This window comes from Triturus cristatus, chromosome 4_1 (genome assembly GCF_964204655.1).
Source record: "Triturus cristatus chromosome 4_1, aTriCri1.1, whole genome shotgun sequence".
In the NCBI taxonomy this organism is placed as follows: Eukaryota; Metazoa; Chordata; class Amphibia; order Caudata; family Salamandridae; genus Triturus; species Triturus cristatus.
In genome coordinates this window covers 15,499,178-15,787,535 of record NC_140585.1, presented here as the reverse complement: position 1 = coordinate 15,787,535, position 288,358 = coordinate 15,499,178, and the positions used below count along the sequence as shown (strand labels likewise).

At 45.1% G+C, this 288,358-nt stretch overlaps 1 protein-coding gene across 1 annotated transcript; it reads left to right on the top strand.

The window, feature by feature from the left end:
* Positions 1-46,782: 46,782 nt before the first annotated feature.
* On the top strand, positions 46,783-281,317 carry LOC146839317 (lectin-like). Its single transcript, XM_085650336.1, has 7 exons — positions 46,783-46,909; positions 50,093-50,164; positions 92,487-92,577; positions 225,927-226,084; positions 279,526-279,666; positions 280,679-280,790; positions 281,103-281,317. The coding sequence occupies exons 1-7, from the start codon at positions 46,874-46,876 to the stop codon at positions 281,204-281,206; spliced, it is 714 nt and encodes a 237-aa protein (XP_085506462.1). The 5' UTR covers positions 46,783-46,873; the 3' UTR covers positions 281,207-281,317.
* The last annotated feature ends 7,041 nt before the right edge of the window (positions 281,318-288,358 follow it).

The window sequence follows — 288,358 nt, the reverse complement described above, 5'->3', positions numbered from 1 at the left end:
GAAATATACTTGAAAGGACAAGAAACTGAACCATTGACTCATAGCCCGTGAGCTGTAAAGCCACGACAAGGCACCAACCTCCTTACAGGCCATTCATACACCTTTCATATGTGTGACACATACAAAACTATTCACACTGCCATCCGTGGGCCCAGCACATTACAACACTCACATTAGCAGACAGTACAATTCAAGGGCCCATCACATTGCCTGACACAGCAACCACACCAGCTGACAGATTGTGTGGACTGGCATTTGGCTATCAGTGTGTGTAATGTCCAGCAGCAAGTCACTACTCACACACCACCAGCCAAGCGCAAAGTCCATGCACACCGCAAGCCAAGCGGCAGTCCACACACACTGTCAGTCAAGACCCAGTTCACACACACTGCCAGCCAAGTTTCAGTTCACGCACACCGCCAGGCAAACGCCAGTCCACAAACACCACCTGCCAAGCACCAGTCTACGCACACCAACAGACAAGTGCCAGTCCACGCACACCACCAGCCAAGCACCAGTACACATACACCACCAGCCAAGAGTCAGTTCACGCACACCGCCAGCCAAGTGCCAGTCCATGCATACCGCCAGCCAAGCGCCAGTCCACACACACCACCAGCGAATCGCAAGTCCAAGCACACCACCAGCCAAGCACCAGTCCACGCACACTGCCAGCCAAGTGCCAGTCCACACACACTGCCAGCCAAGTGCCAGTCCACACACACTGCCAGCCAAGCACTAGTCCACGCACACCACCAGCCAAACGTTACTGCACGCAAACCTTCCAGACAAGTGCCAGTCCACGTACACCGTCAGTCAAGCGCAAGTCCACGCACACCACGAGCCAAGCACCAGTCTACACACACCATCACATTTAGGTTTTTTAAAACAAAAAAGAAAACACAAATTGAAAGTAGATACAAACTGCAAGCACAAAAGCTGAAACTAAATACATCGAACTAATGCCAACCTTGAAACTGAAAAAAAAAAAAATACAGACAAGGCAGTTATTTTACCACTTATGGATGCTCCCAAAAATTGTTTTGCGTGAGATACATTATAAAACAAGCAGGCACACATAGTGCAGGGTTAGAAGGACACTCAGGGCGGTACATATGATTTTCCATCCACGTACCTCTTTGCCAATAGACTTTACATTTCCTACTGGGAAAGTCTTTTATGGGCGTGGGAGGAATGTGATCAGGAAAGTGGTGTTCTTTTAATCTAGCCACATCCTCCACTACTACAACTCTAGAAACACTTGCCTGTTCCAGTACTACAAGGCTGCCTATCACAGACTCCTTAAACTTACCTAAACACATGGTTGACTCAGAAGAACAATCCTTAAATACAACAAAAGGATTAAAGGTTGCCAAGTGAAAAAGATGAATAAGCAACTTCTTATACCAAATGTATACCTTACAAAGAGCAGTGTAAGGTTCGAACCTCTGATCTACTCTATCAACAACACCCATGTGCCTATTATAGCCTAAAATGTACACAGGTTTGCGCACTTCAGCAACCTGACCCCAAACAATCTCAGATGAAGTGCTCTCAGTTTCATCATGGATGGTAGTCAGCATGTAAACTTCTCTCCTGTCTGCAAACTTTACATCTAGAAGTTCCTCACTACGCAGTGCACATTTTGAAAAACAAGTCCTTTTGGGAAACCTTTAAGGTTAGAGCAGATTGTGACACAAGCAACAGTGTCCTCTTTGGCCAATTCCCTGAACTGCACGCCAGTGTAGAAGTTATCTACATATAAATAGTGACCTTTGTTAAAAAGTCTTCTACCAAGTTCCCCCACAATTTTCTTACTTACTCCAAAAGTGGATGGAGATCCAGGGGTGTCAATCTTGGAATCCCTACCGGTGTACACCCTGAAAGAAGACACATATCCAGTCTTATTGTCTAAGAGCATATACATCTTAATTTCATAGCGTGCCCTCTTTCTAGGAATGTACTGCCTAAACACCAAGCAGCCTTTAAACAAGACAAAAGACTCATACACAGCTATTTCTTTCCGTGGAGCATAGATCTCAGTCAATCGATCTACAAGGAGATCAATGACAGACTGAATCTTAAAAAGAGCCTCACAATCAGAGGGATCTCGTGGCAACGCTAAACCATTATCGGCAAAATGCAGCATCCGAAGCAGAACAAATGCCGATCATGAGTCATGATTGCTGGAAATATAGCTGTTGCCAATAAGGGACTAGTGGACCATTATGAAGATATTAATGGTTTCCCTAATAAGCCCATCAAAAAAGTTAAACCTAAGAACTTCTTCAACTCTTCCGGATTTGTGGGAGTCCACTGGGCAGCTCTAGATTGGGGCTAAGTCTGGCACTGCAGTCCCTCAAATACTGTTCAGTATACAAATTAGTCAGCTCAGCAATCTCCACCAAAAGTACATAATCCATAAACAACTGAAAAAAATGCATAGGCAATATGTTTTCAGTATCCACTTTATGCCAGAAAGGCCAGAAAAATAGGTAGATCTGTCCAAAGAGGAAGGCAGAAACCAGCAGGGAGTAATTTTCCACCTTTGGAAGCGATCCCTGCCCAAGGCCTCGCTTCAATCTACAAAAAAAAAAACAATCCCTGGTGCCTAACGGGGTTCTTCAGAAAGGGCAAAAAAATGGCTGATCTGTTCCCGGGAAGGGGGGGGGGGAGGGGGTGGAGGGGGGGATGCTGAGGGGTGGGGGTAGAAACCAGCAGAAAAAAATGACCATCCTTTGGAAGCGACCCTTGCCCAAGGGGTTGCTTCCATCAGCAAAGAAAGGCCAAAAAAACAGGCCAATCTGTCCCCGGGCAGGGGAGCAGAAAATAGTTTTAAAAAATCACTGCTATTGGAAGCAACCATTGCCCAAGGTGCCGCTTTCATTTAATCTAAAAAAAATCCCTGGTTCCTACTGGGGGTATTCCTGCTGCACGATCGCGACCCCATGCGTGATCGTGCAGCAGGAATGCCCTGCTAAGAGACATTAGGGGAGAGGAAAAACTCTTTTCTGTCCCCCGATGCCTCCATGCACTGAGAAGCCTTCCCCCCGGAGCAAGGAAACAACCTTTTTTTCTTGGATGCTTGGAAGCAAATGACTTCCAGCGCGTCCGGCTGCTCCTGCTGATGTTAGCAAGCACTATGCGCACTGATGTCACAGAATCCCCAAGGGGGGGTTGGGGGGGGGCAGCAGAAATACTTCCGCTGCCATGCCTACTTAGGGGTGTAGATGGGCTGCTCACAGGTGGAGTGCCAGCGCTTCTCCGATGGGTGGGTTCCATAGTAGAACGGTTCCGTCATGAGTACACGCTCACCGTGCCTCATGACACAAATGTTCCATCATGTAATGTAAATTTAAATGTGACTTATAAAGCATGAACTCATGCCCTAGGGCGTCTTGGCACTGTCGAAGTCTGATTTAGGCTGTGACAGTATCGTTGTCGGATCAGGCAGATGCGCACATATCTTTTACTCCTGTGTGAAGAGACAGGTATTTAATGCTTTTCTGAAGGAAAGTAGAGAGGTGGCAGCTTTTAGTGTCAATGGGAGACTGCACCAAAGCAAGGCTGTAGCCCTAAAAAAACTCTTTCCCCCCAGGTAGCTTTCCTAAATGGGGGGACAATTAGGTTCCTGGCAAAGCCTGAACAAAGTGTCCTTGCTGGAATGTACCATTTAACTTTCTTCTTGAAATGGTCTGGCCCGTGTCCATGCAGTGATTTATAGACAATATAGAGAGCTTTGAAACTACAACATTGCTTGACTGGCAACCAGTGCAATTTCCTAATGGATCCTGTGGCCGACTCATATTTTGGAATTTTAAAAAGGAAGCAAGCCGTAGTGTTTTGCAATGTCTGAAGCCCCTTCATGAGACCCGTTGCAAGAGTAAGATGCAGACAATTGCAATATCCAATCCTCGTGAGAACCAGTGCCATTGTTACTGGTTTAAGTAATTCAGGTGGCAGAAATAATTCTATCTTTTTTATTGTCCTTAGAGAGCAAAAAGAGGCAGAGATTATTTTGTTTACTTGATCCTTAAACTTCAGTTCTTTGTCTACGAGGAAGCCTACATTTCTTACTTTATTTGAGGGTTCGGGTATTGAGTCCAACTCAGGAGGATAGCAGTCTGGTGTCCAGAAAGAAGGATTATTGCCGAAGATGATAACCTCAGTTTTTTTGGCATTCTGTTTAAGGCAATTGCAATCCATCCAGTAGCTCACCCTATTCATACATGAACTGAATGCTGCACCCAAATTGCTTTCAGGTTTTGCCAATAATACCACAATTTGGGTGTCATTGGCATATGAGGCCAGGGAGAAGTCAGACTTTTTGATAATTGGCACAAGTGGCATAACGTAAAGGTGAAACAGAGTTGGGCTCAGTGCTGAGTCCTGGGGAACTCCGCAGGGCAAGGAGAAAGAACTGGAGACAAACTTGCCCATCGTCACGTTATTTTGACTGTTTGCCAAGAAAGATTGCAAGAGATAAAAAGCTGTTCCCTTTATCCCTAGACTATGCATACGGTCAGCCAAGATCTCAAGGTTGACCGTATCAAAAGCTGCAGAAAGATCCAACAGAATCAGAGCAGCTGTCCCCCTCTATCGAGTACTTCTCTTATGTCCTCTGTTGCTACCACCAGGGCCGATTCTGTGCTGTGTTTTTTTTCTAAAACCATGTTGTGTGTCGTCCAACAAATAATTTTTCTCTATATTCTGAGAGTTGTTGGTTCATTACTTTTTCTACCAGCTTGGCAGCGAAAGGGAGTCTTGATATTGGATGATAGTTATTTGGGTCCTGGGCGTTCAAATTGTCATTTTTTTAATGAGCATAGAAGGGGTTAACTAAAGCAGACGCACATTGCACAGCCAACAATGCAGTCATGAGCTGAATCATACTGCACTTCGGCCATGGGTGGCAAAATGTCACGGGCTGGGAGGGGGTGATGAAAGATGGGTAGGATAAATCTGCCTCACTTAAAATTTCAGTGAGTCAATGGTGTAAAAAATGCCCCCCACTTTGAACCATGGCTTTGTTAACCCTACAAAAAACAACATTAAGCATTGAGTGAGCAGCATGCCCCTCTCCATGAGAAGAGCTGCCATGCCTATTCATCCAAGCAATCCAAATATTCATTCATGCTTTCATTCAAATTCACCCGTAGCTACCATCATTTAAGCTTTACTTCCTCTCATCAAGTGTTTCACCAACATTTTCAATCCATCATCCAGCCATTCAATATTCATCCGTTCTTCCACCCATTGTTTCACCCATCCATTTCTTTACCCAGCCATGCATCCTTTCACCCACCCACTCTTTTAAATATATACAATTTTCCTCTCTTTTAACCTTCTGTTCTTTCACGTTTCCCTCAAGTCATCAACGCTCATTATCAGAGCTTTTGCAGATTTGCAGTTAGAAGAGGCCATAATAACTCAACCACTGAGGCAGCTGGTGAGGCTGGGGGTTTCGCGGCCATGAGTTGATGACGCCCTGGTACTAGCTAGTGAGTAAAATAGTAATTGTCAATAAGCAAGCAATTATGTGACTTACCAGTGCCCGACCATGACTCCTCTTCCCCCCCTCCAACGTACTCTCCTCCTGCAGTGGTACTACTTGAACTGATATCACTGGCGGTCTGTGTGGCTAGAATAAAACATTATACCTATTTTAGATGCCAGATATGCTTTCCTTTAAATTATTCAATCAAACTAATGCAGCTGCAATACATTGCTCCGGTTTGGTTAGCAATGCAGTATCGTCTATCAAAAATATATATAAGATCTCCCTGGGCTGCATCCTGGGCAGTGGCAGCGACAACCGCATGGTAAGCGACCCACCGTCATTTCACTGGGTGGGGAAAGAAATATTAAAAAGGAAACAGGAAAAATAAGAAAAGGATAGAAGGAATAAGGAAGTAAGGCGAAAAATTAGCATAATACAAAAAGTCACAAAAAACACCCAAAAATTACAAAAAATATAAAATACACAAACATAAAGACATACCCTAATATAATGAAAATTACATGAGGGGTAGATACATTTGAAAGGGGAAGGATTAAAGAGATTAAAGAAGAATTGAAAATGTGGGGCCGTTCGCACCTGATTTAGAACAGGAGGACGAACTTTGCATTGCGTTTCACAACAAAAACCGAGTACACCATCAAACTCCTCATGCTGAACTCTGCATAGCGCTGCAGAGTTTTTTACCCACTCTATCTAGTTCCCAAGGCCTAATATAATCTCTTATCCTATGACATTGGCTTCTGGAAGGCCTTCCACCCTGCGGATTCAGCAGAACTTTTAATCAACTATGGCATCTGCTCACCGGTCTTGTTGTGCAGATGTGAATCCATTCCGGCAGGGGTCCTTGTACTTCCTCATCAGTCGGGCTTGATAAACCAATTTCTCCTGGCTGGCTCGCCAAAATTTTGCTGAGATATGAGTTTACCTTGAAAAAATGAAAAGGCAAGAGGCGTTTGGCAAAACAGGAACAAGTTGGTTTAATTGAATGCAGTGGCTGGGAGAGCAGTAGCAGAGTTGTGTCTGAAGACTGTCTCGATGTACAAAGATTTTGGGCGGTATTATATACAGTTCTTAAATTACAATAAACCATTTCTACATTCTTGTAGAACACGTAAATCCAAGCTTAGTCATGAACTATAAATGAAAGCATCAGATAAGGGGGCTCAGGTGTCTCTCGACTTTATGAGCCAGTGTGTATGTGTCCAGATGTCCAGCATGGGGAGCGCATGATCACTGCATGTAGTGTGCATACTGTGTTCTGATTGGCTGCGTGTTCCTAACTACATGTGGCAGATGACTTTGTGGTATTTGGGGAACATGAGCCCCTTTGGCAAAACGTGTTTTATTTGGGTCAATCTCCTCTGACCTCTTGTGGTGTAGCTGCCTATCTTCAGGATCAATTTGGGTTTTCCTTGTTTGCATGCTTTTTTTGGGGCAAAGTGTAATCCCAATTGTTACCTATTAATCGGTAGGCTTGGGTTTGGGCTACAGGGCCCTGTCTGACCACATATATCTGACAGGAATGTTCTGATTTCATTATTACGAGTACACATAACACGGCAGTCATTGATATCACATTTACCAAAATTCTCATTATTAGGCATCCATTTGTCATGGCATATATCGATATTGGATTTACCAGTTTTGACATTTGTTATGTGTACATATATTATGGCGCACATTGAGATCACATTCAGATATTAACAAACTCACATTTGCTTGCTTTTTATTCAATGTGTTGACTTACATTTAGTTTTTTGTCACTACCCTGGAGCCTAACCTCTTTCCTATCCATGTGACTGGATATCTTGTATCCATCCACTACTGAGTTTTAGGGAATTACTTTTTACTTTTTCTTTCAGCAGGTCATAGACCACCCTGCTTTATGTTCATTCTATCTACTTTCCCATGGAACTTAACCCCATGTGCCCCAATATTGTTCTACCCCTCGTGGGAATTTTAATTTGTTTCTTTGGAGATTGTTGCACTTCTTTGGGTGGCCTACATGCTACCATTTACTGCTGGGTGCTAAGCTACTTCAAAAGATCTTGCTAAATCAAATATATACTGATGTGAGTAGTGTCCACGGTCTTAGATTGGTCAATGAAAACATGAGAATGGCACTTGTGTAATTTTGTAAGCGCACATATGTGTGGTAGTGCATGCGGGCATACATGCTTCACAGCATCGGCAAAGCCAATAAGTCTAAAAGGGAAGATCCATTGGCTTTGCCAATGCTTCTTTAATTTACAACAACCTAACACCAAGAGGCATTAACATAAGTGCACACACAGGGGGCTGAAGAGTGATTTGAGAGCAGAAGAGATTTATACGAGGCTGAATAGAGGACAGACACTAACATAAGTGTACAAGCAGAACGCTGAACATAATCTTACAGGAGAACAGGCACTAACAAAAGGACACAGACAGAGAGCTGAAGAGAGATGTTAGGGGAGAACAGACATTAACAAAGGGCACACACAGGCGCTTGAATACAGGTGTGAGAAGAGAAAAGACCTTAACATGAGGAGGACACTCAAAGGGGAGCTGAAGAGAGCTCTAAGAAAAACAGATATTAACATAAGGACACACACAAGGGGCTGAAGGAAATGGCCTAAATAAGGTCACCCGGGTCAATCACGACCACCTCTCAACCTTCCATACCAAATGTACACTCAGAGTGGAGCCCAGTCTGCCCAGTCTCTTAGGAGTGCTGCAGAGGGACTGACATCAGCAAGCATAAAGATACATTATGTACACTTCGAAACCAACAAAGGCACGCCCACCATGGAATTTTCCAAGAAGATGCACCTGGACAGTAAGTTACAAAGGAGTATGTGTTGATTCTGAAGCCGGGCACACGCTGTCTTTCAGTCAAGGCCATTCTGCCAGTGCCCGCCACTAGACAAGTGGGAGAAGGCCTCTAGCTAAAGGGAAAGGTATACGCTAATAAGAAAAGTGTATTCATTAGTGTAGCAAAACTCAGCTTTGAAGAAACATAACAGAAGAGAGGCCTTTTTTCGGAAGTAGCAAAGGATTAATTTCGATCATGATTCAAAATGGCGCCCATACACAAAATGGCGCTGCGAATGCTAACTTACGTAAAACAATGCAAAAGCATATTTTTTTAATTCTAACAGCGGCAGAATACAGAGTGAGAAGAGAAAAGACGTTAACACTCAAAGGGGGGTTGAAGAGAGATCTACGGGGAACAGACATTAACATAAAAACAAACAAGAGGCTGAGGAGATGTGAGAGGAGACCAGATGGTATCATATGGACCCATACAAGGGGCTGAAGAGGGAGGTGAAATGAGAAAAGACATATAAATAAGGATATGCACAGTGGACTGAAGAGTGATGTGAGAAGAGAGCAGGCATTAACATATGGCAGGATCGGCTGGTGTTAATAAGTGAGAGGTACATTGCCCTACCACCCTATGACAGGAAGATGAAAAGGATAGAAGATAACAGAGTGCAGCAGAAAGTATACAGTTTTTGGGATTTGTGGTTGGCTGGGGTATAAGCCCTTGTCTAGAGTAACCAGAATCCTAGTCAGGGCAAGGCAGAAGCTCATCCTAAATTAACCGGTGCTCACCCTCTGGTAGCTTGGCACCGAACAGTCAGGCTTAACTTTAGAGGCAATGAGTAAAGTATTTGACTATTCTGCAAAAAAAAATCCACACCAGGTTAACAAAATAGACCTTAATTTAATTAATGAAAGAAGCCCAGAATGAGAAACATCCAATAAGTAGAACTTGAGTTATTGAATTTTAAAGTTTATAGTGGAAAATACCACTAAGAAGCAAAAAGCGCAATTCGAGATAAGTGGCAGGGGCAGACAGGGACAAAGTCAAAAGTTTGGCTGACCACAATGGAGCGTGGGCTAGCTACATGGGCCCAGTTAGGTCTTCTGAACCATTTAACTTACAGGAACTGAGGACGTATAGTGCCACTTTACTAGGGACTTATAATTAAAATAAATATACCAACTGGGTTTCAGCCCATATTACAGGAGAGCGCATGCACTTTAGCAATCTTTAGAGTGGTAAAGTGCCCAGAGTTCTAAAGATGACAAAAACGAGGTCAGAAAAAAAGTAAATGAGGAAATAAAAACATTTGGGGTAATCCTGCAGAGAGGGTCATTTTCCCCAAAATAGCATATGCTTCTCTCTCCCAAATCTCTTAGATTCTGTACTTTTTTTGTTAGGTGGGAGAGGAGACGAGTTGGAGTAAGTGCTTGAGGCTTTCCACATTCTGCCAAGTTCTCACTCTGCATATGTGTGACATTTTCATGTATTCTGCGAGTTCATGTGTGACATTTGATTGCCATGTGTGACAAGGGTCACACAAACATGCAAAGCCTTAGATGCTTACTGGTTGCTGTATAACTCGGGTCCTACAGGCCAAATCTTGACAGGGGCTCTTTTAAAGTCCAGCACTGTGGCAGAGGGGTGCACCATGCCATGGCACACCACTAGTTCCTAGGAGGTGCCATCGTAGCTGGGTTCAGGAGACTGCTTGTGCGAGGGACTAAAGTGAAACGAAGGTGCTGGAGAACGACGTGACTCACGCACGGTGTCATGGCAACCATCATGTGCCTGCAGCCAAAGCCTCTCTGGGGCTCCAGCCCACAAACATTACCTGACAACGCCTGACCTACTTGACCCCAAGCGTGATGAAAGAGGGGCAGCAGTTTCTAAGCGATCAATGTGCATGAGCCATGTTTACACTGACAGCCTGTCTTTTCAAAGATGCAGTGCACGCGATTCCAGAGGCCATCTGGTGGAACTTCAAATGACGTTCCATGATTTCAGTGCGGTAATGCTGTGACGATGAGGCATTTTTTATCACCCCTGATGAGTGACACTTGGCAGGGCTCATGTGCTGGCTGCTCGAGGACTTTCTCGCCCTGGAAACGTAAACCTGTTGTTACGAGCGACTCAGTGCTTGGCGCTGTCTGGGTTAATTGGGAAGTATAGATTTCCATTCCCGGTGTTATTGTAATCGTGTTTAGAGCAGGGCTATCGAGGAGATGAAAGTGTGGGGTCAGTGACCTCTGTATTCTACCCTGGAACTGCTGTTGGTCATTGAGAATGGAAGGCCCTGTCCAAAGGGGGGAGGTCAGTGTAGCCTCCTTCCAGGTCAGGCAGCCAGTTTGGAGCATTTTGAGTGTTTTACTTTTGTTTATTCAACTCCTGCGTGAGTCTAGTTTTTTTCCAAGGAAGAAGTGATGGAGTTTGCTGTGTGCACCAAAGGAGAGTAGCCAGCAATATTTGAACTGAGTCAGAACAGCAGCATGTCAGTTCGGTTACAATTGAGTGCCCCTAGCAGTGGGAAACCCAATCTACCCTTGGCGGCTTGGGCAAGCTACCCTTGGTGGCTTGGCCAATCTACCCTTGGCGGCTTGGCCAATCTACCCTTGGCGGCTTGGGCAATCTACCCTTGGCGGCTTGGCCAATCTACCCCTGGCGGCTTGGCCAATCTACCCTTGGCGGCTTGGCCAATCTACCCTTGGCGGCTTGCCCAATCTACCCTTGGCGGCTTGCCCAATCTACCCTTGGCGGCTTGGGCAATCTACCCTTGGCGGCTTGGGCAATCTACCCTTGGCGGCTTGGGCAATCTACCCTTGGCGGCTTGGGGCAATCTACCCTTGGCGGTTTGGGGCAATCTACCCTTGGCGGCTTCGGGCAATCTAATCTAACATTGGCAGGCCAGTGGGCCTACAAGGGATTTGTTTAGTAGGAAATAGTCACTATTGTCTATTACTTGAGCAAGCCTTCTAATATTACTTGCAAATTGATTTCTTATCAAGAATTATTAAATATTGGTAATGCTCTTTTCACCCATCTCTTTTCCAGCTCGATATCCTTGCATGGGACACGTAAAGGCAACACCATCCCAAGAGCTACATTGTCAGCCCCATTATAAACTTTGGAATAAGTCCTGTTAGACAAAAAATAAAACCCAGGATGTGCATATATTGGTCCCTCTTAATTCACTGCTGAGTACCTAGAATTCATCCCAAGTGTATTTGGCTCAGATTTGTGCTCAATGGAAAATGTATGCTTGCACAATATGGTTCCTGAACAATTGATATACAGGGATATATCCGTAAAATCCACTATTGGACAACAAGCAGCAGAGTAACCAGCTTTTCGAGGTACTGTTATCGCTTAATGATACCAACCCACAAGTGTTATATGCTGTTCTTCCATATCAAAATCCTCACAATGTGTGCTGTTGTCACAACCAGGGTGACCCTCCCCCTGTGGCATTCTATAATATAGACATGGCCCAGGATAACCAAGTCTGAACATACTCTTGACTTCTATGAAATCTGGTGGCCGGGTGTACGTATAATTAACACGTGACAAGGGGTATGCTGTCCAAAGGCTAGCAACAGAACCAATATGATAACAAGCAGTTCCATTCCCAAAGAAACTCTTATGCGCTTTCACAAACACATTATTTGTCGTAGCCCACTCGTCTCTTCCCAAAGAGATGGGTCCACTCAGATAAAATGTGGGTGCATCACATAGATCCTCCAAAAACCATAACACCCCACACTATTATAATCACCATTACCAGAGCAATGACACACACAACTTTACTTTGAATGGACCAAATTACACAACGTTGACTTGGAATTATTGGCTGCTCCGCCTCATCAGCTGGTCCACCAAAAGGATGCATGATGAATTACACAAAGAAACGTGAAGTGATAAAGAACTTGAATGGAACGTGAATGTTCCCAGTGCCCGTCAGAGCCTCCCTGGCACAGGCTCCTATCGTCCATCAATCAGTGGCAGTGGGGCTTGCTCTGTCCTAAGCTCATCCTGCTCTACCCCATGCCTGCACAAGCGGTATACTCTCAGGGTACTATTCAGAGAACAATAGAAAAGCCAATGCAGAATCTTTCAAACCTTCTGTCGGTACTGCCACTCAGTACTGGCCTACTTTATACAGTCCATCCCTAATCTGTATTCTATTTCAGCTCGGTGGTCCTCGTCCGAGGACGTAGATTGTACCTGGTAGCCCCAGGCACTGTAGGATCTGAGAAAAGAGGCTCTTTTACAGCCCGTATTTCAGGAGGAACAGCCTTGGTTAAAACATCATTATTTTCCTTATCTGTTCCAGTCCATATCAACTGGGCGTCGCTAAAGGGCACAAACCTAGGCACTTGCTCACATTCATTGTCCACTACTCCTTCCTTGACCCACTGGTCATAAGGCAACAGCAAAGGTATCTTCTTGCAATGGGTGGCATGCACCCAAGTCTTCCGACCTGCAACTTTCACTGCCGTTTGAGTGACCAATAGAACCTGATCAGGACCTTTCTACCTTGGCTCCAGACTTTTCTTCCTGTGAAAATATTTTATAAGGATAAAATCGTCAGGCTGGATGTTGTGGCCAGGTCCATCAGGTTTCGGAGGTAGGCAATCACGAACTGTTGGTGAATAGAACACAGACTTTCTGTTAACTGGCCAAGATAATCAAGCAGCACAGAATATTCAATCTCAGAAAAATGTTTAGGGTGGGGGACACCCCAGACATTCACTTGGTGCCCAAGACCAAACAGAGACAAAACAGTTCTAGAGTGTTCTGTTGTTCTAGTTGACAAAAGAGCTGATGGAAGAGCATCCGGCCATTGCAACCCTGTTGTTTCTTGAATTATTGCCAATCTCATTTTGAGAGTATGGTTGTACTCCTCAACAAGGCCAGCTGACTGTGGGTGGTTGGCAGCATGACATTTCTGTTTAATATGCAGACCCTCACAATTTAATGTAATCACTTTCCCATTAACATGAGACCCAATGTCTCTCCAGATAACTCGGGGCAAACTGAATCGAGGAAAATACTCTTTAGGGAGTACTTTCGCAGTTGTAATAGCCTTATTGTCCTTAGTTGGGTAAGCCTCAACCCATTTATTAAATGCACATATAGCCACAAAAACATACTTCTGTTTATTGCATTGTTCTAATTCAATAAAATCCATTTGGAGGACCTCAAACGGAAAAGTAGGTGGTGCAAAATTACCTGGTGTTGTAGGGGTACCCTTCCCTGGGTTATGTTTCATGCAAATCATACAATGTTTCACCAAATGTACAGCTGTTTTAGAAATGTTATCATTATTCCATACAGGGGTTAACAACTTACAAATCCTTTTCACACTAATATGGGCTGGACCATGGGCAGTAGTAACCTCGGGAAGTACATATGCATCAGGCAACATCCATTTCTGTTCCCCTGATTCATCAATCCAACAGCCTTCATCATTTTACTGAGCTGTAGTTTCCTGTCATTCTGCCAATTCCTCTATCGTGGCTTCACTCTGTATCTCCTTTACACAAGCTGGACCTGCAACAAACATTCTTTTCATCTTACTTCGGGCAGTCTCTGTGACTACCTGATCCGTGAATGCATTTCCTCTACCCATGTCATCAGTAAACTTTTTATAGGCGCTGTATTTAATTATTGCCAAACACAAAGTGTTAATGCAGATAACAATCGCAATATGAGGTGTCCATGCTGCATTCTAGTGCCATCCGAGGTAAGGAACCCTCTCTCTGCCCACAATTGGCCCAAATTATGGGCGACCCCAAATGTGTACTGGCTATCTGTGTAAACATTGACAACCAATCCTTCACTCATTTCGCAAGCTCGTATAATGGCAGCAAGCTCAGCGGCTTGAGCCGACTGATAGGGGACTGGTGATGTCTCTACCACCATACGCAATGTAGTGATACCATAAGCTGCAGTGGCGGTGCCATCTGGTAATTTGAAACAAGAGCCATCGACATATAGTTCTGCTTGGGGGTCAGAAAAGGGAACATCAGGTCTACCCATTCTTTTGTCTCTTCTTCTGTTTGGAAAATACAGTCATGTTTGTCAACTGCATCAATCTCGGAAGGGCGGGGTAGTAACGTGGCTGGGTTCAGAGTTGCCCATCTTTTGATCGTAATATGCTTAGCAAACAATGTCAGTTCATAACCAGTAAGACATGCACTGAGGAGGTGCTGTGTCTTTGTCTTATTCAAGAGTGTATCCATAGCATGGGGTACCATAGCTGTGAGGTCTGTATCAAGTACGAGTCCAGCCGATTGCCTTATTGAAGTGGCCACAGCTGCAACCGCTCTCAGACAGCTCGGAATGACCCTAGCAACAGGGTCAAGCACAGCAGAAAAAAATGCACAAGGCCTCTGTCTATCCCCGAATTTCTGGGTCAAGACAGAAAGTGTGCAGCCAGCTATCATGTGGACAAAAAGCACAAACGGTTACCTATGGTTAGGTGTGCCAAGCACTGGAGCCGAGCAAAGTGAAGTTTTTAATTGCTCTAAAGATTGCTAACATTCTGGCGTAAAAGGCAAAATGTTCATGCACTGTTTTCGTTGTTCATGCAAGCAAAGGTTTGATTAATAAAGAATAATTTGGAATCCACTGGCTACAGTATGAAGTAATACCTATAAAAGCATGTACATCTTTTTGAGCTTGTGGAATGGGCATTTTAACAATCGTTAAACGCTCGGGGTCAACCTCCTACACTCCTTCGACAGTAGGTGACCTAGGCAGGTAACCTCCTGTCGACAATACTGAAACTTCAAAAGAGAGACCTTATGTCCATGATGTGCCAAATGCAACAACAGTTTCACTGTACTATCCTTACAACCTTCTTCCGTATCAGTAGCAATTAACAGATCATCAACATACTGCACCAATACATTACCTGGAGAAAGCGAGAGTGAATCCAACTGAGGGGCAGATTTACAAGAAACTAACTCAGTACGGCGCTGCAAGTCATTTTGTTGCGCTGCATTAGTTTTGAAGCACAGGGATGTGACATATTTACAACAGTAAGTTGCATCTCAGTGCTTCCCCCTGTGCTGGTGCACAAACTGCTGCCATGCGCTGGCACAGGCACCCTTGCACCATGGTGCAAGGATGCCTGCGTCGTGGGGAGATTGTTTTTGTGCAGGAAGGGTCACCTTCCTACACCAAAACAATCCAATTTTAGTGATTTCCTCTTCCAATGTGTGCAGTAGAATGCAGCACGCATTAAAAGAGGAAAAAAATGAGGAGAAATAAAAACATTTCTCCTCATTTCACCTCACAACTCCACCCCTATGGTGGCGTAGCATTCTGACGCATTTTCAGATTTACAATTTCTCGTAAATCTGGAAATGCATCAGTGGACATGGGTGTTGATTGGGAACAACCACAGAAACACCCATGTCACGCCCCTAACACGCAAAGTGCTGCATGAAAAGGGGCGATATTTGCAAGCACAGGTAAAGTCACGAAGGGTGACTTTACCTGTGCTTGTAAATATCACGCAACGTGATGCACCGGCGCCGCAAGGGGCTTGTAAATCTGCCCCTGACTTTTTAACACCTGACTATAAATACTATGGTTCTCTGTATAGCCTTGAGAAGCATGACAGAATCTAGAAGCTTCTGCCCGTCGGTGCAAATCCAAACAAATAACTACTATCCAGATGTATGGGAATATTAAAGAATTAATTTTTCAGATCAATAACAGAAAAGAATTTAGAGGTGGATGGAATCATTGGTAAAAGCGGTGTGATATCAGGAACCACAGGAAATTGCGGAACCACTGTTTTATTGACCTCTCGCAAATCAATCACAAAACGATAAACATTATCAGCCGCATCAGAAGACCCCGAAGGTGCCCTTTTAAGAACTGGAAAATGGGACTATTACAAATGTTGGCAGATGTTTCTTCAACAACTCCCTTTCGTATCAAATCCTGAATAATCTGAAGAAGAGCTCGTTCTCCTGCCTGTGGTATTTTATACTGAGGAATATGAGGCAAAATGGCATTATCTTTAACTCGTATAGAAACCGGTGGTATATGCAACATGCCCACATCTGTATCTCCAGTAGCACATAATGTAGGTGCTACCTGATCAAACTCAGCTGGAAGAGGCGCATCCTGAGACAGACACTGTTAAGTACTCACATCTGGACCCATGGTAATATAAACGCCATCAGGAGAACAATAAATAGTAGCATGCAACTTTTTCATCAAGTCTAAACCCATCAAATTCTCACCACAATTTGAAGTTAATAGAAATGGAGATTCCACAGTGAAAGGACCAACAGTAAGTGCAAGGGATCGTGAAATGGGGTGAACAAAAGGGCACTACTGAAAAACCTCCCAAAACATTATTTTGACCAGACAGGGCAGCCACATGTTGAGAAACAGAACTTTTTGTTGCACCTGTGTCCACCAGAAATTCCATAGCTGAGCCTTGCAAATACGCTGTGACATAAGGACCATGCTGATCTACAGGTATCTGAACTGGTCCCTCACCCTGTCCCTGGCTGCCCTAGCTGTAAGACATACCTGTCACATCATCAAAATCATAATCATCATGGTAATATTACCCATCTCTTGGGTCATCAAAATATTATTATCAGAGTGGTATTCTGATTTCTGTCGGTCCCACTGCCCCTACCACCAGAACCACGTCCTCTAGGAGACAAAACCTTCTGTAGAAGTACAGGATACTGGCTATGCAAATGTCCTTCCTCCTTGCAGTACGCACACTGATTCTGCCACAAAGGCATCATTGAAGGCTGCCTAGTACATGGGAGTGGTCGTGCAAGACCTCCCCGTCTTCTGGTTTTACCCAATATGCCTGCTGCAGCAACACTTTCTTCTTTATTTAAATCCTTATGTTTCCTGTCATTCTTATCTTTTTCTTCCTTATCTCGGCGCTCATAATACTGGGCCATATTTAAAATAACAGAACAAGAAGTCGTGGACCAAGTACTTTCAGACACCTGCAAATGAGTCATTATTTCAGGAATAAGGTTAGTGACAAACCTGTCAACAAACAAACAGACTCCCCCTTCTGTGGACATGTCCTGCCCACTGTAATCCAAAAACATATCTTTGAACCTAGTAAAGAAATCAGACACACTCTTATCCGCCTTCTGTTGAAAGGCAGTCAATCTATCCCAACTTACTTTCTTAGGCGAAATAAGCGAATGCATATAGGTAATAATTTGACCAAGCAAAGTAAGTATTTCAGCGCAAGGTTTATCTCCTGGCTTCCTTTCCTGATCCCATTCCTTAATTACATCCCATGTTTCACCCATCTCGGCAACATGATCTTGAGTATGCACCTGCTGCAAAATATCAACTCGGACAAGGAGACCAAAGAACATTTCAATTTAATCAAGAGTCATTACAGTAGATGAGGCAGCCTCTGTCAACTCTTTGTAATAGGCAGTAGGATTTTTTTTAGGATCGGGCAAAGTAGTCTTAAGGGCTAAAACCTCACTCATTTTCCATCAAGTATAAACCCATTGCTCCTGGAAGCGGGCAGCCACGGCTGGTCTAGTGACCTTACCGAGTTGGTCTGTCAACTCAGGTATTTCTGGATGATAAATTGGGTGCACTTAACTCAGAGGTTACTGAGCAATTTGAGTAGGACTCTTGTCATACAGTCGGCCTCTATAAGAAACTATGATGCAAATATTACCAAACACCTGTCCTGGTGCTAAGTCGGCAACATAAACGCGGTATCTAATATCATATATTACTTGGGGAGCCTCCATTTTGATGTGTGTGTGCCAAATGTCAATCAATGCAGCAGACTTTTGTTGAAGAACATGCTGCTGTAGGAAAGGTTCAAAATCAAGTACAACCTGCCAAAAATCCTTGCATTGCAATCCTATTCCATTGCCTGACCTGCTAATACCCTCTTCTCATCCTCTCCTACCTCAGATTGCACCAACGGGCCTGTTCATTCCCTAAAATATCGCCAAATCCCTGTCTTCAAAGTCACGTACAGGTGTTTCAGGTGTGTCAGTACCACAGAACAATCGAGGATGAAAAACCATGGCAGGAGTAATAGATGTAGTAGGTTAGAACTGTAGTCAATGATCACACCGGAGAAGAAAAAACAGAGGGCACGGGAGTCGGAACTGTAGATTTAACAGATGTCACAGTCTTCAAAGATGGCGAGGGGAGAGAAGGAGTAGGGAGGGCAGTAACCGGGGCTGTGGGTATAGCAGCCGTAGAGACGGGGTCATCTGGTGCCGGCAGCAGGATGTATCCTTTGCGGGGCATAAGGGGGCGGGGTTGGGTATCTAAAAACTCTTCCATAAACGTACTGTCTACCTCCTTGGCCACATAAAACTTATCAATATGCAACCAGAATCTCCTATCTTCACATTGTATTCTTGTCTACTGTTTTTCACTATCGTATGCTACAGCTTTCTGTGTCAGTGTTTGCATTTTCCCTTTCCGTGCTTCTTTCTCCATTTTTAACCATCTCTGCTTGGCCTCTTTCTGCCAAGTCCGAAGGGAGTCAAGCATCGACTGTCTACTTTGTCTCTTAAACTACTATTCATGTAGAAATCCAATCTTCTTTTCATCAATGGAGCCTGTCAGAGGCCACTGCAATTCGGCATTGTCCCTCGTATATTTGTGCCATAATGTACTAAACATAAGAGGGCCAAGGCCATTTTTCACATACATTTCAAAATTAGGGCTGCCTTCAGGAGGCACAGGCTGAGCTTCTTTCAACCGGGCATCTGAAGACTATCAACAACACAAACTCCACATTTTACTAAAACCAGGCATTGCAAAGGAAAAACAGGATTGTTATTTTTACCTGGCAAAGTTTTTGCAAATACTTTTGACCAAAACAGTACTTAGACCATAACAAACTCAAACCACAATGGCACCATATCCACATAGAACCAAAACAGACTAATTTGATATCAGAAGTACAAATAAATCAGTTCTCCACTGCCGAGTCAGATCAAGTGTTTCGCCATTCAGGACTCCAGTCGGGATGACCGATGGGCGGGGCACCCTCCGGTGGGATAGAGGCAGCAGTTGCGAGTAGCAGTAACTCTTCATGCAGGAATCCCTGAGCCATAAATTCAACCTGATGATGTCCTCATCCTACCCTCTGTCCACGAACAGGGGATGGGTCAACAACCCAAAGGAGTCCCTGTTTGGGTGCCAATTGAAGAAAGTGACACGCTTAGGGCCACCCAGGTCACTAATGGCCACCTCTCAGCCTTCCGTACCAAAAAAAGAAATCAGTCAGAAAGTGGAGAATACAAACCAATAACTGTTTATTCATATACACTCATATTGTACAGTCACTAAGAGTGATACAGAGGGAACTAAAACAGCAAACATAGAGATACATTATGTACCATCATGCCCATAGTGAAATTTTCGAGGCAGATGCAACTGGACAGTGAAATACAAAAAACAGGTTTCAGTTCTCGTATTGTAGTGTAGTTCCAATAGTACCCTTCATGCAGGACCTACGTTTTTGAGGATAACATATACTGTGGGCTTGCTGGCAAACTGACATCACCGAATATGTCAGCCTATGTTTTCGCATAAGCTAGCTCGCAGTGCTACTAGAATCTCCTGTTATCAGAGAGATTAGTTTGTGCAACTTTCAGAACATAATAACCTCAGACACGTGGAAACAATATACTACTTTTCACATAGACACTCGTGCTTGCTTGTTTTGCTCTCAGAGAGATACACAGAAGAAACAGTTGAGCGTGTTTACAATAAGAATGTATTGTGCCGTTGTTCTTCTCATGTAAAATAAGTGCGCTGCTATAACTGTAACACAGTTCAGAGATAGACTATCAGCAGTACAGTGAATAAAAAGGAATAGTACAGCTCTACCATTTTTCAATAGTCATGAACCTTTACATGAATATAAAATGCATTTATAAAATAAAGTACATACTCCTAAGATGCCTGTCTAAATATACCTGAGTGTACTCAGCATATGAGTAGGTGCTAAAGGGCTAATTAGCCTAAGAGCCTTTATTGTCTAAGAGGCTAGAATCTAAAAACCAAGAATCCCGCTAGGATTTAGTCGAACCCCCACACCTGAATAGTGAGGGTGTGGGACTTCGTCCTGGACTTGAGTTGGACACCCGGCACAGGATGGTTAGGCCACTGTCAGTTGGAGCGATGGCATGTCGGAGCCGCAGCGTCTCTGGTCAGTGAGTCAGCCTTGAAGTCTCGGTTCCCTCCTGTTTACTGATAGCAAGAAGTGCTGCATTTATACAGTCTATGTACGTGTGTTACCCATTGTTTAGTATGAGGATGATGTTGGGAATTAAACCTTTGTGCGTAGATAGGAGAGGTGACGTATGCCCCCCTGTAGAGTGTACTCATAAATTTTTCATATGTGCTAAGGATGACGTCTTAGCTATATCGATCGGGCAGAACCCACCCTCGTCATGAACTAGGTGAAAGGTTTAGTCCTTAAAAGGCGTCAGTCCTTATAAGGCGTTCAGTCCCTACAAGGCATTCTGTACTTATTTGGAGTTATGTCCTTATAAGGCTTGTTCATATGAAATGAAGGGGAGATGATGTAGGGAAAGAGTATGATGATCTCTAAACCTATGTCAGGGTACCGATGTGAAATATAACACCAACGCCGACCTATACTTAACAATAATAATACACATTTTGAGATAAACATTTATAATGGTGACACTGCATAAATATTGTCAAGAAGTCATTTAAAATGCTTCTAAAAATGTTTAAAAAATCATTTAAAAACTGTTTAAAAAATGAGGAAATAAATGTTCTTTGGTAAAGTACGACTTTGTTGTAAAGTTCCGCAAATCACAGTTCTTAATGAGTTCGATCACACAAGTTGAACTACTTCAAGCATACTTAGAGGCCATGCTCATTTGAAAGTGTCAATTTGCAAAGTTATTTTGAATAAGGGGAAAGAAAATTTCTGAATTCGTTTCCAGCACACGGCTAGCCAGATTTAAATTGGAAGTCCTGGCTTGGAGACATAACATTATCGCTGCCTGCTACAGCAGGGGACAAACATTGCAATACCTCGCATAGCACGTCAAGTGTGCATAGATGAAACTCCTCGCTGACAACAGCTGTTGTGGAGGTAGTTGGTGCTGAATTCCATACCTTTGTGCCGATGCTGGAGCGGAAATTCAATTCAGGCATGAAAGGCACCTGCGGTTCCTAGAGGAAGGCATGCGCCAAGATGGGAATACGCTGGGGACAGATTTGTGCATGGGACCACAAGGGTTCCAGCCTGGAGTCTAAGTCCGCTGGCGTCTCCATGTCAGATGTCAGACAAATGTCTAACTCGCATTCTTTTCCACAGAACAGGCATCAGAAAACAGGTACGATGCAATCATTAAAGACTGGTCTGAAGGATAAGAACCAAGAAGCACTTATAGGTGAGGTGCACCCAGATGTTGTACCATGCACTCACAGTAATATCTCACCAGGAGAGCTTTTGCAATCTCGCTGGCGGATGGTCCGTCCATTGTGCAGAAGCTAGACGATAATCAGGATTTCAGCTACAGCGAGCAGGATCAGAGGTAGACCCCCAAAAATGCTTCCAAATATGGAGTGTATAAAGTTAGGAATAACTTCGAGGATCCTCTGGAAGGTGTTATGGAATCCTGACCCTATTGTCCTAAATAGGTGTACAATGCCACTCGTATCTGACATATTAAAGATACGACTCACCATTTCTACTAAATGTAGGGGGCAGTTGGTACGAATTAGTGCTTGTATCTCTGTCGAGGTCCTTGCAACTTGGAGTTCAAAGGTTTCTCGAGCGGAGGTTTAACGGTACGGTTTGCTGTAAAAGCATAGCTTTCATTCTGCTCAAAGCATCAAACTGTATAAAAGAAACAGTCAGTGAAGGCCGTAACGGCACCTCCCTGACTGTATTTGTCGGAGGAAACAATACTTGCATACAGCAAGTAACCCTGGTGTTCACAGTGACCAAATATGCGATGCCAGGGAGCATCCCACAACAACCTTGATCGCTCAGCATTAAGTAACTCCAATTTGAAAGTAGCTCAAAAGCTGGCGTGATCACAGCAGCTGGAGTCCCTTTCATGTGGCAAGACAGATTCACAATTGAACCATTACAAGCTCCATGCAGAATATTATCTTGGTACATGAGTGAACCGCTTACTGCTTTCTTGCAGTTAGTACTACTTAGAAACACTTCTCGATCGCCACTCCGGCATCAAAATCTATATGTGAAATCCCAAGGTTTCTTAAAGTAAAGCTAAGTGTTGTTTTACCTTTGCAAGTGTTGAGGTCTCTAGCCAATCTAGGCACAACTTCCCAACACTTTAGGATATCACTACCCCTGGATGTTCTCTCATAACGTGGGTCTGGCCTATGCATGCTGAGTCCCTCGGTGATATGTAGGAACCATTTATGACATGTGTTTGTGTCTAAGGGCCAAACCACCCACTCCTTCCAATTTGGGTCTGATCTATTGTACGTTAGTATGTCATCAACTGTTGCCCCTTCCTTTATAGAAGGATTCTGCCACCCATGTGTTCTTGTAGGTAACCTTATAGAAAATGAGGCTAGATCTGTTGTATTACATCCTGAAAAGTATGTAAATTTCTGTGCAAACGCATGTGAACTGGTTTGTGGTGGTGTTGGGCAATGTTCCCACAGACGGTACTCAAAAACATTCCTAATGTGAAATGGATTTGTGCAGAAAATGATGACCAAATGTTGGTAACAGTACAACTTGTCAAAGTCTGAAGAACCTTCTAACATTTCATTATTAGAAAATGCAGCAGTTTTCTCTAAATCAGACAACATGTTATTTACTGTTTCAGTGTCCCAATCATCAGAAAATGTACTGGAGGTAATGAAATCACTCAATGATATTTTAAATACATGAATAATTTTTTAAAGTTTGGTCGGTCTGAATATGTTAAAATCAACCTTATCCCATACTATACCATCCGGTATGGGAACTGCTGTAATGTTCACTGATGACAAGTCTCTTTGTTCACGATGTGATGATGGATGTGGCTTCAGTAGGATGTTGACCTTTTGTGCTGTGGAACTTAATTGAAGATAGTGTCCATTGATAAGCATACTAAAAATCAATACTAAACCGAGCCAGAAAAGAAAAAACAATATCCCAGAAATTCCCCAGAGTTCAATACATGGTGATATCAGGTATGTCTTTTGAAGAAAGAGAAGATAGTTCTTTGCTTGTTGCTTGAACGGTGTTCTGGCTGGCAACGTTTCTGGCTCGCTTGGATCCAGAGAAAACGTATCAAAGTTAATGAAATAGCCATAAGCAGTTCGATCAATTGTTGGAATTGCATCGGGATTAGTTGGAATGTTATTTTCCTCTCGTCGAGGCAAGTTGATGTAGACGTCTGTATTTGGTCGAATTACAACTTGTGAATTATTCTGATTTTCATTTTGAATTTGAATGTCTGGTTCAAGTGGAACAAGTTCCATGGCATTGTTGCTTAGTCCTGCATTCCTTACAGGTGGCTCTTCAAACGTGATGAGTCTTTCTGTTTGAACTTCTTGGATTGTAGCTAGAGGAGGATGTCTGCTACATCGGAGTCCACTAGGCCTACTGTTTAGTATCGGCCACATAGTGTGGTTTGAATAAGTCAATTGAGACTAATCTTTTCTCCTTTTTTCCAGCAAGAGGCGGGAGTAGCACAGTTCTTGTTCTGTGTAATGCAAGGACTGGTACAGGTTTTCTGTAAGAGGGTCCAAATTCCTTTTTGTCTGCTATTTTCTCTCTGACCAGATCCCCGACTTTTGGGATCCAGACAGGTCTTGCCATGACTGCCTTGACTTCCCCAGTGGTGGTCTACTTTAGATGGACAATGCTTTGTTTTGTCCTGGATTCATTTAGATCCTGTAAAACAGCCAAACGATCATGGATATCAAATGGTTTTTCATCCGCCACTGTGCCTTCACAATCAAGATCAGGTACCCACATTCATGTCCCAAAGAGGACCTCATATGGAGTGACACCTCCTAGAGAGTTTCTTGGCTGGTTGTTTAATGCCCGCTGGACCTCATAAAGGTGTGAGACCCAACTACCGCCCTTGCCTAATACCCTAGCTGTTAAAGATTGCTTTAAGTCCCATTTTTTTCTCTCCACAACCTCAGGATGGTATGGAGATGAGAACTGTAATGCTACGACCATTCCTTCCATGGCCTCTTTGAAGCCCGAGAGCTAAACGTAGGGCTGCTGTCAAAGTGTAATGTGCTGACTGCATATGTACCGATAAAGACTCGTAAATCTTTTATAACAGTTCGATAGTCAGCAGAACGCTGAGGTGATACCCATAGGAATCTGGAGCATGAATCCACTGCAACCATGTTATATCTGTGGACCCCATCCGTTTGTAAGGGGCCACACTGGTCCAAGCACACACATGCGAGAGGTTCGTCTGACTTCAGTAATGGGGGATCCTTTCATCTGCTGGAAGATGTTGCATTTCAAGAAATGGTGTTCTATTATGATGGCGGGCGGACTTTGTCCGCCCACCATCGCCCCGGGAAATGGGACCACCCGCTAAGGGTGCGACGGTCCTGCATGGGCAATTCGGATGCATCCGCCACTTTGGCGGGCGCATCCCGCATTTTTTGCATTGTGGTGGGTGGTACTGTCAGCAGCACCCGCAGCAATACAAAAAAGGCATGTGCACATTTGCATGTACAACGTGACAGGCACCGCGTGGTGCCTGCCACATCGTCCATGCAAATGCAGGGTGTTACCATAGGTACCCCCCATGTGCCCCCAACAACATACTGGGGGCCCGCAACGGGCCCCCAACTGAGGTAACCGCATGCCATTGCTGCCACGGAAAGGCTACTTCCTGCTGCCATAATAATATGGATGGCACCATATCAGGCCCCTTTTCTCCCCAGTCACCTTTGTGACCGGCGGAAAAACGGCGGACGCTCTTTCTGTCCGCCGGGGTCCCCCCGCCATATTAATATAGTGGGAGGGAAATGGCATGCGGGGGGAGGACAATGTCAGGTGGATCGCCACCGCCATGCGGGCAGTAGCGATCTGCTCGACATTCTAATAGACCCCTTAGTCTTCAGTTTGCTTAGATAACCCTGGCCACCAATAGCGCTATTTCAGTAAAGAAATAGTCGCTGTTACGCCTGTGTGCGCAGAGCCCAAACACTTGTGTGCAGCTACTTTTTGACCTTGCCTACAATCCATATTTGGTATTATTCTATTCCCCACTCCAGGAATCCGAGCATATGGAATGTTTTGTGCATCTAACTTGTAGGAGTATTTGAGTGGAAATTTATTAGGTACTGCTGTGCTGCCTTTGCGTGATGCAATGACAGCTACCATTATTTCTCTGTTTATTCTCGTTTTTGAATGAGTCAGCGCAGCTACGGAAGCCGTGCGAACAGCCCCCTTTGAGACTTCATCAGCCAATGAATTCCGTACAATGTGAATGCCATCACGTTAATGACTCAGTGTATGGATCACGTGAGTCCTCCGTAGCTCGAATTTCAATTCCACTACCTGTTCTCATAACATTTTATGTTTAATTGTGCCACCTTTTGCATTTTGAACCCGTTTTGTTCCCAATTCTGAAAGTACTCATTGTACAACTGTACACAGCAAAAAGAATCACATGTGATTAATGTGGGGAATTCTCGATCCGTATTTACAAGTGCCAGTATAAGTGCTTTTAATTCTGCCAATTGAGCTGTGCAATATCCTAGAGATTGCGTTCTTGTGCAACTAGGATGGAACTTGACATCACGCATGTGACCTATAACGATAGCGCATGCCGAAAAATATTGTTGCTTACTCCCTATCGCTGGTTGCGCAGATCTGTCAGTGTAAATAATAAATTCATACTGATCTAGAGGCATTTGGTAGAGGATATTCTTGTTCATATTGTAGGAATGCTTGAGTTTTTAAACTTAGATCAAATCTGTATTCAACATCTGTTGCTGTAAGAGAATTAGTATCCATCTTGGATGTAACGCTTTCGCATTTGGGATGCTGGCTTTTGTAACTGCTTCTAAAGCTGGTACTGGAGTTACCACAATAATGCGTTTCCCCTGAGCCAGTGCTCTTCCTTTGCTACAGCAGTCTGAACGTCTGTCAGGATTTTTTCTGTTGAAGTGAAACGCATTTCTGCATTTGTGTACAGGTGGGATCTCTATCTTTGCGCACAATGTTATTCATTTATGCGGCACTATGTGAATTTTGGACAGCAAATGTCTTTGTGCATGAGTTTAATTGTCTGTAATCTAAAACTAGACAATATGTTTTGTCGGGGTTAGCGACGGGAAAGAAAGGATTGTTCATTGGGGAGGTACATTTTTCAATGATCCCCTGGTATTCAAGTTGATCTAAGATCTCCCTGACCTGTTTTTTAGCTTCTTGCTTTATTGGATATTGCCTCTGAGCAATAGGTGAAACTTTTAACGGGATCCCGTGGTAGGTTGAGTTCTCATCCCACCCTGCATGATTTTTGTACAGGCTACTGCCCACTCCTGCGCATATGTATGTTTAAGGTGAAGGGGAACGTGGTTGGAAAAAGCAGGAAAAACTATACTTTCTCCCTGGGGCACTCCATTACAAATGCAGGCGGCCAATCTTGTTCTGCTAACAGGATGTCATAACTAGATGATATGTTCTTTCAAAAAAGACCTTCTACTTTCCTGGGCTTGTCCCCCTCCAACCGTTATTTCATATAACTTATGTGGGATGCTCACCCTGGTGTCTGGTGCTTCCACCGTAATATAATCGTTCAACTCCGCTGTCACCAGAAATTCCTTCAGGTTCAGGCGAGCTATTGTTACTTCTGCCGCACTGTCTGGCATCGTCAGAGACCATTCCCTGTTCAGAAGTTGTGTCCTCAAAATTCTGGGCATGTCTGATCTTCAGAGCTGCTACTTTCTTTTTCTTAAATTGAGGTTTTGAGTTTCGCTTATCTTCTTTTTAGAAGAAAAGTCTTGAGCGCGCTGCTTGTCTCTGGACTTTGTGCGCTCATCTCTGTGTTCTGATCATCCTTCTCTTTCAGAACTTTTCTTCAAGCCCTGAAAGGAACGAGAGGAACGTGTATCAGTATTCTGATACCTGTCAGGTTTCCTAATATTATCCCTATTCCTTAGGTTGTACCTCTTTTCAGAGGGCTCCTGTGGATGAGACCTACCTCGGGATTGAGATCTCTTGTCTTTAGAGTTTTCTTTTTTATCATCCCACTTCTTTTTAGAAGAAGTAGGTGTTTGCTTTGAAGTGTTCTTCTCAGGACTGCCCTGTAGTTGAGGTTTTAAAGCTTTTCCCCCCAAACTATCTCTGCCTAATTCTGCAAACGCAGTTTCAATTATGTATTAACGGGCCGGCCTCCCGTAGGCGTTGGCGGATTGCCACTAATGCTGCTTCCCCTTTAATATTAGCTAGCATTATGGCTGATACCTGGTTGTAGGTATTTAATAACTTCATTCATAAGTTTAGGGCAGGTTCTGCTCCATAGTCATTTTGTATTTGTCTTAATAAATCTGGTATCACTGCTAATGAAGGAATACCATGAGTTCTGGTATATATGGCAGCAAAGATTGTACCCCAAGAGGTGCAATCCTCTAACTGTGCTGTAATCCACATGGGCAAACAGATTGTTAACATTCTGTGATTTTTAAATGTTGTGGTATTTGGAAATACTGCTTCTAACTGGGTTATTTTCTGAGCTACCCAGAAAGGAATTTGTTCAAGTTTTGTGGGCACTTTGCCCATTACCGCGTGTAATGTTTGTGGAGTAATCTTCGTACCTGAGCTCTGTGTAGGAGCTGGATTTGGTGTAATTACTGTAGGATGGACCGCTAGTGTCCTCAGGACGAAGTGTGTCTTGTTTCTGTAGAGTTTTATCAACTCTTAGGTTTGAACAAGCAGTTCATCACGTGGCATTGTGTCAATGTCAGGATGTGGTGCATAGGTCGCTAATATCGGCCATGTTGCTCCTGGTCTTCCTAAAGGACCAAGTCTTGCTCTTCTTCTTGAGTGGGATAGGGCTCCATTAAACCAGAAAATATGTTACTGGTAGGTAAGCAGAATTTCTATCTCCTCAAACGGAGTGTAGGCCGACGGAACTTCTTCATGTGTATAATAATGAACATTTATGCAACAGCATCTGCTGCTGGGAAGGTAACCCATGAGTAGAATACATCTGTTTTGAAATCTTCGTGTGCCTCTATTACGAATATTAATACCCCTCCTCTCGGAGATAAACCATGTTTGACAAGTTTAACTGTCAGAGTTTGTCTTGCTTTGGGTGCATTATGTATTGCATCTGCATCTTTCTCACCAGACTGATTAGGTCCTTGGGCTAGATGGTTTATATCTCCCTCTTGTTCAACCATTGTGTTTAGAACACAGGCTAACTTTCCAAGGAAGTTATGAAAGGTTTTATGCAAAGGTTTTATGCACAATTTTGGGAATATTCCCTTCAAGCTTGAATAACCAACAGCCAATACATAGGATATCTCGCCTACTCAGCTGTGGCGGAGTTTTTTCCCACCTACTCCAGACGTCTCTGGGTTTTGTAAGTAGGGTCTCTGAGATACTCAGATTCTACTGTTGAGTATGTGCCTCATGTTTGACACATTGTGTGCCATTAGACCATGTTGGGCGCCATGTAGTGTAGTTCCAATAGTACACTTCATGCTGGACCTATGCATTTGTGGATAACATATACTGTGAGCTTGGTGGCAATCTGACTCCGTACACCCCCACCGAATATGTCAGCCTATGTTTTCGCATTAGATAGCTCGCAGTGCTACTAGAATCTCCTGTTATCAGAGAGATTAGTTTGTGCAACTTTCAAAACATAATAACCTCAGACACGTGGAAACAATATACTACTTTTCACCGAGTCACTCGTGCTTGCTTGTTTTGCTCTCAGAGAGATACACAGAAGAAACAGTTGAGCGTGTTTACAATAAGAATGTATTGTGCCGTTGTTCTTCTCATGTAAAATAAGTGCGCTGCTACAACTGTAACACAGTTCAGAGATATAGTATCAGCAGTACAGTGAATAAAAAGGAATAGTACAGCTCTACCATTTTTCAATAGTCATGAACCTTTACATGAATATAAAACGCATTTATAAAATAAAGTGCGTACTCCTAAAATGCCTGTCTAGATATACCTGAGTGTGCCTAGCATGTGAGTAGGTGCTAAAGAGCTAATAAGCCTAAGAACCTTTATAGTCTATTAGCCTAGAATCTAAGAGCCTAGGATTTAGTCGAACCCCCATACCTGAATAGTGAGAGTGTGGGACTTCGTCCTGGACTTGAGTTGGACACCCCGCAAGGGATGGTTAGACCACTGTCAGCTGGAGCGATGGCATGCCGGAGCCGCAGCGTCTCTGGTCAGTGTGTCGGCCTTGAAGTCTCGGTTCCCTCCTGCTTACTGATAGCAAGAGGTGCTGTATTTATACAGTCTATGTACGTTGTTTAGTATGAGGATGACGTTGGGGATTAAACCTTTGTGCGTAGATAGGAGACGTGATGTATGCCCCCCATGGAGAGTGTACTGATAAATTATTCATATGTGCTAAGGATGACGTCTTAGCTATATCGATCGGGCAGAACGCACCCTAGTCATGATCTAGGTGAAAGGTTTAGTCCTTAAAAGGCGTCAGTCCTTATAAGGCATTCTGTCCTTATTTGGAGTTATGTCCTTATAAGGCTCGTTCATATGAAATGAAGGGGAGATGATGTAGGGAAAGAGTATGATGTTCTCTAAACCTATGTCAGGGTACCAATGTGAAATATAACACCCACTCCACCCTATACTTAACAATAATAATACACATTTGGAGATAAACATGTATAACAGTGTCAGTGCATAAATATTGTTAAGAAGCCATTTTAAATGCTTCTAAAATGTTTAAAAAATCATTTAAAAACAGTTTAAAAAACGATGAAATAAATGTTCTTTGGTAAAGTACGACTTTGTTGTAAAGTTCCGCAAATCCCAGTTCTTAATGAGTTCGATCACACAAGTTGAACTACTGCAAGCATACTTAGAAGGCCATGCTCATTTGAAAGTGTCAATTTGCAAAGTTATTTTGAATAAGGGGAAAGAAATTTTCTGAATTCGTTTCCAGCACACGACGAGCCAGATTTAGATTAAAAGTCCTGGCAGGGAGACATAACATTATCGCTGCATGCTACAGCAGGGGACATACACTTTTTAATTTGAGGCATATGTGGACGTTCAATTAGCATGCCGGTTTATTAACAAGAAGTTTGGTGAGATGAGCTTTTCGTTTTTGTACCCTTAGCGGGCATCACATTGCGTTTCGGTTGTTCAGAGGTTTTCATTGATTTTTTGGTCACAGGGTGTTAGTGTGAAGTGGTGTCGGTTAACTTTCTCTGCGTTCACGAGTGGTTTTTCTTTCTAATATCTATTCTTTCATTGAGGTTTGATTCTCCATCTTGATAACAAGTCACAACCTTGTAAAGTGTTTTTAAGAAACATTGTGCTGTTATACACCACCTGATCATTTAAAAATTTCAAGAATTGAACTGTATTTTTGTTCCCCTGCGCATTACATTGAAATAAAGCATTAAATTAAAATACTCTATTGTTTGTATGATTTCCAGATCATAGCCCCTGAGGAAGGGCCAATGGGGCCCGAAACGCATTGGGCATGCTATTAGAAGAGCATGATACTAGAAGAACAGGATTCTATGGACATTATGCATTGATGGAAAGAAATCATGTTCAAGAAATGTATCTGTTATTACAATGGATTAAAATCAACAATATTGAAGCAATCATCATATACTGCTTGTGTTGTATGATGTTTAATGTTATGAATGTTCTGATTTAAAGATATATTTGTGAAATTCAGTAATCTTTTTAAAGTGACATAGCAATAGCTATAAGGATACAGGGCACAGAGGTCAAGTTGAAATACTTGATATAGGTTTTTTTGACAAAGACTGCAATACCTCGCATAGCATGTCAAGTGTGCATAGATGAAACTCCTCGCTGACAACAGCTGTTGTGGAGGTAGTTGGTGCTGAATTCCATATCTCGGTGCCGATGCTGGAGCTGAAATTCAATTCAGGCATGAAAGGCACCTGCGGTTATGAACTGAAGGGGAGATGATGTAGGGAAAGAGTACAATGTTCTCTAAACCTATGTCAGCGTACCAATGTGAAATATAACAGTATCTTGCACAACCTTACATAGGCCAAGGTTGTTTCACCATGGGTCCGCCACCAGACAAGTCTGATAGGGCCTCTATCTACTGAGAAAGCTATGCGCTGACATGAACAGTTTACTCATTACTGAAACCGAACTTAACATTTCAGAAACGAAACTTAACAGAGGGCATTGCTCAGAAATTAACAATATCAGCTGCGAACAGCCTATCGCCGAGTTGATGATGCAGCGAGCGCAAGGTAAGTGGTTTTATTTTTTATTTTATTTACTTTTCATTATTCAGACGTATGACAGCTTCCTCCTCCTTCACCCTAACCCCACCTCATCCCCACACCACGCTTACCTGTGCGACCTGTGACTGGCTGGCACTGCAGTTAGGACCTTCTAAGACTAAGAAGCCTAATGAATTTACCAATGCTTGTTTGTATTGTTGCCCAGACCGACCTCGCTCTCCCTCATGCCAGCCTGTCCCTGAAGTGCCAGCCTGAGCCACTGCTGACCCAGCAGTACAGACCCTGCAAGACTAAGAAACCTAATGCATTTATCAATGCTTGTTTACATCGCTACCCAGACCGATACCGCTCTTCCTCATGTCAGTGTGCACCTGCAGTGCAAGACTACGTCAATGCTGATCAATCAATCAATCAATTAAACATTTGTAGAGTGCACTACATACCCGTGAGGGTCTCAAGGCGCTGGGGGGGCGCTACTGATCAAACAGCCAGGTCTTGAGTGGCCTCCTGAAGGTCAGCAGGTCTTGGGTCTGTTGTAGGCTCAGTGGGAGGGTGTTCCAGGTCTTGGCGGCGAGGTGGGAGAAGGATCTCCTGCTGGTGGTTGGTCTTCGGATGCGCGGGACGGTGGTGAGTGCGAGGTCGGCGGAGTGGAGGTGGCGGTTGGGGATGTAGAAGGAAAGTCATTTGTTGAGGTAGGCAGGGCCGGTCTTGTGGAGTGCCTTGTATGCGTGAATGAGGAGCTTGAAGGATATCCTCTTATTGACGGGCAGCCAGTGCAGGTTTTTCAGGTGGGGGGTGAAGTGGCCATGGCGTGGTATGTTGAGGATCAGTCGTGCCGAGGCGTTTTGGATGCGTTGCAGTCATTTGATGAGCTTGGTCGGGGCTCCCGCTTAAAAGGCGTTTCCGTAGTCAAGTCTGCTGCTGACGAGGGCCTGGGTGACTGTTCTTCTTGTATCTGTCGGGATCCACCTGTAGATCTCGCGGAGCATGCCGAGGGTGTTGAAGCAGGAGGAGGAGACGGCGTTGACTTGCTTGGTCATGGAGAGCGTTGAGTCAAGGATGATTCCCAGGTTGCGTGCGTGGTTGGTGGGTGCTGACACTGAAGTGCAGATGCTCCAAGACTAAGAAACCTAATCCTTTTACCAATGCTTGTTTGCCTTGTTGCCTAGGCTGACCCAGCTCTCCCTCATGCCAGCCTGAACATGAATTGCCAGCCTGAGCCAGCACTGACACTGCAGTATGAACCCTCCATGACTAAGAAACCTAATGCATTTACAAATGCTTGTTTGCATTGTTGCCAAGGCCGACTCCCCGCTCCCTTATGCCAGCCTGTACTTGGAGTGACAGCCTGAGCCAGCACTGACACTGCAGTGCGGACCCTTTGAGACTAAGAAACCTAATGCATTTACCAATGCTTGTTTGCATTGTTGCCAAAGCCGACTCCCCACTCCCTCATGCTAGTCTGTACCTGAACTGCCAGCCTGAGACAGCGCTGACACAGCAGTAGGGACCCTCCGAGACAAAAAAACCTAATGCATTTACCAATGCTTGTTTGCACTGTGGCTCAGGCCAACCCCACTCTCCCTCATGCCACTCTGTAACTAGAGAGCCATCCTGAACTTGCATTTAATACGCAGTATGGACCCTCCGAGACTAAGAAACCTAATGCATTAACCAAAGCTTGTTTGCAGACCAACCCCGCACTCCCTTATTCCAGACTGTACCTGAAGTGCCAGCCTGAGCCAGCACTAGCACTGCAGTACGGACTCTCCAAGACTAAGAAACCTAATGCATTTACAAAAGCGTGTTTGCATTGTTGCCATGGCCGGCCCTGCTCTCCCTCATGCCAGTCTGTACCTGAAGTGCCAGCCTGAGCCAGCGCTGACACTGCAGTATGGACCGCCCGAGACTTAGAAAACTCATACCAATGCATGTTTGCATTGTTACCCAGGCTGACCCCGTTCGCCCTCATGCCAGCCAGTACCTGAAGTGCCAGTAAGAGCCAACACTTACACTGCAGTATGGACCCTCCGAGACTAAGAATTATTTTACCAATGATACCTGGTAACCACTGTTTTATCTTCCATTTGGTAGCACAAAGCAAGAAGCAAAGTGGGTCTTTTTTTGTTTTTTAGCATTTCTTTATTGTGATTTTTATAATAAACAAAACAATTTTAATAACGTACAAAGTACCCCACAGTATACCTCAAAAACACTATAATAAATAAGATCTCAATAAGGAATAATAAGATCATAAGGGAGAGAAAAGAAGCAAAAAAAGAAAGAAAGAAAGAAAGAACAGAAGATTCTATGTCAGGACCGGAGGCTCCGATTATGCTTCTCATTCTTTGCTCTTTATTTGTACAGCAGCCAAAAAAAACACTTCTTAAAATACTACAGTACGCATGAGCACCTCGTGCCACATAACAACCATAGGGCGTATCCCTATATAAGTCATGACCGAGACAACCACGTCCTCTTTCTTTGCTGCTCCGCAGCCAGTTAATGTGCCTTTCCCTTATTGCTTATACTCTTGTGGTCTAGTAGTGTATGGGTTGAGGGGTTACTACTTGGTGCGTTTATGCTATGTATATGGTTGATGCTGCTTTGTGCGGGCTTATGCCTCAGTGCGTTTAGCCTGTCTGTTTAACTTTCATTGTGCCTCAGGTTACGTTTTGCCTCAGATTACGTTTGTCCTTACCGGTGCTCTGCACCGTCCTTGCAACCCTCTTGACACGTCGGTGTATTCTCTCTTTGATCGCGCGTCACGTGGGAGTGTTCTGCCTCCCCTGCTGGGCGCTTTGTGCCCGCCGCAGCATTCCGGTGGAGAGCGAGTGAGGAAGCGAGGCCACGCGTCAGTTGGATGCACAGTCCTCTTTTGATTGGGACGAGCGTCATTCACAGTGCATGCGCGGCGGCCATTTTGTCTGCTTTTATTGGTCAGTTTCTGTCAGTGACAGCGAGCGAGAACAACGCTCAGTTTTCAAATTTGACAAAGGCTTGTCCTCTGCTCCCAGTGACGCCCGCAGCATTGTTCTGCTGGGGGCCATATGATAGCGCATAGGCTTTGCCTAGAGAGGTTGGCAAGCCCTCTCTCCTCCAATTAATTGATGTGCTGCATCTTGGCTTGCCTGGGGTTGTACCTCTCCCACTTGAACCTCTGTTTTGTTGGAGCCTTGATTGTGAGTTTACCCTCACATAATCACCTTCCTGTTAGGTATTGTAGCTATATCTAACAAGTACTCACCATGGCCGGTTTCTTCTTTGTGGAAGAGTACTATGAGGGGGAACCATCCGGTTTTATGGAACAGGACTTGGTAGAAGCTCTGGACGCTGGGGTTCAACATTCGGTAAATACATCCCTAGTGAAAGCTATTGAACCCCTGAAGCATCACTTATGCAGCTATGCCTGGCAGCAGGGCTGGCTTCCCAACACAGGCTCTTGCCCTAAATCTCTCATGAGTTGACCCCTGATTGTGGCCTTCGCGGCGCCCCAAAGGTTTCTCCGGGAGTCCACAGACTGTCGGTTTTCAGACAGATATTCTTTAAGGTGCGCCTTCAGCTGAGACTTAACCTCGGGGTCCACTGACAATGGATGCTCTTCCACCAGGGCTTGTGGTCAGGGCGGGCAGCCCCATCTCCAGGGACATGAGGACCAGGGAATGGTCAGAGAGAGCAGCTTTCAGTATGTGGGATTCCCGGATTAGCTGAACCATTCCGTGGGAGGCAAGGAAGTAATGCAAATGGGAGAGTGTGCCATGCATTGAAGAGACAAAAGTTAAGTCTGTATCCGTTGGGTGGCTGAAGAGCCAGTAATCTACCAGACCATTGTCCGCCTACACATCATCCATCAGGGCCCTATCTGCAGAGTTACCGCTGTCAATGGGCCCAGTTCTATCCAGAACTGGGCCCTCACCAAACTCCAATCCCTGCCTAAAAGATATTGTGAGGCACCTATTTCCATTCGGAGGTGGTTTAGCTGAAGGAGAAATGTTTTTTTTGCACCTGTCGGAGCGTAAACTGAGCTTACGCAGATATGATTGTCCCCTAGGCGTAGTTTAGCTGGCACATATTTCCCACCCGGATCCGACCATGTTTTTATCACTGTTTCCGAAAGTGATTTGCAGGGGAGAATAGCTACTCTGCATTTGCGGGTGGGTCCTTCGTCAGTGGCGTTTTCCCGCTGCATGCTGCTGTGAAACACCTTTCCCACCCAATCCCTGCGTAGCTTGTCGGATTCTAGAGTATCTAGATGTGTTTCCTGCAGCAGTGCCACATCCTCTCGCTTGGACTGGAGATAAGGCAGGATCTTTTTATATAATGATGGGGGCCGTTGGCGTTCAATGTAGTGGCATACAAAGGGTGTGTGGCACTCATTACAGGGACTGTGGTGTCCAGCGGGCTGTGGGCATCAATTTGGGCCTGGTAGGGTCCCTGCAGGGTATGTACCATGTTAGAGTATGGTAGAAATCAGGCGCATACAAGGTGCGGGTGTGGGGAGGAAGGCGGCTGCATACTATAGGGCATATTATCAAGCACATGTGATAATTATCGCGATTTTCATTATCGCCGTCTATCGCTGGGGTTAGCGACGTATTATTAACGCTTATCACCCAGGCGATGTGAAATCCAGCGATAGAGGGTAATAACATGCATTAGGGTGAGAAAAGCAGCGAAAAATGACCTGTGATAATGTAAAACTTGATAATTGGCAGGTGTGGACTTAGCCCTGAGATCCACCTCCCATGTTACAGAAGGTTAAGATGGATTAATAGCAGGAGTTAAAATCCTGCGATAAAGGGGCCTTAGCACGACTTTGACCATGGATTCGCGGGTCTGGGGCATTCTTGTAAATATTGCGATGCAGTTGTAGTGATGTTTACCCAGGTTGTTCAGTGAGGAACGCCCACTTTGCATGTCATTAGCGTTAATAATCGCTGACATGCAAAGTGGAGAAAAGACGGTGGCTAACTGAAGGAAACACGCGTTAGCGGGTCCTTGATAATAGAGCGATATTTAAATCGCCGCTTTTCAGCCGAAAACGGCCGCTAAAGTGGCGAAATTGGGCTTGATAAATTGTCCCTTAGTGCAGTAGGGGAGAGGGGGGAAAAGAAGGCCTGAGGGTAGGGTGAGGAGTGCTTGAGGATTTGCGGTAAGGGAGAGGGGGGAGGACAAACAGGGAGGCACCAGGTAGCGGAGACGGAGTGGAGAGATATGGAAGGGACGCAGGACCCGGACAGGGAGAGCAGAGCGAGAAGGGAGGGTACAGTTAGCAAAGTGCCCCCTGGCATCGATAAGTGCAATATGGTTCGGGAAGGCTGTCGACATCTATGGTAACTGAGTTGTGGTACCGATGATAGAAGAAACAATAGGGACAGCTGTGGGTTAAGAGAGGGGGTGTGGGTCTAGCTAGGAGAGGAAGAAATAGGATACAGCGGGGAGGGTAGGATTAGTGGAGGGATAGATGAGGGGGGATTCACTGCTATCTTCTAATCAGCACTGGGGATTCTGGACTTTGTGCCGTGGGTCTAGGCTAGCTGGTGCAGTGCTCTGAGTGGAGGGCCCTTTGGGAGTACAGAGCAATGTCTAAAGGGGAAGGCTATAGTACAGCTGTACAAGGTGATCTGGGGGATAATGCTGACTGAGGGAATGGTCAAAGTGACTCCAGTGGCATCTGAGCGGGGCACTGGGCAGACAGTACAGACCGGCTATGAGGCCAATACTGAAGACATATATGTATACGGAGGGGGTGTGGTGGATAGGAGGAAGGGGGCTGGTAGGGAGGTAGGTGCTGCTGCGCTCTGAGGATAATGCAGATGCATGGGGGAGGGTCCATAGCTCTAGTTGTCTCCAGCCCCCCTCCCCTGTTTAGGTTTCGGCGGGGAGGTTCCCGGTAAGGAAACATAAGATGAGCATGAGATGAGGGGAGGGTACCAAGCCTGTGGGTGGGGTGAAGCATAGGAGGGGTAGAGGGAGGGAGTGTGGGACATAAGAGGAGAGGATTGCTGGCTCGAGACTCGAGAGATGGCAGGCAGTTGTTAGTGGCAACGAGTAATGAGTAAATGGTGATCAGCGTGGTGTAAACAAACCATCCTTGGAGCCTCGGGAGGAGTGGCCATGCGGGGGTGTGAACATATCGCAAGGCATATGACTTATGGCAAACTTGAATGAAACATGCAAACAACTGTTTCAAGCGTAGCGAGAGGACATATATCGCCATTGTGACATCGTGAAATAACAGTAGAGCAACTTAGACAATTATGCAAGTAATCGGCGAAATGGAGATAATACTCAGGTGTCTGATGTCTGGCTGCCACCCTCTCCCTGAGGCAGCGTCTGTGCACTGGATTCTCTCAGATGGGGGGGTGTCGTACTGTTCGTATCCCATCAGTCGACTTCTGAGTTGGGCTATTAGGGGGAGCGGGATTTGTCCCTGTGGTGCTCGGTTTGAAGGGACGAGGCCTTGTCCTCTTGGGTACGAGTTAGTCTCTCCTGATCTCTGCCACGGTTCTGTTAACCACTCGTAATTCGTTGTTTGCCCTCAGTTGAAGGGGAGGGGAGTTGCGGCGCCCATGGATAGATGCAACACTATGGGTGTCCATGTCCTGTGGTCCTGCGGTGTCCAAGAACCAGCACAGATCCTCCAGGTCATATAAGTCTTTGGAGACGCCCTCTTTAGTGATGCGGAAGCGGGCAGGCTCGAAGAGGCCATATTTGATGTTCAGTTGGTGTAATTGGGGTCAGAAGAAGAGAAAGGCTTTCCGGCGCTCGTTGGTCTACCTTGAGAAGTGAGCTGCCGTGTGGATTTCCTGACCGTCACTCGTGAATGGGCCTTGAGTGCGTGCTGCCATCAGCAGTTGCCTTGCTTGTTCGTGGCATAGGAAACAAGCGATGAGCGGTTGGGGACGTGCAGCCGAGTCCTTGCAGGTGGGGCCAATGCAGTGGGCTCTTTGTATCTCCAGTGGTGGATTGAAGGGAACCCCTACAAGACCCGTGAGGGTGTTTCTAAGAAACGCAGTGACATTTGACCCTTTGACTGCTTCCGGAAAGCCAAAAAAACGAACGTTGTCTCTCCTACTACGGTCCTCCAGGTCGATCAAATTACTGTGGAGGACAAGGAGCTCACGGTCTATGTTCTGCATCGTGTCAAGTAGGCCCTCTACCGCCATCAGCCCTTGGTCCAGCCCCTCACACATGAGTAGAACCCTGGTATATCTGCTTTGATCTACTTCGGCTCTTCCGTTAATGTGGAGATGTTAGTGTCCATCCCTTCTAGGCACCTACCCACAGCCGAGATTTTCTGCAGTATGCAGTCCATGGTTTCACCCTGTGAAGATGCTGGCAGGGGCTGGGCTGGACAGCCCACAGATGGTGCAGCACCTTTCGTGGCTATAGTGTGTGGTTGCTTGAGTGCTTCCGTAAATGGGAGCTGTCTAGAGGACTTGCTTGTTGGCTTGTAGCAGACATTCGCCCCAGGTCGTAGTACGGAATTCTACTTCGGCGTTCCCTTGCCCTCGGTGTTCACAGAGCACGGGGGCCGGCTTGGAAAGAGCAATGAAGCTGTACTCTTTGAGACCGAGTTATCAGCTCCTGCTCGGCTTCCGAGGAGGGGCAAGGTGGGGAGCGTTAGGCCTGCTGGGCGGTGATTCTGCTGTGAGGCATCTCCCAGGCCTCCGTGCTGTGGGGTCAGAGGGTGGCTGCAGGACCAGGTTAGCCACTAGGTCCTACATTATGGTAAGTGGTGTGAGTATGAATTGCGGCAGCCTTGCGAGGCTCATGCCCTTCGGGGGTATGGCCTCCCCTAATGAGCCTCCCTGTGCTCCGTCTTACCACCGCAGTTCCAATACCCTCACGGGGGCTCACAGTGGGAAGTGTGGAGCGGAGAGCGCAAGCCCTTGCTCGGTATATGGCCTGGGGGTACCCTGGCAGAGATATTTACCTGTTGCAGGTTGCGGAACCAGCAGTCACTGACTGCAATTTTGTCACCTTGTAGTAGGTGATCATCCACTCAAGGCAGGCATGCGGGACTACACCTCATAGCGATGGTCTATTCCTGAGAGGACGTTGGACTACCAGCAAAGGCCAACAGGCGTAGTGATGCTGGCAGGGTGGACTGCGGAGCTTGGGAGAGTACCAGAGCCTTCCCCTCTATCCTGGCCTGTGGTGACTGAAGTGTAAAGCAGAAGGGGGAGGGATGAGGTTCATTGCCTGCAATGCCCCTTGTGTCTCCTCCTCAGCTTCTTGGTCCAGCAGGGTTCTCCCCCACTCAATGATCCAGGGATGTTCAGCAGGACAGTGATGCGACCTCCTCCCCTAGGCACAGAGGCTATCTCCGTTGACTCTCACAGGCAGGGTAGAGGGGGAGAATATCCCTGTAGGCCAAGTCTGCTGTTCTCAAGGCTGACGGTTGCCGTCTGTAGGACGCGGAGGCCGAGCCCCCAATGCTCATGCTCCATGACAGACAGACAGGGCCAGAGCACTGCGCAAGTAGCTCTGCCTCTGCATGCGTTCTAGGCCCATCATCCTCTCTCTGCTTGTGTGATGACTCCTCCCGGGCGAGCCGCCATGCACCTAAGCCCCCAGTTTGCCACTACCATCCAGGTTTTTGTGAGAGATAGATGCGGATTAGGAAGAGCCCCCATCTGCTGTCTCTACTCAGGGCCCAACTCAGAGCAGAGCTCGCAGCTTATGTGGCCGACTTCATCTTCAGCCAGACCACGCCCCCCCCCCCCCCCCCAGAAAGCTGCTATCTCTGCTCGTGGCCCAACTCAGAGCGGAGCTCCCAACTTATGCGGCCATCTTCATCTGCAGCCAGCCCATGTCCCCTGAATATTGTTTGTTTGTACTACCACTTGAAACTGCAACAATGCCACGTTTCACTGATGTTTTTCTTGCTTTAAGGTTCACAAGAAAATAGACATTACCAACAGAACTGCCAGACAGAAGGCCTATGCATGACGTGACGTGTGACTGACTACGCAACACAGTCATCTCTTCAGCTTGTTGTGAAGCTAAGTGCCACTGGCAACTGACAGTTACAAGATGGCCCCAAAGAAAGGTGCTACCAAGAAAGTAGCGATTGGTGAGCAGAAGAATCAGATTTCCAGCACTGGCATGCTGACTTCAACCTCTTTTAGGAAAGTTGTGTCTGCCGCACTGGCCTCTGATGAGCAAGCTGAGAGCAGCACTCCTCCATCAACATCACCTCCCCAACCTCAGCCCAGCACCATGTCTGTCAGTGAGGCAGTCAATGCAATCATGTTGACACCGATGAGTAGTGATGTTGAATTGGATTTGTTGAATTGGAGTTGTCCCTTTTGCAAAGTAGTACACAATCTTTTCAGGAAACACAGCAAAGTGGTCAGCAGCCGCACCCAGCGATGGATTTTTCTGATGCTGGAGCAGAACAGGAGGTTGAGCTTCCTTCAGAGAAAGAAATTGAACCTCCTCTTTTAGAATCATTGGCTCCCATATCTCCAGCAAGGAGCACCATCTTCTTCAAGCAGCACCACTTCTAATAATGATGATAGGGACATGGAGTGGATCCCAACAGAGACCAGAAGAAAACCAGAGAGGCAAAGGGAAAAAAGTTCCAGAAAGACTTAGACTTATGGGATGGGGTGAAGAGGAGGATGATGATGACAAGGTGGTCATGGTGGAAGGTGCCACTGAGGAATCTGACATTGCTATTCAACCGGCTCTTGAGGGATGTGGCACAGGTAGAACCGCCATCAGCTCCCATATTTACAAAGACCCAGCTGAGACCTGCACTAACCCTTGCCTCAGGAAAAGCAGAGGGGCAATCGATGACATGGCCACCTACCTCCAGTTTGTCTTCAGGTATTGACAGTGGGCTGGTAGAAAGGACTCCTCCCGAAGTTTGGGACTTTTTTACAGTTATCAAAGAGGGGGGGCACATTGCAGTGTGCACCATTTGCCACACAAATTGTCATCGTGGTAAGCCTGGTACACATTATGGTACTGGAGGGCAGACGACCCATATAAACAAATACCACAGAAACAAGTGGGAGGAGTATCTTAAAAAAATAGCTGAACGTGGTTGTGGTGGTGGGGAGAGCCAGGGAACATCAGCTACAAGTTCAATCATGGCAGAAGGTGATGATGAGGAAGAAAGGATGACATCTTCACGCAAAGCAGCCCTGTCCCCAGCAGGGCACCAGCAGAATCACACACCTCAGCAACTTCACAATGGCACAAGTAGACTCAGAGTGAGATTATGGAGACACCGAGGCATACAGTGACTGCCCAACCACCACGACACACATTGAGTCTACTACTAGCATCTACTTCTCAAAAGACGCCTGTGTCAGTGCCCCAAGAAAAGAAGAACATCCAGGTTACTATTATGAGCGTGTTTAGGCAGGAGGGGCACTATGAGCGAAACCACCCAACCACACGTTTGTACAATGGGAATCTTGCAAAAATGTAAGCGCTGGACCTTCTCCATTTTTCATTTGTGGAAGGAGTGGGATTTTTAGAATTTGTGGCAGCCATCTGCCCAAACTGGAAGGTACCAAGTAGAACCTATTTTGCCAGAGTGGCCGTTCCAGCACTGCATCACGATGTGCTGCAATTGGTTTGACAAGCTTTGCAGTAAAGTGATGTTCACCCCATCCACCTGACAACAGACATGTGGACCAGTTGGAAGGTGACTGATTACATGTGCATCATTGCACACTGGATCTCTTTTGTAGGGGTAAAGCAAAAGATATCTTGAGATCTTGGCCCTGAAGAATGTTTTAAGATCGTTCAGCGGCATACAACAGTGGCCATGTTCGCCTGGGAGAAATCACATACAGCTGTAAACATCTTGGAGGAATTTAACAGTAAGGTGGATGAATGGCCGCAACCCAGAGGTCTTAGAATTGGATTTGTTGCCGCTGACAATGGCAGTAACATATAAAGGCCATGTCAGACAGAGGCTATTTCAGAGTCCTATGTTTGGCCCATAGCATCTATCTGGTGGTGCAAGACTTCCCCAAAAAGGAAGACATAGTCAGCAACATACAGACCACCTGAAGAAGAATCTGCACCCATTTCAGCCATTCTTTTGAAGCCCAGAAGTAGCTGCAGCTTATATAGCGTAATAATAGAGCACCAGTGAAAGCCCTGATACAGTAGGTGCCAACATCTTTGAACTCTACCTTTTACACGCTGCAACTTCTGTTTGAGCAATACAAACAGACCAATGGCTATGTCCTTCAAAGAGGAGGGGAAAGCTATGACCATGGATGCAGACACATGGGCCTAGTCAAATTCCTGTCACAGATGCTACTCAAACCCCCTGCTCCTCTCCTAGAAACATCTGTAATCCCAGCCCACTACTAACCTACTGGGCATGCCAGCTCAACCTTAATGAGGTTTAAACTAGTACATTCACTTTAATTTCACTTTCTTATTTCAGGAAACCTTTACTTCTGCAAGTCTTAAATTACTGAGTGAGTTATTTGTTGAATATTTGAAACTACCAATAAACATATTGATTCTTTATTTAAATTAGTGAATGAAAACTAACGTAGTACGTTTTTGTGCAGCCAGTGGGGTTCAATGAGATCTCGAGGAAAGGAAGCAAGTGCCGACTAAAACTACTGAAGTCTCAGACTGAACGACACAGCAAACAGAGGAGCCACTCAAGCTCAGTGATAAAATCTGCATATTTTTGAGAACAAATTCACCAGAAAGTCCTGATGTTGGTTGTATCAGTTGATGGATCACTCATAACGTGGGAGCATTGTCATCCGCTCACTCAGTGGTATTCATTTTGGGTTCCATTCTTTGAATTTGGGAACACAAAGGAATGAAGGATAGGCAGTGCTATATCAGCGCTTAATAATAAGACACAATAAATTGGTCTTACCTGCCCACTCCTGTATATCTATGGTTGAGTAGCTGGTACCATGTCAAACTGAGGTAGCGTTAGTAGAAGCAAGACGGGGCATATCAGCAAGGGACGGCGATAAAATTCTCGCCGCTTTAGCGTCCGTTTTCAGGCGAAAAGCAGTGATAATTTTATCGCTCTATCAGCAAGGTCACGCTATTGCGTGAATCCATGCCTTAGTGCTGTGCGATTATCGCTGGATTTCCACATTTGGCACATTTGGCACATTTGGCAGCTTGCGCTTGGTATTTTATCTCTTTGGAGATAGGCGTCGCTGATAGCGCGCTATCCCAGCGATACAATCCAACGCTAGCCGGCGATAATTATCCTTGCGCTAAGCGCGCTTAGCGATAATTATCGCCGGCCCTTGCTGATACGCTCGATGTGCTTTAAGCAAAAGAAACACAATTGATGGACGAAATGCAGAACAAATCAAAACATTCACCACCAGTCAAGAGATCTGGGTTAAATCCATCATTCTTTTGCTCACCATGTCACCCCAGGTTAGACCTGGCTATATGCAAATCAGTCTTGATCCTGTGCCTCACGGGTACAGTCCAGCCCGAACTGCCGAGCCAGGTCATCCCTGGACCGGAAACAAGCATCCTAGGACCGGTAACAAGCATCCTAGGACCGGTTTCGGGGTTTCACCACTCTTCAGCTAAGATAGCTTGATTCCAGTGGCACAGTGAGCCCAGGACTCACGTCTGAGCATACCTGGCACACTTAGGGCGAGAAAGCAAAAGAAACACAATTGATGGACGGAATGCAGAACAAATCAATACATTCACCCCCAGTCAAGAGATCTGGGTTAAATCCATCATTCTTTTGCTCACCATGCCACCCCAGTTTAGACCTGGCTATATGCAAATCAGTCTTGATCCTGTGCCTCATGGGTACAGTCCAGCCCGAACTGCCAAGCCAGGTAATCCCTGGACCGGAAACAAGCATCCTAGAACCAGTTTCGGGGTTTCACCCCTCTTCAGCCAGGATAGCTTGATTCCAGTGGCACAGTGAGCCCAGGACTCACGTCTGAGCATACCTGGCACACTTAGGGCGAGAAAGCAAAAGACACACAATTGATAGACGGAACGCAGAACAAATCAAAACATTCACCTCCAGTCAAGAGATCTGGGTTAAATCCATCATTCTTTTGCTCACCACGCCACCCCAGTTTAGACCTGGCTATATGCAAATCAGTCTGACCCTGTGCCTCATGGGTAGAGTCCAGCCCGAACTGCCAAGCCAGGTCATCCCTGGACCGGAAACAAGCATCCTGGGACCGGTTTCGGGTTCATAACCCTCATCAGCCAGGCTATCTTGAATCCAGTGGCAAAGTGAGCAAGGGACCCATGTCTGGTCATGGCATGGTGAGCAAAAAAACGATGGATTTAGGCCCAGATCTCTGTACTGGGGTGAATGTATGACATTGTTCTGCATTCTGTCCATCAATAGTTCTTTTTGCTGATGTGCTTTAAAGCCTCTAAAGCCAGTCTTTCATTCACATGCATGTTTGGAAGGGAAGCCTTCTACTCTCACTTTCAGTACCTTCATTGGCTGACTTTTGAGGAAATAAGGTTTAGGGTTTATAATGGAGCAGACAGATTATCTTCCTACCAATGCTTGTAGGCCTGTCGAGACTCAGAATAGTAGGTCCTTGTGGTTGGCCATTTATAGAATCAAAAATGTGAAAAAAAGCAGACTTTGTGAGGAGTTTTTAATGGTCACTCCCAGGTCCTGGAACTTTTGGCAAAGACTTGAAACTGAAAATAATCCTTTTTCCGAGTGAAAGTTTAAAAAAAAAAAAATGTGGGTTAGTTGAGTTCCCTGTGGTTATTTCTTAAATCTTGAGGCATGAAGTGAAGGTTTTTAGGTCTGGCCTAAAGCTAGTTTAGCTATTTTACCTGCCTTGCATAATAAAATAAGAAACCCACAAAAAAACATAAAGAAATGCATGGCCACCCTCCTTACCCATTCTTCTGTTCAGCGGTCATTCCTGTTTTGCTGCTGGTCTTCTCAGCATACAGCCTGCGCAGTGGCTCAGCCCACTTCATCCATCTGATGTCTTGCAGCATGAGTGGCGGCATTGTAGATCGATCACTTGCACATCCACATAAAAGTATACTGTTGGTGGGACAATACTTTCATTTTCTAAATGCTTTCTTTTCTATTCTTTATGGGTTTTGTTTAAGTATCTATTAAAGTGGGTCCTCAGGTAACTATAATTCAAAGCCAATACTAACTTTTCCCTGCACCAGTAAAATCATATTTTCCCGTGTGGTCAATTAAGACTGTCAATGGTTTACATTCTACACCTGTAGTAAGTACACCTGCAAGACAAGAAGCACCTATACTGTTCTATTTAAATTATATGCAATATGTTTTGTTAAATACTTTTTTTATTGTATTTATTTGGCCATCACCCTTGAAAAAGCAGGTTTTCCTTTTAGTGGCACAGTCTTAAAATGAGAAAAATAAAGAAATTAAGGATTTGTCCAGTTTCCCACGATCTGGCCTATTGGCTTGGTAATCGATTGTTTTACAGGTTCCAATAATAGTATGATTGTCATGTTCGGCGATGATTTTACATTTCGGGCCTATTGAATCTTATTCTTTAAAGTGAAAGGAATACATTTTATCCACCCTTTTTAGGTCTCGGACTAGGCAGCGCATGCGCTGTCTCGTTGAGAGATGCTGTATACAGTATAGTGGGGGAAGCTCCGTACACTTTCCGGCTATCTTTTTAATTGGGCGAAATTGCATTCTAATTGGTGTTCGGCAAGTTAGTCCTGCCTCCTCACAGCCATTTTTTATCCCTCCATGGCTATCAGCCCCTTTACTTTGAAAACACTTCTGTTCCCCTGACTCCCCCCGTTCCCTCCCGCAGTTCGTCACTTCTCTGCCCACCACAACCCCCCCCCATCCATTCCCGTTTCTGTCTTCTTGTTCAACTGCAGTTTTATTTACAATGCAATAGGGCTTGCGTAAATACGAGTCCAATTACATTTGTAAATGCTTGTCTTCTCCTCTCATTGGCTGACTGGATTTGCACTCTTTTTTGCCTGACCTGTCCAGTCCCTCATTCACGCTGCTGCTCTGTTACCTGGAAGCGGAAGCATGGCGGCTGTAATACAAATGCGCATCCTGCTTTTCCGACGGCAGGCAGGAGCTCGCAGCGCTCTCCATTACCAAGACCTCAATGGCGGCTGCACCGGGGACCACAACCATACCGGGGGTTTGTGCTCAAGTTTCCGCAAACACACACCAAGCTGGGCAGGGTCTGAGGTCCGAGAGGCACCCGGCCATCTTACATGCATGGGTGTTCTGAGAGGTGCACAAAATGGTAACTGCTGGCAGCATGGTTACAGTTCTGAAGCTAAAGGCGAACGGTAACCGCGGTTCCAGGAAAGCTGCACCCTCTGATTCAGAGGGAGGAAGCGGGATGGGCTGCTCTCCCCGCTTGCAACCAGTGCCCTCGCTTCTAAGGGAGGAAGTCGCAGTGTGAGTGAAAAAAACGGTAGACTAACCAGTGGATGCAGAAAGCAACGGGGGAATTCTGCCAACAGGGAGACATAAATACGGGCATCACCCACTGAGAGAGAGAGGGGAAAGGCAGGCTGTTCCTGCCGCTACTAGAATGCAAAGCCGGTGCTCGCCGCCACATCAGTTAAGCGTACCGGCATGGCTCTCTGAGCAGAGCGGGCTTGGTGTGTTTAACATATAGCAGGTGTGTGCACATCCTCATGCTTGCTGTGCACCTTCTTCCACTGGGTGCTGTGCACCTTCTTCCACAGGGTTTTCTGCCGCTAAAGCGGCGATAATTTTGAACGCTGTCCTTGATAATATGCCCCTTACATCTTTAGTTCCGATGCAGCCTTCCCTCCAGGTACACTGTCTCCTTGGAGTGAAAGACAGCGCTACTGCTTCGCACGTTATCACGGTGGAGAATGGAGGTACTTTAACAATGCCGCCTCTGCATGTATTTTCTGAAATGTGGGTTGGTCCAAACATCAGTCGAACAACAAGGCAGATGAGGGGCAAAACTATTTTGAAACTGGAGCGTGCCACGAGCAGTCAGCTCTATGTCCTTTGTCTCCTCAGGTTTTCAGAGGCTCACATCTCTTAAAGGCTCATTGACTACGGTTCCAGAGGGAAAAACAGCACATACACCTAAAGGCCCAGATCTCTGTACTGGGGTGAATGTATGGCATTGTTCTGCATTTTGTCCATCAATTGTTCTTTTTGCATTTGTCACCCCGAGTGTGTCGTGCATGCCCAGACATGGGTCTCGTGCTTTCCGTGCCACTGGAATCAAGCTATCCTGGTTTATGAGGGCTGAAAGCCTGAAACCGGTCCTAGGATGCTTGTTTCCAGTCCAGGGAGGACCTGGCTTGGTAGTTCGGGCTGGACTGTTCCCATGAGGCACAGGGTCAAGACTGATTTGCATATGACTAGGTCCAAATTGGAAAGGCATGGTGAGCAAAAAAATGATGGATTTAGGCCCAGATTTCTGTATTGGGGTGAATGTATGACATTGTTCTTCATTCTGTCCATCAATCGTTCTTTTTGCATTTGTCACCCCGAGTGGAACGGGTATGCTCAGATGTGAGTCCCGTGGTCTCCATGCCACTGGAATCAAGCCTACCTGGCCGAAAAGGGGTAAAACCACCAAACTGGTCCTAGGATGCTTATTTTCAGTCTAGGGAGGACCTGGCCTGGCAGTTCGGACTGGACTGTTCCCATTGGGCAACAGGTTCAAGACTGATTTGCGTATGGTGGGTCCAAATTGGAATGGCATGGTGGCAAAAAAACAATGTATTTAGGCCCAGATCTCTGTACTAGGGTGAATGTATGACATTGTTCTGTATTCTGTCCATCAATAGTTCTTTTTGCATTTGCCACCCCGAGTGGGGCGGGTATGCTCAGACGTGAGACCTGTGCTCTCCCTGCAACTAGAATCAAGCTAGCCTGGCTGAAGAGGGGTGACACCCCCGAAACCAGTCCTAGGATGCTTGTTTTCAGTCCAGGAAGGACCTGGCCTGGCAGTTCGGACAGGACTGTTCCTATTGGGCACAGTGTCAAGACTGATTTTCATATGGCTGGGTCCAAACTGGAATGTTCTTTTTGCGTATGGCAGTGCAAGCATCCCACACCAATTCCGGCCTGTAGGTGAATATCACGTGATATAGTACGTTGTGGGATCATATTGGCTCGCTTATATGTGGCCACTTAATCTCTCTGTGTCCAACAAAGACAACAAAAACAAATGTGTCCTCATGTAATGCAACTGGTGCTCGTGTAAAGCGCTCTAATACCCGTTACCGTCGGGTCAAGTTCGCGCTATATAAAACTCCGTAACATAATAAATAAACAAACATGTATATGTTATGTTATGTTAGGAACATTTGTAGTGCGCACAGCTGCCCCAGCTAAGGGGCGTCCTGGCGCATGACATGGTAAACATAGCAACACTGAGCATAGAGACAGAGAAAGAAAAAAAAGAGCGCAGTAAGTAAAGGGGAAAAATTAAAATAGGAAGGTTTTTATAACAAAAGAATGTCTTCCATCAAGCGAATCTCAATCGGAAGAGAGTTCCAAAGCACTGCTGCTTTTACCCGGAAGGACCGGCCCCAACTCGGCTGAGCTTAAACCTCGGGACCACCGCAAGCGCTTGGCCCAATGATCTCAAAGAGCGGGTTGGAACATAAGAGGACAGGAGATTCGAGAGGATCCGGGGGGCTGATCCCTTCAAGATCTTAAAAGCCAAACTTTAAAATGAATTCTTGTTTTAACCGGTAGCCAAAGCAAAGATCGAAGGGTACTAGAGCAGGACCTGGGCAAGCCAACTATGGCTCTATGTGTTATTGTTCCTTTAGTTTGCAAGCCCCGGTGGAATGATATTTACTCCTGTGAAGGGTATCTGTGCCATCCATGCACCTGGTGGTTGTTAGTGTGAGCATCGCCGCTACTTGCAGGTTAAGGTTGAACACACTCACGACAGGTATGTGACAGTCGTGGGTTACACATATGTTGATCCATGTGGTAGGCAGGAATGGCTGCAGGGTTTCCAGGAAATGCTGCAAGGGTAACTGTTTGTTTCACTGATTTCCGACTGTTTGCGTGTGGTGTCATGGTGACTCTTAGTTTGTGTACACCAGGTGCCTTTGTGTTTGTTATCCCCTGGCAGGTGTATCCCAGAGGTGTATTATTTCGCTTCTCTTACCAATGTTGTTGTCTGTGTTCACAATGAGACCACATTTCATCGGCTCAGATGTGCTGTAATGTCACCCCGTTCTACAATAAAAGTCTGGTCTTCAGAACTTGTTCTTGTTATGGCGAATCCAATTTGACTCAAAAGCATGTCCCAGTGGGCAGTGCAGCACATTGCTAGTTTGCTGACTTTCACTTTCTTTTACAGGTCTCTTCAGTGGAGAAATCAAAGAGTAGTCTGCTTCACAATTTGATCAGCGCGTTCATTTCAAATGGCAGTGTGAGTAGCCTCTATTCTCTCCGCATCCATAGGTCATGTGAAATGGAAAAAAATGGTGGGAAGGGGTTAAAAAATAACTGAATATAGCGGATACGTTACCAAAGCTTATACACAGCTTATACACAGCACGCATACCACCTTACCCTGAATTATTTTCTGAAATGCTTTCATCCAATAATCAAGCCACAGTAAAACATGGGGGCATATTATCAAGACAGGCGATAAAATTATCGCCGCTTTAGCGACAGAAAAACGCCGCTAAAACGGCGATAATGAGCTTAATAATATGCTCTATGGAATTCCAATTGAAGCCCATTTAGATGTGAAGGACATCTAACCTGAGCTTCGATTGGAATTCCATCGAGCATATTATCAAGCCCATTATCGCCGTTTTAGAGGCAGTTTTCTGCCGCTAAAGCTGCGATCATTTTATCCCCAATCTTGATAATATGCCCCATAGTGTGCACGTTTCGGAACACCAATATTTGTAACGCTCACAAATGCGAGACTGGTTGCATTGCAAATGCGTGTTTTAAATAGGATGTTACTACATTTTAACATTAAACAGTTTTGGTAAATGTTGATCAACGGCCCATCTGCCGCTTAGCCCTGTATGCGCTATTTCAAAATGCTGCCAATAAAATATATATGAATAGATCTCTAAACCCAGCATGCTTGTGTGTGCTCACAGAGTGAACACTCGCACTTCAGTCATCATGCTGAAGCATTTCCAAATGCATTTTATTAAACACATTTAAAAGACAGAACCATTTTCATGACACTAGTATTTTTTTTATTTGTATTTAAAACGTGCCATTTGACATAAATAATGGCGCTGTCACCTTTGCATGCTCAACCGTATGTAACTATAAGCGGCCGATGTCTATGTTGAATAATCATTTCCATGTACGTCCTCCAGCCAGCTAAGTAATGAAAGGAAATCTAAGCTTATGGAATGTCGGGGCATATTAGCAACAGACGGCGATAAATATCGCAAAGCGCGCTTAGCCCTTTCATATTTATCGCCATCTATCGCTGATATTTATTGCCTGGGTAGCGCGTTATTTAGAACGTGTATAACCTAGGTGATAAATATTCCAGCGCTAGCGCAAAAATGGGAAAATCTACAATGCACGAAGAGAATGAGTCGCGGTCATGGTGCCGCTCAGTTCAGACATTCAGAGCTTTCACAGCGATTTCAACAAGCACGCGCGCCTCGCGCTAAAAGTGGGAGGGCTGGGGGGGAGTGCGGCCCAGAGCACACAAAGTGTTTCCCTTGCGGGAGCGAGCCAGGGCCACCATGTGTTTGCAAGTTAATTACAAACATATGGTGTCAAAGCTCGCTCCCGCAAGGGAATCGCCAAATGTGCACGCGTTGCAATTGAAAGCAATGCAACGCGTGCACATTTTTGGGACACAAACTGAATCGATGGCTAAAGGTCTTTTTCCTATGCAGTGCATGTGCGCTGCGTAGGCAAGACCTAAAAAAGGACACTGAGGAGCCACAAAAGTAGTGAATGGACGAAGAATGACTGACTTGATACCAAGCCTGTGCGCCAAACTCCGCTCCTTTCGCGGAGTTTGCAGAGTTTTCAGCAATCCGTGGACCTCATGGAGTGCAGAAAACTCTGTGTAGCGGCGCAGAGTTTTTTTATCCCGCTCGCACTTGCCAACCATAAGTTGGTGACTGTGAGCTGCCGCTCTGAGCGGCAGGAAAATCAGCGTGAACGGCAGTTCCTGCCACACTCTGCCACTTGTGGAACTCCATGGAGTTTTTATGTCCCTTTGCGAAGTTCCACATAGCAGAACTCCACCCAGGCTTACTGGGCACCAGCCCTGCCAACCTGTCTGCTGTTCCCCATCAAAACTGCACCAAAGACGTCTCGTCCTGCAGCTGCTGTGCCTCAAAATCCTGGGAGGACTGTATTCCTTCAATAAAGACTTCAGTGGAGAAGCAGAGCTGCTTTCCTGCATCCTGCAGACACCAGAAAAAACGACTGTGAGCACTCCGGAACGCAAAAAACAGACACAGAACAACACCACTGCACTTGTGCTTCTGAAACCGAGCAGACATGGGTTAATGGTGCCAGCGTGGTCCCCTGGCCCTCCAGAGACAAAGCCCTCCATGGGCTTGTCAACTGTGGCCTTCCCGATGCTGCCGGCAGCCTCTATTTGAGGGCTTTTCTATCACCAGTGCTCGCGGCCAGCTCTTCTCCCGGATAGTAGGCCGCACGTGGCCAAAGTCAATCTTAGTCAGGCTCCCAGGAAGGAAGCTGGGGGTAGGTAGCAGGACTAATTATGAGGCAGTCGTTAATTGGGAAGGTTGGCCACAACTTGAGAAGCTAACCCACAGATTGCAGAGAAGGAACGGGCTGACGGCAACAATTGGTCACTCAAAGGGTTCTATCAGGGGCTTTCCCGTACCAGCTCAGCTCTGCTAAGCACAGGGGGTGGGGTCATGAAGTCTCTTTTTTCACATCTGATCATTCTCAGTAGTGTCTCTTTGACCCCGTTAGTCACGCTCACTACACAGGCCCAATCCGGTAAACAATACCTGGTGACACGATGTTGTTGGGGCTTGGGTAAGGAGAGGGCAGTTGGTCTGCCACACTGTTAGCCAGAAAGGAACAAGCGATGAAAGGGGCAGACAGTGGTGAGGCCTCTCAGAAGAGGGAGGCACTTTGCCCGGTACACATCGTTCCAAGTCGCACCAGGCAACTCCGGGCAAAAAGTCTGGTGTGTAATGGTACTACCCACGGCAGATAATACTGGTCTCACACAACAAAGAGTTGCAAATCTCATACCTCCCTGGAAAGGAGGCACAATGCCTTGTACACGTTCATACTGGTCGCAAAAGGCAATTCCAGTCACACAAACAGGTGTACGTTCAGCGGTGACACACAAGGTAGAATGAAGCACCCCTAGAGGTTTGACCCCTCCTCCGAGGTTCGCACCTTTGGAATTGGACACCGTACTTAATGAACATGCTGCCGACGTGCCACACAAAAAGAGAAGTGGCATGATCGATGAAGCAGGTAACACGGGATCCCGCGACCAGTTTATCAGTTCACCACCAATGAGACGCCTAAGGGTAAACGCATTCCACCGATATGTGCAATGTTTTTGAGGCTCCACACCTCAAGTAATGTTTCCAGGAACAATTTTTACCTCCATGCTCAAACTGTGATACCAGTTGGGACTCAGCATATGATGAGGGCACTTAAGAGGGCATCGCTTCTCCAGTTGTCACATGCAAAAAGAACAAATGATGGACAGAATGCAGAAAAATGTCATACATTCACCCTAGTACAGAGATCTGGGCCTAAATCAATAGTTTTATTGCTGACCATGCCATTCCAGTTTGGACCCAGCCATATGCAAATCAGTCATGACCCTGCGCCCAATGGGAACAGTCCAGCCCGAACTGCCAGGTCAGGTCCTCCCTGGACTGGTAACAAGGATCCTAGGACCTGTTTTGGGCTTTCAACCCTCTTCAGCCAGGATAGCTTGACTCCAGTGGCAAGGAAAGCATGGGACCCACGTCTGGGCATACCCGTCCCACTTGGGGTGACAAATGCAAAAAGAACTATTGATGGACAGAATGCAGAACAATGTCATACATTCACCCAAGTACAGAGATCTGGGCCTAAATCAAACGTTTTTTGCTCAACATGCCATTCCAGTTTGCACCCAGCCATTTTGAAAATCAGTCTTGCCCCTGCGCCCAATGGAAACAGTCCAGCCCGAACTGCTAGGCCAGATCCTCCCTGTACTAGAAACAAGCATTCTAGGACCAGTTTGGGGCATTCAGACCTCATCAGCCAGGATAGCTTGACTCCAGTGACATGGAAAGCACGGGTCCCACGTCTGGGCATACCTGTCCCACTCGGGGGGCCAAATGCAAAAAGAACAATTGATGGACAGAATGCAGAACAATGTCATACATTCACCCCAGTACAGAGATCTGGGCCTAAATCCATCATTTTTTTGCTCACCATGCCATTCCAGTTTGGACCCGGCCATATGCAAATCAGTCTTCACCCTGCGCCCAATGGGAACAGTCCAGCCCGAACTGCCAGGCTAGGTCCTCCCTGGACTGGATACAAGCATCCTAGGACCAGCTTCGGGCTTTCAGCCCTTATCAGCCAGGATAGCTTGACTCCAGTGGCACGGAAAGCACGGGACCCACGTCTGGGCATGCACATCCCACTCGGGGTGACAAATGCAAAAAGAACAATTGATGGACAAAATGCAGAACAATGTCATACATTCACCCCAGTACAGAGTTTTGGGCCTAAATCCATCATTTTTTTGCTCACCATGCCATTCCAGTTTGGACCCAGCCATATACAAATCAGTCTTTACCCTGCGCCCAATGGGAACAGTCCAGCCCGAACTGCCAGACCAGGTCCTCCCTGGACTGGAAACAAGCATTCTTGGACCGGTTTCGGACTTTCAGCCCTCATCAGCCAGGATAGCTTGACTCCAGTGGCATGGAATGCACGGGACCCATGTCTGGCATACCTGTCCCACTTGGGGTGACAAATGCAAAAAGAACAATTGATGGACAGAATGCAGAACAATGTCATACATTCACCACAGTACAGAGATCTGGGCCTAACTCCATCATTTTTTTGCTCACCATGCCATTCCAGTTTGGACCCAGCCATATGCAAATCAGTGTTGACCCTGCACCCAATGGGAACAGTCGAGCCCGAACTGCCAGGCCAGGTCCTCCCTGGACTAGAAACAAGCATCCTAGGACCGGTTTGGGGTTTTCAGCTCTCATCAGCCAGGATAGCTTGACTCCAGTGGCTCTGAAAATACGGCACCCACGTCTGGGCATACCCGTCCCACTCAGGGTGACAAATGCAAAAAGAACAATTGATGGACAGAATGCCTGGGGGAGAATGTTTTCATTGTCAGTATTCTGTCCATCGTTTGTTTGCTGTAACACTTTTCCCCCTAAGTGGGATGTTTATGCCCAGACATGGGTCCCTTGCTCACTGTTCCACTGGTTTCAAGCTAGCCTGGCTGAAGAAGGGTGACATACCCTGAAACCGGTCCCAGGATGCTTGTTTACGGTCCAGGGATGACCTGGCCTGACAGTTTGGTGTGGACTGTTCCCATGGGGCACAGGGTCAAGACTGATTTGCATATGGCTGGGTCCAAACTGGGGTAGCATAGTGGGCAAAAGAACAATGGATTTAACCCAGATCTTTTGACTCGGAGAGAATGTTTGCAGTGTCAGCATTCCGTCCATCATTTGTTTGCTGTAACACTTTTCACCCTAAGAAGGATTTGTATGCCAAGATGTGGGTCCCTTGCTCACTGTTCCACTGGATTCAAGCTAGCCTGGCTGAAGAAGGGTGACAAACCCTGAAACAAGCTCCAGGATGCTTGTTTCCGGTCCAGGGAGGACCTGGCCTGGCACATCAGTCTGGACTGCTCCCAGGGGGCACAGGGTCAAGACTGATTTGCTTATGTCTGAGTCCAAACTGGGATGGTGTAGTGGACAAAAGAACGATGGATTTAACCCAGATCTTTTGACTGGGGGAGAATGTTTGCATTGTCAGCATTCCGTCCATCATTTGTTTGCTGTAACACGTTTTGCCCTAACTGGGATGGGTATGCCCAGACATGGGTCCCTTGCTCACTGTGCCACTGGATTCAAACTAGATTGGCTGAAGAAGGCTGACATACCCTGAACCTGGTCCCAGGATGCTTGTTTCCGTTCCAGGGAGGTCCTGGCCTAGCAGTTCATTCGGGACTGTTCCCATGGGGCACAGTGTCAAGACTGATTTGCACATGGCTGAGTCCAAACTGGGGTAGCATAGTGGGCAAAAGAACGATGGATTTAACCCAGATCTCTTGACTGGGGGAGAATGTCAGAAAGGGCACATGGTCCTTTACAATGGGAATAATCCTCTTTGTGCACATCAGAATCCTCTGGCAGTGTGCACCACGTAGCTCCAGGTTCTCTGATTCCACGACCCTACAAGTGTATCTCTGCCCTGCTGAAGAATGGCACCAGAAAATATACTGGAATGTGGCTTGGAAGCAAGGGGTGGTTCAGGGGGTTTCCCTTTGAACCATACATGTCTCCTCTAAATTGCAGACCTGTCTACCACGAGGCCATGAAATGCAGCTCCTAATCTTTAGTGGGGCCCTGTTATGGCTCCAGAGGCCAAATGTCAAAACCTCTTCCTTCAGGCTATCTATCCAGGCCCACAGATGGCAAAGGTCTGTCATTCCAATTGAATGTCCAATGTATAAAGCTGTCGCTGGGTAATGCACAGATTTGCTCCCCCAGCCTTCAGTGTGAGATCTTGTCAAACCGAAAGGCACACAAACAGTTTTAGAGCAGGGAAATGCCCACTTTCCTTAAGTGGAATTTCTAGCCTTGTAAAGACAAAACCACCTTTACCACAGGAGAGGTTTTGTCATTGGGAATCCAATGATAGGAATCTTTATGAGGCTGCTCCACAGCAATCTACATTTGCAGCCTGAAGCCCTGTCCACTATTCTCCCATGTTAACCTTTGAGAAGAGCAACCCTCATAGGCAGTGAAAACACACAGGGGTATTCTTCAGTACCAGGGCACGGTACTCACATGGGTACCTGCCCCGCCTTTCACCTACCACTTGGGTTACCCCTCAGACTTACCCTAGGGGTGCTCTAGCGGGGATGAAAGGTCCCCTCAGAACTGACTAGTGCTGCAGCAAAGCCAACCTGAGCAAAAGTGCTATGGCACACACCCGGGCCTGCAATGACCGGATGGTCACATGTATAAAAACATCACAGGTGCAAGTGCTCCCATACAGGCCTGCAATAGCAGGCTGGACACGTTTGCAAATACCATAAGTGCAAGTGCGCACATACAGGCCTGCAATGGCATTATGGACACATTTGCAAACACCATAAGTGCACGTGTGCACGCACAGACATGCAATGGTAGGATATACACATGTATAAAAGCATCATGAAGCACTGTTGGTTAGACCCTTATTGAAGTAGAAAGACAAACAAAGTGTAAGTGATAATATATTCAATCCAATCAAAAGCTTTATTTCGATAACATGTATCATAAAAGGATCGTTCGGCAAATATACAATAAAATAAGAACCTGTACTTGATTATGGCAAGTCCTTGCGTACAGAGATTCGCAGAGAATTCCCATAGATGCCCATGCTCTGGTGTCAACATGGGCTTCTATTGGAATTTTCTGCGGCATATTATCAAGCCCATTATCGCCGCTTTAGCAGCAGTTTTCTGCCGCTAAAGCGGCGATAATGTTAACGCCGTGCCTGATAATATGCCCCTTAATTCTTTGGTCCTTAGAAGAGTGGTGAACTATCTGTAGTCAATGGACTGCTTCTAGGGATGTCCCTCGCTCTAAGATGGCAGTATTCCCACCCCCTGTGTGTGTTCGTATGTGCCTGAACTGTATGGATGAGGTGGAAGGGCAAGTTCAGTATTCTAAAGCGAGAAGATTCTCTGCCAGGTCAGGGGTAGACCGTGTAAGTTCTATGGGGCAGATTTATGTTGCCTGGCGCATCCCTGCAAATCAGCAAGGATGCGCCAGGAATGATGCGTCACGCAAGTTTACCCTTGTGCCACACATGATGCGCCGCATTTATAATGCGGCGCATCATGGCGCAGGAATAAACAGATGCGTGACGCATCCAATGGCGTAAGGTTGGCGCAGTGCTTCAGTTGCGTCGCAAGCGCGACGCAACTCCAGCACTGTTCCAACCAACCCTATCCCTAACATGGTGCGTCAAGCCTTACGCCTGCTTCAAGCAGGCGCAGGGTTTTGGCGCATCAGCGTTGGGAAAGTGACTCAGTCAAATCTTATAGATTTGACTGAGTCACTTTTCAGGGGCGTTCCTGCGACGAAACGCCCCCCCCTATGTCGACACGCCCACGTGAAACCTGACGCAGGTTTTACGTGGCGCAGGGCTTTACATCGTGACGCATCTCCATAGATGCGTCACGATGTAAATATGGCGCAACGTGGCGCAGGGTTTACACCGCCGCTGCGTCACAAAAGTGACGCAACGGCGGCGTAAAAGTGGCGCATCTCCGATATAGATCTGCCCCTATATAGTCATGTGATTGCGCAGGGGGGCGAGCATCTTCGGGAGCTAATGATATCCTTGCGAATCACCAAACAAAAGCCCCTAATGTGGCGGATCCAGTGTATGACTTTATTTGTAAGGAGTCAAAACTTTCATGGGTGTTCTTTGGGCTAAGCTTAGGAACATTGGCCATAATTATCTTTTGGCCATATAACAGAGGAGCAGCGTGAGGGTAATGGATCTGCTGGGGTGATTTTACCAAAGTGTTTGTTCCCATTGATGTACAACTGGAGCTTGCTTGGGCTAACCAACCTCTGGGGACAGTTTGGTTAAGACAATCTTTGGAAGCTTTGGCCTTTGGGATACCAGATTCTTTCTGTGACTTAACCTTTGCCTTATTGTGGTAATCTGCTTTCGAGACTTGGGAAGCAGAGTTTGTGGGAAAAGATAAAAAAGAAGTAATGGCTCCACTTGGTAGAGCCCTTTCAGTAGGAGGCATCTTATTTGTTAATTCCTTTTTTTGGTTGTGAAGGAGTGACTGGTTTACACACTGATGGCAATGTGTGACCGTTGGTAGTAAGGTTTTGACCAGTGCGGTGAGATCTTCAATCATGTGTGTCATGGTTGCTATCTCAGACCTAAGGGTGTCAATGAGCTGAGCAGTGTCATGCGGGGCAAGTGTTTGTTCTTCGCTGCCTTGTGGTTGTGAGGTACTTGGCAGCAGAGGTGCTTCATTTGTAATGTGCATAGCCAGTGAAGCAAACCTATTTGAACAGGGAACTGCAGGGCAGGGTACACACTCATCAGCACTGATGGGGGAATCTGGGGAGTTAGTGTCCTCTGTCTGTCCTTTTGCCTGACCTTTTGCATGAACAACTAGTGTGCTAATGCTTTGGTTGAGGTTTCCCTTTCCAGAGTGTTTATGGAACATTGTGGGGCTAATTGGTGTGCGGAAGGACTAGTGTGGTTGGGAGAGGTTTGGCCTTTGGTGTGTGGTGCTGTTGGTTCTGATACTAAGTTATCCTCGCACTCACTAATGAGGGTATCAATTCAGTCAAGCACACAGTTACTAGCTGCTTGCTTCTGGGCTTTCCTTGCTTTCTTCCCCTTGCTTACCCCGCTATTGTTACTACTTCCTGCCACTGTGCCCTCCATTGTTTTCCGTTTGCCCATATTTCAACAGATATAAGATAATTTAAGCAATTCACAAATGGTAGCGCAGCTCCAATTGTTTATATGGGTCACCTTTGTTAAGTGACGTCAGGAGCTATAATAAGGTATGGGTCCGAGGAACAAAGTTCAGGCGTGCTAATACTTAAAGAGTGTCTCACACTACATTGAGAGTCTCCTCAAGCAGCTGAAAAGTTGGCACAGTACCTTATCTGGGTGTTGTGAGGCTGTGACAAACAGGAACTCGATCCAACAGTTAGATGAAAGGGAGGTGACCCTGCCCTGGCTCTTCCTGAAAATAACGGGCAAAGACGGGCCTGCCCATGGCCCGCGCGCATCCCACGCTGCAGTGGAACAGGCACTTTTTGTGCAGCGCGGCAGCAGGCTCCTCCCTCGTGAGAGATGGGTGTCCTGGGGCTTGTAATCCCCCTTGCAGGTGCTGGTGGCCAGGTGAAGAGTCACCAAGTCCTGCGCTGCGGTGGAAAAAGGCGCTTTTTTATAATGTATAAATGTTTTATTTTTCAGGGGTCAGGAGAATGATGAACTTAGGTAGGAAAGCATCCCAACTCTCAAATTTGCTACAACAGATAGCCCTTTATATAGCGTATTTTTTAAGGGTGGGAACTACACAGAACCGTCGGTTTTACCAACAAAGACGTCATATATTTTTAGTAAAATAACAGTATCTCTATATTTAAATGCTAAAATGCATATAGTCATTTCACGAAAATGAAAGTGATAATATAGCAAGCGGTGAGAGAGGTGATGATTTTGGGATCCTCCCTAGCCTAGGGAGAGAACCGAGCAGATGCCTGGAAAACAAAGAACACATCTTGCTGAACGATTCAGTGATGGTCCCATCCTCTTAGAACCACCCCAAGCACAGTTATTATGGGCAAAAATACAATCCCAACCAAAGGCTCTGCAAAGCATTATGGGACAAGATTAGCAGTGGGCAGTGAATACTATAGTATCCAACATCAAAATAATTCTACAAAGAGCTGCAGTTCAACTCGTCGTTACTAGGTGTCCCTCACGAGTCAAATGCAAAAGCATTGAAATTATTAATACATTAAGCTGCAGTTCCACTAGTCGTTACTAGATGTCCCTCACGAGTCAAATGCAAAAGCATTGAAACCCTGAGCTGAGAGCTAATACTATAAATTCTAAAAAAGAGCTGAACTGCAGCTTCATGAAAGGGTTTCAATGCTTTTGCATTTGACTCGTGAGGGACATCTAGTAACGAAGAGTTGAACTGCAGCTCTTTGTACAAATATTTTGATATTGGATACTATAATATTCATTGCCCACAGATAATATCATCCCATAATGCTTTGCAGGGCCTTTGGTTGGGATTGTATTTTTGCCCATAACTGTGCTTGGGGTGGTCCTAGGAGGAAGGGACCACCACTGAAATCGTTCAACAGCATGATATGCTCTTTGTGCTCAAGGCATCTGCTTGGTCCTCCCCCTAGGTTAGGAGGGACCCCAAATTCATCACTTCTCTCATTGCTGCATATTTTGCAATATCAAAGTTTACTTTTGTGAATTGGTTATATGCTTTTAAACATGTAAAGTTGCTTTATCAAAGTAGTTGTGGGTGTAGTTTAGAAGCTGACTCTGCTACGTGGTGGAGTAGATTTTTTTTCCTATGTGTTTTTCATGGAAAGTAATTAACATATATATACACAATCTCTGACAGCGGAGTGGAGTTCGTTGCCCAGGATTAGTATTTTTGCTGAATCATACATACTATTCATGTGACCAATGGACATATATGGTAGGCCTTGGTGGTGAACTCCACTCTGTTTGCGGAGTTTGCAGAGTGCAGAAAACTTTGTTTCACGTAGTGTAACAGAGTTTTTTCCCTGCTCGCGATCGTGAATGGTAGGTTTGCGAGTGTGAGCTGGCGCTCGGGTAGAATTTCTACCGGAGCAGCAGGAAGACCAGTGTGAAGTGCAGTTCACACTGCACTCCGCCACTTGCGGAACTCTGAAGAGTTTTTGTGTAACTTTGTGGAGTTCCACGAAGCAAAACTCTGCAAAGTACACCCAGGCCTGATATATGTCATATTTGAGCAAAATTACACAACTAAAGCCAAGCCTCCGACCCTCCTACGTTCAATGGCGCAATCGTCTGACTATGTGTTATTTGTGCCATCTGACTACGTGTTATTTGGCTTGTGCAACATGACTTTATGCCCTATTTCTTCAACCTCAGCACGATCAGAATGTGTGATCGTGTTGCAACGTATTTTGATCATTCCTATATCTTATATTTCCCTACTAAATTGACCTCAAAGCTGATTGGTTGAGTGCATCCCACCTCTCTTTTCCTCCCCTCACACAATCATTCTCCGGAGGAACTGTTAATACTGGTTGTTTGTTTGTTGTACTAGACACTTCTTGATTTGTTTGTTTGATTGGTTTCTGCCTTCTGTCAGTACGCATCAAAGGTTGCATCTGTTCTCTTTCTGAGCTAGTCTACTGTAATTCATTAACTCGAAGCATTGGGCACATATTGCTGTCTAATCAGGTACATTTTTGTGTGGGTGATTGAGAGGTTTTTAGTGGCACTTTCTCAGAGTCCCCTTCATCACTGTCTATATTAACACTTTCCATACTAACATTCCCCTCTTTAGTTGATTCTTCAACTATCTCAGATGTTGTCCTATCTTCCTCCATCTTAGACATAGGACTTGAAAACTGTTAACATCGCCCCACTGCTCCCAGCTGTTTGCAACGAGACGACGATTTGGTCTCAACTACCCTTGCCTCTGTACGGAAGGTCCATGATTTTCAAGATGGTGTCCTTGCCGCGCCTACTTTATCGGCGCCAAAACTTCCCCTACTCTATTCCTCCATTGTGGTTCACTCAGCTTAAGGCTCTCCTGAATAGATTCCTCTGGAATGGGGGCGCGATCAGAGTTGCGCTTTCAACTGGTACACAATCCATGTACTGTGGAGGAATTGCAGTGGCTGATGTCCGCACGTACTACACTGCCTCGCACCTCCTGGTGATCAATGAATGGTGGTATGGGTCCCAATCAGACCCAGCCAATGCAGATGAGCAAATCGCCATGTCTGGCACCCCCTTGGTACACTTCCTATACAGTAATACATCCTTAGATACACTTCCTCCGGCTTGCCAAACAGTCATACAGCTATGGAGACGGGCGGTTCATGGGGCAGGTTCACAGGTTCCACTCCCCTTTGGCAGGGCACTTTTTTGCAGCTGGTTTCGGCGCTCTGTGGGTTCCGCAAATGAGACCTCATAGGAATCTCCGCGCTGGGGGATGTCATGCCTGAGATCCTTTCAAAGGCTGTAATCGGATTTTGATCTTCATATATCACAATTTCATCGCTATCTGTAGCTTCGACATTCACTGACCCCTCTGATTTGACATTTAGAGTCTCTGCCGGAGTTCTACCCATTAGAGGGCCGTTTGCTGATGGGCGACATCAGGGACCACAAAATTAGGCAAATTTACTAAACACTCAATACCCATACTGCGACCACTATTCACAAGACTAGAGCGGCGTGGGTCGCTGATCTGCCGGCCCTCACGGATGACAACTGGGCTGATGCTTTAGCTAGCCCTCAATGAAATGAAATGAAATGAAATGAAAAGGAAGGTTTATATAGCGCAACTGTCACTCCTGACGGAGCCTCCTGGCGCTTATAGGTAACGTTGTTGGCTGATTACTGTGTAGTCTAAATGAAGGCAAGGCAGGTGGAATCTGATAACCCAAAGATCCAAGTCTTCAGGGCCCGTCTAAACAGATCTTCCCGTTGGATTGCCCTCAGTTCCTTTGGCATATGATTCCAAGCTTTTGCTCCCAGAATCGTTGCCGATTTCCCTCCTTTTGATGATAGTTTAAACCTACCTATTGTTAACAGATTGGCCGAACTAGAACGTAATGTTCTAGACGCGATGTAAGGTTTAAATCTGGCAGAGAGATAGGCCGGGCCCACTCCTCGTACCGCTCTGAAGGTTGTCAATAGAAGTTTGAAAAAAATTCTTTTTGGAATTGAGAGCCAATGCAAAATCTTCAAAGCCCCCGAGGCCGAAGATTTGCGGGGGAGTCCCAAAGCCAGTCTAGCAGCTGCATTTTGGACCACCTGAAGCCTTCTCAGGGAAGATTTGTTAATCCCTACAAGAAGGCTGTTACAGTAGTCCAACCGTGACAGTAAAAGGGCCACTATGACCGTTTTTCTTGCTGCTGAAGGAATAAGATTGATGAATTTTTTCAGCATACGAATGTAGCCGAAACAGGTCCCCGTTAGTTTTAGGACATGTGGCTTAAAAGAGAGTGAGGAGTCGAACAGAACTCCCAGATTTCTGGCAACCTCAACAGTTGATGGAGGGGCTGCGGTATTCTCTGGCCACCAGTCTTTGGGTTGAAATGTATTGTTTTTACCTATGGGAAGAATTTCTGTTTTGTCGGTGTTACAACAGAGATGATTGTTAGACATCCATTTAATAATCGCTGAGAAGCAAGCTTTGAAGTTCTCTTCAGCTGACGTTGAACCTTCCTCTAAAGACAGGATGAGTTGGGTATCGTCGGCATAGGATGTTGTCTCAATTCCAAAGGAAGAGATCAATGAGATCAATGGAGCCATGTATATGTTAAATAGCAAGGGGCTGATTGAGGCCCCCTGTGGGACACCCGTGGAGACAGTGTGTTCAGATGACGTACAGGATCCGAGGGAGATGACCTGTGTCCTGTTAGACAGGAATGATGTTATCCAGTCCAATGCTCGGTTTGTAATGCCACCTGATCTTAATCTGGCAATCAGGATGTCATGAGAGATGGTATCAAACGCGGCAGACAAATCTAAAAGGATCAGGACTGCCTTCCTGCCACTGTCCAAGATGAATTTCAGGGTGTCCGATATCTCAAGAAGGGCTGATTCTGTCGAGTATTTGGGACGAAAACCCGACTGTCGAGGATGGAGGATAGCTGCGGATTCAGTAAAGCTGGCAAGTTGCTGACATACTATTTTCTCAGTGATCTTCCCCAAGATAGGGAGGAGAGAGATGGGCCTGTAGTTTGATAAGATCGAGGACTCAACATTCTGTTTTTTTTTTAACGGTTTGACAACGGCAAATTTCCAATCTCTGGGAACAATGCCCAAGGCAAGAGAAGAGTTCACTATCCCATTGATGATAGGGTTGACCACCTCGATTATGCAATGTAGAAAAGTTGGAGGACATACATCCAGGGGTGAGCCTGATTTACAGGCTAAAATGGCCTCTTTTGTTTGAGCTAAAGTGGCCATTTGGAATGATGAAAGAACTGGAGAGTTTGGATTTGAGTTTGGTTCTCTTATATCAGTAGAATCTTCCGGTATAAAGGTCTTAAAATTCCTTTGAATGTTTTTAACTTTCTCTTCAAAAAAACATGCAATGTCATTGCAAAGTGTCACCGACGCCGGTATGGTGGAATACAGGGCTTTAGGATCAATAAAAGATTTTACAATTTTAAATAATTCTTTTTGATTGTTCTTAGCTGTGGTAATTTTATTGCAAAAGTATTCCCTTTTTGCAGCATTAATGGCCGACTTGTACTTCTTCCTAAAGGATTTAAAAATGAGCCGGCTGGACTGTTCATATTTCCTCCTCCACTTACGCTCCAATTGCTTACTTTGAAGATGGAGATCCACTAGTTCCCTGGAAAACCAGGGGTCATTGTGGACCTTCCTTTTAGGAAGTCTACTGCCTCCCCTAGGAGATTCCAGTTTGTTTCCGATGGATGTGATTTTTTTTTATCAGAGAAACCGAGAGAGACCCCTTGTCTATTGAAGGGAATGGGGTACAGCTTACACCTGAAAAAGCACAATCCCTATACTCTGACACAATGGTACCACACTCAAGGCTCTAACATTCATTAACAAAAGACATTAAATGTTCATGGCATTTATTTAAAACAAAAAATTATATACATACAGTTCATAAAATCAATGATACCAATGCATCGAAAAATAACGCAATCTAAGGGAGAACTGTGGTTGACTGCGTGTAGATATAACGGTGTATATATATCACCAACCACAGCAGTTACATGACCCACTAGGATGCGTAATTAATGACAAAGTGTATTGTCTTCAAAATTTCTTCTGTTATGCGGGCTCATAACAGTTTTGTGGATCATATGATGATTTGTATTTGTGATGTTTTGTGTTTTTAAGCTCATGTATTGGTATCATTGATTTTATGAACTGTATGTATATAATTTTTTGTTTTAAATAAATGCCATGAACATTTAATGTCTTTTGTTAATGAATGTTAGAGCCTTGAGTGTGGTACCATTGTGTCAGAGTATAGGGATTGTGCTTTTTCAGGTCCGATGGATGTGATCCAATTAGACAGTCTAACTGAGTCCTCTTCTGGTTCCCCTATGAGTTCGGGTACTGTATCTTGAGCTGTAGCTATCAGGCGGGGGTCAGAGGCTAATGAGAGCCATTTCCGCTTAGGAGCGTGGATGCGATCACTGTCATTTGTGCCCATACTAACTTTCTGGGGAGTGGGAAAGACGAAAGGGATAAAACTGTGGTCTGTCCAAATCTGAGGCAATAAATTGTTTATCTGTAGAGACTTTAAGTTAGTACAGACGGTATCAAGCGTGTGTCCTCCACATTGAGATGGACCTTGGACCATCTGTTGAAGTCCCAAAATTGAAATAGTATCTAGGAAAGATGATACTCCCGGGCTATTTTCACATTCCAAATGGAGATTAATGTCACCAAGAAGGGTGAAGTTTGAGTACCTAAGTACTGCTTCACTAAGGGCATCTCCCAGGGATTCCAAGAATAAACTGCTATTGCCTGGCGGCCGATATAGTAGTACCCCCGAGAATGAAAAGGAGTTGCCCATGGCACAACAAAAGCCCATGTTTTCTGCTCCTTTTAGACCTTGGAAGGTAAAAGTCTTCACCTGTATATTCTCCCTGTGTATGATAGCGACTCCCCCACCCCTGCCCTCCTCTCTGTCAAGCCTACACAAAGTGAAGTCTGGCGGCAGGGCGATCGCTATATCTGGATTGCAGTCTTCACTCAACCAAGTTTCGGTAATAAATAAAAGGTCTAATGCATTCTCTACAATCAACTCATTTATATCAAGGGCATGCTTCCTTAAGGAGCGTGCATTAATTAAGCCCCCAAGGATAGATCCCGAGTGTGTGTGTGTAATATCTGAGTCAGTCGTTAAGTTAGTCGTTAATTGGGGATTAACAACGTTTATTTGGGTCTGGCATTTCAGGCAGCTTATCGGACCCATAATATGGTTTACATCTAACATGTGACCGCATTTTTTACCTATGTTCAGGTCCTTCAGCTGCTGAGACGTCATGCTCTTATTTGAGGGGCATCGGGCAGCATGGCTGGCGCTGGACGCGTGATGGTCGCGGACGGGCGCAGACGGGCTTGCCTTGGGCGCGCCTTCGGCGCGCCGCCGGCGCGCCCGCTGCGCGCGTCCGCTGCGCGTCAGCGCCATACCCTTTAATATATAGTATGCAGGGCAAAGTAGGTCAAAAGACTAGAGCGTCACCCCCTCAAGATGGCGGTTTGAAAGTGTCCCACAGGAAGTGGGAAAACGATTGTGGCGTGAATGCTCCCTCCACACAACCAGCACCAGCTGTGGTGGACCGGGGAGTGAACGCCAAAACGAATTAACAGGCAAGATTTTACAGCGAGCACAGTGCGATTTATCGTTTACTGAAGACAGTTGTATGTTATTTAAAATGAAAATAAAAATACAGTCGCCGCAAAATAAGTAGAATACAATGATTTTAAAAGAGTCTTTTCAGCACGAAAAGGTGAGCCTTAATTAAATTACAGCAGTTTCAGCACATACGTTATCATCAAGTGCGCGTCAGCGCCATAGCCTGAAATATATAGTGTGCAGGGCAAAGTAGGTCAAAAGACTAGAGCGTCACCCCCTCAAGATGGCGGTTTGAAAGTGTCCCACAGGAAGTGGGAAAACGATTGTGGCGTGAATGCTCCCTCCACACAACCAGCACCAGCTGTGGTGGACCGGGGAGTGAACGCCAAAACGAATTAACAGGCAAGATTTTACAGCGAGCACAGTGCGATTTATCGTTTACTGAAGACAGTTGTATGTTATTTAAAATGAAAATAAAAATACAGTCGCCGCAAAATAAGTAGAATACAATGATTTTAAAAGAGTCTTTTCAGCACGAAAAGGTGAGCCTTAATTAAATTACAGCAGTTTTAGCACATACGTTGTCATCAAGTGCGCGTCAGCGCCATAGCCTGAAATATATAGTGTGCAGGGCAAAGTAGGTCAAAAGACTAGAGCGTCACCCCCTCAAGATGGCGGTTTGAAAGTGTCCCACAGGAAGTGGGAAAACGATTGTGGCGTGAATGCTCCCTCCACACAACCAGCACCAGCTGTGGTGGACCGGGGAGTGAACGCCAAAACGAATTAACAGGCAAGATTTTACAGCGAGCACAGTGCGATTTATCGTTTACTGAAGACAGTTGTATGTTATTTAAAATGAAAATAAAAATACAGTCGCCGCAAAATAAGTAGAATACAATGATTTTAAAAGAGTCTTTTCAGCACGAAAAGGTGAGCCTTAATTAAATTACAGCAGTTTCAGCACATACGTTATCATCAAGTGCGCGTCAGCGCCATAGCCTGAAATATATAGTGTGCAGGGCAAAGTAGGTCAAAAGACTAGAGCGTCACCCCCTCAAGATGGCGGTTTGAAAGTGTCCCACAGGAAGTGGGAAAACGATTGTGGCGTGAATGCTCCCTCCACACAACCAGCACCAGCTGTGGTGGACCGGGGAGTGAACGCCAAAACGAATTAACAGGCAAGATTTTACAGCGAGCACAGTGCGATTTATCGTTTACTGAAGACAGTTGTATGTTATTTAAAATGAAAATAAAAATACAGTCGCCGCAAAATAAGTAGAATACAATGATTTTAAAAGAGTCTTTTCAGCACGAAAAGGTGAGCCTTAATTAAATTACAGCAGTTTCAGCACATACGTTATCATCAATACGCAGCGGTGTCTACCAGATACAGACTTATCCAGTTTAAATACCTCCACAGGGTGTATAACACCTGTCACAGGTTATGGAAAAGGGATGCAATCCAATGCCCTGTGTGCCTCCGCTGCTGCGCAGACGATGGTTCCTTTCTGCACACGGTGTGGAGCTGCACGGCGATTCAGCAGTTTGGGTCTGGCGTGGCGTCCTGGCGGGGGATATTCTGCTTGACCCCAGACTGGTGCTTCTGCATAGCATGGATGAAATTGGGGGGAACCATTATAAGAGACATCTTTTATTCTTGGGCCTTACTTTACATAAACAGGACATATCACAATACTGGAAGGACTCGTCCCCGCCCAGCATCGCCCACTGGAAAAATGCAATGCACCGTTGCATGTCCGCCAAAATCGTGGTATTTCAGGCGAGGGGGTGCCCACAGAAATACGGGAAGATTTGGTCTCGTTGGGCCTCATACAGAGGTATTGATTTGCCTACAATGTCTCATTCCGCTTCTGACGACCCCATTGAACGGTTGGTTGTAACTCACCTGTCTAGTCTATTGTTGTTGATTATAATTTGGTTGAATTTCATGTACATGTAATGCTTAAATAAGTATGTTTGGTGCGATTTAGGGGGGGATTTCTTTCTTCCTTGGTCTGTTGTTCTGCAGAAGATATGGGTCCTGTATGATGTACCTAGGGATTTGATTTCATGCATTATCTTTGTATTCTCCTTGCTGGGCGTCGCCCATCTGGTACATTTGAAAATCAATAAAAAGTGTTGTTAAAAAAAAGGACTTGAAAACTGTCTGTTAACATACATTACCTTTCCCAATTTTGAGACTGTGTTTTTACAGCAATATCCTATTAATTTGAAGATACAGCACATAACGAGCAGCACCACTGATATTGGAAGTAAGGATTTAAAAATTTCAGATGCCCAATTCTAAGGCCAACTAAACCAGTGCGAGAACCATTCATTTGGGGCACCTCCTTCTTAATGCATAGTCTGTTGTAAGTTATATAAAGTCTGTATGGCTTTAGATAGGGAACAACTTTCAGCATCATTTCCTGATCTCCTACGCCAACAACACCTGATCCTCTCCCTTACTAATGAACCTGCTGCTGCCTGAATCAACGTTCACAGCGGGATGATGGCCGTTGCCATCTAGATGAAAGATAACTGCCTCAAGCTCAACTTGCACAAGACCTAAGTTCTCATACTGTTACCCGCCCCTCAGCCTGATATGACTCCTCGTGACCCACTACACTGGGTACCCTTCCCTCCCCCAAAAGACCAAGCATGCAACCTCAGCATCATACTGGACTCCTCACTCACAATGAACCGCCAGATCAGCGCCGTATCCTCATTCTGCTTCCACATGCTCTGCCTGCTTTGAAAGACATTCTGATGGATCCCCACAGAATCCATAAGTATGGTCACCCACGCACTCATCACCAGCAAACTCGGCTGCGGCAACACACTCCATGCCGGCATCACCCAGAAACCGCTCAGGAAACTACAGAACGTTCAAAACGTCAATGCCAGACTGGTCCTCCACATTCCTCACATCAGCCACATCACCAAACACCTTCAACAAAAGCACTGGCTCCCAGTCAACAAGAGATTCACCTTCAAGCTGTGAAAAAATCCGACACATATCTGTTTAAAGTTGCCATCATTCTCATGGCTCTTATTTCTTCTTTAATTGAGTTAAAGCCATATTCAGTATCCTTCATGATTTTTAAAAGTTCCCACATTGTGATCTGGAACCACCTTGCATTTGTTTTTATTAGCAAGGTGAAGAAGGGTATTGACCCTCCTGCATTCACTTGGTTTTCACTAAATAGTTAGAAGTCTTGTGGGATATTTTTGTATATATCTATTTGAATTACTCTGGGGCATATTTACAGCAGAATGGAGAAGTGTGGTGTTACGCAAACATTGCTAACGCCATGCTTCTAAATCCTCAAAATGCTTGCATGCGCCGTATTCACAAGAATGCAGGACACCCCTGCATTTCCCCTAGAGCTGGTGCTAAGTTCAGCTGCCTAGCGCCAATGCAGACACCCTTGCTCCATAGTGCAAGGGTGTCTGCATTGGGGAAATGATTGCTTATGTGCAGGAAGGACTCCCTTCCTGCACATCACGGTGTTTTGAAACTTCTAAGTGTGCTGCTTAAAGCAGCACACATAGAAGTTGTAAATCGTCCTTTTTTTATTTTATTGTTTATATACAGGAAGGGAAACCTTCCTGAACATAAAGCAACAAGGGAAATGTGTTTCTTTGTGTGCTGCACAAGTCAGCAGAAATGGAAACAGTAAAAAATAGTATAAATAAAGCATCTCTCCTTGTTTCACCTGTTTAAGACCAAGTTTTCCCTGGTCTTGGCACTGCCTCCTATTTATGCCAGCCTTGTAAATAGGGGGCAGTGTCAACATCAATAGGTGTTGCGGTGGAACGCCCAAAGCCACACCCATTGCCCGCCCCTTTCAGGCTTAGTATAGCTTGAAAGGGGGCCTTATTTACAAGGCAGCGTTTAGCCATGTTAAGTGGCTTAGCGCTTCCTTGTAGATAAGGCGAAGCACCTATCGCCAAGTGACCTTTTGGGGGGCGATAGGGGCTTGTAAATATGGCCCTCTGTTTCTCCTATTCTTTTTTGGTGAACAAGGGTAATCTTTGTGCTCTTTTGGGTGTTTGTGCAATGCTCAAATATCCTCCACTGGAATTATTAGCACCTGGGTATCAGATGCCGTGCCATCCGGGTTGCAGTTGAGCATAGACTTTTTCTCCACTCTGCCAGTAGTAATCCATTAGTCCAGTGTTGCCTTGTTGTAAGCATCCTAAATTTTTAGTGGTGCTGAAGTTATGGCTCATCCCCACTGGAACGATACTATTGCCCATAAAACATTTTTTTAAATGTGTTCATTTAATCACTTTTATATTTCAAGGAGTAGGGTTAACAGTGATATAACTAGAGGCATATGTATTCCAAATGGGCTTACACCCTTTTGTGTTGTGTACTGTTGAACCCCTCCTCCCACAGAGATAGTCCTTGGTGAGAAATTATGAGATTTTGACTCCACCCCTCCTGTGATTAAATGGATCTATTTATTAGAATTGTTGGCCTTACTTCACACCCATCTTGGGTGTATCTGGAATGTCTGTGTAATTATTACATCTAAGATCGGGATTGTAGACTGCTAACTTTCCCCGCTGAATCATATTTTCTTCGAGAAATTCATGTTGCATTTTTTTTTGTTTGTTTTATGTAGCGTGAACTAGCCCTGAAGATATCGGGTATCAGAGCGCTTTACATATCACCAGTTTTGTTACACAAGAATACATTCATTTTTGTTAGACATGGGGAGATTAAGTGATTTGCCCAGAATCACAGGATGTGGAGCGTCGTTGCTGAGACTCGAACCCAGTTCCCCAGCTTCAAAGCTGACCAATCTAGCCGTGAGGTTACATCCTCATCCATGTCTTTTATAACTTCCTAAAACCTGTCCTCCTCTTCCCGTATCTTCTAGTTCTTCACGTATCATGGATCTGTCTGTTATGATTTTGGCTAAACTATTACTCGTTTCATAAGCAGAGGCGTTTGTGGATCTGTTTGTTGCTTGGAATAAATCAGGCTGTATTTTTCCTCTTCAAAGGCAAGTAGGTGTATCAAGTAGAGGGTCATATTTGGGTCTTCCTCTTTTGTTGAGTACAGAATTGGGGCAGATGTTGAGTGAGGTATTATTAATGAGCACACATATCAAGATGTATTTGTGGTCTGTTCTCCGATGTTCTTCATATGTGCATACCATATGTTATCCTTTAAGCCTGTATGAATCTTGTCATCCTCAGTGTAAGTGCTTCAGTGTACGCTATTCATTTCTCTAATTTTCCTATGTGCATGCTTGTTCATCCTATTATTGTCACGATTACTATTACTACCAGCATCATTGTTGCTTATTAATTCTTTTGGTGAACCAATATAATATATATATGTACTCAACCCAGCAGTGCATAACAGAAAAAAATGACAAAATAATACATATCTCGCATCTCTTTGTGGTGATACAAAGTCCAGTGCCATTTCAGAGGGGAGGATGTCTTAGGTTTCTTCTCTTTTTTTCGGCCTCCCTCCTTTTATTTCCTTTAAATCTCCTGGTATTAAGCCTTGTTTGTCCATTGTATGTGGGTCAGGTGAATGCATGGTGTCCTGTCTTTCACTTTCAGCGCTATAGCCGTTGATTTGGTGACTGTGTAAGGTCCTTCAATCCTATGGTCTTTCCTCTTCCTGATGACCTTCTTGATGTACACAGTGTCTCCTAGATGTATCGACCAGATCTGCCTTTGGAGGATTGTTCAAGCTCTTTTTTTGGTACCGTAAAACCTGTTTAGATCCCAATTTTGCTGCCTTTGTAGTTATTTATTTATTTATTCAGTGTTTTCTATAGCACGAACCAGACCCTGAGTTGGGTGTCAGAGCGCTTTACATTTCAGCCACTTCGATATCAGCAAATATCCAATTCTTTCACATGTGTTCCGCTAACATTGGCAAATATTTATCCATACACAAAAATATAATGAGGAATACTAGAAATCATTAGTTTATATTCAGGATTGTCTTGTTGTACTTCATTTTAGGAGTAGAGGCTAGTCATTCAAGCTCAGTTAATGATAGTATCTTGCATCGGGAGGTGAACAGTTTCTTTGTTCTCAGTTAGGAACGCCTTATTGACAGCCCATTTCCATAACTACTTAGACGTCCCTGTTGGTCATTATGGGAGATATTTACCCATCGGAAATGCGTTAGTCTCCTTTTTGAATCAAGGAGCATAGGTGATTCTTCTGATATTCGGTGGGTGCGAATTCCAAATCCTTGGTGCTGCTCCCGTGAATGCCCTATCGTAAAAAAAAAATTACGGAAGAGTGGTGGTTTCAGTAGAAAATCCTCCGATCCTCTCGAGGGTCTAGTGCCTCCGGATAGCGTAATTTTATGAGGTAGGTAATGTGGAGTTTTGTGATGTATTGTCTTGTGAATGATACAAGCAATTTTTTGCTCTATTCTTGCTTCGTATGGTAGCCAGTTGAGTGCTTTTAGATGAGGAGTGATGTGGTCGTATTTTCTTGTTCCCGTTATAAGTCTAGTTGCTGCATTGAGACAGGCGTTTAGGGGTGCTGTTCAGATCTTAGGGAGTCCTGATAGGGTTGCACATCCATATTCAATTCTTGATATGACCAGTGCTTGGACTGCCAATTTCAGATCACCTGGATCGATGAGTGGCTTCAGTTTCCTTAGATAATTCAGATGAAAACGAGCGTTTTTTGCCATTGTGTTGCTGTGTGCTCGCATGTTTGGATCTTTGTCCAGTGTGATACCCAGGGATTTGGTTGGGTCAACTATAGTCGGGGTACCGTTTAGTGCTGTGATCAACTTGGTCCTTTCTTTGATCTTGGATGAACTTTTAGGAGGGGAGATCAGAAGGAATTCGGTTTTCTGTGAGTTGAGCTTAAGATGCTTGTCCGCTAGCCATTCAATGGTTTTCTGGAGTGCATGGTTCATAGTTTTGATCTCTTCTGGAGATGCTATCTTCACATACAGCTGGGTGTCGTCTGCATACATGTGAAAGGAAATGTTAGTCTTATGCAGTACTTCAGTTAATAGTTCGACGTATAGGTTAAATAGTGAAGGGGATAGAGTTGATCCTTGTGGAACCCCAATTTGAATCGGAGATGGTGGGTATAGCTTGTTGTCTACCAGGAATCTTTGCAATCTGTTCTCTAGGAAGGAGTAGAACCATTTCATTACAGTTCCTGATAAGCCCATCCTATTTTCTGGGTGCCCTAATAATTTGGGATGGTTTACTGTGTCAAATGAAGATGATAGGTCTAAAAGGATCAGGAGGCAGGTTTCATTACGGTCGAGGGCTAGCAAATCGTCATCTGCTATGTGTAGGATTGCTGTTTCCGTACTGTGGTTTGGTCTGAACCCTGATTGGTAGTCATTAAGTAGCTCAAGTTCAGTGATGTGCTGACTTAACTGAGTGTGCGCACATTTTCTAGCACTTTGGCTAGTAGGGGAATGGTTGTTACCGGACAAAAGTTGTTAGGGTCTGATGGGTTCTCCGTAGGTTTTTTTTAGGAGAAGGACCACCTGGCCTGTTTTTAGGCAGTCCAGAACTGATCCTTGGGCAAGCGATTAATTAATTATCTTAGTCCAGTAGGGGATGGCCATGTGGTTGCAGGAGGGCCAGCATTTAGACAGCAGCGGATCATTGTAATAATTATTTGGTTTCAGAGAAAATAATATTTTGGTAATATCATGTTGATCGTATAGTTTGATGGTTGACCAATGGGTATTATTTTTGGGCATTACTTGAGTAGGTAGGGCAGGGTTCTTGCCTTGTTCACTCCTTAGGTTTGAGGCTTTTTCAGCGCTATTCTTGAGTTCTCTCTCCAATGAGCTGGCTTTATCAGTAAAGAATGTTGAAAAATCTTCACAGTTCAGGTCTGATTTAGATGTTAGTAGGGAAGATTTGGATAATTTATTCGATTGATGTTTTAGTAGATCGAAGAGTTTCCTCGGCCTGTTCTTTGCTTTTTCAAGTTCATTTCTAAAAAATTCTTTTTTTGATTTAAGTACGCTTTTATTGTAGGTTTTTCTGGTCTTTCTTAGTTGTTTTAAGTGGGGGGGATGATGGAGTTTGCCTTCATTTTCATTCTGTTATTCTGAGTTTCCATCTTTCTTTATTAAGTGATCTGTTGAACCAAGAATTTTTATCTTTGATCTGTATTCTTTTAAGTTTTAGCGGGGCAATGTCGTCAATTATTTTAGAGATCGTCTGATTATAGTGATCTGTAAGCTTGTTGATGTCCGTTAGTTCAGAAAGGGCTTGGAGTTATTTCTCGTCTTGTATTTTTAGAATCCCCGCGTTCAGATTTCTAGTGTCTCTCACCCAATGTTTGGGTTTGATTGGTTTCGATAACGTTTTCTCTTTTTTGGGTGATATTTGGAAGGTGATGTAGTGGTGATCAGACCAGTCACAAGGAACGATTGAGATTGCTTGGATTTAATTTTCTTTGGAGATGATCCAGTCTAATGTAGCTCCTTTAGAGTGGGTTGGTAAGGCACATGATTGTACTAGTTAGTGGTCGGCTAGGAATTCTTTCAGAATGTTGACCTGATTATTTTGGATGTTGTTCCAGTGAAGATTAAAGTCTCCTAGGAAAATATCATTGGAGCAAGGTTCTGACTTAGTTGTAATAATTTCCATTAGATGGTCTATGAAAGTTAGGTTTTTGCCTGGGGGGGGGGGGTGATAGGATGCATGTAGGTTGTACATTTGGTTATTTGTGAAGCGTGGTGTGAGTCTCAGGTATTCACATGAGTCTATAGGGTCTGAGAGAATTTTAGAGTTGGTGGTGTTTGATCTGTGGATACAGGCCACTCCCCCTCCCATTTTGATTAGTCTATCTAGTCGTACAATGTTATATTTCGGAGGCACCAGCCGGTCAAGGCATGGGGAGGATGATTCCGATAGCCACGTTTCAGTTAGGATAGCCACGTCAGTATCTTGATTCATGATTAGGTCAGCAATGTCAGCAGCAGGTTTCATTGCTGAATGGCAGTTGATAAGTAGTCATGATATCTTTTTTGTAGGGTTTTGTAGGTCTGGGTTGGGCCCCTCTGGGCTTAGGAGTATTTCTGTCAGGTTATATAAATTTGGTTTTCTGTGATTTGTATGTGTTATTCTGTTGGAATTCATTGGTACCACCTGAATCTTCTGGTCACTTATTTTGTCGGGGAGGTTGGAAGTCTTATCGTAGGAGAGTAGTAGATTTTGGATTTCAGTGACCGACAGATATCTAAGGAAGATATGTGGCCTGTAAATCCTATTGGATAGAGGCATTAGGGTTGTGTTGAGCTTATTGTGGAGATTGTGTGCAGATATTTAACTCTGGATAATTTTGGAGAGATAGCTTTGTGAGAGCAATAGAGTATTCTTCATGTTCCTACTAGCGTTATGCATGTCTGTAGCTATCCTCTCTGTCTGGGCCATGAGCATTTCTAATTCCTTCCCTGATGGAAGTGAGAGTTGGTGTTGGTGTTTTTGCAACAGGACTTCTGACATGTGAATCGTTAAGTTGGAAGGTTTCTCCTCCGGCTGTTTGTATATATCTTTTGTTCCCTCATTAGTTATTTTTTGCTCTGAGGGGCAGGTCCTGAGTTGATATCGGTCATGTTATTTGTCGTCTCAGGGCATTGGTTGTTGTGTGTTGTCTCCGAAATCGCCATGGTTTGTAAGGTTGCGGAGGTCTAAGCATCAGATGTGCGCAGATTGATAGCTTTTATTTGGAGTGCTTCTATGGGGTATTGCTGATTGTTTTGCATATGTCTATTCTTGGGTTGTTTACTGTAGCATGTGTCTTTGTGTGTTGTCTAGTCCTAGAGGATCTGGAGAGTCGATTCTCCTGATCTGGTTTGCTGTCCCTCTTTTCGATTACCCTCAGCTGAGTATGGATGTAGGTGTATGAGCTGTCATCTTGTTGGCGAGCCGATACAGGGAAGTTATGGACCTGATCTTTTAGTGTTGCAAAGTAATCATCGAATAGCTCAAGATCCTTTTAGTTCTGCTTGGATGAGTACTGTGCCATTTTGCTAGAAGGTTAAATTTAATGTGGCCTTTAGATTTTTCAAGGGTTTTATACTCAACTTTGTTCTGTACGGGATGTTTTTTGATTCTGTGACGTTTAGCTAGTGATCTGGTGTAGAAAATTAAATCGTTAATGATTACTCCGTTTTTTTAGGTATAGGAGGGTTCTGAGATAAGTGTTTCGGGGTTTATCCTTAGTAGGTTGTATTTAAAGGTTTTGGAAGCATTTGTAGAGAGATTGGATGTGTAGGCTATCGTTTGGGCGTTATTACCTAATAGTAATACATTTATTTCCCTAGTACCTTGCTACTTATATGAGCATCTCTTTTTTGTCTGGACGGAGGATGCTGCATTTTAATAGTTCTCCTAGTTACTATCTGGTGGGTTGTGAGGTGATGATCCCATACTTGGGGTGTGTTTTGCAGTGAGACCAATGCAATGGGAAAGTAGTGTAACCATTTTTGGTTCAAAGTTGCTGATATTTTGCTAATTTTGTTTTTTAGAAGGCCTTTTAGGCATTCTACAGTTCCATTACTTTCTGGGTGAAAAGCTGAAGTAAATTATGCGTTATTCCTAACATTTCTGTGAGATGCTTGAAGATATCATTTGTGAAAGGAGTTCCATTATCCGATCGTATTGCTTCTGGCATTCCCCATCTTGGTGTATCCGGAGTTAGCAGCAGATTTTGTATCACAATCTACACATGGGCCTGCCTCTATCCATTTTGAGAATAGACAGACTACAACTAATAGATACCTGTAGTTGCTGCACTTATCTAACATATCGACTAAGTCAATGTGTAAAGCTCGAAAAGGACCCTGTGGATTTTGCATTGCTGATGTGATCACTTTTTGAGTTGGTTTTGGGGAATATGTACGACAGATTTGGCACTCACTTAAATACATAGTCATCATCTCTTGTAAATTTGGTATGAACCATTCTGATTGCAACTCATTGCACATTGGAGTAATGGTGGTGTGTGCAGGTTAATGTGTTTGATCTAAAGCAATTATCAATAGCTGTTGGGGCATCACTGGTATGCCTGTAGTGATTTGACTAAATATCCAGTCAGCACTAGATTGTTTACATCTTCCATGTTTCCAGGGATCTTTCTGAAACTCAGGTACTGCCTCTTGCAGCTCTCTGGGATGCAGCTGGGAAGTCTCGACATATGGTGTTGTCCAGGATATGTTAATCTCATGTGTCTTACTTTCTTCATTCTACTCTTTTTGTCTTGCATAGAACATTTTGGGGCATATGTGCAACAGGCAGCGATAATTATCGCTGACCTTGTATACTGCATTTTTTCTATCGCTGAAATATTTCGCCAGGCTAGCATTGTAGTAACAACATTTAGCGCCATGGCGATGTATATTCCAGCGATAGTGCCCTTTTCCATGTAACATCGCTGGTTTTCCAGCGATGTTCCATGTAAAACAGCGATATGCTTGATGATACGACCCTGTGGTCGTATCACCTGAATCCACCTCCCATGTTAGGTATGCCTTAGTCAGGAATTTCACAGACGTTAAATTCCTGCGTTAAGGCATACTTAGCGCGATTAAAATAATCGCTTCCCCGCATTGCAAGCTGCCTTCGCGATATTTACCCATGTTGTTTTCACAGACACGCCTACTTTGCATCTTATTAGCGATGCGAAGTTAGGCGTGCTGGAAACGGGAGCAAAATCAGCAAAACACGTGATAGCGTGTCTTTGCTGATAAGGAAATAAAATTATCGCCGCTTTTCGGCTGAAAACGGCCGCAAAAGCGGCGTTAATTTTTTATCGCCGCATTGTTAATATGCTACTTGGTGTGTTGGTTGTGTGCCTCTAGCTGCTTCTTTAGCTGCTTGGTCTGCTAACTCATTTCCTCCGGACACAAAGTACTGTGTGTGCCGAACATTTCACTATTGCCACTCTAGTTGAAAATTCTAGTGCTTCAATGATGAGTTCTAAAATACCTCTATGTGCTACTGGTGTACCATTACTTTTGAGGACTCTCCTTATTTTCCACCTAGAGATACTAGAATGCACTGGGGTGGTGACATAAGCTGAATCTGAATACACTGTAATATTATCTCACTTCCCTATGAGCTCCACTGCCTGTGCTGAATAAGGGGAGGGCAGTGATATATGCTCTGTTATCAAGAACAGATCACTGTACGTTTTACCCTCCACTACTGCTGCACCGGTAAGTTGTTTTCCTGTTTCTCGGTCATTTGTGGATCACTCATCAACAAACGATATTGTACTGTCAGGTATTGGCTCTACTTCTGCCTTTAGGGCCTCATCTAGGTAAATGTGGATCAGTCATCACTTCATTTCCTTCCTGTACTGGGTGTACTATGAATGTGGTGGGTTTTACAGTGTGACATCTCACTATTTTCAGTGAAGGTAAAGATAATATTATTTCATAACCAGTAACTCGCTGTGAGGTTAATGTGCCTTTTGCTTTCTGTATTATGTCAAACACTGCATGTTCATATTTAGCAAAACCAGACTCCTCAATCCACAGAGTATGACATATCTTTACACTCAGGGTCATATATATACTATACTGAATGGACATTAGCTTCCCTAGGGTCTGTACTGCAAAAATAGTCAGTGAATGATTCAAGTATCTGGGGGTCTCTGTGATGACTAACCCAGCAGTGTTCCATGATAGAAACCTTGTTCCCCCATTGTGAAGATTGCCAGAAGATGTGCAACATTGGAAGACCCTGCCCCTCACAATGCTGGGCAAAGCCTCACAATACAAGGTGATGGACCTCTGCCGGTTTTTAAATATCCTGCAAAATGCTCCATACCCAGTGCCGGACAGATACTTTAAGGCAATAGAATCAGAGATTAGAACACTGCTATGGAACAATGGTAACCCGTGTATAGCACTGACAAAACTCACGAAAAGTTGGTATGATGGAGGATTGCCTTACCAGCAATTCAATATTATTATTGGGCATCTCAATTGATAGTGGTTAACCACTGGATGTATTGGCCGGATGCGTAACGGGCCTACAGAATGGATAGGTAAAACATGTCCTTAGGGAATTGCTTGAAAGCAATATACGGAGGGCGAAAACATGCTCCGGTAGGACGCCAACTTCCACAACGGTGACCCTGTGGCATATAGCCTCGAAGGAGCTGAGGAATACTAACAAGATTACAAAGGCCACTCCACTCTTAGGAACAGGACAGCTGGGATGAAAGAGCAGTCTACGAGGGTAGAGGCTGTCCACAAAAATTGTGCAAGATCTGGGGGGCATGGCACAAATACCGAGGGATGATTTGTGTGCCAATAGACACCAAGACCAATAGCGGGACTAGAGAATATGGAGAATTGTTGTCCTTGTGTATGCGAAGCTGTAACAATATGCAAAACAGTATATAGACGTCAACTGTTGATGTTTTATTTTGGTGTTTAATAAAAAGATTTATAAAAAAAAACACTGCATGTTCCACATACAAAGTAAGAGAAGAGCCCACCACAATAGGTGTGCTTTTTTCAACACCAAAAGCAGCGGTTGCAAGTGCTTGTTTGCATGGAAGGTGTCCTTTCATTATAGGGTCTAATAGTGCACTATAGTAGGCGATGGGTTTATGACCCAAAAGATATTTTCGTGTTAGTACTGCTGTCACGATTGTGCCATTATTATGGCAGAAAAGGTGGAATTCTTTATTGTAATCTAGTGTAACAAGCACATGGGCGACACTTATCTCTTCTTTTAGTTTCTCAGACAATGCTGTTATTTCCTCTGTCCAGTGTATTTTTTCTTTTGTTTGTTTTGCTCCTTTCATTCTCTGCAATATTGGTGCTATCATTGAGCTGTAATCGAACACCTACCGTCAGCCATCATTACAGAGGCCTCAGAATAGCTGCATCTCTTTCACTGTTTTAGGCTCTGGCTTTTTCCTGATACATTCTGCTCTTTCGGGTGTCACTTTTCATCTTGAGGTGGATATTGGTCCAAGTAATGCGCTTCAGGAACTGCGTATTGTACTTTATCCTTTTCAACTCTGAACCCTCTTTGCACTAAGACGGTTTACAGATTGGTTGTATCTTTCCTGCAGGGCTCTTCTGACCTGCTACTTATTAGCACATTATCCACATATTGCAGCAGCACACTGTCACACTGGAGGTTTGAAAGGTCATTTTTGGATCCCCTGTTAAATATACGAGGGGACTCACTGTACCCCTGTGGCAGACGAGTGTACAAATACTGGGCTCCTCTATTGGTAAACGCTGTTAGCTACAGACTTTCAGGGTGTAGTTGGACACTATAGAAAGCATTTTTTAAATCAATCACTGAGAAACATGTCGCATCAGCTTGGATGTTTGACAATTTAATTGATGGATCCACGACCACTGGGAACTCGGGTACCACTATAATATTAAGTGGGCGAAAATCCGGTACCATTCTCCAAGTACCCCCCTTTGATTTCTTTACTGGGTATATAGGAGTATTGCAGGGTGAACCCCCTGGCTATAGCACCCCCTTCTGCACTAATGATGTAATAGTGGGTGCTATCCCCTCATCTTCTTCTTTTGACAACGAACGCTGCTTAACCCAGTGTAAATGTTCTGCTGCCTTTATGGTAGTTTTTACTAGTGCCGCTGTCTGTATCAAATCATCAATGACCCTGGCCCGGTATTGTTTATTGATCTCTGCTCTCATAAGTAACATCATTGATTTTTTTTAACCTCTGGAGTTGTGCAGACCAGTGTGCCATCGGAGTCAAAATGTATTGCTATATTTAGTTTGGACATCAAATCCCTTCCTAAGAGATTAACTGGAAATGATGGTGAGTATAACAGTTTTCCATCTACTAAAGCTCCTGCTATTGCCATCTCAACTCTTTCTGTAAATGGAGCCCTATTTACTGCCCCAGAGAATCCTTGTGTGTCCATAGCTGTTTTTGATAATGGAATTTTTCCTTCTTTGATGCATGATTGTGTTCCCCCTGTATCTACTAGAAAGGTATATGGAACTTTGCTTATAGCAACTGTCACAATGGGTTCCTCATCCTATCTCTGTGTTACCAACAAAGCTGGGCACATTGGAATGCTCTATGGGCCCCTTCATTGTAGGTACTGTTGTTTTTGTTGTCTCCCATATTTAACCCGTTAACCGCTGTGCGAATTCTGCCGTGGTGCGGGTGATTAATGACTGGGCATGGTTCGGACAGCCCCGGCCGTCCTCTGTACATGCTCACCGTGACGTCGGACGGCTGGGGGCCGTCCGACGCATGCAAAGGGTTAAATAGAATGGATTTGTTGCTTTCATCACTACCATTCCTCTTTCTCTTTGCTTTTTTAAGTGGTTGCTATGTTGATGCTGGATTTGTGGATTCTGATTCTGATAACCTTGGAAGGTATTTTGCTGGGGTGGGTTCAGAGTTTGTTGTGCTTATATCAAGTTATTTTGCAGGGGTGTGATCTGTATATGTTGCCCCTGCCACTGTATCTGTATTGCTTGTGTCTGCATGTCTGCTTTCTTGTATCTTCACTCTTTTGCCATGTGGCCTATTTTATGAAAGTAGAAGCATTCTATCGACTTTCAGTTGCCCATATTTCCTCTAAGACTCCTCTTCCCCTTCCACCACTTGACTGGTTCCCTCTGTAACATTTCTGCTCTGGTTGAGACTTTACACTTTGGGGTGCCACTGCAGCCAATACTGCCCTTTCTGTTGCTGCCTTTTTAAATTTATGTTGTACTTTTGCTGTCGTTTTAAATTTATGTTGTACTTTTTTTGCCTATTTTTCTTTCTCCTTTTCAATATGCATCACAATTTCCATCCATGGCTTTGTTTTCAACCCACTATATTCTCTAAATTGGCATGTACATCTATTGGTAGTCCCCTTTTTATTATGTTATAAAAAAATATAGTGTTACTTCATTAATTCTCCCTTGCTTTCCTTGTCTCTTGACTCTAACTCTCTTTCATTCTATTTACATATTCAGTTACATTTTCATGTGGTCTCCTCATCGCTGCCATCATGCCTCCTATATCTGGTTTATTGGGATAGTTTTTCCTCAGTGCTTCCCATATTTCTGCTCTGTAATTGTTAAATTGAGATCCATCAAATGTATTCCCCTGTAAGTATTACTCCTGGAATTCTAGCGGTTTTGAAAATGCTGCTAGTTTGGCTCCCAGTTCACACACTCAATAATATACTTTTTATATCGCCTATAGCTCAGGTCATCCCTGCAGTTTGTCTCTCAAAACTACTTATCCATTTATCTGCCCTGTCTGACAGGGGTGGTATATTGTTTTTTAGTCCTTCTTTGTCCATCTGTGGCTATGGGATATAGTTTAGCTGACCTCCTCCATTCTGAATTAATGGAAACTGTATTTTTCTACTGTTTATTATATAGGTGTCCCAATCATTATATCCTTCCCTGACGCAAATTCCTTGTTGAATTTGGCTTCTAGATTGTCGCATCGAATACTTTCCCCAAACTTTTAAAGACATTTTTGCATATAATCCTAATCCCAGTCTGGGTCCCCCTCCCCACGTCTGATGCATCGTTCTGCAATTGCCATGTGGTCTGGGTCAAATGATCCTTCCCTGGGCCAAGGTCTCCTCCTTGGGGCCTGCCCTTCTGTCCATCCACCTGAATAATCGCAGAAGGGGTTCACGTATATATCCCCTTGTTTTCCAGAAGTTATTTGTTTAGTTGTGAGAGCTCTACTTCTTACTCTTACTTTATTGCTCACAATCGCTGCCGCAGCGTTGGCAGCTCAGCTCATTCTTCTAGTAGTCTTCTTACTTGCTCTCCTAAATGTGCCCATTACCTGTCTGCTATTCTATTGAAGTTTGCTGTTCTCATGCTTGGTGCTGAATTGTCTCTGTTTTCTCTTATTACTGTATCTGCATATGACATTTGTGTTTGTGGTGGTGCTGGCATATTATTATTATGTATATTCCATGACAGGAGGGATGTGTGGCTGTGGGCATCGAGGAATAGTGTAACTGTGCTTGTGTTGGTAATTGTATTAGGTCTCCTAGTTCATCCTCTTCATCCTCCATGTCACATTCTTCTTCTGAGGCAGCATCTGTTCGCTCCTCATACGGTACCCAATTATTTGTTGCATATTTTAGTCTGTCATGTCCTCCTTCATTTATTCTAAATTAAAGGTGCCCAGTTCTCAGACCTCCAATTATAGGTCCAGCTCCCACATTTCTTTGAGCTAATCCTGTTCCTTGTGTCTGTACCCTTTTCGGGCTCTGTTTAATTGTTGTAGAATTTTGTACTTCTGTTGGGTTTTCATATCCTGCTGCTGGGGCAGGAGATTTGGGTATATTCCTACATATGCAGGCGGTGTGGCGGTGTTGTGTGCCCTGCCTTTATTCTTATTTTCAAGGGAGCTTCTAACAGGCAGCTCCTCTTGAATTTTAGAACTATTTTTAAATACAGACCATAAGCTAAGAATGAACTTTATTTAATTTAATTTATTTCATTCATATTGATCCCTGATAAATGTTAATGTGTGTGCTCTGAGCGCTTTGGTAAATGATCCATATTTTGGCCATGAATGTGAATTTTTGTGGTTCAACTGTGCCATTCTTGGTTATATTTGTTTATCCTTTTGTTGTCACTTGGAAAGGTCTTAACCATGTGTTCTATGGGAGACACAATTTTAACCTCTAAATGTAGATCTTTTTTTATAGAATTGAAGGAACCATTATTTTTCCTATTCATATTGCATGCCTGTAATATGTGTCACATTGTTCCTGCAGTGTGCCTAAGCTTGTTATTTAGTATTTGATTGCTGACGGTCCTATCTTTTTGGACTATTTTAGTTCTCTTTAGAGCCTTCATTTATGTATCTCGATATACTTGCTGTAGGAGAGTGGGATCTGCTTCACATGAGTACCCCCACTTTTTGCTGGTGTTTCACTGTTTTTCGACCTTAGTCTGGCTGTGGCCCTGCTAATCAGGACCACAGCCTAGCTGCTTCCTCTCTAAAATAGTTTCCATGTACATGCTCTAGGCCTTGTGTCTATTCCAGTCGTGGTTCTTATACCACTTTTTTGGTATATGGTTTGGTGCGCCCCTAGGGCCCAAACGTGTATTTGTGCTATTACTGATAATTGCTAACTTGTAAACAAAGTACTTTGAACTCCAGTCTTATAATGAGACTAGAGGGGTGTGTTTTATCTTAAATACATATATTTTGAATATATACCTGGTGTGGTTGTCTTTTCATTTGATCATTTAAGAGATTATAGAATGGTAGAACAAGCTGCTTTACATTCCTTCAAGACTTAGCCTGAAGGCTGCTCTCCATAGCTACCACTAGGATAGCTTTCAATAAAGGTTGTCTTTAACCAATTCACGATAAGGGGTTGTTTGGACTGATACAAGGTGCCCACTAGAACTAGTGGACAGCATATATCAGGCCACCTTCTCACACTTGCTGTATTTATTCTAAACTAAATCTGATATAAGCCAGATCTGCAGAGTGGTATCATGAGTTGTGCATTCCTCAATCAGCTGTCTGGTTTAGATTTGCGATCTCATCAGATCTTTCATATCTGGTCTAGAGTTGTCTATCTCACCTTAGAATGAGGTTTTGGTCTACACCTTTAGACCTATTTTTTCTCTCAGATCTACTTTACTCAGCAGCCTGCGGTATGGCGCTCACATATGCATACACTAGATGCCTTGTGCACATTTTCACCAAGGCATTTTTACTTTATCACAACCTTAATTCAATTGTTATAATTCAAGGAGTCCATATTGGTCTCACCTTATGATAGCCGCCACCTCAGGGGAAGAACTACCCATGAGAATGGACACACTTTTTATCAAATAGGTGTCTGCTTACCTTCTTAGAGAAATGTGTAGTCCTTTTCTCAATGGGCAGTCTCCTGTCCATGGGTTGTTGTTGGGCGATGACCTCTGGAACCGCTCCTGGCTGGCTCGCCAGAATGGTGGTTAGGCCTTAATTGAAGTAGAATAACAAGCAAGTGTAAGCAATAAAGTATAAAGGTTTTATTTTGCAGTGGCTGGGAGAGTGCTGAACCCAGGTAGGATTGCCACCCAACTCTCAAATTTGCTACGAAAGGTAGCCCTTTAGGAAGTGTATTTTTGCTGAATCTTTCATACTAATCAGGTGACCGACAATGGACATATATGGCATATTTGAGCAACATTACCCAACTAAAGCCAAGCCTATCATCCTCCTAAGTTTATTGGTGCAATCATCTGACTAAGAGCCTCATTATGATGTCGGCCAGAAAGGCTCCGAAAGGCATTCACATTTTCCTAACCTGTGTTGGAACCCATGTTTCCAAATGATTCAGAAACATTTCCGACCGACCGACCATGATGGAAAGGTAACCGTTCAGTCATTCCGAATCAGTTCCAACCATCATTCAGAGACTCTGAGTCAGTCGGAGCCGAATTGTACAGCTCTAAGGACCGCGCTTCTAATGGAGCGATTATGATGTCGGATTCAGACAGTCTTTCCAACTCTGTTTTTCCGACACGGAAAGGCTGTCGGAAACTGACTGTGAGGGCCTGTAGCAGAACGCCCTTCATCTGGAGACCTCCGGTTGGGGCCTGTGAGGGTACCCATGGGACCTCTCTTTAAAACGTTGCACAGTGTGGCAGGCACCTTGAGGTGCCTGCGACATGGTGCAAGGTTTTCAGCAACCAGCCCTTTTTTCAATACAAGCCAGTGTTGTTGGTCGGAACACAGGCTCCTATTGAAGCCAATGGGAGTCCGACCAAACTGTATTATATATGCGTTATTTGATTTGTACAATCTTATTCTGTGTCATATTTCAAAAGCCTCAACACAGCAGAACATGTGATCGTCTTGCAAAGTATTTTGATCATCCCTGTGTTTTTTGTTTCCTAGGCCTGGGCAATAAACTCCGCTCTGTTCACTACGCGCTCCATGGAGCTTGTGGGGTGCAGAAAACTCTGCTTCGCAAAGTGCAGCAGAGTTTTTTTCCCCTCTCGTGAATGGTAAGTTATTGAAGGCGAGCTACCTCTCGGGTAGAAATTCTACCCGAGCGGCAGGAAGATCAGCGTGAACGGCAGTTCGCACTGCACTCCGCATTTTGTGGAAATCTGCTGTTTTTTTTTTGTCACTTCGCCAAGTTCGGCATAGTGAAATTCTGTGAACTACACCCAGGCTGGATCTTTCCCTACTAAATTGACCTCAAAGCTGACTGGTTTCATGCATCCCAACTCTCCGTTCCTCCCCTCACACAATCATTCTCCGAAGGAATTTCAATACTGGTTTGTTTCTTGTATTAGAGACTTCTAGATTTGTTTGCTTTATTGATTACTGACTACTGTCAGTATGTATCAACGGTTGCATCTATTCTCTCTCTGAACTGGTCCACTGTAATTCATTAACTCGAAGCATTGGGCCCATACTATTGTCAAATGACGTACACTGCTGTGTGGGTGCAGTTGAGGTTTTTCAATGGCACTTTCTTGGAGACCCCTTTCTCACTGTCTATAGTAACACTGTCTATCCTTACAGCACCACTTCTTAACATGGATAAGAAGGGTGCGCGCACTTTCACACTGCATTTACAAAGGGAACATGCCCAGAGTCCTAAGGCCACTTTAAGAGAGTCCGCAAAACTCAGGAGGAAAAAGCAAAAACATTTATGAAACGCTATCTGAAAAGTACCAGGTCTAACAAGGTGGTGTCATACAGAGGTCAAAGCTTCATGTCTGTCTACCTGAAACACTTGTGGGCTGAATGTGGAGTGACTTACAAGTTCACCACCCCATAATACCCACAAACAAATGGTTTATTTTCAGCAATTCAACAAAACCATAAAAGGCCTGAACACGAGACTCCCTGAAAACCTCGCTGCCATGCCTGTGCTTTGCCTACAGAGAAGTGTAACGGAATGGAGTAGTGTTTTCCCCCTTTGAACTTCTGTTTGGACATCCTGTAAGGAGACCATTGTGTCTAGTGAAGGAAGGCCAGGAGAGACCTAGCAAAACATAGTGGAATATGTGCTTGGCCAGTGTTCGAGCATGGATGGGTACATGGAAAAAGCATTTATCGGGGAGAGGAGTTGGCCTAACGGCTAGGGCGCTCGACCTCGGACCTGGGGGAACTGGGTTTGAGTTTCAGTAATGACGCTTAACATCCTGTGATTCTGGGCAAATCACTTAATCTCCCTGTGCCTAACAAAAAAATGAATGTGTGTCCTCATGTAACGTAACTGGTGCTATGTAAAGTGCTCTGATACCTGATTGGGTTCGGGTCAAGTTCGCACTATATAAAACTCTGCAAACAAACACTTTAAAAAACGTTGAGGCCACGCAAGAGCTCCAGAAGCTCTGGTATGACCAAATGTCTGCACTGGTGAAGCTCCAATCAGGGCAGAAAGTGTGCAGTTTTGGATCCTGTGGCTCCTTGGGCCCTCTAGGAAACATCAAGTGGGCCCTACCCTATCCTAGAAAGAAAAGGGCATGCCACCTATGTGGTGGAATTTAGCACTTGCAGGAACCCCAATAGGGTCATTCATGTGAATCTCCTTAAACCCTATCATAACAGGGCTGAGGTGACCATGCTGATGGTTCACTGATGAGGATTGGGAGGAAGAGAGTGAACCTCTCCCTGACCTTCTCTTTCACAACCCTAACATTGGTATAGGGAGTGGCCTTTTCATTTCAGACACCCTCTCTGCCCAACAGCAGGCTGACTGCAGGCAAGTCCTGCAACAATATGCTGAGCTCTCCTCTTTAACCCCTGGTCAGACCAGCAGGTGCATACATGATGTTAACACTGGGGACAGCCGACCTATCAGAAGTAAAATCTACAGGCCGTCTGATCATGTTGAAGAGAGCATCAGAACGGAAGCAAGCAAGAGGCTGGAATTGGGAGTCTTTGAAATCTCTGAGAGCCCCAGTTGTCTTAGTCCCTAAACCTCACACCCAGGGTGGTGAAACAGAGCTGAGGTTTTGTGTGGAATATGGCAGGCCTGGTCGTAGTCTGCGGAATTTCGCTACGCGGAACTCCGTGAAGTGAACAAAAACTCCTCGGAGTTCTGGAAGCAGGGGAGTGCAGTGCTGGTCTTCCTGCCGCTCCAGTAGAAATTACCAGTGGGGAAAAAACTCCATGAACGGAGTGGAGTTCACCCCCCAGTCCTAGAATATAGGAGCCTCAATACAGTAACCAAGACAGATGCATATCTAAATCCTAGGGGTGACAAATTAATTGACAGGTTATGGGCTGCCAAGTTTCTCTGTACCTTTGAATTGTCATCAGGATCCTGGCAGATTGGTCGGACCCCAGGAGCAAAAGATAAATGTGCGTTCTCAAACCCAGACTGGCATTATCAGTTCACTGCGATGTTCTTTGGATTAAAGAATGCCCCTGCCACCTTCCAAAGGTTGGTGAACAATATTGCTGTCTAAAGTTCCATTTGGCATGATCACCTGATCCACCTGGTAAAGCTCCTTGAGGCTCTGTGAAATGCAGGCCTCACTATCAAGACTAGCAATTGCCAGGTAGGTTAGGGTCCGGTCGTATACTTGGTCCACTTGTAGGTGGAGGCCAAGTTCAACCCTTATAACCCAAGATCCAGTCAATTGTGGACTGTGTGGCTCCAACCATCCAAAATCAAGTCAGACGGCTGATGCAGATGAAAGGTGAAAACCCCAAACTATTGAGGTGGTTAGTTTTCCTACAAATTATGGCCTTTACAGTAGAGCACAGACTTAGGACTGATCATGCCATTGCAGATGGTCTTTCCAGATGTTTCCACATAGAAGATGAAGACTCTCTTGGGAAACGTTGGGCTCAATCTCTTTCATTTGGGATGTAGATATATAGCAAGTGTCCTTTTTAACTTAGTCACCCTCACTTTTTGCCTAGTATTTGATGTAACTTCGAGTGTAGTGTACTGGGTTCCTGCTAACCAGGTCCTGTCAGATCTCTGTCTCAAAACTGTACAATTGTATCTCCCAAGATACACAACCACTTTAGCACCCTCTCTGAGTCCCTTGTAAAGGGTATCCTGGTACCTAGGGGCTGATGTACTAAAGAGGGTCCATCCTAAAGGATTCCTCATTGAGACGTGCCAACCTGCCACAGCAGGCTGTGTGTCTTGGTGCACACAAAAGTGAAAACACAACATGGCACCTAGCCTATGTGCCATGTGGCCAGATACTGCATGTAGTATGGGTAAGCCAGCCATAGAGTAGGCTTTAGTGCCTGGAGGCAGGGTGCACTGTATTACATGTGATGGCATACCTGCATGAGAAGATGCGCTTCTGTACTGGTCAGTTCTATTACTACCAGTGCAAGTGATCCGGGAAGCCAAATTTAAAAGCATACAAAGCACACTGGTGAAAGCGAGTTCCCCAGCTGCATGATGGCTTCACTGAAAATAGGGATGCTTGGTATCAAACATCTTGTATAAATATAAGCCCACACAGATTCCAGTGTCGGATATAGTACTAAATGCACCCAGAGAGCACCTTAGGGGTGCCCCATAAAACCTCCCAGTTACTGCTGTGCTGGCTGAGACATTTTCCCCAGCCTGCCACCAGATAAAAGTTTTTGACACCCAAGTGTGAAGGCCGTTGCTTCCAAGTGTCATAAACCAAGCCTGCTTGGACAGAGGGTGCCTTGCATCCCCCTGCCAACAAGATGAGCTGTGGATTAGCATTTCAGGGCTGGGGAGCTTTAAAGAGGTCCATGCCTTTGGTTTGCGGATCTGGCTTTTCTCACAAGAAGAGGAAACCCTCTGTCCAGAGGCCTTTGGCACCTAGACAGGCTGCAAGATTAGCTAAGCAAGACAGGTGTGTCCAATCTCAGGCGAGTAACACCCCTGAACTGGGCTACCTGAAGTGGAGGCGACTTTTCAGAAGCGACCATCTTGGTGATAGGAAACCTAGGATCTCTGGGACAGGGTTATGTCTTCTTCCCCCCAGGAAATGGTCACATAGGGGGCATAGCAACCTCAGTGATAAGGAGCCCATTGGTGACTACTCTACACTCCAGCAATGCCCCTACATTTAATACTTAGGGGGAGCCCTGGCACCAGGAAATCACATTCTGCAGAGCTGTTCCACTCCCTCTTGTAGGCACCAAAGACTGAGCTAAGAGGCTGAAAGACCTCAAAAACCCGACACCCGACAGCACCACTGCACCGAGCCGTCTACCTCAAGCTGAGGTGGACAAACAGTGCCAACCTGGTCCCGAGTTCCTGATAAACTCCTAAGAAGAAGGACACTGAGCCATGAAAGCAGAGAATTGAAGAAGAGCGACTGATTTGGCACTAGCCCTGCCGACCTGTCTGTCGTTCCCCATCAAAACTGCAAGAAAGACGTCCTGAAGCTGCTGGGCCTCCAAAGCCTGGGAGATTGTCCTGCCTTCAATAAAGACTCAATAACTCCAGTGGAGCCGCAGAACTGCTTCCCTGCATCCTGCAGGCATCCCAAAGAAGACTGTGAGTGCTCTGGACCGCAAAAACCTGACAACGTAAAACACCACTGCTCCAGTGCTTTTGAGCCCGAGCTGAAGTGAGCCAACGGTGCCAGCATGGTCCCCCGGCCCTGCAGAGATAAAGCCCACCTTTTTTTCTTTTTAGATAAAGCCCACCTAGGACTTGCCCACTGTGGACTTCATGATACCGCCTGCAGCCTCTGTTTGCAGGTCTCCTCTACTGCAAGTGATCCCGGTGACAAAATCCAACACCTAAACCCACCTCTGTACAGTTCGACCCTGGCCAGTGGGTATCCCCATGTTCCTAAGCCTCGCAAGAGATGAGCCCCCCATTGGTTCAGCCCAACTGGTCCCCCAGCCTGACCCTGCAGCCTCTTTTTCAAATGACCGATCTCCATAGACTTGAAAGTGCCACCTGATGCTGTGAGGCACCTCTGCACACGGGCCCCCCAAGTGCTGCAGGAAATGAACTGTTGGTGCTGCCTTGGATGTGAGAGGAGAAAGACTAACATAATGATGCACACAGAGGTCTGAGGAGAGGTGTGAGGGTAGGAGACATTGGAGGAGACATTAACACAAGGATGCACACACATGGGGCTGAGGAGATATGTGGGACGAAAAGAGACGTTTTACATGTTTGAATTAACTTGTTTTCTAGACTCTCAGGAACACTAAAACAAATAGCAGAATGAATGTGGTTTATTATTATTAATTGTTTTTTAAACATTCATGCATATATTGTTTGCCTGTCTGTAGATTTTTTAGGGTTTCCTCAATTTTCCGTTCACACATATATTTCTACTTTTTGTATATTTAGACTTGCCCGGTTGTGTGTTTTGAAGAACATGTCAGAATGATTTTTAAGAAGGGGATATTGGGTAACATATGATACTGGTTTGCAGAGTGTGCCCCGCTAACACTACTACTGATAAAGTGTACCCTCCAAACATTCTTACAGGCCCAGAGGATAGAAGAGTCCAGGACGATGGGTGGTGCCAGGTCCAGGGTTCTGTTGCTCTGTGTGACCCTCTTCTTCACTGTAGGATGGGGTAAGTAAAAGACAGCGCCCTGACCACACCGCTCACCTCTAGGCGGTTTGTGACAGACCATTGTGTACTGACCACACTCCACAATGATTGACGCATATTTTGTTTTGGTGAATATATAATAGAGGCCTGAGGTTTTGCATGTTTAAGATTCTGATGTAGTTTCAATACTTTTTAGGTCTCACCTACGCAGCGCCCATGCGCTGCATAGGAGTAGACCTTTAGAAATCGATTCAGTTTTTCAGGCAAAAACGTGCACGCATTGCATTGCTTTGAATGGCAATGCGTGCACGTTTGGCGATTCCCTTGCGGGAGCGAGCTTTGAAATCATCTGTTTGTAATTAACAGATGGTTCCTGCTCGCTCCCGCAAGGGAAACAGGCGCAGGCCCCCTCCTCTCTCCACTCCCTCTGCTGCCTCCTCATCTCCTCGTCAAACTTGTTTTTACTTTCAGCGCGAGGCGCGCACGCTTGTTAATGATCCCCTTGTCACTTGAAAGGAAGGCCGCCCACACTACTGTTTAAAAAGCACCAAGGCAGAGATGAAAGCAGATCTAACTGGAACCAGTTAACAATGTTCAAAGGGCCGTTAATAAATCTCTGCCCTTCGAGGTATTTCTCCACTTTTATTTTTAAACCTTTTTGCTTTTTACTTTCACCCCAGGGACCCGTCCAAGCCTGGATCACCTACACATGTGTTGTTCTAGGCTGATTCATGATCTTATCACAGCAAAATAGGACTTTCTGCAGGCAAAACCAAAGGGGATGATGGATGGAGTGTTGAACATTGCAAGCACTCACCCCCAGTCAACTGATCTGGGTTTAATCCATCATCATTCTATAGCTCACTCCGCCACCCCAGTTCAGACATGGACATATGCAAATCAGTCTGACCCTGTGCCTCATGGGAACAGTCCAGCCCAAACTGCCAAGCCATGTCTTCCCTGGACCGGAAACAAGCATCCTGGGACCGGTTTCTGGCTAATCAGCCGTCATCAGCCAGGCTAGCTTGAATCCAGTGGCAAAGTGAGCAAGGGATACGTTTTTTTGAAAGGGAATGCACACCTATTGAAATTGTAATCCGTAAATAATCCTTATGAACGTGGTTGCGTGCTCCTTGGAAAAGCGCCTTGCCCATTTGGCGCTTGAAATTATCAAAACCAACAGTATGGGGCGACATACACCCCAATCCAAAGGCACAGCGCTATGAACCTTTGATCCTTTGTTAATATGAACACCAATTATTCGTATTTTTTGAAAACATGTCATCACTCGCTTGAACAATCTTATCTCATGAAAGTGAGCAAGGGACTCACGTCTGGGCATACCCTGCCAACTTAGGGCGAACAAAGCAAAACCAAAGGGGATGTTGGATGGAGTGTTGAACATTGCAAGCACTCACCCCCAGTCAACTGATCTGGGTTTAATCCATCATCATTCTTTAGCTCACTCCGCCACCCCAGTTCTAAATTACAAAAGTAAACTTAGCGATTCAAAGTTGAGGCACTTATGTAACAACCGACAACCTAAGCTTTCCAAATGTGCACAACCAAAGTCCACCCCTAAAAATTGTCATGTCTTTGTGGCCAGAACTTGCAATTGGTGCACCTCACAAGCAGCCAGAAAACTCCCGTAACCCCAGATTAATTGCACGTGTTTTTGACAAATCAAAGCTATGTCTTCGCTGCTTGGGAAGTTTTTGTCATGCCCAGGGATGTCTTCGATCCTTTGGTACGGCTCTCGAGTCCATGAAGTCCCTTTTTTCAGCTAATGGTACTAATCATGATGGGAACTGTAGGTCTAACTTTATCTATCATGGGTATGGCCAACTTGTCCCTCAGTGCTTGATGCAGAGTTTAAACAAGCATTGGCATAGCCAGTACGTCTCGCTTTTGGGACCTTATAAGTATTTAGTTATGCAGCACAATATCCTTGATGCAACAACATCAACTGTTGCATGGCTAAACACTTATAAGGTCCCTAAGGCGAGACCTATTGGCTATGCTAATGCTTGTTTCTGTTGATACACTATCAGGTGGGGCCCTGAATGTCTGGGGCCCTGGGCCAGAGACCACTTTGCCCATGCTTTAAAACGCCTCTGGTGGCTGGTGTGACAAAATTTGCCAGGGCTGCTTTGAGGTCCCAGTCCGGCCCTGGACTCATGGCGGTATTAGGTCTCACAGAAGAGGGAGTTGGGCTTGCATGGCCCGAAGCAACGATGTGTACAACTTTTGGAAAGCTAAAATATTGCAAAATATATATTGAAAGTTGGATTTAGAGAGAATTTAAAGGCTCTCAGAGCCTCCAGTCACCTCCACAGTGTTTGTTGATATGTGACCCGACACTCACCTGTGCGTCTGGTTCACAGGAGAGAAAAGCATGTTCCCGAATCATTAGTAAACAGCCCATGTAATATGATGCTGGCCTATCGTGGAGTCGGCAGATCATCCCTGGCTCAACCCACGAGGTCCCAGCACTTTGAATATTCTAACTCAATGTTCACTGCCACCGTCATGACCAGCACACTGGGGCACAGAGGCCTCTGGCGCCGTATACTGGGGGCGACCTAGCACCTGTTCGATGTTTCTGGGCGTACAGAGCCGCTTCAACATGCAACGGGGAGCAGAGCGCACGAAGCACAGAGCCTAATAACAACGCACTGGTGAGATCAGGGCAGGCATCCGCACAACACACCAGGAGGTACAGAGCCTAATAACAACGGACTGGTGAGATTAGGGCAGGCGTCTCCGGGCATTTGTGCAAGGCACCAGGAACACACAGGGCCCTCTCGCAGCGCACGAGTGAGATCAAGCTATTCGTGCAACACACAAGGAACTCCAGAGACTCCTCGCCTCACAGCGCACTAGTGATATCAGGCTATTTGGTAGGGCACCAGGGTGGGAATCGGGGCATTTGTGTTACACACACACTACATATACCCACATGCAGAGTGCTGAGATCTGGGATCTGTATGCGACAGAGGGGAGCAGAAGGTAGCAAGAAAAGAGCACGGTTCTAGACGTCCTTCACATTTAACATGGGCTTCAATTGGAATTCCATAGAGCATATTATCAAGCCCATTATCGCCGTTTTAGCTGCAATTTTCTGCTGTTAAAGCGGCGATCATTTTATCGCCTGGCTTGATAATATGCTCCCAAGTCTGCAGAGCAAAGAGGAGAGCATAGTCTCTGGACGCCTCAGCAGCGAGGGAAGGCTTCAAAGAAGCGCTTCTGAGAGCACAGAGCTACTCTAGCCAGTGAAGAACTCCGGGTGTAGCTTCTGACAACACACCAGAGCACCAGGGCCTCACACCAGGGAGCACAGACCTATTGTGACACTCTGGCCAGGGTGAGCATTGATGCAGCTCACGCAAGCGCCTCTGAACAGCATATCTGGGGGCCTCAAGGAACCACTGTGTCACGAGCCTCGGAGCAGCACAGCGGGAGCCCCAAGCTTCGAGCATCACGCGGCGGGTTGCAGAAATATTGTAGCACCTTGGTCAGCACACAGCCTTGGTGCAAGTCACCGGAGCCACAGGACAGCATCCCCGGAGCATCGTCACCTTGAAGAGCAGGCAGGGGTCACGCAGCCATAGAGGAGCACACTGCAGGGTGTGGATATCCGAGCAGCGGAGAGGAGTGAACTGTGGAGCACATCGAACATTACCCCAGAACGCCAAGATTCGAAGGCAGTGGACAGTGCACCAGGAAACACAAACTGTGCATAGCTTTCTAAGAAGCATGGGCACCTGGCGTAGCACACCGAGGCGCAGGGGAGCAAACAGCCTCCAGATAGCGCACTGAAGAACACGCATCCTCTACGCAGCGCACTCGGACGCACGGTGTCACCGGGCAGAGCCACAGGGAGCGCCGGGTCTGCCCCGCGCACCGGGGGTCACAGAAGCAGCAAGCAGCACTCTGGGAGCACAGACTCTACCACACCAAGATCACACTGTTACAAGAGGGAGCACAGAGCGTCTCCGGCTCAACAAGAGGTGAGAGCCTTTACTGAAGTCAGGGGAGCACACTGCCTCCGTGCAACACCGGAAGGTAAACTGGACCACCAATGTACACAAGACAAAGATCATGAACGGTTAGCCCCCGAACAAAAATGTATGGACCCAGACTCTCATTGTTGAGTATGCCATTATAAAAACTCACATCCAGGGATGTATCCAAGAAGGGGTAAAAGGAGACCTAGTGTGTTACTCAAGAGGGGGGAATGTGGCTTGTATGTGTGTGGCCAGAGATGTATCATGTACCTTTAAAGACTATCGATACAACCTGACCCCGCTCGTGGAGCAAGGTCATCTATATCTACTAGCATTAGATGACCGGCAGCATTGTACACAATCAGATATTGTGTTTCGAACCACAACACACATTTGCCCCACTCCTACATCTTCCTCTCCCACTCCTCGTATCGTTCTCCGCATACCCATTCCCAACGTGGTATGTGGATTGGAATATGCAACTTTGATTTTAATAAACTAGGGCACATACACACGTGCGTCTACCGCGCATGTGCTTATAATCAGCTACCGAGGTACTACACATGCGCACAATCGGGAGGTTTCTATACATGCAGACAATATGTCCCAAATTAGATTGACATGACACCCTACATCTGATAAAGAACTTCTCCCCTCATGGAAATCCCATCACTTTATTGTACTTTGAATTTACTGTGTAACCATAATTTCTTAAAGAGGCAGACATGAGAAGACGTAGTTACACACTGGCCACGCATGCGCGAAGACCGCTTGTCTGGTCTTCGCGCATGCGCATCATCTAAAGACACCCAGACACACACCTGTTACAGATTTTGACCGGATACAGGTACCGCCTTAACGATACTTGCCGGGACTACAAATGGAGCCTGCATCAAGATGCGGTTCCATTCCAGACAGGAGGACGGTTGGGGTAGGTTCGTCAGAGGCCACATCAGAGCAAAACTCACAAGAAGGTGTGAATGCTTGTCCCCTAGTCTATGGAGCAACTTACTCTTTAAAATTAGGTGAGTGGTGTGATATGTACTTGTGGGGTTTCTGTAGTGTGGCTCAGATATCAATGGGAGATGAGCTGTCATCACCCCCACTCTATCGCCGTTGAATACTCACCTGTATAACAATGTTGAGTGCTCTGGATATTATCAGACCTTCCACGGGAGACTTTTAGGATGAGTGGGTGACTCCGATCGGCGGCGGGAGGCCACCCACACCAGGATGCCTATCCTGTGGATGGTCATCCGGTTTGCTTATCATTGAGACCCCACTTTCCCAATCACTCATGAGTGGAATTTGTGTTTCATGTACGCCGCCATCTTGTACTCAGTCTTTATCTTTTTGTGTTCAGTTTAAGGACAGATTTGGGACAAAATTACCCTAAACCTTGACATATCGCCCTTTTTTCTTTTCTTTTGTTTTTCATGTTTACCTAGGCTTATATCCAGGAGCGACTTTCAATCTGACAGAACAGATAGCAGGGCCATTTTGCCCTTGTACGCCCGGATATACACAGCGGGTACTATCCCCCAGATCACTTTTATGCACACTTCACTTCTCAGTTGGTCACGAGGAAGCGCCACGGATCCGTTTCGACCGCTGGGGCGCGAAACATGTCGACCACATTGACCACATTGTAGTTACCGGATGGGACATTAATCCCACTAGGGTAACACCCAACCTACGGGTTTTTTAGCTTGTCAAGGGTGCAATTCCCTTGTCTTTATTAAACAATACCTTTTGAGCAACCCTTAGACAATTTTAATCTATCACGTCACACACACGACTGCACCACTACTAGTTTTAGGGCCCAAACCACACACCCGCATGCACCAAACGGTGTTTTCTCTAAAAAGATCTCCGCTAAAGTGACCCTTCGGGGGACCCGTAGGGCATGGCAGCGCTGGCCGGATGAGGAGCAAAACGCCCAATGATGAAGCATGACACCTTCCGGGGTGTGTGAGGGCAACAAGAGAAAATAAGCTCTGCTTCCCCTCCCAACCCTTGGGTCTTATATAGCCTAGGACCCTCTATTCTTACGCTTTTTTAGTTTCCTTTTTTCTCTACTTCTTTGGAACAGTGTCTCATTTTTTGATTGATACAGACGATACATGGAGCACAGACACTGGACCATAACAAGCTCCTGGTCCCCCCCTCTCCTCTTTTTATATAGATACACTATAGTGTATACAGGCTCCGCCCACTCTCCACCCATCATTTCATTGGTTAGTATCTTAAATGGTGCCTTCCAATTGGTTGTAGGCTTGTTAGTCCCTCCTTATGATGGACATGTCTTAATTGTGTCCTTCCATGGCTATTGGCCCCTTTACTGCACAGACTACTTTCTTGCGATGCCTTCTCACCCCCCATACTATTGCATTGCCAACACTTGTTTTATTTGTTTCTCCCCTCCCCACTCTCATCTGATTTGCCAATGCTTGTTTTATTTGTTTCTCCCCACAATGCTTGTTTTATTTGTCTCTCCCCACTCTCATCTGAGATCTCTGTTTAATTATTTATGATTAATACAGCCCACGCCACTGACCTTTTTATTTACAATTAATACAGCCCAAGCCGAGGATCGAACTCTGCTGTCCAGCTCCAATGTTGGCAGCTTTATGTGTTACGCCACCTCTCCTCGCTTCAAGACAAGCCCCCTTAAAGGGGTTTATCTTTGTTTCCATTGCGTGCACTGTACAGTGCCCCTGGGGCAGAAGCAGGCATCCACTTCAGCATGCCTACGCAAGCGTGTAATGAGTGGAATCATGTGTGTGTGTGTGTGTGCGCACGCGAGGCTGCAGGTGTGGACAGATGTCAAATGTCACGATCGCCAGGAAACCTATTTTGTGTCTTTTTGTGCGACTACACGGGTGTGCCTTTTTCTGGCGTTTGAGGAGATTCACACTCAAGGGGCCCGTGCCAAGGAGTCGAAGGGACCTAAGTACTTCAGAGATGGCATTGCTACAAATGGCCATGCTGGGATACTGAGATGGACAGCTGGGGGCTATTTTTGGGAGCGTGGGCTTACCGGGGTGGGTGGTGCTGCATGGCAGTGGCATGAGGCACCTGTAAAATACTCACAAACCCATAGGTGAAGCATAAGAGTACTTTATTTCAATAATAGCCAACACGGACTCCAGGAAAGTCTGGAGCAAGAATTGTGTCTGGGCGGCTGCGTGACCAGCAGTCAACTGTCAACGGACAGTTGTCAGCTGATGACCTCACAGCTGGTACAGGTACCCAGATGGGACAACACGTAAGCGAACATATTACGGTGTCCGTGCAGGGACACAACTATGCAATTCACAACACATCCTCCCCCTATGAGATCAGGGAAGGAAAAAGGAGGGGGGAGAGAAACAAGGAAGGAACAGAAAAGGTTTACTCACAAAAGAAATCCCTAAACCTAGTGGGTGGGCCTAAAAGTCTACCAGACCTACTAGTTGCTGCAGGTTCAACATTGTCTGGTTCTGGTGGTGTGGTCAACATCCGTCTGACCCTTTCTTTGGTAGTATGCATAGATGGTCTGTCAATATGCTCGGATGGAACGTCTGTACCTTGGCTGCCCCCGGGATTGTCCTCTGTGGGTAACTCACATTTGGAATCATAATCGGAAACACCAGGACGTGTATGTTTTTTGCCACTTGTTTTACCACTGGTTACATCCTGGAATGTGTCAGTTGTAGTGTCATAACAAGGGTGTCTAAATGATGAAAGATTGGAGAAGTGCCACACCCTTCGATCACTAAGGAGTGCAAAATTGCAGTAAACCTCACGCACTGTCAATGGAGGTGTAAACTTATCCTGACCCTTAGCAATGTGGCCACAACTCTTTACTTTGACAATTTCACCTTCCTTGAGAATCACTGGTTTACTTCCGTGTTTTCTGTCATAATTTTCTTTAGCCGCTGACTGAGACTGCCGAAGTTTCTTCAGAACATGCTGAGTCGACCAGTCAACTCTTTTTGCGGCTCTGATCCAACCCACATTGTCCTTTGATAATGGAGTTCTTCCATGCATCATTACAAAAGAGCTGAGTCCAGTAGACTCGCATGGGGTTATTCTGTACGCCCAAACAATCTTTAGAGTCTCTTGTTTCCATTTTAGATTGTTGCTGTTGGCTATCTGAATAATCCCCTTAATGACCCTGTTAAATCTTTCAACTGTTCCATTACCAGCAGGATGATAAACTGGTGTAGTTTTGTGATCAAAACTATTTTTTTTATGTAATCTTTGAATATTTCGGAAGTGAACTGAGTGCCATTATCACTCACGATCTGTTTAGGCAGTCCCTCGCGAGTGAAGATTTCATCCATGAACTTAACGATGTTTAATGCCACTGGGTCGTTGGTGAATTTTACCTCAGGCCACTTGGTTAAGTGATCAATCATTACAATCACATAGCAATTCTCCTGACCATCTGATATGGGACCCATATTGTTTATTCCAACTCTTTCCCATGGCATACCAGGGCTGGGTATGGGCTGTAGGGGTGGTCTGTACGTCACCTGTGCTTTGTCAGAGTTCATGCACAAAGCACATTCCCTTACAGTTCTCTCAATTTCCAAATTGATACCAGGCCACCAGTACAAGTTTTTTACTCTTCCTTTTGTTTTTACTATGCCTAAGTGCCCTTCATGACAAAGTCTTAGTATTTTGCCTCTTATTTTGCAAGGTGGGACAAATTTTCTGCTCCTTAGGAGAAATCCATCCTCATATGATAATTCATTCCTTACTTCCCAGTAGGCTTTGAATTTATCAGTTAGTTTGTGTTTGTTGACCCACCCTTCCTTTAACATTCGTATGACTAAATTTATATTATCATCAATTTCCTGTTCCTTGAACCACTCTTCCTTGGTTATACCACAGGTTTGTTCTAAAACACTAGCAACAGCATTCTCCTCCATTTCAGAACTTTCTTCATCGCTCGCTCTTCCTACTGGCATCCTGCTTAGGAAATCAGCTACAACATTTTTTACTCCTGGTACATATTCGATATTGTACATAAAATAGAATAGACGTACAAAAAGTCTGGCCAATCTAGAGGACGCTGTGTATAGACCTTTGGTTGTGAACACTTTTGTCAGAGGTTTGTGATCTGTGCATAAGGTAACTTTTCTACCCCATACAAAGTGCCTGAAATGTTCCAAAGCCCAAACACAAGCAAGGGCTTCACGCTCTATAACGGATCAGTTTTCCTCTGTGGGAATGAGTGAGCGTGATGCAAAGGCTACAGTATACTCCACACCCTTTGAGTCCTTTTGGGTGAGTACTGCACCCAACCCCTTGTTACTTGCGTCTGTAGTAATAAAATTATTTAAGGTTGTGTTAAACCCTTGTAGGGGAAGAGCTGTGCACAAATCTCTTTTAATACTCTTAAATTTTTCGTCACATTCCACTGTCCACTCAAATTTATTTCTCAATTTTCGGAGCTGTCTTAATTCATGTGTTTTGTGTGAAAACTTTTTGATGGACCTCGAGTAGAACTCCACCATTCCCAAGAGCGACCGCAGTTCATCCTTGTTGGTGGCGACAGGTGAATCCTTTATTGCTTGCAAAAGCTCCTATTTTGGACTTATGCCGTCACCCGTAATTCGGTGACCAAGATAATTGACTGAACTACATGCAAACTTGCATTTTTGATATTCAGCAGTCAACCCCTTTTCTTCCAGAATTCCAGGCACTCATTTTACTCTCCTGTCATGCTCCTCCTTCGTTCTCCCCATGACTAGGATGTCATCCTGAAAGATTAGGATGTCAGGAACCCCTTCAAAAATATTATGCATGGAGGAGCCAAGATGGCGACCGGGACGGCAGCGTAGGCTCCCGGCTCCGTGAACCTCCGCATCCCGCACAGATATCCTGCATGAGATCCTTAGCCTGCGCTATATGCCCGTGTTGGTGAATGAGAGCGGCAACCGATAGTGTGACCCCGAAGTTTCTGGCAGCGGTACCGCCGGAGAAATGTCCGTTTGAAGTTTGCGGCCTGTGCAACCCTGGAACCGGGACCTCGAGTGGACAACATGGCCGGGCGGCAGTTCAACAACAGCGGCCTTTGGTGACTGGGTGGAGTCGGACTACCGGAGCGGTGCGAATATCGGCCTACATTTCGCCGTGGTCGTTCCTACCACTAAGCGTAGCGGAACGAGTGCACGCCCGAGGTGGCAACTCCAAGATTCTCCGGTGATTGCCTCAGCCTTCGCCGGTGAGTTGCCCGGACGCCGCCCGTAACTCGCCCCGATTCTTGCGGGCTGCTCCCGGATTTTCGCGGGCGCTGGTCCGTGGTGGGGATGACTGTGGCCCGTGGCCACACACCGGATACATTTTTTGCCTGCCCCCGGAACCCTGTTTCCAGTGACATGGAACCCGAGGCGCTTGTGCCTGAGTCCCGGTCCCAATCTGGGTTGGACCTCCCCGGCGGCCACTTTGGTAGGACGAAGTCTACCATCCTGTACGCTGGGTCGCAGCAAGATTGGGAGGGTGCGACTATGAGGAGCGTAGCGGAGCGAGCGCCGGGAGCTGTACTGGGGTACGGTGACCTTCTCGAGGCTCTCGGTGCCCTTCATTCCACCTTGGTTCACGGCGCCTGGTATGTTGGGGAGTAAGCTTGATGGAGTGGCATCAGCGTCGGAACAGTTGCGGCCTGCCTGTCCCCAGGTCCGCAGGGACTTCCTACACTGCACACGGGAGGACAGTGTCGTGGCCGCCCCTGTGAATAGTGCACAACTGGAAACTCCGGACAGTATACTAACGTGCGATCGGCTGGCTGTGGGTCTGGTCTGTTCCGGAGGTTTTGGACCTGAGTGGGGGGTGGTGGCCGAGTCCCGTGCGCAGTCTCCGGCGACTCAGGCAATATTCAAGCAACGGTCGCCTGCTCTGGCTGATTCCGCCTTCCTGGACCTTGTGTGCAGTGTAAATCCTGGGGCAGCACTGGGAAAGACGACCCTCCATAAGGCTGACTGTGTCGGTATACAGAGACTTCCACCCTACCTGTGTGTGTCGCTTCCTGATCTTTATTGGACGCTCCTCTTCCTTGCAACATTGGACATGGCACTGGGTCGATGGGTATGCATGGGTAGATTTGCAAAGAGTGGCCAAGGATAAGGCTGATCCTTCAGAGGTGGTCATCTAATAGGCGGGCGGGCTCGGGGGTTGCGTGCTCTCACGGCATAACTGTTAGTGTAATAGGTGCGTAAAGCTCCTTACTTTTCTTTGACAGGGTTGATTTTGTGTTGTTTATTGTTTGCTTTGCGGGAAAACATATGGTGCGGGAGGGAGAAGCCGGGGGCATGTTTTGCAGGCCCTCCTCCAGTTTATTATTACTCTCTCTACCCCCCCGTCCGGTGGGGGTTCTTTTCCTACTCCTTTTTCTCTGTTTCTTCTATATTTCGGGTCTGGTTCCGGGGCGACAGGCACACTGCTGGGGGGGGGGGGCGTACTCATCTGCAGAGGTGCAGGGTGGGGGGTTGGGGGAGGGGATTCTTTAGTCTTTAACCCCCTTTTTTCCATGGCCTCCTTTTTCTTCTCTCATTCTTCTTTGTCCTTTTTCTGGGATCAGCATGGTAGAACTCCTTTGTCGTTAATCACTGCTTTTCTCTGTGTGCCATAATTTCCGTGGTGTTTCCTGGGTTTTAGGGCAGGGGGTTGCAGGCGCAAATGGCCGTGATATTCCTCCACATCCTGAACTTCCTGTTTCAGCGCCATTGCTTCGATAGACTGCTGTTTATTGTTGCGTTCATCATTCTGCCTGCCATTTTTCGCTGCTGGGAAACTGTTTGGCACCTGATCCTCCCTTATTATAAAATGTAAACCTTTATTATCCTGGTCTCCTACTTGGGCTGTTCAGTGACTGAGAGTATACTACCGTGGAGATTCTGCTCCCCGAGATGCTGACTGTGATAAAATTGCTTTCTGTTATTCTGACTGCTTAGCGGCCGGCCCCGGGGGTTGTAGGCCCATACGTGTAATTGATTGAAATGTCAATAAAGGTTTTTCAAAAAAAAAAAAAAAAATATTATGCATGAGTCTCTGGAACATAGCTGCCGCTGATGCAAGACCAAAGGGGACACGTGTAAATCTGAAGCATCCAAATTGTGTAATAAAAGTTATTAGTTTCTTGCTATCCCGATGAAGTGGCACTTGGTGATAGGCCGACTTCAAATCAATTGTGGAAAACCCCTTAATTCCTTTAGTAGTGGCCAACATTTCATTTATTTTCGGGAGTGGGTACTGCTCTACAACTATATTCTTGTTTAGATCGCGGAGGTCCACACAGAGTCTCAATTTGCCATTGGACCGTTTAGCAACAACTAAAGGTGCAACCCACTCTGATGCATCTACTCTCTCGATTATGCCTTCTTTAAGGAGTTTGTCTAGTTGGTCCTTGACTTCTTTTCTCACTGCGAAGGGTATATTCCTCACCTTATGCACCACAGAGGTTGTTATTGGCTTGAGTTTTATTTTGTGTTGGTACCCTTTTAATGCGCCAACCCTTCCGCTAAAGACTTTTATTGAAACCTTTCATGCATGTGCTTTGCCTGACCATTGTATTCTGTTACACTCAATACGGGATACATTTTTCTTGGATCTAAAATTATCCCCAGGTTACCTTGGTCCATCCACCCCAAAACTGACGGACCAACCTTAGACACGTACAATTTTCCAGTGGACTCTCTGCCTTTGAATGCGAACTTTAGATCTCTGTAACCGCATACATCTATTGGTTCGCCTGTGAAAGATTTTATAATTATATCTGGTTTTTCTAGATGTTCACACCTATTCTATCTTTGAATTTATCGGACCAAACTCTTTCATTCACTTTAGTATATGGCAAACCCGAGTCTGCCACAATGCATATTTTTACTCCACCAATTGTCATGTTACAAACTGTTTTTTTGGTTTTTGTGATATTCCCTTCTGTAGTTTTTACATTTTGTTCATCATCTATGTTTAGAGCGAACATGTTAATATTTTCTTCATCTGACACGTCTGGATTGTAGTCCTCAGTCTCATCTACTATTTTTACATGTCTTGACTTCCTTTTATTGCATGCCTTGTAAAAATGTCCCTTGACTCCGCAATTTGTACATTTTACATCGCATGCAGGACACTTTAAATCATTGGCTAGATGTGAAGCACTTCCACATCTGTAGCATCGTCCCCAGTTTTTTGTTTCATATTTTTTGTTCTGAGGTTTGAATCCTTTCTGTTTCCAATCTTCTTTAGCATTGACTCTTTGGTCGCAAACTTTGCTTATATTTTCACTTTCTTTCTTTTCTTTATTCTCTATAAGTACTGCCTTTGTGCAGCGCCCCCTAAGTTCTGCTTTGCGCGCAATGTCAATTATGTTCTGTAGAGGGTACTCCCCTTTCGCCCATAAGTTGTCCTGAAAATTCTCATTTGAACCTTGCATTACAATTTGGTCTCTTATAAATTCGTCATGGAGTGCACCGAATCTACAATTGATTGCAAGATTTTTTAATGCAGAGACGTAGTCATCAATTGATTCTTCTTTCCCTTGTTTGCGATGAAAACATTTGTAGCGATCTACTCCCACTCAAACTGTAGGTTTATAATAGGTGTTTAAATCATCAATTGCGTTCATAAATATGTCTCCTTCATTTTCAGCTCTTATTTTTTTATTAATTGAATTGTACACTTTTATTCCTCCAGCGCCTAGGCAGTGCATCAACATGTTGTATTTTTTTTCTGGTTTCACTTCTTCATCCTCCTCTAAAGTTGATATATAGTTCAAAAAATGCTCCCTCCATTCTTCCCATTAAAGGGTTGGTTCTCCTCCACCCCGTAGGAAAGTTTCTGGGGGAGACAAGTTCCAAATGCACCCTGATGCCATTTTATATTATATGTGGATAGGGATGAACAAAATGTCCAATATCAAGGAAGTGTAGATATGAATATATTATTGATTCACTTGCTATAAAGTTATAGTGTATTTACAGATATGATTTTCTTTTTTTAATGAAATATCACTATATGTATGACTATCCTTTGGTGTGCCTCGCGCTTACTGACTTGTTAAAGATGCTGCTAATAAGCTTGTTGTATTATCGAAAATAAATATAAACCAACAGTTCACATTATCGGCGCCTTTGAATCCACTTTGTGCTCGACCTCAGTATGTTTTGCTTTATTTTATTTATTCTTTACCTTGTGCCTATATCAGAGACTTCAATCCGCTCTTATCTGTGAGACACTGGAGTTCAAAATAGTCGATCGCGCTGCCCACAGTTGTTTGTGCGATCGCGTTAGTTTGTGTTTACTTGCTCCACAAAATGGCGCCGATATTAAGGGCACGTAGACTAGAGCGCTTGCGTCGTATCTTTAGTTACGTTGCACACGTCAGCTGCGTGTGTACGATGATGCGCTAGCCAGCTGATCGTTATTTCCGTTGCCAGACAGTTGTTTTCCGTTGCGTGATCTGAAGTGTTCAACTGTGGTAAACGTCACTTAAAATTTGCTCACGAATATTGGTAGTGGATCAAAACATTCAAATTCACTTTCATTTAGGAATTTCCTTGCTGCATCACATCTCAAAATTACTTGAAGAAATTCGGATGTTTACCTCAAATTTGTGTAAGTTGCTTGAAAACGTGCTCTATTTCCAAATTTGCATAGATCCGCATCGTCTTCTTAACCTCACACGTTATATTTACTGTAGCACTCACAACATTGGTAAATTCTCCAAACTTTTCTGTGCTGAAGTTCATAATAACATCCAGCTTGAAACGCATATAACACTCTTCACGAGGTGTCTCACTTACCTTTACTTCCAGTTGTTTAGTATACTTTTAAGTTCACGGCAGACTTTTCACAAATAAAATTAGTCCTTATTCTTGTAAGACGTTCTTCATGTCGATTTTTTTAAAAGAATATTTTTCCAAAATTTCACTCGTGAAAATTCGTGGGTTCCCCGTGTTGGCCCTCGTTGCCACTTTTGGAAAGTACTCACGAACCCATAGGTGAAGTATAAGAGTACTTTATTTCAATAATAGCCAACACTGACTCCAGGAAAGTCTGGAGCAAGAATTGCGTCTGGGCGGCTGCGTGATCAGCTGTCAACTGTCAACGGACAGTTGTCAGCTGATGAGTTCACAGCGGATGTATGATGTTACAACGCGAGTGAGTACAACGCGTGCCGTAACAGCGCGGTTGTTACAATGACTGCGATGTTACCACGCTATGCCATTACAACGCAAGTCTTTACATCGACTTGCACTAGATGGTGTGCTAACATTAGTAAAGTGTAATTCACTATTCCAACTCCAGTCCACTTAACAGTAGGGAAGTTGTTGGGATAGTAAACTATACTATTTGTAATGTTAGCACGCCATCTAGCCTTAAAATTAGGATTTTTCTCAGTTTAGGAGTCCTAAAGTTAGGACTCATAACTTTACTACTACTAAACTGAGAAAAATCCTAATTTTAAGGCTTTCGGTATTCACAGAAGGCATTTAGGAGTCCTAAAGTTAGGAGTCCTAACTTTACTACTACTAAATTGAGAAAAATCCTAATTTTAAGATTTTCGGTATTCACAGAAGGCATTTAGGAGTCCTAAAGTTAGGAGTCCTAACTATACTACTACTAAACTGAGAAAAATCCTAACTTTAAGACTTTCGGTATTCACAGAAGGCATTTAGGAGTCCTAAAGTTAGGACTCCTAACTTCTGTGAATACCGAAATGAGTAAGTGCCTTCTGTGAATACCAAAATGAGTAAGTGCCTTCTGTGAATACCAAAATGGTAGTAAGTTTAGGATTTTATCTTAAGTTAGTTCTGTGAATCGGGCCCACAGTGTCCTAAATATTGCTTACAAAAACATTGTTCCATTGCGTGCAGATTTTTATATTATTCACTCCAGTCTGACAATGTTTGGAGCGTGTTTTATGCTGCACAGGGCTCTGTTTACTATGCTTATTAGAGCAGCTGCAGGGCAGATTGTTTTTCTCCAGTACACGTACACCTGAGCGTCAGTATACCCATAGTTGCTAAGTTTCAGATTGCTTATGTGAAACATTTTCACAATTTCGAAATTCAACAGGAATATGTGGCGTGCAGTACTTTTCCTGAATGTTTTCAAGATTTCTGATGTGTGTTAGGAGCACCTGTTGCAGCGTGGAACATCAAATTTCCCCTTCATCGCAGACCAAATACCTCAATAGCAAATTCACTCAAATACATTCATTGGTGGGGCCCATAACACCAACACTCACTTTTCGTTAATCTGCTTCCCTAGAGGAATAAGCTTCAAAACGCTGACATGAAAGGAATATCTTTACCTAACCCTAAATGTGTTGACTCTAACCTTGAGATATTCCCCTCATTAGGAGATGAATCATTTAGTTGTTTTGTAGTTTAGTGGAACTGATAGGGCCGGATTCTTGTCTAACCAATTATCCACAAGAACCCTCTCAGGTCGCCAGGACCTTTTTACTTGCCAAATAGCGTAGAGGGAGTAAACACAATTATCAGAATATAACTACCGCAATTTGACATCATTAAAGAATAGAGGACTCAGAATCTAAAATTTCCGAGATTTTATTATGAGCAAAAACATCTGAACATAAAGGCACCTCAATACAAGGCACAAAAGATAAATGGGCATTAATACAAAAGCTAACCTACGAAGATTTTGCATTCAACTAAAAATAAAAAGAATGACAGATTCTAAAAGCATCAAATAAAGAATCGTTATACTGATATCAATTTTTGGAATCATTCGTCAAAACATTTCTGTCCCTACTCTATTCTAAAGTGGCATCCCTACTTTGCATTCCCTCCCAATCCAGAGAATCATGTAAAAGGTGTCAGGAGTGAAACTTCCTAAGAAGTCTTCACTTAGTGAGACCTCAATCTATGATGCTCCTTCTAGCTTCCCGCCTAAACCTCATCTGCTCAACCCACGGGAGACTGTCCCTAATACAAAACCCCAAAATCGCAGAACACGCCCTTCGGCAGTACCTGTTGATTGGCGAAATTGTCTTTTTGTTCCTTTTTTTGTTTTTTCTTGTTGATTTATTGTATTGGTTACATTTTTGTATGATACTGTGTTGTAATTTATTGCACGGATTGTCATTTATTATATGCTTTGTCTGCTTCTTTGTAAATTATATTGCCTCGCTGATTGTAGCCTGATGAATAGCTGGCTTAAAAGGAGTAATTTTGAATAACACAAAATAATTTCTTTGAACTATGTGTTAGACAAAAGGAAAATTGACTAAAAATTCTATATTTTTATAATAAAAAATGAACAAAATGACTTAAAAAATTCTTTTTTATTTCTTCTGAGGTACTGGACATGTTATCCTTTTATTAAGGGTTTTTTTCTGTTTGTATCTTGATTTGACACGCCCTTCGGCACACCTCTTCAGCCAGGTCTTCCTCCGGTGAATTTCCATCCAGAGCTGTCCATCTTCCATCGTCCGTTAGCTTGACCTTGGGTCCCAGGCACCTTCCATACTAAGAGTTACAGTTGCACATTCCAATGCACTCCCCTGTAGGCTTCTCGCCATATCTCAACTCCTAAAACAAAGAATTATTCTCACTAACGAGCTAAATGTCCTTGCACCTGGAACAGAAACATGGGAACGAAAAGGAAAGCTCTTCGCATCTTGAAGTTTTACATTTCACGGCAACTCAAGCCTTAACCCAAAAATCCCTGTCGGCCTACGAAATATAGCTAAAATAAGAAATGAACAGTCCTTCTCTTCTACATATGCAGTTAGGCCTAACAACTTTAAACATACTATGAAATCACATTCTAAGCATTAATTCAAAATAATCATCTTGTAAATAAGCAACCTACATTTAAATTCTAACGTGGCACACATTTAATCCATTACATTGATTTGTGAAAACTAATCATCTACATTATTCTAAGTACATTCACGATAACTTGCAACGTTAAACTTCACAAAATGTTATTACATGTCTAACACTTCTATGTTAAATGGTTATAGCAAATACATTTCTATGACGCTTCTAGACATACATCGATTATATGCGGGTGCCGACTAGCGGTGAATATGATGCACCCCTACAAATCTCAGAATCACATGGTGCTCTATCAGTTCCCCCCTTTGATGACAATTGTCATCACACCATCACAACTTCATTCCCTTTGGAGAAAGAACCGACCTAAACAGTGCTTGTTTCCATTCTACTCTGTCGGAACCCCTCCATCCTTTTAAGGTTCTGATATTGACTGTCCTGCAGCCTCGCCATTCTTCTCTCATTCGCTCTGAGAGTACTCTCAACCTTATTTCCCCTGTACCACTTACAGGCTCTTATAAGTCCCCACAAACAGATCACACAAACCACAACAATAACTAGTGGCTTCAGCACAAATCCGAGGAACCCTTTTCCCAAGTTTGCAAACCAACTTCCAATACGACCAAATCCTTTCCCAATCTTTTTCCACACATTCTCTTCAGTCAAATCTGCAATCTCCTGGTGAATCGTTGTAATGTTGTCTATATATTTCTCCAGATTCTTGCTATTGTCTGGAATATACGTACAACATTCCTGGACCTTCAACAATTTACAGACTCCGCCCTCTTTTGACAATAGCACGTCTAAAGCAAGACGATTTTGCAAAACCATTGTTCTTATCGATAACATCTCTCCATCAACCAACAGCAATGACCTCGCCGTGTTCATTGACAATTCATCAACCACAGTCACCAGCATTCTTATTTTCACGTCATTCAAGACCACGCCCAAACCGGGTATCATTGCTCCAAAGATATCACCAATCACTGCACCTGCACTCACAGCTCTTCGCACTTTAGAATGATGTCCTATCTCTAACAAATTTAAATCTTTTGTATGGTAAATCTTCGGAAAAATGATAGCCAAGTAGCATGTACCATACCAATTCACAGGCAATCTCACGTAAGCATTCTTTCCGCATACGAAATACACCGTTGGAATCACTTGCACCGGACCCTGCAAAAAGTTCTTAGAAGAATCTTCCATAGTAAAAGTATGGTCACATGTACTATATCCCACTGGAACCCTATCATAATAGGTCTGAGGACGTCCTACACACAAATTCCCCTTCTTGACTTGATCTAATGCTATAGGTCCATAGCTTCCCTTGGATCTGTGTAATCTCTCCTCCTCAGTCCAATCTACTGGACTCTCTCCTGTGTTTCGTGTCTGGGTTAGTTTTCTATATCTATCCTCTATTTGACCAATAAACTTCTTTTCAGTTTCCGACAATAAGTACATCAAATTATGTCGATGAGCATAAGCTGTATCTAAACTCGTAGTCGGTATGAAATAAGTCCGAAGTCTATCTTCTGACTTATAATAATCATACTTATTCAAGTTCTTATATGCCGGGACTTCAGGAAGTACTGCATCATAGTTTGATAAGAAATACTCAAACTGTTTCCTCTCATAGAACAGGCTAAGCAATAAGCTGCAAGAAATCCCATATGTTAGTGGAAGGTGATGGTATCTAATACCCTCGTCTACAGGAGAAGGCAACTGCATACACACATAGCAATCCTTCGCGTCAACATACTCATACAACAGCTTCGCATAAGCATTAAGCTTGAAATCACCTCTAGACAGGTCTACATGAAGTCTACGACTCTCTTCAAGTGTCAAAGCTCTTTGAGCTCCTATAGTAACCCCTTTCTGGCTAGAGGTGGTAGGTGTAGGTGTCCCCTGTACCTCCCCCTCCTGCTCAAGTGACACTATATATGAGGCTACAACTATCGCAACTATAGCAGCTATCACTACCCCTAAAAGTGTACCTATCACTAGTTTAGCCCTACGGTGAGTATTTCCAGCTTCTCCCATCTTCGTATAGTTCTCAGGGTTCAGTTCAATGACAACAGGTAAAAGTCTCTTTCTCATCCAAAATTTCTTGTCAACTCAGTTCAGTCACCACTTTGAAGCTGGAAAACCCCTAACAATTTTCAGTTCCTTATTTACACAGTCCAGAAAAAGACTTCCCTAGTCCTCTTTCATTTTCTCCAATGGAAAATCTCTAAATTTATTCTTCTTCCACTCGGGCCTGGGTTGCCTTCTTTCAGAATTATATACAACAAAAGTTCACCATCAGTCCAGAACAATATTCGGACCCAACAGCTCTAGGACCCCCTGCAAGATTTCAATTTGAAGTGTCATTAACTCCTGAGGTGCTGGTATAACAACAAAAGTTGGAAAGACCAAGGTTTCCAAAATCAGTTCACGAACTTTACTCAGAAGCGGTGGACTCGGAATATTGAGGGTCAATATCCCATCGATCTCCAATCCTGGGATTTTCAGCAACACTTCTATCTTCCGATTCGGAGAACTGCTGACCAGTGTCAAGGATCTCAGCCTCCCCGTGCTCAGTATGCCTGGCATCAGTCACAGCGTATGTCCACTCTGGTGAGGCGTACCTTCGACACGGCACTCTTGCTCTCCTCGACTTTCTCAGACCACCTAGAGCTTGCTCTTCGTCACTCTGCTCCGATTTGGACGTCTCGGAAACTGGGGCAAGATCTCTTCCCGGTGCCTCTTGCAAGTTTACCCGTCGCTGACTCATGGGCCAAACCCTTTCTGCTTCTGTGGCACTTCTGCTCTCCCTTTGAGTACCCTGTGCACTACTTCCTTCTTCAGCAGAATTTGACTCTACTCCACCCACAGCAACACTTTCTTCATCTGAGCTAAATTCGGGACTTCGACTTGCACATCCCCTTTCAGATTGGTCTAGTGCACCACCAACTGCATCAGCAACCCTCACAGCTTGACTTGCCCTCTCAGATGGCTCTGCCACCTCAGCTGGATTTTCATTCACAAGAGGGGCTGTATCTTCCAAGGGTGCTGGAACTCTGCGGGTATGGGAGGCATGCACCCAGTTCGGCAATCCCCCACACTTCACTGCTGTATTCGTGACCAGGATTATCTGGTACGGCCCACGCAACGAGCATCCAGGCAACTCTTCCTCACGTGTTTACGCACAAGTACCCAGTACCCTGGGCACAAGTCGTGGTACAGGTCACTTGCGGCTGGAACAGCTGCTGCTTGCACCTGCTGAGACACAGAACGGACTACGTCAGCCAGGCCTTTACAGTAGTCGAGAATCAAATCATCAGTGATGTTAATCAAAGCAGTGGCAGGTATCGCTGGCAAACGCATCGCTCTCCCCATGAGGATCTCATGAGGCGACAATTTAGTCCTCCTATGAGGCACACTACGGAGACTCATGAGCGCCAAGGGTAATGCGTCTGGCCATTTCAAAGATGTCGAAGAACACACTTTTGCCATCCGGGCTTTCAAACTCCCATTAACTTGTTCCACAATCCCAGAAGCCTCTGGTCGATAATTGCAATGCAACCTTTGGTCTACATTCAGGGCAGCACAAAGCAATTTCATGATCTCACTATGGAAATGCGTTTCTCTGTCTGACTCAAAAGAGGTCGGGAAACCGAACCTCGGGATAAGCTCTCTCAGTAGTAGCTTAGCTACGGTGAGTGTGTCACACCTACGTGTTGGGTAAGCCTCCACCCATCTAGAAAAGACACATACTACAACTAATATGTACCTCAACCCATTGCACCTTGGCATTTCAATGAAATCCAACTGCATTCTGTTGAAAGGCCCACCTCACCTCCCAATATGACTCAGCATCACAGCCGTCCTTTTACCTACATTCATTTGTTGACACGTAACACATCTCTGACACACAGCTTCGGCTACTGCACGAAAATTCGGATTGTACCACGTTTGGCAAAACACTCGTACCATTGCATCTCTGCCAAGATGTACTGCACCATGTATCAATCTTGCCATGGGGCTCAACAGACATTCTGGCAGCACAGCTCGTCCATCGTTTGAAATCCACATGTCCAGATCTCCCTTCTCACATCCAGCTCGCAGCCAACTATCCTGTTCTTGATCAGAAACTGCATCCTGCAACCGTTTCAGTTCTTCCCATGTATCAGCCATGGCTAACATCACGTTGAAATCGTCTCTTTCTTGGCTTCCCTCAACATGCCTTTCAGTGAATGTACATCCCTGTTCTGCACAAAATCGAGCAACTTCATCTGCATAGTTATTACCTAATGACACAAAGTCATTCCCCTTGGAGTGTGCAGAACACTTAACAACTGCGATTTCCTCTCGGCTTTGCAATGCTTCCAACAATTACCTCACATAATCCCCATTTCTAATGGGTGAACCAGAAGATGTCATAAACCCTCTCTGTGACCATAGCTGTCCGAAGTCATGAACGACACCAAACCCATACTGGCTATCAGTATAAATCGTTACACTGATCTTATCAGCGGCCAAACAGGCACGGGTCAAAGCAATAAGTTCAGCCACCTGTGCGGAGTATTCTCCTTCTAAACAAGCAGTGAGGGTACATACAGCAAACGCTGCTTTCAGTCGACCAGCACTGTCTCTTAAGCATGAACCGTCCACAAAGAAAATTTCATCCGAGACTGGAAGCGGCTCATCGACAATGTCAGGTCTCGGTTTGGTGCACAATTCAGTCACATCGAGACAATCATGGTCCTCACAGTCTTCATCGTCTACATTTGGAATAGGCAACAGTGTGGCAGGATGTAAAACAGAACACCTCTTCAGCGTCACATTATCTGCAGCAAGGATGACTTGTTCATAACGCGTCAACCTATTATTCGTGAGGTGCTGTGTTTTAGTCCTGGTCATCAACAGTTCAACAGAATGTGGTACATGCACAGTAAGCGAGTGACCCATTACAATGATCTCACATCTTTCGATACTGACACCTGTTGCGGCAACGGATTTGAGACATCCGGGCAACGCAGAGACTACTGGATCTAAAGTAGCTGAAAAGTAGGCAACTGGTCTACGGACACTTCCATGAGTCTGAGTTAGAACCGCCAATGCACAACCTTCCCTTTCGCAGCAGAATAAGGCAAATGCCTTGTTGTAATCAGGCATTCCCAAAGCTGGAGCGCAACACAAAGCTTCTCTCAGCTTAAAAAATTACCTTAAACAGTCTTCGTCCCATGGTACCGGATCACTCAGATCCTTATGCGTCAGCCGCTGTAAAGGCTTCACTTCAAAGGAAAAGTTGGGGATCCATTGGCGACAATATCCAACCATTCCCAAGAACATTCGGACTTCTTTCTGAGTAGTGGGAACAGGCATTTTCAGAATAGCCTCAATGCGATCTGGTGAGACTTTCTCCTGACTTTCTCAATTCTGTGACCCAAATACTGTACTTCACTCAAACAGTACTGCAATTTGTTCGGAGACACTTTATGCCCATTCTCTGCCAAATAATTCAACAGAGCAACGGTATCGATCCTGCAAGCGTCTTCAGTTTCTGAAGCAACAAGCAGATCGTCAATGTACTGCACTAGAACAGAGTTCTGTGGCAACACAAGACCTTCGAGATTTTTCTTCAAGATCTGATTAAAGATAGACGGACTCTCCGTATACCCCTGTGGGATACGACACCACGTTAACACACGATTTTCCAGCCAAAAAGAAAAAAGAAATTGGCTCTCCTCATGCAGAGGAATCGAGAAAAATGCTTGACATAAGTCAATCACTGTGAACCATTCAGCTTCACATGGGATCTGAAACAGGATCACAGACGGATTCGGTACCACTGGACAACATGGACCGACTATCTCATAGATTTTTTGCAAGTCTTGTACAATCCTGAATTTCCCACTCGGCTTCTGTAGTCCCATAATAGGCGAATTGCATGGGCTACCCATGATCTCCCTCAGAATTCCCTGCTTGATCATAGACTCAATTACAGGTTTAATCCCTGCAATAGTTTCAGGTGACAACTTATCCTGGGGCATCCTCTGGAACTCTACATTTGGCTTAATCTGGATTTTCACTGGGTCTACTCCCTTGACTAATCCGATCTCCTCTCCACTGAGGTCCCATACTTCAATTGACACTGAGTCCCTCAGATCAAGTGGAAGTTCCTCCACCGTCAATGCTGGGTACATTTGCACACACACACGCTGATTGGCAACCTTAAAGGTCGCTTCGTCATCCTTTGTCTGTACTTCCACTCCCTTCGGGGTACAATAGATAGTGCAGTTAAGCTTGCACAACAGATCTCTACCTAACAGGCAAACTGGACTAGAATCACACACCACGAACTGGTGTTGATCGCTGAAATTCCCTATCTTAACTGGGATTGGCTCCGTCAAAGGACTAGTCAGTTTCTTATTTGCCACGCCAACGACTTGGATTGATTGTCCAGAAAGTGGTAGGTCTGGGGCCACTGCAGATCTTACAGTCGATCGAGTAGCCCCGTATCAACCAAAAAGGTCGTAGGGTGACCGTCAATATCTGCTTCCACAAAGGGTCCCTTCTGATCTACCCCTAAGACGGCTCCAAGCGCTCAATCCTCTTCTCCTCTCGAGCATGGTCATGCCAACGGGTCTAGATGGTTTTCCTCACTCCCCTCAAACATAGGCATCTGCAAATATGTCCGAGCTCCCTGTTGTATATTCTGTATCTTGGGTGGTTGGGGAACCTGCATCTGCGGAACACCCATCCCCCCTTTGACCATCTTAGGTCGAGTCACTGTAGGGACCACGTCCGCCACAGGAACCTGGACTATCTCTCCTTCCTGCTGTATCTGGTTCAACGGGTTCAAAGGACACCCGCGTCTCCAGTGTCCAATCTGGTGACAAAGATGACATGTTGTAGTCTTTTTCAATGGCGCCACATCCATTCCTGTCTTAGGGTCTATTGACTTTGGCCTTCCCTGACCTTGGGCATTCTGAATTCCTCCTTGATTGTTTCCCTGTTTCCTTCCCAACGTTCCCCCATTAGGCTGTCCCTGGGCTGTTTGCATCTGCACAAGCATCAGTTTATCCTTCAACTTCCTGTGCTTGGATTCTATCTCATCACTACAGTATCTAGCATACTGTAAAATCTCAACTACAGGCTTATTCTGCCAACAAATCAAATGCTGCTGTATCATAAGACTAACCTCTGGCCTCAATCCCAACACAAACTTAGAAACAAACTGTCCAACATCTTCCGTATCCAACACATCCAGACCACAGTACTGTTTAAAAGTCTGCAAAAGTCTCTCATAAAACTCATGCACAGTCTCCTTAGGCTCTTGCATTGTCCTATCTATCTTCACCCAATCGATGTCCTGAGGTGAGATTTTCGACTTCAACCAAGTAATCACTTGTTCGAACTTTTTCATCAATATAGGCGACGGACCATTCGAAATCGGGTCCCTGTCAGGCTCCGAAGTCGGCCACTCAACAGCAATTTTACATGCCGACCACAAATCACTCGGAACCACAATGTCAAATAAGGTGTTCAGATCAATCCACAATACCTTTGAAATTTTGACAAAGCGATCGACTTGCTTATACCACTGCACAGGTTTCTCCCTAAGTCGGGGAAAATCATTTGTGAAGGCAGCCAAATCACCCCTACTCCAAGGTACATGTACATATCCTCCATTCTGCACTTCTCGTAAAGGGTAATTCCCTATCTCCATCATCCCTCCACCCAGAGGTGGTGTCTCTCCTATTGTTTTCTTAGAGCTTTGCTTCTTGGACCATCTTTCTTCCCACTTGTCAAGCATAATCCATGCACGCATTGCTATGATTAAATCTTTGATATGGGTTCTCAATCCCATTACTCTTTTCTCTTATAGTTCCTGGTCACTGTACTGCAACCTATGACTTCCTTGCAATGATTTAGTTTTAGACAAATCCACCTCATACCGCTTGGCCAATTCCGACAATTTCTCATGAGCAGTTCGTGCTTTGCGAGTCACATCCTTCGCTACAAAGAGTAATTCATCTTGTTCGTACATTAAGATTCTCTCAAGAGGTAAATTTCCACTTATTATCTCATCCGCATTCAATCTTACAACATATAACATTCTCCCTTTCAGGGCTCCCTTCAGTACTTCTCTACAACCTACACCATCCCTTTCATTGTACTCACATTCTCGTTCCTGTGACCTACTGTCTTCTGACATACTCATAGGAACAGAACGATTCACTATTGTGCCTCGTTCGCTTTCTGCTGTTAACACACTCTGGTTCTGGTTTCTCACTGGTGGTGTCCACATTCGCAAATCTGATCTTGACTCGGCCAAAGACCTCGGTCTCACTGGTCTCGGCTCTCCCTGTCCCCTAGAGGAGTCTGCTGTGGCTGGCAATGGCGTACTCCATTCTATAGGCTTCGGAGTCTGCTCCATTCCACTCACCGACCCACTTCCCTCGGTCACACTCCTCACTCCTACAGCTGACTGTACTGAGCTTCCAACCTTCTCTTGATCTGGGTCGTAAACAGAAACAATAGGTCCAATAGTGACCGGTACCTTTAGAGCATCCGGTAACCTCGCACCTCTCCCAACCTCTGAGCTAGCTACAGACTGATTCCTCGTACCCTCAACTCCTGTCGAGATCTTTCCTTCTACTCTCACATCTGACTGGGTTGGTACTCCCCCAGTCCCTTCCATCTGAGCTGACCTCCCTTCTGGGGCATCTGGGTTGTATGGAGGTGGTCTCTCAAATAATAACCTCTCTAGTAGGCTATCATCAGTATCACTGTCATCCTCATCAACCGCTCTCTTTTCCTTTGAATTATCGGTAAGGGTGGGCGTAGTTCGCGAAGTAGCACTTTGCGAAGCTACGCAAAGTGAAGTTTGCACTACGCGAGCTACGCGTAGCACTTCGCGAACTGCGAAGTAACATGTTCGCACTGTGCAAGATGTTGTTTTCAATGATTGCACAGTGCGGACAAGCAACCGGCACTGTGCAATCATTGAAAATGGCATCTTGCACAGTGCGAGCTGTAGTTTTCTGCTGCTCGAGTAGATTTTTACTCGAGCTGCAGCTTTCTCAACGCGAACTGGTAGTTTCTCATCGCGAGCGGTCGCGAGCATACGCGACCCCTCGCAATGAGAAACCTGACCTTCTTGCGTTGGGAATCTCGCCGGGAGGTTTATTTTCCATGCTCGCGATCGCGAACAAGGAAAAAGTCTCGCCAGGATGTCATTTTGCTTGCTCGCGGTCGCCAACTTAACGTTGAGGACCGCGAGCAAGCAAAAAATGACCGCAGCACTACGCAACACTACGCTACGCGTGTTCGCACTGTGCTATGTGCAGTTCGCGTAGCGCGAAGTAGCGCAAACTTCGCAAACTACGCGAGCGTAGCGTAGTGCTTCGCCCAGGCCTAATTATCGGTCTTTACTAATAAGGGATACAATCTGTGTCCTTCTATTGCCTGTACTCTCCATCTTTTCTCTTCTGCATCCCATCTGGCATCCTGGAACGCCTTAATCGACTTTTTCATCCTTTCCTGGTTTCTATCTCTTTTCCTATCATGCGCTGCTCTAATCCACGCATGCAATGCTTCAAATTGTGTTGGCCTTGGCAAAGGTCGTAACTCCGCCATCACAGACTTCAACTGGTACAACACTTCCAACCTGAATGAACCATATCTCGGGAAAGCTAATTCTCTTTGGGTCATTTTATGCCAATTTTCAAGCCAAATTATAGTATGCAACCCCACACTTCTTGCCATGTGATGTGCCGGAGTATCCTTGGGAGGGGCTTCTTCTCCCCCACGAGTAACCACATGTTTGTCACCTCAACACAATTCTCGGAAAACTTTAAAGCATTTCATAATGACCAAATTCTGAACGCACACAATTTTTCGTTACTTCCTGATATCAATCCACCAATGACAACGCGACTCACACCAACCGACCTATCGCAGCGCGACACCCTCTGACGTCACTTTTCCTCCACTCGCAGCAATTCCCCTCCTTCACAACTCACGTCTCACCCTTGCATTCGTCGCATTCATACGCTGAAATAACCGTTTGTCCCAAACAAGTTACTTCTCTGACTGTACTTCCACAGTCTCTCGAAGTTGTCGACCTCGGTTGGCAACTGTCCGTCCCCGTCCGGCCAGACAAATCGCCTCTGATAGGTTACAAATACTCAAATCCGCATACAACAACCCACGACCAGCGTCAGTTTGCCATGCACTCGCACATTCGCTCCCCCTATCTCGGTCCAGGTGATCGATGGCGCCTCACGATCTCCTTCGGTTGGTCAACAAAATCTACCGTGGGTGTCTTCTACACCCAATCGCTTAAGCTACTCGTCGAGCCTAAGACTTTCCCGGGCTGCGCGCGCTCAACGCCTGATCTCACAATCACTCAACATTCACACCAACTCCGCAAGACATCACACAACAAATCAACACCACAATCTACAACATCTCACCCTATTCATACTCACTCCTCGAACTGCTGCTTTCTGCCACACTGCTACTCTCCGTCGATGTCCATCAGCCGCCGTCGTCTGCTGCTCACCATCTGATGATTCACCATCACCTAGCATCTATGGGCCTCAAGGATCACTTATCCTAATCCAAATCTTCCCTCGCTATCGGAAATAACCATCCGTCTCTGCTACCAACTGATAGGGCCGGATTCTTGTCTAACCAATTATCCACAAGAACCCTCTCAGGTCGCCAGGACCTTTTTACTTGCCAAATAGCGTAGAGGGAGTAAACAGAATTATCAGAATATAACTACCGCAATTTGACATCATTAAAGAATAGAGGACTCAGAATCTAACATTTCCGAGATTTTATCATGAGCAAAAACATCTGAACATAAAGGAACCTCAATACAAGGCACAAAAGATAAATGGGCATTAATACAAAAGCTAACCTACGAAGAATTCGCATTCGACTAAAAATAAAAAGAATGACAGATTCTAAAAGCATCAAATAAAGAATCGTTATACTGATATCAATTTTTGGAATCATTAGTCAAAACATTTCTGTCCCTACTCTATTCTAAAGTGGCATCCCTACTTAGCATTCCCTCCCAATCCAGAGAATCATGTAAAAGGTGTCAGGAGTGAAACTTCCTAAAAAGTCTTCACTTAGTGAGAGCTCAGTCTATGATGCTCCTTCTAGCTTCCCGCCTAAACCTCATCTGCTCAACCCACGGGAGACTGTCCCTAATAAAAAAAAAAAAAATCGCAGAACACGCCGTTCGGCACACCTCTTCAGCCAGGTCTTCCTCTGGTGAATTTCCATCCAGAGCTGTCCATCTTCCATCGTCCGTTAGCTTGACCTTGGGTCCAAGGCACCTTCCATACTAAGAGTTACAGTTGCACATTCCAATGCACTCCCCTGTAGGCTTATCGCCATATCTCAACTCCTAAAACAAAGACTTATTCTCACTAACGAGCTAAATGTCCTTGCACCTGGAACAGAAACATGGGAACGAAAAGGAAAGCTCTTCGCATCTTGAAGTTTTACATTTCACGGCAACTCAAGCTTTAACCAAAAAATCCCTGTCGGCCTATAAAAAATAGCTAAAATAAGAAATGAACTGGCCTTCTCTTCTACATATGAAGTTAGGCCTAACAACTTTAAACATACTACGAAATCACATTCTAAGCATTAATTCAACATAATCATCTTGTAAATAAGCAACCTACTTTTAAATTCTAACGTGGCACGCATTTAATCCATTACATTGATTTGTGAAAACTAATCATTTACATTATTCTAAGTACATTCACGATAACTTGCAACGTTAAGCTTCGCAAAACGTTATTACATGTCTAACACTTCTTTGTTAAATGGTTATAGCAAATACATTTCTATGACGCTTCTAGACATACATCGATTATATGCGGTTGCCGACTAGCGGTTAATATGATGCACCCCTACAAATCTCAGAATCACATGGCGCTCTATCAGAACCATTCAGCTATCTATACTTTACTCTTTATCCTAGTTTCTTTTCAAATAATCGACACAACACATTTGTCAATTAATCAAATATCATTTATCTAAGAAAATTGCGAATTGTTAGAAATCATCATTAGAACCGCAGAACATCATATTGACCTAATCTGGCTAATAGTCGTCCTCTAAGTCAGTCAAGTCGTGGAAAAACCTTTGAATTTCATCAAAGTCAGGCCGCAATTCAGTCTCTCAAAGATTCAGGATAACAGCTGTCTAGCAGTGTCACCGTTCTCTCCGTCAGCATAACCTCAGGAAATTGAGTTCGTCAAGGAAGAGTTTTTTTTAGTTCATTTCCCTACCAATTTTTATAATGAAATTAATGTCAAAATGTATCAAGATCGGGGTTTTGGAAAGTTCTGATTGGTAGACTTGGGGTCATCCGTTAAAGTTCTCACATAGTCCGCAAAATGAAGTCATCGCACTTGCTGGTTCCGGTTTTAAGACAGTCCTTTGCATTGTCGTTGGCGAAGCTCCCAGAGCGTCCTAGACTAGAACATCAGCTCCTAAGGTCAGGACTAGGCCATTGTTGCTGGCGGTGATGCATGCGCACTTTACCCAGAACCTCGTGTTGTCAGGCGCAGTCACGTTCAACGTCTCGTTCAGCCATGTTGGGTTAGGCCAAAATGGTCAACTTAAGCAAAACAAACACAAAAACGGAATTGAAACATGGAAATGGCTAATAAAATGTTAAACTCTCACTAATACCCTTATGTGTAAGTAATTCTCTAGCAGAATAGCAACATCCAAAGCGTTTATACTCACTAAATGATACGCAACTTACAATTACCTTACAAAAGCAACATATATCATGCAATATTTTAATTTTCTACTATTAGTATGCGTACATATGTTAGTTTACAATTAGTTCAGCCATGCAAAGTGCAATTCCCACGTGTAATTCTTTTGTTAATATAATTGATGTCTTTAACTGCAAACAAATTAATAAGATTACTATTAGTTGATTATTCAGATTAATATAAACATGCAGAATGGGGGGGTATACAACATGTTGTACTACCCGCTCCATCGCACCTGCTCTGTACCTCTAGGCTGGCCTGGTAGCACTTTTTGGAGCCCTCTCAATAAGTCTTGCCAGACCAGCGCATGCGCTGGGTCAGGCGAGACCTAAATAATATCCTTCACACTGCATTTTTTCATGCACGTGGTTTGTCGTCTCTAATTCTGCGTCGTCTCTAATGCTTCGGTGTCCCTGTCCGCTCCCTCCAGTGACAAGTTGGTACGTCGTTACTGGCACCATTCCATTGCACACCCGTGTGTCCCGGATGTGGTGGTTCCGGGCCCATGTCAGCTATTTTGCAGACCGCTTGAGAGTTTTCCGTCTCCAGGACTCCTGCGCAGGGATCCTTCAGCACCAATAACGAAGAACCAATGGGAAAGACTCCCCTTACCTCGGGCTAAGAGAGGGAGACGAAAAGCAGCATTTATATAATTCTGTTTCATGTTAAAGACCACGGCGATCCTTGCTGTAGCAGAGCTCTAAGCAGCAGCTTTGAAGAACTCCAAACTCGTGCAGGGCGGAAGCAGATCATCTTCAGATAGAATGAATTTATAACTTTTACAAAATGCGAAAATAGGACAAACTGCATATTTTATGCTCCAAGAACTATGGCAGGTGGTGAATTTCAGAGAGGCGGTCAACCTGAAAATTAGGAACTTAGGTCGGGTGGAGGGGCGCATGTCCACGGAAGTTTTTCAACATATTGCTCTAGATACATTTACTAACAATTAATTGAAAAGAAGGCAATGCCAGCTTACCCTGGTCCATGCAGGGCTGCAAGGACCTGCTTAGGTGCAGTGTTAAGGTGCAAGTGGTCTAATGCCCAAGCATAGCCAATAGGTCTCGCTTTTGGGACCTTATTAGTATTTAGTTATGCAGCACAATATCCTTGGTGCAACAACATAACTTGTTCCATGGCTAAACACTTATAAGCTCCCAAAAGTGAGACCTATTGTCTATGCCAATGCTTGTTTTTTTATTCCTTCTGGACAATAGTTCTTGGGTGCAATTATACGTCATATTGTCATGTCATAGGTGTAAAGATGCTTTCTCTGGTTGAAATCAAGTCAGCCCCACCCCATAAACAGGTTACACCTTTCTACTCCCTCTCCGTGACCAGTAGACCCTTTTATTTAGATACGTCTAAAGATATTGGTTTTATGTATGTAGGTTGTAGACACAGGACGGCATGCCAAGACTCTGTGTACGGGATGGCAGAGCGATTCACAAGCTTGGTATTGATATAACAGATGGAAAAATAAAAAAATAGGATATAAAAATTGGAGATTAAGGCTTCAAGAACACATTATGATCTGTGTAATGCGTGTTTCAAGGACCAGAGCAGGTGAGTACAGATTACGACAGGTGAGTACAGATTACAAGAGATGTTTCTTTCAGAAGTGCTGTTGAAAGTTCCTTCTTAAAGCAAAGGTTGATGGGGCCTGTCGAATAGGATCACTGGGGCCATTCCAGAGTATGCCTGTTTCAGGGTGTAACACTTTCTGAATCTGTCCAGCTTGAGTGGAAGTTGACCTTTTAAAGTTTTATTACTACCAGATTCTGATGTTTTCAAAGCTAGGTAATAGGTTTGTTCATGTGAATCGCCTTATAGGTGAAGTTGTTTCCCATTCACTTTTCAGACTAGTTTAGGTGGTTTTGTGGATTCCAGGTCAGAGTACGGCAGGGATCCTGGTTGCCTCGAAACTAGCAGCGACACAGTAATAAGGGGGCAGAGAATGCTTCACTTGAGCAGAGGGAAAACCAACCCTTCATACTGGGAATGGGCTGGCCCCTTCCCTGTCCAGCCAGGTCACCTAGATTTTTCTATGCATGTGGAGAGGTTGTGTAAAATGGAAAAAATACACACAGTCCGGCATGTCCACCAGGGCCAAGCCAGCCTGGTAAAGAGAGCAGCCATCTTATACAGTGACCTCCTGGGTGCAAATACACCCCACCAGCCGTACAGTATTTGTAAGTAATTGGCAACATGCACATACACCCTACAAACATTTCCCAAGCATGAGGAAGGTAAAGATTCATGCTATGGGAAACTGGTAGAGCAGCTGACTCGGGAGAGCCAGAAGGCAAACTGTACACAGTGGTACCGTTAAGAAGGAGGGAACCCATGGATGACTTATCCACTGTAACCAACACTAGTCACTGCATAGCCAGGGTTGGGGGTCCACTAGATACCATCATTCAGAATGGGGTATTCACAGTCATCAGATTACAGCTCTAATGCCCAACCGTAAAAACACAGACCTAGTGATGAACAAGGGTGGGAGGGGGCTGGAGGGGGCACACAATGAGAGGGGTGTGGGGAGTGCGACAGCACACAAAGCGTTTCCCTTGCGGGAGCGAGCCAGGGGCACCATGTGTTTGTAAGTTAATTACAAACATATGGTGTCAAGCTCGCTCCCGCAAGGCAATCGCCACATGTGCACGCGTTGCCATTGAAGGCAATGGAACGCGTGCATGTTTTCGGCTGAAAAGGCGGAGCGATTGCAAAAGGTCTTTTTGCCTAAGCAGCGCATGCGCGCTGCGCAGGCGAGACCTAAAAAGGCTTAAATGAAGCTATTTCTTGCTTTAAAAAGTTAGGAGTCTCCCGCCTAAGTTTGGTGAATTGGCATGTATCTGACTGGAGGGTTTTGTTGGCCATTTCAAGTCTCTGTTGTTGATTCAGTGGCTTTCCTCAATAGTATTTGTCTCACTCAGGAGCAGTTTGGTCTCCGTGTTCTGACTGTAATCTTTCACTGCTGACTTGAGCATGTGGTCCTTTTTTGTTTCCAAAACGCATGCACTACAGAGCATGCCTACGCATTGGCAGATTTCTTGAAATGAAAAACAGAAAACCCACTCCAAAACGGGGCTGCAGAGTCCGCATGTGTCATGACTCATGCATTTACATGTGCTGTGATGCAATGACAGCCATTTTGACATTACCTAATAGCAATGCAAAGCAGTAATTTACTGTGTGATACAAGACAAGCAAAACCAGCAAGAGGTCTCTTCAATTAAAAAAAAAAAATCTTTTTAAGTAGTATCAGTGGCTTTCTCATGCTATGTCCCACCAGGATGCTGACTTCTCTTATCTGCAGGGGTGTAACATAGGCGTATGGGGGAACCCAGGACACCCAAGCGCCGCACGGCCACCAGCTGTGTGTGTGCCCCTCGCCCTCTGCTGCCCGCAGCCTCGTTGGGACTGCCTCTCTGCTCCCAGACCCTCCGCAGCATTTCTCGAGCGTGTGTTGTACTATTTGTGTGAATTCCCTGTGTAACATTGTTTATTTCCTCCTTTAACTGCTTTTATTTCCTTTCTGTATTGTGCCACTACCAGGCTTCTTTGCTGTTGTGTCCCCCTGTGCCCGCCCCGCTCCCCGCTTCCCGCCGCCCTCCAAGCGGCCACGCCCCCTTTTGTTTTGTGCCCTCCCCGTTCACGCCTCCCAGCTGCTCCTCCCTCCCTCCCACTTGGCCATAAATGGCGACAGCGCGGCGCAGGTGAGTGTGACCTGTGCCAGGAAACTCCCACGCCGCACGGCCACCAGCTGTGTGTGTGCCCCTCGCCCTCTGCTGCCCGCAGCCTCGTTGGGACTGCCTCTCTGCTCCCAGACCCTCCGCAGCATTTCTCGAGCGTGTGTTGTACTATTTGTGTGAATTCCCTGTGTAACATTGTTTATTTCCTCCTTTAACTGCTTTTATTTCCTTTCTTTATTGTGCCACTGCCAGGCTTCTTTGCTGTTGTGTCCCCCTGTGCCCGCCCCACTCCCTGCTTCCCGCCGCCGTCCAAGCGGCCACGCCCCCTTTTGTTTTGTGCCCTCCCTGCTCCCGCCTCCCAGCTGCTCCTCCCTCCCTCCCACTTGGCCATAATCGCGACCGCGCGGCGCAAGTGAGTGTGACCTGTCCAAGGACACCCCCGCGCCGCACGGCCACCAGCTGTGTGTGTGCCCCTCGCCCTCTGCTGCCCGCAGCCTCGTTGGGACTGCCTCTCTGCTCCCAGACCCTCCGCAGCATTTCTCGAGCGTGTGTTGTACTAATTGTGTGAATTCCCTGTGTAACATTGTTTATTTCCTCCTTTAACTGCTTTTATTTCCTTACTGTATTGTGCCACTGCCAGGCTTCTTTGCTGTTGTGTCCCCCTGTGCCCGCCCTGCTCCCCGCTTCCCGCCGCCATCCAAGCGGCCACGCCCCCTTTTGTTTTGTGCCCTCCCCGCTCCCGCCTCCCAGCTGCTCCTCCCTCCCTCCCACTTGGCCATAAATGGCGACCGTGCGGCGCAGGTGAGTGTGACCTGTCCCAGGACAACCCCATGCCGCACGGCCACCAGCTGTGTGTGTGCCCCTCGCCCTCTGCTGCCCGCAGCCTCGTTGGGACTGCCTCTCTGCTCCCAGACCCTCCGCAGCATTTCTCGAGCGTGTGTTGTACTATTTGTGTGAATTCCCTGTGTAACATTGTTTATTTCCTCCTTTAACTGCTTTTATTTCCTTTCTGTATTGTGCCACTGCCAGGCTTCTTTGCTGTTGTGTCCCCCTGTGCCCGCCCCGCTCCCCGCTTCCCGCCACCGTCCAAGCGGCCACACCCCCTTTTGTTTTGTGCCCTCCCCGCTCCCGCCTCCCAGCTGCTCCTCCCTCCCTCCCTCTTCGCCATAAATGGTAACCGCGCCTACGCTCAGCGGGAGCGCCGATTGTGCGCCGAAGGCGCGCCAAAGGTAAGCCCGTCTGCGCCCGTCCACGCCTGGACCGCGCCCGGCACCAGAACCCCTGGTCCCCACCGACGCAAGACGACCCGACAGACCTACGACGCCGCCGCCCTCAACGCACTCAATGCCGGCCAGAACCCCGCCTGCTGCCGGGCCGCCCCGAAACGCTTCCACGGACCCTTCACCTGCACAACCTGCAAGTTTACCTGCCTCCGAACATGTACCGTGCCCGCCAAGCCAAATCCCAGCAGCGACCTCAAATGCATCCTGCTCAACACCCGCTCCGTCCACAGACACGCCGTCAAACTCTGGAACCTCCTCGATCACCAGACGTCGCCTTCCTCACTGAAACATGGATGAACGCCTCCTCAGCCCCCGACATCGCCATCGCCATCCCAGATGGATACAAGATCATCAGGAAGGACCGCGTCAACCAGACCGGAGGAGGCATCGCCATTGTCCACAAGAACACCATCCGCATCACGACCGACGCCGACGACACCCACACCGCCTCCGAACACCTCCACTTCCAGATCCTCCCCGACCCAAAGACGACCCTCAGAGGAACCCTCATCTACAGACCCCCGGGACCATGCACACAATTCAGCGAAGACATCACGGACTTCATCAGCCCACACGCCCTCCGCTTCGCCGACTACATCCTCCTAGGGGCCCTCAACTTCCACCTGGAGAACAACAAGGACCGCAACACCGTCACCCTGCTCGACAACCTCGCCAACCTCGGACTCAAGCAACTGGTCAACACCCCCACCCACTACGCCGGCCACACGTTTGACCCCGTCTTCTCATCCAGCAAGCACATCGCCTTCAGCCACTCCACCGAACTTCACTGGACTGACCACAGCTGCGTCCACTTCAGCTTCAGAAAAACCACCACCCACCACCACCCGCAACAGGTTCCTCACAGGAGCTGGAGCAGGATCACCGCCGACCAGCTCACCGCCTCCCTCAGCCAGAACCCACCTGCCAGCACACCGGACCCCAACGAAGCAGCCCGCAACTTCACGCAATGGCTGACCGCCTGCGCCGACGACCTCGCACCACTGAAGAAACCCCCCCAGCAAACCCAGAAGCAAGAAGGCCCCCTGGTTCACCGAAGAACTCAAGGACTCCAAGAAGACCTGCCGCACCCTCGAGAAATGCAAATAAATCAAGAGATGACCACACAAACTAAGAGTACAAATCACACTGATGCTAGATTTGGAGGGTGTGATGTCGTTTTTTATATAAATTTCAGCATTTATATAGAGACACCCGTATTACTTGTAACGCAAGGTTACCAATGAAATAAACTTTAAAGTGAAGCAGTGAATCAGTGACAAGGTGACAAGAGTGACAATTATGTGCACAGTATTTACAGTGATCAAATGCAAAAGAAACATTCTATGTACATCATATACGAAGGAAACATTCTATGTACATCATATACAAGAGGAGGGCCAGTATCAGGGAAAATAATGGCACTGTTTCATGAGTGAATCAAAATGTATTCGAAAAACAGGTCTTGAACTGGTCCTAGCACTTTATCGTCGACGTTTCAACCCAGATTATGCGAGATTAAATCGTCATGCAGGGTCTTCATCAGGACATTAAGAAGATAATGGCAACCTAGCCAGTGGTGTAGGATGGCCTGGTAATCCGTTTAATGCGTTTCAAAGGGAAGAGCACCTCATCAAATGTGGTCTCTAGTAGGGGTGGGCGGAATTTGCGGAATTAACCTTCGCAAATTATCGCGAGAATGTTTAAAATTATCGCAAACAAGCAGAAATATCGCAAAGATGCGGAAGTTTTTTTCCGGCATGTTCGCGAGATTTTCTGCATGGTTGCGGGTCGCCAACTTACCCATGTGGTTGCTTGCGGGCGCGGCCATCTTGTTTTGAGTTGTTCTCGCGGTGCATGATCGCGAGAAGAAAGACGTGATCGCGCGACGCATGACGTCACTGCGGGCGCGAACTGTCGCGAGACAGCGCAAATGGCTAAAAACAATACAACATCTCATGGAGAACGCGACCGGATCAAGAAAACTTGTCGGCGAACGCAGGGATTCAGGTAAGGCGATCGCGCGCGCGCGAGAATGTATCATTTTACAGCGCGAGCAAGAAACAAATTATCGCCAAGCTGCGGAAACCGGAATTTTTGACATTTTCGCGCTCTCCGCGGAACGCAAAAATGTCAAATTATCGCAATTTCCGCGAACGGAACGAAATTTTTGCCCAGGCCTAGTCTCTAGGCGGGCGAACCGCGTCCGATTAGTGGGATACGTCTGGGATTCAAACAGAGTTTTGAATTGGAAGGCAAGCGATAATGACTCACGCTGCTGTAGCTCCTCTCGCAGTCAGAGAGGTTCGCCCAGTTCAAGACCTGTTTTTCGAATACATTTTGATTCACTCATGAAACAGTGCCATTGTTTTCCCTGATACTGGCCCTCCTCTTGTATATGATGTACATAGAATGTTTCCTTCGTATATGATGTACATAGAATGTTTCTTTTGCATTTGATCACTGTAAATACTGTGCACATAATTGTCACTCTTGTCACCTTGTCACTGATTCACTGCTTCACTTTAAAGTTTATTTCATTGGTAACCTTGCGTTACAAGTAATACGGGTGTCTCTATATAAATGCTGAAATTTATATAAAAAACGACATCACACCCTCCAAATCTAGCATCAGTGTGATTTGTACTCTTAGTTTGTGTGGTCATCTCTTGATTTATTTGCATAACAAAGCGATTGTTTTACTCAATACCCGACAGAACCATTGTTTTTTGTAATAATTCTACCCAGGTTCTGAGGGACACAGGGTCACCCCATTGCTTTTATAATGCACCCTCGAGAAAGCCTGGCTCCTCGACCGGACCACTGACAACATGACCGCCCTCAAACACGCGACCCGCAAGCACCACCAGCTCATCCGCACTACCAAGAAGAAATCACTGAAGGATCGACTGGACAACAACGCCCATGACAGCAAGGAACTCTTCAGCATCGTCAAGGAGTTCTCCAACCCCAGCACCGGCAACAACGACATCACCCCTTCACAAGATCTCTGCGACTCCCTCGCCTCGTTCTTCCACTGCAAGATTGCCGACATCCACAACAGCTTTGACACACCATCCTCGCACCCTACCGTCGAATCAACGCACCCCACTGCCACCCTCCGCACCTGGACCGCAGTGACTACCGAAGACACAGCCCGCACGATGAACACCATCCACTCCGGAGCTCCGACTGACCCCTGCCCCCACCACATCTTCAACAAGGCTGACTCCACCATCGCACCCCCAACTCCGAGACGTCATCAACACCTCCTTCGACACCGCCACCTTCCCGGAGAGCTGGAAGCATGCCGAGCTCAGTGCCCTACTGAAGAAACCAACAGCGGACCCCACCGACCTCAAGAACGTCCGCCCCATCTTGCTCCTCCCTTTTCCTGCCAAAGTCATCGAGAAGATCGCCAACCGACAGCTTGTCGCCTTCCCTCGACCCCTCGCAGTCCGGTTTCAGAGCCAACCACAGCACCGAGACCGCCATCATCGCATCCACCGACGACATCCGAGCCCTTCTCGACAACGGGGAAACAGCGGCACTCATCCTCCTGGACCTCTCCGCCGCGTTCGACACTGTCTGCCACTGCACCCTAGTCCAACGCTTCAGCAACACCGGCATCCAAGAGAAGGCACTGAAGTGGATCATCTCATTCCTAGCTGGAAGAACACAGAGAGTCCGCCTCCCCCCGTTTCGTTCCGAGGCCACCGAAGTCATCGGCGGCGTCCCGCAAGGATCATCACTCAGCCCCACCCTCTTCAACGTCTACATGAGACCCCTCGCAGCCATCGCACGCCAACACAACCTCAACATCATCTCCTACGCCGACGACACCCAGCTGATCCTCTCCCTCACCAGAGACCCCGACACCACCAGAACCAGCCTCCACGAAGGGATGAAAGACATCGCCGAGTGGATGAAGAACAGCCGCTTGAAACTGAACTCAGACAAGACGGAAGTCCTCATCCTTGGACCATCACCCTCCGCCTGGGACGACTCCTGGTGGCCCCCTGCCCTGGGCACTGCCCCCAAGCCGACCGACCATGCACGCAACCTGGGCTTCATCCTGGACTCCTCCCTCTCCATGACCAGACAAGTCAACGCCGTCTCCTCTTCATGCTTTTACACCCTCCGTATGCTCCGCAAGATCTTCCGATGGATCCCGATCGAAACCAGGAAGACGGTCACCCAGGCCCTCGTCACCAGCCGGCTGGACTACGGAAACACCCTCTACGCCGGAACCACAGCCAAGCTACAGAAAAGACTACAACGCATCCAGAACGCCTCCGCCCGACTCATCCTAGACATCCCTCGACGCAGCCACATCTCCGGCCACCTGAGGAACTTGCACTGGCTCCCCGTCAACAAGAGGATCACGTTCAGGCTCCTCACCCACGCACACAAGTCTCTCCACAACCTGGGTCCCAAGTACCTCAACGACCGCCTGACCTTCCACACGCCCACCCGCCAGCTACGATCTGCTAGCCTCGCCCTCGCCGCCGTACCACGCATCCGAAGAGCCACCGCCGGAGGCAGATCCTTCTCCTACCTGGCGGCCAAGACATGGAACTCCCTCCCCATCCACCTTCGGCTGACCCAGGACCACCTCACCTTCAGGAGACAACTCAAGACCTGGCTGTTCGAGCAGTAGCGGCCCCCCTCCCCCAAGCGCGTTGAGACCCTTCCGGGTGAGTAGCGCGCTATACAAGTGATATGATTGATTGATTGATCGATTGAACCCAACTCTCCTGAGGCCCTCCACCCTTAAAGGGGTGGGTGGCCCATTCCACGCAAGACCAATGAATATCTGGGAGATGTGGTAAACTCGGTGGGATCATCACATTCTGCAGGGAGGGAGGCGTCTTTTTTTAGCTATGCCATTGTCTTTTGGCTGACAAAATCTAGGGCCTGCTACTGGTCACTCTCACAGACTCACTCTCACACTCTCTCCCAATGACTGACTCACTCTCACTGACTGACTCACTCTCTCTCACTGACTGACTCACTCACTCACTCTCTCTCACTGACTGACTCACTCTCTCTCACTGACTCTCTCACTGACTCTCTCTCACTGACTCTCTCACTGACTGACTCTCTCACTGACTGACACTCTCTCACTGACTGACACTCTCTCACTGACTGACTGACTCTAGCTAAAAGACTGACTCTCGCTAAAAGACTGACTCACTCTCACTGACTGACTATCTCACTGACTCACTCTCATTCACTCTCACTGACTGACTCTCTCATTGACTCACTCTCTCACTCTCATTCACTCTCACTGACTGACTCACTCTCACTGACTGACTCCCTCCCTCTCTCACTGACTATCACTCTCTAACTGACTGACTGACTCTCTCACTCACTCTCACTGACTGACTGACCTTCACCCTCCTGTTATTTATGCCCCCATAACAACAAAAAACACAACAAGCAACCATTGGGACAGGCAGATACAAGTCACCAGCATTGAAAGGACACAAAAAATCAAGACATTATTTGTAATACTTTTTTAATATGGTCGTTCAGTTGTACATAATGCTTTTTTGGTCATATCTATGGTAACAAAAATGCTTCTGACACTTCTTTATTATAACTTTTCAGCATGCTGCAAACTTCTGTACAGAACAACTTAAAGACATAGGTAAAGTCAATATCTCTGGCTAAACACTTATAAGTTCCCTAAGGCGAGACCGATTGGCTATGCCAATGCTTGTTTGTTTTTTAATCATAACCTTTATGTAACGCCACTTGTGCATTTGCTGAGCCAAAAGCTGGCTAAACAGTTATAAGGCCCCGAAGGCAAGACCATTTGCATTGTAAATGCTTGTCTCATCACCTCTCACCCTTGCTCCCTCCCTCCGTCTCCTCTTCAGTCTCCCTCACACGCACAGACCAGACCCCTTTCCCAGACCCAGGATAAACCTCGCGCAGCAGCGCCCCCTCCTTGGGATGCAGCTGAAGAAATAGACCCATTTGACTGTGCGCTAGAGGCTCGTGAATGGAGCTGGAGCTCTGTGCGGGAGTCCATCCCTTCTCTCCCGGTCTTCCCTGGCAGCCTCTGCCCTGGTGGCCATGCTTTCCTTCCAGAGACTCTTCCTGAGTTCAGGATAGCTGCTTGGGACTTGGGAGGCAAGTCATGTATTTTAGGAATCTGGGATGCGGAACTGCTGTGGGCAGTCTGCGAGAAGCAGCATTGTGGTAACACACAGCAACACTTTTGTGAATGACCTAAGAAGCAGAAAAAAGAACTTTATACAGGCTTAGGGTTGCGATTATATGAGGGTGAGACTCTATACATCAAAACCATACCCCTCCCCCCACCTACACCCTCAGTATGCAGGGGTAGTGGACATGACACCCACAAACCCCTTGAACTTAATTACATCACAAGAAGTGATATGGTGTGACCTGTGACCCTGAAACATCCCAGTAAGTGAGGGCACATGACCTTCACCATGATGACACTTTCCCTAAGTGGTAGCCAGTGTGCCCAACTTTTTCCAGGAAGGGTTTGAGGAGGTGAGAGGTTCTCCCCCACCCCCTGCAAATGTTGATTTAATTTAAAGCACAACGTTCACATAAATTTACTAAAATCAAAAATACTCCCTGAAAGTCACTCATTAAATATTTTCAAGTCTTTCTTGGTGAACCAGGCCAATGAAACGGGGCGCTCTCTATGAGTTGACTATAGTTATTTCAAAATGTGCAGAAGGTGTCACCATATGTCAAAATGACCCTACCACACCTGCACTTCTCCATGGGTGCCCTCACATCCAAAAATGACATAAGATGAGTCCATGCCAGACTTCTGTCGTTCGTGCCGTCTACATAGCACGGATGGTCTTTATTTCTAAATACTTCTCTAGAATGCCAGGACCAGCATTTTGTCATTTGCCTTCCCCTGTGGCATGGTTCCACTCTTCTACAGAATTGCATAAAACATGCCAGCAGCAGCATTTTGCTATGGGACCCCCCACGCCAAGACCTTCCTCTATTATATGAACGGACATGGGCAGATAGTGTCGTCTGGAGGTTTCTGTATTTCTGCAGTCGCCGGACATAGGCAGATAGTGTCCTCTGGGGACTTCTGTATTTCTGCAGTGGCCGGACTTAGGCAGATAGTGTCGTCTGGGGACTTCTATATTTCTGCAGTGGCCGGACATAGGCAGATAGTGTCCTCTGGGGACTTCTGTATTTCTGCAGTCGCCGGACATAGGTAGATAGTGTCGCCTGGGGGTTTCTGTATTTCTGCAGTGGCCGGACATAGGCAGATAGTGTCGTCTGGGGACTTCTGTATTTCTGAAGTCGACGGACATAGGCAGATAGTGTCGTTTGGGGGTTCTGTATTTCTGCAGTGGCCGGATATAGGCAGATAGTGTCTTCTGGGACTTCTGTATTTCTGTAGTCGCCGGACATAGGCAGATAGTGTCCTCTGGGGACTTCTGTAGTTCTGCAGTCGCCGGACATAGGCAGATAGTGTCTTCTGTGGGTTTCTATATTTCTGCAGTGGCCGGACATAGGCAGATAGTGTCGTCTGGGGACTTCTGTATTTCTGAAGTCGACGGACATAGGCAGATAGTGTCGTTTGGGGGTTCTGTATTTCTGCAGTGGCCGGATATAGGCAGATAGTGTCTTCTGGGGACTTCTGTATGTCTACAGTCGCCGGACATAGGCAGATTGTGTCCTCTGGAGACTTATGTATGTCTGCAGTCGCCGGACATAGGTAGATAGTGTCGTCTGGGGGTTTCTGTATTTCTGCAGTGGCCGGACATAGGCAGATAGTGTAGTGTGGGGACTTCTGTATTTCTGCAGTGGCCGGACATAGGCAGATATTGTCATCTGGGGACTTCTGTATTTCTGCAGTGGCCGGACTTAGGCAGATAGTGTCGTCTGGGGACTTCTGTATTTCTGCAGTGGCCGGATATAGGCAGATATTGTCATCTGGGGACTTCTGTATTTCTGCAGTGGCCGGACATAGGCAGATATTGTCATCTGGGGACTTCTGTATTTCTGCAGTGGCCGGACATAGGCAGATATTGTCATCTGGGGACTTCTGTATTTCTGCAGTGGCCGGACTTAGGCAGATAGTGTCGTCTGGGGGTTTCTGTATTTCTGCAGTGGCCGGACATAGGCAGATAGTGTAGTGTGGGGACTTCTGTATTTCTGCAGTGGCCGGACATAGGCAGATAGTGTCCTCTGGGGACTTCTGTATTTCTGCAGTCGACGGACATAGGCAGATAGTGTCGTCTGGGGGTTTCTGTATTTCTGCATTGGCCGGACATTGGCAGATAGTGTCTTCTGGGGACTTCTGTATTTCTGCAGTTTCCGGAAATAGGCGGATAGTGTCATCTGGGCGCCTCTGTATTTCTGCACTCGCCGGACATAGGCAGAGAGTGTCGTCCGCGGGTTTCTGTATTTCTGCAGTGGCCAGGCATAGACAGACAGTGTCATCTGGGGACTTCTGTATTTCTGCAGTCTTAGGACATAGGCAGATAGTGTCATCTGGGGACTTCTGTATTTCTGCAGTGGCCGGACATAGGCAGATAGTGTCATCTGGGGACATCTGTATTTCTGCAGTGGCCGGACATCGGCAGATAGTGTCGTCTGTGGGGTTTCTGTGTTTCTGCAGTGGCCGGACATAGACAGTTAGTGTCATCTGGGGACGTGTGTATTTTTGAACTGACCGGACAGACTTCTGTTTTCAGCAGTGGCCGGACATAGGCAGATAGTTTCGTCTGAGAACCTTTGTATTTCTGCAGTGGCCGGACATGGGCAGATATTGTCATCTGGGGACTTCTATATTTCTGCAGTGACCGGACAGAGGCAGATAGTGGCATCTGGGGACTTCTGTTTTCAGCAGTGGCCGGACATAGGCAGATAGTGTCATCTGGGGACTGCTGTATTTTTACAGTGGCCGGACATAGGCAGATCGTGTCGTCTGGGGACTTCTGTATTTCTGCATTGGCAAGACATAAGCAGATACTGTCGTCTGGGGACTTCTGTATATCTGCAGTGGCCAACATAGGCAGATAGTGTCATCTGGAGACATCTGTAATTCTGCAGTGGCCGAACATTGGCAGATAGTGTCAACTGGGGCTTCTGCATTGCTGCAGTCGCCGGACATAGGCAGATAGTGTCGTCTGGGGTTTCTATATTTCCGCAGCGCTGGACATAGGCTGATAGTGTCATCTGGGGACTTCTGTATTTCTGCAGTGGCTGGACATAGGCAGATAGTGTCATCTGGGGACTTCTGTATTTCTGCAGTGGCCGAACATTGGCAGAAAGTGTCAACTGGGGCTCTGCATTTCTGCAGTGGCTGGACATAGGCAGATAGTGTCATCTGAGGGCTTCTGTATTTCTGCAGTGGCCGGACATAGGCAGATAACGTCGTCTGGGGACTTCCGTATTTCCTCAGTGGCCGGACATAGCCAGATAGTGTCGTCTGGGTATTCTGTATTTCTGCAGTCACCGGACATAGGCAGATAGTGTTGTCTGGGGGTTTTGGTATTTCTGCAGTGGCCGGACATAGGCAGATAGTGTCGTCTGGGTATTCTGTATTTCTGCAGTGGCCGGACAGAGGCAGATAGTGGCATCTGGGGACTTCTGTTTTCAGCAGTGGCCGGACATAGGCAGATAGTGGCATCTGGGGACTGCTGTATTTCTGCAGTGGACGGACATAGGCAGATAGTGTCGTCTGGGGACTTCTGTATTTCTGTAGTGGCTGGACATAGGCAGATAGTGTCATCTGGGGACTTCTGTTTTTCTGCAGTGGCCGGACATAGGCAGATAGTGTCGTCTGGGGACTTCTGTATTTCTGCAGTCGCCGGACATAGGCATATAGTCTCGTCTGGGGGTTTCTGTGTTTCTGTAGTGGCCAGACATAGGCAGATAGTGTCATCTGGGGACTTCTGTATTTCTGCAGTGGCCGGACAGAGGCAGATAGTGGCATCTGGGGACTTCTGTTTTCAGCAGTGGCCGGACATAGGCAGATAGTGGCATCTGGGGACTGCTGTATTTCTGCAGTGGACGGACATAGGCAGATAGTGTCGTCTGGGGACTTCTGTAGTTCTGCAGTTGCCGGACATAGGCATATAGTCTCGTCTGGGGGTTTCTGTGTTTCTGTAGTGGCCAGACATAGGCAGATAGTGTCCTCTGGGGACTTCTGTATTTCTGCAGTCGCCGGACATAGGCATATAGTCTCGTCTGGGGGTTTCTGTGTTTCTGTAGTGGCCAGACATAGGCAGATAGTGTCATCTGGGGACTTCTGTATTTCTGCAGTGGCTGGACATAGGCAGATAGTGTCATCTGGGGACTTCTGTATTTCTGCAGTGGCCGGACATAGGCAGATAGTGTCGTCTGGGGACTTCTGTTTTTCTGCAGTGGCCGGACATAGATATTTAATGTCATCTGGGGACTTCTGTATTTCTGCAGTCTCCGGACATAGGCAGATAGTTTCATCCGGGGACTTCTGTATTTCTGCAGTTGCCGGACATAGGCAGATAGTGTCGTCTGGGGGTTCCTGTATTTTTACAGTGGCCAGACATAGGCAGATAGTGTCATCTGGGGGCTTCTGTATTTCTGCAGTGGCAGTACATAGGCAGATAGTGTCATCTGGGGACTTCTGTATTTTTGCAGTGGCTGGACATAGGCAGATAGTGTCATCTGGGGACTTCTGTATTTCTGCAGTGGCCGGACATAGGCAGATAGTGTCATCTGGGGACTTCTGTATTTCTGCAGTGGCCGGACATAGGCAGATAGTGTCATCTGGGGACATCTGTATTTCTGCAGTGGCCGGACATTGGCAGATAGTGTCGTCTGGGGGGGTTCTGTATTTCTGCAGTGGCCGGACATAGACAGTTAGTGTCATCTGGGGACGTCTGTATTTTTGAAGTGACCGGACAGAGGCAGATAGTGGCATCTGGGGACTTCTGTTTTCAGCAGTGGCCGGACATAGGCAGATAGTTTCGTCTGAGAACTTCTGTATTTCTGCAGTGCCAGGACATGGGCAGATAGTGTCATCTGGGGACTTCTATATTTCTGCAGTGACCGGACAGAGGCAGATAGTGGCACCTGGGGACTTCTGTTTTCAGCAGTTTCCGGACATAGGCAGATTGTGTCATCTGGGGACTGCTGTATTTTTACAGTGGCCGGACATAGTCAGATAGTGTCGTCTGAGGACTTCTGTATTTCGGCATTGGCCAGACATAAGCAGAAAGTGTCATCTGCGGACTTCTGTATATCTGCAGTGGCCAGACATAGGCAGATAGTGTCATCTGGAGACGTTTGTATTTCTGCAGTGGCCTCACATAGGCAGATAGTGGCATCTGGGTACTTCTGTTTTCAGCAGTGGCCGGACATAGGCAGATAGTGTCATCTGGGGACTTCTGTATTTCTGCAGTCTTCGGACATTGGCAGAAATTGTCATCGGGGGAATTCTGTATTTCTGCAGTGGCAGACTTTGGCAGATAGTGTCGTCTTGGGGTTTCTATATTTCTGCAGCGCTGGACATAGGCTGATAGTCTCATCTGGGGACTTCTGTATTTCTGCAGTGGCTGGACATAGGCAGATAGTGTCATCTGGGGACTTCTGTATTTCTGCAGTGGCTGGACATAGGCAGATAGTCTCATCTGGGGACTTCTGTATTTCTGCAGTCGCTGGACATAGGCTGAGAGTCTCATCTGGGGACTTCTGTATTTCTGCAGTGGCTGGACATAGGCAGATAGTGTCATCTGGGGACTTCTGTATTTCTGCAGTGGTCGAACATAGGCAGATAGTGTCATCTGAGGGCTTCTGTATTTCTGCAGTGGCCGGACATAGGCAGATAACGTCGTCTGGGGACTTCTGTATTTCCTCAGTGGCCGGACATAGCCAGATAGTGTCGTCTGGGTATTCTGTATTTCTGCAGTCACCGGACATAGGCAGATAGTGTTGTCTGGGGGTTTTGGTATTTCTGCAGTGGCCGGACATAGGCAGATAGTGACATCTGGGGACTTCTGTATTTCTGCAGTGGCCGGACAGAGGCAGATAGTGGCATCTGGGGACTTCTGTTTTCAGCAGTGGCCAGACATAGGCAGATAGTGGCATCTGGGGACTGCTGTATTTCTGCAGTGGACGGACATAGGCAGATAGTGTCATCTGGGGACTTCTGTATTTCTGTAGTGGCCGGACATAGGCAGATAGTTTCATCTGGGGACTTCTGTAGTTCTGCAGTTGCCGGACATGGGCAGATAGTGTCGTCTGGGGACTTCTGTATTTCTGCAGTGGCCGAACATATGCAGATAGTGTCCTCTGGGGACTTCTGTATTTCTGCAGTCGCCGGACATAGGCATATAGTCTCGTCTGGGGGTTTCTGTGTTTCTGTAGTGGCCAGACATAGGCAGATAGTGTCATCTGGGGACTTCTGTATTTCTGCAGTGGCCGGACATAGGCAGATAGTGTCGTCTGGGGACTTCTGTTTTTCTGCAGTGGCCGGACATAGATATTTAATGTCATCTGGGGACTTCTGTATTTCTGCAGTCTCCGGACATAGGCAGATAGTTTCATCTGGGGACTTCTGTATTTCTGCAGTTGCCGGACATAGGCAGATATTGTCGTCTGGGGGTTCCTGTATTTTTACAGTGGCCAGACATAGGCAGATAGTGTCATCTGGGGACTTCTGTATTTTTGCAGTGGCTGGACATAGGCAGATAGTGACATCTGGGGACTTCTGTATTTCTGCAGTGGCCGGACATAGGCAGATAGTGTCTTCTGGGGGTTTCTGTATTTCTGCAGTGGCCGGACATTGGCAGATAGTGTCTTCTGGGGACTTCTGTATTTCTGCAGTTTCCGGAAATAGGCAGATAGTGTCTGGGCGCCTCTGTATTTCTGCACTCGCCAGACATAGGCAGAGAGTGTCGTCCGCGGGTTTCTGTATTTCTGCAGTGGCCAGGCATAGACAGACAGTGTCATCTGGGCACTTCTATATTTCTACAGTCTCCGGACATAGGCAGAAATTGTCATCTGTGGACTTCTGTATTTCTGCATTGGCAGATACTGTCGTCTGGGGGTTGCTGTATTTCTGCAGTGGACGGACATAGGCAGATAGTGTCGTCTGGGGACTTTTGTATTTCTGCAGTGGCCGGACATAGGCAGATAGTGTCTTCTGGGGACTTCTGTATTTCTGCTTTCGCCGGACATAGTCAGATAGTGTCATCTGGGTATTCTGTATTTCTGCAGTCACCGGACATAGGCAGATAGTGACATCTGGGGACTTCTGTATTTCTGAAGTGGCCGGACAGAGGCAGATAGTGGCATCTGGGGACTTCTGTTTTCAGCAGTGGCCGGACATAGGCAGATAGTGGCATCTGGGGACTTCTGTATTTCTGCAGTGGCCGAACATATGCAGATAGTGTCCTCTGGGGACTTCTGTATTTCTGCAGTCGCCGGACATAGGCATATAGTCTCGTCTGGGGGTTTCTGTGTTTCTGTAGTGGCCAGACATAGGCACATAGTGTCATCTGGGGACTTCTGTATTTCTGCAGTGGCTGGACATAGGCAGATAGTGTCATCTGGGGACTTCTGTATTTCTCCAGTGGCCGGACATAGGCAGATAGTGTCGTCTGGGGACTTCTGTATTTCTGTAGTGGCCGGACATAGATATTTAATGTCATCTGGGGACTTCTGTATTTCTGCAGTCTCCGGACATAGGCAGATAGTGTCATCTGGGGACTTCTGTATTTCTGCAGTTGCCGGACATAGGAAGATAGTGTCGTCTGGGGGTTCCTGTATTTTTACAGTGGCCAGACATAGGCAGATAGTGTCATCTGGGGGCTTCTGTATTTCTGCAGTGGCCGGACATAGGCAGATAGTGTCATCTGGGGACTTCTGTATTTCTGCAGTGGCCGGACATAGGCAGATAGTGTCATCTGGGGACATCTGTATTTCTGCAGTGGCCGGACATTGGCAGATAGTGTCGTCTGGGGGGTTTCTGTATTTCTGCAGTGGCCGGACATAGACAGTTAGTGTCATCTGGGGACGTCTGTATTTTTGAAGTGACCGGACAGAGGCAGATAGTGGCATCTGGGGACTTCTGTTTTCAGCAGTTTCCGGACATAGGCAGATTCTGTCATCTGGGGACTGCTGTATTTTTACAGTGGCCGGACATAGTCAGATAGTGTCGTCTGAGGTCTTCTGTATTTCTGCATTGGCCAGACATAAGCAGATAGTGTCATCTGCGGACTTTTGTATATCTGCAGTGGCCAGACATAGGCAGATAGTGTCATCTGGAGACGTTTGTATTTCTGCAGTGGCCTCACATAGGCAGATAGTGGCATCTGGGTACTTCTGTTTTCAGCAGTGGCCGGACATAGGCAGATAGTGTCATCTGGGGACTTCTGTATTTCTGCAGTCTTCGGACATTGGCAGAAATTGTCATCTGGGGAATTCTGTATTTCTACAGTGGCGGACTTTGGCAGATAGTGTCGTCTTGGGGTTTCTATATTTCTGCAGCGCTGGACATAGGCTGGGAGTCTCATCTGGGGACTTCTGTATTTCTGCAGTGGCTGGACATAGGCAGATAGTGTCATCTGGGGACTTCTGTATTTCTGCAGTGGTCGAACATTGGCAGAAAGTGTCAACTGGGGCTCTGCATTTCTGCAGTGGCTGGACATAGGCAGATAGTGTCATCTGAGGGCTTCTGTATTTCTGCAGTGGCCGGACATAGGCAGATAACGTCGTCTGGGGACTTCTGTATTTCCTCAGTGGCCGGACATAGGCAGATAGTGTTGTCTGGGGGTTTTGGTATTTCTGCAGAGGCCGGACATAGGCAGACAGTGTCATTTGGGGGCTTCTGTATTTCTGCAGTGGCCGTACATAGGCAGATAGTGTCATCTGGGGACTTCTGTATTTTTGCAGTGGCTGGACATAGGCAGATAGTGTCATCTGGGGACTTCTGTATTTCTGCAGTGGCTGGACATAGGCAGATAGTGTCTTCTGGGGGTTTCTGTATTTCTGCAGTGGCCGGACATTGGCAGATAGTGTCTTCTGGGGACTTCTGTATTTCTGCAGTTTCCGGAAATAGGCAGATAGTGTCATCTGGGCGCCTCTGTATTTCTGCACTCGCCGGACATAGGCAGAGAGTGTAGTCCGCGGGTTTCTGTATTTCTGCAGTGGCCAGGCATAGACAGACAGTGTCATCTGGGCACTTCTATATTTCTACAGTCTCCGGACATAGGCAGAAATTGTCATCTGTGGACTTCTGTATTTCTGCATTGGCAGATAGTGTCGTCTGGGGGTTTCTGTATTTCTGCAGTGGCCGGACATAGGCAGATAGTGTCGTCTGGGGACTTCTGTATTTCTGCAGTGGCCGGACATAGGCAGATAGTGTCTTCTGGGGACTTCTGTATTTCTGCTTTCGCCGGACATAGTCAGATAGTGTCATCTGGGTATTCTGTATTTCTGCAGTCACCGGACATAGGCAGATAGTGTTGTCTGGGGGTTTTGGTATTTCTGCAGTGGCCGGACATAGGCAGATAGTGACATCTGGGGACTTCTGTATTTCTGAAGTGGCCGGACAGAGGCAGATAGTGGCATCTGGGGACTTCTGTTTTCAGCAGTGGCCGGACATAGGCAGATAGTGGCATCTGGAGACTGCTGTATTTCTGCAGTGGACGGACATAGGCAAATAGTGTCGTCTGGGGACTTCTGTATTTCTGTAGTGGCCGGACCTAGGCAGATAGTGTCGTCTGGGGACTTCTGTATATCTTCAGTGGCCAGACATAGGCAGATAGTGTCCTCTGGGGACTTCTGTATTTCTGCAGTGGCCGAACATATGCAGATAGTGTCCTCTGGGGACTTCTGTATTTCTGCAGTCGCCGGACATAGGCATATAGTCTCGTCTGGGGGTTTCTGTGTTTCTGTAGTGGCCAGACATAGGCACATAGTGTCATCTGGGGACTTCTGTATTTCTGCAGTGGCTGGACATAGGCAGATAGTGTCATCTGGGGACTTCTGTATTTCTCCAGTGGCCGGACATAGGCAGATAGTGTCCTCTGGGGACTTCTGTATTTCTGCAGTCGCCGGACATAGGCATATAGTCTCGTCTGGGGGTTTCTGTGTTTCTGTAGTGGCCAGACATAGGCACATAGTGTCATCTGGGGACTTCTGTATTTCTGCAGTGGCTGGACATAGGCAGATAGTGTCATCTGGGGACTTCTGTATTTCTGCAGTCTCCGGACATAGGCAGATAGTGTCATCTGGGGGCTTCTGTATTTCTGCAGTGGCCGGACATAGGCAGATAGTGTCATCTGGGGACTTCTGTATTTTTGCATTCTCAGGACATAGGCAGATAGTGTCATCTGGGGGTTTCTGTATTTCTGCAGTGGCTGGACAGAGGCAGATAGTGGCATCTGGGGACTTCTGTTTTCAGCAGTGGCCGGACATAGGCAGATAGTGGCATTTGGGGACTGCTGTATTTCTGCAGTGGACGGACATAGGCAAATAGTGTCGTCTGGGGACTTCTGTATATCTTCAGTGGCCAGACATAGGCAGATAGTTTCATCTGGGGACTTCTGTAGTTCTGCAGTTGCCGGTCATAGGCAGATAGTGTGATCTGGGGACTTCTGTACTTCTGCAGTGGCCGAACATATGCAGATAGTGTCCTCTGGGGACTTCTGTATTTCTGCAGTCGCCGGACATAGGCATATAGTCTCGTCTGGGGGTTTCTGTGTTTCTGTAGTGGCCAGACATAGGCAGATAGTGTCATCTGGGGACTTCTGTATTTCTGCAGTGGCTGGACATAGGCAGATAGTGTCATCTGGGGACTTCTGTATTTCTGCAGTGGCTGGACATAGGCAGATAGTGTCATCTGGGGACATCTGTATTTCTGCAGTGGCCGGACATTGGCAGATAGTGTCGTCTGGGGGGTTTCTGTATTTCTGCAGTGGCCGGACATAGACAGTTAGTGTCATCTGGGGACGTCTGTATTTTTTAAGTGACCGGACAGAGGCAGATAGTGGCATCTGGGGACTTCTGTTTTCAGCAGTGGCCGGACATAGGCAGATAGTGTCATCTGGGGACTTCTGTATTTCTGCAGTCTCCGGACATTGGCAGAAATTGTCATCTGGGGAATTCTGTATTTCTACAGTGGCGGACTTTGGCAGATAGTGTCGTCTTGGGGTTTCTATATTTCTGCAGCGCTGGACATAGGCTGATAGTGTCATCTGGGGACTTCTGTATTTCTGCAGTGGCTGGACATAGGCAGATAGTGTCATCTGGGGACTTCTGTATTTCTGCAGTGGCCGAACATTGGCAGAAAGTGTCAACTGGGGCTCTGCATTTCTGCAGTGGCTGGACATTGGCAGATAGTGTCATCTGGGGGCTTCTGTATTTCTGCAGTGGCCGGACATAGGCAGAGAACGTCGTCTGGGGACTTCTGTATTTCCTCAGTGGCCGGACATAGCCAGATAGTGTCGTCTGAGGGTTTCTGTATTCCTGCAGTGGCCGGACATAGGCAGATAGTGTCGTCTGGGGACTTCTGTATTTCTGCAGTGGCCGGACATAGGCAGAAGGTGTCATCTGGTGACTTCTGTATTTCTGCAGTTTCCGGAAATAGGCAGATAGTGTCATCTGGGCGCCTCTGTATTTCTGCACTCGCCGGACATAGGTAGATAGTGTCGTCCGCGGGTTTCTGTATTTCTGCAGTGTCCAGGCATAGACAGATAGTGTCATCTGGGCACTTCTGTATTTCTACAGTCTCCGGACATAGGCAGAAATTGTCATCTGGGGACTTCTGTATTTCTGCATTGGCAGATAGTGTCGTCTGGGGGTTTCTGTATTTCTGCAGTGGCCGGACATAGGCAGATGGTGTCATCTGGGGACTTCTGTATTTCTGCTGTCTCCGGACATAGGCAGATATTGTCATCTGGGGACTTCTCTATTTTTGCAGTCTACGGACTTAGGCAGATAGTGTCATCTGGGGACTTCTGTATTTCTGCAGTGGCCGGACATTGGCAGATAGTGTCTTCTGGGGACTTCTGTATTTCTGCAGTGGCCGAACATTGGCAGATAGTGTCGTCTGGGGACTTCTGTCTTTCTGTATTCGCCGGACATAGGCAGATAGTGTCCTCTGGGGACTTCTGTATTTCTGCAGTCGCCGGACATAGGCATATAGTGTCTTCTGGGGGTTTCTGTATTTCTGCAGTGGCCGGATATTGGCAGATAGTGTCTTCTGGGGACTTCTGTATTTCTGCAGTGGCCGGACATAGGCAGATAGTGTCATCTGGGGACTTCTGTATTTCTGTAGTCGCCAGACATAGACAGATAGTGTCATCATCTGGGGGCATCTGTATTTCTGCAGTCGCCGGACATAGTCAGATAGTGTCGTCTGGGGACTTCTCTATTTCTGCAGTCGCCGGACATAGGAGAATAGTGTTGTCTGGGGGTTTCGGTATTTCTGCTGTGGCCCGACATAGGCAGATAGTGTCATCTGGGGACTTCTGTATTTCTGCAGTGGCTGGACAGAGGCAGATAGTGGCATCTGGGGACTTCTGTTTTCAGCAGTGGCCGGACATAGGCAGATAGTGGCATTTGCGGACTGCTGTATTTCTGCAGTGGACGGACATAGGCAAATAGTGTCGTCTGGGGACTTCTGTATTTCTGTAGTGGCCGGACCTAGGCTGATAGTGTCGTCTGGGGACTTCTGTATATCTTCAGTGGCCAGACATAGGCAGATAGTTTCATCTGGGGACTTCTGTAGTTCTGCAGTTGCCAGACATAGGCAGATAGTGTGATCTGGGGACTTCTGTATTTCTGAAGTGGCCGAACATATGCAGATAGTGTTGGGGACTTCTGTATTTCTGCAGTCGCCGGACATAGGCATATAGTCTCGTCTGGGGGTTTCTGTGTTTCTGTAGTGGCCAGACATAGGCAGATAGTGTCATCTGGGGACTTCTGTATTTCTGCAGTGGCTGGACATAGGCAGATAGTGTCATCTGGGGACTTCTGTATTTCTCCAGTGGCCAGACATAGGCAGATAGTGTCGTCTGGGGACTTCTGTATTTCTGCAGTGGCCGGACATAGATATTTAATGTCATCTGGGGACTTCTGTATTTCTGCAGTCTCCGGACATAGGCAGATAGTGTCATCTGGGGACTTCTGTATTTCTGCAGTTGCCGGACATAGGAAGATAGTGTCGTCTGGGGGTTCCTGTATTTTTACAGTGGCCAGACATAGGCAGATAGTGTCATCTGGGGGCTTCTGTATTTCTGCAGTGGCCAGACATAGGCAGATAGTGTCATCTGGGGACTTCTGTATTTCTGCAGTGGCCGGACATAGGCAGATAGTGTCATCTGGGGACATCTGTATTTCTGCAGTGGCCGGACATTGGCAGATAGTGTCGTCTGGGGGGTTTCTGTATTTCTGCAGTGGCCGGACATAGACAGTTAGTGTCATCTGGGGACGTCTGTATTTTTGAAGTGACCGGACAGAGGCAGATAGTGGCATCTGGGGACTTCTGTTTTCAGCAGTGTCCGGACATAGGCAGATAGTTTCGTCTGAGAACTTCTTTATTTCTGCAGTGGCCGGACATGGGCAGATAGTGTCATCTGGGGACTTCTATATTTCTGCAGTGACCGGACAGAGGCAGATAGTGGCATCTGGGGACTTCTGTTTTCAGCAGTTTCAGGACATAGGCAGATTGTGTCATCTGGGGACTGCTGTATTTTTACAGTGGCCGGACATAGTCAGATAGTGTCGTCTCAGGACTTCTGTATTTCTGCATTGGCCAGACATAAGCAGATAGTGTCATCTGCGGACTTCTGTATATCTGCAGTGGCCAGACATAGGCAGATAGTGTCATCTGGAGACGTTTGTATTTCTGCAGTGGCCTCACATAGGCAGATAGTGGCATTTGGGTACTTCTGTTTTCAGCAGTGGCCGGACATAGGCTGATAGTGTCATATGGGGACTTCTGTATTTCTGCAGTCTCCGGACATTGGCAGAAATTGTCATCTGGGGAATTCTGTATTTCTACAGTGGCGGACTTTGGCAGATAGTGTCGTCTTGGGGTTTCTATATTTCTGCAGCGCTGGACATAGGCTGATAGTCTCATCTGGGGACTTCTGTATTTCTGCAGTGGCTGGACATAGGCAGATAGTGTCATCTGGGGACTTCTGTATTTCTGCAGTGGCCGAACATTAGCAGAAAGTGTCAACTGGGGCTCTGCATTTCTGCAGTGGCTGGACATAGGCAGATAGTGTCATCTGAGGGCTTCTGTATTTCTGCAGTGGCCGGACATAGGCAGATAACGTCGTCTGGGGACTTCTGTATTTCCTCAGTGGCCGGACATAGCCAGATAGTGTCGTCTGGGTATTCTGTATTTCTGCAGTGGCCGGACATAGGCAGATAGTGACATCTGGGGACTTCTGTTTTCAGCAGTGGCCAGACATAGGCAGATAGTGGCATCTGGGGACTGCTGTATTTCTGCAGTGGACGGACATAGGCAGATAGTGACGTCTGGGGACTTCTGTATTTCTGTAGTGGCCGGACATAGGCAGATAGTTTCATCTGGGGACTTCTGTAGTTCTGCAGTTGCCGGACATAGGCAGATAGTGTGATCTGGGGACTTCTGTATTTCTGCAGTGGCCGAACATATGCAGATAGTGTCCTCTGGGGACTTCTGTAATTCTGGAGTCGCCGGACATAGGCATATAGTCTCGTCTGGGAGTTTCTGTGTTTCTGTAGTGGCCAGACATAGGCAGATAGTGTCATCTGGGGACTTCTGTATTTCTGCAGTGGCTGGACATAGGCAGATAGTGTCATCTGGGGACTTCTGTATTTCTGCAGTGGCCGGACATAGGCAGATAGTGTCGTCTGGGGACTTCTGTTTTTCTGCAGTGGCCGGACATAGATATTTAATGTCATCTGGGGACTTCTGTATTTCTGCAGTCTCCGGACATAGGCAGATAGTTTCATCTGGGGACTTCTGTATTTCTGCAGTTGCCGGACATAGTCAGATAGTGTCGTCTGGGGGTTCCTGTATTTTTACAGTGGCCAGACATAGGCAGATAGTGTCATCTGGGGGCTTCTGTATTTCTGCAGTGGCCGTACATAGGCAGATAGTGTCATATGGGGACTTCTGTATTTCTGCAGTGGCCGGACATAGGCAGATAGTGTCTTCTGGGGGTTTCTGTATTTCTGCAGTGGCCGGACATTGGCAGATAGTGTCTTCTGGGGACTTCTGTATTTCTGCAGTTTCCGGAAATAGGCAGATAGTGTCATCTGGGTGCCTCTGTATTTCTGCACTCGCCGGACAAAGGCAGAGAGTGTCGTCCGCGGGTTTCTGTATTTCTGTAGTGGCCAGACATAGACAGACAATGTCATCTGGGCACTTCTATATTTCTACAGTCTCCGGACATAGGCAGAAATTGTCATCTGTGGACTTCTGTATTTCTGCATTGGCAGATAGTGTCGTCTGGGGGTTTCTGTATTTCTGCAGTGGCCGGACATAGGCAGATAGTGTCGTCTGGGGACTTCTGTATTTCTGCAGTGGCCGGACATAGGCAGATAGTGTCTTCTGGGGACTTCTGTATTTCTGCTTTCGCCGGACATAGTCAGATAGTGTCATCTGGGTATTATGTATTTCTGCAGTCACCGGACATAGGCAGATAGTGTTGTCTGGGGGTTTTGGTATTTCTGCAGTGGCCGGACATAGGCAGATAGTGACATCTGGGGACTTCTGTATTTCTGAAGTGGCCGGACAGAGGCAGATAGTGGCATCTGGGGACTTCTGTTTTCAGCAGTGGCCGGACATAGGCAGATAGTGGCATCTGGGGACTGCTGTATTTCTGCAGTGGACGGACATAGGCAAATAGTGTCGTCTGGGGACTTCTGTATTTCTGTAGTGGCCGGACCTAGGCAGATAGTGTCGTCTGGGGACTTCTGTATATCTTCAGTGGCCAGACATAGGCAGATAGTTTCATCTGGGGACTTCTGTAGTTCTGCAGTTGCCGGACATAGGCAGATAGTGTGATCTGGGGACTTCTGTATTTCTGCAGTGGCCGAACATATGCAGATAGTGTCCTCTGGGGACTTCTGTATTTCTGCAGTCGCCGGACATAGGCATATAGTCTCGTCTGGGGGTTTCTGTGTTTCTGTAGTGGCCAGACATAGGCACATAGTGTCATCTGGGGACTTCTGTATTTCTGCAGTGGCTGGACATAGGCAGATAGTGTCATCTGGGGACTTCTGTATTTCTCCAGTGGCCGAACATAGGCAGATAGTGTCGTCTGGGGACTTCTGTATTTCAGCAGTGGCCGGACATAGATATTTAATGTCATCTGGGGACTTCTGTATTTCTGCAGTCTCCGGACATAGGCAGATAGTGTCATCTGGGGACTTCTGTATTTCTGCAGTTGCCGGACATAGGAAGATAGTGTCGTCTGGGGGTTCCTGTATTTTTACAGTGGCCAGACATAGGCAGATAGTGTCATCTGGGGGCTTCTGTATTTCTGCAGTGGCCGGACATAGGCAGATAGTGTCATCTGGGGACTTCTGTATTTCTGCAGTGGCCGGACATAGGCAGATAGTGTCATCTGGGGACATCTATATTTCTGCAGTGGCCGGACATTGGCAGATAGTGTCGTCTGGGGGGTTTCTGTATTTCTGCAGTGGCCGGACATAGACAGTTAGTGTCATCTGGGGACGTCTGTATTTTTGAAGTGACCGGACAGAGGCAGATAGTGGCATCTGGGGACTTCTGTTTTCAGCAGTGGCCGGACATAGGCAGATAGTTTAGTCTGAGAACTTCTGTATTTCTGCAGTGGCCGGACATGGGCAGATAGTGTCATCTGGGGACTTCTATATTTCTGCAGTGACCGGACAGAGGCAGATAGTGGCATCTGGGGACTTCTGTTTTCAGCAGTTTCCGGACATAGGCAGATAGTGTCATCTGGGGACTGCTGTATTTTTACAGTGGCCGGACATAGTCAGATAGAGTCGTCTGAGGACTTCTGTATTTCTGCATTGGCCAGACATAAGCAGATAGTGTCATCTGCGGACTTCTGTATATCTGCAGTGGCCAGACATAGGCAGATAGTGTCATCTGGAGACGTTTGTATTTCTGCAGTGGCCTCACATAGGCAGATAGTGGCATCTGGGTACTTCTGTTTTCAGCAGTGGCCGGACATAGGCAGATAGTGTCATCTGGGGACTTCTGTATTTCTGCAGTCTCCGGACATTGGCAGAAATTGTCATCTGGGGAATTCTGTATTTCTACAGTGGCGGACTTTGGCAGATAGTGTCGTCTTGGGGTTTCTATATTTCTGCAGCGCTGGACATAGGCTGATAGTGTCATCTGGGGACTTCTGTATTTCTGCAGTGGCTGGACATAGGCAGATAGTGTCATCTGGGGACTTCTGTATTTCTGCAGTGGCCGAACATTGGCAGAAAGTGTCAACTGGGGCTCTGCATTTCTGCAGTGGCTGGACATAGGCAGATAGTGTCATCTGGGGGCTTCTGTATTTCTGCAGTGGCCGGACATAGGCAGATAACGTCGTCTGGGGACTTCTGTATTTCCTCAGTGGCCGGACATAGCCAGATAGTGTCGTCTGAGGGTTTCTGTATTCCTGCAGTGGCCGGACATAGGCAGATAGTGTCGTCTGGGGACTTCTGTATTTCTGCAGTGGCCGGACATAGGCAGAAGGTGTCATCTGGTGACTTCTGTATTTCTGCAGTTTCCGGAAATAGGCAGATAGTGTCATCTGGGCACCTCTGTATTTCTGCGCTCGCCGGACATAGGTAGATAGTGTCGTCCGCGGGTTTCTGTATTTCTGCAGTGGCCAGGCTTAGACAGATAGTGTCATCTGGGCACTTCTGTATTTCTACAGTCTCCGGACATAGGCAGAAATTGTCATCTGGGGACTTCTGTATTTCTGCATTGGCAGATAGTGTCGTCTGGGGGTTTCTGTATTTCTGCAGTGGCCGGACATAGGCAGATGGTGTCATCTGGGGACTTCTGTATTTCTGCAGTGGCCGGACATAGGCAGATAGTGTCATCTGGGGACTTCTCTATTTCTGCAGTCGCCGGACATTGGCAGATAGTGTCTTCTGGGGACTTCTGTATTTCTGCAGTCGCCGGACATTGGCAGATAGTGTCCTCTGGGGACTTTTGAATTTCTGCAGTGGCCGGACATAGGCAGATAGTGTCCTCTGGGGACTTCTGTATTTCTGCAGTCGCCGGACATAGGCATATAGTGTCTTCTGGGGGTTTCTGTATTTCTGCAGTGGCCGGATATTGGCAGAAAGTGTCTTCTGGGGACTTCTGTATTTTTGCATTCTCAGGACATAGGCAGATAGTGTCATCTGGGGGTTTCTGTATTTCTGCAGTGGCCGGATATTGGCAGATAGTGTCTTCTGGGGACTTCTGTATTTCTGCAGTGGCCGGACATAGGCAGATAGTGTCATCTGGGGACTTCTGTATTTCTGTAGTCGCCAGACATAGACAGATAGTGTCATCATCTGGGGGCGTCTGTATTTCTGCAGTCGCCGGACATAGTCAGATAGTGTCGTCTGGGGACTTCTCTATTTCTGCAGTCGCCGGACATAGGAGAATAGTGTTGTCTGGGGGTTTCGGTATTTCTGCTGTGGCCCGACATAGGCAGATAGTGTCTTCTGGGGACTTCTGTATTTCTGCAGTTTCCGGAAATAGGCAGATAGTGTCATCTGGGTGCCTCTGTATTTCTGCACTCGCCGGACAAAGGCAGAGAGTGTCGTCCGCGGGTTTCTGTATTTCTGTAGTGGCCAGACATAGACAGACAATGTCATCTGGGCACTTCTATATTTCTACAGTCTCCGGACATAGGCAGAAATTGTCATCTGTGGACTTCTGTATTTCTGCATTGGCAGATAGTGTCGTCTGGGGGTTTCTGTATTTCTGCAGTGGCCGGACATAGGCAGATAGTGTCGTCTGGGGACTTCTGTATTTCTGCAGTGGCCGGACATAGGCAGATAGTGTCTTCTGGGGACTTCTGTATTTCTGCTTTCGCCGGACATAGTCAGATAGTGTCATCTGGGTATTATGTATTTCTGCAGTCACCGGACATAGGCAGATAGTGTTGTCTGGGGGTTTTGGTATTTCTGCAGTGGCCGGACATAGGCAGATAGTGACATCTGGGGACTTCTGTATTTCTGAAGTGGCCGGACAGAGGCAGATAGTGGCATCTGGGGACTTCTGTTTTCAGCAGTGGCCGGACATAGGCAGATAGTGGCATCTGGGGACTGCTGTATTTCTGCAGTGGACGGACATAGGCAAATAGTGTCGTCTGGGGACTTCTGTATTTCTGTAGTGGCCGGACCTAGGCAGATAGTGTCGTCTGGGGACTTCTGTATATCTTCAGTGGCCAGACATAGGCAGATAGTTTCATCTGGGGACTTCTGTAGTTCTGCAGTTGCCGGACATAGGCAGATAGTGTGATCTGGGGACTTCTGTATTTCTGCAGTGGCCGAACATATGCAGATAGTGTCCTCTGGGGACTTCTGTATTTCTGCAGTCGCCGGACATAGGCATATAGTCTCGTCTGGGGGTTTCTGTGTTTCTGTAGTGGCCAGACATAGGCACATAGTGTCATCTGGGGACTTCTGTATTTCTGCAGTGGCTGGACATAGGCAGATAGTGTCATCTGGGGACTTCTGTATTTCTCCAGTGGCCGAACATAGGCAGATAGTGTCGTCTGGGGACTTCTGTATTTCAGCAGTGGCCGGACATAGATATTTAATGTCATCTGGGGACTTCTGTATTTCTGCAGTCTCCGGACATAGGCAGATAGTGTCATCTGGGGACTTCTGTATTTCTGCAGTTGCCGGACATAGGAAGATAGTGTCGTCTGGGGGTTCCTGTATTTTTACAGTGGCCAGACATAGGCAGATAGTGTCATCTGGGGGCTTCTGTATTTCTGCAGTGGCCGGACATAGGCAGATAGTGTCATCTGGGGACTTCTGTATTTCTGCAGTGGCCGGACATAGGCAGATAGTGTCATCTGGGGACATCTATATTTCTGCAGTGGCCGGACATTGGCAGATAGTGTCGTCTGGGGGGTTTCTGTATTTCTGCAGTGGCCGGACATAGACAGTTAGTGTCATCTGGGGACGTCTGTATTTTTGAAGTGACCGGACAGAGGCAGATAGTGGCATCTGGGGACTTCTGTTTTCAGCAGTGGCCGGACATAGGCAGATAGTTTAGTCTGAGAACTTCTGTATTTCTGCAGTGGCCGGACATGGGCAGATAGTGTCATCTGGGGACTTCTATATTTCTGCAGTGACCGGACAGAGGCAGATAGTGGCATCTGGGGACTTCTGTTTTCAGCAGTTTCCGGACATAGGCAGATAGTGTCATCTGGGGACTGCTGTATTTTTACAGTGGCCGGACATAGTCAGATAGAGTCGTCTGAGGACTTCTGTATTTCTGCATTGGCCAGACATAAGCAGATAGTGTCATCTGCGGACTTCTGTATATCTGCAGTGGCCAGACATAGGCAGATAGTGTCATCTGGAGACGTTTGTATTTCTGCAGTGGCCTCACATAGGCAGATAGTGGCATCTGGGTACTTCTGTTTTCAGCAGTGGCCGGACATAGGCAGATAGTGTCATCTGGGGACTTCTGTATTTCTGCAGTCTCCGGACATTGGCAGAAATTGTCATCTGGGGAATTCTGTATTTCTACAGTGGCGGACTTTGGCAGATAGTGTCGTCTTGGGGTTTCTATATTTCTGCAGCGCTGGACATAGGCTGATAGTGTCATCTGGGGACTTCTGTATTTCTGCAGTGGCTGGACATAGGCAGATAGTGTCATCTGGGGACTTCTGTATTTCTGCAGTGGCCGAACATTGGCAGAAAGTGTCAACTGGGGCTCTGCATTTCTGCAGTGGCTGGACATAGGCAGATAGTGTCATCTGGGGGCTTCTGTATTTCTGCAGTGGCCGGACATAGGCAGATAACGTCGTCTGGGGACTTCTGTATTTCCTCAGTGGCCGGACATAGCCAGATAGTGTCGTCTGAGGGTTTCTGTATTCCTGCAGTGGCCGGACATAGGCAGATAGTGTCGTCTGGGGACTTCTGTATTTCTGCAGTGGCCGGACATAGGCAGAAGGTGTCATCTGGTGACTTCTGTATTTCTGCAGTTTCCGGAAATAGGCAGATAGTGTCATCTGGGCACCTCTGTATTTCTGCGCTCGCCGGACATAGGTAGATAGTGTCGTCCGCGGGTTTCTGTATTTCTGCAGTGGCCAGGCTTAGACAGATAGTGTCATCTGGGCACTTCTGTATTTCTACAGTCTCCGGACATAGGCAGAAATTGTCATCTGGGGACTTCTGTATTTCTGCATTGGCAGATAGTGTCGTCTGGGGGTTTCTGTATTTCTGCAGTGGCCGGACATAGGCAGATGGTGTCATCTGGGGACTTCTGTATTTCTGCAGTGGCCGGACATAGGCAGATAGTGTCATCTGGGGACTTCTCTATTTCTGCAGTCGCCGGACATTGGCAGATAGTGTCTTCTGGGGACTTCTGTATTTCTGCAGTCGCCGGACATTGGCAGATAGTGTCCTCTGGGGACTTTTGAATTTCTGCAGTGGCCGGACATAGGCAGATAGTGTCCTCTGGGGACTTCTGTATTTCTGCAGTCGCCGGACATAGGCATATAGTGTCTTCTGGGGGTTTCTGTATTTCTGCAGTGGCCGGATATTGGCAGAAAGTGTCTTCTGGGGACTTCTGTATTTTTGCATTCTCAGGACATAGGCAGATAGTGTCATCTGGGGGTTTCTGTATTTCTGCAGTGGCCGGATATTGGCAGATAGTGTCTTCTGGGGACTTCTGTATTTCTGCAGTGGCCGGACATAGGCAGATAGTGTCATCTGGGGACTTCTGTATTTCTGTAGTCGCCAGACATAGACAGATAGTGTCATCATCTGGGGGCGTCTGTATTTCTGCAGTCGCCGGACATAGTCAGATAGTGTCGTCTGGGGACTTCTCTATTTCTGCAGTCGCCGGACATAGGAGAATAGTGTTGTCTGGGGGTTTCGGTATTTCTGCTGTGGCCCGACATAGGCAGATAGTGTCATCTGGGGACTTCTGTATTTTTGCATTCTCAGGACATAGGCAGATAGTGTCATCTGGGGGTTTCTGTATTTCTGCAGCGGCTAGGCATAGACAGACAGTGTCATCTGGGCACTTCTATATTTCTACAGTCTCCGGACATAGGCAGAAATTGTCATCTGTGGACTTCTGTATTTCTGCATTGGCAGATAGTGTCGTCTGGGGGTTTCTGTATTTCTGCAGTGGCCGGACATAGGCAGATAGTGTCGTCTGGGGACTTCTGTATTTCTGCAGTGGCCGGACATAGGCAGATAGTGTCTTCTGGGGACTTCTGTATTTCTGCTTTCGCCGGACATAGTCAGATAGTGTCATCTGGGTATTCTGTATTTCTGCAGTCACCGGACATAGGCAGATAGTGTTGTCTGGGGGTTTTGGTATTTCTGCAGTGGCCGGACATAGGCAGAAATTGTCATCTGTGGACTTCTGTATTTCTGCATTGGCAGATAGTGTCGTCTGGGGGTTTCTGTATTTCTGCAGTGGCCGGACATAGGCAGATAGTGACATCTGGGGACTTCTGTATTTCTGAAGTGGCCGGACAGAGGCAGATAGTGACATCTGGGGACTTCTGTATTTCTGAAGTGGCCGGACAGAGGCAGATAGTGGCATCTGGGGACTTCTGTTTTCAGCAGTGGCCGGACATAGGCAGATAGTGGCATCTGGGGACTGCTGTATTTCTGCAGTGGACGGACATAGGCAAATAGTGTCGTCTGGGGACTTCTGTATTTCTGTAGTGGCCGGACCTAGACAGATAGTGTCGTCTGGGGACTTCTGTATATCTTCAGTGGCCAGACATAGGCAGATAGTTTCATCTGGGGACTTCTGTAGTTCTGCAGTGGCCGAACATATGCAGATAGTGTCCTCTGGGGACTTCTGTATTTCTGCAGTCGCCGGACATAGGCATATAGTCTCGTCTGGGGGTTTCTGTGTTTCTGTAGTGGCCAGTCATAGGCACATAGTGTCATCTGGGGACTTCTGTATTTCTGCAGTGGCTGGACATAGGCAGATAGTGTCATCTGGGGACTTCTGTATTTCTCCAGTGGCCGAACATAGGCAGATAGTGTCGTCTGGGGACTTCTGTATATCTTCAGTTGCCGGACATAGGCAGATAGTGTGATCTGGGGACTTCTGTATTTCTGCAGTGGCCGAACATATGCAGATAGTGTCCTCTGGGGACTTCTGTATTTCTGCAGTCGCCGGACATAGGCATATAGTCTCGTCTGGGGGTTTCTGTGTTTCTGTAGTGGCCAGTCATAGGCACATAGTGTCATCTGGGGACTTCTGTATTTCTGCAGTTTCCGGAAATAGGCAGATAGTGTCATCTGGGCGCCTCTGTATTTCTGCACTCGCCGGACATAGGCAGAGAGTGTAGTCCGCGGGTTTCTGTATTTCTGCAGTGGCCAGGCATAGACAGACAGTGTCATCTGGGCACTTCTATATTTCTACAGTCTCCGGACATAGGCAGAAATTGTCATCTGGGGACTTCTGTATTTTTGCAGTGGCTGGACATAGGCAGATAGTGTCATCTGGGGACTTCTGTATTTCTGCAGTGGCTGGACATAGGCAGATAGTGTCTTCTGGGGGTTTCTGTATTTCTGCAGTGGCCGGACATTGGCAGATAGTGTCTTCTGGGGACTTCTGTATTTCTGCAGTTTCCGGAAATAGGCAGATAGTGTCATCTGGGCGCCTCTGTATTTCTGCACTCGCCGGACATAGGCAGAGAGTGTAGTCCGCGGGTTTCTGTATTTCTGCAGTGGCCAGGCATAGACAGACAGTGTCATCTGGGCACTTCTATATTTCTACAGTCTCCGGACATAGGCAGAAATTGTCATCTGTGGACTTCTGTATTTCTGCATTGGCAGATAGTGTCGTCTGGGGGTTTCTGTATTTCTGCAGTGGCCGGACATAGGCAGATAGTGTCGTCTGGGGACTTCTGTATTTCTGCAGTGGCCGGACATAGGCAGATAGTGTCTTCTGGGGACTTCTGTATTTCTGCTTTCGCCGGACATAGTCAGATAGTGTCATCTGGGTATTCTGTATTTCTGCAGTCACCGGACATAGGCAGATAGTGTTGTCTGGGGGTTTTGGTATTTCTGCAGTGGCCGGACATAGGCAGATAGTGACATCTGGGGACTTCTGTATTTCTGAAGTGGCCGGACAGAGGCAGATAGTGGCATCTGGGGACTTCTGTTTTCAGCAGTGGCCGGACATAGGCAGATAGTGGCATCTGGAGACTGCTGTATTTCTGCAGTGGACGGACATAGGCAAATAGTGTCGTCTGGGGACTTCTGTATTTCTGTAGTGGCCGGACCTAGGCAGATAGTGTCGTCTGGGGACTTCTGTATATCTTCAGTGGCCAGACATAGGCAGATAGTGTCCTCTGGGGACTTCTGTATTTCTGCAGTGGCCGAACATATGCAGATAGTGTCCTCTGGGGACTTCTGTATTTCTGCAGTCGCCGGACATAGGCATATAGTCTCGTCTGGGGGTTTCTGTGTTTCTGTAGTGGCCAGACATAGGCACATAGTGTCATCTGGGGACTTCTGTATTTCTGCAGTGGCTGGACATAGGCAGATAGTGTCATCTGGGGACTTCTGTATTTCTCCAGTGGCCGGACATAGGCAGATAGTGTCCTCTGGGGACTTCTGTATTTCTGCAGTCGCCGGACATAGGCATATAGTCTCGTCTGGGGGTTTCTGTGTTTCTGTAGTGGCCAGACATAGGCACATAGTGTCATCTGGGGACTTCTGTATTTCTGCAGTGGCTGGACATAGGCAGATAGTGTCATCTGGGGACTTCTGTATTTCTGCAGTCTCCGGACATAGGCAGATAGTGTCATCTGGGGGCTTCTGTATTTCTGCAGTGGCCGGACATAGGCAGATAGTGTCATCTGGGGACTTCTGTATTTTTGCATTCTCAGGACATAGGCAGATAGTGTCATCTGGGGGTTTCTGTATTTCTGCAGTGGCTGGACAGAGGCAGATAGTGGCATCTGGGGACTTCTGTTTTCAGCAGTGGCCGGACATAGGCAGATAGTGGCATTTGGGGACTGCTGTATTTCTGCAGTGGACGGACATAGGCAAATAGTGTCGTCTGGGGACTTCTGTATTTCTGTAGTGGCCGGACCTAGGCAGATAGTGTCATCTGGGGACTTCTGTATATCTTCAGTGGCCAGACATAGGCAGATAGTTTCATCTGGGGACTTCTGTAGTTCTGCAGTTGCCGGTCATAGGCAGATAGTGTGATCTGGGGACTTCTGTACTTCTGCAGTGGCCGAACATATGCAGATAGTGTCCTCTGGGGACTTCTGTATTTCTGCAGTCGCCGGACATAGGCATATAGTCTCGTCTGGGGGTTTCTGTGTTTCTGTAGTGGCCAGACATAGGCAGATAGTGTCATCTGGGGACTTCTGTATTTCTGCAGTGGCTGGACATAGGCAGATAGTGTCATCTGGGGACTTCTGTATTTCTGCAGTGGCTGGACATAGGCAGATAGTGTCATCTGGGGACATCTGTATTTCTGCAGTGGCCGGACATTGGCAGATAGTGTCGTCTGGGGGGTTTCTGTATTTCTGCAGTGGCCGGACATAGACAGTTAGTGTCATCTGGGGACGTCTGTATTTTTTAAGTGACCGGACAGAGGCAGATAGTGGCATCTGGGGACTTCTGTTTTCAGCAGTGGCCGGACATAGGCAGATAGTGTCATCTGGGGACTTCTGTATTTCTGCAGTCTCCGGACATTGGCAGAAATTGTCATCTGGGGAATTCTGTATTTCTACAGTGGCGGACTTTGGCAGATAGTGTCGTCTTGGGGTTTCTATATTTCTGCAGCGCTGGACATAGGCTGATAGTGTCATCTGGGGACTTCTGTATTTCTGCAGTGGCTGGACATAGGCAGATAGTGTCATCTGGGGACTTCTGTATTTCTGCAGTGGCCGAACATTGGCAGAAAGTGTCAACTGGGGCTCTGCATTTCTGCAGTGGCTGGACATTGGCAGATAGTGTCATCTGGGGGCTTCTGTATTTCTGCAGTGGCCGGACATAGGCAGAGAACGTCGTCTGGGGACTTCTGTATTTCCTCAGTGGCCGGACATAGCCAGATAGTGTCGTCTGAGGGTTTCTGTATTCCTGCAGTGGCCGGACATAGGCAGATAGTGTCGTCTGGGGACTTCTGTATTTCTGCAGTGGCCGGACATAGGCAGAAGGTGTCATCTGGTGACTTCTGTATTTCTGCAGTTTCCGGAAATAGGCAGATAGTGTCATCTGGGCGCCTCTGTATTTCTGCACTCGCCGGACATAGGTAGATAGTGTCGTCCGCGGGTTTCTGTATTTCTGCAGTGTCCAGGCATAGACAGATAGTGTCATCTGGGCACTTCTGTATTTCTACAGTCTCCGGACATAGGCAGAAATTGTCATCTGGGGACTTCTGTATTTCTGCATTGGCAGATAGTGTCGTCTGGGGGTTTCTGTATTTCTGCAGTGGCCGGACATAGGCAGATGGTGTCATCTGGGGACTTCTGTATTTCTGCTGTCTCCGGACATAGGCAGATATTGTCATCTGGGGACTTCTCTATTTTTGCAGTCTACGGACTTAGGCAGATAGTGTCATCTGGGGACTTCTGTATTTCTGCAGTGGCCGGACATTGGCAGATAGTGTCTTCTGGGGACTTCTGTATTTCTGCAGTGGCCGAACATTGGCAGATAGTGTCGTCTGGGGACTTCTGTCTTTCTGTATTCGCCGGACATAGGCAGATAGTGTCCTCTGGGGACTTCTGTATTTCTGCAGTCGCCGGACATAGGCATATAGTGTCTTCTGGGGGTTTCTGTATTTCTGCAGTGGCCGGATATTGGCAGATAGTGTCTTCTGGGGACTTCTGTATTTCTGCAGTGGCCGGACATAGGCAGATAGTGTCATCTGGGGACTTCTGTATTTCTGTAGTCGCCAGACATAGACAGATAGTGTCATCATCTGGGGGCATCTGTATTTCTGCAGTCGCCGGACATAGTCAGATAGTGTCGTCTGGGGACTTCTCTATTTCTGCAGTCGCCGGACATAGGAGAATAGTGTTGTCTGGGGGTTTCGGTATTTCTGCTGTGGCCCGACATAGGCAGATAGTGTCATCTGGGGACTTCTGTATTTCTGCAGTGGCTGGACAGAGGCAGATAGTGGCATCTGGGGACTTCTGTTTTCAGCAGTGGCCGGACATAGGCAGATAGTGGCATTTGCGGACTGCTGTATTTCTGCAGTGGACGGACATAGGCAAATAGTGTCGTCTGGGGACTTCTGTATTTCTGTAGTGGCCGGACCTAGGCTGATAGTGTCGTCTGGGGACTTCTGTATATCTTTAGTGGCCAGACATAGGCAGATAGTTTCATCTGGGGACTTCTGTAGTTCTGCAGTTGCCAGACATAGGCAGATAGTGTGATCTGGGGACTTCTGTATTTCTGAAGTGGCCGAACATATGCAGATAGTGTTGGGGACTTCTGTATTTCTGCAGTCGCCGGACATAGGCATATAGTCTCGTCTGGGGGTTTCTGTGTTTCTGTAGTGGCCAGACATAGGCAGATAGTGTCATCTGGGGACTTCTGTATTTCTGCAGTGGCTGGACATAGGCAGATAGTGTCATCTGGGGACTTCTGTATTTCTCCAGTGGCCAGACATAGGCAGATAGTGTCGTCTGGGGACTTCTGTATTTCTGCAGTGGCCGGACATAGATATTTAATGTCATCTGGGGACTTCTGTATTTCTGCAGTCTCCGGACATAGGCAGATAGTGTCATCTGGGGACTTCTGTATTTCTGCAGTTGCCGGACATAGGAAGATAGTGTCGTCTGGGGGTTCCTGTATTTTTACAGTGGCCAGACATAGGCAGATAGTGTCATCTGGGGGCTTCTGTATTTCTGCAGTGGCCAGACATAGGCAGATAGTGTCATCTGGGGACTTCTGTATTTCTGCAGTGGCCGGACATAGGCAGATAGTGTCATCTGGGGACATCTGTATTTCTGCAGTGGCCGGACATTGGCAGATAGTGTCGTCTGGGGGGTTTCTGTATTTCTGCAGTGGCCGGACATAGACAGTTAGTGTCATCTGGGGACGTCTGTATTTTTGAAGTGACCGGACAGAGGCAGATAGTGGCATCTGGGGACTTCTGTTTTCAGCAGTGTCCGGACATAGGCAGATAGTTTCGTCTGAGAACTTCTTTATTTCTGCAGTGGCCGGACATGGGCAGATAGTGTCATCTGGGGACTTCTATATTTCTGCAGTGACCGGACAGAGGCAGATAGTGGCATCTGGGGACTTCTGTTTTCAGCAGTTTCAGGACATAGGCAGATTGTGTCATCTGGGGACTGCTGTATTTTTACAGTGGCCGGACATAGTCAGATAGTGTCGTCTCAGGACTTCTGTATTTCTGCATTGGCCAGACATAAGCAGATAGTGTCATCTGCGGACTTCTGTATATCTGCAGTGGCCAGACATAGGCAGATAGTGTCATCTGGAGACGTTTGTATTTCTGCAGTGGCCTCACATAGGCAGATAGTGGCATTTGGGTACTTCTGTTTTCAGCAGTGGCCGGACATAGGCTGATAGTGTCATATGGGGACTTCTGTATTTCTGCAGTCTCCGGACATTGGCAGAAATTGTCATCTGGGGAATTCTGTATTTCTACAGTGGCGGACTTTGGCAGATAGTGTCGTCTTGGGGTTTCTATATTTCTGCAGCGCTGGACATAGGCTGATAGTCTCATCTGGGGACTTCTGTATTTCTGCAGTGGCTGGACATAGGCAGATAGTGTCATCTGGGGACTTCTGTATTTCTGCAGTGGCCGAACATTAGCAGAAAGTGTCAACTGGGGCTCTGCATTTCTGCAGTGGCTGGACATAGGCAGATAGTGTCATCTGAGGGCTTCTGTATTTCTGCAGTGGCCGGACATAGGCAGATAACGTCGTCTGGGGACTTCTGTATTTCCTCAGTGGCCGGACATAGCCAGATAGTGTCGTCTGGGTATTCTGTATTTCTGCAGTGGCCGGACATAGGCAGATAGTGACATCTGGGGACTTCTGTTTTCAGCAGTGGCCAGACATAGGCAGATAGTGGCATCTGGGGACTGCTGTATTTCTGCAGTGGACGGACATAGGCAGATAGTGACGTCTGGGGACTTCTGTATTTCTGTAGTGGCCGGACATAGGCAGATAGTTTCATCTGGGGACTTCTGTAGTTCTGCAGTTGCCGGACATAGGCAGATAGTGTTATCTGGGGACTTCTGTATTTCTGCAGTGGCCGAACATATGCAGATAGTGTCCTCTGGGGACTTCTGTAATTCTGGAGTCGCCGGACATAGGCATATAGTCTCGTCTGGGAGTTTCTGTGTTTCTGTAGTGGCCAGACATAGGCAGATAGTGTCATCTGGGGACTTCTGTATTTCTGCAGTGGCTGGACATAGGCAGATAGTGTCATCTGGGGACTTCTGTATTTCTGCAGTGGCCGGACATAGGCAGATAGTGTCGTCTGGGGACTTCTGTTTTTCTGCAGTGGCCGGACATAGATATTTAATGTCATCTGGGGACTTCTGTATTTCTGCAGTCTCCGGACATAGGCAGATAGTTTCATCTGGGGACTTCTGTATTTCTGCAGTTGCCGGACATAGTCAGATAGTGTCGTCTGGGGGTTCCTGTATTTTTACAGTGGCCAGACATAGGCAGATAGTGTCATCTGGGGGCTTCTGTATTTCTGCAGTGGCCGTACATAGGCAGATAGTGTCATATGGGGACTTCTGTATTTCTGCAGTGGCCGGACATAGGCAGATAGTGTCTTCTGGGGGTTTCTGTATTTCTGCAGTGGCCGGACATTGGCAGATAGTGTCTTCTGGGGACTTCTGTATTTCTGCAGTTTCCGGAAATAGGCAGATAGTGTCATCTGGGTGCCTCTGTATTTCTGCACTCGCCGGACAAAGGCAGAGAGTGTCGTCCGCGGGTTTCTGTATTTCTGTAGTGGCCAGACATAGACAGACAATGTCATCTGGGCACTTCTATATTTCTACAGTCTCCGGACATAGGCAGAAATTGTCATCTGTGGACTTCTGTATTTCTGCATTGGCAGATAGTGTCGTCTGGGGGTTTCTGTATTTCTGCAGTGGCCGGACATAGGCAGATAGTGTCGTCTGGGGACTTCTGTATTTCTGCAGTGGCCGGACATAGGCAGATAGTGTCTTCTGGGGACTTCTGTATTTCTGCTTTCGCCGGACATAGTCAGATAGTGTCATCTGGGTATTATGTATTTCTGCAGTCACCGGACATAGGCAGATAGTGTTGTCTGGGGGTTTTGGTATTTCTGCAGTGGCCGGACATAGGCAGATAGTGACATCTGGGGACTTCTGTATTTCTGAAGTGGCCGGACAGAGGCAGATAGTGGCATCTGGGGACTTCTGTTTTCAGCAGTGGCCGGACATAGGCAGATAGTGGCATCTGGGGACTGCTGTATTTCTGCAGTGGACGGACATAGGCAAATAGTGTCGTCTGGGGACTTCTGTATTTCTGTAGTGGCCGGACCTTGGCAGATAGTGTCGTCTGGGGACTTCTGTATATCTTCAGTGGCCAGACATAGGCAGATAGTTTCATCTGGGGACTTCTGTAGTTCTGCAGTTGCCGGACATAGGCAGATAGTGTGATCTGGGGACTTCTGTATTTCTGCAGTGGCCGAACATATGCAGATAGTGTCCTCTGGGGACTTCTGTATTTCTGCAGTCGCCGGACATAGGCATATAGTCTCGTCTGGGGGTTTCTGTGTTTCTGTAGTGGCCAGACATAGGCACTTACAGGCACATGCATCATCATAGGGTTTTGCGATTCCTTAATAGCGATTATTAAGGAATCGCAATTAAGGAATAGCAAAACCCTATGCATGTAGGAATCGCTAAAGAATTAGCGATTCCCACAAATTCCTTAATTGCGATTAGCAAATTGCGATTCGCAATTAAGGAATGTCTTCCCATTCATTCCTATGGGCCTCCAGGCCCATAGGAATGAATTAGAGATTGCGGGAGCAATTTGCGAGTACCAGTAGGTACTCGCAAATTGCTCCCGCAATTTCGATGGTGCAAGGGTGTCAAAATGACACCCTATTGCACCCATGTATGTTCACTCTGCACAAATGTTGCATACACACATGCTCTAAGGGCATGTGTGTGGGCAACATGTAACTTAGAAAAATGCAAAGAAGTGCATTTTTCTAAGTTTTCGCAAATTACCATGAGGTCCAGCCTCATGGTAATTTGCTCACGCTATTAGCGAAATCGCTATTTTTTAAAGTGTAATGCATTGCATTTAAGGAATCTCAATTAGGGATTCCTTAAATGCAATCGCTATTTAAGGAATCCCAATTTAGAGATTCCTTAAATAGCGATTTTTGCATTTGGGATGATGCATCCCAAATGCAAAAATACCGGGAGCAAAGGGTCAGATTCTGAGAATCTGCCCGTTTGCGACCGGTATTTTGCTTGATGCATGTGCCTGATAGTGTCATCTGGGGACTTCTGTATTTCTGCAGTGGCTGGACATAGGCAGATAGTGTCATCTGGGGACTTCTCTATTTCTCCAGTGGCCGAACATAGGCAAATAGTGTCGTCTGGGGACTTCTGTATTTCAGCAGTGGCCGGACATAGATATTTAATGTCATCTGGGGACTTCTGTATTTCTGCAGTCTCCGGACATAGGCAGATAGTGTCATCTGGGGACTTCTGTATTTCTGCAGTTGCCGGACATAGGAAGATAGTGTCGTCTGGGGGTTCCTGTATTTTTACAGTGGCCAGACATAGGCAGATAGTGTCATCTGGGGGCTTCTGTATTTCTGCAGTTGCCGGACATAGGCAGATAGTGTCATCTGGGGACTTCTGTATTTCTGCAGTGGCCGGACATAGGCAGATAGTGTCATCTGGGGACATCTATATTTCTGCAGTGGCCGGACATTGGCAGATAGTGTCGTCTGGGGGGTTTCTGTATTTCTGCAGTGGCCGGACATAGACAGTTAGTGTCATCTGGGGACGTCTGTATTTTTGAAGTGACCGGACAGAGGCAGATAGTGGCATCTGGGGACTTCTGTTTTCAGCAGTGGCCGGACATAGGCAGATAGTTTAGTCCGAGAACTTCTGTATTTCTGCAGTGGCCGGACATGGGCAGATAGTGTCATCTGGGGACTTCTATATTTCTGCAGTGACCGGACAGAGGCAGATAGTGGCATCTGGGGACTTCTGTTTTCAGCAGTTTCCGGACATAGGCAGATAGTGTCATCTGGGGACTGCTGTATTTTTACAGTGGCCGGACATAGTCAGATAGAGTCGTCTGAGGACTTCTGTATTTCTGCATTGGCCAGACATAAGCAGATAGTGTCATCTGCGGACTTCTGTATATCTGCAGTGGCCAGACATAGGCAGATAGTGTCATCTGGAGACGTTTGTATTTCTGCAGTGGCCTCACATAGGCAGATAGTGGCATCTGGGTACTTCTGTTTTCAGCAGTGGCCGGACATAGGCAGATAGTGTCATCTGGGGACTTCTGTATTTCTGCAGTCTCCGGACATTGGCAGAAATTGTCATCTGGGGAATTCTGTATTTCTACAGTGGCGGACTTTGGCAGATAGTGTCGTCTTGGGGTTTCTATATTTCTGCAGCGCTGGACATAGGCTGATAGTGTCATCTGGGGACTTCTGTATTTCTGCAGTGGCTGGACATAGGCAGATAGTGTCATCTGGGGACTTCTGTATTTCTGCAGTGGCCGAACATTGGCAGAAAGTGTCAACTGGGGCTCTGCATTTCTGCAGTGGCTGGACATAGGCAGATAGTGTCATCTGGGGGCTTCTGTATTTCTGCAGTGGCCGGACATAGGCAGATAACGTCGTCTGGGGACTTCTGTATTTCCTCAGTGGCCGGACATAGCCAGATAGTGTCGTCTGAGGGTTTCTGTATTCCTGCAGTGGCCGGACATAGGCAGATAGTGTCGTCTGGGGACTTCTGTATTTCTGCAGTGGCCGGACATAGGCAGAAGGTGTCATCTGGTGACTTCTGTATTTCTGCAGTTTCCGGAAATAGGCAGATAGTGTCATCTGGGCACCTCTGTATTTCTGCGCTCGCCGGACATAGGTAGATAGTGTCGTCCGCGGGTTTCTGTATTTCTGCAGTGGCCAGGCTTAGACAGATAGTGTCATCTGGGCACTTCTGTATTTCTACAGTCTCCGGACATAGGCAGAAATTGTCATCTGGGGACTTCTGTATTTCTGCATTGGCAGATAGTGTCGTCTGGGGGTTTCTGTATTTCTGCAGTGGCCGGACATAGGCAGATGGTGTCATCTGGGGACTTCTGTATTTCTGCAGTGGCCGGACATAGGCAGATAGTGTCATCTGGGGACTTCTCTATTTCTGCAGTCGCCGGACATTGGCAGATAGTGTCTTCTGGGGACTTCTGTATTTCTGCAGTCGCCGGACATTGGCAGATAGTGTCCTCTGGGGACTTTTGAATTTCTGCAGTGGCCGGACATAGGCAGATAGTGTCCTCTGGGGACTTCTGTATTTCTGCAGTCGCCGGACATAGGCATATAGTGTCTTCTGGGGGTTTCTGTATTTCTGCAGTGGCCGGATATTGGCAGAAAGTGTCTTCTGGGGACTTCTGTATTTTTGCATTCTCAGGACATAGGCAGATAGTGTCATCTGGGGGTTTCTGTATTTCTGCAGTGGCCGGATATTGGCAGATAGTGTCTTCTGGGGACTTCTGTATTTCTGCAGTGGCCGGACATAGGCAGATAGTGTCATCTGGGGACTTCTGTATTTCTGTAGTCGCCAGACATAGACAGATAGTGTCATCATCTGGGGGCGTCTGTATTTCTGCAGTCGCCGGACATAGTCAGATAGTGTCGTCTGGGGACTTCTCTATTTCTGCAGTCGCCGGACATAGGAGAATAGTGTTGTCTGGGGGTTTCGGTATTTCTGCTGTGGCCCGACATAGGCAGATAGTGTCATCTGGGGACTTCTGTATTTTTGCATTCTCAGGACATAGGCAGATAGTGTCATCTGGGGGTTTCTGTATTTCTGCAGCGGCTAGGCATAGACAGACAGTGTCATCTGGGCACTTCTATATTTCTACAGTCTCCGGACATAGGCAGAAATTGTCATCTGTGGACTTCTGTATTTCTGCATTGGCAGATAGTGTCGTCTGGGGGTTTCTGTATTTCTGCAGTGGCCGGACATAGGCAGATAGTGTCGTCTGGGGACTTCTGTATTTCTGCAGTGGCCGGACATAGGCAGATAGTGTCTTCTGGGGACTTCTGTATTTCTGCTTTCGCCGGACATAGTCAGATAGTGTCATCTGGGTATTCTGTATTTCTGCAGTCACCGGACATAGGCAGATAGTGTTGTCTGGGGGTTTTGGTATTTCTGCAGTGGCCGGACATAGGCAGAAATTGTCATCTGTGGACTTCTGTATTTCTGCATTGGCAGATAGTGTCGTCTGGGGGTTTCTGTATTTCTGCAGTGGCCGGACATAGGCAGATAGTGACATCTGGGGACTTCTGTATTTCTGAAGTGGCCGGACAGAGGCAGATAGTGACATCTGGGGACTTCTGTATTTCTGAAGTGGCCGGACAGAGGCAGATAGTGGCATCTGGGGACTTCTGTTTTCAGCAGTGGCCGGACATAGGCAGATAGTGGCATCTGGGGACTGCTGTATTTCTGCAGTGGACGGACATAGGCAAATAGTGTCGTCTGGGGACTTCTGTATTTCTGTAGTGGCCGGACCTAGACAGATAGTGTCGTCTGGGGACTTCTGTATATCTTCAGTGGCCAGACATAGGCAGATAGTTTCATCTGGGGACTTCTGTAGTTCTGCAGTGGCCGAACATATGCAGATAGTGTCCTCTGGGGACTTCTGTATTTCTGCAGTCGCCGGACATAGGCATATAGTCTCGTCTGGGGGTTTCTGTGTTTCTGTAGTGGCCAGTCATAGGCACATAGTGTCATCTGGGGACTTCTGTATTTCTGCAGTGGCTGGACATAGGCAGATAGTGTCATCTGGGGACTTCTGTATTTCTCCAGTGGCCGAACATAGGCAGATAGTGTCGTCTGGGGACTTCTGTATATCTTCAGTTGCCGGACATAGGCAGATAGTGTGATCTGGGGACTTCTGTATTTCTGCAGTGGCCGAACATATGCAGATAGTGTCCTCTGGGGACTTCTGTATTTCTGCAGTCGCCGGACTTAGGCATATAGTCTCGTCTGGGGGTTTCTGTGTTTCTGTAGTGGCCAGTCATAGGCACATAGTGTCATCTGGGGACTTCTGTATTTCTATGAAGATAATCACTGTACTCAAAATTAAGTTAATCAACCATGTACATTTATTTCATAAAAACATATTTTTGATCACATTTAAAAACATTCCTATATATTCATTGCTTTTCCAATATACATCCTAAATCTAATCACATACAATATTTCATGACTGACCTGTATATACAAACATTTTTTTCAAACTGAATAGCACATTTATCTTACACATAACAAATGAATAAAACCTATACACGCCCCTATTTCACACCCACATCACAGAGAGAATACAACATAAAAAAGACACTCTACTTTGTCATACAGTATACATCCAATTTAGGACAATTGAGAGGATTAAACACTTGTAAGATCTTGACCCATTTATCCTATCAAGTGGATATCCGTTTCTTTGGATTGTATTTGTTCTATGCGTCGACGCGTTTCGATGGGCTTACTTTCTGCCACTATCTTTATCAAGACCCATGATCAATGTTTTTTTCTCTCATTCAGTGTTGGATTTATGTTCAACTCTGGAAAGAAGAAAATTTTTGGTTTGATTAATAGGTTAAGATGGATTGTCCCTTTTGTCTATTATGACAGCGTTATTGCTGGACTATGCCTTAGCCCTAATGTTGATGTTATTGCATCTTGACAACTGGAATTCCCCAAGTTCTAGACCATAGTCCCTGCCACTTCTATTGCTTGCTTTCTTTTCTAACTTGTACTAATCTTTCCACTTCATTTTATGTTGATACTGTCTCTACTCATAGATGTTCTCACCTGAGTATATTGCTCCTAGTTTCTTTTTCGCACAACCTCTTGCAGATGGTTGGATGATACTTCTTGTGTAGCAGCAATAATTAATCCTCCTTCTTCTTTAGGCTATATATGATCTGAAATGTATTTAAATTCCCTTGTTATCGTTACCCTTTTTCTCACTTTATTTAACTGCCTCACTCTACATCTTTCCTCTATGGGCGATATTAGATTTCCATTCTTACCGATAGATTTATTTAGAACTGCTCGTCTTATTCCGGAAACAGGCTACGGTTCTAGCTCTTGTTCGTTTGGCCCCGTTATTGTTGTCGATCTACAATAGATATATGTTGCTTTAGTGTCTATACTTTAATACACCTTATAGGCCCACTGATTATTTCGAAGAAGAACTTTTTCGTACCTTTTTCTTCCCTTTGTGGTTTGGCCCGCATGTAATTAATTTTTGCTTCGACTTGTAAGTGGATACAATTGCGGCTATTACGAGGTCCGGAAATTACTGAAGCGTCCTCCCTGTTTTACACTTCCCTGTTAAAAAATGAAAAGAGGGGAGTTTTTGTAATTAATATCGATGACCCGTAAGGAGTATACCCCATTTTTTAGTCTTTCAAAAAACCCTCGTTTTAATTTCCTATTACAGCGAAAGATTACATAATTTCACTGTTCGTATTTCACTCGTTATTCTCACCTTAGCAATGTCGATAACAAGCGTCCATGCGGGGGTCCTTCCTTGATGCGGTCTATGATAGCCGCCATTGTTACCAGATGTCCTCTATTTGTTTTGACAGAGTCCCTTTCTCATTGGTTATTTTAGTCCTGTGACTTGTTATGAGCCAATCACCACTCCTCATTCGCGTGGTTTGTGGTAATTTATATGCTAGCTCGCTGCTCATACGCTCGTTCCAACCTAATGTGTACTAAACCGTGGAACCCCATTCGTTGGTTCTAGAGTCCCCGCCTTCTTCTCGTAATCATGTTTCATTAATTCTATTTTTTTATTATTTCGAGGGTAGTTTCAAAAAAACTTTATGAATTTCTAAGGTTTGTTCCGTTTGACACTACAAAGAGCGCTATTGTTGGTTTTATTATCACCTACATTTTCCTATTTTTTTCTCTCAGTCCCGTTATTTATGACATGCTCCTGGTTCTCCCTTTCCCTAATGGTAATACGTGTCTACTCTCCCTTCGTAATTATGGACACGTTATGTAGATTGTCCAGATTAATCTTTACGCGGAATCTTTATCACCTTCCAGGATCTTCCACCTATTTACACCTATATAGAAGGGAAGCTGAGTGACCATTGCCGAATTGTGTTGATAACCCATATTGTCATACACTATACATTATTCAGAAGAGAGGGTCAGAATCATATTTCAAATGTTTCAAAAGAGTTTCTTATCTTGCGATGATACTCATCCAATCTTCCTTGGAATTAAGGCCTCTATCCACTGTGTTCAAATAGCACATGAACCATTGTTCACGTTGTTTTCTCCGGGTATTGGGGTCACCTCCTCTTCTGTTTACTTGTATTTTTTCTAAGATGAACCATTGGAAATCATTATAATCATGTTTGTGTTTGCTATAATGATCTGTTAGTGGAGCCTTATCTTTCATGTTTCTGATTGCAGACCTATGTTCACACAGGCGAGTACGGAGCTCCCTGCCTGTCTCCCCTACATAGCCCAAACCGCACGGGCAGATGAGGAGATAAACAACATTTTTGCTACGGCAATTATTCAATGTTTTCGCCGATATGATCTTTTGATTATGTGTAATGCTTTTACCTTCTAAGCATTGTGCACAAGCCAAACAGGAGCCACATTTGTAATTCCCTTTGGCTCTTTCACCTGCCAGCGTAGTTTGATTTTCATGAGTCTGTTTATAAGTCTTCACTAAGGAATTGCGAATTGTTTTATTACGTCTAAATGAGAAAAGAGGTTTTTCTAATTTGTGTTCTGATTCATAGTTAAGAATTTTCCAATTTCTATTAACTATGTTTTTGATCTTATTACTTATGTTGGAAAATTGTGATACAAATACAATTCTGCCACTTGATATGTCTTTCTTGTTTTTATTCTTGTTGGTCTCTAGTAGACATTCTCGGTTGTAAAACCTCGCTCTTTTTAAGGAATGTTTTATTAGCTTTTTGGGATATCCTCTTGCTTTTAATTTATTTGTTAGGATTTCCGCATGGCGATAGAAGTCATCCAAAGTAGTGCAATTTCGTCTCAGTCTTAAAAATTCCCCAAAGGGGATATTATCTTTTTGGGACCGAGGGTGGTTGCTGTCATATTTTAATAAAGTATTTTTGTCTGTGGGCTTTGTAAAAAGTTCCATCTGTAACTTATTTGCCACGTTCTTAATTTTGATGTCCAAAAAATCAACACACGAGTTGCTGTAATTTGCTGTAAATTTGAGATTTTGGTCACCCAAATTAATCCAGTCTATGAAGGAGTCTAACTCCTGGCTATTGCCATTCCATACAAAGATAATATCGTCTATGAAACGATACCATCCCTGTATGTTTTCGAAAAACGGAGCCATCTCATTAAAGATGTGTTTCTGTTCAAAGTTACTTACATAGAGGCATGCCAGACTGGGAGCACAGGTAGCCCCCATGCTGGTCCCTTTTACCTGTATGTATGCATCATTTTTAAATTAAAAAATATTATTTTTAAGAACCATTTCTATACAGGAAACTATAAAAGTTTTGTTTGCCCCTTCCAGATTTTCGTTCTCAAGGATGTCTGCAACCACCCTGATGGTATCATTTTGGGGAATGTTTGTGTATAAAGCTTCGATATCCAGGGTGACCAGAAATTGGGTCACCCCGTTGAAGCTTTGTCCTTCGAAGATAGAAATCGCATGAGCTGTATCTTTTATATAGGACCTCTGTTTCTGTACTATCAGTTTGAGGAAATGGTCAACATATCTACTCAGAGGTTCCAACATTGAGCCTATACTGCTGACTATGGGCCGCATGGGAGGGTTACTGATGTTTTTATGGATTTTCGGTAGACCATAAATGGCCGGTGTAATTGGATGCGTATTTAACAGAAATTTATACTCATTTTTGCAAATCCATCCCTCCTCTAGTCCCTGTTTAAGAATGGTAGCCACTTCCCTCTTTAGCTCTTCTATAGCACTGAGATTGATGGGACAATAATGTTCCCTTACCTCTAGGAGATTCCTCATTCTTCTATCATAGTCATTGGAGTCGAAAATTACAACCCCCCCGCCTTTATCGGCGGGTTTGATGACTATCTCCTCACATTCTTGTAGCGATCTCAAAGCATTTTTGTGTTCCAAAGATAAATTGTGATTGTTGTGTTTAGGCATGGTATTGCTCATATTCTTAATCTCCATTTCTACTACCCTTTCGAAAATCTCCACATTTTTGTCTACTTGTCCCAAGTTTGGAGTAAATGTCGATTTTGGTTTAAAACCAGAAACATTGTTTGGTTGTATGTACTCCTTGTCTTCAAAAAACCTATTTAATCTTATTTTCCTAAAGAACATTTTTAGGTCACTTTCCAGCTCGTATGCGTTGTGGGGGGCTGTTGGTGCAAAACTAAATCCCTTTTTTAAAATATCTTCTTCATTTTTCGTTAAAATCTTATTTGACAAATTGATAATGGGTAATTCCTCTATCTCCAATATTGTCTGTTCCTGGTTGTCAGGTATTCCTGCCCTGGGTTTTGAGGTTGAGGGTTCCTCGGGGGTTCCTGCCGATTGTAATTCCTGTAACCCCTCTGTCCTCGATTTTGGCGCCTGCCTAAAAAAGGTTCCCTTTCGAACGCTGGTGTTGGTCTACTGTTATGTTCCCCCTCTTGTTCTTCCTCATTGCTGGAACCTGAGGTCTCCGAAAAGGTGACCCGTTTACTGCCACCTCTTGAGTATACAGGTCTAGTGTATTGGGGTTTTTCCCACCTTTGGTCTTGTCTATTTTTGTAATAGTCCTTCCCCAAGTACGGATATACTACTTCTTCGTTGTATCTTTCTATGTCCTTTCTTAATTTCTTCATTTTTTTATTCGTTAAGTAGTCTTGATAGCTCTGCGTTTCATTTTCTAATTCTTCTAATTTTTTCTTTGCTTCTTCTAATGCTGAACTTTGTTTTAATTGGATCTCCAAATCTTCAATTTGTTTCTTTTCTATTTCTATTAGTTCTTGCGCTGTCTCAATAATGAGAATAAGCCAATCTCGACTACAGCGATTGGCTATGTGTGTCCAAGTTTCTATGAATTTGGGGTTCTCTGTAAAAAGTCCAGGCTCATTCCTTACTTGCAGACCTATAGGAATTACCCCAGCCTTCAAATATTCTATTAGAAATTCCGCGTGTAATTCTGTGCGGATCAATTTCTTTTTGGCATTCAAGATTTTTATCAATTGTTCGTGACTTGTATTTTTCAGGGCATTATTGTTGCCAGAGCGAGGGTTTAGGCTAATTAGCCTGTTAAATTGGTCCTCTGAAAATCCAAAAGTTTTTAACTTATCCATACGTGATTTAATTAAAAGACTTATGAGTGTCCTAAGATCACTTTAATTGATTCTCAACACCTAGGAAACCTAGGTTCTCTCCAACCGGCAGGTTGTACTCAACAAGTGTTTAAAAATAGAGAGAGACCCCTTGTCAAATTCAAGGGAATAGGGTACTTTTCCAAGTAGCAGCTAGCAGTCCCTTGAACTCACATATATAAAAACAATGTAAATTTATGAAGATAATCACTGTACTCAAAATTAAGTTAATCAACCATGTACATTTATTTCATAAAAACATATTTTTGATCACATTTAAAAACATTCCTATATATTCATTGCTTTTCCAATATACATCCTAAATCTAATCACATACAATATTTCATGACTGACCTGTATATACAAAAAAAAATTTCAAACTGAATAGCACATTTATCTTACACATAACAAATGAATAAAACCTATACACGCCCCTATTTCACACCCACATCACAGAGAGAATACAACATAAAAAAGACACTCTACTTTGTCATACAGTATACATCCAATTTAGGACAATTGAGAGGATTAAACACTTGTAAGATCTTGACCCATTTATCCTATCAAGTGGATATCCGTTTCTTTGGATTGTATTTGTTCTATGCGTCGACGCGTTTCGATGGGCTTACTTTCTGCCACTATCTTTATCAAGACCCATGATCAATGTTTTTTTCTCTCATTCAGTGTTGGATTTATGTTCAACTCTGGAAAGAAGAAAATTTTTGGTTTGATTAATAGGTTAAGATGGATTGTCCCTTTTGTCTATTATGACAGCGTTATTGCTGGACTATGCCTTAGCCCTAATGTTGATGTTATTGCATCTTGACAACTGGAATTCCCCAAGTTCTAGACCATAGTCCCTGCCACTTCTATTGCTTGCTTTCTTTTCTAACTTGTACTAATCTTTCCACTTCATTTTATGTTGATACTGTCTCTACTCATAGATGTTCTCACCTGAGTATATTGCTCCTAGTTTCTTTTTCGCACAACCTCTTGCAGATGGTTGGATGATACTTCTTGTGTAGCAGCAATAATTAATCCTCCTTCTTCTTTAGGCTATATATGATCTGAAATGTATTTAAATTCCCTTGTTATCGTTACCCTTTTTCTCACTTTATTTAACTGCCTCACTCTACGGGGAACAACCTTTACAACGCAACTTTTACAACGCACTACCATTACAACGCATTTTTTACAACGCATAATCCATTACAACGCATGATATTACAACGCATGACACTACAACGCATTTTTAAAAACTACCATTACAACGCATTCCATTACAACGCATACTACCATTACAACGCATACCATTACAACGCATAATATTACACTATACTATCCAACACTTACCCTACTGATGCACCCCCTGGAGTTAGAATAGTAATTTTTACCCCTATACTATCCAACACTTACCCTACTGATGCACCCCCTGGAGTTAGAATAGTAATTTTTACCCCTATACTATCCAACACTTACCCTACTGATGCACCCCCTGGAGTTAGAATAGTAATTTTTACCCCTATACTATCCAACACTTACCCTACTGATGCACCCCCTGGAGTTAGAATAGTAATTTTTACCCCTATACTATCCAACACTTACCCTACTGATGCACCCCCTGGAGTTAGAATAGTAATTTTTACCCCTATACTATCCAACACTTACCCTACTGATGCACCCCCTGGAGTTAGAATAGTAATTTTTACCCCTATACTATCCAACACTTACCCTACTTATGCACCCCCTGGAGTTAGAATAGTAATTTTTACCCCTATACTATCCAACACTTACCCTACTGATGCACCCCCTGGAGTTAGAATAGTAATTTTTACCCCTATACTATCCAACACTTTCCCTACTGATGCACCCCCTGGAGTTAGAATAGTAATTTTTACCCCTATACTATCCAACACTTACCCTACTGATGCACCCCCTGGAGTTAGAATAGTAATTTTTACCCCTATACTATCCAACACTTACCCTACTGATGCACCCCCTGGAGTTAGAATAGTAATTTTTACCCCTATACTATCCAACACTTACCCTACTGTTGCACCCCCTGGAGTTAGAATAGTAATTTTTACCCCTACACTATCCAACACTTACCCTACTGTTGCACCCCCTGGAGTTAGAATAGTAATTTTACCCCTATACTATCTAATAATTACCTTAAATGTAATTTAATATTATGCGTTGTAATGGTATGCGTTGTAAAGGTAGTATGCGTTGTAATGGTAGTGCGTTGTAAAGGTATTTTTTTACAATGCGTTGTAGTGTCATGCGTTGTAATGTCATGCGTTGTAATGGATTATGCGTTGTAAAAAATGCGTTGTAAGTGCATGCGTTGTAATAGTGTGCGTTGTAACGTCATACATCCCACTCTACATCTTTATTCTATGGGCGATATTAGATTTCCATTCTTACCGATAGATTTATTTAGAACTGCTCGTCTTATTCCGGAAACAGGCTACGGTTCTAGCTCTTGTTCGTTTGGCCCCGTTATTGTTGTCGATCTACTATAGATATATGTTGCTTTAGTGTCTATACTTTAATACACCTTATAGGCCCACTGATTATTTCGAAGAAGAACTTTTTCGTACCTTTTTCTTCCCTTTGTGGTTTGGCCCGCATGTAATTAATTTTTGCTTCGACTTGTAAGTGGATACAATTGCGGCTATTACGAGGTCCGGAAATTACTGAAGCGTCCTCCCTGTTTTACACTTCCCTGTTAAAAAATGAAAAGAGGGGAGTTTTTGTAATTAATATCGATGACCCGTAAGGAGTATACCCCATTTTTTAGTCTTTCAAAAAACCCTCGTTTTAATTTCCTATTACAGCGAAAGATTACATAATTTCACTGTTCGTATTTCACTCGTTATTCTCACCTTAGCAATGCCGATAACAAGCGTCCATGCGGGGGTCCTTCCTTGATGCGGTCTATGATAGCCGCCATTGTTACCAGATGTCCTCTATTTGTTTTGACAGAGTCCCTTTCTCATTGGTTATTTTAGTCCTGTGACTTGTTATGAGCCAATCACCACTCCTCATTCGCGTGGTTTGTGGTAATTTATATGCTAGCTCGCTGCTCATACGCTCGTTCCAACCTAATGTGTACTAAACCGTGGAACCCCATTCGTTGGTTCTAGAGTCCCCGCCTTCTTCTCGTAATCATGTTTCATTAATTCTATTTTTTTATTATTTCGAGGGTAGTTTCAAAAAAACTTTATGAATTTCTAAGGTTTGTTCCGTTTGACACTACAAAGAGCGCTATTGTTGGTTTTATTATCACCTACATTTTCCTATTTTTTTCTCTCATTCCCGTTATTTATGACATGCTCCTGGTTCTCCCTTTCCCTAATGGTAATACGTGTCTACTCTCCCTTCGTAATTATGGACACGTTATGTAGATTGTCCAGATTAATCTTTACGCGGAATCTTTATCACCTTCCAGGATCTTCCACCTATTTACACCTATATAGAAGGGAAGCTGAGTGACCATTGCCGAATTGTGTTGATAACCCATATTGTCATACACTATACATTATTCAGAAGAGAGGGTCAGAATCATATTTCAAATGTTTCAAAAGAGTTTCTTATCTTGCGATGATACTCATCCAATCTTCCTTGGAATTAAGGCCTCTATCCACTGTGTTCAAATAGCACATGAACCATTGTTCACGTTGTTTTCTCTGGGTTTTGGGGTCACCTCCTCTTCTGTTTACTTGTATTTTTTCTAAGATGAACCATTGGAAATCATTATAATCATGTTTGTGTTTGCTATAATGATCTGTTAGTGGAGCCTTATCTTTCATGTTTCTGATTGCAGACCTATGTTCACACAGGCGAGTACGGAGCTCCCTGCCTGTCTCCCCTACATAGCCCAAACCGCACGGGCAGATGAGGAGATAAACAACATTTTTGCTACGGCAATTATTCAATGTTTTCGCCGATATGATCTTTTGATTATGTGTAATGCTTTTACCTTCTAAGCATTGTGCACAAGCCAAACAGGAGCCACATTTGTAATTCCCTTTGGCTCTTTCACCTGCCAGCGTAGTTTGATTTTCATGAGTCTGTTTATAAGTCTTCACTAAGGAATTGCGAATTGTTTTGTTACGTCTAAATGAGAAAAGAGGTTTTTCTAATTTGTGTTCTGATTCATAGTTAAGAATTTTCCAATTTCTATTAACTATGTTTTTGATCTTATTACTTATGTTGGAAAATTGTGATACAAATACAATTCTGCCACTTGATATGTCTTTCTTGTTTTTATTCTTGTTGGTCTCTAGTAGACATTCTCGGTTGTAAAACCTCGCTCTTTTTAAGGAATGTTTTATTAGCTTTTTGGGATATCCTCTTGCTTTTAATTTATTTGTTAGGATTTCCGCATGGCGATAGAAGTCATCCAAAGTAGTGCAATTTCGTCTCAGTCTTAAAAATTCCCCAAAGGGGATATTATCTTTTTGGGACCGAGGGTGGTTGCTGTCATATTTTAATAAAGTATTTTTGTCTGTGGGCTTTGTAAAAAGTTCCATCTGTAACTTATTTGCCACGTTCTTAATTTTGATGTCCAAAAAATCAACACACGAGTTGCTGTAATTTGCTGTAAATTTGAGATTTTGGTCACCCAAATTAATCCAGTCTATGAAGGAGTCTAACTCCTGGCTATTGCCATTCCATACAAAGATAATATCGTCTATGAAACGATACCATCCCTGTATGTTTTCGAAAAACGGAGCCATCTCATTAAAGATGTGTTTCTGTTCAAAGTTACTTACATAGAGGCATGCCAGACTGGGAGCACAGGTAGCCCCCATGCTGGTCCCTTTTACCTGTATGTATGCATCATTTTTAAATAAAAAAATATTATTTTTAAGAACCATTTCTATACAGGAAACTATAAAAGTTTTGTTTGCCCCTTCCAGATTTTCGTTCTCAAGGATGTCTGCAACCACCCTGATGGTATCATTTTGGGGAATGTTTGTGTATAAAGCTTCGATATCCAGGGTGACCAGAAATTGGGTCACCCCGTTGAAGCTTTGTCCTTCGAAGATAGAAATCGCATGAGCTGTATCTTTTATATAGGACCTCTGTTTCTGTACTATCGGTTTGAGGAAATGGTCAACATATCTACTCAGAGGTTCCAACATTGAGCCTATACTGCTGACTATGGGCCGCATGGGAGGGTTACTGATGTTTTTATGGATTTTCGGTAGACCATAAATGGCCGGTGTAATTGGATGCGTATTTAACAGAAATTTATACTCATTTTTGCAAATCCATCCCTCCTCTAGTCCCTGTTTAAGAATGGTAGCCACTTCCCTCTTTAGCTCTTCTATAGCACTGAGATTGATGGGACAATAATGTTCCCTTACCTCTAGGAGATTCCTCATTCTTCTATCATAGTCATTGGAGTCGAAAATTACAACCCCCCCGCCTTTATCGGCGGGTTTGATGACTATCTCCTCACATTCTTGTAGCGATCTCAAAGCATTTTTGTGTTCCAAAGATAAATTGTGATTGTTGTGTTTAGGCATGGTATTGCTCATATTCTTAATCTCCATTTCTACTACCCTTTCGAAAATCTCCACATTTTTGTCTACTTGTCCCAAGTTTGGAGTAAATGTCGATTTTGGTTTAAAACCAGAAACATTGTTTGGTTGTATGTACTCCTTGTCTTCAAAAAACCTATTTAATCTTATTTTCCTAAAGAACATTTTTAGGTCACTTTCCAGCTCGTATGCGTTGTGGGGGGCTGTTGGTGCAAAACTAAATCCCTTTTTTAAAATATCTTCTTCATTTTTCGTTAAAATCTTATTTGACAAAGTAATAATGGGTAATTCCTCTATCTCCAATATTGTCTGTTCCTGGTTGTCAGGTATTCCTGCCCTGGGTTTTGAGGTTGAGGGTTCCTCGGGGGTTCCTGCCGATTGTAATTCCTGTAACCCCTCTGTCCTCGATTTTGGCGCCTGCCTAAAAAAGGTTCCCTTTCGAACGCTGGTGTTGGTCTACTGTTATGTTCCCCCTCTTGTTCTTCCTCACTGCTGGAACCTGAGGTCTCCGAAAAGGTGACCCGTTTACTGCCACCTCTTGAGTATACAGGTCTAGTGTATTGGGGTTTTTCCCACCTTTGGTCTTGTCTATTTTTGTAATAGTCCTTCCCCAAGTACGGATATACTACTTCTTCGTTGAATCTTTCTATGTCCTTTCTTAATTTCTTCATTTTTTTATTCGTTAAGTAGTCTTGATAGCTCTGCGTTTCATTTTCTAATTCTTCTAATTTTTTCTTTGCTTCTTCTAATGCTGAACTTTGTTTTAATTGGATCTCCAAATCTTCAATTTGTTTCTTTTCTATTTCTATTAGTTCTTGCGCTGTCTCAATAATGAGAATAAGCCAATCTCGACTACAGCGATTGGCTATGTGTGTCCAAGTTTCTATGAATTTGGGGTTCTCTGTAAAAAGTCCAGGCTCATTCCTTACTTGCAGACCTATAGGAATTACCCCAGCCTTCAAATATTCTATTAGAAATTCCGCGTGTAATTCTGTGCGGATCAATTTCTTTTTGGCATTCAAGATTTTTATCAATTGTTCGTGACTTGTATTTTTCAGGGCATTATTGTTGCCAGAGCGAGGGTTTAGGCTAATTAGCCTGTTAAATTGGTCCTCTGAAAATCCAAAAGTTTTTAACTTATCCATACGTGATTTAATTAAAAGACTTATGAGTGTCCTAAGATCACTTTAATTGATTCTCAACACCTAGGAAACCTAGGTTCTCTCCAACCGGCAGGTTGTACTCAACAAGTGTTTAAAAATAGAGAGAGACCCCTTGTCAAATTCAAGGGAATAGGGTACTTTTCCAAGTAGCAGCTAGCAGTCCCTTGAACTCACATATATAAAAACAATGTAAATTTATGAAGATAATCACTGTACTCAAAATTAAGTTAATCAACCATGTACATTTATTTCATAAAAACATATTTTTGATCACATTTAAAAACATTCCTATATATTCATTGCTTTTCCAATATACATCCTAAATCTAATCACATACAATATTTCATGACTGACATGTATATACAAAAAAAAATTTTTTCAAACTGAATAGCACATTTATCTTACACATAACAAATGAATAAAACCTATACACGCCCCTATTTCACACCCACATCACAGAGAGAATACAACATAAAAAAGACACTCTACTTTGTCATACAGTATACATCCAATTTAGGACAATTGAGAGGATTAAACACTTGTAAGATCTTGACCCATTTATCCTATCAAGTGGATATCCGTTTCTTTGGATTGTATTTGTTCTATGCGTCGACGCGTTTCGATGGGCTTACTTTCTGCCACTATCTTTATCAAGACCCATGATCAATGTTTTTTTCTCTCATTCAGTGTTGGATTTATGTTCAACTCTGGAAAGAAGAAAATTTTTGGTTTGATTAATAGGTTAAGATGGATTGTCCCTTTTGTCTATTATGACAGCGTTATTGCTGGACTATGCCTTAGCCCTAATGTTGATGTTATTGCATCTTGACAACTGGAATTCCCCAAGTTCTAGACCATAGTCCCTGCCACTTCTATTGCTTGATTTCTTTTCTAACTTGTACTAATCTTTCCACTTCATTTTATGTTGATACTGTCTCTACTCATAGATGTTCTCACCTGAGTATATTGCTCCTAGTTTCTTTTTCGCACAACCTCTTGCAGATGGTTGGATGATACTTCTTGTGTAGCAGCAATAATTAATCCTCCTTCTTCTTTAGGCTATATATGATCTGAAATGTATTTAAATTCCCTTGTTATCGTTACCCTTTTTCTCACTTTATTTAACTGCCTCACTCTACATCTTTCCTCTATGGGCGATATTAGATTTCCATTCTTACCGATAGATTTATTTAGAACTGCTCGTCTTATTCCGGAAACAGGCTACGGTTCTAGCTCTTGTTCGTTTGGCCCCGTTATTGTTGTCGATCTACAATAGATATATGTTGCTTTAGTGTCTATACTTTAATACACCTTATAGGCCCACTGATTATTTCGAAGAAGAACTTTTTCGTACCTTTTTCTTCCCTTTGTGGTTTGGCCCGCATGTAATTAATTTTTGCTTCGACTTGTAAGTGGATACAATTGCGGCTATTACGAGGTCCGGAAATTACTGAAGCGTCCTCCCTGTTTTACACTTCCCTGTTAAAAAATGAAAAGAGGGGAGTTTTTGTAATTAATATCGATGACCCGTAAGGTGAGAATAACGAGTGAAATACGAACAGTGAAATTATGTAATCTTTCGCTGTAATAGGAAATTAAAACGAAGGTTTTTTGAAAGACTAAAAAATGGGGTATACTCCTTACGGGTCATCGATATTAATTACAAAAACTCCCCTCTTTTCATTTTTTAACAGGGAAGTGTAAAACAGGGAGGACGCTTCAGTAATTTCCGGACCTCGTAATAGCCGCAATTGTATCCACTTACAAGTCGAAGCAAAAATTAATTACATGCGGGCCAAACCACAAAGGGAAGAAAAAGGTACGAAAAAGTTCTTCTTCGAAATAATCAGTGGGCCTATAAGGTGTATTAAAGTATAGACACTAAAGCAACATATATCTATTGTAGATCGACAACAATAACGGGGCCAAACGAACAAGAGCTAGAACCGTAGCCTGTTTCCGGAATAAGACGAGCAGTTCTAAATAAATCTATCGGTAAGAATGGAAATCTAATATCGCCCATAGAGGAAAGATGTAGAGTGAGGCAGTTAAATAAAGTGAGAAAAAGGGTAACGATAACAAGGGAATTTAAATACATTTCAGATCATATATAGCCTAAAGAAGAAGGAGGATTAATTATTGCTGCTACACAAGAAGTATCATCCAACCATCTGCAAGAGGTTGTGCGAAAAAGAAACTAGGAGCAATATACTCAGGTGAGAACATCTATGAGTAGAGACAGTATCAACATAAAATGAAGTGGAAAGATTAGTACAAGTTAGAAAAGAAAGCAAGCAATAGAAGTGGCAGGGACTATGGTCTAGAACTTGGGGAATTCCAGTTGTCAAGATGCAATAACATCAACATTAGGGCTAAGGCATAGTCCAGCAATAACGCTGTCATAATAGACAAAAGGGACAATCCATCTTAACCTATTAATCAAACCAAAAATTTTCTTCTTTCCAGAGTTGAACATAAATCCAACACTGAATGAGAGAAAAAAACATTGATCATGGGTCTTGATAAAGATAGTGGCAGAAAGTAAGCCCATCGAAACGCGTCGACGCATAGAACAAATACAATCCAAAGAAACGGATATCCACTTGATAGGATAAATGGGTCAAGATCTTACAAGTGTTTAATCCTCTCAATTGTCCTAAATTGGATGTATACTGTATGACAAAGTAGAGTGTCTTTTTTATGTTGTATTCTCTCTGTGATGTGGGTGTGAAATAGGGGCGTGTATAGGTTTTATTCATTTGTTATGTGTAAGATAAATGTGCTATTCAGTTTGAAAAAATTTTTTGTATATACAGGTCAGTCATGAAATATTGTATGTGATTAGATTTAGGATGTATATTGGAAAAGCAATGAATATATAGGAATGTTTTTAAATGTGATCAAAAATATGTTTTTATGAAATAAATGTACATGGTTGATTAACTTAATTTTGAGTACAGTGATTATCTTCATAAATTTACATTGTTTTTATATATGTGAGTTCAAGGGACTGCTAGCTGCTACTTGGAAAAGTACCCTATTCCCTTGAATTTGACAAGGGGTCTCTCTCTATTTTTAAACACTTGTTGAGTACAACCTGCCGGTTGGAGAGAACCTAGGTTTCCTAGGTGTTGAGAATCAATTAAAGTGATCTTAGGACACTCATAAGTCTTTTAATTAAATCACGTATGGATAAGTTAAAAACTTTTGGATTTTCAGAGGACCAATTTAACAGGCTAATTAGCCTAAACCCTCGCTCTGGCAACAATAATGCCCTGAAAAGTACAAGTCACGAACAATTGATAAAAATCTTGAATGCCAAAAAGAAATTGATCCGCACAGAATTACACGCGGAATTTCTAATAGAATATTTGAAGGCTGGGGTAATTCCTATAGGTCTGCAAGTAAGGAATGAGCCTGGACTTTTTACAGAGAACCCCAAATTCATAGAAACTTGGACACACATAGCCAATCGCTGTAGTCGAGATTGGCTTATTCTCATTATTGAGACAGCGCAAGAACTAATAGAAATAGAAAAGAAACAAATTGAAGATTTGGAGATCCAATTAAAACAAAGTTCAGCATTATAAGAAGCAAAGAAAAAATTAGAAGAATTAGAAAATGAAACGCAGAGCTATCAAGACTACTTAACGAATAAAAAAATGAAGAAATTAAGAAAGGACATAGAAAGATACAACGAAGAAGTAGTATATCCGTACTTGGGGAAGGACTATTACAAAAATAGACAAGACCAAAGGTGGGAAAAACCCCAATACACTAGACCTGTATACTCAAGAGGTGGCAGTAAACGGGTCACCTTTTCGGAGACCTCAGGTTCCAGCAGTGAGGAAGAACAAGAGGGGGAACATAACAGTAGACCAACACCAGCGTTCGAAAGGGAACCTTTTTTAGGCAGGCGCCAAAATCGAGGACAGAGGGGTTACAGGAATTACAATCGGCAGGAACCCCCGAGGAACCCTCAACCTCAAAACCCAGGGCAGGAATACCTGACAACCAGGAACAGACAATATTGGAGATAGAGGAATTACCCATTATTAATTTGTCAAATAAGATTTTAACGAAAAATGAAGAAGATATTTTAAAAAAGGGATTTAGTTTTGCACCAACAGCCCCCCACAACGCATACGAGCTGGAAAGTGACCTAAAAATGTTCTTTAGGAAAATAAGATTAAATAGGTTTTTTGAAGACAAGGAGTACATACAACCAAACAATGTTTCTGGTTTTAAACCAAAATCGACATTTACTCCAAACTTGGGACAAGTAGACAAAAATGTGGAGATTTTCGAAAGGGTAGTAGAAATGGAGATTAAGAATATGAGCAATACCATGCCTAAACACAACAATCACAATTTATCTTTGGAACACAAAAATGCTTTGAGATCGCTACAAGAATGTGAGGAGATAGTCATCAAACCCGCCGATAAAGGCGGGGGGGTTGTAATTTTCGACTCCAATGACTATGATAGAAGAATGAGGAATCTCCTAGAGGTAAGGGAACATTATTGTCCCATCAATCTCAGTGCTATAGAAGAGCTAAAGAGGGAAGTGGCTACCATTCTTAAACAGGGACTAGAGGAGGGATGGATTTGCAAAAATGAGTATAAATTTCTGTTAAATACGCATCCAATTACACCGGCCATTTATGGTCTACCGAAAATCCATAAAAACATCAGTAACCCTCCCATGCGGCCCATAGTCAGCAGTATAGGCTCAATGTTGGAACCTCTGAGTAGATATGTTGACCATTTCCTCAAACCGATAGTACAGAAACAGAGGTCCTATATAAAAGATACAGCTCATGCGATTTCTATCTTCGAAGGACAAAGCTTCAACGGGGTGACCCAATTTCTGGTCACCCTGGATATCGAAGCTTTATACACAAACATTCCCCAAAATGATACCATCAGGGTGGTTGCAGACATCCTTGAGAACGAAAATCTGGAAGGGGCAAACAAAACTTTTATAGTTTCCTAACTGTCTATGTCCTGCAGTGGCCGGACATAGACAGTTAGTGTCATCTGGGGACGTCTGTATTTTTGAAGTGACCGGACAGAGGCAGATAGTGGCATCTGGGGACTTCTGTTTTCAGCAGTGGCCGGACATAGGCAGATAGTGTCATCTGGGGACTTCTATATTTCTGCAGTGACCGGACAGAGGCAGATAGTGGCATCTGGGGACTTCTGTTTTCAGCAGTTTCCGGACATAGGCAGATAGTGTCATCTGGGGACTGCTGTATTTTTACAGTGGCCGGACATAGTCAGATAGAGTCGTCTGAGGACTTCTGTATTTCTGCATTGGCCAGACATAAGCAGATAGTGTCATCTGCGGACTTCTGTATATCTGCAGTGGCCAGACATAGGCAGATAGTGTCATCTGGAGACGTTTGTATTTCTGCAGTGGCCTCACATAGGCAGATAGTGGCATCTGGGTACTTCTGTTTTCAGCAGTGGCCGGACATAGGCAGATAGTGTCATCTGGGGACTTCTGTATTTCTGCAGTCTCCGGACATTGGCAGAAATTGTCATCTGGGGAATTCTGTATTTCTACAGTGGCGGACTTTGGCAGATAGTGTCGTCTTGGGGTTTCTATATTTCTGCAGCGCTGGACATAGGCTGATAGTGTCATCTGGGGACTTCTGTATTTCTGCAGTGGCTGGACATAGGCAGATAGTGTCATCTGGGGACTTCTGTATTTCTGCAGTGGCCGAACATTGGCAGAAAGTGTCAACTGGGGCTCTGCATTTCTGCAGTGGCTGGACATAGGCAGATAGTGTCATCTGGGGGCTTCTGTATTTCTGCAGTGGCCGGACATAGGCAGATAACGTCGTCTGGGGACTTCTGTATTTCCTCAGTGGCCGGACATAGCCAGATAGTGTCGTCTGAGGGTTTCTGTATTCCTGCAGTGGCCGGACATAGGCAGATAGTGTCGTCTGGGGACTTCTGTATTTCTGCAGTGGCCGGACATAGGCAGAAGGTGTCATCTGGTGACTTCTGTATTTCTGCAGTTTCCGGAAATAGGCAGATAGTGTCATCTGGGCACCTCTGTATTTCTGCACTCGCCGGACATAGGTAGATAGTGTCGTCCGCGGGTTTCTGTATTTCTGCAGTGGCCAGGCTTAGACAGATAGTGTCATCTGGGCACTTCTGTATTTCTACAGTCTCCGGACATAGGCAGAAATTGTCATCTGGGGACTTCTGTATTTCTGCATTGGCAGATAGTGTCGTCTGGGGGTTTCTGTATTTCTGCAGTGGCCGGACATAGGCAGATGGTGTCATCTGGGGACTTCTGTATTTCTGCAGTGGCCGGACATAGGCAGATAGTGTCATCTGGGGACTTCTCTATTTCTGCAGTCGCCGGACATTGGCAGATAGTGTCTTCTGGGGACTTCTGTATTTCTGCAGTCGCCGGACATTGGCAGATAGTGTCCTCTGGGGACTTTTGAATTTCTGCAGTGGCCGGACATAGGCAGATAGTGTCCTCTGGGGACTTCTGTATTTCTGCAGTCGCCGGACATAGGCATATAGTGTCTTCTGGGGGTTTCTGTATTTCTGCAGTGGCCGGATATTGGCAGAAAGTGTCTTCTGGGGACTTCTGTATTTTTGCATTCTCAGGACATAGGCAGATAGTGTCATCTGGGGGTTTCTGTATTTCTGCAGTGGCCGGATATTGGCAGATAGTGTCTTCTGGGGACTTCTGTATTTCTGCAGTGGCCGGACATAGGCAGATAGTGTCATCTGGGGACTTCTGTATTTCTGTAGTCGCCAGACATAGACAGATAGTGTCATCATCTGGGGGCATCTGTATTTCTGCAGTCGCCGGACATAGTCAGATAGTGTCGTCTGGGGACTTCTCTATTTCTGCAGTCGCCGGACATAGGAGAATAGTGTTGTCTGGGGGTTTCGGTATTTCTGCTGTGGCCCGACATAGGCAGACAGTGTCATCTGGGGACTTCTGTATTTTTGCATTCTCAGGACATAGGCAGATAGTGTCATCTGGGGGTTTCTGTATTTCTGCAGTGGCTGGACAGAGGCAGATAGTGGCATCTGGGGACTTCTGTTTTCAGCAGTGGCCGGACATAGGCAGATAGTGGCATTTGCGGACTGCTGTATTTCTGCAGTGGACGGACATAGGCAGATAGTTTCATCTGGGGACTTCTGTAGTTCTGCAGTTGCCGGACATAGGCAGATAGTGTCCTCTGGGGACTTCTGTATTTCTGCAGTCGCCGGACATAGGCATATAGTCTCGTCTGGGGGTTTCTGTGTTTCTGTAGTGGCCAGACATGGGCAGATAGTGTGATCTAGGGACTTCTGTATTTCTGCAGTGGCCGAACATATGCAGATAGTGTCCTCTGGGGACTTCTGTATTTCTGCAGTCGCCGGACATAGGCAGATAGTGTCATCTTGGGACTTCTGTATTTCTGCAGTGGCTGGACATAGGCAGATAGTGTCATCTGGGGACTTCTGTATTTCTCCAGTGGCCGGACATAGGCAGATAGTGTCGTCTGGGGACTTCTGTATTTCTGCAGTGGCCGGACATAGATATTTAATGTCATCTGGGGACTTCTGTATTTCTGCAGTCTCCGGACATAGGCAGATAGTGTCATCTGGGGACTTCTGTATTTCTGCAGTTGCCGGACATAGCCAGATAGTGTCGTCTGGGGGTTCCTGTATTTTTACAGTGGCCAGACATAGGCAGATAGTGTCATCTGGGGGCTTCTGTATTTCTGCAGTGGCCGGACATAGGCAGATAGTGTCATCTGGGGACTTCTGTATTTCTGCAGTGGCCGGACATAGGCAGATAGTGTCATCTGGGGACATCTGTATTTCTGCAGTGGCCGGACATTGGCAGATAGTGTCGTCTGGGGGGTTTCTGTATTTCTGCAGTGGCCGGACATAGACAGCTAGTGTCATCTGGGGACGTCTGTATTTTTGAAGTGACCGGACAGAGGCAGATAGTGGCCTCTGGGGACTTCTGTTTTCAGCAGTGGCCGGACATAGGCAGATAGTTTCGTCTGAGAACTTCTGTATTTCTGCAGTGGCCGGACATGGGCAGATAGTGTCATCTGGGGACTTCTATATTTCTGCAGTGACCGGACGGAGGCAGATAGTGGCATCTGGGGACTTCTGTTTTCAGCAGTTTCCGGACATAGGCAGATAGTGTCATCTGGGGACTGCTGTATTTTTACAGTGGCCGGACATAGTCAGATAGTGTCGTCTGAGGACTTCTGTATTTCTGCATTGGCCAGACATGAGCAGATAGTGTCATCTGCGGACTTCTGTATATCTGCAGTGGCCAGACATAGGCAGATAGTGTCATCTGGAGACGTTTGTATTTCTGCAGTGGCCTCATATAGGCAGATAGTGGCATCTGGGTACTTCTGTTTTCAGCAGTGGCCAGACATAGGCAGATAGTGTCATCTGGGGACTTCTGTATTTCTGCAGTCTCCGGACATTGGCAGAAATTGTCATCTGGGGAATTCTGTATTTCTACAGTGGCGGACTTTGGTAGATAGTGTCGTCTTGGGGTTTCTATATTTCTGCAGCGCTGGACATAGGCTGATAGTGTCATCTGGGGACTTCTGTATTTCTGCAGTGGCTGGACATAGGCAGATAGTGTCATCTGGGGACTTCTGTATTTCTGCAGTGGCCGAACGTTGGCAGAAAGTGTCAACTGGGGCTCTGCATTTCTGCAGTGGCTGGACAATGGCAGATAGTGTCATCTGAGGGCTTCTGTATTTCTGCAGTGGCCGGACATAGGCAGATAACGTCGTCTGGGGACTTCTGTATTTCCTCAGTGGCCGGACATAGCCAGATAGTGTCGTCTGGGTATTCTGTATTTCTGCAGTCACCGGACATAGGCAGATAGTGTTGTCTGGGGGTTTTGGTATTTCTGCAGTGGCCGGACATAGGCAGATAGTGGCATCTGGGGACTTCTGTTTTCAGCAGTGGCCGGACATAGGCAGATAGTGGCATCTGGGGACTGCTGTATTTCTGCAGTGGACGGACATAGGCAGATAGTGTCGTCTGGGGACTTCTGTATTTCTGTAGTGGCCGGACATAGGCAGATAGTTTCATCTGGGGACTTCTGTAGTTCTGCAGTTGCCGGACATAGGCAGATAGTGTGATCTGGGGACTTCTGTATTTCTGCAGTGGCTGAACATATGCAGATAGTGTCCTCTGGGGACTTCTGTATTTCTGCAGTCGCCGGACGTAGGCATATAGTCTCGTCTGGGGGTTTCTGTGTTTCTGTAGTGGCCAGACATAGGCAGATAGTTCTTCTTCGAAATAATCAGTGGGCCTATAAGGTGTATTAAAGTATAGACACTAAAGCAACATATATCTATTGTAGATCGACAACAATAACGGGGCCAAACGAACAAGAGCTAGAACCGTAGCCTGTTTCCGGAATAAGACGAGCAGTTCTAAATAAATCTATCGGTAAGAATGGAAATCTAATATCGCCCATAGAGGAAAGATGTAGAGTGAGGCAGTTAAATAAAGTGAGAAAAAGGGTAACGATAACAAGGGAATTTAAATACATTTCAGATCATATATAGCCTAAAGAAGAAGGAGGATTAATTATTGCTGCTACACAAGAAGTATCATCCAACCATCTGCAAGAGGTTGTGCGAAAAAGAAACTAGGAGCAATATACTCAGGTGAGAACATCTATGAGTAGAGACAGTATCAACATAAAATGAAGTGGAAAGATTAGTACAAGTTAGAAAAGAAAGCAAGCAATAGAAGTGGCAGGGACTATGGTCTAGAACTTGGGGAATTCCAGTTGTCAAGATGCAATAACATCAACATTAGGGCTAAGGCATAGTCCAGCAATAACGCTGTCATAATAGACAAAAGGGACAATCCATCTTAACCTATTAATCAAACCAAAAATTTTCTTTTTTCCAGAGTTGAACATAAATCCAACACTGAATGAGAGAAAAAAACATTGATCATGGGTCTTGATAAAGATAGTGGCAGAAAGTAAGCCCATCGAAACGCGTCGACGCATAGAACAAATACAATCCAAAGAAACGGATATCCACTTGATAGGATAAATGGGTCAAGATCTTACAAGTGTTTAATCCTCTCAATTGTCCTAAATTGGATGTATACTGTATGACAAAGTAGAGTGTCTTTTTTATGTTGTATTCTCTCTGTGATGTGGGTGTGAAATAGGGGCGTGTATAGGTTTTATTCATTTGTTATGTGTAAGATAAATGTGCTATTCAGTTTGAAAATTTTTTTTGTATATACAGGTCAGTCATGAAATATTGTATGTGATTAGATTTAGGATGTATATTGGAAAAGCAATGAATATATAGGAATGTTTTTAAATGTGATCAAAAATATGTTTTTATGAAATAAATGTACATGGTTGATTAACTTAATTTTGAGTACAGTGATTATCTTCATAAATTTACATTGTTTTTATATATGTGAGTTCAAGGGACTGCTAGCTGCTACTTGGAAAAGTACCCTATTCCCTTGAATTTGACAAGGGGTCTCTCTCTATTTTTAAACACTTGTTGAGTACAACCTGCCGGTTGGAGAGAACCTAGGTTTCCTAGGTGTTGAGAATCAATTAAAGTGATCTTAGGACACTCATAAGTCTTTTAATTAAATCACGTATGGATAAGTTAAAAACTTTTGGATTTTCAGAGGACCAATTTAACAGGCTAATTAGCCTAAACCCTCGCTCTGGCAACAATAATGCCCTGAAAAGTACAAGTCACGAACAATTGATAAAAATCTTGAATGCCAAAAAGAAATTGATCCGCACAGAATTACACGCGGAATTTCTAATAGAATATTTGAAGGCTGGGGTAATTCCTATAGGTCTGCAAGTAAGGAATGAGCCTGGACTTTTTACAGAGAACCCCAAATTCATAGAAACTTGGACACACATAGCCAATCGCTGTAGTCGAGATTGGCTTATTCTCATTATTGAGACAGCGCAAGAACTAATAGAAATAGAAAAGAAACAAATTGAAGATTTGGAGATCCAATTAAAACAAAGTTCAGCATTAGAAGAAGCAAAGAAAAAATTAGAAGAATTAGAAAATGAAACGCAGAGCTATCAAGACTACTTAACGAATAAAAAAATGAAGAAATTAAGAAAGGACATAGAAAGATACAACGAAGAAGTAGTATATCCGTACTTGGGGAAGGACTATTACAAAAATAGACAAGACCAAAGGTGGGAAAAACCCCAATACACTAGACCTGTATACTCAAGAGGTGGCAGTAAACGGGTCACCTTTTCGGAGACCTCAGGTTCCAGCAGTGAGGAAGAACAAGAGGGGGAACATAACAGTAGACCAACACCAGCGTTCGAAAGGGAACCTTTTTTAGGCAGGCGCCAAAATCGAGGACAGAGGGGTTACAGGAATTACAATCGGCAGGAACCCCCGAGGAACCCTCAACCTCAAAACCCAGGGCAGGAATACCTGACAACCAGGAACAGACAATATTGGAGATAGAGGAATTACCCATTATTAATTTGTCAAATAAGATTTTAACGAAAAATGAAGAAGATATTTTAAAAAAGGGATTTAGTTTTGCACCAACAGCCCCCCACAACGCATACGAGCTGGAAAGTGACCTAAAAATGTTCTTTAGGAAAATAAGATTAAATAGGTTTTTTGAAGACAAGGAGTACATACAACCAAACAATGTTTCTGGTTTTAAACCAAAATCGACATTTACTCCAAACTTGGGACAAGTAGACAAAAATGTGGAGATTTTCGAAAGGGTAGTAGAAATGGAGATTAAGAATATGAGCAATACCATGCCTAAACACAACAATCACAATTTATCTTTGGAACACAAAAATGCTTTGAGATCGCTACAAGAATGTGAGGAGATAGTCATCAAACCCGCCGATAAAGGCGGGGGGGTTGTAATTTTCGACTCCAATGACTATGATAGAAGAATGAGGAATCTCCTAGAGGTAAGGGAACATTATTGTCCCATCAATCTCAGTGCTATAGAAGAGCTAAAGAGGGAAGTGGCTACCATTCTTAAACAGGGACTAGAGGAGGGATGGATTTGCAAAAATGAGTATAAATTTCTGTTAAATACGCATCCAATTACACCGGCCATTTATGGTCTACCGAAAATCCATAAAAACATCAGTAACCCTCCCATGCGGCCCATAGTCAGCAGTATAGGCTCAATGTTGGAACCTCTGAGTAGATATGTTGACCATTTCCTCAAACCGATAGTACAGAAACAGAGGTCCTATATAAAAGATACAGCTCATGCGATTTCTATCTTCGAAGGACAAAGCTTCAACGGGGTGACCCAATTTCTGGTCACCCTGGATATCGAAGCTTTATACACAAACATTCCCCAAAATGATACCATCAGGGTGGTTGCAGACATCCTTGAGAACGAAAATCTGGAAGGGGCAAACAAAACTTTTATAGTTTCCTAACTGTCTATGTCCTGCAGTGGCCGGACATAGACAGTTAGTGTCATCTGGGGACGTCTGTATTTTTGAAGTGACCGGACAGAGGCAGATAGTGGCATCTGGGGACTTCTGTTTTCAGCAGTGGCCGGACATAGGCAGATAGTGTCATCTGGGGACTTCTATATTTCTGCAGTGACCGGACAGAGGCAGATAGTGGCATCTGGGGACTTCTGTTTTCAGCAGTTTCCGGACATAGGCAGATAGTGTCATCTGGGGACTGCTGTATTTTTACAGTGGCCGGACATAGTCAGATAGAGTCGTCTGAGGACTTCTGTATTTCTGCATTGGCCAGACATAAGCAGATAGTGTCATCTGCGGACTTCTGTATATCTGCAGTGGCCAGACATAGGCAGATAGTGTCATCTGGAGACGTTTGTATTTCTGCAGTGGCCTCACATAGGCAGATAGTGGCATCTGGGTACTTCTGTTTTCAGCAGTGGCCGGACATAGGCAGATAGTGTCATCTGGGGACTTCTGTATTTCTGCAGTCTCCGGACATTGGCAGAAATTGTCATCTGGGGAATTCTGTATTTCTACAGTGGCGGACTTTGGCAGATAGTGTCGTCTTGGGGTTTCTATATTTCTGCAGCGCTGGACATAGGCTGATAGTGTCATCTGGGGACTTCTGTATTTCTGCAGTGGCTGGACATAGGCAGATAGTGTCATCTGGGGACTTCTGTATTTCTGCAGTGGCCGAACATTGGCAGAAAGTGTCAACTGGGGCTCTGCATTTCAGCAGTGGCTGGACATAGGCAGATAGTGTCATCTGGGGGCTTCTGTATTTCTGCAGTGGCCGGACATAGGCAGATAACGTCGTCTGGGGACTTCTGTATTTCCTCAGTGGCCGGACATAGCCAGATAGTGTCGTCTGAGGGTTTCTGTATTCCTGCAGTGGCCGGACATAGGCAGATAGTGTCGTCTGGGGACTTCTGTATTTCTGCAGTGGCCGGACATAGGCAGAAGGTGTCATCTGGTGACTTCTGTATTTCTGCAGTTTCCGGAAATAGGCAGATAGTGTCATCTGGGCACCTCTGTATTTCTGCACTCGCCGGACATAGGTAGATAGTGTCGTCCGCGGGTTTCTGTATTTCTGCAGTGGCCAGGCTTAGACAGATAGTGTCATCTGGGCACTTCTGTATTTCTACAGTCTCCGGACATAGGCAGAAATTGTCATCTGGGGACTTCTGTATTTCTGCATTGGCAGATAGTGTCGTCTAGGGGTTTCTGTATTTCTGCAGTGGCCGGACATAGGCAGATGGTGTCATCTGGGGACTTCTGTATTTCTGCAGTGGCCGGACATAGGCAGATAGTGTCATCTGGGGACTTCTCTATTTCTGCAGTCGCCGGACATTGGCAGATAGTGTCTTCTGGGGACTTCTGTATTTCTGCAGTCGCCGGACATTGGCAGATAGTGTCCTCTGGGGACTTTTGAATTTCTGCAGTGGCCGGACATAGGCAGATAGTGTCCTCTGGGGACTTCTGTATTTCTGCAGTCGCCGGACATAGGCATATAGTGTCTTCTGGGGGTTTCTGTATTTCTGCAGTGGCCGGATATTGGCAGAAAGTGTCTTCTGGGGACTTCTGTATTTTTGCATTCTCAGGACATAGGCAGATAGTGTCATCTGGGGGTTTCTGTATTTCTGCAGTGGCCGGATATTGGCAGATAGTGTCTTCTGGGGACTTCTGTATTTCTGCAGTGGCCGGACATAGGCAGATAGTGTCATCTGGGGACTTCTGTATTTCTGTAGTCGCCAGACATAGACAGATAGTGTCATCATCTGGGGGCATCTGTATTTCTGCAGTCGCCGGACATAGTCAGATAGTGTCGTCTGGGGACTTCTCTATTTCTGCAGTCGCCGGACATAGGAGAATAGTGTTGTCTGGGGGTTTCGGTATTTCTGCTGTGGCCCGACATAGGCAGACAGTGTCATCTGGGGACTTCTGTATTTTTGCATTCTCAGGACATAGGCAGATAGTGTCATCTGGGGGTTTCTGTATTTCTGCAGTGGCTGGACAGAGGCAGATAGTGGCATCTGGGGACTTCTGTTTTCAGCAGTGGCCGGACATAGGCAGATAGTGGCATTTGCGGACTGCTGTATTTCTGCAGTGGACGGACATAGGCAAATAGTGTCGTCTGGGGACTTCTGTATTTCTGTAGTGGCCGGACCTAGGCAGATAGTGTCGTCTGGGGACTTCTGTATATCTTCAGTGGCCAGACATAGGCAGATAGTTTCATCTGGGGACTTCTGTAGTTCTGCAGTTGCCGGACATAGGCAGATAGTGTCCTCTGGGGACTTCTGTATTTCTGCAGTCGCCGGACATAGGCATATAGTCTCGTCTGGGGGTTTCTGTGTTTCTGTAGTGGCCAGACATGGGCAGATAGTGTGATCTGGGGACTTCTGTATTTCTGCAGTGGCCGAACATATGCAGATAGTGTCCTCTGGGGACTTCTGTATTTCTGCAGTCGCCGGACATAGGCAGATAGTGTCATCTTGGGACTTCTGTATTTCTGCAGTGGCTGGACATAGGCAGATAGTGTCATCTGGGGACTTCTGTATTTCTCCAGTGGCCGGACATAGGCAGATAGTGTCGTCTGGGGACTTCTGTATTTCTGCAGTGGCCGGACATAGATATTTAATGTCATCTGGGGACTTCTGTATTTCTGCAGTCTCCGGACATAGGCAGATAGTGTCATCTGGGGACTTCTGTATTTCTGCAGTTGCCGGACATAGCCAGATAGTGTCGTCTGGGGGTTCCTGTATTTTTACAGTGGCCAGACATAGGCAGATAGTGTCATCTGGGGGCTTCTGTATTTCTGCAGTGGCCGGACATAGGCAGATAGTGTCATCTGGGGACTTCTGTATTTCTGCAGTGGCCGGACATAGGCAGATAGTGTCATCTGGGGACATCTGTATTTCTGCAGTGGCCGGACATTGGCAGATAGTGTCGTCTGGGGGGTTTCTGTATTTCTGCAGTGGCCGGACATAGACAGCTAGTGTCATCTGGGGACGTCTGTATTTTTGAAGTGACCGGACAGAGGCAGATAGTGGCATCTGGGGACTTCTGTTTTCAGCAGTGGCCGGACATAGGCAGATAGTTTCGTCTGAGAACTTCTGTATTTCTGCAGTGGCCGGACATGGGCAGATAGTGTCATCTGGGGACTTCTATATTTCTGCAGTGACCGGACGGAGGCAGATAGTGGCATCTGGGGACTTCTGTTTTCAGCAGTTTCCGGACATAGGCAGATAGTGTCATCTGGGGACTGCTGTATTTTTACAGTGGCCGGACATAGTCAGATAGTGTCGTCCGAGGACTTCTGTATTTCTGCATTGGCCAGACATGAGCAGATAGTGTCATCTGCGGACTTCTGTATATCTGCAGTGGCCAGACATAGGCAGATAGTGTCATCTGGAGACGTTTGTATTTCTGCAGTGGCCTCATATAGGCAGATAGTGGCATCTGGGTACTTCTGTTTTCAGCAGTGGCCGGACATAGGCAGATAGTGTCATCTGGGGACTTCTGTATTTCTGCAGTCTCCGGACATTGGCAGAAATTGTCATCTGGGGAATTCTGTATTTCTACAGTGGCGGACTTTGGTAGATAGTGTCGTCTTGGGGTTTCTATATTTCTGCAGCGCTGGACATAGGCTGATAGTGTCATCTGGGGACTTCTGTATTTCTGCAGTGGCTGGACATAGGCAGATAGTGTCATCTGGGGACTTCTGTATTTCTGCAGTGGCCGAACGTTGGCAGAAAGTGTCAACTGGGGCTCTGCATTTCTGCAGTGGCTGGACAATGGCAGATAGTGTCATCTGAGGGCTTCTGTATTTCTGCAGTGGCCGGACATAGGCAGATAACGTCGTCTGGGGACTTCTGTATTTCCTCAGTGGCCGGACATAGCCAGATAGTGTCGTCTGGGTATTCTGTATTTCTGCAGTCACCGGACATAGGCAGATAGTGTTGTCTGGGGGTTTTGGTATTTCTGCAGTGGCCGGACATAGGCAGATAGTGGCATCTGGGGACTTCTGTTTTCAGCAGTGGCCGGACATAGGCAGATAGTGGCATCTGGGGACTGCTGTATTTCTGCAGTGGACGGACATAGGCAGATAGTGTCGTCTGGGGACTTCTGTATTTCTGTAGTGGCCGGACATAGGCAGATAGTTTCATCTGGGGACTTCTGTAGTTCTGCAGTTGCCGGACATAGGCAGATAGTGTGATCTGGGGACTTCTGTATTTCTGCAGTGGCTGAACATATGCAGATAGTGTCCTCTGGGGACTTCTGTATTTCTGCAGTCGCCGGACGTAGGCATATAGTCTCGTCTGGGGGTTTCTGTGTTTCTGTAGTGGCCAGACATAGGCAGATAGTGTCATCTGGGGACTTCTGTATTTCTGCAGTGGCTGGACATAGGCAGATAGTGTCCTCTGGGGACTTCTGTATTTCGGCAGTGGCCGGACATAGGCAGATAGTGTCGTCTGGGGACTTCTGTTTTTCTGCAGTGGCCGGACAGAGATATTTAATGTCATCTGGGGACTTCTGTATTTCTGCAGTCTCCGGACATAGGCAGATAGTTTCATCTGGGGACTTCTGTATTTCTGCAGTTGCCGGACATAGGCAGATAGTGTCGTCTGGGGGTTCCTGTATTTTTACAGTGGCCAGACATAGGCAGATAGTGTCATCTGGGGGCTTCTGTATTTCTGCAGTGGCCGTACATAGGCAGATAGTGTCATCTGGGGACTTCTGTATTTTTGCAGTGGCTGGACATAGGCAGATAGTGTCATCTGGGGACTTCTGTATTTCTGCAGTGGCCGGACATAGGCAGATAGTGTCTTCTGGGGGTTTCTCTATTTCTGCAGTGGCCGGACATTGGCAGATAGTGTCTTCTGGGGACTTCTGTATTTCTGCAGTTTCCGGAAATAGGCGGATAGTGTCATCTGGGCGCCTCTGTATTTCTGCACTCGCCGGACATAGGCAGAGAGTGTCGTCCGCGGGTTTCTGTATTTCTGCAGTGGCCAGGCATAGACAGACAGTGTCATCTGGGCACTTCTATATTTCTACAGTCTCTGGACATAGGCAGAAATTGTCATCTGGGGACTTCTGTATTTCTGCAGTGGCCACACATAGGCAGATAGTGTCATCTGGGCACTTCTGTATTTCTACAGTCTCTGGACATATGCAGAAATTGTCATCTGGGGACTTCTGTATTTCTGCAGTGGCGGACATTGGCAGATAGTGTCGTCTGGGGACTTCTGTATTTCTGCAGAGGCCGGACATAGGCAGATAGTGTTGTCTGGGGACTTCTGTATTTCTGTAGTGGCCGGACATAGGCAGATAGTGTCGTCTGGGGATTTCTGTATATCTTCAGTGGCCAGACATAGGCAGATAGTGTCATCTGGGGACTTCTGTATTTCTGCAGTGGCCGGACATAGGCAGATAGTGTCATCTGGGGACTTCTGTATTTCTGCAGTCTCAGGAAATAGGCAGATAGTGTCATCTGGGGACCTCTGTACTTCTGCATTCGCCGGACATTATCAGATAGTGTCGTCCGTGGGTTACTGTATTTCTGCAGTGGCCACACATAGGCAGATAGTGTCATCTGGGCACTTCTGTATTTCTACAGTCTCTGGACATATGCAGAAATTGTCATCTGGGGACTTCTGTATTTCTGCAGTGGCGGACATTGGCAGATAGTGTCGTCTGGGGACTTCTGTATTTCTGCAGAGGCCGGACATTGGCAGATAGTGTCTTCTGGGGAGTTCTGTATTACGGCAGTGGCCGGACATAGGCAGATAGTGTCGTCTGGGGACTTCTATATTTCTGCAGTGGCCAGACATAGGCAGATGGTGTCAGCTGGGGACTTCTGTATTTCTGCAGTCTCCGGACATAGGCAGATAGTGTCGTCCGCGGGTTTCTGTATTTCTGCGGTGGCCACACATAGGCAGATAATGTCATCTGGGAACTTCTATATTTCTACAGTCTCTGGACATTAGCAGATAGTGTCATCTGGGGACTTCTGTATTTCTGCATTGGAAGATAGTGTCGTCTGGGGGTTTCTGTATTTCTGCAGTGGCCGGTCATAGGCAGTGGAAGGATGTAAGCAGTTAGTGTCATCTGGGGGTTTATATATTGAGGCTGTGGGAGTGTGTAAGCATTTACTCTCATCTGGTGGTCTGTGTATTTGGTCAGTGACTGGACATAGGCAGATATTGTCATCTGGGGTTTGTGTATTCGGGGAGTGGGAGCATGTCAGCAGTTAGTGTTGTCTGAGTGTTTGTGTATTCGGGCATTAGGTAGACGAGGGCAGTTAGTGTTCTCTGAGGATTTGTATATTTGAAACTCTTCTAAAAAAGATTCAACAGAGTAGAGTTGTTAACGTCTGTGATATTTGTCTCCTATAAAGATAGGAATTATCAGGCCTGGATATTAAAAGGTCAAAAATAAGATTAATATTCCATAAAGATACACACCTAGCCCTAGGTGGTTGCCTAAGCCGTATTCCCTTTATCACTCTGCACAGCAAAAGATCACTGCCAACAGCCACGCCATTTACCAAGCAATGTCCTCCCGAAACACCAGATGTGTAACAGTTAACAGTTCTGTAATACATGCCCGCATGGTAGTGTGCCACTACTGTAGGAGTCTCCACAGGATAAAAATTCCTCTACAAGCACCAACTACACCATTTTCTCTATACTCCTATGTATCTTTATTCAGTACCTGGTGCCCATGACTCAACCATTAGATTCTAAGCTTCTCCCAAAAGGCCAGAGTATCTTCCAGATCTCCTGAAATCCTCTAAACAAAAGGCTCAAGTTTCCTTCTAGCACCAAAGGGTTCTCCTCTCCTTCCTGCCCTTCCAAAAGGCCTGGACTCCCTGGAATCAAAAGGGGAACGTCCGCAGCTAGCTCCATTGTTCCAGGGAACCAGACTTGCGAGTTCCAAAACAGAGTTATGAGGACAATGCTGCTTCGTTCCCTCTGGACCTTTAACAACACCCTCCGGATCACAGCAAAAGAAGGTCAGGCATTTCAATTCTCTCCGTTCCAAACATGTCCACTGTCAATGCCTTGGGATCTGCCCTCCAGCGATAATATTGTTCCACGTGCAATTTCAATCTGCTGGCAAACATGTCTACCTGAAAGGGACCCCACAAATCCTGAAACTCACTGAAATACACTGGACTCAGCGTCCAGCCGCTGGTGGCACTCAAGAAACTTGAGATCCAATCTGCTTGTTTTTTCTGATGACCTGGTGTTGTGTGCCACTCACCTGAACTCCAGGATGTTCCAATGGGGCAATATTCCCCAGATACCGCTGAGACCTGACGTGGCAACAATGAATTGAAACACTGCTTCCTCGCAAGTTCCCAAGGGGAAAGGGGGTTGGGAGAGAGACAGAAATACTGGTTTCCTGTGATGTGAAGTCTGGAGTACAGGACTCTGGGTTCAGGACAGGATATACACTTGATTCTGGATTTCAAACAGGAAGTAATACTGGGATTTCTGGACAGCATTAGGCAACTCACATGAAGTAGCATGAGTGTCTGCAATGAGAGAATATCTTATTAACCTACTGTGACATCAAGAATAATCAGTATGTATAACAGCATTACATACACTAAAACCTTCAGTTGACTTTTATATTGAGATGTCTCTCTTTGAACTGCTTTCTGTTCCTAAAAATTAAATAAATGATCACTTTTAGATAAGAACTGTTATCCTGCTTATAACAGCTTCTTACTGTGCACAACAACCAACAACTTATATACATACTAAAACTGCTTCACAGTGTGCTCCAGTGAAGATCGTACTAGAACAGTTCTTGGCAGTGCGAGTCTCTAGTCTTTTTTAAGAGAAATACATCTTTCTCTACTGAATAATGATGCACTGCATAGAGTTCATTTAAATAGTTTGTAGTTCGTTACAATTGTCTTTAAGCATTAATATTCCTGAACTTCAAAGTCTTTCCAGAAATGCTGAAGAGAGCAGCCGAGGCTGGTCTGCAGGGGCCCAGGGGATCCAGAGGGAAGGAAGGCAGCGGAGGCTGGTCTGCAGGGGGCCAGGGGATCCGAAGGAAGGAAGCAGAGGCTGGTCTGGCGGGGTTTACTGGATCCGGAAGGAAGGCAGCAGAAGCTGGTCTGGCGGGGATTACTGGATCCGGAAGGAAGGAAGGCAGCGGAGGCTGGTCTGCAGGGGGCCAGAGGATCCAGAAGGAAGGCAGCAGAGGCTGGTCTGCAGGGGGCCCAGGCGATCTGAAGGAAGGCAGCAGAGGCTGGTCTGCAGGGGGCCCAGGCGATCTGAAGGAAGGCAGCAGAGGCTGGTCTGGCGGGGTTTACTGGACCCGGAAGGAAGGAAGGCAGCAGAGGCTGGTCTCCAGGGGCCCAGGCGATCCGAAGGAAGGCAGCCGAGGCTGGTCTGGCGGGGTTTACTGGACCCGGAAGGAAGGAGGGAAGCAGAGGCTGGTCTGCAGGGGGCCCAGGCGATCTGAAGGAAGGCAGCAGAGGCTGGTCTGGCAGGGTTTACTGGATCCGGAAGGAAGGAAGGCAGCGGAGACTGGTCTGCAGTGGGCCCAGGCGATCCGAAGGAAGGCAGCAGAAGCTGGTCTGACGAGGCTTACGGGATCCGAAGGAAGGAAGGCAGCAGAGGCTGGTCTCCAGGGGCCCAGGGGATCCGGAAGGAAGGCAGCAGAGGCTGGTCTGACGAGGCTTACGGGATCCGAAGGAAGGAAGGCAGCAGAGGCTGGTCTCCAGGGGCCCAGGGGATCCGGAAGGAAGGAAGGCAGCAGAGGCTGGTCTGACGAGGCTTACGGGATCTGAAGGAAGGAAGGCAGCAGAGGCTGGTCTCCAGGGGCCCAGGGGATCCGGAAGGAAGGAAGGCAGCAGAGGCTGGTCTGACGAGGCTTACGGGATCCGAAGGAAGGAAGGCAGCAGAGGCTGGTCTCACGAGGCTTACGGGATCCAAAGGAAGGAAGGCAGCAGAGGCTGGTCTCCAGGGGCCCAGGGGATCCAGAAGGAAGGAAGGCAGCAGAGACTGGTCTGCAGGGGGCCAAGGCGATCCGAAGGAAGGAAGCAGAGGCTGGTCTCCAGGGGCCCAGGGGATCCGGAAGGAAGGCAGCAGAGGCTGGTCTCCAGGGGCCCAGGGGATCCAGAAGGAAGGCAGCAGAGGCTGGTCTCCAGGGGGCCCAGGGGATCCGGAAGGAAGGCAGCAGAGGCTGGTCTCCAGGGGCCCAGGCGATCCAGAAGGAAGGAAGGCAGCGGAGACTGGTCTGCAGGGGGCCCAGGCGATCCAGAAGGAAGGTAGCAGAGGCTGGTCTGCAGGGGCCCAGGGGATCCAGAAGGAAGGAAGGCAGCAGAGGCTGGTCTGGCGGGGTTTACTGGATCCGAAAGGAAGGAAGGCAGCAGAGGCTGGTCTGGCGGGGTTTACTGGATCCGGAAGGAAGGAAGGCAGCGGAGGCTGGTCTGCAGGGGGCCAGGGAATCCGGAAGGAATGAAGGCAGCGGAGGCTGGTCTGCAGGGGGCCCAGGCGATCTGAAGGAAGGCAGCTGAGTCTGGTCTGGCAGGGTTTACTGGATCCGGAAGGAAGGCAGCAGAGGCTGGTCTGCAGGGGGCCCAGGCGATCTGAAGGAAGGCAGCTGAGTCTGTTCTGGCGGGGTTTACTGGATCCGGAAGGAAGGAAGGCAGCAGAGGCTGGTCTCCAGGGGCCCAGGGGATCCGGAAGGAAGGAAGGCAGCAGAGGCTGGTCTGCAGGGGGCCCAGGCGATCCGAAGGAAGGCAGCAGAGGCTGGTCTGGCGGGGTTTACTGGATCCGGAAGGAAGGAAGGCAGCAGAGGCTGGTCTCCAGGGGCCCAGGGGATCCGGAAGGAAGGAAGGCAGCAGAGGCTGGTCTGCAGGGGGCCCAGGCGATCCGAAGGAAGGCAGCAGAGGCTGGTCTGGCGGGGTTTACTGGATCCGGAAGGAAGGAAGGCAGCAGAGGCAGGTCTGCTCAACCAAGGTTGCTTGCATCTGACTCTACAGTAAATTCCTGAACATTCCCAAATATGTATTTGCCATTACAGCTCTCCAGGTTGCTCAACCACCATTAAAGGTCCTTTTGATCCTCCTGGGACATTGGAATTATAAACCTTTCCTCTAACTCATGGATTTCAGTCTCTGAAGAGCCCTGTAATGCAAAGGGCATGGGAATATGGCCTGAATGGAGGATTACAAATCAATCAATCAGGCATTTATATAGCACACTACTCACCCGGAGGGTCTCAAGGCGCTTGGGGAGGGGGGTCCGCTACTGCTCGAACAGCCAGGTCTTGAGTTGCTTCCTGAAGGCGAGGTGGTCTTGGGTCAGGCCGAGGTGGGTCGGGAGGGAGTTCCAGGTCTTGGCGGCCAGGTAGGAGAAGGCCCTTCCTCCTGTGTTGACTCTTCGGATGCGGGGGACAGCGGCGAGGGCATGGCTGGTCGATTGAAGCTGACGTGTGGGAGTGTAGAAGTTGAGGCGGCTGTTGAGGTATCATGGGCCTTGGTTGTGTAGGGCTTTGTGCGCGTGGGTGAGGAGACGGAAGGTGATTCTCTTGTTGACCGGGAGCCAGTGCAGGTCTCTCAGGTGTCCAGAGATGTGGCCGTGTCAGGGGATGTTGAGGATGAGTCTTGCTGAGGCGTTCTGGATCCGCTGGAGTCTCTTCTGGAGTTTGGCGGTGGTTCCGGAGTAGAGGGAGCTGCCGTAGTCCAGTCGGCTGGTGACGAGGGCCTGGGTAACCGTCTTTCTGGTCTCGGTGGGGATCCATCGGAAGATCTTACGTAGCATGCGCAGGATGTTGAAGCATGACGCGGAGACGGCGTTGACTTGTCTGGTCATGGAGAGGGAGGAGTCCAGGATGAAGCCCAGGTTGCGTGCGTGGTCTGTCGGTTTCGGTGCGCTGCCCAGGGCAGGGGGCCACCAGGAGTCGTCCCAGGCGGAGGGCGAGAAGCCCAGGATGAGGACCTCCGTCTTGTCCGAGTTCAGCTTCAGGCGGCTGTTCATCATCCACTTGGCTACGTCTTTCATCCCTTCTTGTAGGTTGGCTCTGGCGGTGGCGGGGTCGTTGGTGAGGGAGAGGATCAGCTGGGTGTCGTCGGCGTAAGAGATGATGTTGAGGTTGTGTTGGCGTGCGATGGCCGCGAGGGGGCTCATGTAGACATTGAAGAGGGTGGGGCTGAGTGAGGAGCCTTGAGGAACCCCGCAGATGACTTTGGTGGCTTCTGATCTGAACGGGGGGAGGCGGACTCTCTGTGTTCTTCCGGCGAGGAAGGAGATGATCCATTCTAGTGCCTTCTCCTGGATTCCGACGTTGCAGAGGCGCTGTACTAGGGTGCGGTGGCAGACAGTGTCGAATGCCACAGAGAGGTCCAGGAGGATGAAGGCCGCTGTTTCCCCGTTGTCGAGCAGGGTTCGGATGTCATCAGTGGCGGCGATGAGGGCGGTCTCGGTGCTGTGGTTGGCCCGGAAGCCAGACTGTGAGTGGTCGATGGATCCGTTCGTCTCGAGGAAGGCGGCCAGCTGCTTGTTGACGGTCTTCTCGATGACTTTGGCCGGAAACGGGAGGAGCGAGATGGGGCGGTAGTTTTTGAGTTCAGTGGGGTCCCCTGAAGGTTTCTTCAGTAGAGCGCTGAGTTTGGCGTGCTTCCAGCTCTCCGGGAAGGTGGCGGTGTCAAAGGAGGTGTTGATGATTTCCCGCAGGTGGGGTGCGATGACCGCGTCGGCAGCGTCCTACCACTCCTGCTAGACCCCTCAAAGTCACCACTTCCTTCCCTAGAACGTGGCTTCCTCTTTCTTGATCTTTGTCAATTTTTTCAAGGGAGACAAAGCTGGTTGAGATAGGTTTCCACCTGAAAGGCCAGAAATTACAAATCCTGTGTTGGAGTTATGATTGACTTCTCCTCATTAATAATGAGTCCTAAGGCCTCTAAGAGGTACGCTGACCACTTCATGTGCTTCAGCAATTCCCCCTAATCCTGAGACTTCTGTAACATGTTGTCTAGATAAAGTAATTAGCATACTCCCCTATTTCTCAAGAAAGCAACTACAGGGCACAGTACCGTGGTGAAGCGCCAATGGGCTGATGACAGACCATAGGGAAGACCTGGAACTGGTGCGAAATCTGTCAGGCAGACACACTCTTCCAGAAACACAGGAGAGCTTTGCTGATGCCTGAAAGGCCGCACATATTTTAAAAGACGTGCAGCACCAGATTGAATCTTTGCAGGCTGCATGGAGTGCCCCGGCCTTTTCAACAATTGGAAAATGAAGCCCCTCAATAGTAAAGGGAAAGGAGTGGCATGTTCTAAAACAAAAACAACACAAAGAAACCCAACCATAAATTGGAAGGTCAACAAGAATCACAAACATCGACCTACCTGAAATAAGTACGGGTGTATCTAAACCTGTAAAATGTTATAAACATTAATTAAACATTGTAAAAAAAAAGCATTAGCAATGTTATGGTACCTATCTTAATTAAACAAGAAAAGAGTGTATCTATCAAGACTGAAAAAACAAAGAGGTGCTAAACTGGTGAATCACAGTGTTTTAAAAGAACCCTCACTCACTAACCTAGTTGGTGACATGCTTCATCATTGGGTTCCCACCGGAGAGACCGAATGCCTCTCCGGTGTGCTGCGACGCCTGATTTACAGCGGAGCTGGTTTTGGTAGAGACAGTGCAAGTTGTGAAGGTGCAGGTTTAAAAAGGTGTCCCAATTTTAACCAAAAAGTAACTTTAATAGTGGCAAACTGGACACAGTTAAAAGGGGTGATGTGGACGTGTAGACTCTGGTGACTACTGGACCAGCTACGTCCTTAATAAAAGTGAAAGGTGGTCAACATGTTTCTGCTTCCAGTGATAATACGTGAAGCATTCGTCAGGACCTTGTTATGGACTACCACAGCGGTATGCGCTCGCTAAGGCGCACCCTAACCAGTGGTGTCCAAACCGCTAACACTTACGGTTTGAATATGGCCTTCAGGACTTCTGAAAGCTTTTTGTGAGCTCTGTTGAAACAAAAAGAATAAAGAGACAAAAACATACAGTGATTCACAACATACATATCAACAAAAAAGGACAATACGTATAGAGAGTAAACACATCTGTAAATGCTCTCCACACATTTAAATAGTAGATTGTCATAGCACCTGGACGTATAGGAAAAAATAATTTTCAGTCCATACAGGAATGATCAATTAGTGTTGGCCCCGTTGTGGCAATGTCACTAAAACATCGTATGGGAACATGTGTATGCTCCGAGCGGCAAACCTAATTAAAGTTGTTCTTCGAAATAAGTGTCTATTACCTATGGCGTGTGCTCTTGACAGAAAAAGGCGCCATCGACACTAATCATCATCGTAATTTTTGAGCTGACTGAAGGGGGCGGAATAGCAGACTAAAATTGAAATGGAAAGAACGCAAGGCTTATCATACTGTACCCAGTCAAAACAATGGAAGGACAATGGTTTTTAGATTGACGCTTACGTGAAATTGAATTCCACATCACAGCATGAGTCCTGGAGGGGGGGGGCGAGACTTATAGTCACACTCTAGATATGGAAAGGAAGTGACAAAATTTAGAATGAGTCTTTAAAAAAGGGTAAACTATCCGTAATCTGTACGACTAAATAGTAGAGCTGGATTGTACCCGCTACTTACTACACCAAAGTCTTCCACCCGCGGGAAACCTCCTTCGTCCCTCCTAAGGACTCGTATATTGCCATGTTCCTCGGGCACGAGGATGAAATAGGAAGTGCTCCGTTGAGGAGGGACGTTACGTAAACGCGCTGACTCATTGGTACCGTGATGCGCGAAACGAAGAAACACTAGACCGCTCGGATAATTTCGGGAGCCGGTCTAATGCTAAAAAATTTTATGAGCAAGATGAAATCGAGTGAAATAAAATAAAATAAAACAAAGCACCCAGAGGTTTAGGGGTTGGTAATTCTCGCATTGGCGTGCTGAAGATTGTAAGTAAGAATATGCAGGAATAACTCGGCCGCCGCACCTGAACGGCGAGCTGTCTGTATGGCTTTTCAGGCAGTCAATAAAGCATCACAGGGGTTGAATGCCCTAAGGAAGTGTGTCATACCCGAGTAGTTGGTCACATAGGTATGAAAAACAGGGGGGCATAGCCAAACAAAAATAAAATTAAAAGACAGGTTAGCGTTACCGTTTCCCTACATTAATTACTTTTAGGGGGACACCTGGGATGTAGAGGTTAATACACTCGCTCACCAGTCCCTTCACAATGCCAAGGAATGAGCGATCTTTAATGTCAAAATCAAACCGGGCCAGATCCCAATCAGAATATACATTGGAAAAAATGTGATGACCAGAATATTACAAAGGCTCACTAGTTCAAAGCAATCTTACCAAGGTAAAAGAAAGGGCATATCGAGCTAATTAAAAAAAAAACAATAATTACTAGTTATAGTACAGAAAAAATGTGTGTTAGGGAAAACCACAGAGCATACAGAAAGGGTAATGGTATGGAAGAATGGTTGCACATTATTGACTCCACGAAAGACGATAGAGGAGTGTCACCTAACGTCTAAGTACCGAACCCCATGGGATGTTGTCATTAAATCCCTGTATGTGAGTGGAAAGACGGTAAATCCACCTCTGTTCTTTTTCAAATAGGATGTTGGTAGACCTGTTTCCTGGTTTAATTTGCTCAATTACTGTCCAGTAAAGATCATCGGTGTTATGCTTCATTTGCGCATAGTGATCAGTTAGTTTGGTGATATTTTTTCCACACCGTATGTTGCTTCTGTGTTCACCAATGCGTTGTTTTATTTTGCGTGTTGTCATCCCAACGTATCTAGTGCCACAAGGACACGTTATCAGGTATACAACATTGGACGAATTGCAATTTGTATGTGCACGTTTTGTCCAGACTTTCCCTTGTTCAAGGGTCAGGGTTTTGGTGGCTTTAGTGAGATGGCACACACTGCACGAACCACAGGGAAAATGTCCTGTCACTTTTGGGAGACCCCAGGACTGGAGTACAGATGGTGTATTGTCATTCAGTACTGTCCTGGGTCTTGTATGTACTAGGGCATCCTTGATGCTTCTTGCTTTTTTAAAAGAGAAGAGGGGTTTCTCCCATTTCAAGTTATTGCTTACAAGGATACCCCAGTGTTTGTGGATTGATTTCGTCACTGCGTTGGATGCAGTGCTATATGTGGTCACACACGTCAATGAGACTTCCTCCATTGGTCTTTGAGATTCCTCAAGGAGGGCTTGTCTATGTTGGTTCCTTGCCCTCTTACAACTCCGTTGGAGGATTTTGTCAGGGTAACCTCGATTTTTCAATTTATCCGATAGGCTTGCTGATTGGGAGCGGTAGTCTTCCATTCGACTACAGTTGCGCCTGATACGTAGGTATTGCCCAAAGGGGAGATTTTCTCTCAAAGGCCGCGGGTGGAAACTAGAAAAAGCTAAAAGATTGTTTTTAGCCGTAGGTTTGTAGTGCGTTTTTGTCAGAAGTTGCCCTTCAAATTTTGTAATGACTAGGTCCATAAAAATCATTTCATTTTGATCATAGGAGTTGGTGAACTTGAGACTAGGATCACAGGTATTGATCCAGTCAATAAAACTCCGAAGTTGGCTTTCAGGCCCTTTCCAGATCAAAAAAACGTCGTCTATATATCTTTTCCAGAAAGATATATAGGACGAGAAAGGGTTGCTAGACGCCAGAATGTATTTTTGCTCAAAGTCATAGACATAAAGGCCTGCCACACTAGGGGCAAAGGTACTCCCCATTGAAGTACCGGTGGATTGTAGAATAAGAGTCCCCTTGTATTAAAAAAAATAAAACCCTAAGCATTCTAGGGTAGACAAGAACACTCAGGGCTGCAGGTTAGACAAGGGTCTTCAACTGTGCAGGGTAGACAAGATACCTGAACATACTAGAGTAGACATGAGACATCAGCACTGCAGGGTAGACAAGAGCGCTCAGCACTGCTGGTTAGACATGAGCCCACTGTGATTCATGATAGACAAGAGACCTCTGTGTTTCATGGTAAACAAGAGCCCTTGGCACAGCAGAAAAGACAAAAGTACACAGTGCTCCCTCTAGGGTAGACAATAGCTCAAAGTGCTCCAGGATAGACAAGAGTCCTCGACACTGCAGGGTAGACAAAATACTAAGCATTCTAGAATAGATAAGAGCCCTCAGGGCTTCAGGTTAGATAAGAGCCTTCAACGGTGCAGGGTAGACAAGAGTTCTTGGCATTCTAGAGTTGACAAGAGACCTCAGCACTGCAGTCTAGACAAGAGCCCTCAACACTGCTGGTTAGACCAGTGCCCTCTGTGTTTCATGGAAAACAAGAGTCCTTGGGACAGCAGGGAAGATAAAAGTACTTAGTGTTTCCTCTAGGGTAGACAAGAGCTATAGGTGCTCCAGCATAGACAAGAGTCCTCAACACTACAGGGTAGACAAGAGGCCTTGGCGTTTCATTGTAGACAAGAGCACTAAGTACAGCAGGGTAGACACGAGAACACAGTGCTCCAGGGTAATCAAGAGCTCAAGATGCTCCAGGGTAGACAAGAGTACTCAACACTGTAGGGTAGACAAGAGTCCTCAACACTGAAGGGTAGACAAAAGACCTTACCACAGCCAGGTTGACAAGAGGCCATGGTGCTGCACTCTAGACAAGAGCTCTTGACCCTGCTGGGTAGACAGCTTCAGAGTAGACATGAGCCCACGGCGCTCCAGGAGACTCATGTGGACACAGTGCTCCAGTGTAAACAAAAGCTCTCAGTGCTGCAGGGTAGAAAAGAGCCCTCAGTGATTTAGGGTAGCTTAGAGCACTTGGCATTCTATGGTAGTATAAAACCCTCAGCATTCTAGGGTACACAAGAGTCCTTGGTTATGCCAGGTAAAAAGGAGCCCCCGGCACTGCAAAATAGACAACCTCCCTCTGCACTGCAGCATAGACAAGAGCCTGCTGTACTGCAAAATAGGCAAGCGCCCTTGGCACTGCAGGGTAGGCAAGCGCCCTTGGCACTGCAGGGTAGGCAAGAGCCTGCTGTACTGCAAAATAGGCAAAAGCCCTTGGCACTGCAGGGTAGAAAGAAATCCTTGGAACGGTAGGGTAGAAAGAATTCTTGGCACTGCAGAGTAGACGAGAGTGAGTTTTTGCACCACAGGAAAGACAAGAGCCCTCAGCACTGTGGGTTAGGCAAGAGTCCTCGGCATTCCATGGTAGACAAGAGCCCTTGGCACTGCAAGGTAGACAACAGCCTTCTGCTCTGCAGGGTAGACAAGAGCCCTTAATACTGTAAAGCACACAAGAGTCCACTGTACTGCAGGGTAGGCAAGAGCCCTTGGCACTGCAGGGTAAATAAAATCCAACAGCACTGGAGGGTAGACATGAGACAACGACACTGCAGGGTAGACAAGAGCCGACAGCACTGCAGGGGAGACAAGAACCATCAGTACTGCAGGCATGACTAGAGCACTCAGCAATGCAGGTAGAGAAAGCCCTCAGCAATGCAGGGTAGACAAGATCCCATGGCACTGCAGGGTAGACAAGACCCCATAGCACTTGAGGGTAGAAAAGACCCCTCATCACTGCAGGGTAGACAAGAGCCCTCAGTACTGCAGGCATGACTAGAGCACTCAGCAATGCAGGTAGAGAAAGCCCTCAGCAATGCAGGGTAGACAAGATCCCATGGCACTGCAGGGTAGACAAGACCCCATAGCACTCGAGGGTAGAAAAGAACCCTCGGCACTGCAGGGTAGACAAGAGCCTTTCGCACTGCAGGGTAGAAAAGAGCCCTCAGTACTGAAGGTGGGACAAGAGCCCCCAACACTGTGGAGTAGAAAAGAGCCTTCGCGCTGCAGGTTAGACAAGGGCCCTGGGCACTGCAGGGTAGAAAAAGCCCACAGACCTGCAGGGTAGAAAAGAACCCTTGACACTGCAGAGTAGGCAAGTGCCTTTGGCACTCAGGGTAGACCTGAACCCTCAGCACTGCAGGTGAGACAAGAGTCCTCAGCACTGCAGGTAGAAAAGACCCCTCATCACTGCAGGGTAGACAAGAGCCCTCAGTACTGTAGGGCAGACACAAGCCCTTAGCACTGCAGGGGAGACAAGAGCCATTGGTGCTGCAGGATAGACAAGAGCCCTCGGCATTCTAGGTGGGCTTGGATGAAGTTCCCTGAGTTGTGCTCTGAGGAACTCTACAAAGTCCCAAAAAACCTCCCCCGTAGTTTCCGGAGTACAGCGAGTGGCGGAGTGTGGTAAGTTGCACTGCTTGCACTGATTTTTAGCACTAGGGTAGATAACAGCCCTCAAAACTCCAGAGTAGCTAACAGCCCTTGCCACTGCAGAGGAGACAAGAGCCCCCTGCACTGCAGGGTAGACAAGAGCCCACAGCACTTCAGGGTAAACGGGAATCCTCGGCACTTCAGGGTAGACAGGAACCCTCAGCACTACAAGGTAAACAAGAACCCTTGGAACAACAGGGTAGATGAGAGCCCTCTGAACTGCAGGATAGAAAAGACCCCTCTTCCCTACATTGTAGACAAAAGCTCTTGGCACTGCAGGGTAGATAAAAGCCATCGGGACTACAGCATAGACAGGAGTCCTCAGCGCTACAGTTTAGACAAGAGTCTTCAGAGCTGCAGGGTTGATAGGAGTCCTCGATGTTGCAGGATAGATGAGAGTCCTCAGTGTTGCAGGATAGACAAAAATCCTTGCTGTTGCAGGGCAGATAAGAATCCTCATTGCTTCAGAGAAGATACGAATCCTTGGAACTACAGGATAGACAAGATCCCTCGGTGCTGCAGGAGAAGACAAGAGCCTTGAGTGCTTGGGGTAGTTAAGAGCCCTTGGCGCTGCAGGGTACATGAGAGTCCTCTGCACTGTAGGGTTGATAAGAATCCTTGGCACTGCAGGAGGGAAACAAGTTTTCTGCTCTAAAGGGTAGTCATTGGCTCTGCAGGGTAGGCTGCAGCCGTCAGCACCGCAGTGTAGACAAGAACCCTCAGCACCACAGGGTAGACAACAGCCCATCGCACTTCAGGGTAGGCAAAAGCCCTCTGCACTGCAGGGAAGACAAGAGTCCTCGATGCTGCAGGTTAGACAAGAGCCCTCTGCAATCTAGGGTAGACAAGAGCACTCTCTGCTGCAGGGTAGACAATAACCCACAGCACTGCCTGATAGACAAGATTCATCAGTACCGCAGGTTAAACAAGAGCCCTCAGTGCTGCAGTGTGAACAAGAGCTTTTGGCTGTGCAATGTAGACTAGAGCCCTCTGTGGTGCGGGGTAGACCAGAGCCTTGGCACTGAAAGGTTGGTTAGAGTAATTGACACTGAAGGGCAGACAAGAGCCCTAGGTACTACTGGATGAAAACGAGCCTTCTGCACTGCAGGATAGAAAAAAAGAGCCACGGGATTTGCAAAGTAGGCAGGAGTCCTCAGCACCGCAGGGTAGACAAAAGCACTCGGCACTGCAGGACAGAAAGGAATCCTTGGAACAACAAGGTAGAAAGGATCACTCAGCACTGCAGAATAGACAAGAGTTTTCTGCACCTCAGCATAAACAAGAACCCTCTGCACTGCAAGCTAGACAAGATTCCTCTGAACTGCTGGCTTGGCACTGCAGGGTAGATACCAGCCCTTGGAACGCCAGAGTAGATAATAGCCCTTGGAACGCCAGAGTAGATACCAGCCCTTGCCACTGCAGAGAAGACAAGAGCCTTCGGAGCTGCAGGGTAGTTATGAGCCCGCAGCACTGCAGAATAGGTAAGACCCCTCACCTCTCCAGGATAGGGATGAGTCCTCAGCATTCTAGGGTAGACAAGAGCCCACAGCACAGCCAGGTTAACAAGAGTCATCGGTGCTGCAGAGTAGACAAGACCCCTCAGCACTGCAGGGTAGACTAGAGACCCCATCTGTAATAAATGTACAGGAGTCCTTAGTACAGCAGCCAGACTGGGGCCTTCAAGATTGCAGGCTGGATAGGAGCCCTCATTGGGCTTGTAAAGAGCATTAAGAAGGCCAAACAAGACTTCCCAGAAGCCTGGAGAATAGCCTTCAGATGCTATGGAAATATTTCCCCAAAAACCTTTTATTTATCTTATATCTGCAGTGTAATATGTGTCTTAAAAGTCTACCATCTGCTATATAGACCCAGACAAGTTTTTTACCAAGTCATCACCAGTGTACACATAGTAAAAAGACTCGCCTCTTCTTCCTAGTGTGGTAAATAATTTAATTACCGGTACTTAATTTGATGCGGAAAACTAGTAAGGATGACTCAGTAAAATAAGAGGCAGAATCCGTGGTATTCGAGGTTCGGAAAGGGCTTTATTCCTTATACAATTCGAATTGTGGGCTTCATATTCCATCACCACGGAGGTTCAGGAAGTGAAGGGCGATACATTATTGACAGGTAATCATTTTTATAGAAGAGGCATTACAGTGAAACAGATGCAGGAGGCGTAACAGCTGATAAAAGAGATAAAGACATACATGCGTAACTAAAATAGGCGTAAGTAGGCGTAACTAGAAAACGTCATTAGGTATGATGTCACAAATGGGTGGATCCATGAAAGAATTTCGCAATGTCAGCAGAAATACTTGGCAGGGATGCGCGCGCAGCAGCATGACGTGTGATTGACGTGCAACTAGGGGGTGAAGGGGACTTGACATTTAGCTCTACATGTGGAGACAAAAGTCTGGGGGGTCAAGTCAACCTAATCCCAAATCATATCTAACATCCTATGTTTAAAGAACTATGTTATCCAAAAGAAAAGGTCTTTCGAACAAAATCTATTCTATACTGACTGTGAGTGCGTGTACAAGCGTCTAAGTGTCTACATGAGATGCGAGGGGCAGAAATCTTCCATAGTAACAGGACCATGAATTACTTGCATGAAGACAGAAAAGCCGGGCCCTTAGCTCGGTAGCTGGAAGGATGTTTACTTAAACTACTAGACAGGAATGCATTGGATGAGGAGCGGAGCAGATAATGTTGAAGGTGAAATACAGTTTTTGGCAGGCAGACAGGCCGAGTCAGGCACCGTTAGCCGCGCAGGGAGTAGGACAAAGTTCATGGATACGGATGCGAGCTCAGACTGGAGCTGTCAGAGGTAGAAAGCAGGGAAAGGCTTGATGGTAGCATTCAGGGCCTATTCGCCTGAACTGCAAAATGGAGTAACTGAGCCATATAAAGTCGGTGGCCTTTCATACTTAGGAATGGAATATCCGGCCCATTCATGGCGGATCTGAAAGAGGACATGTTGACGGTGGACGCACATGTGTTTGCGTCTTCATAACTGGAACTGGAGGGAACATATATGTACTTGTAATATATACATGGAGCCGTTGGGGTCTAAGATAGGGGACATAACTGATCACAAAAATCCATATTTCCACATTCCCTCCTTGTCCCCTACTGGCCCTTAGGAGATATCAATCTTCATTAATCCATCGATCTGTTCATATAACATCATTTGTTCTTCTTTCTTCTTTCGGAATCTTGAGCGAAAACTTTGATGTGGAATACACGATGTGGCACACAGACCACAAATCGCTGGTCCACATTGCAGGCATAAGCAGCAACTGAATAGTATGAGAAAGCCAATACCTAGGAAGGATAGGACCCTCCATCCCCAGGCTGACAATACACTCCAAAACCAACCGGACCAAGTCCAGGTGCCTGGATTCTGGTGTATCTGGCTTACAATCTTATGAAGGCGGGTTATAGCTTTATATACAGATGGTGAATTTTCTGGGATGAATACGCAGCAACTTGATCCGATGACCCTACAAGCTCCGCCCCTATCGGCCAGGATGACGTCAAGGACAAGACGATTTTGAAGAACAACAATCCTCATCGCAGACTGCTCCTCTGTCAAGTTGCCTAAGGCGGAAATAGTTTCATTTACTACGGCTTCAAGGGTCCTAGTTAATCTACGTATCAGCTTACTATTGGTAACTGTACCTATATAGGGAAAGAGACCTTTATTAAAATCTGTATATTTTTCCCATGCCGTCTCAGTGTAGTCGACAATTGGGAGATCTCTCCGTTCTCTATTGTGTACTAAATGAGTATTTCTGTGATAATCAGGAGGGGCTAGGAAAACAGGTGGCAAAAGAAATGCGATGTAACAGGTACCATCCCAATCTAGAGGCAGACGTATATATGCAGTCTGACCACATACGAAGTAGGAATGACGAGAAGCTCTAAATGTAGACTTGCCTTGATCATTAAATTCTATCACAGTGGTGCATTTACTATGGCCCATATGTATTGAACCATTCTTTCTTACGCATAATTCACCTTTAACTGGAAATACTGACATAGCGGGCAAGCTTGGTGCAGCTTCGGATTCAACATTCAGGATCATGAGATTAAGCGTAAAATTACCTAATCCATATACTTCATTTTCTAGATCAGTTCCTGTTCTTTTGGGAAGTCCCTCCTTGTCAGGGTAGCAGACTTTGAGTAAAACTAGGTTCAGGTTTCCCCATACCCAATTGTCTTGATAAACTGCCGAGTCTGAATCTAAGGAATTAATTAAACTAAACCATGCTCCACAGGAGCCATTGTGTGTGAACGGATATGGAAAGAGAGGCAGAATTCCCTTATAGTTCTGATAGGGAGGGAGTCGGCCACATATCCAACAATTGGTAGCATTACTAGTCTGATGGGAATGATGTAACATACTAATAAAAGTGTTATTGCGCAGCGCAAATCTATAGGACAACTCATGCGGGGGTAATTCACTAAAGGAATGTTCAGCAGTAACATTGTAAGCATGTTTAGAAATAGGATAATATATGTGCAACAGTATACTTGTCGCGATGATTAGAAGATTTAAGAAAAACAAAATTAATAACGTCACTGTGCAATGACTACGCAGTGATTTACAGTACGCATGCTTTTTCAACTGCATCTTTCGGTTTCTTTCTCTATTCAGGTCTAGGGGATACATGTCAGAGACAAATTCAACCGATTCACCTTGGAGAGGACTTAAACAATCAAATTGTCTGACTTGTTAGACCGTAATTTCAGTTTGTACAGTTCCTTATCGCATTGTTCAACCAAAGGGAGCTTTGAATCAATCGGTGAAGACACGCAAGGTGTAACGTTCACATCAGACGGTAGTCCATGAAATTTCTTGATATGACTTGAATGTAACCATCCTTTTCGACCTTCGATCTTCACGGCTGTCCTCGTGGTGAGCAGTACAAGTTGAGGCGATTTCCACCTAGGATCCAGCTGAGTCTTCCGGTCAATATTTCGTACTAACACCAGGTCCCCGGGAACTACGTCATGGGGTTTCACCTCGGTGTTATCGGGAAAGGCTGCAGCTACCTGTGAACGACAAGATTGTAGTGCAGACATCAAGGAAGCCAGGTAATCTGTCAGCATATTACAGTCAACATCAGTTATTTTACGGGGTATAGGCGTCCCCCACATATTTGGTGGTCTGCCAAAGATCACCTCATAAGGGGATAGCCCTGTTCGAGAGTGCGCTATCATTCTCATGTAAAAGAGTGCAACTGGTAAGGCTACTACCCAATCGACACCTTTCTCTCTACATATTTTTGACAATCTAATTTTCAGAGTTTGATTATGTCGTTCCACGAGACCTGCTGCCTCGGGGTGTCGGACACAGTGAAACTTCCATTGATAGCCTAACAAAAGTGAAACGTGTTTCATCAATTCGGATGAGAACGGCTGGCCGTTATCTGAGTAGACAACACGTGGTAAACCGTACCGTGGGAAGAATTCTCGAACTAACTGTTTGGCAGTAGTCGGGGCTGTGTAATCTGAAACCGGGTAGGCTTCGGTCCAACGGGAAAGAGCACAGACAACTACGAGAACATATTTGAATCCTCGACATCGTTCCATCTGGATGTAATCCATCTGGAGGACTTCAAAAGGGTGATCAGGAGGCTGAAATCCACCTTGTTCTACGGGAATGCTTTTACCTGGGTTAAACTGACAACATATCATACAGGTACGGACTTTTTGTTTAGCAGCTGCTCGTAAATGTTTGTTGAACCAAATGTGTTGAATGCTGTCTAGCATAGCTTTTTCTCCTAGGTGCGCTGGACTATGTATTGTATTAATGATAACTTGAACCATAGAGTCAGGAAGAAACCATACAGATTTTTCCTTCGTCATCCATCCTTGGTCCGTTTGGATCCCTCCTAATTCAGTCCATTTCTTTATTTCATCTGGTGTAGCATGTGTCTGTATGTCAATTACGTCAAGAGCGGGATCCTTAACCGTCATGCAATGTGTTGGTGTCGGAACTATTGTCTTTGTCATGTCAGATGTGTGAGTTTGAGCAGTCTGTTTAGCTGTTCTGTCAGCTAGATCATTGCCTTGAGAAATGATATCAGTAACTTTCGTATGAGCTTTGCATTTCATAATCGATATTGCAGTGGGTAGATGAATTGCGTCTAATAGGGCATGAATGAGGGGTCCGTGCTGAATGTGGGCACCGTGAGAAGTTAAATAACCTCTCTCTCGCCACAGCACGCCGAAGTCATGTACAACTCCGAATGCATAACGTGAATCTGTGTATATGTTGACTTTTTTATTTGTGGCTTGAATACAGGCTTGTGTCAGAGCGATGAGCTCTGCTGCTTGAGCTGACAAGGTGTTAATACAATTTGTTTCAATAACTTCAGTGTCTGTTGTTACTGCATAAGCGGCCACTAACTCTCCTGTACTTGTTCTCATGCATGAACCGTCTACATACAACGTCAGGTCTGGATCTGACAATGGGACATCTGTCAAGTCTTGTCTGGGTTTCGTTGTTATAGTAACGACTTCAATACAATCATGTGCTAGTGGGTCTGTTCCGTTTACTGGCAAAAGTGTGGCGGGATTCAATGTATTACAACGTTTGATTTCTATGTGTGGCTGAAACAATGTTAATTCATACCCGGTGAGTCTTGCTATAGTCAAGTGTTGTGTTTGCGTTCGGTTCACAAGAACCTCTACTGCATGTGGTACTTGTACTGTCAATGGATGTCCTAACACTATGGCATCGCTTTGTCTGATTGCTAAAGCTGTCGCTGCCACTGATTTCAGGCACGCAGGCAAAGCCTGGGCTACGGGATCTAATGTACTAGAGAAATAGGCACATGGTTTGTGTGATCCTGCTTGTTCCTGAGTGAGTACTGACAAGGCAGTACCTTCACGTTCTGTAACAAAGAGTGTAAAATGTTTATTATAACATGGTGTTGCTAAAACAGGTGCTTGACATAAGGCTGTCTTTAAGCTTTCAAAAGCTTGTGTATGTTCCTGAGTCCAAGGGAGGACAGTTGATGTGGCCGCCTCCTGTGTTGTCAACTGAATGAGTGGTTTTGCTAGAAATGCATATTGAGGGATCCACTGCCTACAATATGAAGTGAGGCCTATAAAAGCCCGCACCTCCTTTTGTGTCTTGGGTATTGGCATGTTAGCAATTAACTGGTTGCGATCAGGTGTAAGCTGTCTTCCCTCCTTGGACAGCGAGTGCCCAAGGTAAACAACTTGCTGGACACAGAATTGCAGCTTAGAAGGGGACACCTTGTGCCCCTTGTCGGCCAGAAATTGCAAAACCGTCAGTGATGCTTTTTCACATTCAGGTTCACTTCGAGCGGTGATCAGCAGATCATCGACATATTGAAGCAAGGCAGTGTTAACTGGCATGTGAATACTGTCAAGTTCTCGTTTCAGTGCTTGGCTATAGATGCTGGGGCTTTCTGTAAATCCTTGAGGTGCGCGTGTGAATTTAAAACTTCGTCCATTTAAACTGAATCCGAACAAGTATTGGCTTTCCGGATCTATTGGGACGCTGAAAAAGGCATTCTTGAGATCAATTACAGTAAAGAACGTTGCTTTGGAATCAATGGCTGTCAGTAATGACGAGATGTCTGGGACCACAGGGAATTGTGGTACAATGCATTTATTTAGTTCGCGCAGATCAATAACTAATCGATATACTGGCGGGGCCTTTGGATCAGTTCGTTTAAGAATCGGAATTATCGGGGAATTACATACATTGGAGTCGGTTTCCACAACCACTCCTTGGGCAATAAGCTCGTCAATGATTTGCAGTAAAGCCACTACAGCATCTGGGGGTAACTTGTATTGTCGCATTCGTGGTAGTACCACTCCTGTCTTTAGTGTGACTCGATATGGTGTAATGTTCATGCAACCAACATCTGTAGGGCCTTGTGCCCATAAATGTGTAGGTAAATTCTGCAGTCGGTGATCCATGTCTCTGGACACATAGTGCCCTTTGAAATCACGTAAAAACAATCTTACTCCTTCCGGAGAACAACATATTATAGCTCCTAGAGCTTTCAATGTTTTTATACCTAACAGGTTTTCTGGACATGATTTAGTAAGCAATAAATCTGTAGTTCGTGTCAAGGGACCAATCGTAAGTGGAAGAGGTTGTGATACTTCATTAATGATAGGTTTTCCTGAAAAGCCAAGGGAAATATTCTGTGAGCCTGAGAGGGGTGCCCCTGGAACTTCACTACGTCGTATTGTTGTTCTGCTTGCCCCTGTATCAAGTAAAAATTTTCTGTCTTGGCCTAATAGTTCACTATGTACATAAGGTCCCTCCTGATCTACAGAGACCTCGAAAAGGGGTAAGCCAACTTCCCTCTCTAGGCTGTTTCATGCGTATCGTTGATAATCAGGGTAGTCATATTGTGCATACTGGTACATCTGTCGTGTCGTGTTTTGTGTTGCAGTAATAGGCTGCGGTGGTGGAGCTGGCATGGACTGTTGTGGAGCTGGCATTGACTGTTGTTGAGCTGACATAGACTGTTGTTGGTTCTGATCCTGTCTAGGTGGCCGTGGTCTTTCCTTTGTTATACCTATGGCGATATTATGTTTCAAGACTGGACAATCGTGTATATAATGACCTGGCTGCTTACAATAGTTGCATGCCCCTTTCACAGGACCTGCTGAATCACTGGACTGTGTCATACCCTTTTTATGACCGTCAGCTGGAACTGTCTGGGCAACTAGCATTTTCATTTTCGTGTCTTTCATTCGTCTTTGTTCATGTTCTTGTTCCTCTCTAATTCTATTGTGATGATACTGTAACATTTGTAACATTTGTGACGGAGTGTTACCTTGCCAGGTACTCTCGAATTTCAATACTCTATTCTTAACTTGGGGCAGGGAATTTTCAACTAATTTTGTCACAAACAGATGTGGATATGATTCGCTATTTGCTTTTATGCCGCTATTTATACCGAAACATTTTTCGAATCGGGCGTAGAAATCACTAGTGTCTTCATCTTGCTTTTGTTTACAGGCTGAGATTGCACCCCAGTCTTCCTTTTTCGTAGTTAATAAACGTGGCAGTACCTGTACTAGTAAACCTGGTAGCATTTTAGTCTTTTCCCCAAGCCCTGAACCTGCACCTCGGGCTGTTTCTTCTCCTTCTAATGCTACCCAATCTATCTTTTGGTCTCCCACCTCCCAATCTTTTTCTTTGAGTTTTTCGTAAATGCCAGCAGGCATTAATACTTTTAATATTTTCATAATGTCGGGGTAGGTATATTCTCCCATGAGTAACATGTCTTTAATCTCACGGTGGAAACCCGCTGAGTCTTTGTCATGACTGGGTACCACTTTCTTCATTTCTAATAGTTCCATTTTGGATATGGGTGTGTATACAAATACGCGTTTGAAATGATTGTCATCACCTTTTATTGGGTGCACTTCGCGTAAGGGATTCTGTCTATCCATATAATACGTTGTTCTTTCCTTGATGGGGAGTGAGACATGTTCTGGGCATACGAAAAGAATATACTGGTTTCTGGATTCTAGTATTTCTCTAATTAAATCAGTACCTGAACCTCTCCATTTATTCGTGAGTAATTCTGTCAATATATCAGGTAAAGGACCAGGATCGGAGTGTTGGCCTTTATATAATATAAGGAGATGTTGAATCATGTATATACCAGCTAAACGCTGTTCGTCTGGAGTAAGGTTCAAAAACGTGTGTGCTAGTGTATCATCACTGTATTTTCCGGGACTGTCAGCCCATAGTACCGCTGATCTAGCTAATTCTTGTTCGTCCAATGAGTCAAGTATATGATGTCCTCTTCGTTCTCGAAGTAGGTTGTCAGCGGCTTGGAATAAGTGTTCGGGAGATCTTATATTGATTATAGGGGTTTGGTAATGTCTGCTACTTTCTGGACGTGTCGGACGTACCGAATCATTACAGCATCTAGTATTATTAGAAAATCTTCCTCTACCTACATAAGCCATCGTGTCTACGTGTCCTGTTGGCAATCCTGACTCTTCCTCTTCCCTTCTGTTTTGTTCAGGCTCGTCTATCTCTAATCTCTCTTCGTGTATTCGTTCAATTTCTTTGCGGATCTTTCGGCACATAGCTACTATACTTAACTGTCTATCATGTCTCCCCTCTGTTATATTCCGGCTCCATGTGGTAAGAATTTGCATTTCTTCCGGATTTACCCCAGGCCGGTCTTGATTTCTGATCACACAGTTTATGAGGAAACGTAACAGTTCCCCCTGTATCTCCACTTTCTGGTACTCCATGGCTCTGCTAATACTTTCAGGATCTCGCCCTGACTGGACAAAGTGATATATATTTTCTAAATGTGTAGTCATTCCTGGTAGCCTCGCTAAATATATTGCAGCTCGTCGGATACGTAATGATGCCAGCAGCATTTCGTCCTCTTTGCCGGGCACAGGGTCATATCTACAATCTACTAGAAGTTCCTTAAGCATGTCGGGAGTTACTAGTTTGGGCGTACGTTGGTGTGCTAATTCTTGAAAGGAAAGTTTATTTACTCTGGGTGGCGTGGAAAAAATGTTTGTTGTACCTCCTGTAGCACCGTCTGGGGTGCTGGACGTGAAAGGATTTGTTGAACGTGAGACAGCAACCATAGTTGCGGGAAGAGCTGTAGAAACAGATGTGCTTGCCGGAACTTGTGTCGGAGTTTGTTGTTGCGGAGGTACAGACGGAGGATCTTGGCGTTGAACCCCCTCGGCAGGCGGTCTATGTGGTGCAGTATTAGCATACTCGGGAGCTGCGTCATCTAAATAAGAGGAAAGGAAAACATCTTCTGCCGTTCTGGGATGCCCTTTGGGGTGTACTTTTATTGGAAACAATGGAGGTGGCAAGTCTTTTGGTATTTCCGGAGTAGCCTTAGGTAACCCTTCGGCCAGAAGTGGATACATACCATTCATAAGGGCGTTTCTTTGTCTATCTACTTGTTCTGACTTTATTCGTGTACCTTCTTCAATTAATAGATTTTCTCGGACTTTATTTGAATTCTCCTTACTTTTCTCTTCCTGTCTGAGTGCTTTTTCTGTACGTCTATGGGATTCTTTACGCCATAATTCAATGGCATCTTTCTGTGATTGTCTAGCTTTCTTTTTCCATAATTCTTCTTCTACTTTCATGATGCAATCTGCATCCCAGGTCCCAGCTGCGGGCCACCTCTGACTTTCTGGTAATTCCTTGGTGTAGTCTACCCATAAATCAAGAAATAATACGGCGTCTAGGCCATGTTTATGATACATGAAGTACCCTGGAGTGTCCCTAGGAGGAATGGGAACAGCTTCTTCGAGTACCCCTTTTCTAGTTTTGATCTGTCTTAACTTTGAAAAGAGCGGCATGTTTGAGAACTGATTTGATACCTAATCTTGAACACGTTTAATACAACTAAACACAATAATGAACAGTCATTCACCCCACAATATGTAGAACGTATTTAAAACATTTAACATTTAACATTTAACATTTAACATTTAACAGTTAACGAACAGTAACGATGGCCATTAGGGAACTAGTCACTTAGCATACTCGACATACTAGATATACTGCTAAACAGTACAGATACACTGCTGAAACAGTGCAGACCGGATTTGTGTACCCAAACCCGTCTTGACCGGCACAACCTATGTGCACGTCAGAACGCCTCCCCGGCAATGGTACTCACCGGGTAGCTCGGAACGGAAGGCCTCGGAACTGAACTGGACTGGAATGGACCGGACTGGACTCGACTCGGAACTTCGGAACTTCGGGACTTCGGAACCTGGTGGGCCTCTGTATACCTCGGATCTTGCTCTCTCAGCTAGGCTCTGGTCGGGATACTTCGCACTTCTCACCGCCTCGTCTGGGTGTTGATCGCAGCCTCAGTCGCCCCCGCTTGACCGGAGGGAGATACAGGAAATCCTGCTGGTACGCGTTATTGTCCGTCCAGCTGTGGCAGGAGACCGGGCCTGCAACGCACCTCCGGCGCGTGAGATGAGAAAGTGTCCCTATTCGGGCGCCAATTATGTGGTAAATAATTTAATTACCGGTACTTAATTTGATGCGGAAAACTAGTAAGGATGACTCAGTAAAATAAGAGGCAGAATCCGTGGTATTCGAGGTTCGGAAAGGGCTTTATTCCTTATACAATTCGAATTGTGGGCTTCATATTCCATCACCACGGAGGTTCAGGAAGTGAAGGGCGATACATTATTGACAGGTAATCATTTTTATAGAAGAGGCATTACAGTGAAACAGATGCAGGAGGCGTAACAGCTGATAAAAGAGATAAAGACATACATGCGTAACTAAAATAGGCGTAACTAGGCGTAACTAGAAAACGTCATTAGGTATGATGTCACAAATGGGTGGATCCATGAAAGAATTTCGCAATGTCAGCAGAAATACTTGGCAGGGATGCGCGCGCAGCAGCATGACGTGTGATTGACGTGCAACTAGGGGGTGAAGGGGACTTGACATTTAGCTCTACATGTGGAGACAAAAGTCTGGGGGGTCAAGTCAACCTAATCCCAAATCATATCTAACATCCTATGTTTAAAGAACTATGTTATCCAAAAGAAAAGGTCTTTCGAACAAAATCTATTCTATACTGACTGTGAGTGCGTGTACAAGCGTCTAAGTGTCTACATGAGATGCGAGGGGCAGAAATCTTCCATAGTAACAGGACCATGAATTACTTGCATGAAGACAGAAAAGCCGGGCCCTTAGCTCGGTAGCTGGAAGGATGTTTACTTAAACTACTAGACAGGAATGCATTGGATGAGGAGCGGAGCAGATAATGTTGAAGGTGAAATACAGTTTTTGGCAGGCAGACAGGCCGAGTCAGGCACCGTTAGCCGCGCAGGGAGTAGGACAAAGTTCATGGATACGGATGCGAGCTCAGACTGGAGCTGTCAGAGGTAGAAAGCAGGGAAAGGCTTGATGGTAGCATTCAGGGCCTATTCGCCTGAACTGCAAAATGGAGTAACTGAGCCATATAAAGTCGGTGGCCTTTCATACTTAGGAATGGAATATCCGGCCCATTCATGGCGGATCTGAAAGAGGACATGTTGACGGTGGACGCACATGTGTTTGCGTCTTCATAACTGGAACTGGAGGGAACATATATGTACTTGTAATATATACATGGAGCCGTTGGGGTCTAAGATAGGGGACATAACTGATCACAAAAATCCATATTTCCACACTAGTAGGGCATAGGCGTGTTTTAATACGCGTACAGCACTGTAGCACTGTACATGAGGCTTCCTGCGGTATTTTTGTAGCGCTTGTACTATTCAGAGAGAACCATGATGGAAATGAAAGGAGTAGAACTTTTATATTTTTAAATAAAATCTGTACTGCTAAAACCCCCAGGCAATGCCATTATTAAACATTGCTTCCCTTAGTAACATTCATAATACGTATTTTTGAGGTTTATATTATCAAAGTGTGAAAGTCCATTGAATTGTTCTATTTCTGTCATATATTGTGACCACAAGATATACATACAATTAGAATCTGCTTTAAATTAGCTTGTGTTGCTTGTATTCCTAGTGGACTCTTTAGTGACCCCCGGGACCTTGAGAAAGACCACCCACAAGAGCCGTCACATCGATGGAGTTCGGCGCTGGAAGGGCAGGACCAGATGGCTCGCGCGTAATGAATCCTCTTATCGATATATTACTACCCGGAAGCACTGGGTAGATGCTGAGGTATGGGGCAATGTTTCGGTGCATGTCTAGTCTCTGTGGTGCCAGCCTTCTGCAGGATATCTGCCTTCATGGGTTTCCACCCTAACAAGCAGCTCAATAGTTTGTCTTATGCTCATGGAAATGCCCACATGACAACATTTTAGAATAGGTAAATGAGAAGAGTTTGAAAATAAATCGGGAGAATGGATTTACGTCATTGGTTAGTAATAATGTAGAGGCAGTTTCAGGCAGTGAAAGTTGTGGAAGTGTTTACAAATGCTGTGCGTGTAGCTGATGGAACAGTGTGGAATCATTATCATGATTCCCTATCTATGGGGGAAATAGAGGAAAGAGGAAGGCAAGGGAAGGATGAAGTGTGAAGTAGATAAAGTGATAACAATATTTTGTGATGTACCAAACATGGCATGTAGATTTGGAAACAATGAGGGAGTGACACCACCCATGAGTTTAACCAACTAATTTAGGGGCATATTTACAAGCAGGCGATAAAATTATCGCCGCTTTTCCGACCGTTTTCGGTCGAAAAGCGGCTATAATTTTATCGCCTAATTAGCAAGGCCACGCTAACGCGTGAAACCTTGCTTTAGCGTCAGGATTCCTAACGCCCAGCTTTGCATCTCTAATGAGATGCAAAGTGGGCGTTCCTGACCTAACATGACAGGAGAAATGTCGCTAAGCGACATTTCTCCTATAATCAAGCCCCACACTCTGAAGCATAGCGTCAGGAAAAGTAGCGATAACCCCTGTTATCGCTACTTTCCTTACGCCTGCTTCAGGACTGACTTAGCCATGATATCCTATGGAGGGTGCATATCATGGCTAAGTTTGTGAGTCCCTATCAGCAAGCTAACGCCACATTGCGTGAGATTATTGCTGGGTTTCCAGCGATAATCTCACGTTAGCCTGTTAGCGTGAGGATTTTTATCGCTGAGGAGATAAGCGTTGCTAATAGCACGCTATCTCAGCGATAAAAATCCATGTTACCCTGCGATAATTATCCTCACGCTAAGAGCGCTGAGTGATAATTATCACCGGGTGTTGCTGATATGCCCCTTAGTTTCTCAGGAAGATCTGATGTCAATAGTGGCCGTACAATTTACAGATGCACCAAACACAGATGAAGTACAAAGGAAACTTCTTTATTTGAAGATGGATCACACACCTCAGCATGATTTCTCCTGCTGCAGCTCTCACCCTAACCCCCTCTTCTTTCAAACCAATACATTATCTTGAAACTTTGACAGGAAAGGCTCCACAGCACATGCAACGAATGGGAAACAGTGGGTTCTTTAAAATGACAGAATCAGGGAAGGAACAGGATGCCACATACAACAAGTAGTAGAGAATGCAGATTACCTGTAAAGTTTAAGGACTTTCTTTCAGGTCCACAATCATGACCTTCCAAAACTTCTACATGAGCAAGAAACACTTCTTCCCAAGTTTCCCAATCCATGGGGGGCCCACAGGTGCTGGCAGAAATACAGGGGGGGGGGTACAATGCGCAACATAATAATGAATAATTCATATGTAATTGCAACATTTCCACAGATTGTACTAGTAGTATATAAAGTTACCAGGTAAAAGAACAATTTATAATAAAAATAAACTTTCAATATTTAATTTCTATGTAGTTGTGCATATCACAGTAATAATCATGAGGGTGTGCACATCACCATTAATGCGCCTGTCACTTCCACTTCGGTGTGCGCATCACCATTAATGCGCCTGTCACTTCCACTTCGGTGTGCACATCACCATTAATGCGCCTGTCACTTCCACTTCGGTGTGCGCATCACCGTTAATGCGCCTGTCACTTCCACTTAGGTGTCTGCATCACCATGGAAGCACAAATAAACGCAAACAGTAATCACTTGGGTGTGTGCACCGCCATCAATGCGCTAGTTAAATTGGCAGCGTGCCACTCGCTTCCTCCCCGTAGATCCAATCTGGCCACCATGTTGTTGATGCTTGGCGTGATGACGTCACACCAGTGCCCAGAAGCTTTCGGTGAAATGCAACCGCACCGCTGTCACCTGGTACCTGCTCCAGATGATGCGAATTGAGGGGCATATCAACAACAACCGGCGATAATTATTGCTAAGCGCACTTAGCGCTAGGATAATTATCGCCGGCTAGCGTGGATTTTTATCGCTGAGATAGCGTGCTATTAGCAACGCTTATCTAAAAAGCGATAAAAATCCTAACGCTAACTGCCTAACGTGAGATTATCGCTGGAAACCCAGCGATAATCTCACGTTAGCTTGTTGATAGGGACTCACAAACTTAGCCATGATATCCACCTTCCATAGGATATCATGACTAAGTCAGTCCTGAAGCAGGCGTAAGGAAAGTAGCGATAACAGGGGTTATCGCTACTTTTCCTGCCGCTATGCTTCATAGCGTGGGGCTTGATGATAGGAGAAATGTCTCTTAGCGACATTTCTCCTGTCATGTCAGGTCAGGGACGCCCACTTTGCATCTCATTAGAGATGCAAAGCTGGGCGTTAGGAATCCCCACGCTAAGGCAAGGTTTCACGCGTTAGCGTGGCCTTGCTAATTAGGCGATAAAATTATCGCCTCCTTGTAAATATGCCCCTGAATTTCCATATTTTATTGATTTATGAGAAACCGTTTCCTTTCTTTTTGCAAAAAGACACCTGGGACGGTTAATTGCGCTAGTTTAAATGCTTCAGCTGCAGTGTAAGGCAGGGAGTCTTCTGTGCCGTGAAACCGAAGCCGGGCACACAGGCAAACAAACCTTCTTGACAAGGTGCCTGCATGCCTGAACGAAATGCAAATGTGCGCAACAAGTTACTTCTGCAAATGTAAAGGATGCTTGGAAGCTTTAGTTGATCAACTCACTCAAGGCTTTGTGATGACAAAGATTATTTTTTTGCAGTGGAAGTGCAAAGAGCTAACAACTGAGCTGTGAAGTCTGGGCTTTTAATTCTAATTGTATTTAAATTGCTCTTCATTAATAAAATAGATATATTTTTAAATAAATAAATTGCTCTTACTACCCCAACGTAATGCAAATGTGCGCAACAAGTTAATTCTGCAAATGTATATAATGCTTAAAAGCCTTGAAGCTTCGTGATTCGAAAGATCTTTATTTTAAGTGTAGTGCAAAGAGTTAGAATAAGAGCTGCGAAGTGTGGGCTTTTATTTGTAATTGTATTTAAAGTGCACTTACTACCCTGACGAGGTGTCACAGAGACAGTTAAGTAAAAAAGTTGCATTACGTACAGTCTGGGTGTCAAGCTATCTTATACTGTGTGTCATTCAATACTCACAGTGCTTTCTGTCATACTCTGTGACCTCGTAGCACTAAAAATACACTAGTCACAATTCTCCACTGAACCAACTGAGATTTAATTCTGTGGCTCTCTAGTTACACAAAGAGCTATACAGTGCATTGACTAATAGAGTTTTCATAACGTATCATAGCGCATTTTTCACTGAGCAACAATACTTTGTTGTTTTAGCCACACCTTTAACCCTGCCCCCACGCTCACTGACCCTGCCCCCATTGCATACAGCATCACTTTTCCATACATCTTTTAGGTGTCGCTTGCGCTGTGCTTGAGAAATGTATTGTTTTGAATATAAACTTAAAAGGGACTTACATCCCATCCCCTCTCTTTCCTAGCTTTTCATTGGTTCCTGTGCTTGCCACTTACATTTCCTCCATTTCTACTGCCTGTATCACATTTTCCTGCATTTACCAATGCTTGTTCCACCTCTGCTTCTCTTATTAGTTTCCCATAGCCGAAATACTGTTAACATCCTCTTTGGTGGAGCGATTTTTTATAAAGTTTTCCCTCTTTCTGCTTGCAGCAGATTTATTTAGGCAACGTATCACCCAGAAAGATTAAGGGCCTCATTACAATGTCGGTTGGAAAGTCTCCAAACGGAAGTCGGATTCTCCTAAACCTATGTTTCTGATCTAGTCGGAAACATTTCCGACTGGCTAATTACAATGGAAAGGAAACCGTTCTGTCAGTCAGAATTGGTTCTGACACTCATTTGAAAACCTCGAATCTGTTGAAGCTGAATTGTACAGCTCTATGTACCGCGTTTCCAACCGACGTATTACTATCTCGGATTCGGACAGCCTTTTGGACCCAGACTGCCGTCAAAAAAAGGCTGTCGAAAAGTGATTTTGGGGACCCATAGCAGCCCCCACTTCATCTTGAGACCTCCGGTTGGAGCCCGTTGGGCACCCAGGGGACCCCACTTTAAAAACCATGCACAGTGTGGAAGGAACCATGGGGTGCCTGCGACAGGGTACAAGGTTTTCAGCAACCACCCGTTTTTGGGTCGAGCCTAGACAGCGCATGCGCAGTCGCAAGATCTGTAGTAAACATCAGCATAGCGGGGGTAATCCCGCCTGCTGCCCTGCTGCCCTGCTGCCTGCCATTGGTTAACTCCTGCGTTACTGTAAGTGCCTGGCTCATTATCGGTTGGTGGTCCGATACATCACTTCCGTTTTTAACGGAAGCAGCACCGACCAGCTACAATTTCATTATGCCCTAAATGTTAATGTGTAATGTTTAGGTACTACTTGCTTTATTGTGTAAATATGCTCCCCTGCACGAACAATGCGGGCACTGTGTTAATGAGGCAAATCAACTTGGATCCATTCTCCATTCTCGTCGATACCCCCTCCCCCCGCTGCTCTTAGTGTGGCTTGTGTGTTTTTAAGAGACACGGTGTCAGCTTCGGGATTCCCTAATATAACAGTATTGAAAGTTACTCTATTCACTTCTGAAGTACGAGCTTGCTGGTTGTGCCGGCTTCCACCCAGAATCACGCAGCTCGCCCCAATATTTTGGCAAAGCGACCCCTCTCAAGGCCATGATTTATATAATGGCGCTCCAGTTAATGGTTTTCTTTTTGTTCTTTGAGAGCGGCTTGCACAACTTCATTTGCCTTTCCTTCGGTGCCTCTCCCCATATGGGAACGAAGCCCTTGAGAAAGAGACGGCTCTTGGGTGTGCATTATGTGTGGCAGTATCACCCGAGCATGAAGCAGAGCCGCCTTTGTTTTGTTTTGCAAGCTGCTCCTTGAAGCTCTTTTTACTCCCACCCCTTCCTGCTTCGCATTGAGCCCCCTGCCACCCCCCACTTGGCACAAACGCAACCTCACCCTTATAAGGCGGCAATGCCTCTTCAATGCTTACTCCTCCTTCGCAGCATTTGCTGCCCTGCCCGACCTCCTCCCTCCACTCCCAGGGGTCTGCCAGTCCCCACTCCACCATGACGTGCTGGAACCCGTGGACGCCCACAGGGCTATAAAAGTCACACCGCCTCAATAGCTCCCGCCGGCACCAAATGCTTGTGTATTTCCTCATTTACTCCATAACAAGCCCCTTTATGTATGTGCCAAGCACAGGGGCATATCATTAGGGGTGGGCAGAATTTGCGTAATCGCGTTACGCAAATCTCCGCGAAACGGTAAAAAATCTCCGCGAACATGCAGAAATTCCACGAACACGCGGAATTGCATGTTCGCGATGCTTTTTTCCTGTTCACAGTTGCTGTTTGCGTTCTCGGGGAAAAATATCTCGCGAACACACATTTTGAGAACGCGAACAAGAAAAAATTTCGCGAAGTCGCGGAAAGCAGAATTTTGGGCAATTTCGCGTTCTCCGCGGAACGTGAAATTACCAAAATTCCGCGAATTCCGCGAGCGGAACGGAATTTACCGCCCAGGCCTACATATCATCAAGAACTGGCGAAATTATTGCTTCCTGAATTAGTGTGATGAACTCTACACTATGCACTTATCCTGAAACAGTGCGATGAGCTCTACACTATGCACTTATCCTGAAACAGTGCGATGAACTCTACACTATGCACTTATCCTGAAACAGTGTGATGAACTCTACACTATGCACTTATCCTGAAATTGTATGACATACTCTACACTAAGCACATAACTTGAAACAATCCAATGGATTCTACACTATGAACTTATCCTGAAACAGTATGCTGAACTGTACGCTATGCGCTTATCCTGAAACAGTATGATAAAATCTAAACTATACACTTATCATAAAACAGTATGATGAGCTCTACACAATACACTTTCCTGAAACATTAAGATGAACACTACACTATGCAGTTATCATGAAACAGTATCATGAACTCTGCACTGTGCTCTTCTCCTGAAATAGAACGATGAACTGTATAGTATGCTCTTACCATGAAACAGTATGATGGACTCTACACTATGCACTTATACTGAAACAATACAACGAACTCTACTCTAAGGACTACGGCAAACTCTACAAGAAACACGTGTATTGAAACAGCCTGATGAAGGGTACTTGGAGTGCCATTGCTGGTCGACCAAAACTTTACTTTGTAAATTCTTTTTTCCTTTCATTAGTTATTCTTTTATAATTTGTTTAGCCATCCCTGTGTGTTCAAACTGTGGGGCATATTTACAAGGAGCTGGCGCCCCACAGTGTCATTTTTAGGTCAAGCCTAGACAGCGCATGCGCTGTGGCAAAACCTGTAGTAAACATCAGCATAGCAAGTGTGATCCTGCCTGCTGCCCTGCTGCCTGCCATTGGTTAACTCCTGCGTTACTCCAAGTACCTGGCTCATTATCGGTTGGTGGTCCCATACATCACTTCCGTTTTTAATGGAAGCAGCACCGACCAACTACAATTGTATTATACCCTGAGTGTGTTAATGTGCATTGTTTAGGGACTTCTTGCTTTATTGTGTAAATATGCCCCCTTGCACAGACGACTAGGGCACTGTGTTAATGAGGCGAATCAACTTGGATGCATTTTCGTCGATACCCCCCCCCACTGCCCTTCGTGTGGCTTGCGTGTATTTAAGAGACACGGTGTCAGCTTCGCGTTTCCTTAATATAACAGAATTGAAAGTTACTCTATTCACTACTGAAGTACGAGCTTGCTGGTTGTGCCGGCTTCCACCCAGAATCACGCAGCCCCAATATTTTGGCAAAGCGACCCCTCTCAGGGCCGTGATTTTTTTTAACGGCGCTCCAGTTAATGGTTTTCTTTTTGTTCTTTGAGGGCGGCTTGCACAACTTACTTTGCCCTTCCTCCGCTGCCTCTCCCCATATGGGAACGAAGCCCTTGAGAAAGAGATGGCTCTTTAGTGTGCATTATGTGTGGCAGTATCACCCGAGCATGAAGCAGAGCCGCCTTTGCTTGTGTATTTCCTCATTTACTCCATAACAAGCCCCTTTATGTATGTGCCAAATGAAATAAGTTCACCCCGTGGCGAGTGAGCTCACATCACACACTGAAAGCCCGCATTTCCCTTAACGCTACAAACCAGCACAAAAAAAACTTCGTTTACAAGCGTGCCCCACTATACATTGATTCATGTCAACAGCAAAGCGCCACTAATTCTGAAAGCTTTTGAGGTACGGATGAGGACGGAGTGCCTTTAGTCTTGGACAGTTAAGTATCTAAAATATAGTTACAAACACGTATGTTATCGCTACTTTCCTTACGCCTGCTTTAGGACTGATTTAGCCATGATATCCTATGGAAGGTGGATATCATGGCTATGTTTGTGAGTCCCTATCAACAAGATAACGCCACATTTCGTGAGATTATCGCAGGGTTTCCAGTGATTATCTCACGTTAGGCAGTTAGCGCTGGGATTTTTATCGCTTTTGAGATAAGCGTTGCTAATAGCACGCTATCTCAGCGTTAAAAATCCATGCTAGCCGGCGATAATTATCCTAGCGCTAAGTGCGCTTAGCGATAATTATCGCCGGTTGTTGGTGATATGCCCCTTAGTTTCACTCAATTTGTGGTTTTTTTATTTGTTTTAATTTCTAGCTATTTGTTCAAACGCGCTTAGCTGTTGGCATTTATACATGAAATCTTTGCTTCCTTACACAACGTTTCCTTCGTTTAGCTTCACTTTTTTATTTTATTTTCAAAATTGGTGGAGGGTGTGCATATAAAACATGCATAGCTGATAGCATTTGTTTGTGCACGATTATATCGTCAGTGCATTTTTGACAAGCTCTTGGTTTGCTGTTAGGTTAAAATGTGCTCAGCTGATAGAATGAGGCTTTGGGTTTTGTGTTTTGTATTTTAGACACGAACACGCTCAGTCGATGGGATGTTTACAGGCAAATAAATTCACCCAACAATTTATTAAATGTGCGTGTTATAGTTTCAAAACATTCTTTGAAGACTCTATGGGGCAGATTTATGTTCCCTGGCGCATCCCTGCAAATCAGCATGGATGCGCCAGGGAAGATGCGTCACGCAAGTTTACCCTTGCGCCACCACAGATGCGCCGCATTTACAATGCAGCGCATCGTGGCGCAAGGATAAACAGATGCGTGACGCATCTGATGGCGGAAGGGCGGCGCATTACTGGAGTTGCGTCGCAAGCGCGACGCAGCTCCAGCAAGGCTCGGGGGTGCCCTATCGGTACAATGCTGCGTCAATCCTTACGCCTGCTTCAAGCAGGCGCAGGAATTTGACGCAGCATGGCCGGAAAAGTGACTGAGTGAAATCTTGTAGATTTCACTCAGCCACTTTTCGGAGGCGTCCCTGCGCCGGAACGGCCCCCCCTGTGAAGGTACGCCCACATGTGGCGCAAGCTTTACAACGTGACGCATCTCCCTAGATGCGTCACGTTGTAAATCTGCTGCAGAATGGCGCTGGCTTTGCACCGCCGCTGCGTCACAAAAGTGACGCAACGGCGGCGCAAAAGTGAGTCACAGGGCTTATAAATCTGCCCCTATGAATTTCCATATTTTCCGCCATGGCTATATGGTCAAAAGTATTTTTTATGGCAGTTAGTTGTCTGTGAAGCAGGAGTTACCGTGCCACTGACACTGTCCCAGCCCTTCCAGCCTTTCAGACGCAATAATGTGGCATCGCCTCCTTTTAGCTACAAGGTTTTCCCCAATAGTTATAAAAGGCAAATTGGGTGAGTGTCAGTTTTTGCATATGAAGTAGAACTTGCTGTGCTACTGACATTGCCCCAGACCTTCCATCCTTTTAGACGTAATACTGTGTTATTTTCTTCTATTACTAAAGGGAGCTTTTTAAAGTTGGTTGAAGGTTGCTTTTCATCTTGAAAGATGTAATTACACATGATTCCATCAGATGTGTGCAAAAAAAAACATGCTCAGCGCCAACATGAAGGCATCTGTGCGCTTTATAGTAAACATGGAACGGTGTATTGGGTAGGCATGGATAGATACTGTGATTTGGCCAGAATTATAGGGTGTTAAGACACGCTTTATATATGAACTCCCTTATTTACCGTATTAGTTATCGAAGGCTGCTGGGCCAGTGTTAGTTAGTTGCACATTACGCAGGAGTTGGATTATTTTATGGATTGGATTAAGCGCATACAGTTGCATATGCTTTCGTTTGAAACTTCTTGACTTTTGGCGAATGTTAGAAAAATGAAATGGCTCGTGGCAGTCAGCTGCAGGTAAATCAGGATTTGCTTTTGATAGCACCGGATTCTTGTTTACCTGATTATTTCCAAGAACCCTCTCAGGCCGCCAGGATCTTTTTATCTGCTAAATAGTGTCGAGGGGAGAAAATCCAATATCCAATACATAATCAACAAAATCAAATCTTGTTTTAAAAGGACCACGAACACCGAATCTAATATTTAGAGGATTTTATTACAACCAAAAATAACTGCACATACAGACACCTTAGCACAAGGTGAAGAAGATAAATGGGCACTAATACAAACGCAAGTCTACATAGGAGTCACATACGACTCAGAACATAAAGAATAACAAGTTCTAGTAACATAAGAAAAGCAATGGTTAAGCCAACGTCTACATTAGGAATCATTAGTATAAAAGGAAAAAAAATCGTTGATCTGTCCCTACTCTATCTCTAAGGTGACGTCCCTACTTAACATTTCGCTCCCAGGCAAGAGAATAAAAAGGTGTCAGAAGTGAAAACTTCCTTAGAAGTACATTCATCTGGAGCTCGTTCTAAGATGCTCCTTCTAGCTTCCCATCTAAATCTCAACTGCCCAACCCTCGGGACACTGTCCCTAATACAAAGACCCAAAAACATAGAAACACGCCCTTCGGCACACCTCTTCAACCAGGTCTTCTTCCAGTACTTTTCCAACGAATCTTGTCTCGCATCCAACGACGGTTAGCTTGACCTTGGGTCGCAGGCACCATCTCCGCTGAAAGTATCATCCGTAAATTCCAATGTACTCCCCTGCTGGCTTATCGTACCATCCTAACTCCTAAAACAAAGACCTAGTCTCTCTAACAAGCTAAATGTCCTTGCACCTGCAGCAGAAACATGGGAACGAGAAACTTTTCACTTCTCTAAGATTTTCCACTCCCCTGCAACCCAAAGCCTTACCAAGGGAAATCATTTTCGGCCTACAACGTTCGCTAACATAAGAAATGAGCAGGCCTTTCTCTTTAAACGTATCTGCGATCAGGCCTTCACACTGTTAAACACATTACTAAATCACACATTAAGCATTAATTCATTATTCTCTCAAACATGAAGAAGCAAACTACACGTGCAACTTTAACATGGCACACGTTTAAACTAACACGTTGCTTTACATGAAAATCAAACACTATGCGTTTACTTAAATACATTTGCAATGATCTACGACATTCTTCATGGAAAGCATGGTTACAATTCTAATCACCTCTATGTTAAACAATTCTAGTGACACAATTGCTAAGGAACATCTAACTATGTCGATTAATATGTGGGTGCGGACTAACAGTGAATATGATGCACCCCTACAATTTCAGAATATCGTGGCGCTCTATCACTTTGCCATTGACACTATCCCAGCACTTCCGGTATATATACGTTGCAGTAACAAGGAATTACTTATTTTTACTAAAAAGCATAATATTGTTCACCTTTTACAGTGGTGGTGAGCTGCACGTCAAGTACGACTTGCCCTGCTACTAACACTATATCTCCTTTTTTTTTTTTTAAAAAGCCACCATATTTTTTCGTATTTCACAGCGGCAGTGAGCTGCACGTTAAGCAGGACTTTCCGTGCCACTGACACCACCCCAGCCCATCCAGTATGTCTGACGCAGTAATATGGAATTTTTTTAATTTTTCTAAAAGCCACCATATTCTTTTGCCATTACAGCGGCAGAATAAATTGGGGGTTTGGTTTGAAAAAGAAAGACAGCTTTAATAACACAAAGAATTTGCATTGCAATAGGTCTCACATTTGTGAGAGTTTAAGCTGTTAGCTTTGTAAATGACAATGCCTTTTATTTGTTTTATAAGCCAAAACATAAATAAAAGGCATTGTCATTTACAATGCCAATAGCTCAAACTCGCGCAAATGCGAGACCTATTGCATTGCAAATGCTTGTTTTAACGGGAGCCTGTGTTGTCGGTCGGAGCACAGACTCCCATTGAAGTCAATAGGAGACCTTCTAAAAGGTGTTCGGAAGCATTGTAATCGGTTGTTTGGACTCGCCAAACCCGATTCGGTCGGAACTGATTCCGACAAGGAGTTAGTCAGTTTGCTTTCAGACGGACATCATAATGAGGCCCCTAGTTTTTTCCCCAGAATCATAGATGTTGCACTGCTGAAACTCGAACGGGATCCCTGTTCTCGAGTCAGCAGCCCTGGCCACTGCGCCACATCCTTTCTACTCCTGTGATGCTTGTTTTCCTTGTCATCCTAGTTAAGAGTTCAAGTGAAAAATGCTGCTTTAAATATTTGATGTGAATGTTCTTTAACGTGAAATAAAATGCATTCATTGCCTGCTTATAAGCATAAATATTGCAAAATGCTATGAACGACAACAAATATCTGTTTTGACACTTGAGTGCTCTACTGCTTCTATCATTTTAGTCGACTGAAGGTATTACTGTCTGAAGACTGGCGGGTACGTTAATTATACACTATAAGCTATGTGGTACAATGCTAACGCATGATGGACACCACGTGAAGGGAGGCGTGTTATAAGTCTTGTGTTTATGATGGAACTGGGTCATTGTGTTGTGTAGTTTCCTAAGGGGGCGTGTTCATTGTTGACCATTGGTAGCAGTGTTCCGTGTATGGATAAGGGAATGTGATATCGACGTGGCCTGCTATTGCCTAAATACAGCAGTTTTTAAGGGTAAGTGCCCAGCTCTGTGAAGTTGAACGGCTGTGCCATGTGAGGTACAAGCCTACAGTTCTTATGGAGCCTTAATTATAACAAGAAAACAATTATGCACTTTGAAAACAAGCTAGATCTCCTTCAAACTAACCAAGGATTGCACACAGTGCTTTAAGTGGGATGGAAAATGTGTGTGACACGTGGCGGCCTGTCTCAGTTGCAGTAATATTGCAATAGACTCCTTCCCTATACCTCAGGGCCATCAGTGGAAAGGTTTATGCTGCTATTTGAGCAGGAAGAGATAGCTTTGTCTCCGAAAGTGTCCAGTGCAAACAAAGGAGCATATTATCAAGCATGGAGTTAAAATTATCGCCGCTTTAGCAGCAGAAAACTGCCGCTAAAGCGTCGATAATGGGCTTGATAATATGCACTTGAGAATTCCAATAGAAGCCCATATTGTCACCAAAACATGGGCTTCTATGGGAATTCATGATGTGTAAGCCATTGTTGTCGACAACAGAGCGACAACAATGGTTTACACATCAGATCAGGCTGCTGAAATATACGCTCTCATTCAAGAAGTCAGATCAATGGATGCCCATGGGGGCTCGATTTCACAACAATTAAAACAATTGGAATACCTAACCCGGAGACAATTGAATCAGAAATTACATGCATCCACCCTAGTTCAGTATCATAAAGCTAAGCGTATTCCGAGGGGATTACGTTTGTCCATCAAGCCGATGTTATTTCGTTTTCATTTGAATCCAGCTTTTATGGATAAATGGTATTCCATCTTAAATAAATGTTCCTCAGATCTCATCTTATTGATCATAGAAGAATTATCAAAGACAATACGAGATTTAGAAGAAGAAATTCAAACTTTGAAACAGGAACTTGAATTAAGAATGGAACAAGACACCTGGCAGATCAACTTGGAGGGATTCAATCTGAAATTGGAAAAAAATAGTAAAGAACTACAGAAAGGAAAATTGAAGAAATACAAAAGAGACACCATAGACTACAAACTGAATGAAGTCCACACATCGGCAGACATACATGCCCGCAGAAGATTTGACCAAAGATAAACGACCACACAATCCTCGGAAGAAAGCCTAGTAAGGGATAAGGATAACTCCACCAATAGAACACCAGTTTTACCTAGTACATCTAGCACAAGTACCATTGGATCGACAACACAATCAGTTGAAAACGTCAATGCCACAACATCCGTGTCTTTTTTGTCACAGACCCCAGTCCAAGGGTTACCACCAGTCCAATTGAAAACAACTTCAGGAACAAACGCCGCACCAGGCGTGAAAAAGGCCGGAAAAGCTCTTCGCAGCGGGAAGAACATAGTGTAATCATTAATATATCTACAGTCCAATTAACATCCCAACAGACCAAAATATTGAATAAAAGATTGTCATTCGTACCAACGAATACTATCAACAATATGGAATTGGAAACTTCTTTATTCAGATTCATGCGCACATTACGTTTGCAATTTTTTTTTTACAAATGTGGTCAACACTGAACGAGCTGAACAAACTATTGAAAGCATCAAATTCAAGCCCAAGAGTTCCTTTCAAGCGCCAGTTTCGCACAAAATGTTAGATACGTACGAAATAATGATAAAAAAGGATATCAAGGCTTTGAGCTTCACAAAACCCAGGAACCAAAATCTTACAAAATACGACAGGATAACACTAAAAACTATAGCAAATAATTCAGAAATCACTATCCAACCAGCTGATAAAGGAGGAGCCATAGTATTGATGGACACAACTTTCAACCAACAAAAAGTCAATCAACATGTCACAGATACTAATACATACCTACCATTGGATTCTGATCCCACTAATGAATTGCTCGGAATTTTGATGAAGATCTTGCAAAATGCGATAGATATGGCTTGGATAGATGAACCAACAAGAACATATCTTACAACACCCAACCCACGAAGACCTCAATTGTATATGATACCTAAGATCCACAAAAGCCTGGATGATCCTCCTTTCAGACCTATCGTATCTGGTTGTGGGTCCATATTTGACCCCCTGGGTAAATATTTATATCACTTTTTGCAGAAATTTGTGCAAAACTGGAAATCATATATTAAAAACACAACAGATTTTTTATTAAAACTAGAAAATATCGAATGGAACACACAAGCACCTTGGCTACTTTGTACAATAGACGTGGTTGCACTCTACATGTCAATACCGCATGCAGCTGGATTAGAAGCTGTTGAGTGGGCCTTGTTGCAACTGGAATATATTAATACTGAAAAGGTATTATTACTACAGTTATTGAATTATTGTCTACAAAATAGCTGCTTTAAATGGAATGGCAGATATTATGCACAGCTCACCGGAACTTCAATGGGGTTTTCAGGGGCACCGGCATATGCAAATATTTTCATGGCTTTATTCGAAAAACAGAATCTCATGAGCAACCACTCTTGGTGGTCTAAGATAGAATTATATTGTCAATTTATAGATGATACATTTTTGATTTGGACTGGTACTAGAGAAGCGTTGGAAGACATGGTACAAACACTCAATTCTTTTGATCCCAGAATACAATTCACCCGTAAGCTTTATGAAAGTACTATAGAATACATGGGCGTCACCATCATCAAGAAACCAGATGGTGGAGGAATAGATACTCAAATATACACTAAAATGACAGATCGTAACAATGCTTTACATCACTCCAGTTTTCTCCCTAGGAGCCTAATAATACATTTGCCATATTCCCAATTCATAAGGATAAAAATAACATGTTCTGACCCAACAGTATGTTCTATTAAAACAGAGGAATATAGACAGAAATACAAAACCAGAGGATATCCTGATAAAACACTACAAGATTGCATCCTAAGAGCTTCCAATAAAGAACGCAAGAACCTATTGATTAACAACACCACAACTGAGTCTAACCGGATTGTATTTGTATCAAAATATACCACAAGTCCACCAGCCATCAAAAAGATCATTAACAAAAGATGGGAGTTACTTGCTAATGAACCAGAGTTCAATAATTTATTCAAAGAATTACCCCTACATGCATACACAAGAGGAAGAAATTTGCGGGAATTACTTTCGAAACATGACTTGGAAGGTCAAACTAAGGAACCTAAAGGAACCACAAGATGTCATAATTGCATACATTGCAATAATGTGATTTTAGGAAATAAATTAACACATCCCATCACAGGGACTCAAATAGCGTTGAGACATACAAGTGACTGCAATACAGATAATGTAATATACTGTATAAAGTGCCCATGTGGAAAAGCATACATTGGGAAAACTGAACGCAAGATTAAAACTCGTCTGACTGAACATAAAAGTTGTATAAGAACAACAAATATCACCTCAGCAGTGGTAGCACACTAGATTGAGGCTAACCATTCAATCGCCCAATTAAGATTTCAAATCATAGAAAAAGTGATAACACGTCATGGTATTGATAACAATAAAAAATTGCTTCAGCGCAAGGTTTATTGGATAAAAACATTGCAAACCATGATTCCTAAGGGGTTAAATGATAGACTAGATATGTCTTATTTCCTGAAGGCACATATATGATCACTACTTTTTGATATACTCATATCACAACATCACATACTACAGAGAAGCAGGATATTATGATCACAACACCACACACTACAAGCATGAGAGAAGCGGGATATTATTATTTATCGAGTAAATTAGCTAATCATAGTATGATTTTCATTAGGTATTGAGGATTATTGTTTTTTATAATAGTAAGTCATGAATGAACGCGGTTCACAGAACAGCATATTATTAGTAGGCAGGTATTTTGAGTATTGTTTGGTTCACTTCCATACATGTAGAAATTACAGCAGTATTTGCTAAAAAGGTTAGCCCTCTTTTTTAGTTCATATTGTCATTTTGTTATGGTGCAGCGCAACTTTCACGCTAATCAGGAAACACCATGCATCATGTGACACGGTGTGATTATACGTGGTTCTTTTGGTTAAGCTAACAATAATGGTCTCCGAATTGACTAGTACATTGATCTCTTCTTTCTTGCATCTTTTATTTCTTAGCGGTAAAATCCGTTTATTTCATATTTATATTAGTACAATTTCATTGGTTATTTTACATTTGGATTGGTAGCGTACTTTTTGTTTATATACTGATTTCACCAGCACATCATGGCGCCTGTTAAAATTGAGCAGTAGCACTCGTGTCTGTCGTCTATGTTTAGGTTACTTCACTGTTAGTATTTATAATCTCGCGAAAATCATTACCAGGAAGTACGGTTGAACCGAGGTTATCGGAAGCGGCACGCGTTATTGAAACATCAGGTAATGTGTGGGCTTACGGTCTTTGAATACCGAGCACCGTTGTACGTTCTATTTTACTACACGGGTAGACTTTGTGATACTTAGATCTTGATATTTTTGAATCTTTGTTGTTACAGAGTACACAGTATTCATTGGGTGCAGTAAGGTAAACATAGCGATATATAGTGGTAACCTTCAATGTTTGTATTCTTTTTCGCATTTTGTATTTCGTTCTTGATTAGGCTGAACATTTGCTTAGTTCCCAGTCTGTTTAGGTTCTTGTTTTGAACCTGCTGGTCATTTAGTATTGTTTATTACAGACTAAAAACCTAATTTGAACATGTTGAGGTAAGGAATTAAATCTTCACTCAGGTCAAAATATGACGGTTTTGTATGGTGTTGTATGGTTCTATTGTTAGGGAGTGATAACAGGCATTGATTACTGGTCATTTTGCAGATAGAGAACACGATTGGCTGACAAATCAGAGCAAGAGTTGTGCAAAGTCAGGTATGCAATGATATTACACATTACATTCTAACACACGAGGTGATGGATTCCCAAACCACATACAGGCCAAGAATAATGATCACTGATCAGCATGAGATCTATCTTATTATGGTAAACACTATTGTGACTTTGAGCCCTTACGGTATATTAATCAGAGTGTATTCTTTTATGTTATATTTACAGATGTTACCCCTGAGGAAGGAACAGTTGTTAGTTCCGAAATGCATTGGGCATTAATATTGAACTTTGTATGACATTGTACAAATGATACTTCACTCGTTGTTCATGTAAACATTGTTGATTTAAGCAACAGACTAATATTGTATTGAAAAAAAAGCATTGCAAAGAATGTTATGTTTATTGATAACGAATGATTTATGCAAATAATGATACATTGAATTGAAGAATAAATACAATTTAAGTTTGAACCTCTATGGTTTAATGAGTGGTGACACCACCCAGTGAACAGTGCACAGCTAATTCAAGCCTCAGTGCTTGTTGTTAACTATTATTTGAACTTCGCAAGAACTGGCCACTCTTGCTAGCTGCAGCATCCCGCAAAAAATTAGGTTTAATTAAATATAAATATAGGAGTGCACCCCTAACCCTTATAACTTGTGGAAGTCTACATGAACCAATAGGTAAATACCTAGACCGATACCTACAACCAAGTGTCATGTCCTACATAAAGGACACCACTGACTTTTTAGGAAAACTACATCAGATTCAAACAGTAGACCATGGAGACGTACTCCTGTGTACAGTAGTTGTAAAATCGCAATATACGTCCATCCCAAACCACCTGGGAATAGAGGCGGTGGAACACAGAAAATGAAGAAAACACAAAGGTTTTCCTTATGGAACTTTTAGAATTACACTATTCCACAGTTATTTTAAGTGGCAGGATATGTGGTACCAACAAAAGACTGGCACATCCATGGGCAATTGCGCAGCGCCCTCGTACGCAAATATCTTCATGAACCGATTTGAAGCGGAAAACATCTTGTCAAATGATGCCTGGAAAACACATCTGGTATTGTTGTTACGGTTTATCGACGACATATTTATAGTGTGGAGAGTAGGCCTGGGCGGCAAATTCCGTTCCGTTCGCAGAATATGCGGAATTTGGGTAATTTCGCGTTCCGCGGAGAACGCGAAATAGCCCAAAAATCTGCGTTCCGCGATGACATTTTTTGCTTGTTCGCGTTCTCAATATGCGTGTTCGCGAGATATTTCACCCCGAGCACGCAAACAGCGATCGCGAACAGGAAAAAAGTATCGCGAACAAGCAATTCCGCGTGTTCGCGGAATTTCTGCGTGTTCGCGGAGATTTTTTACCGTTTCGCGGAGATTTGCGTAACGCGATTCTGCGAATTCCGCCCACCCCTAGTGGAGAGGTGCCGCAACAGCTCTACAGGAACAACTCAATATGTTAAACCAGATTGATCAGCACATACAATTTACATTTGAAATTCAGGATCAATCTGTTACATTTCTGGATGTAAAAGTCACTAAGACCCAGCAGGGATTTGACACTGATTTGTACAGAAAAGCAACAGATAGGAACAATATTCTTCTCTTTGACAGTCCTCAACCCTTAAAACAACACCTACCTTATTCGCAACTATTAAGAGTAAAGAGGATTGTTAATAACCCTGTGAGAATGGAGATACAAACCAGTAACATGATCGAAAGATTCAAGGCTCGTGGATTCCCAGACCATATTCTGACCAAGGCCAAGGAACGAAGTTAATTGAAAACAAGAGAAGAACTATTGATACCCAGTCAGAAAACCGATCAAGGAACGCACAATCGTAGTTTCAAAATACTTTACGATGAGCATTACATATAAGAAAATCATACAAAAAACACTTGCCCATCCTGAGACTTGAACCAGACTTCAATCAGGTGTTTGAAGAGGAACCGATCTTCGCATATAGTAGAAGTAAAAATGTAGGGGAAATCATAAAAAACGCAAACTACAGTCTAACACCTACTACATACAAAGGTAACACCCCATGTTGGAATTGTAACAATTGCAACAATTTGATGAGGGGAGAACATATCACCCACCCGATGAAAGGACACAAGATTAAATTGAGAGTAAATGCCACATGTGATACATCAAACGTGGTGTATATGTTAAAGTGCCCGTGTGGGAAACCGTACATCGGACAGACTGAAAGAAAAATCAAAGTACGAGTAAACGAGCATAACAGCAATATAAGAGTCAAACAAACAAAATCTACTGTAGCTCAACATTTTATTGAAGCTGACAACAACATCAGTCAATTAAAAGTTTGTGTTTTAGAAGTTGTGAACAAACATGGAAGGAAGAGATAACCAAAATCATCTCTTAAAACGTGAGAATTATTGGATAAGCCAGTTAAGCTCCTTGAAACCCAACGGGATGAACAAACGTTTAGAATTTCAATGTTACTTATAAAAGATCAACTGTTGGTTTTATTATGTAGATATACTGTACCTCCATTGTGAACGTTGATATCATATTATTTACATGTTTTTCACATGTCTTTGTAACTATCGTTGGAATTTTAATCGGTGCACATCATTTGTTAGAAATTTCTTATTTATGTTTTAAACAACACATCACGTTTTTTGCAGTTTTTGAATATAACTTTATTGCACTTATGCACTTATGCACTCGGGTATTCCATAGTGCGCTTAGTCCCTTTTCACTGATTACTTACTCCTAGTGACTGAGATTTAAACCGCACTTCCAATTTATGACACACCCACTGAATTCCTCCACGGAGGCTGACGCGGTATACACGCCAACATAATCGTGTTAGGAAACATAACGGTAAGCGCGAAGTAAGATAGCATTGTTTTATAGTATAACAGCTTTGTTGATTCATGCGGTTAATAATAGTATGTGAAGTCTGTATGATATTTGATATTTGAGCCCATTCATAGCATTACGAGTTTTTTTAAATCGATCACTGAGCACTCTTTAATTCACATGGACACGAAAAGGAGAACCCCTGTTTTGATCGCAACACAGGATGTACCCTTTGACGCATATAAAATTACACTATATAACTTTCACTAAGCGTTTTCTTTGATTATGACAGCACGGCATGACTAACCAAACTTTTTCCACTTAAGATCACGAATGACAATGTGGTGTCCAATTGTTTAACATAGATTCATAAGAGTTATTTATCCATTTACAGACAATCTCCTTGTTGAAGGTCATTGGCCAAAATGTATTGGGAGTGAAAGCTTGAACCAAGCACCTGGAATGATGCATTTTGGGAATTGAAGTTTTTTTTGAAAATATAGCTTGTGATGAGATCAACAATATTAAAAATGACTTGAAGTAAAGGATCCATGTAATGGAACTCAGTTATTCAACCAGTTGAAACATTTCACGAGGACTAATCCTGTGCCGGGGGGACATTCCCCATATATGTGGGGGATGCTAGTGGAGTCAATAACACATGCAACAGGTTTAAATTGTTTTTTCCTTTTCAAACATACTTTAGTAAAGTGCTCTATGTTTTGCAGTAGTTACACGTTACATTAGCTCCAGGACACTTTGCACCCTTTTGATGAGGAGGATTTCTGCATCGGTAGCACATATGTCTAGAAACATGAGGTTCAGATGCGCTGCTACCCTGACTCAGATCTTTCCGTGTGCTGTTGTTTGAAGATGAAGACTTAGAAAGACTTTTTTTCTCTTTACCATTGCCAATGACAACGTTGACAGAATCAGAAGTATTCTCATCCAGTTCTTTTAATGATATCAAGGATGTCTCACTACGTTTGGCAATTTTGATAGTCTCATTGATTGAGGGATTTGCGAGAGAGAGAAGTTTTTGACGAATTTGTTTGTCTTTGGAATGACACACGAACTGATCACGGATCAATTGGTCGGTGAATGTTTCAAACTGACAAAAGGAGGCAAAATTACGTAACACCGAAATGTAGGAATCCACATCTTCACTTTCATTCTGTTTTCTTTAGAAGAATTTATGACCATCAAACTGGGCTGTTTGTCAAACCTCAACTTGAGTTTGGTTATAGTGTCTTGATATACATCAACAATGTCATCAGGAAGATGATAAATTTTTGGGAAATGCATGAATATAGAACGTCCTTCAAAACCTAGAGCATGAGGAAGAAGATATTTTTTTCTTTCGCTGGAAAATTAGAAGCTCCAATAGAACCTAGGTAGGTTTGAAAGGCATCAAACCAAACCTCCCATCGAACAGGTGGTTCCCTAGGAGATTTTAAAAATAAGGGAGGAGGAGCAACAGACTGCATAATGACACAGGAAAAAGAGAAAAAACTAGGGAGAAAGATAGAGATATGGAAAGTAAAGTAAGATAAACAAAATGCAGGTAAGAGTTGTTGTAGAAATAGCTGGAAAAGTGATTAAAAAAAAATGTAGAAAATACACTTAAAACGAGATGTGAAAAGGAGTTGTGTGACCAGCTCGACAAAAGCAGGATAAAAAAAAAAGTAAAAATAAAATTTAAAAAATGATTGACAGACGTAGCGATCGTCATGATCGGCAAATGTAAAATCGATGTTAAAATCTTTTTTTTAGATATAAATACTACAAAGCTTTATATGGATAAAGACATGCTGATCGTCGAGTGAAAGATAATACTTAAATACGTGCTGATCGTCGTAGTGATCAGCTGAGTTTGTAAGACGTGCTAATCATCGTCAGTAATAATGTATTTAAAGACGTTCTGATCGTGGTGATGATCAGCTGAGTTTTGAGTTGCTAAACACCCACATAAACATCTTCTGAAATACAATTAATTTCTAATGCATTTTGACGTGCCAATCGTCGTGATTAGTAGGACGGAGAAAACTGATGACGAATGAGCGCTTACAAGCGTGGAAAACAGAGCGTGATGTCCCGCAAAAGACCGTGCATAGAATGCAGCAGAGGTCAGGCAGCATGAGGCCTGCAACTGTCACTGCGCAAGTGTAATCAGCGCAAACAAGGAAATTGACTGAAGACAGAAGACAAGCAACACAGCGCATGTGAAAAGAGATTAGCGGAGAACTTCACATGCCCGTAAAGTCAGTAAGGTGAAAATGGATGACGGGAAGCATCAGAAGTCTCCGATCGTAAAGGGCGTTCCAAGACGGACCTTAGAAAGGTAAATAAATTTGTGTGCAGACGTAGGAAACTTCTAGCGGAAGATTAGAGTTGAAGTCAAAAGGCATGTGCGGTGTGCCATGAAAATGCTGAAATGACGGAACAGTCTTACTGCGAGGAGAGCACACCGTTGAGGCAGTCAGATGCACGCAGGGTCCAGCGTGTGACTGTGCAGCATAGGATCGTCGCCACAAAATTGTAGTGAGCGACTCAGTAGATGCAGTAGGTTCTGGAGATGAAGTTTAATTCAAACAGGCTACACAGCAGACAGGAGCGCCAGGGTGGGTGACATCCAACTCCAACAGATCCACAACACTTTGAATCGAGGAACAATATGACAGCGCTTCTAAGCAACAGGCCAACATTCTATAGGAGAATACTAGATAGAGGAAAGGTGAGGAAGTACAGGACGTTAAAGATACAACAATAGGATATCTAGCCTACTCAGCTGTGGCAGAGTTTTTTCCCACCTACTCCAGACGTATCTGGGTTTTGTAAGTAGGGTCTCTGAGAATAAGCATGACTGAGCTACTCAGATTATACTGTTGAGTAAGTACGCCCTTTGTATTACAGGTTGGGTAACTTTAGACCACGTTGGGTAACCCATGTTTGACACGTTGGGCGCCATGCAGTGTAGTTCCGATAGTACCTTTTCATGCAGGACCTACGCCGTTTACGTATAACATATACTGTGGGCTTCGTGACAAACTGACTCTGTACACCCCCACTGAATATGTCAGTATATGTTATCTATAAACAGCATAGGTCCTGCATGAAAGGGTACTACTGGAACTACACTACAGTACTTTTCGCTCAGTTACTCTTGCTCACTTTGTCTCAGAGAAATACACAGAGTAAACAGTGGGGACGTTTTCAAAAGGCATTTATTGAACCAGCGTCATTCTAATATAAAATAGTTATGCTTAAAAAACCATAAGACAGAACAGGTTATATAAATGATTCTAAGCACCAACAGAGTAAATGAATGGTAGATTTCTACCACAGTGTTGGAAACAATGTATATATGCAAGCATATAAATACATGACAATAGTAATGTGTACCCATATGATGCAACCCTCACTAGACCTACCTAAGTGTACCTAGCATGTATGCAGGTGCAGAGCCAAGAATCCCCCTAGGCTGAAGCCAACCCCATTACCTGAAGTGAGAGACTGTGGGACCCCGTCTTGGTCTCGAGATGGACACCCTGTGAGAGAGGTCGGAACACTGCGAGCTGGAGTGTCTGCGTGCAGAAACCTCAGCGTCTCACATCAGTGTGTCAGCATGGAAGCCTTTCTCCTCTGCCTACCCTGGCACAAATGTGGTGTATATATATCCAAAAGGTACCCTTAGGGGATTCTACCTTGCTGTGTCATGTCGGCCAAAGATGACGGAAGGAATGACGCTTGTACATTGTTGTTATGCATTAGATAGTAATCTGTGATTCTGATAATCCTTATGCATAATTCATGCGGCTAGTTTTTGGGAAAAACCAGACAAGATTTATGCAGTGCTTAACTAGGTAAAAGGTCAATACCAAAACCTGTTATGTAGTGTAATTGTACTGTAAATGTAGGTGAAGTGTTAGGGGACTACTCAAGCTTCTATTGGGGTACCCTATGATACATACCATCTCATCCTCATCCGACGAGACAACTTAATTGGGGCTGTTGAATTGTGTAAAATGCCCTGCATGATGTTATCTAGTGTACCCTCGCCATTTTCTGTGTAACTTTGCCAATCCCCAAATGTGAACGTGAGGGAATACATGGGGTGTTCAAACCCTTAATACTGGCTAACCCAAGACAGGAAGTCTGTTGTAGAGTGTCGTTCAGGAAGATGATGTGTTGTGGTATGAGGCATGCCCTAAATAGTGCCTCTGTTCCCCGAACTTGCAAGTGCTTTGTACCTGGGACAGATTTAATGTCTATAGTGTCCATCCATAAGTCGAAACCTAGTTCAGACAGTTGGGCAATAAAGGATGCAGAGTATATCTGTTTCGTGTTAGTGAGCAAACTTTTCTTCGCAGATGTAGGTGAAGCTTATAAAAATATGAGCGCAGATCTGATTTATTAAACCCAGATAAATAAGCAAACTTTTGTGCCAATATTTTTTAACTATCTTTCGGTGGTGTTGGGTAATGTTCCCATTGGTGGTATGTGAAAACATTAAGTGGTGCCCCTGCTTTATGCAGAAAGTGATGACCATAATGTTAATAACAGTACATTGTATTAAAATCAGACGAGTCATCAAACATTTCACTTGTTGAAAAAACTGCAGACAATTCTAAATCAGACAGCACATTATTTACAGTCTCAAAATCCCAATCGTCAGAATATGTACTGGAGGTGATGATATCATTTAAAGAAATATTGAATACATGTGGTATTTTAAAAAGTTCAGTGTGACAAAATATATCATATGAAACCGTATCCCAAACTCTATTCCATCAGGAACTGCTGTAATGTTCAGAAGTGCTATAGTGTTCACATAGGACAGGTCTCTCTGTTCACGATGAGATGACATATGAGGTCTCAGCACCAGGTTCACTTTTCATACTACAGAGTGTTCTGGAAGATAGTGTCCATTCATGAGCAAATAAAAGACAGTCACTAAACCTATGCAAAATAGTAGGAACAGTATTCCAGTTGTTATCCAGAGCTGGAGCCATGGTGAGACTAGTATGTCTTTTTCAGAAAAAGTTAGAAACCATGAAGTTCTTTTTTGTGGGAAACTGGAGCTGGCAGTGACTCAGGTTCACTTAGATCCAGAGAAAACCTGTCCAAATCAATGAAGTAACCAGATGGCAGCTCAGCAGGTTTTGTTAAACTGGCAGATATCTCCTGTAGAGGCATATTGATGTAGATGGTGGTAGGCCGAATTGATATCTGTGTTTCATTTGAATTTTGATGTTCAATTTCAATAGGAATGAGTTCCATTTCATTGTTGGTAACTCCATTATTTCATATTGTAGACTCTTCGAATGTTATACGTCTTTCTGTCTGAACTTCCTGTATGGTAGCTAGAGGAGAGCGGAAGCTCCCCAGGAGCTCAAGTGGCCTGCTATTCAGGATCGGCCATATAGTCTGGTTTGATCAGATCAATTGAGATAAATATCTATTATTTCTTGATGGCTAGAGGTGGAAAGAGTACTGTCCATGTTCCTTCAACAGCCAGGACAGGTACAGGCTTTCTGTATGATGGCCCCAATTCTTTTTTGTCCTCAATTTTTTCTCTGACCAGATCCCCGACTTTTGGCATCCAGGCAGGTCTTGCCATGACTGATTTTACTTCCCCAGTGGCAGTGCGTTTAACTTGAACGTTGCTTTGTAGTGCCCGGAATTCATTAAAATCCTGTAAAACAGCCAAATGATTATTGATGTCAAATTATTATTCATCCACCAACGTGCTTTGATAATTGAGATCAGGTACCCACATTCTCATACCAAATTCGACTTCATAAGGGGTGACACCTCCTAGGGAATTTCTTGGCATATTATTAGGTGTCCTCTGGACCCCATATAGGTGATTGACCCAACTACCACTCAAATCTAATACCCTTGCTGTTAAAGATTGCTTTAGGTCCCGGTTTTTCCTCTCCACAACTAAATTTCCCTTGGGATGGTACAGAGAAGAGTACCTCAATGCAACACCCAAACTTCCCATAGCTTCCTTGTAAGTCCTAGAGCTAAACATGGACAAAGACTCGCAAATCTTTTATAACAGTTCGAGTGTCAGCCGAGCACTGAGGCAAAACCCACAGGAATCTAAAACATGAATCAACTGCCACCAACATGTACATACTTGTAAGCCCAATAGGATTGTAAGGAGCCACAATGATCCAGATAGACACAGGCGAGAGGTCTGTCTGATGTTAATAAAGGTGTTTGTGCCGGATGTGTTACGGTGGAACCCTTCATCTGTTGACAGATGTTGCACTTAAGAACAAATGCTTTTGTTTGTTTTGTTAAACCTGGCCACCGATAGCGTTGTTTAATATAAGGAACTGTTGTGTGGAACCCAGTCCCTTGTGTGCAGCTAGAATTAAACCTAATCTGAGATCGATGTTTGGTATTACTCTATCCCCAATCCTGAAATTTGAGCATGCAGGTTTTTTTTGCATCTAACTTGTAGGAGTACTTGAGGGGAAAGCTCTTTGGTACAGCTGAGCTGTTTTTGCGTGAAGCAATGGCAGCTACCATTATGCCTCCGTCTATACTCGTGCTAGAACGAGTGATTGCAGCTATGGCAACAGTTTGTACTGCCCCTTTTGCAGCTTTATCAGCCAATGAATTCCTTTTAACGTAAACGCCATCACGTTGATGAATCAGTGTGTGTATCATGTGAGCTCTATGCAAGTCTTTTTTCAACTCTCCCATTTGTTCCCAAAGCCTTTTGTGCTTTATTGTGCAACCTTTTAACTCTTTAAACCCATTCTGAACCCAATTGTCAAGATACTCATTGTAAGAGTGGACACAGTAAAAACAAATCGCACACTATAAGTGTGGGGAATTTCTGATCCGTCTGTATTAATGCCAGTATTAGGGTTTTTAATTCTGCCAGCTGTGCCCTACAATCTCCCAGAGACAGCATCTTCGTACTGCATCTTCGTACTGCTAGGATGGAACTTGCCGTCCTGCATACGTCCTTTTACAATCGCGCAAGCTGTGCTGTATTGCTGTTGACTATCTATGGCAGACTGAGCAGAACCGTCGGTGTAAATAATATATTCATACTGATCTAGAGGTATAATTTCATTCAGGAGAGGATATTTTTGCTCGTATTGCAGGAATGCCTGTGTTTTTAGAGTAGAATCAAATTTGTAGTCTAAATCTGTTGCAGTGAGAGAATTAGCCCACTGTATCCATCTTGAATGTAAAGCTTTAGCATTTGGAACACTTGCCTTTGTAACAGCCTTTAAGGCCGATACTAGAGAAACAACAATTATTCATTTCCCCTGAGCCAGTGCTCATCCTCTCACTACAGCAGTCTGTACTGCTGTCAGATTTTTTCTGAGAAGCAAAGCGCATTTCAGCGTTTGTGTGAATGTGTGATTTGTATGCTATTGGCACTGTTTGACCTTCATTGAAGGTTAGACAAGTGTACCCTGACTGACCAGCTATTAAACGGATCACCAGATTTGTGGTATTTGCACATGTGTAGGTGTTTTAAAGCTATCATGTCAGCTTGTAAGGAACGTAGGATATCTGTGTGTTCCTGTGTCCACTATTTTTTTTAGAATAATCCAAAATATATGTTCTGACAAAATGTAGGAATCCCAATATTTATTTTTAAGTTTTTCATATTTTTGGGATGTTGGAGCAGCACGCACCTTTATATAAAGTTAGATGCTAGGCCTTTTCCTTGACTTGACAACTCGTATCCCCAAAAAAATATATTGAGGAGGGCTATTTTTGATTTTTTAAAGTTGAATTTGTAGCCCTCAGCAGCGAACCCCAAAATTATGTTGCTCACCCTTGTCAAATGATCCTTCAAATTATGATCCGTCAGATAAATGTCATCTACATAGGACAATGCCTCTTCATCAAACTTTTGAAGTAACTCTGTTACCCTCACAGGGAACAACCCGAGGCTATCCTTATACCTTTGAAGAAGCTGACAGAATTGACTCTGAGAGCCGAAGACTGAGAATGCTGTCAAATATCTGCCCTCGGGCTCTATATTTTGGCAGAAAAATCCATTTGAGATGTCTACTATTGTCTTGTATTTTTTCTGCACAATGTTGCCCATCAATGCGGCACCGTGGGTGTTCTGTACTGCAAATGTCTTTGTGCATGTATTCAGATGTCTGTAGTCTAAAATTAGATGATAAGAATTATCGGGTTTCATTACAGGAAACTAGGGATTATTCATTTAAGAGGTGCAAGTTTCTATTACACCTTGGTATTCAAGATGATCCAAAATCTCCCTGACCTGTTTTTTGCTTCTTGTTTAATAGGGCACTGTCCCTGTGGAGTTGGAGTAGTTTTTACTGGGATTACATGGTGAGGTGACTCAGCATCTCACCCTACATGGTTGCAATATAATGCTGGAGCAAGTACTACCACCCACTACTGTTTGTATGTATGTTTTAAATATATTGGAATGGGGTTGGAAAAGGCCGGTAAAATTACTGTTTCTCCCTTTGGGCACTCCATAACAATTTTAGGCGGCTAATCTTTTTCAGCCAAAAGGATTTCATAGCCTTAAGTCAGGCTCTCCCAAAAGAGGGCTTATATTTTTCTGGGTTTGTCCCCCTCCATGTGGAGTGTTATTTCATGTAACCGATGTGGGGAACTTACCCTTGTATCAGGTGTTTCAACTCCGCTGTCACCAGAAATTTCATCAAGTTCTTGTGAGCTATTGTTACTTCTGCAGCGCTGTCTAGCATTGCCAGAGCCCATTTCCTATTCAGAAGTTGAGTCCTCAGAATTATGGGCATGTCTAACTTTAAGACTTGCTACTACCTTCTTTTTAAATTGAAGTTTTGATTTTGATGTGTGTCTCTGGACTTTGTTTGTTCTTCTTGTCTGTGTTCTGACTGTCCTTCCCTCTAGGAGTGTTTTGTTGAGCCCTAAAAGGAACGAGAAGAACGTGTATCAGCATTCTGATACCTGTCAGGTTTTTTTAATGTTATCATGATTCCTAAGGTTGTACCTCCTTTCGGGCGGGCTCCTGCTGACGAGACCAAACCCTGCATTGTGATCTATTCCCTCTATTCTTTTGTTTTTTATTTTCCCATTTCTTCTTGGAAGAATCAAGTGCTTGCTTGGTGTTGTTATTTTCAGGACCACTCATCAGTTGAGGTTTTGTTGATCCAGCTCCCAAATTATCTCTACCTAATTCAGCATATGTCTCGTTGCTAATTTTATGCAAATCACGCTCCTGTTGTAAAGGAGTGAAGTCCCTCAAGCGTTGGCGTACTGCCACTGCTGCTGCCTCACCTTTTGTGTTTACTAATATAAGAGTTGATACCTGGGTAACATTTCCTAACAATTCCACCCCTAAGTTCAGAGCAGGTTCTGCTCCATACTCATTCTGCATTTGTCTTAATACATCTGGTATCACTGCTATTGAAGGGATACCATGAGTTCTGGTATATATGGCAGCGAAAACTGTACCCCAAGAGGTACAATCCTCTATATGGGGAGCCGTCCCTATTGGAAAGCAGATTGTTAACATTCTATGTTTTTCTTGAGGGCTTGTGAGTGGACATTATGGGCCCGATTCACAGAACTAACTTAAGACAAAATCCTAAACTAACTACTTTTGGTATTCACAGAAGTTAGGATTTTGTCTTAAGTTTGTCTTAAGACAACCTTAAGACAAACTTAAGACAGACTTAAGACAAACTTAAGACAACCTTAAGACAAACTTAAGACAGACTTAAGACAGACTTAAGACAGACTTAAGACAGACTTAAGACAAACTTAAGACAAACTTAAGACAAACTTAAGACAAACTTAAGACAAACTTAAGACAGACTTAAGACAGACTTAAGACAGACTTAAGTTAGGATTTTGTCTTAAGTTTGTCTTAAGTCTGTCTTAAGTCTAGCTTAAGTCTGTCTTAAGTTTGTCTTAAGTCTGTCTTAAGACTGTCTTAAGTCTGTCTTAAGACTGCCTTAAGTCTGTCTTATGTATGTCTTAAGACAAACTTAAGACAAAATCGTAACTTCTGTGAATACCAAAAGTAGTAAGTTTAGGATTTTGTCTTAAGTTAGTTCTGTGAATCGGCCCCACTGCCTCTAAATGTGTTATTTTCTGAGCTATCCAGAATGGCATTTGCTCAAGCTTAGTGGGTATTTTATCCATAACTGTGTTTAGTGTTTGTGGAGTTATTGTAGTTACAGACCCCTGAATTTATCCTGCTGGTATAGCTCTTGTTGGCTGAAGTGTAAGTGTTCTCATCACAGACTGTGTCATGCTTCTGTAAAGTTTTATTATTTCTTTGTGTAGTGGACGTAAGTCTGCCACTTGCATTGTGTCAATGTCTGGATGAGATGTTTAAGCTGCTAGGACCGGATAAGTCACTCCGCTCTACCGAGTAAATGAGTCTTACTTTATCGCTTGTTTGTGGGAGGGCACCTTTAAACCAGTTATGTGCTCCTGGTAGGTGAGCCGAACTTCAATGTCCTCATATGGACAGTATTCCTCTGGTGTTTCATCTTCGGTGTAAAAATGAAATATATTTGTACGTACACTGCTGGTGGGAATTTATCCCATGAATAGCATACCTTAGTTCTACATTATTCGTGTGCCTCAATCACAAATGTTACCCCGAGACGTAGTATGCTAGTTTTAAAGTAAGAGCAAATCTGACATTGTCTGAAATGTTTATTTCGCCTTCTTGCTTTCCTTCGTCTACTGGTGGAACGAGATTGTCATCAGCCATTGCTGAAAAAAGTTTTAAGGAAACTGATATAAAGTTGTTTGTACAAAAGGAACTATTTGTCCTTCAAGCTTGAATAAACCTACAGTCAATAAATAGGATATGCCTACTTAACTGTGGCGGATTTTCCCTTCCCAACCCAGACGTCTCTGGGTTGATGTGAGTAGGGGTCTCTGAGAAAAGCGCAACTGAACTACTCAGATTTGACCGTTAAATAAGTACCAATCCAACATTGGCAGCGCTATGTTGTGTAGTTAATATAAACCTATATAGGATCTGCGCGTTTAGAAAACATAGATTGTGGAATTGGTGTCCAGCATTATAAGCATTTATTGAACCAGCATCATTCTAGTGTAACATAGGTGTGCTGAAACAACCATAAGACAGGAACAGATATAAATGATTATAAGCACCAACAGATTAAATGGATGGTAGGTTTCTACCATAGTGTTAGAAAAAAAATATATATGTAAGCATATACATACATGACAATAATAATACACACCCCTATGATGCAACCCTAACTAGATGTAGATATGTGTACCTATAATGTATGTAAGTGTAGAGCCAAGAATCCCCCTAGGCTGAAGCCAACCCCATTACCCGAAGTGAGAGACTGGGACCCCGTCTTAGTCTCGGTATGGACACGCCGCAAAGGATGTCAGACCACTGCGAGCTGAAGTGTCAGTGTGTCAGCATGAAAGTCTTTTCTCCTCTGCCTACCCTGGCAAAGATGTGGTATATATATACCCAAAAGGTACCCTCAGGGGATTCTACCTTGCTGTGTCATGTGAGCCGAGGATGACGTAAGGGATGACCCTCATACATAGTTATCTTGCAGAAGAGGGTAATCCTGCTGTGATGCTGAGAATCCTTGTGCATAATTCATGAGGCTAGTTTACAGAAAAAACCATACAATATGTATGCAGCGCTTAGCTAGGTAAAAGGTCATTACCAAAACCTGTTATGTAGTTTAATGGTACGGTAAATGTAGTTGAAGGGTTATGGGACTACTCAAGCCTCTATTGGGGTACCCTTTGAAACATAACACAATGACAGATGTGTTAAAGAATGGCACAACTCCTCAAAAGCAAAACATGACAGGCACACAAGCACAACATCTCTCAAGCACAACACCTACATAATACTTTCTATCACAAACTACAACCATACAGCGACCTTTCAGACTACACAAATGAACAAACTCCAATGCCAAGATTGTTTTCTTCTACCACACCTAACGCATACACAGCAACACAGCAACTCTCTTTTAACCGCCTCTCCTCCATTGGACAATTTAGAACCTTACTTCATCACCCACATGCTGCACCACCACCCGTAACTTATACATACTTCAGCCCTAAACAGACTCAAACAAAATAAGCGACATGCCACACCTCACAATTTCACTTCTCCATCTCTACTGCACAACAAGGTTACAATACAAAAACAACATAGCGCATCAACTCACTCTCAAAAACCATCTTTACCACCTACACACTCAGAGCCATTAAAATGCCTTCTCAGACTGCTGGATGAGGAACACTATACAGAAGAGCTACACGATTGCTTTCCTCATACAGATAATACCAACACTAAGGACATACCTCTACAAGCCCACAAAATACTGCTCACTCTTCTACAAAACAAAGTCACACTATTGTCATAGAACGTTCTCTAAACTGTATACTAATACATTCTCGATCACTCTCTAAAAACAAACATCACATCTACAACCTTCTCACTGACGCACTGACATACTATACATAACTGAATCATGGATGGAGATGATATGGCTCCAGGCCTGCATGAAGCAGTTCCTCTAGGCTACCAAACTATCACCCAAAATCATATAGGCAAAAGAGGAGATGGCCCAGCTGTTGTGTTCAGGCAAACATTACATATCACTAAAGCTGACGGTGTCTCCATAAAAGATTGTGAGGCTCTTTTCACTAGCTGCAATGCTACACCGTCTTCCTGCTGTAACTTCCGGATCGTTTACAGACTTCAACCGAGCAATGCAACTTTCCCAGACACACTTCTTGACACGGTTCCAAACCTGATAACACTACACCCCAACCTATTCTTTCTGGGTGACCTCAACATTTTGTTTGACAAACCCAATATGCCCCATCCGAAAACAATCATCACTGGCCTAGATGCATCAGATCATGGACAAACCCAGACTCATCACTGGACACATCCTAGATGTCATTTTTGCAAATACAGAACTAGTTACCTTTTGATCATTGACTCCAGTCACATGGTCAGGCTACCATTTAAAACATTTTTATTTCATCAAAACAAAGGAATACATACATTTCAAAGCCGAAGATTTTTTTTTCTTTTCATAATTTACCCTCCCTCTTTTCTTCCCCGCCCCCCACCCTGAAATTGGATCCAATCACAAACAAAAAATACAATAGATAGATAAAAAAAAGGAAAGAAAAAAGCCAAAGAGTCACATTTCAATTGTGAAGATGGGTAGAAGTAAAAATAGGGTAGCCCAAACTACTAGCACTAATCAGGTAGGTAGAGCAGCCAGTGTATCTGCGATTATAATATTCTTACTCTTCCTGAAGCCCTTCTAGACACTGCTTGATTGGGGCCCAAATTTCCCTGCCCCTTTTCCTAGCCTTATTGCCACTGCGTTCATAAACAGCTATTTCGACTCGATATATGGCTACTAATCTCCCCAGCCACTGCTGTCCAGTAGCTGGTTCGGTATCCAGCCATGCTGTGGCCAGGTATAGCCTAAAAATTGTCATAACTATGAATAAGAATATCTGGTGACTCCATTGTATTTCCAGATCACATATACCTAAAACTAGTAGGCCGGAGAGATAGGGATTGGATAGCCTAGCTGAGCTTCAGGTATTTTGCCCACCTTTTTTATTAAATTTACCAGCTTGGGACAGTCGGCAAATAAATGAATAAGATCGGCTGCATGGTGGCCACACCGTGGACAATGAGTCCCTGTAGTCCCCCCCATTTAGCAATCTTCGGTGGAGTGATAAAAAGATTAAACCAAGTTTTATAACATTGCATCTGTAAATTAGCAGCAATAAATGATGTCTGTGCTAAAAAAAAGGGACTCTTCATAGTCTCCCGTCGTTATCTGTAGTAGCTCTGACCAGCCAGTAGTGTATTTATCCTACCAATCCCAGATTTCTTTTGACTGGCTATCCAGAACTTAAATGTTCCCAAAAGAACCTTAAACCTGACTCTTTAAAAGTATCCATATTCAATCTGCCGTAAAGGACATCCACAAGCTTCAACGCCCATTGTCAATTCATAAGAAATTGATACCAAATCCCCTTCTTCTTGGTTAGTTACAGCTGAGATTAATAATGTTGCTATTTGTTGAAGTAATACCACCCAATAACATAATTGGAAGTTGGGGACCGCCCAACCTCCTCGTTCTCTCGGCAAGGTAAAAAATGTCAGGGCCCTACGGGGGCGTTGCCCTTCCCATAAAAACCAAGACGCCAGCTGATTCAGAGATTTAAACCAGCGGCTTTCTACTTCTAATGGTATGGCCCTAAAAAAGTACAATAATCTAGGAAGAAACAGCATCACATTGCTTCTCCCTATTAATGTGAGCATGAGATTATTCATTCGGGTGAAGTCAATTGTAAGTTTCTGAAGTAAGGGGCCTAAGTTCAGATCTACGATGTTCCCCAACTCTGCTTTTACCACCACCCCTAAATATTTTGCTCTGGGGACAACCCTAGGGTCGTCTAGCTGGACCAAACCATTTATTACTATTAAGGTTTTGCTCTGATTAAGCAGATATCCAGAATGCCGGCCAAAATGTGCAGCTTCCCTTTCAATTTCTATAAGAGCTTGAGAAGGATTAGGAGTTATAATGGCCAAATCATTGGCGTAAGCGAGAATCTTGGTATCGCCCCCCTCCCATTATGCATCGCAACAATACTAGTATTATGCACGATCTTCCTAATAAGGGGGTCGATATACAGTGCAAATAAAAGGGGCAAGCAAGGACACCCTTGTCAAGTTCTGCGACAAATCGAGACCGGCTCTGACATATCTCCCATTACAGCCACACGAGCGACTGGATTACGATACAAGGTCTGGACCGCCTTGATAAACCCACTACCTAGTCCATTTATATCTAATACGGCCCACAAAAAAGGCCAGGAGACCCTTTCAAAGGCTTTCTCTGCGTCCAGCAGGATTAAAGCCGTAGGGTCTCAGGCTTTTTTGGATGCATCAAAGAGGGCAATTATCCATCGAATATGATCCGTGGTGTCGCGGCCGGGGACAAAGCCATGTTGGAAGGGGGAAACCAGTCTCTTAATCACTTTAGATAAATGGCTAGCTAAGATTTTAGCATATATTTTTATGTCACCATTAATTGACGCAATTGGGCGATAAGACCCTAGCTCCGTGGTGGGTTTGTCTTTTTTAGGAAAAACCGCTATGTTAGCATATCTCCAGGATTCTGGAGCCTCCCACTTGAATCGTATTTACCTCTTTCAGCAGCTCAATAACACATGTGACAAAAACTTTATAACATTTTCCTGGGATTGAGTCTGTACCGGTCGCTTTCCCACTTGGTAGGGAGTTGACCTCCCCCTTTTCTCCTCCTCCGAAATTTGGGCCTGAATAGACTCCTTTTCCTCCAAAGTAAGTTCTTCAAAAGAGAGATCGGAGATATAATCCATAAACTCTGAGTCATCAAAGTACGAGTCTTCATTATATAAGTCCTGATAAAATCTCTGGAATGCCGAGCAGATAGCTACAGGATCTGCGATTGTGCCCAAGATAGGTTCTCGGATTTCAAAAATTTCCCCTTGCACTATCCTCTCTCTTGTGCATCTAGCTAATAGTTGTCCCACCCTTTTGTTCTTTTCGTAAAGCTTGCTTCAGCAGGCAATATATTTGCCAGCGACCTTTTTAGCCGAAATCTCTGTGTCAGGACTGTAGCAGGTGAAGCTGGTTTTCCGAGACCCAACATACACCCGAGGGTTCAGGCAGGGAAGCGAAGACAGGTTTCAGTTAGATCGCTCACTGCCTTCATACGATCCCTTAGCGCTTAGGTTCTTTCCCCCCTCCCAAGATGGCCGCTGGTAGGTTCCTCTGACCTCAACTATTGCAGCGGTGTAGTCTTTTCCCGAGTTGAAGTGCGCGAGCGCGTCCTCAGCTCGACGCACTTCAACCGTCAAACTTTGAGGTGACGAGTCGGAGTTTTCTAGAGCTCCGTGTTTCCTCAGGAAAACTTCTGTTTAGTTTGGGTTAGTCATTACGGAAGAGAGCCTCGCTCTTCACTTAGGCTCCGTTCCAGTCCTTGTACTTTTGGGGGTCCAACATTCACCTTTTCCTCGCCACTCTCCTCAGAAGTCTGTTCCAGTTCCAGAGACATCAGGTGGTGAGGAAAGTCAACCCCTCTCGTTTCTTCAGTGCCTCAACGAAAAGGAGTAAGGGAGAAACCGATTTGGAACTTGCTCCACAAAGAAGTAAGTGCTGCAAATCTTTTCCAGTAATCTCGTTAAAGACTGAATTTCCGCTGTAAGCATTCAGAGACAATTGCTTGAAAGAAATAAAGAAAAAGAAGAATGAGTTAAACTTCAGTGGTGAAGTAATAGCGAAAGAAGTAGTGGCTAGCTATTGCAAGACTATACCTAGAGTAGAATTTATGGCAGAAGAAGAACTTGAGAGAGAGAAGACATCAGAATAGACTAAGGATTACATGAGACTTCGCTACAGTTGCAGCTGTGCATATATAATATATATATATATACATATATGTTAGAACTACCCAACGACATTCCTCAGTACAGCTCTAAAGGTTGAAGAAAGAATTGTCAGCATATGTTCTGGTGAACTTAATGAAAATATAAGTAACCTTCTGGGTGGAATCCAGGTAACGAAGGAACTGTTGGGGTGGTAGAGGGATTTCCCGGAAGACTAGGATTACATGTGTTTCTATTTGCAGGAGCGAACTCACCTTCAACTCCACATCACACCCATTAGAAGGTATCTACTAAGTGAGAACAGAGAGCGGCAACCACTGTGTCAGGACAGGTATAGTTGGGTAAAACAAGGGTCATATGAGCGTAGAGAGTATTAGAATTGTTGTTGAGTAATTCTTGTTACAGGAATTCGGAAGAAGAAAATCCCGAGTCCAGTCCAGGAAGAAGACGCAGTGTTGTCTCTCTTTTCTGTCCAATTCCCCTTTCCCCCTCACTGCTGCTCGCGAGCCTTCGAGCTCGTGGTAGCGGAGTGGGGGAGTGGAGATCAAGCATCGGCTCCTGTGGAAAAGGCACAAGATACGCAGAACTTGATAGATTGAAGTGCCCGCTAATTATTTCCACCCGAGCACGATGGCTGAGGGAATTGATGTAAAGGCCCTAGCTACGGTGTTAGATAGCATCCAGAAACAGCTCAGTGATACCTTGGAAGATAACAAGTCCCTTAGAGATGAGGTTAGGAAGTCTGCCCAAGAAGCTAGCTATTTGCGCCAGCATTTTGATGAGTTTTCTGGGGGTCCTCATTCCTCAGTAAAGGAAGATAAGCCTTCCTCTTTTGCTCCTGCCCCGTCAGCTGCAGAACTCACTACACAGGTCATTCATGCAATCTCCCCAACGATTCCATTGGCAGCTCCTGAAAGATTTAGTGGGGATCCACATAAGGCCCAAATTTTTCTCACACAATGTTCATTACACTACTTATGTAGGCCCATCATTTTCAAGGAAGACCAGTCTAAGGTGGCGTTCATGCTGTCGTACCTGAGTGGAGATGCAGCTGCCTGGTCCATGCCTTTGGTGAACAATAACGATCCCATTCTGTATGATTTTGAAGGATTCAAGAGAGAATTTTTGCGGATATTTGACAGAAGATCCATCTCCCAGTCCACGGACAATGAGTTGTTAGACCTAAAGCAGGGGAATCGCGAATTAGTGGCATATTTAGCCCAATTCAACAAACTGATTGTGGAGACAAGTTGGCCAGAGGCAAAACGAGCTGCAATTTTCTATCGTGGTCTGAAGGATGAACTTAAGGATGGCCTATCACAGATCCCAAGGCGTCCCACGGAAGTGTCTGAATTAATTGACTTAGTACTACAGATTGACCAGCGACAAAGTGAAAGAAAGAATGAGAGACGCAAGGAATTTAGGAGCATCCCGCCTCGATTTGACAGAATAAAATTGGAAGGATCTCGGCAAAAGGAAGCAGCGTCAGAGGATGAGCCAATGCAAATTGGTTCTGTAAGAGGGCCTCTGACGAAGGAAGAACGGGAGAAGAGACGTGTGGGCAAGCTGTGTATGTACTGTGGGAACTCTGGTCACTTTGTGCGGGAATGTACTAAGAAGCCCAAGAGCAACTTTGGGGTAAAAGATCGGCTCCACCAGTAGAAGGGGTTGCCCTGGTGGAAGCGAAGGAACAGTCAACTCCAGAACCAAAACTCGTGGCGAATACTCTGCAATCGTCGGCGCCACATTTGATTCTATCTGTTCAAATAAGATTTGGAGGTCGGATCAAGGATGGAATTTCTGTCATGATTGACTCTGGGGCTACAGGAAATTTTTGCGACATTGGATTTGCCAAGACACTGGGAATTGCCTTTGTGAAGAAGGAAAGGCCTGAGCCGGTCCGCGCAGTGGACGGGACGAGCCTGTCCTCGGGACCAATAGTTTTCGATTCTGAGGAAATCCAATTGTTCGGACCAAGTCAACATCGTAGTTCATTGCAATTTAGCTTGATCGACGCACCGCAATTTCAGCTGATCTTAGGTCTGCCTTGGCTCACCGAGCATAATCCGTTAATTAACTGGGCCAGACGATCGATTTGCATGAACTCGGAGTATTGTCTACATCATTGTTTTCGTGAGGATCCTGATCCACCAGAAGCTTCACAGTCCCAATACTTAGCAAGCTTCCCTAAGACAATTTGTGCTTTAGACACTCAAGAAATTCCTCAAGAATACGAAGATCTTGCCTCGGTGTTCGATGAGGGAGAAGCAGAACGTTTACCTCCTCATCGAGAGTATGACTGTCGAATTGAGTTGGAGCCGGGAGCCTCCCTCCCTTGTAGTCGAATTTATGCGCTGTCTGAAGCGGAAAATGTCCATCTCAAGGAATATCTGAACAGATACTTGGCTAACGGGTTTATACGACCCTCTCAGTCACCTGTCTCGTCTCCACTCTTTTTTATTCCCAAAAAAGATGGTCAATTAAGAACTTGCATCGACTACCGCGCCCTTAACTTGGTCACCAAGAAGAATCGTTATCCTCTACCTTTGATTTCGGAGCTGTTGGACCAGGTAAAGGGAGCGAAGATTTATTCCAAGTTGGATTTGAGAGGAGCTTACCATTTGGTACGCATGGCTGAAGGCGAAGAATGGAAGACTGCCTTTCGTACCCGTTTTGGTTTGTTCGAGTACCAAGTCATGCCATTTGGCTTATGCAATGCTCCGGCAGCTTTCCAGCACTTTGTAAACGACGTTCTGCGTGAATTTTTAGATCGTTTCGCAGTGGTTTACATAGATGACATCCTCATATTCTCAGCCAGCGAGGAAGAACATGTCCAGCATGTTAGATCCATTTTGAAGAAATTGCTTGAAAATCAACTTTTTGTCAAGCTGGAGAAGTGTGTTTTTCATACGACACGAGTGGAGTTTCTGGGATTCGTTTTGTCATCGGATGGAGTCTCGATGGATGAATCCAAGGTGCGAGCAATTAAGGAGTGGCCCTCTCCGCGTTCAGTAAAGGAAGTACAGAGTTTCCTTGGCTTCGCCAATTTCTATAGGCGATTTATCATCAACTTTTCTGAGCGAGTTTGTCCACTCACGAGATTGTTGAGAAAGAAAACCAAATTTGAGTGGAACGCGGAAACGGAACTTGCATTCAACGAGCTCAAGAGAATTTTTGTATCTTCGCCAGTCTTGCTCCATCCGGATCCGGGAGAACCGTTTTTTGTGGAGGCCGATGCCTCCGATTTGGCCATCGGAGGGGTTTTGTCCCAGCGCCATAAGCGGACTGGTCAGCTACATCCCGTAGCTTTTCGCTCTAGGAAGTTATCTGCTGCAGAAATTAATTATTCCATTGCGGATAAGGAACTGTTGGCAGTAAAGGATGCCTTCTCTGAATGGAGACATTATTTGCTGGGAGCAAGACATGTGGTGACAGTATTTACCGACCATCGGAATCTTCAGTTTTTGAAATCCGCCCGAACTCTTACCCCACGCCAATTGAGATGGTCCTTATTTTTTGCAGATTATGACTTTGTTCTAACTTATAAACCTGGATCAGCAAATGGGAAAGCAGATGCCTTATCTCGACTCAACGTGAGCTCCGACATCAAGACTTCAGAAAAAGGGGTCATAATTCCAGTAAATCGGATAATCGGAACACTCTCCTACTCCGACTTAGAAAAGGAGTTACCCAACTTGCGGTCTCAAGAAGAAGTTCGAGAATGGACGGCAAAGGGGGAAGACTATCAAGTCAAGGATGGAAGACCCGTCTACCAAGACAAAGGGTTCGTGCCAAGTCAGAAGCTGCAAGAACAAATCATAGAACACTTTCATGACAATTTGCTGGCCGGACACAAGGGTGTGAAGAAGACTACAGAACTGATCCGAAGAGAGTTTTGGTGGCCTGCAATGGAAGCTCAGGTGCGGCAGTATGTAGCCACTTGCGAGTCATGTATCAAGGGGAAGACCCTTAGAAGGGCTCCTCAGGGGTTGTTGCAGCCTTTGCCCCCAGCCCCGTATCCGTGGCATACCATTTCAATGGATTTCATAGTGGATCTTCCGTCCAGTGAGGGTCTTTCTGTCATTTGGGTGGTGGTGGACCATTTTTCCAAAATGAGCCATTTTATTCCTTTAAAGGCCCTTCCAAATGCTACACAGCTGTCCAAACTATTCACACAGCACATTGTAAAAGCCCATGGGATTCCAAAGGTTGTAATCTCAGATAGGGGTCCCCAGTTTGTCTCTCGCTTTTGGAGATCTTTTTCGAAAAGATTGGGTGTTGACTCCCGTCTGTCTACCAGTTTCCATCCAGAGACGGATGGACAGACGGAGAGGGTGAATCAGGAGCTGGAGCAGTTCCTGCGCTTGTTCCTGATGGATCAGGAAGGAGATTGGCCAGATTTGATTTGGGCGGCAGAGTTCGCTTATAACAATGCTCAGCATGCTTCCACAGGCTACTCCCCGTTCTATTTAAATTCTGGTCGTCATCCTAACGCTTGGGTAGAGAAAGAGACCAGCGATGTTCCTGCAGTGGAGTCAGTGGTTCAGGATTTACATAAGGCTTATCAATTAGCTTCCAGAAATCTGTCTAAGGCTAAAATTTCCTACAAGAAGCAGGCCGACAAAAGGAGGCGTCCCAACCCAGTTTTTGAAAAGGGAGATCAAGTCTGGTTGTCTACTAGAAATTTACGCTTGAAGGGGAACAGAAAGTTTCAACCGAGGTACATAGGTCCCTTTCAGGTAGACAGAATGGTGAATCCAGTCAGTGTGAAGGTTTGTCTTCCTCCTCGGTTGAGGTTACATCCAGTTTTTCATGTTTCCCTGCTTCAGCGTAGTCCAAGAGGGTTCAGGTCCAGAAATTCACCTTTCCCAGTCTTGGTGCAGGGGCAGGAGGAATTTGAGGTGAAGAGAATACTAGATTCTAGATTTCAAAGAGGGAAAATGTACTACCTTGTGGACTGGAAGGGTTGCGGTCCTGAAGAGAGATCTTGGGAGCCCCAATCCCATATCCATGCTCCACGGTTGTTGAGAGATTTTCACCGTGCACACCCCACTAAGCCCAAGGGGGTTAGGGAGGGGGTTTTGGTGGGAGGTACTGTCAGGACTGTAGCAGGTGAAGCTGGTTTTCCGAGACCCAACATACACCCGAGGGTTCAGGCAGGGAAGCGAAGACAGGTTTCAGTTAGATCGCTCACTGCCTTCATACGATCCATTAGCGCTTAGGTTCTTTCCCCCCTCCCAAGATGGCCGCTGGTAGGTTCCTCTGACCTCAACTATTGCAGCGGTGTAGTCTTTTCCCGAGTTGAAGTGCGCGAGCGCGTCCTCAGCTCGACGCACTTCAACCGTCAAACTTTGAGGTGACGAGTCGGAGTTTTCTAGAGCTCCGTGTTTCCTCAGGAAAACTTCTGTTTAGTTTGGGTTAGTCATTACGGAAGGGAGCCTCGCTCTTCACTTAGGCTCCGTTGCAGTCCTTGTACTTTTGGGGGTCCAACATTCACCTTTTCCTCGCCACTCTCCTCAGAAGTCTGTTCCAGTTCCAGAGACATCAGGTGGTGAGGAAAGTCAACCCCTCTCGTTTCTTCAGTGCCTCAACGAAAAGGAGTAAGGTAGAAACCGATTTGGAACTTGCTCCACAAAGAAGTAAGTGCTGCAAATCTTTTCCAGTAATCTCGTTAAAGACTGAATTTCCGCTGTAAGCATTCAGAGACAATTGCTTGAAAGAAATAAAGAAAAAGAAGAATGAGTTAAACTTCAGTGGTGAAGTAATAGCGAAAGAAGTAGTGGCTAGCTATTGCAAGACTATACCTAGAGTAGAATTTATGGCAGAAGAAGAACTTGAGAGAGAGAAGACATCAGAATAGACTAAGGATTACATGAGACTTCGCTACAGTTGCAGCTGTGCATATATAATATATATATATATACATATATGTTAGAACTACCCAACGACATTCCTCAGTACAGCTCTAAAGGTTGAAGAAAGAATTGTCAGCATATGTTCTGGTGAACTTAATGAAAATATAAGTAACCTTCTGGGTGGAATCCGGGTAACGAAGGAACTATTGGGGTGGTAGAGGGATTTCCCGGAAGACTAGGATTACATGTGTTTCTATTTGCAGGAGCGAACTCACCTTCAACTCCACATCACACCCATTAGAAGGTATCTACTAAGTGAGAACAGAGAGCGGCAACCACTGTGTCAGGACAGGTATAGTTGGGTAAAACAAGGGTCATATGAGCGTAGAGAGTATTAGAATTGTTGTTGAGTAATTCTTGTTACAGGAATTCGGAAGAAGAAAATCCCGAGTCCAGTCCAGGAAGAAGACGCAGTGTTGTCTCTCTTTTCTGTCCAATTCCCCTTTCCCCCTCACTGCTGCTCGCGAGCCTTCGAGCTCGTGGTAGCGGAGTGGGGGAGTGGAGATCAAGCATCGGCTCCTGTGGAAAAGGCACAAGATACGCAGAACTTGATACTCTGTTATTGCGGACTTCCCCACCGCTACTCTAGCTTGTGCTTTTTCAATATCCCCACCACTCATCAAAGCCTCAACTAGCTGGCCCTCGGCTTCAGTTAATTCCGCATACGAGGCCAGTTCTAAAGTCTTATTCTTTTCTGCTCTGTCCATCCATATCTAAAAGTCTCCCCCCTTATCCCAGCCTTGAGGGAGTCCCATACGATGTCTGGTCGAGATCTCCCCTCATTTTCGATTATACATCTAGGAATCCAAGCCTTCATATGCTGCAAGTATCCACTATCTGATAGCAGAGCCCTATCGAATGTCCAACGGGAAACCCGGGGTGAATTATTCTGTATAGCTATTTCAAGTACTAGAGGATAGTGGTCAGCACATAACTCTTGGATACTTATGAATCTCACCTTTCTGTGCAACTAATGGAGAAGCAAAAAAGTAATCAAGCCGGCATGAACTTGATGTGGAGCAGAAAAAAAGTATATCCTGGGTCCCCAGATTTAGACATAGCCCAAATGTCCAACAATCTGTGCAGTGCACATAAGTGAGCAACAGACTTATAAACCTTGGGCTTACGACCCTGATATGCTCTCTCATCAACAAAGCCGGCTTGTGATTTTATATTTATATTAAAATCACCACAAATGATAAGAGGCAATGGCCAGCCAACTAATTCAGTACTCAACCAGTCGTATAAAGCGGGATCATCCAATACGGTCCATACAATGAGCATAAAGTAAAAGAACAAGCATTCATAACACATTGAACCACGGCCCATCTCCCCATCTTGTCAGCACTTGTGCGAGGAAACTTGGCTAATCTTTTTTGTGTTATAATAGCAACACCCCGTGTTCGAGTCCCTTGGGAGGTACTAGCAATTAATTGGTATCCAGGCAATTCCGCAACTTTCTGGCTGCCTGTTTCAATGTGAGTCTCCTGAAGACACACAATATCCACTCTCAGATATTGGATGTCCTCATGAATTCTATGTTTTTTCCCTGGATTGTTTAAACCACAAATATTCATGGAAGCAATCCTCACCATGCCTTTACCCATTTACCCCCATGAGAAAGAGCAAATTCTTTGTGCCCAAAGATCTCATCCTATTACACCCTAAGCCCATAATTAAGAATCCAACCCCAGCCCACCAGCAAAACCCGGCAAAATACGTCAGAAGACCCTTGAGATGCCTCCTGCATCTGCTGTTGTCCAATGCAGCTTCCACCCTCCACCAGTAAACCAGTAAAAAACCCATTAGTAGGAAAAAATTGAGAAAATTACAAGACGAGACAATTAATCTTGACCAGATGGAGTTGAACAAAGAAATAATCATTTCCCAGCACCCGAAATTCCCCGCAGATATGCTTGAGCCTGAATTTCTGAGTTGAACACTCTGATCGCCCCTTTATAAATAACTTTCAGGCGGGCAGGACTCAAAAAATACACTTCACATCTGGCTTTCTGAAATGGGGTGATCAACTGTCTAAGCTGCCATCTTCTTTCCACTGTTATGTGGCAGAAGTCCGGCCTGACAAAAAATGTATGACCCTCTGCTGAGCGCCTGGCTTCTGGTCGAGCCTTATCAAAAACTGACTGTTGCATCAAAAGTTACCGAAAAAAATCAAAATAGCTCTTGGTTTGTCATCTTGAGTCCCTTGTCATTTTTCTTTTTTAACATAATCAGAAATCAGTGCACTCTTTGCACCTCGGAGTCCCAATCCCAATGTAATAACTCCAGGAAGGCTCCTTTATGAAGTCACAAGACAAAAACACGAATGTCCTCCTCTTCCGCATTTTCAGGGATCCCAAGCAGTCTCAAATTGTTGCGACTCTGTCGATTCTCGAAATCCTCGAGCTTCCACATGACGTCGGTCATTCTAGCCTCATTAGCAGTTGTTTGTTTCCCCCCTACCTCGGCCCCCGTCTCAAGTACCACTATTCGCTCTTCCAGTGCGAAGGTCCTCTCAGTAATCTCAGAGCAAGCTTTATTGATTTTCCTTATGGCACCCTGTAGTTTCATTGTTGCCAAGTGTGCCCTTTTATCCTCTTGTCGGGTTTCAAGTTGCATTTGTTTCAGGGTTGAGTAAATCAAAACCATCGAAGGTGAGGTATCAGAGCTAATGTTTGGACCAGAGAATGTTGCCGTAGTCTCCTTCTGTGTCCCGCCTTCTGCCCCCTTAGTCTCTGGTTCCAGAAGAATTCCTGAATAATCCCAATTCATCTGGCCGGATTGGCCAAAGTCTGACTCGTACCCTTTAGCATGAGAGGTTTTCCCATGACTGTTTCTTCTGTTTTTTTCCTGCAGAACGTCGTCTTATAGTCACAGGTTCAGATTAGAGCTACCTGACCCCTCTCTTGAGTTATCGAGATCTGAGTGCACCGGCTCACTGCCTAAAGAAATTTCTGAATCGTCAGTAAGGGAATAAAACGTATCTACTTCAGGTGATCCTGTAATTTTCAAGTTAGCCAGAATGACATTAGGGTCCGTATGCAAGCAAGGCCCTCTCAAGTATATTTCTATTTTTCACATCTCGGGATGCCCTGTCATGTTGACTTCCCCCCCAGAAATATCAGGCAGTACACTTGAGATGTTACTCAGCTTGTCATTACATTTTAAATTAGTCTGTGCCAAAGTCTCGTTCTTTTCCCCATGATTCCTATTACTCACTGTTTGAGGAGTGCCTTTCTGCTCAACACGTTCTGGCTGAACTTTGCTGTTGGGCCCCTCTTTCCCACTTAATTTCTTACTGCTGTGGAATCCTTTTCCCGAGAACATCCCTGGAACAGTTGGCTGTTAAGATTTTCTCGGCGTCTCCTGGATACACTGCTCCCACTTCTGACGTCTGGGCTTGCTCTCCTCCTCCTTCTCGTTGAATGCTGGAGTAGCGTCCTCACCTCCGTTGCCCGCCGGCTTCTTCTGTGAGGAGGACGGTCCTCACGCTCCCTCAATCACAGCACCCTGCTCCGCTCTCTGATCGCTCCTTGGGCAGCTTAACCACGATTGACGAGACCGTCAAATGCGCCCGACAGCAAGTATACGAATCGACCCGAGAAGAGCCCAATTCCAGCTCCAAAGGTCAGTCTCATTCCTTGTCCATATTAGATCTCTGGTCTACGGGGTAAAAGCTGCACACACAGCATTCACGCAGCCGCCATTTTGCCACCAAATGTTGCTTGCTTTCCAATATAAAACTACACTAAGCTACACACCTAAAACCCCCTTACGTGCCTTCACCTATCGATCGTGAACAAACTCAATTTGGAACACTTAGAAACACAACTAACATTCAGTATAGATCTAGATACAATAAATTCTGTTAAAAAACTATATGAGTGGCTACAAGAAGCTTTTGATATCCTAATAGCACTAAAAATTACTGAACAGAACAAAAGAAAACAAGTACCATGGAGACATACAGAGATAAAGGACATAAAACAACAAATTAGAAAGCTTCCACGTGCCTGGCTAAAAACCACAGATCACGTATCTACAAAATCAAGTTCTAGGCCAATTACTGTGATATCATAAATGTGTATGTTTTATGACTAATTGTAACGTCTTTGTTTTGTTCTCTCTGTTTAGTGTGATTGCTTGTCTTTTTATGTATGAAATAAGAGGTTGTGATTACCTCTTTTAACATTTGTTGTAACTATCTTTTTTCATCATTTTTTAATTCATAAATTGATTTGTACTTTGTGTAAAGGACATTTTTTAATAAATCATAATCATATCTAACAGTATTATTGTGTATTGTTGACCTCGTGTATATAATCACAGTTCCCTTGGATGCCTGACGTATGAACGGTGTTTGAATGTATATGATTGAAATGCATGGGCAAATATAGATAGTGATTTTTAATATAGACTATTCAAACTGGTCCAAAGGAAACTCTCTTTGTGATATATTTGTATTAAACCCTATTCCTTTGGTTTCAAGGGGTTCCTCTCACTTTTCTATATGAAAAAACAATCAAGACAAACTTCGCCTACAGAAAATTAACAGATTATACAAGTCAGCAATCAAAAAAGCTAAACATGTGTACTATTCAGAGACAGAATTAAAAATGCTAAATGTGCAAATAAAGAATTCTATAAACTTCTCAATGAATTTTGTAAACCAAATTACTTAGAAGGAGTTCATCCCGTTACTTATGATTTCAAGGACAAACTGGCAAATCATTGTACGTTCAAAGCAGACACATTGGACTCATACATAAAACAAAGAACAAAGCACAAGTGCTGACCCTTTTCCCAAACAACATTCCAAGAATACGCTAACCCAGCCTCTCTGTTACTTCTAAAACATTTACACAATTATTTAATAGACCTGGCCAAAGCCAGTAGGCCTGCCGGCAGCCTTTCTGAACCATGTCCACCTCAAACCTTCAAGACAATTCTTCGAACAACCTCAGCTGCCACACCAGTAAAAAGAATCATCAGAAATTCCTTAAGTACCGGAATATTTCCAGAAAAGCTCAAAAAGTCATACATAATCCCATTACTAAAGAAAACCAACCTGAACCTGCTTATCCCAGACGACTATAGATCGATTACAAATAGACCTTTCCTGGGTAAACTGCTAGAAAGATGCCAAGATGCCACAATTCATTGAAGATAGTGCCATACTTTCAGACTTCCAAACTGGATTCCATCTAGGAAGAGGCACAGAATCTGCCCTTCTTGCCATCTGGGATGACCTGAAGAACACAGTTGACCACAACAGGGTTGTTGCCCTAATCCTCTTGGACCTCTCGGCTGCTTTTGACATAGTTGACCATGACAACCTGATACAAAGACTCCACGAAGCCGGCATAGAGGGGACTGCTCTAGACTGGATCACGTCCTACCTTCGCAACAGAACTAATACCATCCATACCCCCCCTTTCTCACCCAAACCGTACTTCACAAAAGCAGGGGTCCCTCAAGGCTCTATCATTTCGCCCATGCTTTTCAACATCTACATGAAGTCATTACTGGCAATGATTAATCAATTTCACCTCAAGTGCTATAACTATGCAGATGACACACAAATACTCCTTCAACTGGAATGCCCTAATCACATTGGAAAGTCATCTATTTTTAATTGTCTCAGAGCCATGGATCAATAAATGACGTGGAGCTATCTCAAATTGAATGCTTCCAAAATAAAACTGCTCACCTGGGGCAATTTGGAAAATTATGACACCCCCGTTGCCTGGTCTGATGATCTAGGAACACTGCTTAAAGTATCAAAGGAAGTAAGAAACCTCAGAATGACCATGGACTCCAAGCTAGCAATGAATGCCCAAGTGAACAAACTAGCAACATTAAGCTTTGTTACTATAAAAAATCTGCAACGAATATACCCCCATTTGGGATTTTCACACAAGGTCCAGGCTACCATCTCTCTTGTTCTGTCGAAACTCGACTATGCCAATAGCCTCTACCACGTATCACCTTTAACGACTATGAAAAGACTACAATGGATTCAGAACTTGGCTGCCAGAATACTCGTACATATGAAGCTGCAAGACCACTTCTCCCCTTCCTTGAATGCCCTGCATTGGTTACCGGTTGCCAGAAGATCCACATTCAAGCTGATTTGTATCACCCTCAAAGCATACATGAAACAGGACCACTCTTCATCAGGAATAAAATCACCAAACACATTCAACAAAGGAACCTCCACTCTAGAGTAGAACCTCACCCCAAAATCACAAAGTACAATAACAAACCATGGGTGGCACTTCCTTCTCTGTTCAAGCAGCCAAACCATGAAGCTCTTTACCCTCCAACATAGGATCCATGGATACCCACCTTATCTTCAGTAAAATATTCAAGAATTGGCTCCTCTCCACATAACCACCATACGGAAACACAAAAAATACAGCATATACCTCTGTATATAAGCATTTATTTGCACTATAGATATATACCTATATATGTGTATTACTTTGTATAAATGTGTATAATAATTACCTTTTACAAAATATAGATATTTGTTAGTTCTGCTTAACAAATGTACATATTACTGATAATCACATTATTCCATGTTTTTAACGTGTATATAACTGACTGCATAAATAAGTAAATCTTTTATCATAACTATTTATCTACAATTGCTTCACTATTGAATTACAAACAAAACAAATACATTATTTTAAAGTCAAACTACACTTGAAAGCCGGAGCTTATTAAATTAATTTTTGATCTACACATAGTAACTTCCTTAATTATTTATCTATATATTTATTACATTTCTTCTAATTCAGCAAATCGTATGTATCACCCTATTTCTCACCCTATACCTCTCTCAATATATCCTCTACCTCAACTCTCTGACTCCTCTCAATCCTCATTCTTCTACTCTTTCCAAGGCAGTACTATATTTCTCACCCTATACCTATCAATATATCCTCTACCTTCACTCTCTCATTCATCTCAAACCCCTTATCACTACTATGATCCCCAAAATAACCATTTCTAGACTCATCCTTACTCTACCCCTCCTTGCATTATCTTATACCTCTTTTAGTATTCCAATCCCTCTAAACAAGCCTTTCTAAAGCCTTCCATTTGGCTCTTCCCCTCCACATCCCTTTTACTCATCTCAAGCCTCCTCCTACTGCTGTGAGCACCAAAAAAGAAAAATCTAAATCCTTCCCTCTTCTATCCCTCCGCTATCCTTTACAATCCAAAAACAGACTAACATGTCCACCACTCAAATTACTTTCATATTTCACTATACTAATTCACCACTAATCCCTTATGGGTTTTGGAGTAGCGTGCTACTCGCCGAAAAAGTGCTTCAACACCTCATCAGGGGTAGCAAGCGCTATATAAATGCAAACCTTTTTCCCTCTTGTATCCCTCCACTATCCTTCTCAATCCAAATAACTGACTTACATACCCAACACTCTAATTTCTTTCATATTTCACCATACTAATTCACCAATAATCCTTAATGGGTTCCGGAGTAGCTTGATACTCGTCGAAAAAGTGCTTTGACTCCTTTACAATGTAATTACAATACAATACATTTTGTCTGTAATTTTATCCTCTCCACTAAAAGACAAAAGTAAATTCCCACAATTGTGATTCCCCAGCTGACGGAAAAGAGTCTCATGTGCTGCATTCTGGAGGGAGAGGCAGACGTCATTCTGTAGGTAATAGACCTTCCGGCAGTTCATTGTGTTGGTGTCATTATTTTTAAAAATATGGCACAACTGTATGATACAGAAACATTCATCATCCCCTTTGCCTAACCCCCTGACATGCTGTTTATTGCTTAACCGAGCATGTATTCATTAGCTTCTAAGGGCGAGGTCTGTAGGGTTACAACACCTGAAAGGAAGACCTCAATACAGCACTTCTATTTATTCACTAGGATGGTCGATTGGCCGGCTGTCTGAGTGAAGCAAACACAAGGAGATGATGGACGGAGTGCTGAAACTTTTCAGACACTCACCCCCAGTCATAGATCTAGGTTGAATTCATGATTGTTGTTTAGCTCACTTCCCCACTCCGGCTATCTGAATGCCCCGAGGATTAAATGAAGTCCATTCCAGGTGTAGGTGTAGTAAAGTGCGGCTGCTTTGCTCTTTCAATGGAGGAATGTCAGTTTTCGCCACACTGATTGCTGATGCAGGCCTCCCTCACTGTGTACCCATCACCACACGACTCCTCCATCCTCTTCTCTTAAAGGGACCATGTAGTGTAGAGAGAAAAACAGTTCTCTTTGCCCAGTCCTGCATCTCTAACAACGGCCAGCAACATGGGCTTCCAAGAATATTTGATGTCCTTGGCTGGGATTTTGATATCTATTGCGATATCATTCACGCATGGTCTGTTCAAGGCTGACTAAGTGTTCTGCATCCAGGGATCACTGTATCAGTTCAGATGGCGCAGTATGTCGCATACATGGCCTTTCCTATCTCTTTGAAGAACTCTGTGTGTTCATTGTCTATGACTATAGCCCCTCTTACATACGTCTAGATCTGTGGTGATCTTTAATGATTGGAATGCCAAGATTTATAAAACAAAAGTTAGTTGTGGGAGCTTTCCACAGCACTCAGTTTACCTTTCTAATTCTTTGTGTTATGCAATAATATATATGGTTTTAATAATCTGCAACATACGCTCGAGGGCTTAAGAGAAGCAGTGTAATATTGTGTTTTTGTAGTAGAAAAGCCGGGCCAAGGAACTTGATTAAGGGTTTCTCAAACTTCAGGCAGAGGAATACGCACAATAGGACTGCTTCTTGGGAATTTGTTAGTACACGGCCTATTACGGTCAACAGCACCTTTAGAACTCTCGTCTAGTGTGAAAGAAGTATGGGACAAAACCAAAGAACATGAAGCAAATTGGCATCAAATTAAAGACAATGAGGATATGCTGCTGTTACTCATGGGCATATTTTGTTAATTCGGGCAAGTGTAAGTTAGGCTCAGTTCATATTATTAAATTGAATGTGCTTAACATTGGAGCCACAGGATACTTTATGGAGATTTTTCAATATTTTAGCCCAGTCCATAAGGTGCAGAGGGTTGGCCATGTCAGTCTTCCAGTTAGTTTGGAGCGAAGAACTCTAGTGATCCCCATGTTGCATTAAAGCTCTGTACACCCATCTTATCAGTTTACCACCACTCCCTATGGTGTAGAGAGTCTGGTACACTTCATGTGGGAGAGGGCTGGGGCAGACATGAAATAGGTCATTTAATGATAGCTTAATGTGTCCGCAAGAAAGGAATTGACCTGGGTGAAGATTCTACTCTGCTATAAGGGTTTGGAAATCTAGTAGCTCACTGTCAACAAACAAATCCCCCAACTTTGAGAGGCCTTCAGCATGCCACTAGCGGAGGTTCCCTGAAAGAAGCCATCCTTAGCGAGAGGGGAAGCCTAGCAAAGGTATTGGAGGAGCGTAGAGTTTCTTTATGTTAGTGAGTTTATGGGTTCTAGTAAGGCAAGAGGAAGCTGTGCGGGATAACCCCGGGTGAGGTTGAGTAGAATGGTCAGTAGGAAACAATGTGTAGTGTGGTAAGCTCTTCTTAAAGTCTTTACGGGTAAACCCCATCTCATGCAGGGGGCAGACAGACAGCCAGTGAGCCATCAAAGGAGCTGTGCAGCTATATATTAGCATTCTAAGTCCAGAAGGGCTTCTCCACCAGCAGTCACAGGTAGCTGTAGAGTTGTAAGAGCTACCCGGTGGCTCACTGGTCCCCAAATCAGATTTGGGATGTGTTGAAGTGTCTGAAGATGGAACGAAGGGTGAAGGTTTTCAAAATTTTACAATAATTGGGGTAGCACCACCATCTTCAACAATGCCATGTGATTCATTACTGAAAGTGGAAGAGAAGTTCAAAAAGCAAACAGGGCTCGGTATTTGAAGGTAACTGATTTCCCGTTCAATCTTGGGTCTAATTGTACGGAAAGGGGAACACACTACCATATGTTAAAGAAACACTTCCTACAATGTGCAATCTTTATCATGATCTTATATTTTACTTGTGTAATTTACATGCTAAATATTTTTAAGATTCTGCATGAACGGTGGCGCGTACGGATGAGCCAGATCAGTGGTTTGGCCTTAGCTGGACTGCAGAACCATTTGAAGACAAGGGCAGAGTGGGTGATTGCCCAGTAGAACCTTCCAAGGGTTCTGGCCCCTGATCACCCTTCACAAGCACAATCAGCAGCTCATTGCACTAGCAGAGTTTGCCCGGGTGGATGCTGCTTGTTCAAACTCTTGACAGTGCCTCTTCTGTTTCTCTTTTCTCTGCTGAGACAGATCCCAGGTACACAATACTTTCCGATACTCATGGCGGGTCCCTCTTTTCTGAATTTATGATTTGTCACACCTTCACCAACACCTCTTCTTCTCTTCCTTATGCCTCCAGTTCTTAGCAAGAATCATTTGAATCAGTTACTGTAGATGTTCCATCTAATTTTGATTTCATCTTGCTCTTTAGTTCTATTTGTCTGGTATTCTGGACTCCCAGTTCTGAGCTAAATGTGGAATCCCAGATGCATACTCCAATGGGTTGAGAAAACAGACAAGTTGTAGGTACCTCACATCCTGACATTAGGTGTGAGACTGTCGACCACACCATCTGCTCAGCCTCATTTATTTTCTTTAGGTTTAACAGTGACTGGAGGTTGAGGTGAGGCAGATGTTTTTGTTCAACTTGTTTAAATTAGCAGAGGGTCACTTACCTTAATGTTTCCCAAACTGTCGGCCATAGGTATTAAAACGTTTAGAATCATAATCAAAGTTTACAATTTTGCTGTTGTTTTCTCCAAGAAAGTTTGGGAAATTCTGGATAGTGGTGATGTACTTAACACTGTCCTCTTGGTCATACATTTACTATTGACCAAGGAAATAATGTGCCACCTGAATTTAGCATACCTAGAGGCAATCACATAAAGATCTTACTGAGCACTGATAAAATAGTGGGGTAGGGCCTCTCCTTCGATGTGTCTGTAAAACTGACCTTTTGTCCTGAATTGTTGTCCTAAATTTTGACCCTTTGTCCTGAATATTTTACAGTTCTGTCCAGAATTTGCCTCTATGTGTTTTGGTCACTCTAGTGTAGACACACAGGGTCCTTTTCTTACATGGTACACAGTCTTTGTGCCATAAAACCATGAGTGTGGAACCAGCACTAGCCCCGTTAGGAGTGTTCAGGGAGAGGAGCCCTGAGGCATTGCACAATAAAGCACACAGGAGTCCTGGTGACCAGTTCTGGAATGTGCCCTTCACATGCCCTCTGATGCTCGGTCAACTCTCACCCTGTCCTCTTTGAATTACAGTTGTACTGCCAACGCCTCGCCCCAGGATCACATCTGGCATCTGTACACAGTAAAGAGGAAATCGAGTACCTGAAGAACTTCATCCTCTTGCACATGCGCTTTCATCGTGGCTACTGGTTGGGGGCATCAGACCTTTACAAGGTAAGGTAGTGTGCACCAATACATGGTCTTGAATGGATGCCTGGGGCAAAAACTACAAATGGGGCAGGGATTAGGGAGTTCGAGGTAGAAACATGATGCGGAAACGGAAAGTTTCCCAACCACTTCTCACCTTCTTCCTAAACAAATTCAAATGTGACATGATCGCTTAGTCAGGTCAGGGGGACTAGCTATCAATAGTGCATCGGGTCCAGTGGCACCCAGGTCTAGAGGCCTTAGGAGCCAATGAGACCTCTATTATCATTCTGTCTTACTACCATACAATTGATAGGAAGTCCCAATTGTCTTGCCTATCCAAGGCCCACGGCAGACAAACTGCCACTCCTTTGAGCCTGTTGCAAAAATGGGTGCAAACATCTTGGCCACGCAAGGTCCATCCGAATTGTGCAAGTGATTTTATAGCAGTGGCAGCCTGCATCCATCAGTGGAAGTGGGGTGAGCTGAGCCCCAACAAGAGGAGAGAGGGGAGGTGACTGCACCCGTCACTGCAAGTGGGGTAAGCTGAACCCTAACAAGAGGCAGGGTGACTACACCTCATTAGGTGAGCTGAGGCCCAACAAGTGGTGGGGGGCTTTACCCCATCAATGCAAATGGTGTGAGCACAGGCCCAACAAGAGGTAGGGGGGCTGCTCCCTATCAATGGAAGTGGGGTGAGCTGAGGTCCAACAAGAGGCAGGGGGCTGCACCCCATCAATGTAAGTAGGTTGAGCTGATTTTCCCAATACTGTCCCCAGCATTGACTTAACAATACCCACAAAGCTCCATTGAGTTGCATATCTTAGATCTCCACTCTTGGGGTAAACTCCAGTGGCCCAACACACCTTTTAGAAGCTGAACCAGCCTCTCAGGGGTCATATGGTCAAATGGGTTCTGGGCGGAAGGTCCAGATGCTAAGATACTGGATTATGTCAATCTTCTTTATAGTCCACATATGAGGTGAGCCGTGGGTCCAGAAGTTATAGCTCCTTGACAGCAATGGTTCTCTTTCTTACAGAAGAGGCACTTTCTGTGGACGGATGGAAGTCTCATGGACTTCAAGAGCTGGCATCCGGAAGAGCCTTTCAGCTCATGGGGACGGGAACGCTGTGTATGCGCCAACTATAAAGGTAGGTATTTGCCTCCCACATTCAAAGGCCTTTTCCTGTAAGTCTTTTATTTGTGTTCACAAAAGCAGTTCTCCTCCATTTTGTGAATATATTTCTCCTTTTATTTAAAATATTCAATGACAATTGTTGAACTTGACCCATATTCAATAGGCATTTTCTGAAAAGCATGACTGCAGTTCCTCTTTCTTTCACTATGTGCCAGAATTTCTGGAAGTAGGTGTGAGTTACTCCTGATTTACTACTGAACTGATCATTAGATGTTTGGAATGAGTACAATGCAGAGGCTGAATGGTTTTGCTTTTTCTCTCGTAGGCCCAGGACTCTGGGGGGACGTGAAGTGTGACACCAATCTCACCTTCATCTGTAAAGCCCCCAACCCTCCTGAGGACAATCCCTTATGTGCAAAGGGAGTGTAAAGATGTGGAGCAACCAATGGCGTCCGTTCTGAAGAGATGGAAGCACAGATACCAGGGATAGGGAGGGAGTAACCCTCAGGGTCTTGTTCTTGAATGGCACTAAACATAAAAATAAATAAGGCACTTTATTCTCTCATGATGTGTGTTTTAAACTCTCACAGCTTATTGTATAATGTTTATGTTCTAGATCCCTGGCCACAACATTGGGATTTGTTCAATTCTGACATCATACATGGTGCTCATGAAGATCCACAGGTGCCACTGTAGGTGTAAGAGTGACAATGTGGCAGGTGGGGTATGAGTGTCCATCTAATGGCTCTAGTGCCCCTGCTGAATGGTTGATGTTAGCCCCTGTGAGGTGGGTAGAGGACCCCATGGTGAAGGTCCCAACATGTGCCAAGGGTGCGTTGCCTGGTGACAGGATTACTACCTCTGACCAAACCACAACCTTGGCTTTCCTTCCTTCTTCCAAGACCTCCTAGTTTTATGTACATTGTGAGGCCTTGTGAAACCGAAATCACAGATATGGGAATTCCTCCCACAAACGTCCCGGTTCATTGGTGAGTTCTGACTCACTTAAGGTTCAGCGTGAGGGCTCCATACGATACTAAGTAATACAAAAGGTGTGCAGTTCCTGGGGTTAGAGGGGACGGGAAGATCTAGATTAGGGAAACTGATGCATCAGATCAGGGGATCTCATCGCTCAGAACCAAGAGCTCTCACACACCTGTGTGGGTGTCATGCTTCATCAGCTCCTCATTAGTCCGGTGCTGCGATGACCTAAGGGCCCCTCGAGGAGGTCTTATGAGCATAAGATGTCAATGTGAAGTGTAGGGTAGAGTTGCTCTAGGTGTAGATTGGAGTAATGTGATTTTGTGGTTTAAAAAAAGCTAAGCGACACCTTATCAAATTTAATAGGAGGGCTTTCTTGTTATGATTAAAAGGCAATGGATGACTGAATGTGAAAGTAATGGTCCAATCCAGCTCATAAAACAGTGTGTGTGTAGGTCAGCATGTTTCTTTCCTTCAAGTGTCGCTATCGATCTGGGCAATTATTCTGGACTGAAAAAGGAAACCTAATCTACTTGTGGTAGGGAAAATGTATGTAGCATTGGCAAAAGGTACCCCAATCATACAACCGAATCTTCACAGTAAAGTATACCTGGGACATGTAAAACCCAACTTAAGTTTGGTAAGCTACGGACCCCTTAGGTGATGGCAGAGATCACACTAGCTGTGGAACAAAAGGCTGATTCAGAGGTGACTTACCCCTCCTCTGCCACCCTGAAGGTGAGTTCTCCATTAGTGCTGTCAGCGTAAGGCAGCCGTCAAGTGTCTTAATGCTGCAGCCATCCATGAAGTGCTGAGGGGAGTGGGATAAAAAGTAGGAGCATACTGTTTTCTCTTACTCAAAATGAGAGAATAGTAGAATGATTGTGTAAATATATTAAGAGGACGAAGAGGATTTGGAGTTTAGTTTCCTGATCCCATTGAGTGGGTGGTAATTGTGGTGTCAGCAAAAGAAGAGCCACGATTAGAGGAAGCAAAGTTGTGTAAGAAACTTAAGATGACCTGGACTTTAGAAATGAGGTATTAACCTGGCTGTTCCAAGCACCGGGATATCAAGACTTGGGTCTTGTGGAATTTATAGGACCGCTCTAATGTAGTATTCATCTTGTCTTCAAAGGAGAGGTCCCAGAGAGTAATATTGATTCTTACTTCATAAATACTGGAGTCCCACAATGACCCATCCTTTCACATCAACCTGCTGCCCCTGGTGAAACTGATTCTATCTTTTGGATCTGAAAATGTTAAACTTGGGCTGATGCTACCCAGATAATACTCCATCTCTTATACCACCCAAAGAGTATATGATCAGGGTTAGTGTCTGGTAGTACTCCATCTCTTAAGCCATGCAAAGAGTGTGTGATCGGGGTTGGCATCTGAACAGATCAGAATTGACAACATTGTTAATCAGACAAGACCGAGATCTTACTTCTTGTTAAAACCCACGCCGAATTGTCACCTCATTTTTCAACCTCTCTTCAAGCCTACGGTGAAAATTGTGGGGTTAATCTGGACAGCAAGCCTACCATGCAAGGACAAATATTCACAAAAGCATCCATGGTGATGTCCCAGAGTCTATAAAAATAAAGTTAGGTTGCACCCCACTCCCCGCCCCCTCTGCGATCTTCTTTGATGCAATTCTTGCAGGAATCTCCATGTAAAAGACCATCTTTTAGAGGCAAGGCCTTTTCCACTCTAGCCCTGTGCTCTGGAAGAATTTATTGTTGGGTCTAAGATTGATGTGACAGTGAGGTCCTGGTCGGGCACTTGAACTTTGAACCCCCAGTCCCTATGCCCGGCAGGAAGGTAAGCCTCACCTGCTTTCTACAGTTGGAGTATCCTGATGTAGGGTTTCATTGATGAGTTTGAACTTAATGAGTTACTCCTGCAATAATGAAGAGGTTAAACATCTTGATGCACTCTATAACGCAAACCCATCCAAAAGGTTGTTGAGCGCAGTACATGGTCAAAGGCAAGCTAAAAGTTGGCGATTAATAGAAAACGAAGCTGAGTTGCAAAGTTAATGTGCTGTGATGTAATGTTCTTTAAAGAGGTGAGTATTTAACTATTTCCTAAATTGGAGTGAAAGAATCCTGATGGATATGGGGATGTTGTTCCAGATTCGGGTGGCATAGATGGAAAAGGCCTGTTGTCTTGCTTTTTTTTACTTTTCTACACTTCTTAGTCTTCAGTCTGATGGTTTCCTGGGTGTGGTCATAGGGTGATGTATAAAGGAAAGTACCAGAGGAGGTGCTCGCTGTGTCTGAGGCAGAGCACTGGGGAGAGTGTCAGGGGAGTGTTAGGGGAGTATAGGCTGGAGCCTTAAGGAGTGTATCTGGGGAGTGTTATGTAAGTATCAGACAGAGTGGAGGAGATGTTGCGTGGGGCCCTAGGGAAAGTGTCATGAGGGGCAATGGGGGAGGGTTTGAAGAGTATTAAGGATATTAGGGAAAGTATCAGGGGAAGGTCCAAGGGGTGTACCAGGGAGAGTTTCAAGGGAGCATCAGAGGCAAGACACCAGGGAAAGTATCAGGGTGAGTATTAGGCAAGTATCAAAGGGAATTTCATGGAGAAAATCTGGGAGAGCGTTAGGGCAAAGCACCTGGGAAGGATGTCAGGGATAGAAACTCGGAGATATTAAGTAGAGGGGGGTATAAGAGGGAGTGTCAGGCAGCAGTATTCCGACAACAGAGTCGAGAGCATCATGGGGCGGGCAATTTGGGTGCTGGCTGCCTTTCTTGGATGTGGTAGCCATTTCCCAGGCTTTCTCTCCAAAATCGAACTCTGATTCCCGGTCACTATGATAGGAACAAAAACTAACATCGAAAGTTGATAGAGCAGACATTTGAATGTATCATTGCAGTCACGGGGACCGACCCAAGTTATCTACAATCCCCAAATTGACCCGGCGCGCCTGGATTGGTCATAGGAGGTCAGCACTCCTCAGCATGTATTAGTGCTAGAACTACCACAGTTATCCAAGTAACAGATGGAGTGATCAAAGGAACCATAACAGATTTCATGAGCCATTCTCAGTTACACTGAACCGGATGTGTGTACTTACACATCCATGGCTTATTCTTTGAGACACACATATGCTACTGGCAAATAAACCAGTTTGCCGCACCTGCTAGATGAGATGTTGTGAGTCCCGTGCCCATCCTAGACCGACGTTTGTACCCCTTAGGAGCCTTCTGGGGAAGCCCAACCACCTGGGGTGCTTCCTGGGGGACAGGTGTGGTCACACAGACACCAGCAGGCCCAGCCGTCTCAACAAAAGGGAGAGGCAGGCCTATGTGCAGCCTGAGCGAGACATATGGGTGCCGGTCTGAGCGGCTAAGGACACCCCATGGAACGATTGTTCTGAGCTTGTGCGTAAATGTGCTAAGTGGAGAAGGGCGATTGGGTGGTGCATGGGGGCCCGGACTGCCAGGCCCCATCTAGGAGCCACCCCCTTCCACTCTGGTTAGACCACAGGGGGGGAGCACAAGCTGCCAAGACTGCTAGGTCTTCATTCTGCTGGGTAGGGCCTCTGCAAATGGCAGGCATTTGAATCACATGTTCACTGGCGGGGTGGAAGCTCTTTGCTATAACAACAGCTGAGGCTGGCCAAGCAGTCCATCAAAAAACAGACCAAGCATGCCCAATCGATCGGAGTATACAGCGCTGGCCACGCCACCCTGAACTGGGATATTGGCTTTGTGTACCTGCCAGCTCCCGGGGAAGGCAGACTTGGAGGAAAGGCCCATAGGCATGGTAGTGAGGCAGGCACAGACCCAGGCCCCGGGGGAACAGGCCCTGTCAGCAGCCGTCTGAGGACAGCTGGACTACAAGGAGATCTGGAGTACCATGTCCCTAATCTGTGTGCGCCTAGTGACAGAGGGAACTGCCGGCACAAATATTCCCAACCTCTGTGAGCCCTGCCTGGGCTTTAGGAATGAAATGAGCACTTACCAGCACTTCCAGTGCTGCTGAGATGTCGGCTTCATGTGCCTTCCTGCTCGCTTGGAAGGCAGGCTTCAAATAAAGGTGCATCAGACAGGACTGGGAGGCAGGTGCGGTCCCAGCCCCCTTAGGGGACCAGGTTAGGCCGGCCCGGGCCCTGGCGACACCCGGCTGAGAACCGCTGGACCACAAGTGGGTCCAAAGTACCCTGTCCCTAATAACCCTGAGGAAGCCTACCCCCTTGATTGTAATCCGTGTGCACCAAGTGACAGAGGAGACCAAAGGCCCAAACACACATGACCTCCCTGAGCCCCGGCTGTGCTCAATGAAGCAAATTAGCCCTCACTGGGACTTCCAGGGCAGCCCGGCAATCTGGATGCCCCATTGGAAAGGATTGCGCATGACAAGATGGCCGAGGGATGGCCCTCTGGTCATGCTGTTCCTTAAAGAAAGAGCTCTGCTTGTCCTGGGCGGCGATGGGAACTATACAGCTAGGGTGCTCAAAGCCGCAGTTGGGCCTCAGGCATGGAGCTGCGAGGGGGTCTCTGACAGACCACTCCCCCAGGACACAGTCAGAGCTCCTTAGCCCAGCCGCACAGGGTGCTTTGAAAAGCAGCGGGTCTGAGGTGAGGGCCCAGGACACCACATGGAGCAATTGTTTATAGCTTGTGTATAAATGAGCTAGGCGGAAAAGGGTGATGGCACGGCGCAAGGGAGTCCGGATTGCCAGGCAAAATCTGGGACCTGGCACCACCTGTACCCCTTCCACTCTGGTCGGACCACTGGGGGAGGTGCTCAAGCTGCCAAGGCTGCTCGGTCTTCGCTCTGATGGGTAGGGCCCCTGCATATGGCAGGCCCTTGAATCACATGGTCCCTGGCTGGGTGGAAGCTCTTTGCTTCAAACAACAGCTGAGGCTGGCCAAGCAGTCGATCCCTAAACAGGCCAAGCATGTCCACTCAACCGGAGTATACAGCGCTGGCCAGGCCAGCCTGTGCGGGATGTTGGCTTTGTGTCCCAGCCAGCTCTAGGGGAATGCAGACTCGGAAGAAAGGCCTATCAAGCAGGGCTGTGAGGCAGGCACAGACCCAGGCCCCAGGGGTTCAGGCCCTGGTAGCACCTGGCTGAGGACCGCTGGACCGCAATGAGGCCTGGAGTACAATGTCTTTAATAATCCAGAGGGAGGTTATCACCCTTTCTTGTAATCTGTGAGCACCTAGTGACAGATGGGACTCCCGGCACAAATATACACAACCTCCTAGAGCCCTGCCTGGGCTTGAGGAACCAAATGAGCCCTCATCAGGAATTCCAGGGCATCTCGGATGTCGGCTTCATGCCCCTGCCTGCTCTCAGGGAAGGCAGTGCTTAGAGGAAAGCCCATCAGACTGGACTGGGAGGCAAGTGCGGTCCCAGGCCCCTGGGGGACCAGGCAGGCTGGCCAGGGCCCTAGCAACCCAGGCTGAGAACCGCTGGACCACAAAGGGGTCCAAAGTACCCTGTCCCTAGTAACCCGGAGAAAGCCTACGCACCTTGATTGTAATCTGTGTGCAACGAGTGACCGAGGGGAACAAAGGCCCAAACGCACATGACCTCCTGGAGCCCTGGCTGGGCTCATGGAAGTCAATGAGCCCTCATCGGGACTACAAGGGCAGCCTGGAAATCTGGATGCCCCATTGGAAAGGATTGCGAGTGACCAGATGGCCGAGGGACGGCACTTTGGTTCTACTGTTCCTTAACAAGAGAGCTCTGCTTGTCCTGGGAGGCCATTGAGACTCTGCAGCTGGGGTGCTCAGAGCCCCAATTGGGCCTGGGGCACGGAGCTTGTTACTGCATTTTGAATCTGGTCTTTCAAAAACAAACCACATCCTCCCACCCTCACCTCACTGCACTATGTATTTATATATATATAAAATTCTGCAATGTGCTTCTGTTTATTGAATGTTATCAATTCTGATACATAAATCAATGATAATCCTTTCTCTGTGTTCTTGTTCCTCTTCCCCCTTTTGTTCAAGAAATGATTTTGCTTTCAGAAATGTATTATATGTTATGCTGAAGTAACTACAGCTAACTACAATACGCATTGTTTCTACCCAAGGGAACCATTGTTCTTTATACATTAAATACCCAGGTTCCTAGGGACACAGGGTCACCCCATTGTGTTAATATATAGACAACCCTGAAGGCAGAGTGCTTGGTTTTGTGTGAGAGGGTGCCCAAGCATGAGCTGAACCCCTCTGCAGCTTTCAGAAATACTTCTTTATGGCTGTTCTGTGATACAGCCATACCATATACTCTGAAGTGCATTATAACCTCGCAGTAAATGTTAACTTTGGAATGGCTGCATCAAAACATGTCGTGTTTCGTGTCAAACATCTTGGACTACTACCCCCCCCCCACCAGTTCTGGCGGCGGGGGTAGCATTCCACCCTTCTAGAGGGAGAGACATGTTCACACTGGTCAAACCCGGTAGAACTTCCCTGAGCCCTGGCATCACAAAATGGATGCCTCTGCCACAGACATGAGTCTGGTCTGCTGCTGCTGAACGAAACTCCGGCAGGGGTTCCTGGACAATAGGTTTCCTGTCGAAGGGAGGTGTAACCAACTCCCCAGACAGGCAGATGTGTATTGGGGCTGGGCGG

Excerpts from the sequence above, each read along its gene's own strand:
- LOC146839317 (XM_085650336.1), top strand. The coding sequence starts at position 46,874 with ATGGCGGCTGCACCGGGGACCACAACCATACCGGGG. Across the intron at positions 46,910-50,092 it reads GGACCACAACCATACCGGGG|GTCTCTTCAGTGGAGAAATC; the intron begins GTTTGTGCTCAA and ends TTTCTTTTACAG. Across the intron at positions 92,578-225,926 it reads CTTCTTCACTGTAGGATGGG|TGGACTCTTTAGTGACCCCC; the intron begins GTAAGTAAAAGA and ends TTGTATTCCTAG.